The following is a 243,793-nucleotide window of genomic DNA, read 5'->3' on the forward strand; positions in this document are numbered from 1 at the left end:
GAACCAGTTTTACCTTTAATAGAAAGCTTCTTCAGGAAAAGCAATGGTCACCTTGTCTTATAAACCACTCTCTGGCCCCTGTAGTCTATTTAATCACACTTAAAATAGACTCTGCCAATTTAGTCAAATTGTTTCCTGCTACAGAGAAAATTTGGGACTATTCCCTTGTATCTATGAACAGTTTTGGTTGTTGTTTTGTTTTTAACCTTATCTAGCTTTTTTGTTCCAAATAACTCAATCCTTTTCATTTTTTCATACCATCATGCTCTCAATTAGCTTCCTAAAGTGATGAAAATAAATATAAGAATATAAAAGAATAAATCATTTTAAAAATCAAGTATACTTACTTTAGCCTTCCTCTTGGGATATTTTTATAGATCATTCTAAATTACCTTAATTACATTGCTACTAGAAAATACATCTACATTTATACCATTTCTTTAACATGTTTTGAGAAGTGTTTTAAGGCTAGAATAATGCCAGTATTTATAAGCAGTCTTTATTTTAAAAGAATATATTCTTTGATTTATAGTAGTGCCGTGATATATATGCATATATATGCATATATTTTACCATGCTTGTTAGTTATATGTTTTAAATCTGTCATTCCTGGTATCTTTGTCTGCTTGATCCATCAATTAATATATTAAATTACATATTACAATGGTAAGCTTATTTTTACTAATAATCTTCTTAATTTTTGTTTTGAAGAATTACTCTTACCTGTGTTAGAATATAGATGAGTTCTATCTTTTAATAAATTGCCTTTTCTGTGCTGTACAATACTGGAGTGTATTTTTGCCTGAAAATCTGTTTCACTTATCAAAATATATATACTACCTTTATACATACATACATACACACACATATATTTTAGTGGTACTAGGGTTTACAACTCAGAGCCTTGTGCTTTCTGGGCAGGTACATTACAATCACCACACATCACACTTTCCATTGGTTGAACTGGGGTTTCACCAACATTTTACACTGGCTGTCTGCCCAACTCCAGCCCTATTTTTTGCTTGTTATTTTGGATATGAAGTTTATGGGCTTTTCTGCCCAAGCTGGATATGAACTAGAGTCTTCTGGATCTCCTCCTGAATAGCTAGGATTAATGGGCATGAGCCACTAGTGCCTATCTTAATTTATTGATTTTTATTTCTATAAGCAGTGGTTTTCAAAGACTTGGTTCTTGTGACTATTTCACATTGTTCAAAAGAGATTTTGTTTCTGTAGATTATATCTACCTATATTTATCATATTCAACATTAAAAATTAGAATTTGAAAATTTGTATTAGTTTATTTTAAAATATCAATGAAGCTGGGTGCTGGTGTCTTATGCTTGTAATATTAGCTACTCAGATGAAAATCCCAGTTCAAAGCCTAACAGCAAGAAAGTCCTTGAGACTCTTAGTTCTGATTAACCACCAAAAAGCTGCAAATGGAATTGGAATAAAGTGCTAGCCTTAAGTTCAAGCCCCAGGACTTTTGCACACACACACACACACACACACACACACACACACAAATGATTATCCTAATCATTCAGAAGTAATCACTCTATTTCCATATATTTGCTCCCTTCCTATGATTATAAAACACAGTTTATTAAACCAACTTTATCTCATCATATGTTGTAAATATTTTTATAATGTTAGGAAGAGGTAACTATTGTTTGACAGTAGGCAAAAGACACAGATTCACCAAAGGAAACATTCCTATTATTCTAACAATAGTATATTGTAAGCTTTATTTTTTAGTTTGTAGTTTTGACAATACTTTTCAAAGTCATCTTTTCAAATACAACTTAAAATGAATCTGTGTCCAAAATATGAAGAAATTTGAGATTAAGAAGTTAATCTAGCATCTAGACCTACTTTATATTGCTTAGGTAAAGCTTATTTAAAGTTGGAGTGATGAATAAGTTCCCTGTCAGCACTACAGTGATACTTACAGTGCTACTTACTTCTGATTTCTACGTGAGGTTTCTGCTAAATTTTTTATTGTTAACATTTATTAAACTTTGAGCAATGGGCAGTGTTTTCTAGACAATAATATAATTAAAATTAGACATCTTTTGTGATAACTCTTAGCTATGCAATAACTGTATTAATGGCACTAGATATGCATTTGTTTGTTTACTCAGTCAAGGTCTTGCTATATTGTCAAGCTTTGAATTTGGGATTTAAGCAATTTTCTGTTATTCTCCAAAGTAACTGGTACTACAGGTACATGCCACTGTACCTCACTGATACTCAACTCTTAAAAATTAGGATGAAAAGGAGTAAAGAGAGAAAAGCTCTCATGACAGTGACTACTTTTGGCTATTTTTGTTCATACCTTGAAATTAGGCTTAGAGTTAAAGATTTTCACAGGAAGATTAGATTATCTCATAATTTTGACATCTTCAGACTAGTCAATACTGAGAATAAAAAATGTATATTCTACAAAATTAAGAAATTTGAGAGGAGGGAGAGGGTTGGAGTGGTGGGGAAGAATGATAAAGATGCATTATATTCATAAACTAATTTGTTGAATGATAATTTCTTGGCACGGCTACTTAAAAATAATAAAATAAATGTTTTAAATGCTAGTGTTCATAAAGACTTGACAGAAGGCACATTTACCAAATTCCTTTTCCCTAGGCTTTGAATTAATTTATGATGTATATCACTAAAGTCTGTATAAGCTTGCTTTGATTTTAGCGCACTAACAAGATAGATGATAGCAGAAATAACTAAAGTATGATTTTAATTGGTTTACAAAATCTTCAACATATGAATTTACTCCACACAAAGTGTGAATAGAATTTCTATTTCAAACTTTCTAAGAAGCTATATATATCTCAATAGAAGGGCAGAGGGAGGGATGGGAGAATTTGATTCCACCTGACAAAGCCACATTGTACTTAGCAATAGTGGTTCTATACCATTACACCCTTGAAAGCACCCACGGTTCCCGTAGTGTAATAGAATACTGTTGTATGCCGCAGAAGACAAAAGAGGTAAGCTAATGTGTTTTCTTTTCTTTTAAGGTTTGTTAGAAGAGGTTTAAAGTGTATAAATTGTCATTCTTTGTGACTATTCTTTAGATTTCAGTTGTTCTTCTTAACACTTCCACAGGTACTTAAAACAGATGCTGAGGAACTTGTCTCCAGAAGCTATTGGGACACACTGAGACGTAACACAAGCCAAGCACTCTTTTCAGACCTCGCAGAGGTATAATTAAACCTCAACAAAGGTTCTTGTATCATTTGCCATTTTGCTAATCCAGTCCTTGTTTTCAGAGTCACCAGATAAAACCAAAACTATATTGTTTTCTATATTCTTCAGTAAAGTCATAATTATTGTAAACTAAAAATTGCTATATGGTATATATAAATATATACATATGATTTATATAGTATATTTGAATATGTGAGCTCTGCTGATGGGGCTACAAGGCTATGTGCAATAACCTGAGTTAAATGAGTTTACTTACTGTGTAAGACACAGCTGCTAATCTAATTAAAAGGAAATAACATTAAATTTTAATTAAGGAGCACTTCCTAGAAATTTAGGAATAATAATATAGCCTTAGAGTTTCACTCAATATTTTAACCCTTCAATTTATAATGGTACATGAAATGCTAAAACATTTTCATCTAGTAAAAGATAATTGAATCTTAGGCTAGATTAAACACTAAATTTTCCTATATTAATAGTGAGTGGTTTGCCAAGAACCAGGGGTATGGAAGAAGAGTATTTCACCTTGACGTCATTTAGATTGCCAGTGTCTGGTAAAATGAAAGCAGGATGGCACTATTGTCTTGATTGAGAGCTAATGTACCTCCTTGTTGTATTCAGTAGACTGCCTCTGTCATCCCATTCCTGTTATGTCACTGTCAATATTCATTAGAAAATTACATTTATTTAGAAAAGTTTACCTTATCTAAAATTGCACATGGAAAAAGAGAGGTAAACTACAATGAGTTTTTGACTTCTTTCCTTCTGATTTTCCTTTTCTTTTTATTTTTTGAGATGAGGACTTACTCTGTTGTGCCGAGCTCAAGTGGTCTTCACACCTTAGCCTACCAAGTAGCTGGGACTATAGATGTGTGTTCCTGTGCTTAGCTTGGTTGTAACTTTACCTAGTTATACAAAATTTACTCACTTGGCATCCCTAGTCTAGGCAAATACTTAAAAACTGTTAGTTTTGTTGCTCATGCTCAATTTTAGTGTCCAGACCAAATAGGTAATGCATTTTGCCTATTTTTATTCTCTCTGTGATGAATAAATACGGTATAATCATGACCAGCTATATTACCTTTTAAAATCAACTGTTAGCTTTGAATAAGGAAAGAAGTGACAAATGTTCCATTCAAATATCTTAGAAATGCTTATTTTGTAATCAGTTATGTAGGTACACAGTAGTCTGTACATAAAAATAATAGTAATTAGAAACAGTATTCCTGCTAATGTCTACAGCCAGATGTGGCCTAACTTCAAATTAACACATGGGTCACATGGTATATCCTTGTGCTGATAGAAAGTGAAGAAAACAAAAGAAAAAGAAAAAAAACTTTTATTTTATTTCCATATAAAGTAATTGTTTGGGGATTATACTATTACAACTCTTCTGCATTAGAGAATAATAATGATAATGAACTATAAGTTAGAACTGTAATCCTTTATAAGTTCCTATGGATACTATTATAACAAACTTTAGTATAGATACTATATATAGTATATTCTACTATTAGTATTTATAGTATAGTATATTATAGCATTAGTATTTCAGGATTAAATTGGCTTAGAAAACTTTGAAATGTATTTGTATTTCTTTGTTGTATATCTAATATTTAATTATTAAGGTAAAGTAGGTCTCTTTCATTATTATAGGTAACTTGTTTATCAGCCTCTCATTTTCTTATCCCAGAGAAGTTTCTAACTATAAATATTTTCAATTTAGTAAAATATTTTTGCACTTAGTTTAAAATGGTATAATACAAATTTGCAAATATCAGAGCTATTACCATTCACTAACCAAAAGTATATGATAAATTCAGAATATAAGTTCAGTTGAGTATAGTTGATCAGTACCAGAATTATAAATAGTACTTTGAACAATACAAATGCATTTTTTTACATTTGCTTTAAATTCTACTTATCCTTAATAGTTTTTGATAGGTTATTGAAAAGCTTTCATTGTATCATGAATTTAAAGATTTTCTTCATCACTTGTGTACAGCTTAAAATTATTTAAAAATTGGGGCTGGGAAGGTGGCTCAGTGGTAGAGCGCATGCCTTGCATGCCAGAGGCCCTTGGTTCGATTCCTCAGCACCACATAAGCAAAAAGAAAAAAGCCAGAAGTGGCGCTGTGGCTCAAGTGGCAGAGCGCTAGCCTTGAGCTGAAGAGCTGAGGGACAGTGCCCAGGCCCAGAGTTCAGGCCCCATGACTGGACCCCCAAAAAAAAAAATTATTTAAAAATTATAATCAGTGAAAATATGTTGAAAAGCTCCTATAAAATTTTTTCCATATAATGAAGAATTTGTATGCAACTTTACTTCATTTTTTAAAATGAAACCATTTAAAGTAGATATTGTTTGATTGATTCATTAATTTATTTATTTTTGTTTTTTTGTGGGTCTTGGGGCTTGAACTCTGAACCTGGGCGCTGTCCCTCAGCTCTTCAGCTCAAGGCTAGCACTCTACCTTACCACTTGAGCTACAGCACCACTTCCGGTTTTCTGGTGGCTTATTGGAGATAAGCATTTCATGGACTTTCCTGTATGGGCTGGCTTTGAACCTCATCCTCAGATCTCAGCCTCTTGAGTAGCTAGGATTATAAGCATGAGCCATCGGCACCTGGCTACTTGTTTATTTTTGATGCTGTGGATTGAACCCCAGGTCTGATGCATGTTAAACACCAGGCTACTGTCCCACCACTAAGCTCCTTGCCTCCAGCCTAAAGTAATTCTTAATCAAAACAAAATTAGATAATAGACTTTTCTGTAAATGGTCCATGTGTTCTTTTGTGGCTTTTCTTGCTTTGTTATGAAAACACCTGAATTTATTTTATTTTAACAATGAGCATAGAATCAGAGGGATAAAGTCTCTATTTTTGTCTCAAACTTCTTATGATGTAAGTTACATAACACGGTTATGGTACCTAGGACATTGGTATTGCTTTCAGTGACTCTAAGCAGTACTGAGTTTCACTGAGTGGGAGGGGATTCCCCATTTCCATTTTTAAATTTTTTTTCTCCAGTGTCAAACTGTTACTTCTGCTTCTGTGGCTCTGGATTATCTGGGTAGGTGCAACCTGAATCTAATAAGATTTAACACTGAGACTTGTAAGTAAAGATCTGCTCTGCTCAGTGAGCATAAGAAGATCTGGCCTACTGAGGTCATTATTAAAAACCTGTATGCAACAAAGGCATCTCAGTTATAGTACACTGTGTCTTGAGACATGATGACATCACAACACTGAAGAAAGATATTCCTAAATTATATCATTGGAGTTATCTAACATGTGGTGATCTGGGAACTTCTCATTTTAAGACTCTTTTTGAAAGTTATACAGCGTTTATTTTCAATAATAAGCCATGTTTGTCATGTCCAGTCCTTTAACTAATTTGGCAAAAATAAATAGTAATAAATAGTATTTCTTGAATATGGTATGCAGAGTGCTAAAAATTTACATGTTGTCATTATAACTACATTTTAGGATGCATTCTATCATTCCCAAGTTATGCTCAGAGATCTTAGCTTCTCCAAGTTACATAAATACTATTAGTCTTCACTGCCAGGCACCTGAATCCTAAGCTCATCCTTGAGTTTACTCATACTACTGCTTTTTTGTGAAGAAAGCAGATTTTTTCAAAAACATCTTCCTCAGCAATTTCCCACTATGTCACATTGTCCCCTTTTCTCCTGCCCAGCTCTCTAGCTTCCAGAGAGACAAACTCTGTTTTTTCATGCAGATAGACTAGGGCCTCTTTCTTTTTAAAAAATACATTTTTATTGTTATTGTAAAGGTGATGCACAGAGGGGTTACTGTTACAGAAGTCAGATAAATGAGTATATTTCTTTGTGAATAGTGTCAACTCTTCCCTTGTTTTCTCCCCGTTTATCCTCCCAACCCCCCTCACCCCCCAAGTTGTACAGTTCATTTTCAACAGAGTGCCTAGTGAGTCTCACTGCTACATTTGTTCACCCTTTGTCCCACTATTTCTGTGTCCCCCTTACCCTCCCCCAAACAGATAAACCTAAATACAAGACAAAAGGTAAGAAATCAAAAACAGCAATAGAGGAGAAAAGAGAAAATAAAACACAAAATAACAAAAAAAACCTCATTTCCATTTCTTGGAATTCACTTTGATAAACATCATTTTATATGATCATATGCACATAGCTATTGAGCCTTTGTGATCCTCAAAAAAATGGAACGCTTCACAAATTTGCTTGTCGTCCTTATACAAGGGCCATGCTGATCTTGTCTGTATCATTCCAGTTTTAGTATATGTGCAGCCAAAGCCAGCACAAGCCTCTGTTCTTACACTTAGTTTAAGACATGATTCTGAGGTATTTCCTCCCCTTTTTAATTTAAGCTGTTCCAAGGATAGTAAACTGGTCATACTATATTAAATCATATCTGGCTCCTTTTCCCTAAATGGTGTTTGTAACTTTTGACTGCCAGTAGTAACATTTGTATGCTCTATTTGAAATCACATCTTAACTATCCACCCAATTGTTATCCATACAATGATTTCCATTTTACAGCTTATAAAGCCAAAAGTCAAGAAAGTCAGTGAACCCTGGACTATTTAACAGCTTATTCTCTTCTTATTAGAGAGGCGTGGCTCATCAACTTAAAGCTACTGGTGAAATACTACCTTTCAGCATTAGTTCAAATTGTGTTGTCTCATCTCACGTATGGAGCAATGAGCTACTACCACCCTTATTCCTCAGTAGTCATGAGCTGTTTTCAAGATAGATTTAAAAATAGTGCATGACACTTGGCCACCTGGCTATATTTTCTTTTAGCAATTAGCTCAAAGTACTATCAGATCTTCACAGACACTGGGCGTGTCATAGGGAATTTCTTATATATTCCAGCTGCTGAGAATACTATGGACTTCTCAGCAAATGAATATAGAATGAGTAGTAGAGGTCTTCTGAACCAATTCTAAGGAGGTTATGTGCTGGAGATGGACTAAGAAAATATAAATTTGCTTACTTCAATATCTATAGAACATTTAGAGGATTACTAAAAAATTTCAACAGTTTTAGATAATTTGAAATGTGGATTCCCTCCATGCTAGAATTTTTAAGAGAGATACAAGTAATTAAGGCAGTAGAGTATCCTTTAGGAAACATTTAATGGACTAATGGGACAAGTTAGAGGCAAAATCAGAAGGGGTAATCTCCACTATATTATACTAATCAATAGAAGAGAAGAAGAATATTTGGTCCAGCACTACCATCCCTTTTTGCTTTGATTATTCCAAGATAGAGTTCCAATTTTTAGTTGAGGCCAACCTGGACATGATCTTTGTATATATGTTTCCTAATGTAGCTCCTATGACTGATACATCCCACCCTGCCCAGCCTTTCTGTTGAGTTGGAGCTTTATAAACTTTTTGCTTGAGCTGGTTTTAACCATGATCATAATCTCAACCTTCTTGAGTAGCTAGGACTACAGAGGTTACAGGCTTCATGCCTGTAGTAGTTCATCTACTACACTCAATTCTGAAATTAATTTCCCACCCAAGTCAAAGAATTATATAGCACTTTTCTTTGAAAAATTATAATGAACTCCAAGTTAAGTTTCTGCTGTAGTTTCTCTTTCAAAATACACTGTAATCTACCCAGAATATCATAATTATATAACAATTGAAAAGTGTCCTGGTTAGAGGAAGCTGTTTCATGGAGATATTCTTACATCAGCTTCATATACTCAATATAAGAAATTGCCTCTTGTATTTTTCAGATTGACTAAAAAAATCAAACAAAATTACTTAAAAGAATATTTAAATCTTTTCTAAAGGATTTAAACTATCATATAAAATGTAGATATCCTGTGGACATAATTTGAGGTCAAAAACTTCTCAAACTATAATAATGTCTGGCATTTTTTGAAGATAAAGATCAATTTTGTTCCAATTTCTGTTATCAAAATTCAAGCTTCATTTTAACTATAATTACATCGATTATTATACCATGAAATTTTCATTCTAATGTTAATACCTTTTCATTCTTGATATTACTATGTTGATAAAAATCTGTTAAATTGTCTATTTTTCTATTGCAACTGACTTTTAAATTGTTTCTTTCTAAGCGTGCTGATGACATCACAAGTTTAGTTGCAGATACTACACTTCTTGTACATTTTTTTGGAAAGAAAGGAAAAGCTGAGCTCAACTTTGAAGATTTTTATAGGTAAGTTTAAAAAATTTTAACTGGAAATTGTTGGAATTGCTGAAGTTGAAAGGGGGTTTGCAAGTCATCTAGTATAGAGGCACCACCTCGTTACTTTTATCTTAATTGGAGATGTTGTGTAACAAATATCCATTTCCTATAGCATTTGTGAACCAGTGGTTAAACTTATAATTATGACAAGTTACTGAATGACAAAAATCTTCATATATTCTCATTGTGACACCCTGTATATTAAGAAGAAACTATGTTACCAGTGCCGTAGTCTCAAGTAATATTGATAAGCAATGTGTCATCTCTACATTGGAAGGTACTTTATAACTTCCACTTAACAGATGGGGGAACTCAAGCCCTCTGTTATTGGTAAAAGTTCTTATAGCTTGTGCTTGCTTTCCCATTTACAGAGAGGAAGCTAATGAAACTGTGTATCATCATATAATTAATTTTTTCCTCATATCATTCTCTAGAAGAATAAATATTTGATCATTTATCTTGCTTATTCTTATACTTTGATCACAGGTTCATGGATAATCTCCAAACAGAAGTTCTAGAAATAGAATTCCTTTCCTATTCTAATGGGATGAATACTATCAGTGAAGAAGATTTTGCTCATATTCTTTTACGTTATACAAATGTGGAAAATACATCAGTGTTTTTGGAAAATGTGCGTTATAGTATACCTGAAGAAAAGGTATCTAATTCCTCTTATTTATTTTGTTATTATATACATTATCTTTGCTATTTTGGATAAGTCTACAAAATGTCTGGCCCTTTTATTAGTTCTCTTGCTTCTCTGTAAATTAAAAATACTTTTTTCCTTTGTTTCCTAAGTGCTGTTTAAATTTTAAAAACAATTTTTAATTCTGGCTAAATGTTCATATATTCTTGCAGAAAATCCTTACAGCTAAGAATACGATTTTTCAAGAGTATCCTGCTAAGTTATATGCTTTGTCTAGAACACAAACATCACTTCATATAAAAGTTTGTATTGGCATTATTTCTGTCACCCTCTGTTCATTTCTATAACACCCTAGTGAAAGGTCATTTAAAGAGCTCTATTGTTGAGTGAGTGATCTTATCAGCAGTTGAAGTGAGGCTTTTCATGGAGTTTGGATGGAATGAATGGCTAAGAACCTGGGACAACTGGTTATCTATTTGTTTGGTGGCAAATGTGTTGTCAGCACTTCTGAGCAGTTGCATTATCTAGTGGTATTTGAATGCATCATTGCAACCAAATAGAACTGCTGTCACAAGAACCCCTTCAAGCATGGGATGTTTTGGATACACTGCCTTCTATTTGTTTATAGAAGGATCAAGTTAGTCTACCCAAGGAAAACTTGCAAATAGTTTAACTTTGTGTAGAATGGATACACTGTGACAATGTTAACAGTTCTCAAGACCCCCCCCTAAGGAATGAGAAGAAAAGGAATTGAAGCATTTGGCTATTAGCTTACATTATCTTTTAATCTGAGGGCTTTTATCTGTTTTCCTAGTTAAACTGGGCTTTTCCAACCTATAGATAAGTCTCTTAAAAAAATAAAATAAGATATTGGAAACTGCACTACTCTAGCTATTAGGGCCTATGGTGGTTTTCTTTATTTTTTTTTTCTATTAGATGAAAACATCAAAATGTAACTCAGAATGTTAAGTTCTAGGAGCAATGATGATATGCAAACTCTATCTAGTGTTTTTACAATTGAATTGTTTGCTTGTTTTTGAGAGGTGTATGTAACACAGGCTGGTCTCAAACTTACAATCCTACCTTAGCTATCCAAGAATTTAGGATTGTAAGCATGCACCACTATACCCAGCTGTAGTTGATTATTATGTCTTGTTTGTATCTCATTTGAATATAAAAAAATTGTCAAATTCAGCTTATGAAAATGATTAATTGATAGAAGTTTTAAGCACTAAAAGTCATTGGAATAGAAATGGAAAATTTTGCACCAACATAGTGACTCAATTTTTTTTTCTGAATTACGTCATCAATTCTTTAAACAAACTTACAAATTTTAACATCTTTCTTTTCCCAAAAAGGAAGCCAGAGCTTCTAAATACTTAGTCTTGTCCAAGGATTAAACCCAGGACTTTCTAAGCTAACAATTACTTCATCACACATTATTTATTTCCCTTTCTTCTACCTCTCATCCTTTTCTTTCCAACAGAAAAAGAAAACTTCTACTATTTCAGTGACAATTAACATTTTAAAAATACTTTGATTTTCATTCATTTTTTCAAGCAGGTATTAAGTGTTTAGTATTTATGATGCCTTATTCTAGCTGCTAACAACAAAGTAGAAAGATAAATACATCCTTCTGTAATAGAAACAAGATTTTAATAGAGGCAAATTAAGTAAGGACAGAATATAAATAAATAGTATGCTTTCAGACAATGTAAAATACTTAGAAGGAGACCATGAATCATGATGGCTGGTAAAGCAGATGGACTGTTAGGGAGAGCGCTTCTGAAAAGGAGCTTTTGAGAGAGCCTCTGGGGAGTGAACTCTGCAAAGGTATGGATGAATCAGGCAGAGGTGACAGCATGTACCAATGGCCTGTGAGGGAAACAAAACCTTAGTTTATTTGAGAAGTAGCCAGAAAGAATTTTTCTGAACTAGGAGAGACTATGATAATTAGGATGCTGCTGCTGCTGCTGCTGATGATGATGATGATAGAGACTGACTAACAGACATTTTAGACCAAAGAGAAGAAAATTAGATTTAATTTTAATAGTGACTCTTAAGAGTATTGTTTTTGATTACTTTTGTACCATAAGGTTAAAGAAGTTGCAGCATAGACCATCTGGACAGCACAAACGAATATATTGGCCTTTTATAAAGAAAGCTGGCTAACCTTCTCTTAGACTTCATGAATGACATCTGTTGATTCAAGCATTGACCATCTACTATGACACTCATTTGATATGCTTCATGCACCTTATATAATGTGATTGATGTTTCAATTTATGTCTCAAAAGATCATTTTGGCTACTATGTAACAAAACAGACTTTAGTATGCCCAACTTTGAAGGAAAGACAAGATTCCATTTGAAGAATTTAGATAAAAGATAAGCATTGCCTGACTAGGACAAAAATAGGGAAAAGAAGTCATATATTGGATCATTTAAAACATAGGGCTGATGAAACTTATTTGTAGCTTGTATTGCATTTTGAGAGAGAAAGATGAATCAAGGAGAATTAGGTGTTTGGCCTGAACCACAAGTTGAAATGATGTTTAATATTCCTACAGGCTATTCAAGTGAGGGTTTTACACAAGAAGTTGGGTATATAATCTAGCATTTAAGGATAAAATTAAACCTACTGAATATTAGTCCCTGGTATTTGGACTTTCAGAGTATGTCTCCAGTTAAACCTCTCCCACTGAATTTAGCTTTTTATAATGTACTGCCTACTCAACATGAGGATCTGATGGATATCTTAATGGTTGTAAAACTTGTTTCATATCTCATCACCCATTTCAGTTCATAGAAGCTTCATTCTTCCTACTCTACTTCTTAAACATTTTCACTACACCAAAAATAAACCCTACAAATATTAAGCCATTTGTCCCCATTTCCATTACCTTTTATCCTGCAAACATTGTAGTGTGTATCTCTGTGAACTTACCTATTCAAGATATTCCATGTAGTCTTTACATTTCCAATCAATGGAATCATGTAAGATGGAACCTTTCATTGTTTTTATATACTACAAGTTATTTATCATCCATGAACATTTGTTCTGGACTAGGGTTGCTAAGGATATATGTGTACTTGAGTACTACTTACCAATTTTTCATGTATATACCTAGAAGTAGAATTCAAAGTAGCATATTTTATTTTAGGCTTTTTTGTTGTTATAATATGTATTCTACTCTATTTTTCCATACGGCTATATGTTACTGTCTAGTTTTCTTTTCATCCTGAAGTACTTTCTTAGCATTTTATTTTATTTTTGATAGGGAAGGTCTGCTAGTAATAAAAATCTTCAGCTTTTGTTTATCTAAAATTCTCTTAATTTCTTCTTTTTTGAAGGTGTTTGCCCACAGTCCAAATTCTTGGCTGACCTTCTCTCTCTCTCTCTCTCTCTCTTCTCTCTTCTCTCTTTTATCACTTGAAATATATTATCCCTTTTCCTCTGGTCTCCATGATTTGGCTAGAAATCAGAGGTTGGGCTTACTGAAGCGTCATCTTCTTGTACCTGCTTACATGATTATTTCTCTCTTTTCTAGAAGTGTGACTGTGTTTTGGAACAAGTCTCTTAAGTTTATCCTACTCAGAGTTTATTCCACATTTTAAATATGTAGACTCATATCATCCATCAAATTTAAGAAGTTTTCACCCATTATTTCTTCAGCTATTTCTTTGGCTCATCTCCTTTTCTGTCTACCTTCTTTCTGTCCCATAAAACATATGTTATCACACTTGATGATGTCCCAGGGCCTCTGTCTTTATGAATTGATCTAATAGTGTTATTTCATACAGGTAGACTCATACATATATGGTTCGTTGTGTCTGACTTCCTTTACTTAGCATAACTTCTTATGGTAGTATCTGTACTGTGGTCCGTTTTATTGCCAAGTAATACTCTAGCGTGTAGATATGCTAGATTTTGCTATCTGTTTCTCAGTTGTTGAGTATCTGAGTTGCTTCTAATTTTGGCACCCAGAAATACATGTAAATATGTAATATTTCCAAGAGAATTTGCATGTATTTTGGGATAAATGACTAGGTCACATTACCAACCCTGTGTTTAAAATTTTGAAGAACTGCCAAACTGTTTTCCAAGGTAACTTCACCAATTCTACAACCCCACTGGCAATACGTGGGGCTTATCATTTCCCCCTATCTTTGTTAACATTTATTATTGTCTGCCTTTTCTACATAGTCATTCTAGTGATTGTGAAGTGATACCTCACTCATTTTGATTTGCATTTCCACAGTGACTGATTATTTCAGCAGTTTTTGTGTATGATAGCCTTGTATAAACCTACCTCAAAGAAACTTCTATTCAAGTCTTTGGCCTATTTTTAAATTAATTTGTTTGTCTTTTTGTTACTGATTTTTGAGAGTCCTTTAGACCTTCTTTATGTATTATTCCTTTTTATTGCAACATTTTCTTTTTTTAAATTTTATTGTATTTTGTGTATAGGAGGGTTACTGTTACATAAGTCAGGTAATTGAGTACATTTCTTTTTGACAGTTACCCCCTCCCTCATTTTCTCACGTTTTTCTCATTTCCCCCTCCTACCCCCACCAAGTTGTGTAGTTCATTTCCAGTGTAGTATCCAGCGAGTGTCACTGCTGAATTGCCTCACGCTTTGTCCCACCATTTCTGTGCTTCCACGTCCCTCCCCAAGCCAGATAAACTTATATACAAGGCAAGGGACACAAAAATCAAAAGCAGTGACAAAAGGGAATATACCAAATGGAAGGGGGGGGGGGGGGGGAACAAACAGTACAGTTTAAAAAAGAAAACAAAAACCTCCTGTTTCCATTTCTTGGAGTTCATTTTAATAAACATCATTTTATATTGACCGCTATGGTCCTCTCCTAATAATATCCTCCTTGGTTCTCATTGTGTGAGTATTTAGAGTGTTGTTTAATTAATCATGTCCAAGTGCAATTATTTGTCTATCCATTGGGTTTCTGTGTAGATTTATAGGCACATTCTAATTATTACAAATGAAAGAAACCATATAGCCTGTTTCTTTGGTTCTGGCTTACTTTGCTTAATATAATTTTTCCAAGCCTTCCCTTTCCTTATAAATGAGGCAATGTCATTCTTTCTGATGGAAATATAGAATTTCATTATATATATTATATATTACATGTATATTACATATTATATATATAATGTTTTCTTGATCCATTTGATTATTGTTTATATGTTAGGCCCTTATACGACATAGATTTGCAAGCCTTGTCTCCCAATCTGCTATTTTTAATGTCTACAAGTTTATAGTTTTGATCTAATTTATCAATTTTTTTTGTTTGTTGTGCTTTTGGTTTCATGTGTTAAGAAGCCATTGCCAATTCATTGACCATAGGATTTTATCTCTGGCTTTTTCTAAGGGTTTTATACTTTTAGTTTTAAATTTTAGGTCTTTGATTAATTTTGAGTTAATTTATGGACAGTGTGTAAAGGTTTGCTCCCCTTTTTTTGAATATGTATATTTAGTTGCCCAGACCATTTGTTAAAGAGCCTTTTCTTTCCTCAATAAATGGTGATGGTACTCTTGTTAAAAAGCAATTGACCAAATATAGGTTTATTTCTGTGCTTTCAGTGTTATATATTTTAGATGCTTTGTTTTACATTTTCCAGTCATTATTGCTTTATCTTTGTTAGCAAATAGGCTACTTCTTTCCTCTTACCTTTATGGAATGTGTACCATTCAAATCCCAGTAGTTCATTATAGTGGTAATTCTAGGAGACAGCGGAGGGAGGTAGGAAAAAGAAATGGCCATGTTCATCTCTTCTCCCCTCTACTGTGTCTCATGTTCTGGATGATTGCTTGATTATCTCCTTCAAAATAAAGATACCACTTATTGTTTCATATGTTTAAGCACAAGATGTTTAACTTATACAAAGGTATTATTGATGCTAGTATCTCATGAATGTAATCAGGAGGCTGAACTAAATGATTATGCTTCCAAGCAAGCCCAGGCACAAAAAGCTTTTGAGACTATCTCCAAAATAATTAGCAAAAACTTGGCTGAAGATGAGGCTGAAGTGATAGAGCAACAGCAGTGAGGAAGAAAGCCAAGCAAATGCAAAAGACCCTGAGTTCAAATCCCAATACTGGCAAAAACAAGACAAAATAAAAAAGGATTGTTTTATGTTTTTGAATTTGATCTGTATTACCATTATATTAAAAATTAAGCCTAAGGTATCGGCCCTCTGTTCTTCTCAGTGTACCTATTCAATTGTGTTAATTGTGTTGAAAATACACATACTAAATGTAGTTTCTCAAGTTCAGATTTGTATTCTCAAAGATAGCACACTTACATTTCAAATAACTTTCTTCTCTAATTCAAGCTGAATCGGTGGTAGCATTTGTACTCTGCATGTGACATTCCAGAGGCGGCTGCTCGGGCTCTGGTGTTGGGCTTGGTGCTGGATCTGCGCAGTCAGTACTTCTTCCTGATGTCTTGGCAGCAAGTTCAAATAAACTATTTATGCTTAGTAAACATTTTGAGTTTGCTCTGTCAGTGCGAAGATGTGATCTAGTGCTGAATCATATTTAAGGAGTACCTATGAAAGACAAACTTGTTTATAGATTTCATTTCTTTATCATTATATTTACACTGTTAAAAATATTGGGCCTTAACATTTTTATTGACTTGACAGTAGGGAAAAAAATCACTTATTATGTTGACAGTAACACTATTCATTGGAAATAAATCTGAGTGAATCATATATTCCTTTTGGAGACAAAGTTTCTAAAATGTGTCCTAAAATAGTTACAAGATATACTGCAAATGTTTAATCACTTTTCTTCTATTTTTTAGTTTATAATACTTACTTTAATAAATTTGGATGCACTAATTACATTTCTATTTATTTTCCAAAATTAGGGCATCACATTTGATGAATTCAGGTCATTTTTCCAGTTTTTGAATAACTTAGAAGACTTTGCGATAGCCCTCAACATGTATAACTTTGCAAGTCGCTCTATAGGACAAGGTAAGTAATTGTTCTTCAAGAGTTAAAAGCAGAGCCAGGCATGTTGCGACCTATCTATAATCCCAGCTACTCGGGAGTCAGAGATTGAGAGGATTGTGGTTCAAGGCCAGCCAAGGCAAAAACTTTTCAAGACTATGGTCTCAACCAAGAAACACGGGTTGGTTGGTGGTTTGCATCTGTAATCCCAGCTATTAGGAGGCCTAGAGAGGAGGATCATAGGCTTAGACTAGCCTTGGGCAAAATATGAGACTCTAGTCACAGAATAACTAAAACAAAAAAGGGCTAGGATGTGGCTCAAGTGATAATACACTTGCCTAGTCACAACAAAGAAAAGTTAAGAGCAAAAAAAAAATAATAATACTCCATATTTTTTTAGAGATTTTTTTCCAACAGGTTAATTAAATATGCTGTGATTTCCTGCTTTCAGTGTGAAATAGGTTCTGACACTTTAAGAAGAATTTAAAGAAAATATTCTAAATATTTCACTGAACATATTTTACTCTCTTTCATAATAAAGAAAAGCTAGGCATGTTGGTTTACAGTGTTTTAAAAGTTCAAGGAAGAAGGAGCCTCGTGGACTCAGTAACATGGACGCGTGGCCAGCTAGCTGTGCCTCAGAAATTCTACAGGACGCTGTTTATCCTACTGATTACCCCTGCTAGCTCAAACACCTGAAATTTCTCATCGGAGCCCCCTCTTCACCATGAACTTAGGATAACTGACATAAACAACTGAAGGGAGGAAGGGTTGATTGTGGTTTCTAACTTCAGAGGTTTCAGTTCATGATGGTGGAGAAGGCGTGGTAGAACAGATCTGATCATTGAGGCCTGAAAGCAGAGAGAAGCAGGCCTCCTCTTTCATCTCCCTGTATTCCATGAAGATCCCTGCTGTTCAGGGAAGGTCTTTCCTCTTAGTTCTGTTGGGAAACACTATTACAGTCACACCCAAAGATGTGCTTTCCTAATCTCTGAGCTTCTTAATCCAATTAAAGTGACAACCAAAGTTAAACATCAAACTGACTTTTCAGAATGATGTATAAGATCAAATTGGTTTAACTTACATAGAAATACAGCTTAGATAGAAATACATACAATGCTACTACCTCAAAACTAGCTCACTCTTACCCTGTAGACTGAATAACAAGCTAGAATTATTCTAGGATTCTATGGTTAACAGTCATCTTCTATATCCTTGTGGCCTTATCCTTGACATAGCAAGACTTTCTGTTTTTTTTTTTTTTATTATTGTAAAGATACTATACGGAGGGTTACAGTTACATGGGTGAGGTAATAAGTACACTTCCTCTTGAACATTGTTACCCCCTCCATTGTTTTCCCCCTACCATCCCCTCCCTCCCTCCCTTCCCCGAGGTTCTTTTTTTTTTTTTGATTGTGATTAAGTGATTACATAATTTCAAAGTCACAAGTTCATTCTAACTTTCCTGGAGCAAATTGTCTATCACAGTCTGTAATATATAACAGTGTTCACATGTTATATACCATATTTGTGATCAGCAGCATGGGGATATTTAGTAGTGGTTCAACCAGATGAGCGGGAGTTCTTTGTTTCTTAAGTCCTGTTGGTTTTGTCACCTAACATTTTGGATTTAGCATCCACTTATCAGGGAGACCATGTACCGTTTGTCTCTTTGCTCTTGGCTTACCTCGCTCAACACGATTCCTTCTAGCTCCATCCATTTCCCTGCAAATGCCATTATTTTGTCATTTCTAATGGCTGCATAATATTCCATTGTGTATAGATACCACAATTTTTGGATCCATTCATCTGTGGTGGGGCATCTAGGTTGTTTCCATATCCTAGCTATTGCGAACAGTGCTGCAATAAACATGGAGGTGCACGTGTCCTTGTATATTGGTTCCTGTTGTTCAGGGTAGATGCCTAGAAGTGGTATGACTGGGTCGTAAGGGAGGTCAATCTTTAGCTTTCTAAGGACCCTCCAGACTGCTTTCCAAAGTGGTTGTATAAGTGTACATTCCCACCAGCAGTGTAATAGGGTTCCTCTTTCTCCACATCCCCTCCAGCATTTGTCGTTGGCTGATTTGTGGATGTGGGACATTCTGACTGGGGTAAGGTGGTATAAGTTAATATCTTGGCTCAACATATTTCAGGCAGGAAGGAATAGCCATAGCCATTAATCAAGATATATTGTACTCATAAGCTGCTTTGTTAAATGGCAGCTCCTTTGTATAATTATTTAAAGATAATTTTTTTAAGATAGTAATTAGAAAAACCACAGGAAGAACAACAGTTTGTGTCAGTAAGGATCTAAATTCAAATCCCAGCCAAACACATACATACACACACACACACACACACACACACACACACACACACACACACACACACACACACACACACAATAGATAATCTATTTTATAGCTGCATTTATTTATCTACTGAGTAAGAGAAACCTGAAATGGTTCACATTTTATTTTTTCTCTAGATGGGTGTTCAAACACATCTTCCCAATCCATTTTAGTGTTTTCGAACCAAAACTTTTGGAAGCCATACCTTCATTAATAAGCCCCTTAACTAGTATTATAAACCTTTATAAATAAGATAAGCCGGGCACCGAGTTTCTCACTCCTGTCACCCTAGCCTCTCAGGATGCTGAGATCTGAGGGCTGTGGTTGGAAGCCAGCCTGGGCAGAAAAGTCCCCATGAGACTCTTACCTCAAAAATTGGGAGTGGCGCTGTAACTCAAGTGGTAGAACTCTAGCCTTGAGCATGAAGAGGCTCAGGCTCTGTATTGAAGCCCTACAACTGACAAAAAACAAAACAAAACAAAAACAAAATAATCAATATCGGTTTACTTAGTTTAGAGTAGACCATTGCTCTTTTTGAAATCAGAAAATGTAAGAAATAAAGTGTCACTATTCCAAGTATTGCTCCCACTAGCATCTTCTTTGAGTTTTTTCTGTGTAGAACTGTAATAGTAGCCACCTATATCCTAGCCTGTCACACTGTCTGTTTTCCTTCCTGATGTTTCTCAGATAACTCTCAGCTGAAGCCTTCTAAAGCACAAGTTAACCTTTTCTTTGACACATCTACTATGGAGGCGTCAGTTTCCCAGTTGCCCATTAGAGTTACACGTTCTTCACCTCATAGTCTGTAGAGCTTCTCCTGATCCCTCGTGTCCTCTGTGCTCTACTCAAACCAGACTAAGCACTGTTCTTTCATTGCCCATCTCTTCCCTCTCCTACTCCCTACTGCACAAGGAAGATCACTCATCTCTACAGGTCCTGGTTCTTGGTTGGTAATTTTTCTGTGGCTACATGTAGTGGTTATTTGGACTTGTCTGCCATGTGAACTGTTTGTTGAAACTTATTTATCTTAACCTCTAAAAAATCTGTTACTGATAGTGGATGCCCTTTAAACATTCATTGATTGTGAATGTAGTATTAACCTGAAATACAACTGCTTATTGCTTTCCTTATTAAGACTACAAAATGTCTTTTTATTAAAAACATGATGATTAATGAAGTCGTGTTATATAATTTTATAATCCATATTAGCAAACAACTTCTTTTGCAACCATTCTAGCAATTAACATATACTAAAATGATGTTAATGGTCTACTTTTTTCTTTTTATGCAACATTTGTCTAGATGAATTTAAACGTGCCGTCTACGTAGCTACTGGACTCAAACTTTCACCACATTTAGTGAATACTGTCTTCAAGATTTTTGATGTTGACAAAGATGATCAATTAAGTTATAAAGAATTTATTGGAATTATGAAAGACAGACTCCATAGAGGATTCCGGGTAAACCTACAAATTTCCTGTCTTTTGATATTCTTTTTGAAATCTAAGGGGAAAACATCTAAAAAGCAGTTTGTGTAAATTTTAAGAATATCATCATCAAATGCTTTGGGGAAAAAACCATGGGTCTCATATTCTTTGAAGGCAAATTGAAATGATAGAATATAGTACTTGTTCAAAACTATAAATTCAGTTTGACTTTTAGTAATTTATTTTCATATTCAGTTAGCTTGATTAATGTCTTTGTCCCAGTTTTGGTAAAAAAGTGTTGCCAAGTATTTTTGAAAAATCTTGTCTGCACATTGGGTGTTCAGACTTGATGAGACACATTTCTGTTAGTCCATCCGAGGCTCTTAACTAGCTTATTCACTAGTGTTCGTATGGAAAATATTTTTTTTCTTGTTAACATGCTAAAAATGCCAACTAGAAATTTAGTGATTGTTTTTTAAAAGCATGCTTTAAAGTTTGAAATATAGTGTGATATATCTAATACAATTCTGGATGTGCCATGAATAGAAAAAGAAAAGAGGAAATCTTATAAAATTAACAGCTAGTAAGTAATTCAGTCTAATCTACACTGCACATGTATCCTTAGGAATGATGCAAGACAAAAATCTATATAGAAAAGAACATTAAGATAAACAATATGTTTAAGATTATGAGGACTTTAATCCAAGCTGCCTTAATAAGATACTATGTACTTGACTGCCACCTTCTAGTTAGTTGTTAACATTTCATGTGGTACCACAAACATCTGAAAAGAAACAATGAAAATCATGTCTTTTCCTCAATAATTTTATCATTGCATGATCTAATTGCATATAAACTATACTCTAAACCTTTGACACTATATTTCTCGCTTAGATGTTATATTTTTAAAAAATGTACATGCTTATTGTATATCTTTGATCATATAGCTATCTATGCACACCAAACTGTTTTATTTTTCAGCTGGCAGATATTAACTGTATATCTTTATGTTGTGGATAATTATATAAGCTAACTAGTGTCCATTTCTCACTTTTATAGTGAGAACCTTTTAAATCTGTTTTATGAACAGTTTTGAAATATATGTGACTATTAACCATGGCCACTTTTCTATGGAATTGATTTTTCCTTACTGGCACTTCTGTAGCTTTTGGTTAGCTTCTTCCAGTCTGATAACCAATCTTCTACTCATAAGTTTGACTGCTTTAGATTTCCATGTATATGTGATATCATGTTGTTTCATTTTCTTTCTCTACATTTGAACATTTTTATCCTTTGTTTTGCAGGGTTATAAAACAGTCCAAAAGTATACTACTTTCAAATCATGCCTGAAAAAAGAACTTCACAGCAGATAAGTATGTTAACTTCTTTCTGCCCACTTGTCCAATAACAGTGTCCAATTTTTCTGTCATAACATTTTTCTGTGATAACATTTCGAAAATAGATGAAAGGGCTAGGGGTGTAGTTTAGTGGTAGAGCCTTGCATTGAATCTCCAGGATGCACATGTGCCTGTGCGTGCACATGCACACACACACACACACACACACACACACACGCACGCACGCACACACACATACATGTACATACACACAAAATAGCCAAAAGATAATTCAATTCTGATCTGTGGTTTAATTTTAACTTATTAGAATGTCTTGATTCAAAAATTTCTATGTTAAACTTTGAGTTTGATCCTGAGGAGAGTCAGTATAATGAATCCTATAATATAATCAATTGTACTTTTATAATCTAGCATCATTAACACCTAAGGAGTTTTTGCTACTAATTGGAGGATCATTATTCTGAATTTCTTCCAAGTTTTTGAACTATTACTTAAGGTGCTTGACACTGTAAATCTTCTGGTACTTCATTTACTTCCTATTTGACCACAGAGAAAATCAAGGGTTGGCAAGTATTCTTCAAGATTAGATGCTAGTAAGTGACAGGTCATTGTTTCTGGTGGCAAAACTGTCTTATTTAATGTTTGCTACACTGTCACCATAAATTACGATAATTAAAGAAGATTCAGAGGATCTATTCCAATTGTACTCACCCAAAGAATTATCTCAAACTTACTAATATTTTTTTTTTTTAAGTCAACTGTAGCTATCTGATTTTGGTCAGTTGTGTGTTCTGATTAGTTAGGTTTCCACATGTAGGTTTCATTGTTTAAAATCAATCAAGAGCAATGAGCAGTTACATTTCACATAGGTAGTTTTTGCTATTTACTCACGCTGGAAGCATCTTACATCTTTTACACATCAATGCATATTTTTCAATATAAGCAAAAATGTTGCTCAGTCAAGTTTGGGAACTATAATAAAATTGGCTAAATAATTTCCTTCTCTACAGGATTTATCATATTTTAATATTTGAGTATTTGTTTTGCCTTCCTAAAAGAAACTATAGTGATGATTTTTTGCAAAGTAGTTGGGAGATCTAGTGATTTATGGAACCACTTCAGAAAATGGCTAGTCTCAAATGTTTAGAGATAAAGAGGCTTATAAGATAACTACTGTGATTGAACTAACAAGAGAAGTTAGGTCTTCCTAATCTCTGTTTTAAAGAATTTTATACTTCTCTGTGAAATCTTAAATGGTAATACATTTAGAAAGTAGGACCATTCCCTTTATACATCCATCTTAGTAGAGTGGTCCCAAAGAACTATAACAGTATCACACTTTCGAGTTTGTGTATCGGTGCCTACAATAACAGCTAGAGATTGCAGTCTCTTTCTAGGGCTTTCTAAGACTTCACATGAGAGAAGTTTCTAAAGAAACACTGAACTTTTCAAGGAAATATTTTGTACTATTTGCTTATATTTAGGATGCTTTTATTTGGTGCCTATTGTTTCACATTTTCATAAGAATTTTGACTAATGTCATATGTCTGAGTTGTATCCTAAGTATTGCTTGTGTATTGTGTTTTTTATTAGACACTCCTAAAACAAAGTTTAAAGGATTTCTATCGATATGAAAAATGCAAGAAGCAAAAATTTCTGAGAGTGGAAGCAGGTCTGAAGCCAGAATATGTAGAAAATGAAGAAAAGAGTGAAAAGTTTTGAAATTTATATATATTTTTTGAACTGGATTCTTAACAAAGATAAAGCGCATCTTCTCACCGCAATGTTAAATACGATCAAGTTGAGCCTTTACCCTGTTTCCTGAACTTTCTGCACTTTTTCATTCCCTCAAGTATACAGGTACTTCCAATGACTCATATGAGAATGTATTTTAATTTTTTTATTTATTTATTAGAGATTTATTTTATTTCAAATATTAAGTATGACCCATAGACTATAGACTACCTAACATAAGCAACACGTTTTCTTTTGCTTTGGACTATGAGCTTATTTTCAGAAAATAAATACTGCCTTCAGATTTGTCTTTGGACCCTTGAAATTTTTAATAATTGCCTGTCATTTATTAGTTGAAATGATTTTGAAAACAAATAGAATTAAGCTATTAAATAATATGATGGTTTACATTGTACTTTTAACTTTTAAGAGTACTGAAGTAACATTGTTTGACTGGTGTAGATTCGTTTTGTTTTTGTTTTGTTTTATTTTTTGGTTTTTGTCTTGTTTTTGTTTATTTACCAAAGTCAACAGGATTTCTGGTCCTTTTTAATGTAGAAAGAAATGTGAAATGTAGGCTAAGTAAAGACATATCTTGACAGTTAGAAGGAGGGACAGTTGTAACAAGACTCATTGTTACTATTTTAAATACAGTATTGTTCCTGAATGTAGTGGTATGTATTAATAGCACTAAATAGTACCTTGAAGCTCTGTAATTTATTGCAAATTGTTAATATATATTCATAGCATCAAAGTGTGTTATAAAGACTAAAATGATTCAGAAGACCGATGTATATTTCAGCAGAAGATAATATTTTGTTTCTTGCAGAAGGACCATGTACAAAAGTGACACAAATACCTAGTAATAATGGATAACTTAAATATAATGCATCATTTCAAAATGATATATCTTACAAGTGAAAATAAAACTTTGTATTGAAAAACCCACAGTCACATTGAGAAATAATGTGCAAGTACTTCATAAATTAATATAAATTTAAACTATTTAAGAACAATACAATGAATTTAAGTTAGTATATTTATATATTGCATGTGGACTATAAGTTCATATATCTTCCTTTTTAAGACATATTTAATGTAAGTTATATACACTCCACTTGATCTTGCTTTTGCATATGAAAATAGGAAGCCCTTTGTTTTTATAAGTTATTAAATGTAAAGTTGGCTTTCATCAGTTTGTTTATAAAAGTAATGTTATTTCCAAAATGTCATTACCAATGATTTGTGTTTGTTATACTTTTTCTTTTTAGTCATTCTTTTTTCAGATATTATTTATTATGTGAATATGAAAGCATAGATTCGTAAGTTTAAGAATACCACATAGTATAATTTAACTTCACCTGTTTTGAATGTTGAGTCAATTGATTGTCTAAATGCAGATGCCTGTTTACTTATGTATCATATCTCAGGTCTTTGTTGTTTATACTGAATGTTGTCAATGTTTGGTTTGCCAAGTAATTGAAAAAAATACATTTCAGTCTGGCTGCAAATTATATTCTCACACACACATTAATCTCACAGATTAAAAATTGAATTAGTCATTCTAAAATCCTTTAGAATGCTGTCATTCTCTCAATCCATTCTCTGTCATTATTACTTATATAATCATTCTTTATTGTATATTGAAATGAATAAGTGAATGTGTTTATAAGGCTGAAAGATAATATAAAATGAGAATGAATATCATATTCTAATTAATTAAAATATAAAAAGAATAGTAAAATATACTGATCCTCTTCGTAATATCACTCTTCAACTTTTTCATATAAAGTCAGTGGTAAAAAAAATCTTAATGTTGTTTACATTAATTTAAATATGTATAAATGTTGTAGTACCTCTATGCTATTATTTTCAGTTTGCCTTCTACAAACTATAATTTGCAAAAGATAAGCTATCCATAAAATTTTAGTATTATATTTTTACAAAAATCCTGTGTAATAAGCATATATGGTACTAATAAATTCATTTAACCTAAATCACAATTAATTATTATTATAAGTTATAACTATAAAACTATATGTCTTCAAGTCTTATATTACCTTAAAAATAAATAGACTTGCCCTTGAATCAAGAAACATTGTACTTTGTTTCTATTCTCCTTTTTTCTTTATTTTTTTTCTGTATGGTGTACGGAGCCAGCGTACTGGGCAAGTGGTCTACCAATGGGGCCACACTTTCAGCTCTTTTGTTTGTTTTGGTTTTTTATTTTGATTTTCAGTGAGGGTCTCATTAGCTTTTGCCTGGAATGGCCTTCAACCTACAGGTTTATTGTTTCTACCAGTAGCTGTGATTATAGGCATGTTACCACGGCTCCCATCTGTACTTTGCTGGTCAATATATCTGTGGACTAATGGCTTTCTGAAAATACCACCTTTAAACTTCGGAAATATTCATGAATTAACATTGATCTTATACACTCTTCTATGGCAGTTGCATACCAGAGAAATTTACCCCACAAACACCTTTGCAGGTAAAAAAATTAGTGTCTTATAGCCTCTTGATGAACCTTAGAGGAATCCCAGTAATATAGATCTGTGGTTAACACTAGAAAGCTTTGCAGAAAGTTTACATGTGACTTAATGGATTATCAATTTTACTTCCCAACCCTTACTATTTAAATGGTTTATAATAATAATAATGACTTTTGGTAGCACTGAGGTTTAAGTCTCAGGAGCTAAAAACTTGCTCAGCCTGCCTGATCAGTTGATGCCCTACTACTTGAACCATGCCTCTAGCCTTGCTTTTTGCTAGCTATTTTGTATAAGAGTCTCACAGACTTTTCTGCCCTAACTGGATTCAAACTTCAATCCTCCAGATTTCAGCCTCCTAAGTAGCATGAAGCCACCAGCACCTAACTAGCCACTAGCACCTGACTAGCATTTCAACTTTCTTAGTAACTCATGAAATAGTGGTTTATCCTACAATGTCATCCCCTATACTATGTGAAATATAATATTTATAATAAAATATAAATAAATATAAATAAATTTTTGTAGTGCATCTTAGAAAATAGGAGTAGACCTATATTGTAACTATATGCACGTAAATATACAGTGCTCCGTTAAAAGTAAAAACATTGTGAGATGGTTTGTTCTGGGAAGGATAAATTTTGCCAAACATTGTGAGAGAGAAGAGGGACAGGTAAGAAATAGAATAGAAAAAAATAATGTCATGGAGAAGTGATCAAATACTTTTTTCCCTCTGGGATTGAGTAGACAGGAAAATAAATGCAAATATAAATCAAAATGGCAACATTTCCTTTCATATTCTATCATACAAACATAGTTTTATAGTATATAGTGTTGGTAGTACACGGGGAAATTTAGTCCTCTCAACATTGGTAAGGCTACAAGTTACAATGTAATTAAAGGGCAATACAAAAATACGTCAAATCTTTAACCAAGGATTTTAATTATGGGATTATACTATCCCAATACATCTATAATTCTTCATGTTGATAAAGAGTATTACTTCATGAAATATTATGCTAAAATGAAAAGGTGGGAGTTTTATTTATGGGTTGACATGATGTGATCTGCAATATATTTTTATGAGAGCAGAATATGCTATACAAAATGTGTGTCCTGCTACTGTTTATGTTCATAGCATACCTTCACTGCATAGAACAATTCTTTGATTTTGATAAAGTTCTACGGACCTATTTTTTACAAGTCAACAATCTAAAACCTTACTTTAAAATCACTATGTCTTTTCTTTTTTCCATCTCTCCCTCAACTTTGCTCCATATAAACAATGGCTTGCTTCCTGCTGACTGATTCAAAGTTTGGCTCCTATTTTTGTTCAGAAAAGAGATCTTGAATCTCCTTGTGCCAGTGCAGTCTGCTCTCTGTGAGTAGAATATCTCTTGTTCACCCTCTGAAGTGTGGGAGAGGAAAGGAGAAAGCTGCAGGGATGTACCTGAAATGTGAGTGTGAGCTAATGAACAGAATGTCAGTGCACGCGGTGTGCAGTGCAACTGTCAGCTGTTCCAGAGCTCCTCTGGACAGCTTTTGGGAAGTCTTCAGTGTTGATTTTCTTCGTTCAGGAAATCATTCTGTTACCAGTATTTTTAAGTTTGATTTGGTTTTGTTAAATTATCTGTTTGTAAGACATAAAAAGTTTGTCCCTGTACTCATTTATATTCTTGCCCTCAAAAACGAAAGCTTTACCTAAAAAAAAAAAGTCCTTTTTCTATCTTGTTAGTACTGTTTCAATGAGTAGGAAAATAAACATTTGTTCAAAACAACATGCAGAATGTAGCATGTGTAGGGAAGTACCCAAAGGAATTCAATGGGGTTGCCTTGAAGGAAGGGACCCTAGTTATAGTTAATGAACTGTTACTGAACTTTTTGAGAGTTTTTAGCTTGAGTTTACTTTTTTCAAGAAAAGCACATTTTTTTTTGAACTTGGGATTTCAGTTTAATAAAAGGGGGAATAAACATAAAGGTCGTAAGTTGGATGGATTTGTCACCAAATCTAGAGTTACTTCATATAGAAAGAGACAATTCTAAGGAAATAAAAGTGAAGTAAAATGACATATGTAATTTTATGAGACTACCACAAAGGTTAAACTTAGTAGCTCTGGAAAAGGAATGGAGTAAACATAGGTGGAAATAGTTACTGGACTGAAGGAGCTGAGGATGGCCGCCATTTTCTATGCAGAACATAGGCGGGGTCACATTTACCACGAGACAGCCGAACTTGGTTCTCAATCTAATTTAGTATGGCAGTTCCTATCTGCATACTTCAAACAAGTAGCTCAAAGCAAGCAAGTAGATGAATCAACTAGCTTAAAAGTAAGCAGATTAGTCTGGTACTAGGTTTTAAGCTGAGGTAAAATGAGAGTTTAGGACAGAATGAAGGACAATAAATTTCCATTCTATGCCATATATTGCCTTAGCAAGCTGTAGTTATTATAAGAGTTAAAAGTTCAAGCTGAAAACTCTACAGAAAGGCACCTTGAAAATCTATACTTTTTTTTTATGTCATTGCTCTTTGGTGCTAAGAGGTTCTCAAGAAAGTGAGTATCTCATGTACCATTTGTGCTATAATATTTAATTACAGTGAGTGTACAGAAGATTAGCTGTCTCAAAGATTCTTTTGAAATCAGATTGCACATCAAAACTGCATTGTGCCTGCTAAGTAAGCAAATTTAAGAAAGAAGAGAAGGTGATGTCAAGATGTATTGCAAAATGAACAAATAAAGGAATAGGATTTGCTAGGTGTTCAGCCTATTAAAGCATAGCAAATGTCAACACTCATTTTGTCAACTAAATATACTTTTTTCCCCAAATTAACAAAGATTCAGCCCATGCAAAGTATACTTTAGTGTTTAGACTAAGAACTAAATGAAGCAACAAGAAAATAATGAATTAATTATACTAACAATTTCTTATATTGATTGATACAGTACTTGCTAAATAAGTATTTTGTTTAGATAAAGATAATTATCCAGGTAGTTATTTAGATAAAGGTACTTGTTGCCCTTTTTTTTTGTTACTTGATTGTAAAATTAACATTTGTGCTTTTGCTCCCAGATATTTGAGGTTTTAGAAGCTGATTTTTTTTATCGTGAAAAAACTGTACAGAGGGTTTACATTAGAAGCTGATTTTTATTTCTGCTCTATAATAACTAGGTCCCCAAATGTAACAGACATTGAAGCATTTCTCCTCGCTAGAGAATTTTCCCTTCAAAAAATAAAATGGATAAGTAATTTAAAAAAAAAAAAAAACAACTCAGAAACAACAAAACAAAAGCTGATCTTCAAGTGGCCAAGGATGGCGGCGACTTGGAACTTGAGGCCAGCTATAGCCATCTATAGAGTAGGTCCTGGGGCAAAGCAATACAGTTTACAAGTAGTTGGAGTTAACAATGGTAGGTAGCCTGCAGGCTGTGTTTTAAAACTAAGGATAGGGGAGAAGTTGTGCTTTAAAACCAGTAACAAGATTCATCCTCTCAGTTTTTTTGTACCAGTCCTGGGGCTTGAACCCAGGGCCTGGGCTCTGTCCCTGATCTTTTTTTTTTTTTTTTCTCTCAAGACTAGAGTGACTTGAGTCATGCTTCACTTCCATTTTGGGGTTTTTGGTTTGGTGCTTAGGAAATGAGAGTCTGATGGATTTTGCTGCCTGGACTTCAAACCATGATCCTCAGATCTCAGCCTTCTGAATAGCTAGGATTATAGGTTTGGGCCACCGATGCCTGGCTATTGAGTTAAAACCTTTAAAGAGGTCTTAAAGGGTTCTGAAGTTCATGCGCACATGCACACACATGAACAGCAGAAACGAAATCATCTGTGACTTATAGATGATAGTCAAGTATAACCTTCCCCCACCTTTTCTTTTTTGGAGTATGAGGGATCAAACCAAGGGCCTCATACATCCTAGACCACCCCTCTACCACTGAGCTATGTTCCTTGTCCCAAGCATGGCATTTCAATAACTAGAAAAAACAGAGAAGGCCAGCCATTATGAATCAGAACCAATATCTGCGATGATTTGGGCCCTGAGAATGTAGATGTTGTAACTAAATATAAACCATGAACTTGCACAAATGGATACATAACTACAGAGACTAAACAAGCTTATTAGAATTTCTGAACGTAATTTTAATTGCTAAAATTAAAATCTCACTGGAGAGTTTTGGCTTCAGATATGACTGAGTAATTGGTATTACACCTTGTACCCTTCTACCACAAACAACCAGAGCATTGTACAACACACAATTTAGGATTTTGATCTCTGTTTGTTTAAAAGAAAGGAAAACCATGTGGCTCTAACATTCTGGCTTTCTGCCTTGGATCATATTCTAAACTGTGTTACAAGGAAATAGAGCAAACAGCAAGTTTTGTGGGATGGCAGAACTGAAATCAGATTTAAGGGTAACTCAGGTGGCTACAATATATGTTAAGGTTCCAGAGAAGGGAGCTTACAGGAAATCACCAGGAGTCTATGAATAATTCTTCCAATTCAAAACTGCTTATAAGCAGAGCAAGACTCCCTGAGGCATGATACAAAGTATCACAATCATATAAACAGAGAAGTTTAAAATAAAAGATTATTGGGATAATGATGAACTGACTCCTGAGTATTGAAGAAAAGACTAACAGGTAAAAATTACCAGTAGGACTTAGAGCTCTGAGCTAGAGCTTTCCCATACTTTGCATCTGAGATTTACATTTCTCTGGGAAAGCTACCGCTTTGATGCATTGGATAGTTGGATAATCACCGCGTGGGACTTGATGGAGGCCCATGGCATGGCAGGAAGACCATCACAGAGGCCATCAAAATCCTCAGTCTCAGAACTCAGAGCCACCACCAGCTGCTGTCAGCTACTAGAACCGGGGTGTGGAGATGCAGCCCTGTGCAGGAGCCCAACTCAGTTTTAGGGTGGCTTTGGGATTATCAAGCTGAAACACAGCACAAAGTCACCTGTGAAGGTCACTTCTAGCAACTTGCGTATAACTTTTTGTTGAAAAAAGAAAGAGGGAAAATGTCAGCATATGTACATACACAAGCACACACCTCTGAGGGGCAGAGAACATGCACAACAGCTACATTATTATCACTTACTTTCTTCTCGTTTATCTTCACATTCAGCCAGAGCTGCAGCTGAAGATCCTTTATCTGGTAGAGTGATTCAGATCTTCATAATTGAAATATGTCGGTCTTCAACTATCCTGCCAGGTTTGGATTGTTGTAGTTTAACACTACCTTTTCCTATCCCCGGACAACCTCCTGGATTCCATCATTCTTGTTTTTGGCGCAGTTAGGAGGGACCAGTCATTCCATACAGAAAAGCAACCTGTCTTTCTTCATGTTGTGTAGCGCAAGGATTCCAAAATAACTTAAGTAGGAATACCTTTTTTTTCCAATTCAAGGGAATCATTGTTCTGCCACTTAGTGGAACCATGCTTCTTTTATCTCCAAACTGGCAAAGCTCAAAAATTGCCATATGGAGACGCAAATATTCTGCAAGCAGTTTATTAGATACCGCTGTGACTGTGACTAAATTGCTGCCCCCTGCCAATCGTAGATTGAAATTTAATTGCCAATATGATCATATTGAGATATGGGGTCTTTAGGAAATGATTGAGTCATGAGCATAGAGCCTTCATGGGTGAGACTGCATTTCTTATAAAAGAGACACCAAGGAATACTCCATCTGCCATGCGAGGACTTAGCAAGAAGTCACCACTTTACAAGCAGAGAGAGGTCTTCATCAGACATTGAGCCTGTTAGCACTGTGATCTGGTATTTTCCAGCCCCTAAAATTGTGAAAAATAAGTTTTTGATGCTTCTAAATTACCCAGTCATAGATAAATGAATGCACCACATATAATCATTTGTAAACCTAAAGAGAACAAAAAAGCTGACCTTAAAGTGTTTAGACCCTTGGAGCAATGCAATCATTTGCTTTTGTCTTCCTGCTGTGAGCTGGGGGTCCCCTGTTGGGACTTGATTTCCCCAGAAAATCAGTTTCACCCAGTGGCAGCTTGGTGAATCAACCCAGCAGGTGGCAAGGGGCAGCAATCAGACCCCTGCGGGGGATGTGCATCCTGAGACACGGGATGAACATTGCAAAGGTCCACACTCACCCAGCAAGCATCTCTTTGTCCTAAGGGGCCATTCCCTCAGCTGCTTTTCCTTCTTCCAGCTTCCAGAGTCACACTTGTGGATGCCTGTCTTGGAGTACCCCTCAGTACCCTACCCATAAGAATTATTCATATTCAGACATTCCATCTAGGAGCTAAAGGTTCACATATTTGCCTTAGAGAAATGTTACTGTGCAACAAATATAAAAATGAACAGTAAAAGCCACACTGGTGACTTTATTTTAAAAGGACATATAAAAGAGGAGTGTTTAGGGGAACAGTGGGAGGGGAAAGATGGGAATGTAAGGGTCATGCAGGGATGAACGTGGTCAAAATATATTATGTACATGCATAGAAATGTCATAGTGAAACCCACTAAAATTTGTAAAAAAGGAGGAGAGAGGAATTGAGGGGTGGGCTTGATCGAAGTGCAATATATGCATCTATGGGAATGAATGCCACCAAGAAAAGCCCTTGAACACTAATAAAATAAAAATATAAACTTAAAAACTATTTAAATAGCAACTATAAAGCATGCTCTTTTAAACAGCTATGCAAATTTCATTTTTCCCCCAAATTTATTTTTTGGGGGTCCAGTAGTGGGGCCAGGCTAGTGCTCTACCACTGGAGCCAAAGCGCCATTTCTGGCTTTTATTCTTTTTGCTTATGTGGTGCTGAAGAATCAAACCCAGGGCCTCAGGCATGCAAGGCAAGCACTCTACTACTGAGCCACCTTCCCAGCTCCATTGCCCCCAAATTTATATATGCTATTCTTTTCTGAGACAGGGAAATTCAGGCTAGGGTGCAAGTTTCTGGGTTTGGAGAAGTGTGGGATGTAAGAGGGAGAGAAAGGAATGAATATGCAGTGCTACTTGGAAGTAGATATTGGTTTGCTCAAAATTTTAATAAAAGAACCCTATAGAATGTAAATTTATAACAAATGACTAATAGCAAGATGTTATAACTTCTGTAAACTTTTGTATGTGGTAGAAACTATTTTGGTTGAAAGAGAACTTTAAATATGTTTTAGTTGTTACAGTGGCACTGTGAGCCTGGGCACACAACAGTACCAGGTCAGCTAGCGTAGGCACAAGGAAGAAGCAAGTGGAGAATGATGGCTAGAGAATAAAAGAAAAGCACAAACTAATAAATGATGTCAACCTTGACCATATGCAATCCTGGGAAGAATAATGGCCACTTTCATTTTCCTAAGTATACACATGACCATCTTCAATACTAGAGGAATGAGGAACAATTGTTTAAAAATCACTGAAGTGATCCTAACTCCCAGTAATGTATTATTATACCATGTGTTACCAGATAGTCATATTCATTCATGACCATTAAGTCATTAATTAGCACTTTTCAAAAGCAAATTGTCTGAGGGTTTTTTTTTTTAAATTCCATTTCCTGGTACCAATTTCTCATTAAGATGATTCATGAAATATTTCAATTAGATTCCTATGGTAATTTCAAATACCAATTACCTTGCTAGCTTTCAGCTAAATGAATGAGTCAGTATATCATTCAGACAGGTGTAGACTTGCATAATTATAAAGTTAAATGATCCTCAGAGAGAACTGAAAAAGTGGGCAAGGTCTCAAAGCAGCATCTGAAAAGGAATGGCAAATTGAAAGTGTGCATGAACAGGTGAACTATAATTAGCCTCTCCATCCAACATAGCAGGATGCTTAAGTGTGGGCTCTGGAGTTCAATTCTTGCTTCTATCATTAACCAGGCTGGTAGCTAAGCAAAGTTCCTATGCTTGACAGCCTCAGCATTTTCCTGTGTAGGAGGAGATCTAACAACTGCCAGATCTAGATGGACTGAGAACCAAATGGGAAATTGCCTATTAAGCACCAAGCTTTGACTATAGTAAACACCCAATGCACAATAGTTACTACTATTCCTAAAATACTAAGCATTCATTTAGAATCAACTTACTGATAAACAATAATTAGTTCTATTTCTCAGCTTATATATGAGGCTTATGGAAAATACACCATTTCCCTAAAGTTACATCCTGTTAAGTATAAAAATAGTATTCAGAATCAGATTTGTCAAACTGCTAAGCCAAGCTCTTAACTTTCGTTAAGAGTTGTTAAGTTTGTTAGTTGTTTAGAGATTTTTTTAATTTTGTTAATAAGTTGCTTACTGCATGCAAATTCATACTGCAATGCAAGAATGCTTCCAAATGAGCATCTAGTGGCTCATGCCTGTAATCCTAGCAACTCAAGAAACTGACAGCTGAGGATCCCAGTTCGAAGCCAGCCAGGGCACACAAATCTGAGAGACTCTTCTCTCCAACAAACCTACAAAAGGCCAGAAAGTTAAGGGAAACTTAAATGCTGAATTACTAGCTTCCAGCAAAGACACTGAGCAAGAACATGAGGCCCCGAATTCAAGCTTGAGACTGGCAAACAAAAGCAAACAATAACAACAACAACAACAGAACCCCCACAAACAATCAGTTCCTGGAAGAGGAGCTGCTGAGACCCTATGGTTTGTTGGGACATTTAGAATTTCAAGTAAATGTTGGAGAGCTGGAGTCGATAACGTAGCAGGCACTGGGGAAAGAAAGAATATCAGGACAGAATACTAGATTGACAGCAAGTCAACATGTTAGGCTATCTGGGGGACATCCATTTCATCATCCTAGTGAGCTGACTTCTGAAGAGTCTCTTGTCTACAAAGATATGAGGACAGTACTGCAAAGGAAGGTTATCAACAGTAAATTAGCAGTGCCCACCTTTCCCTTGTTCCTCTCTTGCTAACTTCTTCTTTTTTTTATTAACCCTCTGTTCCTTTTTCCTTTCATTCTCTTCCTCTTTGTTCTCCTATATCATGCGCTGGCTCTTTCCATGTGATGCTTTGCTGTGGTGATCATTTACTGTGATTAATTTTAAAGTTGGAGTACTTGACTTAAGTACCTCAGAGTTGAACCTCATTAGACAAATGCTACACATACAGTGAAATTGAAAATGCGAAAAAACTATTGGTGAGAATGCTAATATGAATGCTATTTCAACTGTGAAAAAGGTCACAGAAAGATCCAATGGGAAAACAAAAAATAAAATAAGGATTATTCTAATTCTTGAAATCGTGAGAGGTTTTTGTCTTTTTGTTTCCAAATTTTCAGTTATTTAGAGATTATGTATTATTCTGCTACATATAATTCTGTTATGGTTTTTAAAAATTTAAAGTAGATAATAAAAGATGATTGTGGCTTTCTAAATAAAGATTCAGTAGGCACTTGTGTATTTTTTTTCTATTAGCACAAACTAGACTGCATTCAGATTAGATAGGCTAGGGGGTTATATCTGTAACAAAAGAACCTTTGGCATACTTCAAGGTGGTAATTGAGAAGAATTTAGTTAATACCTGGGAAGTAAGGGCACCATCTTGTCACTTCCAACTGAGGTCAAAGGGACAAAGGAAAGTAGCGGCTGTATGTTATAACAACCCCTGTGTCGTCATTTTGACTACGAATCCTCTGCCTGCCTTCTACAGAGTGAACCAGCCAGGGTCCAGAATGCAAAGAGTCCTTTGAAAGGGATTGGAAAAGATGGGCATCCCTAACCTAAAGAAAATCAAGAAGAGCAAATGGAAATATTCAGTGCAGGATTATTTACAATAGCTAGAGAATGTTCTGCTTTCCTAGGAAGATTCCAAAACCACTGCATATAATTTGCACCTTTATACTATAAGCAACATTTGAGCAATATATATTGGCATTAAAATGTTCATGTAAGTGGGGACTCATAACTCACATGTGTAGCTAATCTGGTAGAGTACTAGCTTTGAGCACAAAAGCTCAGAAAGAGTACCCAGGCCCCGAGCTCAAGCCCCAAGACTGATTTATGTACACAGACACAAACACACACACACACACGTATGCTACAATGCCCTTAAGTAATGCTTCCACTTTCTAAGCTAGATTTTTTGCCATATCATATTTCATATCCTAGATATATTTGATATGTTAAATAACATCTTTGTAACATGAAGGAGTTGGACACAGAAATGCTACAGCTCTGTAATCCAGAACTCAACAAATCAACACGAAATAAAAGAGTGAGCTATTAAACACCCAAGGGAATATCTGAAACATAAAATTCCAAACGAAAACTTAGGGTATTTGTGTATAGTGATACATGCCTGTAATCCCAGCCACTCAGAAGGTATAGGTAGGAGGACAGGGGCCAAAGCCTTCACAGAGAAACAGCTCAAGACATTATCAGCAGAACAGACTAAGAGCAAATTTTGTGCAAGGGCTTGAGTAATAAAAGTACTGGCCTTGAAAGTACAAGGTCCTGAGTTCAATCTTCAATCTATAAACAAAAGAAGAGAACATAAATTATGACCTAAGTGACATCTGAATGGGCTGGGCTGGGTGGACTCTTGTGAAGTAGAAAGGATTAACCATCCCCACCTCTCAATTTCATGTCTATTATGCACGTGACTTCGAAGTTGTATTCTCATGAAAGCTATGATTAGAGATAGATGTGGCAGCCAGAGAGTTTAGTGTTTCCATGGTTGACAGTAAGCCCTGGGGATCATCATGGCCCATTTCCCTCCTAGGCCCTTCCCCCTGGATTTCTTTTCTGTAGACTCCAATACCTACAAAACAGTCTGTTGTTTCTGCCCAGCCTTTATCCAATTGTTCCTAGGGCCTTTCCTGGCTTCTACCTCTTCTTCTCCATCTTGTTTAACATTGGTGTCAGTTCACGACTTCACTTGTCCTTCAACTGGACAAGAGTCTTCATATTCTTTTCTTCTGTCCTTCTACTGTGCTTTTTGGAATTCTCTTTTTTACTTGAATTTGTCATCTCATCCCCTACTTACAGTTGTTTGAAAGCTCTAATGACTGTTGGATATAATTCAAATTCCTTTCAGTAGGCACACAAGACCTTTTGTGTCTTGTTTTAATCAGCAGATATCTCCTTCGTTTTGTGAATGTTCTCTTTTCTAAGCTCCCTTGTGATGATCCTGCTTAGTCTTAAATTATTTCTTATCTTCTTTTTGGTTTGCTTTGTACACAGGGCACTGGCCTCCACAAACTATTTTTTTAATAGACTCCCTTGCCAGCTGGATTCCAGGTAAATTCTCCCCCAACTTCTCTCCCCCCCTCACCACCCTGTTCCATTTCTCTTTCTTGATCCTTCCCTTTCTCCTTTGTCCTCCATATTCCCCTTCTTTCCTACCTTCCTCCCTCTTCTCTCAAGCTATTCTATTCATCAGTTGCTACCCACTGCCATGGTCCCAGCATCCACAAAGTTCCTCAGTAGTTTGAGCTCATTCTGCTGCTTTTTCCTCTCTATCCACACTCAGGTGGCAGTCACTTCATACAGCTCTCCATCATCATCTGTCTGCCTCATCTCGCCCTGGCTGCTCTTCCAACTGTTCCAAAAATCTTTGAATGTAATTTTCATTATTAACTTCTTCCCAGGAAAATGTCTGAGTCTTGCTCTTCTGATCAGACCTTAACTGACATGCCACCTTTTGCTCCAGGACAGAAGGAATCTTCTATGCAAGGAAACCATCCCTTCATTTCTCCATGATGCCAACTTTGACTTAACTTTTAGGCTTAATATGAACTCCACATTTCCTCTGAAGCCTTCCTGACTGCTCCAGCCACATCCAGTCCCTTCCCGTTGCTGCCAAGAACTGGCTGGATCACTAGTGTGTGCTTTATCATTGAAATGTTTGAACATTGGTTTTATTGATAATCCATAAACTCCTTGAAGCTATAGACCACATTTTTCTGTCTTTGATTTAAAAGTCGAGCATTTTCTAGTACCTGGGAACACAGAAACCAATCAGCACATATTACACTTATTTTAAAAAGCCTTAATTATCTTTAAAGGAACCTTAATAATTTCATGATTTCATAAAATTTGTAAATGGATACTTCAGGTGTTGCCTCGTAATGATAGTTATGACTGACCTTTTTATCACAAATTAATAACTGACCCAATCCAGATCTATAATTCTAGTGTTAGAGATGGTATAATTCATTGCCTTGCTTACTGTATGCTCTACTACTGCAAATCTGAGTCAACATGCCTTTTTGTTGTTGTTGTTAAATGTCATTATTAAATACTCATTTTTAAAATTCTGCTGGCTCTCTTTGAAAGCCAAAGACAAAAGCTTTGGTTAGATATTTTTCCTCTACAATTATAAATTGGAATGCCAGCTTGAGTTGTATTTATGTCTTTGACAACAGAAAATACTAAATATTAACACTAAACAGTATAAAATTATTTGATTGATTGATTGATTCATGCATCCATTCTTTCTTGGAAATAATAATTATTATTTTTGTTGTTTTTTTCGATCATGGGACTTGAACTCTGGGCCTGGGAGCTGTCCCTCAGCTCTTCAGCTCAAAGCTAACACTCTACCACTTGAGCCACAGCACTACTTCTGGTTTTCTAGTGATTTATTGAAGATAAGAGTCTCACGGACTTTCTTGCCCAGGCTGGCTTTGAACCACAATCCTCAGATCTCAGCCTCCTGAGTAGCTAGGATTACAGGCATTCGGCTTGGAAATAATTATTAAAATTAAACATCTTTCTAATCATTTTCACTTCTTTCTTTTCCCCCTCCCTTCTTCCCTCATCCTTTCCCCCCTCCATCTCTCCCTCCTACCTCTCTTTTTTTTTTTTTCAGGAAAAATTGTTGAACCAGAGCTAGTGTGAATTTGTACAGACCATTGGGCAGGACACATGAATTCCACTTCCTCACACAATCTGCCAACAAGAAAACTAGACATGACTAATCTAGCCTAGAACTTGACAGAGCTAGGGCTAGCTAGGGCTAGCCTCAGTGATTACCTGCTCAACCAACAAGACAGAAAGAGTCCCAGTGGCCCCTGAATAAAAATACACCATTCTGATCTTCAAGGCTCGAGTTTCCTAGGAATAGGGCTATATGTCTAAGCACTGTTGGTTCAAAATCCAAATCTGATATTCAGCTTTCTATGTTAGTATGTGAGTATACTACTATGTTCTGTTAGGTTTCTTCCTGCAAATGCTTTGCAGGTAATTTGTATAGAAAACTTGGATTTTATTTATTTTTTTATTTATTTTTTATTTTTTTTATTGTGAACATACTGTACAGAGGGGTTACAATTACATGGGCAAGATAATGAGTACATTTCCTATCAAGCATTGTAGCCTCCTCCTTTGTTTCCCCTTCCCATCCCTTCCCAGCCTCCCCCCCCCCACACCAAAGTTGTAAAGTTTGTTTTCGACATGACAACTTGTACTTCTCATTGCTGCAACAGGTCCACCTGTATCCTTATTTAAACGACTTGCAAAACTTGGATTTTAAAATCTACAGTAGTATCTCTGTGCTATTCCAATGGACTCCTTGCTCTTTAGGCTCCAAAGAGGGGTTTGCTCCACATACAATATCATAAGCCTAAAAATGTTTTCAACTTTCTGTGACCTTTCATTTTTGTTTATTTACAACAGGGGCAGTGTAGTTATATGGGGATTTTTATTGTTGTTGTTGTTTTATATGTTCACAAAGTGTGTTTTGCAAATATCAAATTAGATGAAACACCAAGGCAGATCTGTTCAACATGAAACTTTCTGCAATGACAGAGGCATCCAGATTTTCATGGCCAGTACAATAACACTGACCACTGTGGCTACTGAGTATTTGAAACATGCTTCTTCAAACTAAGGAACTATACCTTTTTTTAAACTAATTTTAATTTGGGTAGCCATATATGGACAGGGCCAGAGTGCAGGTCCCGAGTGTGTGTGTGTGTGTGTGTGTGTGTGTGTGTGTGTGTGTGTGTGTGTGTATGAGTGTCACCCAATTCCTCTATTCCTACTTCTGATGGGGCCTCAATCTCCATGAGCTGATACAGGAATTATCTAATAATTAAGACTGTGACAGTTGTAAACAGCATCATCTCTACCTGACTTGCACAGAAAATGTTTTGTTATATGGGCACCCAAAGGATCAAAAAGAAGCCTGAAGCATCAGAGGTGAGCTGGAACCGAGGAAGCTGGTAGATTGTCAGGGTGTTGTCACCAAAAACAGTCTGCCAAGGCTGCCACGGCTGGCCTGAGCACCATAAAGCACTTGCTGCCACACCATGGCATTCTGCTGTTGGTCATTCAACTCTCAGCTCTGCAGTGGCCACTTCTAACAATCTCCATTTGAATTTTTGCCATTGCATCATAACACACATATCCATACAATAACAGCCAGTCCATGGGGAAGGAGAGATTTGCCCACCTTGGGTTCATGAACTCTACCTCTTTCCTAGTATTTAAACAAAATAAAGGTTCAGTTCATTTTCAAAGAGACGAACCTTGGTGTAAATTGTAGAGAAGAAGTAGAAACAGAAGCAGGGTGATTGACACTACAGAAAGATTTCTATGCCTTTTAAATTTCCCATATAAGTTGATAGTTTTATTAATCATTAGTCATTGAATTATATAAAAGTATATTAAAATTATATAAAATTATATGATTATATCATTTAAATTAATTACAATTATATGTAATTGATCATTAAGTTGTAATTTATAATTGCCTTGGTTAATGTTTGATGTTTAAACTGTGGGAAAAAAAAAAGCGGTCAGGAGAGAAGCACTACCTGGTGTGTGCCTGCCATCTAGTGGCCAAATCCAATACTAGCATAGAAATCCTCCAGGGTCCGATGATGAGGTTGGCCACAATTTTACAATGTTCATAGTGCTGTGTTCTAACCCACTATACGAGGAAGTATTCTTTGACCTTGGAGGTGACCTTTCATTCTGTACAATTGGAAACAAAACACTGTTTTTCCTTTAACAACTAAGCATTATTTCTTTCCCCTGATCTCCAAAGCTAAATCCCTTAAGAGATTTTTCTTTTACTCAGTTCTAGAAACGTGCTTTGAGCATGCTGTTCTCTCACAGAATAGTTCAGCCATGTACAAATGGTTTCTAAAGCGAGTCCTCGTTTACCCCTCTGTCCATAGGACTGATAAAATCTGTTTAAAGAAAATAAACTGGTCACTGGTAGCTTATGCCTGTAGAGAATAGCGTTTCAAAGCCAGCTCTGGCAGGAAAGTCCATGAGACTCTTATCTCCAATAAACTACTCCGAAAAAATCAGAAGTGATGCTATGGCTCAAGTGGTAGAGTGCTGGCCTTGAACAGAAGCAGCTCAGGAACAGAGCCTAGGCCCAGAATTCAAGCCCTAGAACAGGCAAGAAACAAACAAATAAAAATAAATAAATAAATCAAGCAAGCAAGCTAGGTGATCATGGATTTTTACAATTATTTCAAATAAGGATGGGGTGGGGGAAGAAGGATGGTGTGGGTAAGTAAGAATAGACTATTTCCTTCTTGTTAAGACTTAGAAAGCAGTGTTGGCAAGGCTCCTTACCTTATAGGTGACATCCACACAACCAATTTCTCATGTGTGTGTATGTGAGTAATAAAACTGACCTACATCCAAGACGTCTTTCCCACAGCAACACTTTTTTTTTTCTCTCTAAGAACATTCTCAAAAGGAAATGATCTAATAAAGTCAATGCAGGTAGTGGGTTAAGACAGCTTCCAACCAAGCCCTGGGCTTCATGAACATGCTATTTTCTTTATTAGTACTATCCCAAAGAGTTAATGAACATTTCATCTGAATGTGGAAGTGGGAGCAGGATATGAAGCATTGTCCAGGAAAGTAAGATAGATACAAGGTTTGGGGATTGAAGAACTGGTAGACTGGGTTGGAAGATGAAGGATTTTTTTCATGGAAGTAACATCATCTGATTATAAGAGTTCTGCTCATCAGAATAGATGGAGCATTTTAGCAGAGGCCTGGAAAAGATAGTTATGGTTTCCCAAGTGAGGGGGCCTCCCTTCCTTTCTTGGATATTCCCATCCATCTTGCCTGCCTTCCCCTTTTCTCTTCTAGTGATGTCCTTGGCCTCCTTTACTTTGGCAGACTTTCTTTTCTTTAAGCGGCCATGACCATTTTATTGTACATATACACAATCCTTGTAATTTCTTGTAATTTTTTGAATGTGTAAATTAAAGCTGGTGAGCTGAAACTTGTATTATCTCTCTCAAAAAAAAATAAGTCTCATATCTAAAATATACCTGGAACTCAAAAAATTAAACCACCCAACAACAAATCCTCAAAGAAACAACTGCCCAATAAGTAAGTGGGCGAAAGACTTAAAGAGAAGCTTCTCTGAAGAAGAAAGAAGGATGGCCAATAGACACATGAAGAAATGTTCAACATCCCTAGCCATAAAAGAAATGCAAATCAAAACAACATTGAGATTATCACCTCACTCCAGTTAGAACAGCAAAAATCAAGAACTCTAACAACAACAGATGCTGGAGGGGATGTGGACAGAAAGGAACCTTACTTCATTGTTGGGAATGTAAACTTGTTCAACCACTTTGGAAAGCAGTATGGAGGTTTCTCAAAAGACTTCACATAGAACTCCCCTATGACCCAGCAATCCCACTTTTGGGCATTTACCCTAATGTTTACAAAAAAGACCACGCTAAAGCTACCAGCACAACTATGTTTATTGCAGCATTATTTACCATAGCTAAGATATGGAACCAACCCAGATGCCCCTCAGTAGATGACTGGATCAAGAAAATGTGGTATATATACACAATGGAATTCTATGCCTCCATCAGAAAGAATGACATTTCCCCATTTGTTAGGAAATGGAAAGGCTTGGAAAAAATTATATTAAGTGAAGTAAGCCAGGCCCAAAGAAACATAGGTCCCATGGTTTCCCTTATTTGCAATATCTAGTATAGGTATGAGTCAAGCGGAAAAAGAGAATGTGATGTTAGGAAAACAAACCCTCAAATATGTATTTTAATGTTTTTGTTTCTTTCATGCATGTGTTTCTAACGCATTTATAAGATTATTTCTTTGTTGCTTTGTATGTCCCTCCCCCACAGTGTAACCCCCGCTTTCACTATATTTGATGTCAGTATAACATGTGGAGGAGACGGGGACAAACAAGTCGTTTAAGGATTCAGGTGGACCTGTTGCAACAATGAGAAGTACAAAATGTCATGTCAAAACCAGCTTTACAATGTTGGTGGGGGGGGGGGAGGGGGTATGATTGGGTGGGGGGGAGGGGAGAGGCTGGGAAGGGAGGTGAAGGGTAAACAAAGGAGGAGGCTGCAATGCTTGGTAAGAAATGTATGCATTATCCTGCCCATGTAATTGTAACCCCTCTGTACAGTATGTTCTCAAATAAAATAAAATTAAAAAAAAAATAAGTCTCTAGTAAAATTTCTTAATTCTCCATGATCTTCACATTGTTTTACTGTTAATGTATTGTATTCTGTTAACTTTCCTCTTGCAGGAGAAAAAAACAACAAAACTCTGTTTCCTAAAACAAAAACGTCCCTCCCTCTCTCATCAAAGCCTAGTAGCCTAGTGTTGCATTAGAGACTATTCTTAGAATGCTAGACCATCTGTGTTTTTTTAAAGTGAATAGCCTTAAATAAATCAATCATGCAAAGAAGTTAAAAGTATTCCACAAATACCATAAATATAAATTAAATAATATTTTAGATGAGTGATAAGAATGTGAGGAGCATACTTAATCGATTGGAGCTGGAGACTGAACCCAGGGTTTCCTACATTCAGCAGCAACTACACCAGGGCGCCTTGCCTGAACCCTCCAGCTCTAGCTTCTCCCGATTAGAGATGTACAGTTGATTTCTATGGTAAAAGTTAAATTTTTAAAGGAAGTTCCAATTTTATACCAACCCACTCTCCAGCGTATCTGAAATGAATATTCAATGCTGAGGATAAAATAAAATGATTCACAGGGACAGAACGCCTCTCATTTCGTTGATTAAAGAGACACAGAATCCTGACTGGCACTTCCCATGCATTAAAAAAGTGTGTGTGTGTGTATGTGTGTGTGTGTGTGAATGGAGAACTCACTTGTTTAATCAAGTCATTGAAAGATAACAAAGAGCTTAATTCCTCCCAGTGACTGTCAATCGGCACTTTACACAGATAGTAAATAATTTCAATATGGTTACTGTGTGGGGTAAATATACATATTCACCCATGTTCAGTAAAATGGTGCTCATTGTATGTCTCCATTACATATATAATTCGAATACCCGCCATCCATTTCCCCGTTTCCATATGGAATAGAGTGAGTTTGTAAACAGATGAACCAGAAAACAAAATACACCCCCACAGTGGAAAAAAAGTTTATTTTTTTTCCATTCACCTATCACAAAATCGGGACGTTGGCTGTTAGCACCACTGGGGGCCCTTGCGGGGTCTGAGCCTGCGCCTTACCATCAGCTACCTGGGATCCGAGAACCTTGCAGGGAGGACTCGCCGGACCCTGGAGAGGGGCGGTGGTGCGGCACGGGATGGCTAGGTCACTGAGAACTTCTGCCAGGAACTCCCGCAGTCTCTGGGCTCTCGGCCCTTAGGCTTGCTCCCCAGGCTGCGCCCCGCCCTTGGTGATGCATGTCTGCCCCCTACCTCCAATCTGTATGGAACGTGGTACCCTCGGTGCGTCTGCGGGCCTGCTACCCGCGGCCCCCCTCGCCAACTTTCGGGCACCCACAAAGTTTTGAAGCTCCCCCCCCCCAGAGACATTTCTAAGGGTCGCTGGCGCCCCACGCCGCCACCCCCAGCGAGCAGCCCCCGAGCCCCTGCTAGTCCCCCCCGAATCCGGGGGTGGGCGGCCCCGAGTCCCCCCGCCGCCCGCCCGAGGGCGCAGCGGGCCGGGTGCGGTGTGTGGGGGGAGGCCGGGGGTGGGGAGGACGGCGCGGGGGCGGAGCGCAGCCCGCCCCTCCTCCGCGTCCTCCACGGCCTCGTCCTCCTGCCGCCGCCGCCTCCGCGAGGCTGAGTCTCCGCGAGTCCGCGGCGCCGGCGCGTGGCTGCGGGATGGGCACGCCGAGTTAGCGCCGCCACGGCGGCCGCCGTGGCCGCAGCGCCGCCGCCGGCCGCCGCCCCCGGGCCCGTCCCGCGCGCAGCGCCGGGCGCCGTCAGCCCGGCCCGGAGCCAGGCCCGCGGGCGGCGGCAGCAGCGGCAGCGGCCCCCGAGCTGGGCAGGTGGCCGCGGCTGGAAGATGGCGCCCTCGGGCCCGGGCAGCGTGCGGCGGCGGTGCCGGCGGGTGCTGTACTGGATCCCGGTGGTGTTCATCTGCCTCCTGCTGGGCTGGTCCTACTACGCCTACGCCGTCCAGCTGTGCATCGGTGAGCGCGCGCGCGGGGCTCCGCGGGGCGGGAGGGCGGCCGCCGTCGGGTCCTCGGCCCCCCGCGCGCCCGCGCCGGCCCGGGACGCGGGGAGCCCCGCGCGCTTCCCCTCGCTCCGTCCCCGCCGTCTCCCCGCCCCGACCCGCGGCGCTCGGGCCACCGTGTCACCTCCACCCCAGGCCGGCGCCGCCGGGCACCGCGGCCGCCTGGGGCTCCCCTCGGCCACCCCAGCCACACCCCCTAGCCGGAGCCTCCGCGGCTGTCCACGGCTGCCCCCCCACTGTCCACCTCCACCCCGCCGGGAGGCCCTGGAGGCTGGGCTGGAGCAGCGGGAGCTGGGCCCGCGATCTCAGAGTTGCCTCGGACCCAGGCGGGGGAGGGGGGCAGGCTGGCTTCGGCCTGGGGCGGCCGAACTGATCCCTGTCTGGTTGTCAGGAATCCACTTCAAAAATGCGGTGACATTGGAGCTGCTTTTATGGGGTGGGTGGCGATCGCCGCTTCTTAATGGAGAAGATGTGAAGGGGGGCGCGGGGGATGAGCTCCCAGAAAGTCTTTGCAAAGATTTGTGCACCCTACTTTAGAAAAATACATAGAAAAAAAAAATAAGTGGTCCCCAGTGCAAGATGTAGGTAGATGGAGGGGAGGGGAGTTTCGAGGCTGCCCAGTGGTGGGGTTATTCAAGTATGCAAACCAGGGAAGGCAAGTGTGTGTTCTGTCTTCGGAGGTTTGGGAAAGCTGATCTGGGTTAAGGGAGGAGAGGGAGGGGGGTGGGGAAGAGAAAATGGGAAAACAGATTTCTGCCTGTTTTCTACGTGAGGTGTTTCACCTCACAAAGTGTCTGTGTTTACACTACCGAGGACTCCATGGATGGAATAGGAAAGAGTAAATAGTGCCCCATTATGGAACCTGTGTATCTTGGGCTATTTTCAAAGCTCCATGATTGAGATCTTGTCTTGTCTGGAGCCATCTTATCTTTATATCTATTTCCTGGTGAGAAATAGTGTCAGAAAATATACCCAAATAGTGACTGCCATAAGTTCAGAGAATTGAGATGGGCTTCCCATTCGTATCATTTTTGAATAGTGTTAAATTTGCTGTTGTTTTGTTTACTAAATTTAGAAATCTTTAGACAAAAAGTGGGTTTTTTTTTTGTTCTGTTGAGAGTAGTTTGTCCCGACATCATCTTGATGTATCTAGATGTGTGATGTTCTGCTCATGTACAATGTATGAGAATCAATGTCTGAGAAGAAAGTACTGCAATTTTTGCATCTGCAGTATTCAAACGGCTTACTTCATTGATAGATACTCTATATGTTGTGTAACTATTAGGAACCCTTGTGTTTTATTCCTTCAGCTCTTCGAAATAGTGAACAGTATCAATTGGTATAACTGGTACAAAGGAGGAAAGTCCTAGAAGGTCTTCATTATCAAAATAGGCAGCTTACTGCTTTTTATTATCACATTAAGCTAAGAAGCTTAGTCTGGCACAGTGTCTAATGCTCATCAGATGGAAGCACTGGGAAGCAGAGAGCTTCTCTTGCCCAATAGGTATGAGGTGACATCGCATTGTAGTGAACATGGAGGTGATGGGTAAGGAACTAAATAGCAAAGTGTTGTTGCATGAAAACTGGATTTTAAAGAGTTTTTGGTAAGTTTAAGAAAATGTGTTCATGGAATTTGTACCATTGTTTTGGAGGCAGTATGAAGGCCTCAGGGCCTCAGCTTCCTTGGCGGATGCTGTACCACTTGAACCATACCTCCATCTCTGTATTTTGCCAGTTATTTTGGAGATGGAGTCTAATGAACTGTTCTACCTGACTTGACTCAAAACAATATCCTTCAGATCTCAGCCTCTGGAGTAGCTAGGATTACAGTTAGAAGCTACTGGTGCTTGGCTTTGTATCCCTATTTTTATAAGCTCCACTAATGGGAAGATTCACTCTTTTTCCTATTTGATGCAAGTCCCAGGGGCTTGAACTCAGAGCCTGAGCACTGGTTCCTGAGCTTTTGTGCTCAATTCTAACACTCTACTGTTTGAGTCATAGCTCCATTTTCCAGCTTTTTGATGGTTAATTGGAGGTAAGAGTCTCACAGACTTTCCTGCCTGGGCTGGCTTTGAACTGTGATCCTCAGATCTCAGTCGCCTGGGTAGCTAGGATTACAGGCGTGAGCCGCTGGTACCCAGCTAAGATTGCTTCTTTTTGTACTGCGTAAGTGACATGCTGTAGCCTACAGTTTATACCTGGTGATACTAAGTGATGTCTCCTACCACTCCTCCACACAGGAAAAGCAGTCATCAAATAAGTGATTCTGAGGCAGTAATCCCTAGGTTTTCAGAAAGTAGCTTTTGTATTTTTATTGCCATAGAAACAAACGGGAAGTGATCATTTTGAAGGGTGTTAGGTCTTAGAAGGAACAGTGGAAGACAAATGTGACTATGGAGACTTTGACAGTTTCGACTTGGTATGTCCTAAAAAACTTACACCGCCTTGGCTGGGTGGTGCGTTGATATTTCGTAGTGTTCCTATGTAGGCACTGGAAAAGATGGCGACCAAGGTGACTGATAAACACACCAGCTCCTGCTGCTTTCCACAAACAAAGTGAAGGGGAATGAATGCCAGCCCCCACCCCCACTCCCAGCATTAGTCGCCCTTCATTCTGCCCTGCCCTTCGTGGATCTGTTTTGCTCCTCTTGAAATTTGCTATTTACAATCCGATTTTACAAGTTTCTTGTGTAAAACATGACCCAGGCTTGGCACCAGAGGGTTAAGGGTCAGGGGGCTGGGAAGTGATGTAGGTAATAACATGAAGCAGAGTGATTGGCCCTACCTCTCCTTCCACATCTGCTGTCAGCCAGTGACGACCCTGAATCCAAATTACTCCCTGCCCTTTGCTGAATGAACTGCAATTTAGGAGTAGTTCTTATCCTGGTATCCTTGGAAACTGGAGATAATGATTCTCGTTACAGTTAGTTTCTATATTTAACAACGTGTATGTGTGTGGCTCTCTAGGCACTTTTTTCTGTGGGCATAATTTTTGCTTAGTGTTTGTATTTTTATTAAAAAAAAAGCTCACTCCCTCTTGGAATATATATATATATATGTACATATCTATATATATCTCTCTATATAAAACAGATGGATGTACAGATATTGTACGAGAGTGTTTCAGGTAGGGCCTCATTCCACCAAAGAAAATCAAATCGCAGTGCTATACTAGCAATCCCTGGGAATGTGTTTATCTAATTCTTTGATTAATAAGGCTCTTTTATTCATATTATCCCTACTCTTTTCTTCCTTCTCCTTTTTAACCTTCTCCACCTCTAACTTATTGCCTAACCTATCTTTGATCCTTCTAACTATTAGCTAGCTTGTTTTCCATAGGTCAGATAGATTTCAAGGAATACATATATATATATATATACACACCCAAATATGTATATGTGTGTATGCATATGTATACATGTGTATGTGTGTGTGTGTGTCTTGAGGATTAAGGGTATCTGCAACCTCAGACATGCTTGGTTTGGTTTGATGGATGTTGGATCTGGTGTGTGTTTTACAGATCCATTTCCTGTGCTTGTAGAAGGCGCAACCACAGCTTTCTCTTTCAAGTGCTAGCACTTCCACTGGTTTTCAGTTGTGGTCCTCCTTGTTTAACTATTATAGACTCTATTTTTCCAAAAATGTATTGCTTTCCTGCTTTCACCTGAGGCACGTGCAATGAGCTATTATTATGGCATGAGCTCATATTTCTAAGTTTGCTTATTATTTCACCTAAGTCATTTTAAACACTCATGATGATGGAAAAGTTTAGAGGTCATCTAGGTCAACCTTCCTGCATTGTCAACAAAGCCATGAAATGTTCAAGTGGAGAAAAGTTGTGTTCTTTCTCCAAGTTACTTAGTCGGAGTGTCAGGTCTGACTTTCACTGCTGTGGTATAATTATCAAGATGTCTCCCTTTCTCACCAAAATCCCTAGCCCAGTGTAGCAAGTTGTTTTGTTTAACCTTGGCATTGTTATTTCATAAGCACAGACCTCTGAAAATAAGCCTTTACACAATGAGTTCAGAGTTGTAGAAAGTTTTATAGTTTGGGCCATATTTCTGACTTTGTAAGCAATCAAGTCTCTGTTACAGCTTCTCAGCTCTGCCTTTGGAAAAAGTAGCCATCAAGATATTTTAATAAATGAGCATGACTGTGTTCCAATAAATGTTATTAACAAAAAAGTTGGCAGGGCAGATTTGACCCTTAGCAACCATTTATTGACCTATAAGGTATGTTAGAAGTTAGACTATTACAAATACTGACGTTTTACTCACAGTTTTGTTTCCATAATAAATATTCCTCAGCAGTGATTACAACCTTTTACATTCCACAGTGGTTACTGAAGATGTTTAAGAATTAGAAAAAGCTGGGCTGGGAAGGTGGCTCAGTGGTAGAGTGCTTGCCTTGCATGCCTGAGGCCCTGGGTTCGATTCCTCAGCACCACATAAGAAAAAAGCCGGAAGTGGCACTGTGGCTCAAGTGGTAGAGCGCTAGCCTTGAGCTGAAGAGCCGAGGGACAGTTCCCAAACCCAGAGTTCAGGCCCCATGACCGGACTCCCCCCCCCCCAAAAAAAAGCTGAATGTGGTAGTGCATGACTATAATCTCAGCACTCTGGAGGCAGAAGAATCTAGAATTTGAGACCAACCTGTGTCAAATAGTAAGTTTGAAGCCAGCCTGGACAGAACCCATAATAAAATTTTCTCAAAAAACAAGACCAAAAAATAGAAGACTTAATCTGCATACTTAGGAAACGATTGAGACATAAAGTCATGTTTTCTATTGCTTAAACAAATAAGCAAGTAAAACAAATATCTCTGAGGGTAAAATACATGTGAAATATTTGGGTTCTGTTAAGCAATGATCTGGTAAGCTCAGGCTATGCAGGCTCAAAAATTGAGATCCAAGAGGACTGTAAAAGTTGTCTTCCATCATGGCATGAATTTGAATTACACAGAAAAGTAAAAAAATTCCCATTAATGGTTAACATTTTATAAACCATGTAGGATATTAAAATTCTTTTTAAAAAACAGATAGGAAACTTTGGGAATAGAAATCGTATCTGTCAGTATTACAACAGTTTGAAATTGGATAGTAAAAGACACATGCATAGAAAAACAGATGTGTATAAAACATTTGGAGCTTGTGTTCTTTAAGAATTGATTTCTTACTAACAGTAATAATGCAAAATATATCAATTCTGTGACTTTTCTTGATATTGTTTAATATTTTGGAGATTAAAATCGCAACAGTTCTTCAACTCATAGACTTTAAGTTATAAATGAATGGTATGTTCCAAATACTTGTTCTTTGCTACCATTTGCCTTTAATGTAAATGCTCTGGGAGGGGAGAGACTAAAAGAGGGGAAAAACAGGTAATTTTTTGGTTCCACTTATTATGTCAGAGAATTATTTTTCTTTTGATGTGCTGCAAAATGTATGACAAATATTTGCTATTAATACTTAGTAGACATAACACAAATAAAACTAATGGAATCATCTCATGTCAAGATGGTGGACAGATGTTAAATGAACTAATCTCTGTGATTTTATTTTATTTTTTGTCTTTTCTTTTTTGGTACTGGGGACCAAACTCAGGACATTGCATTTGCTAGGCAAGTGCTTTGCCACTGAGCTACATCCCAGCCCAATCTCTGTGGTTTTTACTTAGCCTTATGGTAACCTATTTGTGGCATGAGAACATTCATTTGTATGATGGAAATAATAAAACTATAATAGGTTCTAGTAGTCAGAGCTCAATTTAAACTAAGATTTCTTGCAGCAAAGTTTGCTTTCAAATGCTTCTTGAGATTCTCAAGCATGCTGTTAAATACTTTTGTAAGTCTTTCCAGCCATTGGATAGAAGCTAAACTGTCTGTAGGGAAGGTGTTTCTCCAAGGTGGGAAAGGAGTCAGCTTCTGGGGTTTGCTGAGATTCATCCAAAAAGATTCACTGAATACTTGTATGCCAGGTGTGTTGCTCCACAGAAATGCTTTAGAGGAAATATATAATCAAGGCCTTTTCATAATAACCAAGAAAAAAAAGCCCTGCGGGCAAGAATACACTAATACCTCTGCCAGCTTGGCACAGGAGAAGGATGCTACCTCTCAGAGTTCTACGGGTATGGCCTGCCTGTAGGAAACAGAAATGGAAGATGACACACTGCTCTCCTAGAAAGCTGTGAATTGGGCAAATAGGAAAGGGTCATCAATAGAGAAGGTGAAAACACTTCCAGGGAACACTTCAGCACTAATGAATTCAAATGACAATTCTTACCACTTGTGACCCGCGGTGTTTGCCTGTGCGATGGGTGTTTGTGTAGCCCTCACTCCTTAACTGACGGCTTGGGCTGCTGTTCTCCGTGAGTTCACTGGTGAAACTGGTCAAGGAACTCCATGAATGCAACTCACTGAATCCATGGGAAGACTGGAGAGTCTAGCTTACAAACCAGACTGAAAACACGAGAAAGTGAGTGAAGCCAAACTCATATTATACCGGAGGAATGAGCTTTTAGAGGTGCCACCATCTTGATGGGAGCTGTCACAAAACACTGGAACCTACTGCTGCTTGTGGCTCTGTAAAGACAGCCCCCCTCTGGACACATAGGTATATATGAGATGCTTCTGGTTTGCTCCATTTGTTTTTTAGTTTTCCTTTGATGGAAATACGGTAATTTTCCTTCTCAGAAAAATTAAATATGGACTTCTCAGAGGTGTGGTAGTAGAGTACTTGCCTAGCATGGAGGAGGCCCTGGGAGTAGGCCCTAGAACACATACACCCTAAAAAAAGAACTATGACTTTACATCTCGTAATTTTTACTGCTCATTACACATATTATGACAGTTATATCACATGTGATAGTCTTCTTTTCTCTAGGAAGTGGTGAGTTCATGGATCCCCTGAGATTCCAGCCCCGTTTGTGATGACTGTACACATAACTATCTTGTCTACTTGAAAACAACAGAGCATTGCACAGAATCTTAATGCTATCTGTTGGGAAAGCAATTTTCCAATGATCGTTAGTAAGGCAGTTTTAATATTATGTGAAACTCTATTATTACCTATTACCATTTAGAAACACTACCGAGAATTAATATTAAGAACCTCACATGATTGAATAAGGTTTTTAATGGTATTTTAAAAAATGTGTTAAATGGGTTAAATGTTTTAAATGTTAAGTGTGAAAATATGTTAAAATGCTTTTTTTCTTCCTGAAGGAAATTTTGTTACAACATATTGTCACACTAATCAGATGTCATCAGGAAGTATCAGGGGAGTGACTTATGAGGTCTGGGTAGAGAACAATGGGAAACAGTTAATGATCTGATTTCTTAAGAACTCTGAGATAGGAATAGCAAAACCAGCTATGATTGTTTAAGACTTTTCCTGTCTAAAATGTAACCACACTTTTATAATATGTGGCCTTTTTCCTTATTTGACTTTTCATCCGCTTATGACTTGTACATTGTAAATAGTCACTCTAGAAGTATTACAACAGCCACTGTTACCCAGGAGACACACAAGAAAATGATATGCCATGCTGATCCACTCAGCACTTTTCTGCACTCTAACATAAATACTTCATGATAGTTTACAGTAGATATTTTGTTGATTATATTTTGTAATGCAAGTGAAGTGCCTTTATAGTTGGCTGAATCCTATTCTCGGCCAGTGTTTCTCTATGGTGTCCTGAAATTTCTCTCCATGTGAACTGTACAATTAAATATTCCTACCCAATTGAATTAATGTGACCTCTTTGGATCTGTTCACAAGCCTTGCCACCCTAGAGGGGCATAGGAGCCAGTCAGATACTCAGTGGACAGTAGACATTGCCCATTTTCCCTAAGTCTTTTAAACCTAAATGGCAGAGGGCTGGGGATGTAGCTCAGGAGAAAGTGTTTACATAGTATTCATACATTCTAGATTAGATGCATCTTTAGCTGTGTAAAGCAAACACCCAAACAAACAGCAATGAAACTCCCAAATATCCAAAGAGTAAAGATTTCCAGTTTATTGTCTAATCTTATAATGATCCTCATAAAAAAGATTAATGTTGTTCCAAAATCTTTGTAATGTGTTTATAAGGCAATGAAATTTAGAAAACCAAGAATGTCTTGTCGTGATTATTTTTTTGTTTATTATTTTAAATTTATTGTTGTGTGTGTTTGTTACATTAGGTGAAACACAGGTTTTTATTTTATTTGAAAGATGTTTAGAATGAGGTGACAAAATGTAGGGATTTTCAGGAACTGGAAGTAGGGCACTGGGGTTGTGGCTTAATGGTATACCATGTGCTTAGCATCTAAGGGGCCTTGAGTTCAGTTCCCAACAGAAAAACCCAAACCCTAGAATAGATTGTGTGGCTCTCCAGAAGAAAAAGCGGTAGATGTGAAGATGTGAGGGTGGTATCATAGTCTAATTCACATTGAGAATGAGTGGGAAAGGCGGCCTGCTCTAGAACAGCTGAGTCTGCAGTGAGAGACACAGAGGAGAGGGAATGGTTGCTACATGTCTCTCAAACTGAAAGTCAAAAGCCTGTTCTGAATTACAGAGGCTCAGGTGTGATCAAGTTCATTACTAAGTGGGAAACTTCATGTGACCTGTATTAGGAAGAAAGGCAGTCAGGGATTTATGTACTTAACTATGTCATGATTATCCAGGACATCTCCAGGGAGGTCAGTTAGTGTGAAAAGATGAAGGATAGGAACGAGTTTGAGGTAAACAAGGTTTTAATTATAACATATCTTTCATGCAGCACAACTTACTCCAGGACTAATACATACTGAACACTAACCTGTAGAACTGAAAGCTTTATGTTAATAGAGGAGGAAAGATGGTCGTGATTTACTATTCATTCTCATAAATTGCCTCTTAGTAAATAATTACAAAATCCAAGTATTGGATGCATGGCAACCATCCTTAGGTTTTGGACACCGTGTTCCTTCATTAAAAAAAAAAAATCTATTGTCTGCTCTTGAAGCTCATATTCTAGTGTGAGAAGAACAGAATGAAAACTAAGTAGATCATGTAATTTGTTAGAGGATTATGAACATTAGGACAAATATTTAAAAAAAAATCAGGGCCAGAAGGATTGGGAGGTAGGTATGATTGTGTATGCCTTTAGACCAACACCAGGAAGGCTGAACCAGAGAGATCATGAGGTTAAGGCCAGCCCGTGTCATAAAACAATAGCCATAAATGATTGTGAATGCCAGGGGAAACTTTCAATTTGATTGTCTTAGGAATAGGAGAAGGATTAAAGCAAAGACATGAAGGAGTTGATGGATTTAACCATGCTGGTATTGGGGAGAAATAAATCCCAAGCCCAGGAAGGTTTGTGTAAAAGCTTGGAGGCAGGAGTCTGCCAACCTGCCTGAGGAGTTAGTAAGGAGCTAAGATGGAGGGGAGTCAGCCAAAGGAAGAGAAGCAGATGATAAGATCAGATGCTGATTGTGCAAACCTCTGCAGCCTACTGCCTTTACTTGGACTGAAATGTGAATCGATTAGAGAAGCAACATGCTCTGAGCTTTGGAAGATCATTCTGCGCTGGCAATGGTGTATCAGCTAAGGTGGGGGCTAGACATAGTGAGAGGCAATTAGATTCTTGATATATTTTTAAAGTAGTGCCAACAGAATTTCCTGATAGACAAGTATAGGTTGTGGTAGAAAAGAACCAAACCTGACTTTAGTGCCTGGAAGGATGGTATCAATGAGATATGGGTATTGGTAGGATGGAGCTGTTGGGGTGAGAGTGTTGCTCTGGTTTATTAATGGACTGGGTATGTTCATGTCACATTGGAGATGCTAAGAGAAGTTTAGGATGGAGAAACACACTTTGAAATCTTCAGCACATAAATGGACTTAAAGACTTGATACTGGACAGAATGGTTCTCCCGAGAGAGACTGTAAATTAAACAGGGAAGTAGAACACATGGAGACGAGAACAGTGAGCATTTGAGTTGAGGAAGAACAAAGACTTCCAGTAGTATAGAGGAAAAAGAAGAAAATGTGATTTCTTAGAGTCTAGGAAGAATATTAAGGAGAAAGGGCCTTTGTTGAGTACACTCATGTGTCAAGTAAGATGAGGATGGAGAATTGAATAGTGTGGTATTCCACACCTGTTTTGAATTTATCACTGAATCTGATGATGTTGCATTTACTGTAAAAGATTTTATGTAAAAGAACCAAATATGTTCACATATGAATTGCTGGAATACCTGATTAATTCAATTCGATCTAGATTGAAAATGTTAAACTCTATTAAATGAACTTAACTTCCTTGTTATCTGGAGATGCAGTACAGAAAGCATCATGGACAATGCCATGTGTAGTTTTCACATACCATGTAGCCCTGGAGCCTGACAGTGAGGCTAACGCAGACTAGCACTGAGAACATCAGCTTGCTTTCTTTTAGTGTCTGTTTTTTGCGGGGGTGAGGGGGGTGGGGAGTTATTGTTGGACTTTGAAATGTAATCAGTGGTAATAAGAATTTAGATGCTATATGAATATTGAGGAACTTATTTAAACATTTGAAAGAGGGAGTTTATAATAATGAGGATCATTCTGTTTATAATAATAAATAATGATTTTGAATGAATAAAATATTTGGCCCAATACACTTATAGAATAATCACTAAAAATAATGAAATGCATTTGCTGGAAGCAGATAAACCTAAGTCAGCCTTGGCTGGACATACTGTAATCCATTTTAGTAGTTTTTAAGTTAATTAATACCTCTTTTTAAAGTGCTGGAATTGTCAGGCAGGTTATATTAAGAAAAGACTAAAAATATATTTCCTTGTCCCCGCTTTTTAGAGTTTTCCCAGGGAACTTTTATCCTGATCGAAGACCATTGATCTGAGAGACACGTGTGTGAAGTTAGTGTGAAGGTCTGCCATCCAGGATTTGCCTTCATAGTCTCACTTATTTCCTATTGGCTGGAGGAGATCAGGGCAGAGGGGGATTTGTCCTTTTGCCATGCATTCTTTTGAATCTTAGACACTGAGAAAATGGGCAGTCATGAATGAGCTACTTTCCAAGTAGAAATGCTTAGCTAGACATCTACATTCCAACAAAGCTTCGCTTTTCTCTATTGACCACAGCTGAGATTACTTTCTTGAAAATATTCAACAAGAACTCCATTGCTCAGAAATGGACAGAGAGAAAACTTTAGCTAAAGTTGACTATTAGAGCCCCATGTATCTAGAAATGAAGTTTGTTACATAATACGATAACTTGGGGTTAATTTGTTGAGGATTGCCATTTAGGTTTTCCCAAGTTAGGTGATTTTAGATGGAAACATGATTTCAGCGATGCCTATGGATACCCCCATAGACATAACCAAATTGAAAGGTTTCTTGAGGTGTCTATGAGATGTATCAGCGTCACTTCAACAGTTTTGTACTGCCTTAATCTTTCATGCTTCATCTGGGAAGTTGATGGACTGGGCATTGTAAATAGTTCAATTTGACTGCAGCCTTCACCTCTAGTTGTGGTAGCCTTCATCTCTAGGCAGTGGATCTCATGCCATTAGGTGTGTTCAGAGCAGGAAAGCTGAGGGCTGCTGGCTTACTGTATGTACACAGTCAAAAAAGCAAACAGCACTTTTTGAATAAGCAAAGAGTTGAGAGCCTGAAATAAAAGATAAAAATTTAATTGCTTCTAAAGAACATGTTAGCAAGTGCAAATGGTACTCAAACCGGCACCTAGAGTCTATGGTATTAATTATGAATGAGTTCCTGATCCACAGCTCAGCAACTGAACATGATTCATGAATGGATGGCAAAGCTTTTGTAGTACTTGACAGTCTACAATAAATGAAATGGGTTTAAGACCAGGAAGCAAAGATCTACACTTAAAATTAGGGCAGAGTGCCCAGTAGGAGGCATGAAATACAGCTCTCGCCTTGAGCAGAGGAAGATACTTAGTCCAAATATTGATGCCTCTCTTCTTTAATTCCTTACACATTTTTTTGTGTGGCAATACTGGAGTTTGAACTCATAGCTTTGAACTTACGACCAGGCAGGTACTCTTCCACTTGTACCATGTGCCCAGGGCTTCTTATAACTTTTCCTCTTACGTTAATGAACACATCGAAGATATGATCTGGTGATATGGCAGTGGTCGTGCAAATCTTTCATCTGTGGACTGCCCTTATGATTATATAGCACTTGCTTTTGGTGCAATTGAATGTTTATACTGCTACAGTGGTTACTGTCAGGTTGATTGTGCCAGTCCTGAAGGTAAATGAATGGAGGGTAAAGGTATGATTCACAACCAGCAGAAAGAGGGAGGCATTGTGTAATGCAAGGTGTGGTCCAACAAAGATTGTGTATGGCAGAACTTTGTGAATATGTAACAGGGATATTATAAAGGAAAATCAGGTACCAAATCCAATACCAAAGAGTTAAGCTAGTGAATAGCTTGATACTATAGCAATTATGGCTGATGCTAGTGTTATTTTAAATATTTGAATTCATCTAATCAAGTATACCATTGTAAATTCTATTCTAGCCTCTTGAACACAAGGGTTGGAATTACAGCTTTCCGTGGTTCCCCCCCCCCACTTCTCTGGTGAAGTTGTTAAGTGCTATATAAGTGTTAAATAATTTTCATGAACCTGGAAATATTGGTTGAATTTTTAATGTGTTCTTTGTGCTGCGCTCTGATTATCCAGTACTTAACATGCAGCTGTTAACCTTGGGCGATAGTTTTATGAGATGTGTTTTTGCTTTGTTTTTTTTCCTGGAAAAGCAGAGCCGAAGCATTAGTTTTTCTATTTAGTCAAACAGTAAATGTTTGGTAGTGAAAAAAAAGAGCTGTAGTCTCAATATTGTCCTCTATGATAATTCTGAGTATAACATTAATGAGAAACTCACCTAGTACATTAAAAAATCCATGACAAGCCAGGCGCTGGTGGCTCATGCCTGTAATCCTAACTACTCAGGAAGCTGAGATCTGAGGATCGTGATTCAAAGCCAGCTTGGGCAGGAAAAGTCCGTGAGACTTTTATCTCCAATAAACCACCAGAAAACCAGAAGTGGCACTGTGGCTCAAGTGGTAGAGCGCTTGCCTTGAGCTGAAGAGCTCAGGGAGAGCGCCCAGGCCCAGAGTTCAAGCCCTACAACCGGAAAAAAAAAATCCACGGCAAGTGAGGCACAATAGTGTACATCTGTAATCCCAGCACTTGGGAGGCAGACATAGGAGGATAATGAATTGGAAGCTGACCTGGACGACAATGTAGTGAGTTATGGGCCAGTCTGGGCTACATGACAAGACTCTGTTTTTTTAAAAAATACAATACAGAATTATGTATATCATAATATGTAATCATGTGTATACTTAAACGTGATGAAATAAGCAAAATAGGAACTGGACTTCGTGCTTGCTACCAATATGTACACACATAGACATGCATCCACTCATAGGAAGGATCATGAAAAGCACTGCAAACCATGAGGCCCCTCAAAGTCTAAAATTTTGTGTCTGAGTAATGAATGGCATGTTTCTGGATCCCTACTTGACCTTTCCTTTGGCACCAGACAACCATTATGTGGGGAGCAGGTAGAACTTGCCTAGAACTTAGCATCCAATGAAGACGTAAGGGACTCCAAGAAGCCAGCCAGTACCTCTCTGCTCCTCCTCCGGAGGGAGGTCTGAAATTAGAAAGGGAGGAGTCAGAATGAGACTGACTGAGGGGTTGTAGGGATCTGGTGCCAAGCTGTAGCCTTGTGGAGACTGGGAGAATCAGCACACTTCTATCTGTACACTGGAAGGAACATTTTACCTGCACTGAAATCTGCACAACTCACCAGAATTTCTTCTAGTTAACGTGAGACACAGAGATGACAGAGTTCCATGGAGTACGCTTAGAAATAAGGACTCTAAGACCAAGGCAGCCATCCTGAGATCGGATTTCCTTATTAATCTCCCCTGATTACCACAGTCAGCAATGGCCTTTACCCTTTGCCAGTGAGTACCAGTACCAGTGAGTTTTTCAGAGCCATAGGCATGAAGTAAAGTTTTTATTTCCCTTGTATAATTAATAACTTGAAAGATATCCACAATTCCTAGTGATGTAAATGTGGACATCCAGTGAACATGGCCCCCAACTTTAGGCTTTTCCTCCTCTGCTCCTGTAGTGCTGAACTTCTAAGGTATTTCGAACAAACTAAGTGTAGTGACATACACATACAATCCCAGCCACTGAGGAGCTAGAGTAGGTGGATTATGAGTTCAAGGCCAGTTTGGGTAAATTAGAACCTGTCACAAATTAGAACCTGTAGCTCCATGGCAGAATGCTTGCCCAGCACATGCAAGACCCTGGTTTCCATCCCCCAGTAAGACACCAGTGAAAACGTTTAGAGCCCTGATTTGACCGCCAAAAGGCTAAAGAAGTGATGTTATTAAGCCTACCAGCTGCAACAGCAGAATGAACATGGAGGACATTATACTACATGAGATGAAAAGCAGTCACAGAAGGACAAATTCAGCATTACTTCATGTAGACTGAGAAGGGAGGCCAAGGGATATTTCACCCCCAGTGGCAGAGATTAACATAGAATCTCTGTGGGAACAGAATCCCTGTGGCTATGGCTAGAGATTAACAAGAGAAATCAGGGATCAGCAAGAGAAGGGAAAACAATAGCACCCAGGACAGAGAAGCCCGTGGGGTTGCCCAGGGTACATGGCTGGAATATGTCCAAATACCACCGATCCCGCAAGGCCACATGGAATGCTTGCAAGAGCTTTGGAGACCTTATGGGTCAGTATTTCCATCCCAGCTTGAATGACCTTAGAAGGCGTTTTACTTCTGAAGGAGATTCGTAGCTTAAAAACGAGCATGCTGTCCACCTTACAGATTGACTAATTTGAAGACCTAAATCCCTGGTCTGTACTAAGCACTGGATAAATGCCTTCCTAACACAAAGTCATGAGAGGAGAGCGTAGCGCGCTGTGATGTTGAGAGTAGTCTGTGACGCCGGGTGACTGGCTGTTGTGATAGGAGGAGGAATTTGCAGAGCTACAGAAGGAAGATGATATGAAGACGCAGGGAGCAGGTGGCCACTGCCAGGCTCTGAGAAAGACCTTGCCAAAGACCTTGCTCTCTGCCTCCAGCCTCCAGAACTGTGAAAACAAATCTACGTGGTGCCGTGGTATATGGCTGTGACAGCCCTAGCTCTATTTACCACTTTCTTATTTTTGTCATCGACATTACTATGTGCTATTCTTCAGGGCCATTTTCCATATTTGATCATTGCTAGCACTTCGTTTAGATCGGTGTAGTTCGTTAGGCACACATTCTGAAGTGGAGGCTGGAAAAATGGATTAAGCAGCAGGAAGTCCTACTTCTTTCCAAGTTTCCATCGTACCCCTTTTCCCCGACTGCTGTAAGATTCTGATACATGTCAGACCTTTTCGGAATCTGGGCAAGGCATGGTGGGGTGCGGATGAGGGTGGAATTAAGAGAAAAGGAACTATGGGTGAGGGGTAGAGTAAGAAAGTGTAGCTTAAGGGCAGGTGTAGTGGCACACGCCTGCAATCCCTGCCACTTGGGAGATGAAGACAGAAGAATTGCAGTTTGAGGTGAACCCAGTCAAAAAGTCTGTGAGGCTTTATTTCATAGAACAATAGCATGGTGCTACTCTTCTGTCTTTAGTCTTAAGTAATTGTAGTAGGCAGAGGTAGAAGGACTTTTGGTTCAAGGCTGGCCCCAAACAAAAGTGAGTCCTATCAAAAAACTAAACAACCCCCCACCAAACTAAAGATTTTTGGCTGTGGACATAGCTCAAGTGGTAGAGCCTTTTGTCTAGCAAGCACAAGGAACAAAGTCCCAAATCCTGTGATTACCAAAATATAGAAAAAATAGAGGTCAAAGGCTATGTATATATGACCAGATAAGATGATGTTAAACGAACCCCAAGATAGGGACAGGGTGGTTTTTTCTTTCTTGCTGTTGTTCCTCATGTATTTATAATGTACCATGTGATTTTATTTTTGTTTCTTTGTATGTTGGTCCCCTGCGGTATAACCCCTGTTTTCACTGTATTTGACATTGGTGCTCTGCATCTTGTATATACACTTCTCTAGCTTGGGGAAGGGAAGGGAAAAAAACAAAGTGCTTAAATAAGGATACAGGTTGATCCATTGTAACAATGAGATGCACAAGACACTATGTTGAAAAATGAACTTTACCATTTGGGGTGGGGGGGGAAGGAAGGGGGCGCAAGTGTAGTTGTGGAGGTGGGAGGGAAGGGATGGTAGGGGAAAAACAAAGGAGGAGGCAACAATGCTTGATAGGAAATGTACTTCTTATCTTGCTCATGTAACTGTAGCCCCTCTGTTCAGGTTTTTTTTTTTACAATAAACATATTAAAAAATAAGGAAAAAAGAAAGTCTTCTTAGAAGTTAATTCCTAGAACTTTCCAGTTGACTCTCCTGAAACTTTTTATTTATTTATTAGCATTACTGCAACCTTAAGCATCACTGTATTCTGCTTCCCTAGAGTGTTTATAAACAACGTTAGCAGTGAGCTTCAGAGAACTCTCACTCTTCACATTCTACGGTGTGCTGATCTATTTATCCACCACAGTCAGCAAACAGGTTCCCTTCTGGGTGCTCTTGCTTTCTTTGGCTCATTTCTCCCACCCAGCATCCCCGAGAGAACACAGATCAAGCTGACAGAGGAAAAGAAGTCACTGGCGAAAATAAGATCCTGACGGGGAGGTAGAGCCAGGATGCATGTCTCAGAGAGGGACATGGCAAAGAACAGGCACATAGAAATAGTTGTAGACAGTGCTGAATGGCCATTGTGAGACGCTGACATTGAAACTGCTGCTGAAGGGTGATAAAGAGCACCCTTTGGCCGAACTTGGGTTCATTCAGGTTTTTCAGACAGGGGACAGGCACTGAGGTTTGTTGTGCTCTAGAAACAGAAACTCCTTGTGGCTGCAGCTTGGTGGGCGTGGTGACTCAGGGCAATCATTGATGGAGGAAAGGTCTGCAGGAGCCTGATCATGGGCAACCCTGAGGCCGAAAAGAAGAGATTGAAGGTGCACAGCACACAGTCTTGCTGTTGCTTCTTTGAGGGCCATGGTAGGTCTGTGTCAGAATGAATCTGGGAATTTTTTATGGTTGTTTTCCATGGAATACTTACTGGAGAGAAGCAGTAAATGTCCCTTCAGAGGAAAGAATTTAAACTTGAAGACAAAAAAGAAAAAATGGAAAATTCACATTGAGAAGAGAAAGGAAAAGACCACAGCAATATACATTTGCAGGGAAAATATCAAATTGTTCTAGAAAGGATTATGTAACTGTTCTTTGCTACTTTAAGGTGGGGAGTCCATGTTTTGTCTGCTATGAAGGCATATTTGAATGTCTAAAAATTTGGATTTGTGTGTGTGTGACTAAAAGTTGAACTAGATTTAAAATACCAGCAGTTCACTTGACTTTTGCTTTCCCAAAGGTAGAATTTTAAAGAGAAAATTACTTTATGCACAATCACCAAAGCCAAAATTTGAAAATTCATTTGATCCAAAATCTAGGACTTGGATCATCTTTGAAATGACCCTCAGCTTTTAGCCAACAATGGATTTGATCAGTCTGGACTGAACAGGATTATATTTTCTGAGCTCTTTAGGAAAAAGGCTTCATGGCATCCTTGGGGGAATCATAGGGTAATAAATAAAATGGACGCAGATAGGATTAGTTGTGGTCAGGTTCTTAGAAGGTAGCAAAGGGTCATTCTTTTCCCTCTAGCAGTCATGACAGGTATACTGTATTCAGTTTGTTAGATACCATTCTAATTTATTAACTTACAAAGTATGGTGTTTGGCCTTTCATACCTGGTATGAAAGACCAGTGCATAACTTCTTGGTGAAATATTTTCAAAATAAAACTAAATTATGACTCAAGGTGTGATGGTTTCTTTCTTTGATATGTCAGTTTGGTAGGCTAAGGTGTTTGTGTGGCCAAACACTTGTCTGGTTGTTAATGTGCAGTGTTTTATTTGTTGTTGTTGTTTTGTGTTTTAGATATGGTTAACATTTACATCAATAGACTTAAAACAGATTATTTTCCCTCATGTGGATGGGACTCACCCAATCACTTGAAGGCCTTCAGTTTGAAATCTCCTAATAAAATTATTCTGTCCCTTTACTGCCTTTGAATTTGAACCCATCAACTCTTCCTTTACCCTCCAGCTGGTAGAATATTCTGCTAGTCCAATTCAGATTTTCTAGCCTCTATGGTTACATGAGTCAGTTCTTTAAAATAAATATCTCTCCATGCATGCATACATGTCCCCCCCTCCACATGTATGTATGGTCCTATTGGTTCTGGTTCTCTGGAGAGCTCTGGCTAATAATCGGGCCTGAAAACTTTCTATAGAGGGCCATGTGCTAAGTCTCTTAGCCTTTCAGGCCATACCATCTCTGTCTCACTAGCCAACTCTGCCATCATAAACAGAACAAGCCATATAAATAAATAGATGTGTAAACAAAATTTTATTCACACAAACAAGGTACTGGATATATTTTGACTGAGGATGATAGCTTACTGAGTCTTGGATTAAGTTATTTCTTAATAGCTCAGGCAAAAGATAAAGGATATTTGCCTGGTTGGGTTACACCAAGTAGAAGTTTATCATCCCCTTCTGTATAATAATAATAATAATCGTAATTATTATTATTATTTTGATTGGCAGTCTTTTCAAGTTTGGTTTTGACATGTTTATTTTTATACAAGGATTTCTTTTTTTTCTTTTTTCTTTTCTTTTTCCTTTTTTTTTTTGGCCAGTCCTGGGGCTTGAACTCAGGTCCTAGACAGTACCCCTGAGCTTCTTTGTGCTCAAGGCTAGCACTCTACCACCTGAGTCACAACACCATTTCTGGCTTTTTCTGTTTATGTGGTACTGAGGAATCAAACCCAGGGATTCATGCATGCTAGGCAGGCACTCTGCCACTAAGCCACATTCCCAGCCCTTTACAAGGATTTCTTAACAAAATAATCAGTTCTAGAACAAAAACTATCCTAGAATGACAATTGGCAATTCAACCTTTTCTCAGTCTCATCTGTTTCTTAAAGGGGAGAGGGAGGAGGGGAGGTAGAAAGAGCAGTTAGAAAATAGAACAAACTCTAGCCTTTCGGTGTCTATGATGATTTCGGGTTGCAAGATACATTTCCTGAAAACCCTAATTTTGCTCCTGGCACACGAGAGCATCCCAATGACTGTGGTAACTGTTTACGATCTCCATGTCCTTTCTTCCTGCACAGCATCTGTGCCAAGAAAGCACTGCAGTTCCTTACCACAGTTATTCCGAGAAGAAAACATTTAAGTTTCTGGAAGTCTATTGGAAGGTTAGCAAAATATTATTATTGAAGGCTATGAATCAAGAAGAAATTAATATTATCCAAGATAAAATTAAATGAATGTTGAAAATAACAATTTGACCCACAGAGTTCTATTGTGTATCTGGATGGTCGCCAGATGTGTGAGCAGTAACATTCTAGTGTAATAATCAACAGCAATGCTGTCATTCCCAATGAGTAAATCACATCCAGATCATCACATTCTTTGGGGGCAGACTATAAGATTTAGGCTTTTGGGAAAAGGAATAAAAGCGTAATTGTTTCTGTTCGTTAAGTTAAACAATGTCACATGTGAAATAGGTCTCACTGTTAGGAGGCGTTTACATAAGGGCTGTTACATCATTTCACTGCTCTGTTGAGTTCTACCTTGTTCATTTGCACTAAACACATTTCTGGGATGACACATTGGTTTTTAAAAGGCAATCTACTTACAAAGTGTAGCTAGCTATTTTTCACTTGTATCGTCTTACATTAAAAAATTTCCTTTAGTTCTTTCCAAAAAGCCCATGCAAACCAGGCACTGATGGCTCCTGCCTGTACTCCTAGCTGCAGAACAGGCTGAGTTATGAGAACTGCAGTTCAAAGCCAGCCCGGGCAGGAAAGTCCGTGAGACTTTTGTTCCAATTAACCACCAGAAAACCAGAAGTGGCACTGTGGCTCAGTCATAAAGGACTAACGTTGAACAAAATGAGCTCAGCGACAGTGCCCAGGCCCTGAGTTCAAGCTCTACAACCAACAGGAAAAATAAAAAGCCTATGGGAAAAAAAGCATCCATAAAATTTAAGTCTACATTTATATTTGTATTTATAAATATGCCTTTTATTTATATATTTACATTTGGAAAATTTAAATATATGTTTATATTTATGGGACCTACCTGTACCAGGCACTGAATTAAGTACCTTCTGTGTGTCACCTCTTAATTTTCCCATGGCCTGGATGATTGCTCTTATTATTTGGGCTCTTCTTAGGATGGCAGAGGTGTGGGAATGACAACCGGGGCAAACTAGCAAATGGCGGAGATGGAACTGGACTTTTCGGGCTGTCAGCAGCTTTTGCTCTTTCATTTTTTGTGAAGCTTAGCAATACCCTCTTTGTCTTTTTGCAAAATGGAATTTGGGGAATTCTAAAACATTAAATATTACAGAAGAACCAAACTAAACAAAATGAATGTGTGATGTAAAGTCAGTTTATATGCTCCTCATTGTGACTTGGAGCAAATAAAACTTTCTTCTATTATAATAGAAATAGTTCTGTTCATTTATTTCCACAAGTGGGTTTAAAAAAATGTCATGAAGTTGAGTAAAAATCATGAGCATAATAGACTGCTGTAAACTGAAATTCTGTTTATGAAATATTATAAAATTGCATAATAACTGGTTCAAACCTCAGAATTCACATTAAAACCCAGTAGTTATTTTTGGAAGATGGGTCATAAATATGTTCAGTATTGCTATTTAATTCTCATGTTGAAGTCAGGTGCTGATGGCTCACACCTGTAATCCTAGCTACTCAGGAGGTTCACATCTGAGAATTATAGTTGAAAGCCAGCCTGGGCAGGAAAGTCTATGAGACTCTTATCTCCAGTATACTACCAAAAGGCCCAGAAGTGGAGCTGGGGTTCAAGTGGTAGATAACTAGCCTTAAGCAAAAGAAGTTGAGAAACAGCATCTAGATCTTGAGTTTGAGCTTCAGGACCAGCACCAATAAATAAGTAAGTAAGTAAGTAAATAAATAAATAAATAAACTCAATTCTTTATGTTGATATAAAGACTCAAAACCGAATCCATAATTTTCCACTTACTTTTTTAGCACACAGAAGTATTAGAAAAGTATTTGAGGCTAAAACTGCAGCCTTTTCCTAACATTCTGAACAAAAATATTTATACTTGGACACTTAAGCTTGAAAACCGAAAATTTGACAACTCTGATATTAGACTGGAATTTACAAGGTTCCTTAGTAGCTTACTAACTAAAAATGATTGGGAGAATATTCTTTTTCTTAGTATCATAAAGCAAAATCTAGTTGGTTCTTATATCTCTTAATAGATCAATTTAAAAGTCTTGATATTATTTATCAATGGTTAAGTCAAAACATTTTTGCTAATATTTATTAAATCATTTGAAAATAGTTACATCTTTACTTGAAATATATATAAAATGTCTGAGATTAATAGGGATTTATATAAAAGGGTTAGCAGTAGCCAAAAGATAAGTAAGCCAATAAGTGTGTCACAATTCACTCAAAGGAAACAAAAAATATCAAATTATAATTTTTAAATAATACTAACTTTCCCTGGTAATAAAGGGAATAAACCTCTAAATAATGTTTTGTTTATTTGTTTTGTTGTTGGGGATCAGAGCCATGTCTCTTACATGTTAGCCATGTAAACTTATCTCAAACCCTTTGGTTTTGCAAGATTGTTGAGCTAGGTTCTTGGTGTATGGCTCACACTGGCCTTGAACTCTGGACCTTCTGCATGTACCTCCCAAGTGCTGGCATCTTATATGTGCACCAGTACATCTAGTTTTAAAACAATTATTTAAATTTTGACCTAAGATATTAACCTAATTGAAAAAGATATATGTTTTTAAGAAATTAGATAAGATTATCATCTTGATGAGTGTAATTGAAAATGGTGTTTTGGCTTTCACATCTCATTATATAAATGTTACCATCTCTATACAGCTTGTTTAAGAAAAAAATACAGAGGCTCACCCCTGAAATCATAGCTACTCAGGAGGCTGAGATCTGAGGAGCAAAGTTTGAAATCAGCCTGGGCAAGAAAGTCTGTGAGACTCATGAACCTCCAATTAACCACCAAACAGCCATTAGTGGAGCGATAGTTCAACCGGTAGACCATCAGCCTTGAGTGAAAAAAAGCTAATGAAAAAAGCTAAGGCCAAGGCCTTAACTTCAAGCCCCAGTAAAGGAACAAAAACAAGCAAATAGATAAATAACATTGTAGATTTTGAAGTACACTTATGGAAAAAGAAGCTATGAATGGCAAAAGTAACTTTTGAAAAGATGTCTTTAAATGTATATCCGGCAAATAGCATAGTGCTCCAAAACACAAAAGAGTATCAGCTCTTACAAATTGTATTTTCCTTCCTAATTGTCATTTTGTTTAACTGTTTTCAGTTTTGACAGCTGGAGTTATGGATTCAAAAATATATTTAAAGTATCCACTTACCTGGGATGGCCATTAATGATCAATTATGTATAAATGCACAAATGCAGTCAAATTGCTTTTCTTTTTCTTTAGGTTAGCTTCACTGAAGGATAGTCTTTTGTAGCCAATGAAGAGCTGAATGTGTGATGGGAAAGAAGGCATTACCTAGAAAGAAATGTCCAGGCATGGTGGTAGAGATAGAGATAGAGAAAGGAACTGGTTTTCAGTCTTTTCTGTGCTCTTAGATTAACTACTGCAGAAATCCTGTGAGAGGTAAACTCTAGTTGGGTGAGGTTGACTCAAGCTTGTGATCCTAGCTCCTTGGGATTTTGGGGTTTGGGGATAGTCCAAGCGGAAGAGGGCAGGGAACGAGATAAAATTTCTTGAGACTGCATCTCAACCAGTGTCTGGGCATGGTTGGTACATACCTGTTATCACCAGCGATGTGGAAGCTCAGTAGGGGGATCACAGCACAGCATACACCAGGCATAAAGTGAGACCCTGCACTGGAAGGAAAACTGGGAGGGAGAGGAAAACCTGGGAGAAAAGGAGGGAGGGGGTAACACTGCCCCCAAAGAAATGTACTTGTTACCTGATTTCTATAATTGTAACCTCTCAGTACATCACCTTTACAATAAAATGTGGTTAAAAAAGAAAGGAAAAGATAAAACAACAACAACAAAGACTGGATGTGTTCTAGAGCATCTGCCTAGCAAGGGCAAGATCCCTAGTACAGTCCTCAGTACTGATAACGTGATTTCTTTGTTGCTTTGTATGACCCCTTTTTCACTGTATTTATGTTGGTATAATTTGGGGAGGGGAAGGGAAAAAACAACTTGTTTAAATAGGGATACAGGGGGACCCATTGCAACAATGAGATGTACAAGACGTTATGTCGAAAACGAACTTTACCACTGTGGGGGGATGTTGGGAAGTATAGTCGTGGAAATGGGAGGGCAAGGATGGTAGGGGAAAAACAAAGGAGGAGGCAACCATGCTTGATAAGAAATGGACTCATTACCTTGCTCATGTAACTGTAACCCCTCTGTACGGTATTTTCACAATAAAAAACTTATTTAAAAAAAAAGAAAGTAAGAAAAGAAGAAAGGAAACTGACTAGCTTCTGATCTACAAGAAAACTTGTAAGACAGGCCATGGGTAAGTTAAGGAGTATTGAGAACCTAGATAACCTTCAATGAACATTTTTGATCTCCAGAATGGAACAGGCAGGCACCAGGATGATGGTCAGTGGCCATGATCCAGATGATGATGGCTCATTGGGTAAATTTGCTTGTAAATCTGAGGCTACTCAGAGTTCACTTCCTCATAGAATCTCTAAGTGGTTGGTAGAAGATATGGAAATGACATTATTTGGGCTAACACTTTTTAGGGGACACGTAGTGTTATACATGTGAAGATCTAGTATTTACATTTTATTTATTGCTACAGATTTGAATCCTAGATATCCTGGATAAAGGCCACAAAAAGACAAATTACCACATTGTTATATGAATGAAATTTCTTATCCTTAGACCAATCTAGTAATGGTGTGGGCTGCTTTCCAAAGCTGTAGACTTCAGCTCAGTCTAGAAATGATTACATTGATATTCAAGTGTGCTGAGAAGGCTCTGGTAATCCTAAAAATCTCTCACATCACCCTATGATTCCAGAGCTTCTCAAGACTAACATTTTATTCTAGGACTAAGGGAGCATTCTATACTTCCTTCAAATGTTGAGTAAAAAAACAAAACAATAATCAATACATAAAGGAAGCTAAGTTTCCCTTTCAGCACAACTGAAAAAGGCTAAAAAAAATTCCTTATTATAAACACAGGAAGGAAAAAATAGATAGCAAGACAAATAGGCAATACGAAATGTAAGAGAATGACCTAGATTGCTAAATGCAATTTCTTGTCTCAGCTTGTTTCAAATCTTGTAGCCCTGGTCCTAAGCCAACTATAGTTGTGTTTTCTCCACTACTAGAAATAAAAAGGCAGGGGAACCAGAATCAACTCCAAATGGATCAAAGACCTCGGAGTCAAAGCAGACACTCTGAAAACATTACAGGATGGAATAGGAGAAACCCTAGGTCTCCTTGGAGCAGGCCGAAATTTTCTTAATAGAGACCCGGAAACACAACAAATCAAAGAAAGGTTGGACAAATGGGATAGCATGAAGTTGCAGAGCTTCTGCATGGCAAAGGACATAGCTAGCAAGATCAATAGAAAGCCCATGGATTGGGAGAAGATCTTCACTAGCCATACAACGGACAAGGGTCTCATATCTAAAATATACTTGGAACTCAAAAAATTAAATCCCCCAACAACAAATACTCAAAGAAACAACTGCCCAATAAATAAGTGGGCTAAAGACTTAAAGAGAAACTTCTCTGAAGAAGAAAGAAGGATGGCCAATAGACACATGAAGAAATGCTCCACCTCCCTAGCCATAAGAGAAATGCAAATCAAAACAACACTGAGATACCACCTCACTCCAGTTAGAATGGCAAAAATCAAGAACTTTAATAACAACAGATGCTGGAGGGGATGTGGATAGAAGGGAACCTTACTTCATTGTTGGTGGGAGTGTAAACTTGTTCAACCACTTTGGAAAGCAGTATGGAGGTTCCTCAAAAGACTTCACATAGAGCTCCCCTATGACCCAGCAATCCCACTTTTGGGCATTTACCCAAATGTTTACAAACAAGACCACACTAAAACTACCAGCACAACTATGTTTATTGCAGCATTATTTATCATAGCTAAGATAGGGAACCAACCCAGATGCCCCTCAGTAGATGACTGGATCAAGAAAATGTGGTATATGTACACAATGGAATTCTATGCCTCCATCAGAAAGAATGACATTGCCCCATTTGTTAGGAAATGGAATGGCTTGGAAAAAATTATATTAAGTGAAGTAAGCCAGGCCCAAAGAAACATAGGTCCCATGGTTTCCCTTATTTGCAATATCTAGTATATGTATGAGTCAAGCAGAAAAGGTCAGATAATGTGATGTTAGGAAAGTGAACCCTTAGATATGTATTTAAATGTTTTTTTCTTTCATGCATTTGTTTCTAATGCATTTATAAGATTATTTAAAATCTTTGTTGCTTTGTATGTCCCACCCCCACAGTATAACCCCTGCTTTCACTGTATTTGATGTCGGTACAATTTGTGGAGGAGAAGGGGAAAAACAAGTCGTTTAAGGATAACTGTGGACCCGTTACAACAATGAGAAGTACAAGTTGTCATGTCAAAAACGAACTTTACAACTTAGGTGGGGAGGGGGGAGGATTGGGTGGGGGGGAGCTGGGGGAGGCTGGGAAGAGATGTGAAGGGTAAACAAAGGAGGAGGCTGCAATGCTTGATAAGAAATGTACTCATTATCTTGCCCATGTAATTGTAACCCCTCTGTACAGTATTTTCACAATAAAAAATAAAAATTTAAAAAAGGCAGGGGAATATTTAAGGTAAACAGAGTTAAGTTTATTTGAAAGTGACAGGAAAATCATGAAAGAAAGTAGAGAGGGCCTCCAGTCATCTGCAGAGACTCAGAGACCCCACAAGAAATCCCACAGAGTCCCCTTGGAAGGTGTTTTATAATGGTGGGTGTCTCCTCCCATATCTCCTCCCCTTGACTTTGTGCTGATTGCTTGTTAGCTGGTGCACACACAGCCCTAGCTCTTTCCATTGGTTGATTCAGGCATCGGGGCATTATAGGAAGAAAAAGCATGTGGGCAGGGACTCACAACCTTCTAGGAAGAAGCGTTTGACAGGAGCCAGAGCCATTATGGAAACAAGAGGCACTGTGGTGGGACACATGCTATAGCTGTGTTGTCTGTCGCTTTTTATTTCTGTCTCACAGTTCCCCATTCTCTCTCATTTTGAAATAATCCCCATAGCTCCTGAAACACAACACTGTTCCAGATTCTGCCTGGAACTCTCATTGTATAGCAGGGGTCAATTTCAGCCATTGAGCATAAGGCTTTTACTCTTAGAAATCTGGAGACCAACGGACAGTGTACACAGCATTTTGTTCTTTATGGAGCGCTCACCAAGTGGTTGCCTATAAAGAGCAGTAAATATCTTTGAAAGGGTAATGGTCACTCCTTTTTATCTGGACCTTATAGTCAAGAAAACAAAAACAAAAAACAAACACTAAGCCAGTGGCTAGTGGACTGAGATCTGGAAGGTGCATGTTTGAAGAGCACTGCTTCGCTGGGTGGGAGCCAAGGCCTTGGCTAGGGCTTGCAGCTAGGCTTTCTGGTCCACTGGCCCTCCACACAGAGCCTGCCCCTCCTCTCACTAAAGTCGATCAAATATTTAAAGAATGTTAGTTGGAAGAGAAGCCAAGTTGCTAACCTATTTAATGTCTCTGTGAGCCTATGTTTATCATAGTGTCCTATAACCTCTTCCTTTTTCTTTCTGTTTCTATAGTGTCTATGGAAAACATTGGTGAACAAGGTAAATTGTTTATTGTTGTGGTATAATAGTTTAAAATAGTTTGAAGAAACCAACGATCCATTTAGAATTGGTTGGAATTAAGAAACGACTCTTTTGGAAAGTAAGAGAGTTAATAACATCTCATTTCTTTGAGCCCCTAAAACTGAGTGCTGTCACTTGCAACAAGAATTCAGCTCACCAAGTGGCTGTATTTATTAAGAGATTCTTGTAGCTGTGAAATAACAGGAATTTCGTCCATCTCTATCCCAACTTGGGATACTACCCAACCAATGAATTATCTACATAATTTATGAGACCTGCCATTGGTCTCTAATAGTCTCATGATGATTTAGGTGCTTTAGTAAATAATTCAAATTTTTAATGATTCTATAAATATAAATAACATTCTCTAGAAAAGTTAAAAATTTCTATTAAGGTTTTTAAAAATCAAACTACTGTCTGCTAAAACTGCCTGTTTCACTTAGCTATGCCCTGCAGAGCTGAATTGAATATTAAAGTATTCAGAATGAATGAATACTGTATGAAAAATTAATAATTTAGATTTGTTAGTAAGTCAAGGCTTTAAAACACCACATGAAGTGCGCTTCTCTATATTTTCTTAAGAGAAGTACGCAGAATGCTTCCCTCCACAGTTGTCCAGGGTGATAAATAAAGCAATTGAACTCCCAGTGGAGGAAATCTCTCCTTGTCCAGATGGTCACTGTTTAAATATGTTGACATTACATTTGGTGTCACCCCAGCATCTATGGGAGCCAAGCAAATAAGCAGACAGCTTTTCACATAGGAGCTGCTTTTGCTGCTTTCATCAGTAAGGCCAAGATATTAGAGCCTGAAAGTTTTAACATTTGTTTAATGCTGCATTTTCTCTTCAAAATTGAAGGCATAGGTTGGGGATGTGGCTTAGTGCTAGAGTGCTTGCCTAGCAAGCATGAAGCCCTGGGTTTGATTTCTTAGTACTACATAAACAGAAAAAGCCAGGAGTGGTGCTGTGGCTCAAGTGGTAGAGTGCTAGCCTTGAGCAAAATAAGTTCAGGGGCAGTGCCCAGGCCCTGAGTTCAAGCCCCAGGACTGGAAAAAATAAAAATATTGCAGGCATAATTTTTTATTTTGATAATTCAGGAAATGTCCCTGTTAGCTGTTCTACCAAAAGATGGGCATGTTTCTAGCAATGGGCAGGTTCTGTTATGGGTGAAGATCTACTTATGTGTTTAGAAATTAAATAAAAAAATAAAATTCTCAGCTTTATGTTTATTATGTTCAAAGAGTTGTGCTTCTTCTATGATGTAAGTGAGCTGTTGTAATTAATTATAGTAGGCAATCTGGATCAGTTTTAGAGCAAGCAGCTCTTTTGTGAATGCCACAACTTTTGAGTATGTATTTGCATATTATAATGATATTTTTTTTCTCATTTTAGTTGTGTGTCTAATGGCTTATCATCTACTTTTTGCAATGTTTATCTGGTCATACTGGAAAACTATCTTTACATTACCGATGAATCCTTCAAAAGAAGTAAGTTAAAAATTAACAAAGCTATCGTAATGGTAGAAATCAATAATAATGATGTGTGAAGAAATACACTTTGTTCTTTTTAAAGTTATGCAAGCTTATTGAGTACAGTGAATTCTTTTTGGATAAATATTGTTTGTTAGTAAATTCTTGAATTTTTACTTGATAGTATGTTTTACCAGATGGTTATTGCATTTCTAAAATAAATATAAATATATGTTGTATATATAAATATATAAATGTATATCCAATGTATTTTCCAATATATTAAATCTGTTAAATATTCCAGTAGGAATATATAACAATACCTACAGGGAACAGCAGGTATTGGTGGTGGGGGGGGGGGTGGAGAGAGGGGGAGGGGAGGGGCAACAAGCACTCTCTGATACCAAAAATTTTAAGTGGAAAGATATGATCAAATTAAGTCTCCTTTGAATACATCATTCGGAGTCTTTCATCTGGTTAAGTGTTTTTGGAGCAAGGGGAGTGTATCTTAAACATTGTTGTACCATTGGTACTTAGCCTATTCTTCAAACATTGTAATTCTTAAAACATTACCAAAGTGACCCTAACTTCATGCATGTGCCACCAAATGTTTCCAAACAGGCTACTCGTTATGTATGTACTTGGGGGTGTTTGGTTTTTGTTTTTCAAAACAGTTTATAGCAATTTACTTTTGATTTTAAAGTCATCTACGTACATGATGCCTGGCCTAAAACTTTTTTTTGTTTGTTTTTTTAGCAAGAGAGAATATCTGGTGTCTCCTTGATAACAGTAGTTTGATTGCTTTTCCGGCCCAGCCTCCGGAGATCAGGCTACAAGGCTTTCACACTCTCCTTAACAGCCACACACATTCATTTACGTATCCCAACTATCAAAGTAGTGTGGAAACACATATAAACATCATTTGTTTATAGCTGAAGATTTCAGGGAGCAAACTTGAAAAGAGCAATTGCTCAAAAGCATACCTTAAGCTCTAAATATAGTCTTCAGTTTTGTGTTCATTTGGGGGAAAAAAGCTGGAGTATTCTGAAGTTAAGAAGAAGTAAGTGCAGGGGGAGGATGGGAAGGGATGGGAAGGGGAAACAAAGGAGGAGGCTACAATGCTTGTTAAGAAATGTACTCATTATCTTGCCCATGTAATTGTAACCCCTCTGTACAGTATTTTCACAATAAAAAATAAATAAATAAAGAAGAAGTAAGTGAATGATGTGAAATTATAAGAAAAGGAATGTTAACTTAGGGAAGAATTTTGTCAATTACCTTAGAAACTCATAAGCAACCTACCATATCTAGTGGTTTCATGTGAGTAAATGTGATACATTTACTTTGAATTATTCATAGTATATTGGTTTTGGACAACAGTTACTTTTATTTCCATTTACCTTAAGTAAAGGGTATGAAATTTTATGACAAGATTTATTCAATGATTATGCAAGTATGAATATTATAGTTAATTTAAAGTTACATTTGAAAGCTGGAGATTTATTAACAGAGCTGTCAATCATATAAATACAGATTTTAAAATTTATTCTCTAAGAGTAACGATTTAGGCTAAGATATGTCCTAATTTTCATTAAATTGTTTTTCTTTGTTTAATTGACGTACTTAGGTACATTTTTGGGTCAGTATTGGGGTTTGAACTCTTACGTTTGTAGGAGGGTACATACTCTACCACCCTTCCAGATATGTCAATTTAAAAAATATTTTAAAGAATTCTAAAATATTCATACATGCAAAAGTACATGAAATGTACAACTTCAAGAATAATAAAATGAAAACAGCTAAATAATTACTTTGCCAGTATGTAAAATATTTCTATCTCTCTGTGTACTTCATAGTGTATTTCCTTGTATTCTTCAAGAAGTAATAAGTATTCTGCACCTTATGTTAATTGTTCCCCTTTTCTTTTTCTTTTTCTTTTTTTTTTTTTTGGTTGGTCATGGGGCTTGAACTCTGGGTCTGGGGCACTGTCCCTCAGCTCTTCAGTTCAAGGCGAGAGCTCTACAACTTGAGCCACAGCACCACTTCCGGCTTTTTCTGCTTATGTGGTACTGAGGAATTGAACCCCAGGCCTCATGCATGTGAGGCAAGCACTCTACCACTGAGCCACCTTCCCAGCCCTTAATAAAATGAATAATTTGTTTTTGTTGAGCTCTAGAAGTTTATGTTATTGTTAACTTAAAACTTAGATGAGAAAATATAGCTGAATGATGTTTCTACTGTTATTCCTAATACATGCAAATAAAAAATTCACCTATCGAGCTATATATATTAAGTAGGCCATTTTATTCTTTTGTATAATTAATATTTGGATGGAGCTTTACAGTCATAAGTACTTATTTCATAAAAATTTTTATACATTCTATTCCTTTTAAGTTTTACAAACACTGGAGAAATATATATGGTTATTATTATTATCTTCTTTTTCTGGATGCATAACATAGTGATCTGTGAGGTTTAATCAACTTGTCCAGATTTGAAACTCTGGATATACCATACACCACTATTAATAATTTATAAGTGAGTTGGAGTATATTAGAGAAGACCAATATGTTATCACTCCTCTGACAATACTGATTAAAATTAAAATTTATTCCACAGTTCCATCTCTCCTATGCAGAGAAAGAACTATTGGAGAGAGAGCCAAGGGGAGAAGCTCATCAGGAAGTTCTTAGGCGAGCTGCCAGAGACCTTCCCATCTATACCAGGACCATGTCTGGAGGTAAAAGCATCTACAGTGAGGCTTCAGTACAGTAGCCAAGTTGATGTGCTGTTGTGACTCTTAGGAAGCATATTCATAACTTAGTCTGTCACTCATTTGTGATTTGTTGGATTGCTTTAGATCTTTCTTCTGCAATATGTAAAACAGAACAGAAGCACCAATAACCCTGGCACAGAGATCTCTCCTAAATCAGAACTGACTTTAGATCTATTCCTCCTACGTAACTGTGACTCAGCCACAATGAAAGAATGGCTGAACTCGTGATGTATAGTGCAATTCAGTCTTAAAGCTTTTGCTTTAAAGTCTTAAAGACTTTGCTGTTGAGATTCAAGGGAGCGATACCTATAATCATGGAAAGCTTATATATATATTTTTATCATAAACTTCAAGCAGTAGTTATGTAAAGTAAGTTAGATATTTATTCATCTTTGAAATTTAAACTATTTTTTAAACAAATACAACTGAAATAGTGAATCTCTTACTTGGAAGTGGGGTATGGTGATAATATACTTATAATCCTTGCCTTTAGGAAGTAGTTATGGGGGATCCACAGTTCAAGGCCAGCCTGGACTACAGAGGGTGTTCCAGGTCAGACTTAGTGAAATTCCATCTCAAAAAACAACAAACAGAAAAGGAATCGATTACTTGGAAGCTTAGCATGGTGCTGCATACCTGTAATCTCCCCTTCTAGCTAGAACTAGGAGGACCCACAGTTTAACGCTGGCTTAACTTTGGATTGTACTTTTAAGGTAATTTAAAACCTAAATAATTGTCATAAAAATCACACCCTCCCACACACACCTATTTTCTGTGTTTTAAAGCTGTGCTGCCCATTGTGGTACCTATCCATTAGCCCATCTGGCTACTGATCATTGATAATATAGGTAGTCCACATTTGAGATGTGCCTTAAATGTAAGATACATGACCAATTTCAGAGATGTAACATGAGAAAATGAATGTAAAATCCCTAATGTTCTAATATTATTTTTATTATTTCTCCCTTATTTTAGAATCATAATGTAATCTTAAGTCTCTCACATAAATTTTTAGCTCGTTTACTTTCACTGTTTGTCAGTGATCAAATGTATCCTGTGTGCTGCTTGTGTGATAACAGTATCTCTATTAGTCAACCCATTTGGGGCTACATATGCTACATACTGTAGAAGAAAAGGCAAGGGCTTCAGCTGCAAGACTAACATTCTCGGAAGAACTCCCTCCTTTATTCACGTCTACTTGTGTATGTTGCCCCATGGAGATAGGAGATCTTTCCCAATGTAAGCTTCTGAGAGAATCTATTGGAAATTTCTGAAATCTATTTCTGCAGTTGTATCCTCACCTCATTGTACACAGGTTATAATTTAGCCAAAGAGGACTACCTACTTCAACAGAAATGGACCTATCTGTACCCTGTAAACCTTACTGTAACTGGTAATGGAAAACATCTTGGGAAATTCTTCTCCAGAGAGTCCTTAGTTTTGAGTAAAACTCTCCAGAAAACTCAAATTGTAGGCAAGTCTTCCTGAGTTTTATTTGTGTGTGTGTGTGTGTGTGTGCATTTAGACAGAATTGAGTGTGGAAAGTCTTTTTATCCAAATTTAAAAGCAGTAAGCTTTTTTAGAACTTAATTCTGAAGAAATGATTTAAAAATCACTATTTGCATATTCCATTCTGCATAAAATTGAAGACTAAGGGGAGCTTTTGTTCCTAGCAATCCGCTATTGTGACAGATGCCAACTTATAAAACCAGATCGCTGCCACCACTGTTCCGTCTGTGATAAGTAAGGAAACCTTTTATTTCTAAAATCTTTACATGCTGGTGATCATTACATATAGTATTTATGTTCTTTTTTCCAGATTATCATCTCTGTTTCCTAAGTAAGAATTATAGGAGTCATAACTAGAACTGTAACTTGCATTAATACCATTGTGGCTTATGGCCACAATCAATAGTCCCTATCTACTAGATTCATGGTGAAATGGAGCACATGATTTTGAGCAGTTCTGATATCGATAGTTCAACTAAAAACAAAACCAAAGACGTCTGTAGTTTCCTCCTTTATAAAGCAATTGATTTCCCAAAGTCAGATATTATAATACTTAATATGCAATATGAGCAACATAACTTGGCTTAAGGACTGATATTAACAGGAAAACTGTATTCAGATTTTGTATTAAATCTATTGATATTTTATGCCTTCTTTAGCATGAGGAAATTGTATATTAATATAGTAATAGAAAATGAGTTGAAAGATCGATGCTGGTAGCTCATGCCTATCTCCCTAGTTACTCAGAAGGCTGAGATCTAAGGATAAGGTTCTGAGCCAGCATCAGCAGACAAATGTGGAAGGTTGCTTTTTCCAAATAACAAACAAAAAGCTGAAGTGGAGGTATAGTTCAAGTTAACGTACCAGCAATGAGTGAAAAAAGCTGAGAATGTAAAACCCCAAGTCCAAGTCCCTAGCAGCTCAAATAGAAAATGAAAAAGAGTTGGCTTGAATCTTAAATCATGAATAGTTTAAATTTAAAGTTCATAACTAGAGCCAGCTGTAGTGTTTGTTTATTTATTTATTTAATATTATTTATTTTGCTGGTCCTACAGCTTGAACTCAGGGCCTACACACTGTCCCTGAGCTTCTTTTTGCTCAAGGCTATCAGCTATTACTTGAGCTACAGCTCCACTTCTGGCTTTTTTGGTAGTTTACTGGCGATAAGAGTCTCTTTCCTGCTCTGGCTGGCTTTGAACCACAGTCCTCAGATCTCAGCCTTTTTAGTAGCTAGGATTACAGGCATGAGCCACAGGCTCTCAACTTACAGTGTTTATTTTAGATGAGAACTTTTGCTATTTCTGAATATTGAGCTGAATAATGTTGCAGTGTTTTACTTGCCACAAATGTTTAAATAAGAATTTCTTCTTTTGTTGTGATAGCCTAATGGGATTAAAAATTTGTGTGGTGTTATATTTGGTGTTTTACCCTGATTTTTAGATGTATCTTGAAGATGGATCATCACTGCCCATGGTGAGTATGCCTTTGTACTTGTTTCTTTTACAAATCATAATAAGTTGAATTATTTCATTATTTACAATGTTTTCACAAATGAAATAGCGGTTTGGTTGAACTAGAAGACACTTCCTGATTTAGTTTCTAACATTTAATGAGTCGGATAGACCCTTTATTTAGGAGAATTTCCACGAAATAATGTTAGTACTACTATGTTAACCATATAAAGGTTAATGGTATGTTTTCAACAAAGGTTCTTCTCTGGTCCGCACATACAGAGATTCATGCAGGAATTTTACACAAAGATTTACAAATTGATTATATATTAAAACACCCCGGGAGATGTTTGTAATAGAGGAATAGATTACCTAAAGCTTTAACAAAATAGCAAATACACAGCTAGGGTTAAGTAAGAGTTTCTCACATGTAGGGTTGCATGCAAGTACACACAAATGCACTAACCAAAGTGTGGTATGTGCTGGGGGTGGGGGGACAGTTTCAACGGTGAAATTCCTTAGAAAATCTATCTTACACTCTGAAAGTGGCCCTTGAAAGGGGTGAGGAGAGGTGAAAGGGAGGAGGGCAGACAGGTGAAGAGAGGAAATGGGGAAGGACACAGTCATAATATCCAACCAAGAAATGAGGGGAGTGGCTGGGGAGAATGATGAAAATGGGTGACCTGGATCAAGGTGCAGTGTACTTATAAACTGATTCTGTTGAATGGTAGCTCCCGCGTACAACGACTTAAGATAAAAGTATAATTTAAAAAACAAGTAAGAGTTTCTACTTAGAATTCATTAATGTTTTCCAGTACATCTAAGTCATAAAATTAGATGGTTTAGTAAAGCAAAACTGGCTTTATACAGATAATAATACATTTGTGGTTCTAATCTTCAGAAGTCAGAGCAGCGAACATGTTTCTCTACTATCCACCTTCTTCCCTGCCCAAGGGATCCAGTGATACTTGTGTCACTGGTACTGTGTCAGACTAAACATGCCTGGAAAAGGGAGGTGCTCTATCTTTTTTCAGTACAAGTGACTACACTGTACACTGAATCTCCCCCCCCCCCCCGCACCCCATGTACTGATACTGTGACTTGAACTGAGGGCCTCATGCTCTTACTCAGCATCTTTGCTCATGGCTGACTCTCTATCTCTTGAGCCACATCACAGCTTCCTGAGTAACCAGGCTTATAGGAATGAGCTACCCGTGCCTATCTCTCTTTCTCTTTTAATAAATCCTGAATGTGTTCCCATATTAATACATGGAAAGTTATTCAGTGGTGGAGTGCTTGCCTAGCATGCACAAGGGCCTTTTTTGTAGCTATTATGCTAATGTAACTTATTAAAGGACTTTTAGAATAATACTAGATGGTTGGAGAGCCTTTTATATGAGTTTTACATGTGGTTTTGAACTTTAGCATGTCAGCCTTGAGCATTTGCAACATTAGACAGTGCATGTCCAGTTTTCAATGATTTTAGCATAACTGCATTGGTCAGTTGAGATTGCCCATCAGGATTCAAGGGACAGTCTCATTTTGGTTATTTTAACTAAAAAGAGTTTCTGTAGTGTTTCCTTTACTAAATTTTTCTCAGAGTCATTTTTCCTTTCAGTATAAAATTTATTAATTGCACTTATAGTTAGGCATGCTTGCTGAAGGGTTGTGAGCACAAATCAAAATAAATAATTTGGCCGAGCACTTGTGGCTTATACCTGTACTCAGGAAGCTGATATCTGAGGATTATGCTTCAAGCTAGCCTGGGCGGAAAAGTCTGTGAGGCTCTTATTTCCAATTAGCCACCAGAAAACAAGAAATGAAGTTGTAGCTCAAACTAGTAGGGTGCTAGCCTTAAGCAAAAGAGCTAAGAGACAGTGCTCAAGCCCTGAGTTCAAGCCTCATGACTGACAAAAAAGAAATAATTTTAGCTTCAACTGATTGAGTTGAGGATTGTCTTCCAAAGACTTTACATATAATCTATTATTTTTATACTAATGACAAAGAAGACATCATATGTTCTGTTTTGACATAGAGGAAAGCAGGCTCAGGAGAGTTGGAGAATATCTTAAAGTCACACAGCCAGCTTTGGGGATTGAAAGGCTATATTCTTTTTTTATGTTTTTATGGTAAAAATACTGTACAGAGGGGTTACAGTTACATGAGTAAGGTAATGAGTACATTTCTTATTGAGCACTGCTACCTCCTCCTTTGTTTTTCCCCTACCATCCCTTCCCTCCCCACCTCCCCAACTTCCCCCCACACAAATTGTAAAGATTGTTTTCAACACAGTGTCTTGTACATCTCATTGTTACAATGGTTCAACCTGTATCCTTATTTCAGCAGGGCACTGACATCAAATACAGTGAAAACAGGGGTTATACTGTGGGGGAAGAACATACAAGAGAAACAAAAAAATCACATAGTACATTTTAACTATGTTAAAGCAATAGCAAGAAAGAAAACCTGTGTCCCTATCTTGTGGTTCATTTCACTTTACATCATCTTATATGGTCATATGTACATCGCTTTTGACCTTTTCTGCTTGTCCTAGACTTAATACTAGTTAATTGCAAATAAGGGAAATCATGGGACCTATGTTTCTTTGGGTGTGGCTTACTTCACTTAATATAATTTTTTCCAAGTCTGAAAGGCTGTATTCTTTTCAATATATACATTCAGATCTAGGAAGCAATCTCGCCAAAATAGAGCCTATGGCTGTGCTTTATAGTGTTCTAAATCACTCACGCATGAAGGACATGTACCCAACGTGTATTTTGTTTCTCCATAAAAAAATCATCCCTTTTCTAGGTGGAGGAAGCTCCATCTTGTCCAGTTGATTCTAGAAAACAGCAGGCAGTTAAAACGTCTTAACTAGAAACTGTTATGAAAATAGTGAGATATTACTCAAGATAACCAGTATTACTCCATTTCCTCTAGTAATGTCTCAAACACTTGGTTTTTACCAACTTTTTCCTGTTACCTGGCTGAGGTGGCAACTTATACCCATGCTCTCTGATTAGAAGTTAAAGTAAGATAAATTATTATAAAAATCTCTGACTAAAATTATTCTCTTTCTGCAAATCTGTTCTTCATCACTTAATACAGAAGCGGCTGCTGTATTCCTGTAGGATGAACAGCATTTTGTCTTCTACTTTTAATTCTCTCTGTTAAGTCAGTTGTTGCTCACACCCATATCTCCCAGTCTGACAGTACCACATCCTTTTTCTACCCACACTTTCCTCTTGAAATCAGCATGCACAAGCAAAGGCAACACCCTGCATCTTTTTGAGACAGATTACAATTAGATGAGGCTTGTACATCACTGTTAATATTTTTACTTCTTGCCATTTTTTTTCTTTCCTGTGTCATAAAAAGTATTCTCAGCATTTGGTTTGCATTTCTGAGGGAACCTGGAGAATGGCACAAATAACTTTCCATGTTATTTTTTTAACCTCTTTATGAGTTCTTTTCTGTGTACAAGACTGTTAGGTTGACAACTTACTGAATTGAACTAATGAGCTCCTTTATATTTTTTGAAATAGAAAATGATTATTTTTCATTTAAACATAGCTTTATTTTGAAAAATATTAGGAAGAAAATGTTTCCTTTCCTTGGGGGCAGTCATAGAGATTATTTTACCAATATTAGAGTGGGAAGAAAACATTGAAGAAAGGGAACCCATATTCTAGGACGTAGGGTTATTAAACCAGTTCTTCATGAGTTAATAGATGACATATTACTCCTCTTGTCATATGCACACAAGTCTACCTACTAGAGCCTTTGTCCTCTGAAAAGTAAAAGAAAATCCTTTGAGAGAATAACAAAAATGAATTGTATTTTTATTTATTGACATAGCAGTTGGAATTCTACCCTTTACTGCCCACCATATAATTTTAGAGTACAAGCTGAGGACTTATACATTTCTAGATTTGGAATCTAGAATTAGATTTTGGAAACAATCTCAAATTACTCACTTTACAGGTAAGGAAAATGAAATTCTAATAGATTATGTTCTTTCTCAGGACCATACAGTCACCTAGTGTCAATTATGTATTTTGACTCTTATCTGTGTGGATCCTAGTCTGTTTCTTTTCTTTTCTTTTTCTTTTTTTGGAAAACATTTTATAATTTATATATAAAATCGAAGTACAAAATCTTGTTTCTTTAACTTCCTAATTAGTGTGCTTTGACAGTCTAGTTAGCTCACTGACAGCACGCAAAAAGTATCTGAAGGACTTCATCCAATTAAGGAAACTTAAAAGATTTTAACTTATTTAATTACAATTGAACATAGAACACAAACCATCAAGGAAGGATTTAGTAAATTCTTTGAATCTGGCTTGAGATTATTAGGTCTCTACAAGCCCTGTACTTTTAGGTATGAGGTTATTTGTATATGAAACATAGTTATACTAATCATGCTTGTTTAATGTAATATTAGATATCAAATACAGAAATTTCTTTTTACTGAAATAAATTTTTAGTATTTGCCTATGTAATAAAACTTTATGATTTGAAGTGCTAATAGTTTAAAAAATGCTGTCTTAAATCAGAGCATTTTTAATACTGAGGTTGACAATGTAAAACTCACTGAGACTGTTTCTGTTTTGTTGGCAGGGTGAACAATTGTGTTGGATTTTCAAATTATAAATTCTTCCTTCTTTTCTTGGCTTATTCTCTTCTGTACTGCCTTTTTATTGCTGCCACTGATTTACAGTATTTTATCAGATTTTGGACAGTAAGTCATTACTTTAGTAACATTTCTTTAGTTTACAAAAGTGTATAACGTTGATTTTCAGGTACTGGCTTTCTCAAACAGAATTAAGTTATATACAGTCAGTCCTCATTATTTGCAGGTTTTATGTTTGTTAATTCTCCTTCACAAAATTTATTTGTAACCTCCAAGTCAATGCTTACAGAGCTTTTGCAATCATTTGATGCATATAGAGGGGCAACATATCTGAGTGCTTTATCTGTATAGTCCTGGTGGTGGGAGAATGAGGCAATCTCTTTCTGTCTTCTTGTTCCAGCCCTCACACTATAAGCTTGTGTGTGTCTCAGTCTCTTTGGTGCCATTGTTTTTGCTTTTTTGTGTGTGATTTTTGTGTTTAAAATAAACTTCAGACATATTGCTCAAGTACTGTCTAGGACTTCTAAACAAGACTGATGTGTCTTATGAAGAATACATATGTATTAGATAAGCTCCCTTCAGATGTGAGTTACAGTACTACTGCAGTTAGGTTCCATAGTAATGAATCAACACCCTATGAATAAGGTACCTTGAAGCCCAAACCACATCAGACAAGGTTGTCACTGTTCATGACAACTTCATGGAACATTACTTTTGTGGATAATGAGAACTGACTATGTAAGTGGAATTTGTTTAGTGTTTGAAAATAGAAGTGTTTTCCCTTCGTGTGTAAGATTGTTAAGCTCTTATGTCAGCAATGTCCTAGATTTTTATTAGGTATTCTTTGATTAGGTTTTAGGGTAACTCATTTGTTTTCTGCTTTACTTTTTTTTTTTGTAAATAAAGGCAACACAAATTTAGAAATAAACTATTTTATGACAATTAAAAAGAAAGTATTTTAAATATCCAAAGATAGTTCTTATGAACACTAGTAAGAAGCATTGTCAGCATTGCTTTTTATTTTCATTGACTTATTCCTTATGATTGGAAGAATGTCTGAAGTGCTAGATCATTCACTTGAGGTTTGAACCTCATTTAACAATTACATAGCTCAGCACTAGGAAGACACATCATGGCATCCTCAGAGCTTCAGTAAATGTGTTTAGCTCCCAGCTCTCCTTCCACAGCTAGTCCAACCTTCTCATCACTAAACAGTGAGGGGCAGGCTGGTTTTTTTGATTTGTTTTCTGAGACAGCCTGTTCTAGCCCATGGATTTTGTGAGGTTTATTTTAGACATATTACTTGCTAATGTTGATTTTTTTCTGTAATGCAGCTAGTTTAAGTAGCTTGAAACATTATTGTGGATGTGTTGTATGTATTCTTTTTGTTGATGCTGTTGTTTGCTGTAACACAAAACACTAAAGTTCATTTTCTGACCCCCATAATAAAACCATTTAAACATTTGTGAATCCTATATGTTAATTTAAAAAACCTGGTAGTAAATTTAAAACTATACTTTATAGTATCATTTATATCACTTCCTATTATTATTTGTGCTACCATACTTTTCCATGATTTGATTATGCAAAAATAATAAAATATTCAAAATTTTACGATTTTCCACATATATTCTTATCCCAATAAATATTTAATGTAATAGAAATATGTTCATTTTTCTCCTAAGGTTTTACCATGATACCATGTATCTTTCTCCGTATCTACATTTGAGAAATATTTTAAGCAAAAAATCCTTTTACTGACTTATATATAAAAATAGGAGAATATTTCTTTGACAAAACATTTTATTTTCTTCCTTTCTTTATAGAATGGCCTACCTGATACCCAAGCCAAGTTCCATATTATGTTTTTATTCTTTGCTGCAGCTATGTTTTCTGTCAGCTTGTCTTCTCTGTTTGGTTATCATTGTTGGCTAGTCAGCAAAAATAAATCTACATTAGGTGAGTATCCAATTAATGTAGTTGATAGAATTTTTAAAGTATATGTAGAGAATAATTGAAAGTTGACATATGGTCAGATGTAACTTGTGCTGAAGTGGTAAAAAAAAATATTCTTTCTTTCCTTCTTTCCTTTTGTTCTTTTCTTTTTCAGAACTCTAGTATATTCAACTTGGAATTCAGGGCTTTGAATATTTCAAGCAGGTACTCTAGAAGCAGGTATTTTTGAGGCAGGCCTCTAACCCTTTTTTGCTTTTTTATTTTTCCCTCCCTCCCTCCCTCCCTCCTTCCCTCCTTCCTTCCTCTTTCTTTGTTTCTTTCTTCCTTTCTTTCCTTCTTTCTTCTTCCTTCCTTCCTTTCCTTTCCTTTCTTCCTTCCCTCACTTTTCTTTCTTCCTTCCTTCTTTCCTTCCTCACTGTCTCTCCTTTCTCTTTCCCTTCCTTGCTTCCTTCTTCCTTGCTTGCTTGCTTCCTTCCTTGCTCATTCCCTCCCTCTCTCCCTTCTTTTGTTTCTTCCTTTTTTCTGTCTCCCTTCCTTCCTTCCTTTCTTCCTTCCCTCCTTCTTCCTTCCTTCCTTTCTTCCTCACTGTCCCTCCTTTCTCTTTCCCTTGCTTGCTTGCTTTTTTCCTTCCTTGATCTCATTCCCTCCCTCTCTCCCTTCTTTTGTTTCTTCCTTTTTTCTCTCCCTCCCTCCCTCCCTCCCTCCCTCCCTCCTTCCTTCCCTCCCTTCCTCCCTCCCTTCCTCCCTTCCTTTCTTCCTTCCTTCCTTCCTTCCGTCTTCCCCCTCCTCTTTCTTCCCTCCTTCTTATCTTTTTTTTTCTTATTTTCTTCTTCCTCCTCCTTTCCCTCTAAGGTAGGAAGAATTGATTTTAGTCCATGGTTACAGAGGTTTCTGCCCATAGTCCCTTGGCTCCTGCTAAGTACAAGCCCATGCACTGTGAGACCGAACATGCAGACAGGAGCATGTGGTGGGAGAAGTGGTTTGCCTCGTGGTGGACAGGAGGCACCAAGACAGAGGAAAGTTCTAGAGACGTGATAAATGACTCAAAGGTCCCCAACGGATGTGTTTCTCTAGATCTAGTTTATTCAGCTGTGAGTGACTAAACCACTGATGAAGGTAGAGCTGCCACTGACTAATCACCCCTGAGGCCCCACCACAGCGTCTGGTCTTAGTTATTTTCAGAGGGACTGGGCTGTCTTGGACCACAATTCTCCTATTTAAACTTCCCACTTGGTGGGAGGATGGCAACACACCACCATATCCAGAATTTTGTTGTTTGAAAATAGGGTCTTTTTTAACCTTTTCTTCAGGCTTACCTTGATTTTAGATCCTTCTGCGCTCTGCCTCTCCAGTAGCTAGGATGATAGGCATGAGATGCCATGCCCAATGGCAATGCAGATACTTATAAATCCTGGTGGCTGCTAAGGACATTACAAGCTGTTCAATGGCATTATTAACTGATTTATATTCTTTTTTTTTTCTTTTCATGTTTGGGGCCTCAAACTCATGAGGCTTATGCCTTACCCATAAGGAATACAGGCAAGAGCCACCATCCTGTCTGACTTCATGTTTATTTTTAACATTTGGGTGAAATTTTATTATATAAAATGCTATCAGAAAAAAATGTTAGTATAATCAAATATCTTATGAGCAAGCAACCTTATTTCCAGTTTTATTTTGGCAATTACATTATACTTTCATGCAAAGCCAATGAATTTTGTCTTTAAAAGGTTTAACTACTAGAAACTTTGAGATTGAACTTGTCCAAAATATAATTTAAAAAGTTTTATAGAAAACTCAACATCATAGAGTGACATGCTAAGGATCTCACAAATCACCATATTTTGCACACTGGCTAGTAAGAAGTTCATTTTGAAAATGATAGATAGAAATCATTATACTTTCATGTTCGTTCCTATTCTTAGATAAAATCTTAGACTTCATATGACAATACTATTCAAGAAGAAAATATAGCACTGTAAAAGGAACATGAATGGTCTTGTACTAGTCTCACTGCTGCTCATTTTTCTTTTCTGTGTGGCCTTGAACAAGTTCTAGAGCCTCTCTGGGTCTCAGTTTTCATTCTCAGAATGGGCATAACCAGATACAATGGATAATTCTGATTTGGATCCTTATTTGGACAGATTATCTCCAGAGTACACCTGTAGGATAGCTGGAAGTATTTTGTGCTAATGTGAGATTAAATTTCATTGATATTGAAAATGGAGCTTATTGACTCAGGTTATAGAATATATGTATAATATTCTTTCATTTTGATTTTTAAAACATAAATTCAAATATATTTATTCTTCCATCTATCTATCTATCTATTTATCAAAAGATGGAGAGGACAGAAAGCTTTAATATTTCCTCAGTTGTATTCTCTAGTTTTCTCTACTGTACATGTCCCATAACTCACACCTTACAATATTTAAGAGTAGACTCCCTGTGTGTCAGGGTTCTTGATGAGGCCCTGAGCACTCTCAAGAGGCTAGCTACTGGCTTGAAGTGTCTCACTCCACTCAGTTATTCCTAAAGTGTAGGAATCATGGATCTTTATTCATGTGGCTGATTTCCCACTTTTCCAGAGGCATTCAGAAGTCCAGTTTTCCGACATGGAACAGATAAGAATGGATTCAGCTTGGGTTTCAGTAAAAACATGCGACAAGTTTTTGGCGATGAGAAGAAATACTGGTTTCTACCTGTTTTTTCAAGGTACTTAGCTGTTGTGTTTTTTCAGGTTTATCTAAAATATTGGAAGCCAACAAAAGGCAATTGAAGAAAAAGCCTCATGTTCCACAGGTCTTGAATTCAACATCCATATTTTTTTCTTCTTCCTCTTCTTCCTCTCCTTCCGCCTCTTTCTCCTTCTCCTTTTCTTTCTTTGCTGGTTCTGGAGCTTGAACTCAGGGCCTGGATGATATCCTTGAGCCTCTTTGGATTCAAGGCTAGCACTACCACTCAAGCAACAGCTCCACTTCGGGCTTTTTCTGAGTAGTTTACTGGAGATAAGAGTCTCATGGATTTTTCTGCCTGTGCTGGTTTTGAATCATGATCTTCAGATCTCAGCCTCCTGAACAGTTAGGATTACAGGAATGAGCCATTGGCACCTGGCTCAGATTTCTATTTTGAAAGTATTGTTTAGTTTTGTTTTTAATCTACTATTCTATGGATGTGGAAATCACTTGTTTCTGTAAGTACAACCACAATACTAAAGCCTGTGTGTGACGCATGTTTTACTGGTAGTATGCTTTGCACTCTTACTTTAGCATTTTATCAGGTTTCAGCATTGTCTTTTTTATGATTCCTCTATTGTATTTTAATTATAGCCTAGGTGATGGCTGTTCATTTCCAACCTGCCTTGTTAACCAGGATCCTGAACAACCACCCACTCCTGCAGGACTGAGTTCAGCAGCTAAAAAGTAATCCTACATTTTTGTTTTTCTGTTTTCAAATAATGTGTTTTGTTCTCTTCGTGTTTGGGCAGTATGTTCATTTGGGGGGGAAAAAAATCAAGGACCTAAAATAATTTATTCCAGTGGTTTGAAACTTGGAGTTAAAGGAGGGAAGGGAGAATAACTCTAGAGGGATGCATGTGGGTTTGGATTATATCTATAAAGTTATACACATGGTCTAGAGGGGAGTGGAACACAGCTATAATAACAGCTTGGGAGGCCAAGGCAGGAGGATCACTAGTCAGAGCCAGCCTGGACAACATAGGAAGACCTTATCTCAAAAACAGCAACAGCAAAACCACAACAAAACAAACAACAAAAAAAGGAAAAGCAAAAGTAGTAGCAACAATGAATGTGTTAATTTGCTATATATTGAAATGTCCTGTGATTTTTTTTTTGATGCAGCAATTACAAAAAAATAAATGTAAGTCAAAGTTAGTTCTCTACTGCTCCAGGAAGGTGACTTGGAAGAGAACTTCCATATGTTTTCTCTAGGGTAACTTTTATAAAGCTCTGAAAAAAATGTCTCCGGGCCAGGTCTTTGGAGATAAAAGAGACTTGGAGATACTCTTTGATCATCCCTTTAGCATAGTCATGATGTCCTTTATGCTTTTTAAAGATCTCTAAACATTACCAGAGCCTTTCACCCACAAATTGATAAGGAAGGGAGCCTTGGAAATTCATTGTGTGGAGACTTTTACTTTAGCTTTCAAGTTGTTTTTATTCTAGTCAGAATTTGAAGACAGTAACAGAAAGAACAGAAATATAATCCTGACTTTGGTACTTACTAGCAAGAGTCGTTTAAAATGTTGTTGTATATGAATTTTCAGTGGCTCAAAACACTAATGATTTTACTGTGTAAGACTGCGTATCTAAATGTGTGTAACATATTTTAAGCTAGTAACGACAAAAGCATAACCAGATCATTCCTTATTGGACTAAAGAGATTTTCTTGGGTACAGCATCACACTCCTCTTCTCTAACTAACATATTCCACTGATCAGTAGGACATCTCCTATGGATCCTGGAGTGAGCCCAGAAGTTCTTTTGAAGATGGTGTTTAGGCCAAAGGCCATTTTGATGTATTTTAGAGGGACATTTGCATCAGAGCCCTTTCCTTGGTTATGCTGTATCAGTTTTGGCTTTTTAAATCACAAGAGTTAAGTATTAATGGATTTAAAAACTACTTCAGTGCTAAAAAATCAATTATATAAGGATAGGTTTTCAAATTTTGTAGTATTCTTTTGGCAGGAGTAGGGTTTGAACTCATGGCTTCCTGCTTGCAAGGCAGGTACTGTACCACTAGAAATATACTCCTAGTCCTTTTTACTTTGGCTTGTTTCAAGGTAGTGTCTCAGGCTTTTTCCAAGTTGGACTTATGATTACTGCACCCAGCCATTAATAAGCTTTTATAAAACTTAATAGTATTTGCAATATTTTTATTCTTGTACTTTTGTTTTGGCCAGTCCACTCCCCAAATTGAACATTAGACTTATCATGTTTCATTATAATAATGACTTATAATATCCTGATAATATCAGACATTGTAACATTTCTGGAAATGATGCTCAAGTTTGTTGTTTCAGGGAGAGAGAATCCTTTGTGCAAACCATCAAGACCACTTTGAATTCATGGGGGCAATTGTTTTCAAACTTGTCCTCCTGCCATCTCCTTCATATTTTTTCCCATTTATTTATTTATTCATTTATTTACTTATTTATATTGTGAAAATACCATACAAAGGGGTTATAATTACATGGGCAAGGTAATGAGTACATTTCTTATCAAGCATTGTTGCCTCCTCTTTTGTTTCCCCTTCCTATCCCTTCCCATCTCACCACCCTTCCCCCCCCCCAAGTTGTAAAGTTTGTTTTTCGACATAACATCTTGTATATCTCATTGTTGCAATGGGTCTACCTTCCCCTCTACAAATTATATCAACATCAAATACAGTGAAAATGGGTTATACCATGGGGGAGGGACATACAAAGCAACAAAGAAATATCTTATAAATATGTTAGAAACAGTAGCAAGAAGAAAAAAACACTTGAGTCCTTATCTTGGGGTTCATTTTGCCTAACATCAACTTATCTGAACGTTTCTGCTTGTCTCAGACATATACTGTTATTGCAAATAAGGGAAACCATGGGACCTATGTTTCTTTGGGCCTGGCTTGCTTCACTTCATATAATTTTTTCCAAGTCTTTCCATCTCCTAACAAATGGGACAGTGTCATTCTTTCTGGTGGATCTTCTTCATATGTTTCCATATCCATATCACTTACAAAATTAATATTTTTGTTTAATATAGTTGTTTTGAAACTTATTTCAAACCAGATTTTCTATCACTGTCACAAATGAACTACTGTAGTTTGCCATAAATAGAACTTTAAAAAAGAAACTCGATGATAAAATACTATTTAGTTCTAACTAGATTCCCTTACCTACCTACTACTTAGGATTGCCTCCCTATTTCAGTATCAGGCTAAGGGCCATTTTCTATGTCAAAAGTAAAACTTGAGTTAGCCACTATCCTCCTGATCTAATCAAGAGAATGGAAGGACACAGGCAGAGCTGATCTCAGGAAAGCAGGTGTCTGTGAAGCCACAGTTAGCCTGGTCCTTCCTGTAGTGATCTGCATTCCACAGCTCGAATTCCACACTTGAGAAATTCTCAGCAGTACGGTCAAGAGTAAACTTAAGATGATTATTATTTTTCAGTCCTGAAAACCATCAATTTCCTGCAAAGCCATTAAGAGAGTCCCAGAGCCATCTCCTTACTGATTCTCAGTCTTGGACAGAAAGCAGCACAAACCCAGAAAAAGGCAAAGCTGGTAAGGGTGAGATTTTGCACTTATCTTTTGATGTTTTATTTTTAATACATGTAAGTGGTGGAAAGTCCATTGTGTTAACTACAGAATCTGACTACAGAATCTACAGGATCTATCACCAATTTAGAATTACTTTCAAATTTTTCCATTAATAGCTTTAGCAGTAGAAAATTGCTCTGTGAAAGATGGTTCTACATTGCTTTTGATTCAATATAAAGAGCCAAATTTTTATCATTGCATATTACAAAGGTGTTAGAAATAAATTCAAAAAAGAAATAAATTCAAAATGCAAAATATATAAAAAAAGAAAGACGTGTGGTCATTTCAAATAGAAGATTGAAAAATATTTGCTGAGTTCAATGATGTGATTGTCCTTTATCCTAAAATCTCTACCTTATTTCAAAATTTCCAAGTGATCCCATTGTTACCCTAACTTTGGCTGTCTCTGATTTATTCTCATCTCACTTTCATTTATTTCTCGATAGTGTTGTTGTTTTTAATTATTTTCTTCACTCATGGTATAATTTGTTAGCAAAGATTGTTTTTGAAGTTAGATCTGCTTACAAATCTCAAAATAATCTGATTATAATGCTGATGTGCATGTGTGCAGCCTTGTGTGTGTATGTGTGTGCAAATGCTATACAGGTGATGGCTGGCATAATACAGGATATGTGTGTATGTTTTTCCACAAACATCAATAGTATATACAAAGAACCTTTACAAATGTTCTGGGGATTTTTCATAGATGGATAAAGTAGTCTGCGTATTTGTCAAAACAATGAAGGATATTAACTTGTTTTTTCTTTGAGGTATGAGTAACCCTGCATTAACCATGGAGAATGAGACTTAATTCTTAAGGTAAAATAAGTTCATATTTTTAAAAAGATAAGCTTTCTCTTTATTGTTATCTTGTATATTTTTAACTTTTTAAGACTATAGTTTCTATCAATATTTACTTTTTAGTAACTTTTTAGAAGACATGTTGTTTGATCTGTGGAATTGTATTAATCTCACTGGAGCCCCTGGGTACAAATCTGGCTTCAGTATTAGTATTTATATTAATTCGATATACTATAAGTTTTTATAATAGTGCATTAAATGGCAGAATGTTGAACTTCAGCCGGGCGCCAGTGGCTCATGCCTGTAATCCTAGCTACTCAGGAGGCTGAGATCTGAGGATCGCGGTTCAAAGCCAGCCTGGGCAGGAAAGTCCATGAGACTTTTATCTCCAATAAACCACCAGAAAATTCGAAGTGGCGCTATGGCTCAAGTGGTAGAGCGCTGGCCTTGAGCTGAAGAATGCAGGGACAGTGCCCAAGCCCAGAGTTCAAGCCCCACGACCAACCCCCCCCCCCAAAAAATGTTGAACTTCAAAATTACATTGTCATTTCATAGGATCATAAATACATAAATTTATCCTTTTTTTTTCTATCTTTGGGAGGATATATGGTCATCTTGTGACCATCCATTAACAGAGTACTACTGGCTCCAAGCATACAATGATTCTATCTTGTTTGCACAAACCACCATCATCTCCATTCACGGCCACAGTGGAACCTCATGGCATATGCCATACTTAAGTAATAGTTCTTTCTTCCCTCCTTCCCTTCCTCCCTCCTTCCCACCCTCTCCCTTTCTTCTTGGTACTGTTACTGAAGCTTGAACATAGAGTCTTATACTCTCATATGCCTTTCTTGCTATTTTCTTCTTTCTTTTTCCTTTTTTTTTTTTCTTTCAGCATTTGAACTTGGGGCCTCATGCTCGCTAGGTTAGCACTCAACAACGGACACATCCAGACTGTTTCTTGCCTTAGTTATTCTTTTAGATAGGATCTCACTTTTGAGCAGGGTTAGTCTTAGACTATAATCCTTCCACCTATTCCTCCCTGTAAGCTAAGACTACAGATATGGAATGCCATTCCTGGCTTGTTTTATTGAAGTACGTGAATACTAATTTTTTGCATAGACATGCCACAAACCACAATTTGTGGGTCTCTGCCTCCTAAGTAGCTGAGATTACCATTCTGGCTCCAAATTTAAATTGTAATTTTTAAAACCCTATAGTTCTTAATCCTTAAATTCATTGTAGCATAAAGCTACAATAAGAAGTTCTTTTGGAATAAATCCACAAAAAATCTAAAAATCTAAAAAGATCTAAACAACTCTGTAGATTTATTGTAATAGAATATAAAGACTGATACTTAAAGTATTAATACAGCTCTGTAGTTACAAAATTGCAATACAGAATCCAGAATTCTAAGAGAAGCAAGAGATTAGTATCAAAAACAAAATCAACAGTGTCAAAGTACTTGAAAATATTTTTACTGTTTTGGTTTTAATGAATAGCCATGTAATTAATGTGAAATATGGTAACATGCCAGGTGACTGGTATTTGGCTGGTGGGAGGCCAAGGATCATCTCTGAGACATGATAGTAACTGAAACTGTGGTAGGAGAAAAAAAAATGTAATCTTCTGAATTCTGTTTAATAACAAAGACACAATACTAGACTTCTACAAATAATCTTAAGGCTTTGACTAGGAGTGTACAAATACCATAAGGAAATATCAGAAATAAAAAAATCTCATAGAACATAGTTACTTAACATAAAATTCCATAGATTTTTTTCAATATTTTGAATCCTTAGTTATGATACTATTTGAGGTCAGTGTTATTACAATTTTTCTATATATTAAGTATTTTACATGATAATACTTGTATCTTGTGGATCATCTAGATGAGCTAGGCCAGTGTTACATTTGTTAATTATCTCCAACACCTTGCATAATGTCATATAGCTTCTTAATAAATTTTTGCTAAGTAATTAAACATTGAAATAAAAAAACTCATAAAAACTTGACTTAATGAGTATATAATATAATTATTAATGAGTATATAATAATAGCATTATCAACCTAATGGTAGCATGAACCAACTGCACAGATGGAAAAAATTAAGTGATTTTTTGACATAGTTTTATTGTTTTTCATTTGGTAGTAAAATATAGGGTTTTGTTTGTCTGTTGTTGCTTTTTGTGCCAGTTCAGCAGGCACAACTCAGGGCCTGGGCACTGTCCCTGAGCTTCTTTGCTTAAAGTTAGTGATCTACCACTTAAGCCACAACTCCAATTCTGATTTTTTGGTGGTGGTTAATCAAGGATAAGAATCCCATGGGCTTCCTGCCCAGGCTGGCTTCTGTGATCCTCACATCTCAGCCTGCTGTGTTGGTAGGATCCAGGCAGGAGCCACCACTGCCCAATTATAAAATGTAGTTTTTAATTAGAAGTTTTCAATGGTAGACAAGACTTTTTAGATAGAATGGCATACACACAAAAAATAAAAAGAACTCAAAGCACTGGAGCAATAGCTCAGGTGGTGGCATGGCTGCCTAGTAAGCACAAAGCCCTGCAGGTTCAAACCTCAGTACTCTCAAAAAGAAAATGATATTTTTCATTATACTTCAGATTTGCAGTTCATTTAATACACACACACACATAGACTGGATGTCGTCTGTGATTGATGGCCTACTTACCAAACAGTACCTTCATATTCTTTTTGAACTACACCAATAAATCATCTGCAGCTATATTGGTGAGGAGCTTGCTAGGGATTGAACCTAGTCTCCTGCATGCTAGACAGGTCATGTACCATTGAGCTATACCCCCAGTCTGATCTGTGCCCTTCTAATAAAATATTTCTTAGTTCAGTACAGTTTCCATATTGTTACAGTGTACCCAAATCTATGTTAAAAACTTCATATTTAGCTTACCCAACATTCACTGTCATACAATACAAATACAATAAAAGTATTTATGCATATGTGTATTTTCTTAAATTTCTCAGCCAGATCTTGCCATTCCCAACTCCAGTTAGCTACAGAGAAATGCACCAACGTGACAGCCTGCCACTTAAGATTGTAGTATTAAACCAGCAACATTCCTAAGCTTTATAGAAGGACTCTTGGACCCTACTCTAGACTTACTGGAGTCTACATTGAAACAAACCAATCAATAAAGTCTTCATGTTTTTCTGAACATTGAGAACCATTAGTATGGAAGATTTTACTCAAGAACATACCTACTGAGCCTTGTACCATAGAAAACAATTTGAACACAGGATGTATGTTATTGTGACAATTAGTGAGTACATTGCTTATGTTGCTTTTTTAAAAATGGTTAACACAATAGTTTCATGTTTTCTGTTTTGTTTAAAGGTACTAATGATACAGAAGGATGAAAGAGGCTTCTCACAGGAAGGCACCATCTGCCACTTGTGATTGTATTATACTTTGGGGCAGATTTTTTTGTTCATTTATTTTTGTTTCTTCCATACTGGGAAATCTAACCCAGAGCTTTGTGCTTGCAAGCACTGTACAACTGGGCTACATAAAGCATAACATGTTTTGATCCAATATATATACATTGTTACACAATTCCTATTATGTATTAAAAGTAATTGTGGTTTAGTTATCAAAGGGGAAACATCATCTATTAAAAACTGGGGATAAATTCATAGGTCAGTTTTTACGAGCTTAATCCCATAAAAATCCCATTAGCTATTTGGGTTTTCTGATTCAGAAAGTGTGGGCTAATGGACAAAAATTGATACATTCAAGTTACATTATAATTTTAAGCTTAATTTGTGAAATTTATTCACTACCTTTAAAGAGAAGGTAAAAATCAGACTTAACATTGATTTTTCCCTCTATGTGAATCTAAGCCTCAGACTGAGAGAGTTCTAGCAAAGTGAATATGGCCATCCATTTTTGCCAGATGTTAATTAAAATTTGAATCACTTCTCCTTTCTGGAAAGTAAGCATTGAAACTTGAGCTTACTATTCAAAGCAATTACCTAGAAAACTTTTCTCAGAACTAAGAATGTTCTGACAAAAGAATTCTATTATATCAGAAATATATTTTCATCTCTTCTAATCTTAAATTGGTGGGGCAAGAAATCTATTATAACAATTATGAAGACTGAATTACAATATTCTTTTGTTTGGCTTTTATAAAATCTCTTCTTCAGGTTATTTCTTTTATTGGATAGATGTATTTAATCGTTGTTGAGAATTCCTTAGAGATCAATAGATTATTTCTCCAGTGATGTCTATATTATTTCTATATCTTCCTAAAATATAACAATCTGTATTTTTCTTTAAATTCATATCAGGATTAAATTATACAAATCATTAAACAAAACCATACACTTTTGGAAATTTAGTTCAATATGAACTAAATGGTGTGCTGTCTGGAAATTAGTTTAAGATAAGCTAACATGATGTGTCTGTTGATGCCAAAATGTTTGGCTTCAATAAACATATTCAGAAGCTCCTGTGCCTTGTATGCACTATTTAAAAAAAAATCTCACGTAAAAAAACAACACTTGAATGGCTCTTAAGTTTTGTAAATGCTAACAACTAGAATAATAAGGTATATAATTTCTTTGGTAGTGATTTTGAGAATGTACCTATTAAAAACAGCTAAGTAATTGGTGTAAATATGTTCAACACACCATAAGCTAGATCAGGAAGTAAAAGATCCATGCAATTGCTAATCTGTGCTTTTAAAAAATATATAGTTTTATATTAAATATGTTTATTCCAGCTGAGTCCATTTTACAGTTCATTTCAGTGCAATTGTTTAAACTCTAGAATGGCCATTATTTGCACTTTTTTTCTTATTCAAGTGTTTGATCTGACAATCTGCTTTAAAAAATCTTAAAGATATAGTTTTACTTTTATCTTGAAAGTTTTTGGTCATTTGTCATTACCTGAAGTGCCAGACTAGACCCTCTAACTCTTGCTATTAGTCCTAAGGGGCAGTAGCCACATATGCTATATTAAGAATTATGTGCAGCCAAGTGTTTGGGGAAGCACAGCAGTACTGCAGCTGTTTTCTTTGACATTCTGTTAAATATTTCTTGTCCAAAGGAAGCTAGGGGGGAAGGGAGGGATTTTTATCATTTACCCTGCTAGAATACTGTTAACTCTTCCTCCAAGTCTTTGGGGTATACGTTAGATTTGGATAAGTTTTAAAAAAAATAAACTTTTTTTCCATTAACTTCTAATGGTTCCCTTTCTGTTTTTATGTAGTGAATTGCCCTTTAAAGGGTCTTTTGTCCAGGTTTGTTCTTAATTGTAGGCGATGTTTGAATTTGGAGGTAACTGAAGAGCTCATGAAGTATTACATATTCAGTATAACTTTGCCTGAGTGAACAAAGCACCACATAAATATATCTACATTTCATACATTTTTCAAAATTTACCCTACAAACGTTTTAAGTATCTTTATTTAAAAGATGGAATGGCTTAAATCAAGCCTGAAAACACTCCTTATCTTGATTCTCCTTTAAAATGTTGTTGTATTTCTCCTGACTTGACATTTTTCATTTTAAAATACTAAACAGATGTTTCATTTGCATGTGCTAAGGTTTGCTAGGGGAGATAATTTCTTCAGTGATAAAGAATATTGGAGTATGATGATGAAGCATTCAAGAAGTTCATACTCATGAATTTGCTCCTCACCTTTACTCTTATCATTAGCTATCTGAAATTTTGCCTGCACTGACAACTAAGATATGCTTTTCCTAATAACCTATCGAAGTTTGTAGTCATACCATGCCTCTCTATGGGAGGAACTAAGAATTAAGATTATGTATTACTTGTTGTTAGCGGTTCTGACAATTAAAAATAGACTGTAAAGATGGGATTCAGATATTGTTTGCCCATGAATTTAGCTTTCATATAACTGTTATATTTTGTTTTTCCTTTGTAAGATAAGTATTGCTTAGGGTCAATTTTGAATTAAAAAAACTTTAAAGAGTATAAAACACTGTAATCAATATACATGTATTATTAATACGGCACACATTTCACAAAAAACTACCTTCACTTAGGTAATCAAACAAAAGGTTTATGAAACTCAGCAAGAATCATGGTTTTTTGAAAAAATAAAAACTTGTTGCACTGATTTTGAAGTTATAAACTTGCATATATTTACCAAATACTGAGAAAATTATGAAATGTTTTTTCTAAACCCATAAACATATAAACAGACCACAACTTACAGTGTAAGTCATGATGGTTTTCTCAGTACCTTATTACTCATCTACCCAGATGCTTATTCTAACTAAGACTTTGTCCACAGTGATATATTTTAACAATGGCTTTTTCACAAATAACATGTCTCTCAGTAAGATCTTCCTATGGAAATTGGTTCTTAACTAAGTAGAAAAATGTCTAGCTTAATTCCAAACTTTTAGCAGCCTGGTATCCTTTCCCTCCCCATAGTCAACCCATTTAGCAGGCATTTCCTCCACAAGGAAGAGGGAGACATTTACTTGAGGTGTTTAACACATTTACAAAAATTTATTTTGTCCTTCCCTTGATTCACTCTATTTTATTGAAATTTTAGCAATTCGATCCCATGTACCATTATTAGTAAGGATGCTATTATAAGTATCCTTACAATTAAACAAACTGAAGGATATAATTGTTACAGAACACAGCAAAATGTGCAAACTGCACACTTACCAGAATTTTCTCTTCAATGACAGACCTAGTCTTTTATAGTGTGACCTGGCTAATAGTGGACCTCACCGTAAGAAGTGAATTCAGGTCATCTCAAAGGAATGCCTGTAGGCATGAATATAGAAATCTTTCTGGAAGTTTTCAGTTTCACAGGAAGCTCTGAGACAAGTATGTTTTTTCCTTTCTTAAAGTCCCCTGAAAATGTCAGAATAAGTGATTAATAGCTCACAACCTCTATCCTCTTATGCAAGCAAATATGATAATCTGGACAGCATTAATACAGACAAATCACTTGCAGTCCTTTCTCACCAAACAGTGAAAGCAGAAACAAAACTGGCAACAAGTGTCCAGGGAGCTCTGATATTCTTACCCACAGCCAGCAATCAGTAATCATGTATAAGTGGAAGGAAATGTTTAAGACTATCTTCTAGTTGGCTTATTTCAACTAGTATCAATTAGATTTCATTAGTGAAGTCGAAGTGATTTTGAGCTCTGGATTGTGCTACATGGTTTGGTTTTTTTTGTCAATGTGTATGGGTCTCTTAAAATATACCTATAACATCTTGTCCTAATCATACATTTACTGTGTGAAAGTGAATATTTAGAAAAAAAAGCCTCTAACACTGATTTTGGAATCATATGTAAATGTGTTGAAATGCTTTAAAAATACACTTTAGGTAAAAGGCAGAGTCATTTTCTTAAAAAAGCCAAGTACTTTGCATTAGGACACAGGAAAAACACCTGGGGGCATCTCAGGATTATCCTTAAGGAAAAAGAAAATAATCCTGCCTCAATATACCTAAAAGCACACCATTCCTATAGGCCACAGTCTCACTCTTACTGGATTTAACTGGTGCAGATGAATGGCTCAGAAACAAATACATCCAAAACTGAGAACTTATTATGTCCCTGAATGTCATAAAATGTCACTTTTAGGACAGAAACCAAAACTGATACAAGTTATGAAAATCAACTGTGGCTATTATAAAGACAAACTATAATTCTAATTTCTTAGGATGAAAATGAAAATAAACTTGGCTTTTTCATGTAGTTTAAAAGCCACAGTAAGTTACCCCAAATATATCTATTACTTTATAAGTCTTAGAATAAATGCATTTATAGAAAGGAGAAATGTAACTTTTTTTTTTTTGGGGGGGGGGGTCCGGTCGTGGGGCCTGAACTCTGGGCCTGGGCGCTGTCCCTCAGCTCTTCAGCTCAAGGCTAGTGCTCTACCACTGGAGCCACAGTGCCACTTCCGGCTTTTTTTTTCTTTTGCTTATGTGGTGCTGAGGAATCAAACCCAGGGCCTCAAGCATGCAAGGCAAGCGCTCTACCACGGAGCCACCTTCCCAGCCCCTTTCTCTTTCTTCTGTTGTGGTATGGGCTATTAAGATTAAATTCAAGGCCTTGAAGGCAAATGGTAGGCCAGGCAAATGCTCTACCACTCTATACTCCTATCCCTTGGTGTCTATGTAGCTCAGGTTGAGCATGAACTTGAGATTTTACTGCTTCCACTGCCCAGTGTGCTGGCAATGTGGTTTGTAATCTATCTTAGTCCTCATAAACAAAAATAAACCATCATCGTTGAAATGCAGAAAGTACAGAAATTCTTAACCCCCAACCATTCATGAAGTTACTGAGTTGTTTTGTTGATCAAATACAAGTATTTCATATTCTTCTAATATTTCTAAAAGAAAAATCACCAGCCAACATATAAGAAAACATTTCTGAAGCCTTTATTTACAAAAGCTTTAAAAACAAATACCCTCTGTTTTTTCAAATAATGTTCTGTTTAAAAAGGACCACCCAGTACAGCATTGTAATATCATGAATATAATAAAGAATGTACAAGGGAAACAAACTAATCTTGCTAACATCTGGAGATTTGCTAATATTACTAATATTACTGATTGAAGTGTAGATAACACATTATGACTTGTAGTCCATCACTTCAAGGTAGACTTAATGATTATCATAAAGTCTTCCTACACATGCTCTGGCCTGGTCACATATTCTGCCTGGCTAAATATTTCACAGTCTTTTGTCAATATATATAAAATAGATTGTAAAGATATACACAAAAAAATAAACAAGCATTACACTCCTCAGGTAACTATTAGCTATATAAGTGTATGTATATATATATATTGTATTTTGTTGTTTTGCACCAAATCTCTCCATTATTTTTGTAGCTATGAAAGCACAAATTTTGACTCTTAATTTGATAAATTTGATATAAAATATACCTAAAAACTTGTTATCTTTGGACTTCAATGAAATTGATTTGTATAATCAACAAATCAAGAACATTATAAGTATGGCTATAAAATAAAAAAAGATAATGAAGGTAAGCAGTTATAGAATAAAGAAACCGAATAAAGGAAATGTAGTATCATAAAATAACTGTAGCTTCAACATCTTGAATGCCAGTTTCCTGGTAGATACTAAATGTCCAATCACAAGGGCCTTTTCCTGAAGGGTGTAAAGCTGGTTTGAAAGTTCTTCAGTCACAAAGCAGCCTACACATGCCAATTAGAAATGACAGACATGAGATGTGCTTGGAAGATTAAACACTACATACATAGACAGTAGTCACTAAGCTCCTCAGTAGTTCCTTGTCTTTTGGTTGTTGTTAATCTTGCTGAATCAACCGTTTGCACAAGTGCTATATTCTGTAGGTCAAAAACAAGCAAATACTGTATAAAATTGGCAGATGGTCATTTTCCTAGCTAAGAGCAAGAAAAACCACAATTTCTGATAAAACAGAGGATTGGAATCACTCTCTAAAGTGCAAAATTGATGGTCCATATTTTCAAATACTTAAAAACTCCTGCAGAATGGAAGGGAAAGACATGAAACAGGGAAATAAATTACAGGCGATACTAATTAATTTAGGAATGGGGGAAGGGGACAAGCTCAAGTAGGCAGTTTATCAAATTATTTAGTATGATGATTTCCCCACTCTGTCACACATACTTTCTAACACATATATTAAATTAAGGCCAAATTTAACCTGAATGTACTTCTATTCATTAAGTTCTGAGATAGAATCAGTCATACTTAGTACTGAAAGGCAGAAAATAAAATGTGCTATGAAAGGGGGAGAAAAGATATTGTATATCGTTAAGGAATTCAACCAGAGATAAAACCTATATACAAGCATGTGTGTAGCTCAAATAAAATAAAAATAAAAGAATTATTTCATGTCATGACTGCTTGTTGGCTTCCTCTTCATATGCATTCCCTGTGCCATTCTGTACATAGGATGAACCAGAACCAAGGCCATACAAATGACCACAGTATTTGGCATCATCAATGTGATCTTCAAAGAACATCTAGAAAGAAATTTTGAAGGGAAAAAAAATTTTAACCGACAAGTAAATTTCACAATGAAAAGTACTGACTGTTCTTAGCTATAGTGACAACTCTTTTCTGTTAATTCTTCGAAACCACACACTGATATTTAACAAATAAAGACTGATGTCTTCAACAAGTAAAAAGCTTAAACGAAATCAAATGAAAAAAGTATAAATGCTTATCTTTCTCATTAATATTTATATCACTTTTATGAGGATTTGTGAGTATGGGAAAAAGTGCATACAGTTCAGATCATTAAATTATTAATACTCAGCAGAATGAAAGAATAGCCAAAAATGGGAAACAACGAAGGCTTTTAGGTTGCCTTTCTATCTGCCAGGCTAAGGGGTGACAAGAAATAAATGCTAAACATGTCATGGATAATAACATCTGAACAGTCACACTACATTATTGTCCTTGAAGAAAGAAAAACAAAAGTATTAAATGAGTGCCAGAAATCCACCATTATTAGTTACTGAAGCATTTTAAAAATGCAAAGGTGAAAAATCCAAGAGTGTCTTAGTTTTATAATTTTACACTGGGAAGGAGTATAAAAGATTTAAAATCACTTGAGTCAAAATAGATTATGCCTTCTATTATTTATATTTCTACAAAAATGTTAAGTTCCTGGTTGCTTCCAAGTAATTCAAGAAAACATACTCAGAAGAATTCAACGTTTCAAAAATCACTTAATTTTTAAAAAAACAAAACTATTCTATATCAAGTGTTTTGCAATAAGTAAAGCTCTTGCTAAATGCAAAAGTTCTATTTTGTTTTTTCACAACCAGTTTTCTTTTATGAAGTATACTTGTACATTTTTAATTACATAGTCTAAAAGTCAACTTACTAAATTTCATTCTTCCATACATAATTTTATATTTGAGGTACAAGACTTCTATCTTTTGTAACTTTAGAAAGGACTTCGCAATATGGGTTCTGATTCAATTACCACTCTATCTTTATTTATTGGAATCAACTACTACATTTTCTGCTTTAGAATCCAAAATAACTTCTAAGGCTCAATCCAGTCCACAGCACAGATTGCTTTTTAAATTCTTCAAAGCATTAACACTAGCATGAACAAATAAAATTTCTTTATTAGACTAAAATCTAAGGAAAGGACAAGTTAGGGGAATTTAACATATTAATTTCCTGACTTGGCAGAAAACACTGCTGAATCTTAAGAGCAAACTCTGGAGTGCTACTGGTAACATGTTTCATTTAGATAAAAGTTATCGGAAGTGGCACTGTAGGTCAAGTGGTAGAGCGCTTGTCTTGAGCAAAGAGCTGAGGGATAGTGCTCAGGCCCAGAGTTCAAGGCCCACAACCGACAAAAAAAAAAAAAAAAAGTTATTAGCCTCTGGTCTGTTTCCTCACATGAAAAATAACATGGTTGGGTTTACATGATGTCTACAAAAGTTTAAATTTTTACTTTTGGGTGGTACTGGTTTGCACTCACTACTGCCAGGCAAGCCTTCTGCTACTTAAGTCACACCCTCCGTCCTTTAAATTTATTTATTTACTCCAGCAAGGATGTATTTTTTCCTTTCTGAATTATTTTTCAAGATTATTTACTCTTGAATACTTTTTATTCAAGTATCATAGATGTGACTTACATAGGACTTCTAATTATATATTTGACTTAACATGTTTTTATTGCCCCAAACTTTTGCCATCAGATTTTTTTTTTTAATGTTTTCTACACAACCAAGAAAAAGATACTGATATCTCCATACTTCTCTCATTTTGAAAAAGGCCATTCCTGTAAGTAATGAATCAGATCCTGCCTGATGTTGTGGTCCTATCCTTTCCAGCTCCAACTGTTCAGCAACTTCCTGTAATCCACCCTAGAAGAAACAGAAATTGATTGTCAAAGGGAGAAGTACTTTAGTACCTGAAGAATTCATATATCAAAAACTTGGACACTGGCCAAAATATGAAGAAACTATAACATGTAAAGACAAACTGAAAAGGGTGGGGAGAAGAGAATATTACTAATGTGTGAGAAGCCTATAATTAATTTATTGGAAAATGAGATCCTAATTGGAAAAGTTGGTCTTCATCATATTTTTAAGGCATGTGTAAGGTGCATAACCCTAGTAAAAATACAAGGTAAGATCATGTTATAAGGTGTACTCAAAGTCTATTAATCCACTAATCATTACAAAACTTTCTTTTGTATTTTCTTAGATTTCCACCAATTCATTTCTGAAATATTTTGTTTACACAATTTTGAAAAACAGTAAGTAATCAAACATTAAGAATCTACGAGAGGGTGAATTTGATTGAAATACATCATAAACATGTAGAAATGCAACAATGAAATCCCCCTCTGTCTAATATAAGAAGAAAGAAATGGTAAAAGAGAAAAAAACATAAGGAGAGAGGGAGCAAGAAAATGGGGAGAGGCACACTCCAACAACAAAATAAGATAGTAAAATTCCTTTTTAAATTCCAAAACCTCTTCTAGCAAACCTTCCCTTCATGACATAACAGCTTTCCATAATGCTTTGCACAGCAGTTTCTCCTGTACTAAAAGCAGCATAAAGATTAGGTATCATTAGCATCTGTTTAGGAGAACAAGAAAGAACATAATGGAATGGTGTGATTGACTATAGCTCACAAAACCTATAGCTTTGCTATTCTAAACTTGAATATAGTAGCCCACACAGAACATAATCTTAAGCTTTCATATTGTTAGACATCTCAAATTTTGACACAATTCCTGACAACTGTTATTGTTCAGACCCACTAATTTTATAAAATGTTTGCAAAGCCAGACTGAAACATGGAAGACCTTAGTCACAGTATTGAAAGGCAGTCATGAGGAAGAAAGGTAACCCAAGTCCCTAGGGTATTAAGGACAGTCTACTACAAGGTCATATGCTGGAAGTCTTCAAAATATACAGAATCCTATTACTTTCAGCTCAAACTATCACATGTTGGTCATATCAAGTATTCAAGGAAAACAAACTTTGTACTTCTCATAAGTTTTAGTGATTTTTAGTTTACTTCTTAAAAAAAGTTTCCTTATTCAATACCAGGCTCTGGTGGGCTCATGCCTGTAATCCTTAGCTACTCAGGAGGCTGAGATCTGAGGATCGAGGTTCAAAACCAGAGTGGGCAGGAAATGTCCGCGAGACTCTTATCTCCAATTAACCACAATAAAACCAGGTGGCCCTGTGGCTCAAGTGGTAGAGCGCTCACCTTGAGCTGAAGACCTGAGGGACTGTGCCCAGGCCCCAGAGTTCAAGCCCTATGACCGACCAGAGAAAAAAAGAGTTTCCTTATTCAGTACCCCTATTGTTTCTTTTTGCTTTCTGTCTTTCTACCATTTCCTGTAAGTAAATTTCACTAGTTTTCTAAATCTTGTTAAGGAGAATACTTGACTAACTTCAGTGTGAACAGAAGGAAGAACAACATAACTATAAAACAATCACACTGCCTCAGAGGAACAAACTATAAAACAATCACATTGCCTCAATGTGTTAATCAGTCAAGCAATAAATGAAATAAAGCCACTGTATTCCCAGCAGTCTATGGTAACATAGTCCTCAACGCTCCTTTAGTTTAACTTTTTTCTTTATCTAAGAAACTTCTGAAAGAATTAGTGTTCCAAAGTAAAAAGATGAAATTCCATGTCAGAATGTAAGCTACTGTCTAGGTGTGACCTACATTCTCTAAAGCATTTCCTCCTAACGAAGTTCACATATTTTGTGAAGATTTTAGTTATGCAATTTCGCCCTAGAAACATTGTTTCATTAGAAACGACAGAAAAAAAAAATCTCTAATCAAGAAAAACAAACAAACAAACAACTTCTTTCCCTTACACCTGAATGTATTATATCTGCCCACTGCTCACTTATTTGTAGGAAAGTAAGAACTGTGTGTATGAGCGCCCCACTAGTCCTCACATTTCTGTTTTGGATCATGATCTGTAAGCTGGAAAACAGTAACAAAAATTTGGTCTGTAGAATGACTTTTGTTAAAAACTTTTTTCCAAGATAATAAATTATAGAAAAAAAAAGAATCAAAAGGTCAAATATGATTGCATTTAGTATAATATTGCATTTACATATATGGCTTCAAGTCTCTGCGCCTACAACTCTGTCGGTCATTTCATTCAGTGTTTGACTATAGATGTTATTACTTAAAAGCCTTACTTTGAGATTTTTGCAGCTCTTCATGAGGTATTTCACATCATAAATGACAGGAAAAAACAATCGAAGGATCTCAAAGAAGTCAAGTTCTTCTTCAGGCAAGTTAGAGTTGGTCAGGATTTTGATTAAATAGCCAAAGTCATAACCGCTAAAAAAGATATAGAATACAGAAGACACATCAATACCATAGAATGAAAAACCAAGTTTCTTCCCACATAACTTTCATGTTATAGAAAAAGAAGGAATTAACAACAGAAAGGGCACATAACAGATAAAAAAGTATTTTAAGAATTCTAAAAGGAACACGCTTTCTGCTCACAGATAATGCCAAAATTTTATCACCAGATCGATCAGAGACCTAAATACACAGACCAACCCAAGTCTATATCACTAAAATACTATTTTACTGGTGATTAAACAGAGAATTCCAAGGAGAGCAAAAAACCTAAACAATGGATCAAAAAACTTCTGTCCATGGAAACAGAGGCATAAACATAACTGGAAAACTAGATGAAAAATATGAAAAGCTAGCAAGAAAATTCCCTTCAGAGGGTAAAAATAATGAAGTTCTTGTCATCTTTTAAAGAGGTAATATTTCCACAGACCAGAGTTTTTACTAACAAAAATATTTTCCTTTTCCTTGAATGACTTAACTATATTCTCTGCCCTTTCAATTGTTTCTATGGTGTTATTTGAAGCAACATTATTAATAAAAAGGTTACACTTCAAAGAAATGAACATGGATAATAAGACACAAACTCTCTCAAATCAAGATTTCTTGTCATTTATTGTCTATCAACCTCCAATCCTATACCAATTATTCCTTTTCTTTAGCTAGCTTTCTGTTAAGGGGCTTTGGTGGCAAGCCTGCCATGAAGACCCCAGTTTCCAGAGATTTCTTAGGTAATATACTGTTAGCTTATAATACACTTCAAACTAGAAAGATTGTTTTCTCTATTGATTCAAAGGGCAGTGATATACTTAAAATCTTTTGATCCCTTACATATAGTTGGAATTTAAATATCTAGATACAAATACTGAAATATGTAGATATATATTTAATATTTATAGTTTAGGACTAATTTTTTAAATTTGTAAACTTTAATAAAGAAAATGAAACCTATGGAAAATATTCAGTAGTATTTAGTGGAATAAATCTTGTCATGGTAAAAATTTAAATATAACATGGCCCAATCTAAACTCCAAGAACATATGAACCCTCTCTGGTTTTATTCATCTTAATACCCCCAAGGCCTAGCACATAGTATTTTCTTATAATATTTTTTGATGAAAAGAATTCCTATCCCTTAGATAGTAAAAGAATATGTCTTCTTGCTTTGTATCTTCATGAGTAGGAACATAAAAGAACTGGAAAAAAATGTTCCTTAATAGATTTAATTCTTGACTCCTACATACAAGTGGAGATCAGAGAGAGAAGATAAGTGAGAATTTGTACATTCAGTACCTTCATATCAAAACTTAACTGCTTAGTATTATATCAGACTTTATAACAGGAAGAGTCCCTTTCTATTATTCCACAAGGCATGGGTGAAAATCTAAAGGGTGCAGGAGATTTATATTGTTTTAAAAAAATATTTCCAAGGTCTCTTTTAGTTCCAAACCATCCATTTAGCTTGCTTACATAGGAAAATGTTTTCTCATGCCTGGAAGTCTTGTTAAACAACCCTGAGTTAATCTCCTTTCTAAAATTTCTCCTAAAGCATGCACCTAGAATTTACTGTGTATAAAATACTAGATGCTTTGAATATGTTATTATTGACTACTAAAATAATTCTGCAAGTTATTTCTTCTATAGAAAGTCTTTATCACCCTAGGTAAAGCAAATGAAATCCACCCACAGCATTTATTCTTTTGTTTTTCTTCACAGCACTTTCCACTATCAAACAAAGCATAATATACACATTATTTTTTATTTTTTCCTGGTTGTGGGGCCTGACCTCTGGGCCTAGGCACTGTCCCTCAGCTCTTCAGCTCAAGGCTAGTGCTCTACCATTTGAGCTACAGCAAGACTTCCAGCTTTTTCTGCTTATGTAGAACTGAGGAATCCAACCCAGGGCCTCATGCATGCAAGGCAAGCAAGGCAAGCAAGGCAAGGCAAGCACTCTACCACTGGGCCACCTTCCCAGCCCACATTAGTTTATTTTTAAAAAGCTATTTACTCTCTAGAATGTGAACTCCATGAAGGTAAGTCTTTTAGTCTGTTTTGTTCATGGCTTGATTCTTAGAATCATATCTTTTTACCTATGAAATGATAACCATTTGACCCCTTCACAGAGGACCACTCCTGAAGTCATAAGAAGTTCTGCAAAGTATTGGGTCTCAATTCCTTCCTCTTCATGTTTTTTAAACTGGATACCTGATGTTGTTAGTAGCTCTATAGAATCCTGAGCATACATGTCCTCCCTGGCAGGAGAAACAGAAAGATAACATTCAAAAGTGCCATTACTTCAAACAGTTTTTTTCTCCCATTTACTATCTACAACTACAATGCCAGGAATAAGACAAGGACTGGCTTGGGTCCAACTGTTGCAATGTTTTACATCTATGCAAAGAAAACATTCAATGGTGAGACTAATGGGAAGATTTCAACCTTTACTATCAACTCAATTCCAGTAACCATCTATATATTACATAAATTCAACTGGGCTTGAAAAAGAGGTATTCTACTCACCAGAACTACTACTGCAAAGTGATACACGTTCTTTTCAAGGGCTTTCAGTTTCTGCAGCCATTCTAATGCTGGCAGATGGAGCTGCAGCCATAGCTACGAGGGACTATGCCCATCTCTCAAGCTCTCAGCAGAAGCAGGAAGAAGGCATCAAAGGGAAACATCTTGTGTGACTGAGTTAAATTGCATTCAATCTCAAAGAAAAAGATGCCCCCTCTCACAAATGTCAGGCCTTTCAAATGGCTCCAACAAGCAATGAACTGTTTAATTTTCTCTTCCAACTCCCTTAATCCTAGAAGATTTTCTACCAAAGCCAAGTCACAAAAATCTTAAATCTTAATATAAATCAGCCCTTCAGAAAGCCATCTCTAATTTTCCAAGCATAAATACGTAGGTATTCAAAGAATGAATTTTAAAAAGTTACAAAACCATAGTTATATCTGTAAAATAGCAAAGTTAACCACTGAAAGGCTTAACAGAGGAAACAAGAACTTTAAGTCAAAATTTCCTCTGAAAAATCCTCTAGAAAATAAATCCAATACAAGTTTCTGGTTTTGTTTGTCCAGTTAAACAACATATATTGACTCTGCTATATTAAACATATTACCTTAAACAACAGTAATTTCTTTCACTTATCAGGTCCCAATGCTCACGGAATATGTTTCAACAACTAACTGAAGGTCAAAGGAATTTTCTCCAGGTTCACATTACTCAGTCATATGTTCAATTTCTTCTGATTTTATGCCATCACATTATACATCAATGAAGTATAATAGGAAGTGTGGTACTTAAATCAGTATTTCCCAAACTTGCCCAATGATTATCATCCAGAAAACTTACCAAAAATATGGATTTCCAGGTCCCATTGAAGTCCCAGACCTATTGAATCACAATTCCCAGGTGAGGCCTGGATGAGCACCTCAAACATTTTTACAATCAAGTTTGGTAAACAAAAGATATGTGTACCATTATTTCTTTCTCTTTTTTTCTGGAGAGTAACATACCTTAATTCAGCTAAATCTGTGTGCTCTCATCTAAATTTTGTGGAACTGAGTATTTTATAATTCCATACCGATCTCATGTTTTGTAATAGCCAGCTCATGAAAAAGACAAAGTTGGAAAACCCATGTAGGCAGGTTAAATCTCCAAATAGGATGAAGAAAACTTCCTGTGGTAATGGAAACCTCATTATTGTTACGAGTCAATTCTCCAGTAGACTATCCTTCTCTGATGATATCCATTTCAAGTTTTAAGCCTTTTCATTATTCTTTCCTCAGCCTCAAAAATCCTATTATATTTCAGTGGTACCACTGAAATAGTTAAGACTTAGTCAATAACATAACTAAAGATAAAACTACTAAAATTTAATACAGTAAGATAGCTATCTGTAGTAACTGAGCATTAATGAAAAGCATGTACAAATCTCTAGTTTCCCAAAGAGCAAAGATAAATGGCTATCTTTCTCACCTAATAAACTGAGATAGAAACTAATAATAAACACTAGTCAGTAAATGTATTGAAATAACCTTTCTACCAATATAAATTTAGCCTACTAGAAAAATTCAGATTTCTAAACCTATAGCTTCTACCCAATTTCAAACTATTCCCAGCTCAACTTATACCTAAAGAGTTTATTAAATGTCTTCTCAATTAAGTTTACTCTCCCAGTTTCCTTTATATTAGCTTTCTTAAAAATGTAAATGCCAATATACTCAAAATATCTACTAAAAATTAGTTAAAATACATAAAACTTGAAATAGCCCATGTATACAGATTAGCTAAACTTATTTAATTCATTCATTCATGCAAAAATGCTCCAAATATGAACAGGCTATGAAAGACAAAAATAAAATGATTTGTAATAAAAAAATACTTTCAATACTAGCTTACAGAGTAATCAACTAAAAATAAAACATTCTCACAAGTCAAATTAGCAAGCTTTTCCAAATATGCTAATACCTGCTACATAGATAAGTGAACTAGGGCTTATTTTCATCAACGAACATAATTTTACAGAAAACAAAAATCCTCATTTTCCTATTTCTCAATAAGTACATGTATCAAGGACTTTGAAAACACCTACATTCTTTGAATGAAGCCTAAAAATATTTACATCTTTGGATAGAGATCTCTATTTCCAATAAAATCCCCTATGTGGTGGCTAAAGACATGGATACTTGTTGACTTACAATGAGGTCATGTACCAATTAACCTACAATGAGTTAAACATAATGTAGGAAAAAATGCATGTAATCCACGCAACCTAAAGAACATTATGGCTTAGTAGCACAGTACACTATTAGCCATAATTTTAAGGCTGTAAGATGCTATTTGCTGTTACCCCAAACTCCAGTATCTACTGCTAGGCAGGGAAAAGATCAAAATTCAAAGTCTGGTTTCTCCTGAATGCATTCTACTTTTGCATCATTGTAAAGTAAAAATTATTACATCTTAAATCAAAGACCATCTATATAAGAGTCACTAAACTGTACTAGCAGTCATCTCTTTACTGTACAAGCATGTTATTTTTTATAACCAGAAAGAACAAGTCAAAAACTATCACTGAACGTGCTTCATATGTCAAAACCTCAAGTTATTATGGTGTTATGTTCTCTTCATATCAAAAAATCCACAGGCTTCAATGTTGATGAATCTACACTGGCCAGCTGAAGTGTTTACCTCACAAATCTTAATATCCAAGTAGCTCAGGAAGAAAAAAGAATAGTGTAACAATTACGACAAATTTTAGCTTACATATCTATCATAGTAGTAGCCAAGCACAGAACTGTGCTTCTAGATTCAATCTTTACATACTATTATTAGTAAGTCAACAAGCACAATGGAAAGGAACAAAACTTTCCATAGCTTTAAAATAAATGTAAAAAAGTTGTTGCCAAGCTCACAGTAAGTATCGTAACAACAGTAATTCAAATTATCAAGGAAAGTGAAAAGTAAAAGAACATTCTACGTAGAAAACTTATTTGTACAAAAATCCATTGGTGGGCATTACAAATGACAGCTTGCTTCAAGAGATCTGAAGATAGCTTATCATCAAAACTAGTTAAGTAATATTATTTTGATCTCAGATGCTTTTGGCTGTATATATTCTGAGGTATCACTGTATAGTCATCTGAAATGTATTTTAAACACAAAAGCTTTCATCGTTTAAGTCTTTACAACTATATATCACAAACGAGAACTGGCAGTTACTTCTGTGATAGTTATAGTAAAATGTGAAAAAAAAAACCATGTATTTTAAATAGGAGCAATACTAACATGAACCAATGCAAAATCTGAATACACATGTTCACTAACATAGCAGAAGGGAGTGATGGAAAACACTAAGTTATAATAGGCATGGCCAATTTTCCTCAACAATACACCCCTCGTGCTAGCACACTGGTTGACACATTGTTCTAGGCATTCAAGTAAGTCAATTTTCATCTTTCTTCAGCATGTCCTAGATGTTGTTCATGATGTTATTTCTCCACATTAGGCACTACTGGTTTTAATCTTCAGCTGGATAAACTTTACTGTTTTTCACTATACTGTTCTCTTTACTCTTTACTCATGTCCTAACATAAGTGAAAATTGTAATGCAACTTGGCAGTAAAATGCCACTTAAAGAGTTTACAAAGAGGCACTGTTATCAAACTAAAGAAGCTGGGAAAAAATGAAACTCAATTTTATCAAAATTGAGACTCTGATGGGTCATTAATATACTGAGATCACAATCATATCTTATAAAACACAATACAAAAACAACAAAAAAAGACAATGTTCTAATGATCAATTTGGAAGAAAAAGAAACCTGAACAATGAAATGGTAACTAATGGAAGAGGCGATAAAAGATCCAAGGTAATTTTCACTGAGTTTCAGGCTTGGAGCATTTATAAAGGTTATCCACAATAGCGGAGATGAGTACTTTTTAGTCATTAAAAGGTCTGGAGAGTATGAATCTATTAATATGAGTCACACTGAACAGATGCAATTTTAAGTTCTAAATATTGTGCCACTGCCACTGTTACCCTCCAAACTTACCTGCCCTACTCCTCTCATTATTTCTTAGGTGTTCAACAGTACAAATCTTACACTGGTGTTGCTAATAATTGCCCTGTTAACTTCTGTTACTATTAGATCACCTTTTGTTATATTTGATCATCTTATACAAACACAGGCTCTCAAAACAGAAGAATACATCAATACTGCAACATAGTTACAATACACTACACACTCTTCAACTGAAGTTTGTAAATAATCTGCCCTTGCCCCACACTAAACATACTTAACTTCCCCAACTGTAACACAGAAATAGAAAAGTGGAAACCAAGTTTAGACCCAGGGCTAGAATTAAGAATTCAGATTTTGACAGGTAAGAGATACCAGGTTCAAAGATGCTATTACTTTTTGGTACTAATTGCATAAAAATCTCTTTACAAAAAGATAAATATCATAACAAAGAAGTCCATATTAGGCTGGGGAACAGTTGAGTGATGGCATGTCTGCCTTATCCAAGGCCCTGATTTTAATGCCCAGCTGCCTGCCCTTCTAAAAGCATATATTTCAAACATAAAAGGCCTTGAACAAAATGTTCAAAATATAAAATTAACATTCTATTATTATTTCTATCAAGAAGCATTTTCAATATCCAAGATTTTGGTGCTGAGAATGCAGTTGAATGGTAGACTATTGTATGAAACCTTCGGTTCTAAAACAATAAAATCAGTTTTCAAACTTTCAGAAAAAGGTGTGAGTCATATTTCAAAAACATCTCTAAAAGTAAGGGAAGCATTTAAATTTAAAAAGTCCTTATAATGTCATTTTTATCACATTAAAACACCCTAGTCTTTGGAAATTTTAGAATTAACAAATTTCTAGGACGATAGCAAATTCACTTAGAATTTCACAGTATTGTAAGAACACCTCATTCACTGACTTATTACATGTGGTTTTGGCCAAGCACCAATCATTCATTCATAAATAAAAATTTCAAAAAAAAAATGTTTAAATGCATCATATAATTCAGCTGACTCAAGAGATTCTTGTCAGTGTTGTATTATCATCAGTCATGTTTAAAGTGTGATTTTTTTATTATCTCTCTGTCCTTAATTTTGTAAAATTATGCCTCTCCAAAAGCAAATGGAACCCAAAAGAGCAAAATAAAAATTATGATGATCCTCCCAAGCCAAAAAGGTCATGTAATGTGGCTAATTTAACTGATAAAGTAAAAACTTTAGATTTGCTGAAAGGTGGCATATCTTTAGTGGAAGCTGGATGGCCTTATGGGGAAAATTCAATCAAGTATCCATAGCACATATAATACAGAACTCTATGCAGCCTGAACATTTGAGAACTTTGTTGATACCATATACCCATAAATACCCAGAGGCAACTGTATTTTATGAAGACCAGTTTCTAAAATTTAAAAAAAAAAAAAGGTTTGGGTTACGTATTTCCCACTTACGTCAAATTAAATTTAAAATTAAATTGCCAAGTTGAAGTTCCTGGAGGGTATTCTCCTTGCTCATTCATAAATGTCAGTCCTAGCTGAATTATCTTTAACAAGTCTACATTACACCGCAATAGTTGGTACTGATAGTCAGCATTGCTCCTGAATTCTCCAATGGGTCTCGCAACAACACCTGGAAACTCAGTGTCCTGCAAAAGAGTATTAAGATTCATTATTAATCAAGTAATCACAACCACAATCTATAAATTCTTAGTTTGTTTCAAGTCAAAGGAATATCCTACACGTTCATTCAGTTAAGAGTACTTTTCAACTAGGAAGAACATTGTAGAGCCATAATACTATATAAGCTTAACGATCTTTTCTTAAAATCTCCTTCCTGTAGGATGCCATTACTATGAGAAATAAATGGTTAGTATGAATTTCTATAAGAAAAATATCCTCCCCTAAAAGAAAGAAACTAATTCCAGCTCTAATTATGGACAAGTTCCTTTATTAAATGGAATGTTGCCTACATATACTATTTATTTATTTTTAAATCAGTTTTGAGGCTTGAACTCAGTGTTTTCAGTTTTTCTCAACCTGTTTGCTCACCAATGGTGCTCTACCACTTGAGCCATACTTCCAGCTAGCTTTTTGCTAGTTAACTGGGAGATGAAGTCTTCTTGACATTACTGCTTGGGCTGGCTTCAAACTTATCTTCCAGGTCTCAGCATCTTGGGTAGCTAGGATTATAAGTGTGAGCCACTGGTGCCCAGCCAAATAGTTATATTTTAACCAATCATCCTGTCCTTCCCAAAGAAGCATATTTATTTTCATTTGCACTAAAATCTATCAGTTTAATACTATAATTCAAACAACAGTTAAGAAAAAAAAACTAAGTTTCAAATAAGAAACAGAAAAATTAAAACTTTCTTAAATGCATTCCAGCTCCACATAACAACCAAGTACTGGATACTGTATATTATTATACTAGGGTTGAGATAACAACCAATTACTAGACACTGTATCTTATTATACTAGGGTTGAGATGGAAAAGGATGTGTAAGACACTAACCCCTTGATTTATGGAGTTAATAATCCAGTGGATCTAGAAAACAGTAAGAGTAGCTGCAAGAGACACACAAAATACAATAGTAAAGCAGAAAAATTGTTAATTGCATAAATAGTCCACGCCATTTCAAATAGCATGTACAAAAGCAGATTTGCTTAGCAATATAGTGTGTTCATGGAGCTCTTGTAAACTTCTTTCTTTTCTTCTGTGGTATTGAGGTTATTCAGGACCTCATACTTACTACAATACTGGAGTCTTGCTAGAGCCCATTTTTGCTTTAGATTGTAGGTAGGTCTCATGCTTTTAACCAATACATTGCCTTGGACTACAATCCTCCCATCTCAGCCTTCCTCACAGCTGGGATGGCAAGCCATGCTGCTTATCTGTCAAGATGGGGTCTTGCTAGTTTTGACTGGATTAGCTTTGAACCTTAATGCTCCCAATCTTTGCTTCCTGAGTAGCTGGGATTATAGCTATGAATTAACATGTCTAAATTTTCTGCGATAATAAAAAAATTGCAGACCAACATGTGTCACAGAAAAATTATTTGTTTGAAAAGACATCCAGAAACTCCCCTGGCTGGCACAATTAGCTATCTTGAGCTTCTAAAAAGAACTGAATTCATTCTTATAGGTAGGTCCTAAAGTATTGTTGAAATCAAGCAATTTCAAAGAACTTCAACATCAAACTGCATTCTGTAATCATCTCTGAACAGATAAAAAGTTTTTTAAACCATAAAAATGACCAAATTTCTCACTCAGCTGATACTGAAGGTATTTAATCATACAATGTCCTCAGCTTTCTGACAGCATCTTATCCACAGCAAAGTCCTGTCTTATAGAACTCTCAATAAAACTACTTGACAAAAGCCCAAATCCTAAAGTATTTTCTAATAATTTTCAAATACTATAATACTCTTTTAATGCTCTTCAAATGCTTCATAGTTCCCAACGTATTTTCCTTTACTGAAATGCATAATAAATCCAACTCGCCAAATTACAGATATGTTTAGGAGAGTCCTGGCTAAGTGAATACAAATTTTTTTTTCATGGTTAATACCCCAAAAAGTTAACTGAAAGGGTTGAATTCAAGACTTCTAAAATTCCACTCCACCCTTATAAGTAGCTTTTTAAAGATTTGGTCAAGTGCATACCATAGCAACATAATTATATTTTCGGATAACTTGACGGATTTTCTTCATCTCTTCATCCAGGTTACAAGCCCAAACTTCACAAATTCTTTGGCTATGATCTACAGTTGCTGCTGGCATAGTGAGAGATAAAGGAGTCTATATGCCAAGCATCAAAATATTATACTTGATTGAAGACTTACTTCATAAATATTTTATCCTTTATTAATGGACCTGTCAAAATAAAAACCATCTATATCATAAATCACACATAGAATTGTACTGGTAAAAACTCAAGAGTAACTTATTCAAAATGCATAATAAAAATATCAACTTTTAGGAAGTTCCTTTTCCAAAATCAAATAACTAATCTGTAGGGGAAAAATTAGAACAAGTTCCTTTAATGTAACTTCAGTGTTACTTAAAAGTGTACTTTATGCATAAACACAAGTCATTTTTTAAATAGTCTAAATAAGGACTGCTCCGAGTTCAAGTTACTTTCTGCACAAAAACTTCATGAAAACCCACTCTTTTTCAGATAAAAATGAAATTAACAATATCAGCTGTTACTATGACAAATATAGTGCTTGTGTTTATTCTTCATTAACAAAACACTCAAAAACGTACAAAATCTATACTAGCATTTATTCAAACTAGACTGAAGGGAAGAAAACTTAAAAAAATTAAAATAAATTAATACTCCAATAAAATGTACACAGTGAGTCACACCTGTAATTCCAATTACTTGGAAGGCAGAGATCAGAAGTAAAGAGGTTCGAGGCCAGCCAGGCAAAAAGTTAGACTCCATCTCAATGAATGAGCCAGAGAGGTTGGTCCTAGATACAGGATGAAGTAGGTAGGAAGATGGAGGTCTGAGGCCCATCCAAGGCAAAAACATGAGAACCTACCTGAAAAATAACTAATGCAAAAAGGTCTGAGGACATGTCTCAAGTGACTATCTAGCAAGCCATGAGGCCAATTCCAAACCCTTGTGCCTCTTATAACAAGAGACGCAGAGAAAAGTAACAGCCTGCCACAGAAATCTTTTGAATGTCCACAAATGCAGTAGGAAGAAAGGCACTAAGATGTTTGCATTAAAAAGTTTTGTTTCCGGCCAGGTACTGGTGGCTCAAGCCTGTAATCCTAGCTACTCAGGAGGCTGCGATCAAAGTACAGGAGACTCTTCAATTAACCACCAGAAAACGGGAAGTGGCCCTGTGGCTCAAAGTGGTAGCGCGCTAGCCTTGAGCAAAAGAGCACAGGGACAACATCCCAGGCCCATAGTTCAAGCCCCACAAGCGACCCCTCCACCCTCGCAAAAAAAAAAAGTTTCCAACTTCCTAAAAATTAGGGTACTTCCACTGTTGATCAAAGACATACATCGCGTTTCTGGTCCATTGATACGAGGCTCATGGTATATAGTGATAACAGAAATCAAGAAACTGATTCTCAGGGAAATTTCAAAGCTTTCATTTGAAATGAATTAAAAATCCTTCAACTTCATAAAATTGTCATTAAAGTGGGGACGCCCGATTACTCTTAAGATCAGGAATGAAAGGCGGTGCTAGGCACTCTTTTACAACCCTCCACACTTCGAAAAGACACTGCCGCTCAACACCTCTTTCCTCCTCCGCCTCGCTTTCTAGTGCATTCCAGAGCCGCCTAAAGAGGCACCAGAGGCCTTTTCCTTACTTCGGTGGCATCTTCGCGGGCTTCCAAGGAAACAAGAAGTACTCATAGCATAGATAAGTCTATCCGCTGGCCGAGGGCCGGGGCGAAGGGACTGACGGGCGTTTGCCGGCGCCAGATTGACCGCCAGGCACTGCCGGCTAGAGACACCGGAGACACCGAGCCGCGGGTCGCAGGCCACCGGCCCTCCACTCTCAATTTCCGTCCCACCGCGAAGGCCCAGGTACAAAGCCGTGGCGTCATCATCCCGCGCCGCGGGCTTGACAAGCCCTCGGCCCGTTACCCGCCCCCCTCGCCCGCGTCCGGGCCCTTTCCTCCGCCGGGGGCACCCCCGCAACCGCCGCCGCGCACACCCTCCGGCCCCTCCTTCCCGCCCCCACCCACGTTCCCCTCCCAGCCCTCGCCGCCCGCCCTCCCCGCCACCCCCCCCCCCCGGGCAGGTCAGCGGCACACGCCAAGATCTACTTGTGTCTCTGAGCTCGCGCTCCTCCTCTTCCTTCTCGCCATAGAGAAAGCACCTGGCGGCGGCGGCGGCGGGTGCCCCATAGACTCCTCTCTCCCTTCCAGGGGAAAAGGGGGGAGCCGGAGCTACGCCGCCCCGTTCTACGCCGCCGCTCCTGTGCACGTCCGGGCCCAGGCGCCGGATGATGACGCAGCGCGCAGAGGGGGCGGAGCCAGGCGTAGGACGAGGCCAGGCGCGCAGGTGACGGACGCTGGGGTGGTGGAGCGCAGCCGGCTTACAGTCAGACTGGCTAGCCGGTCTGGGGCGCCTGGGCCGCGAAGGGGAGGATCCGGGTTGCTTGTGTCCCGCCCGACAAGTTGCCCCTCTCCAACTCTCTCCAGTTCTACCATGGCCCCCCAAGCCCGGGGACCCGGAACCCGGCTTGCTTGGTAAAAGACGCCGCTGGCTCGCCCCGCCGCCCCCGGGCTCGGACCTTGGGTAGTTCAGGCCGCTCCTCTGTGGCTGGAGACCCGCCGGGCCGCCGCTGGGAGAAGCAGGCCCAAAGCTGGTAGGGCCTCGGGCCCGGGGACCCGAGGAGGATGAGCTGGCTCTTTCCCCTGACCAAGAGCGCCTCCTCCTCCGCAGCAGGGTCCCCCGCTGGTGGCCTCACCAGCCTCCAACAGCAGAAGCAGCGCTTGATCGAGTCCCTCCGGAACTCCCACTCCAGGTGACTGGTTGCTGCCGCTTCCTACGGGAGGGAAAAGTAGGGCGGGTGGGCGGGCTGCTTCTAACTACCCTCTTAGCTCCTCGGGCAGGCTCCCTCTCCAGCTGCCCTGTGTTTGGTGTTGATGGACTTCCCTCCGGGGAGGGTGTTGCTTTCCCCTTTCTACCTCCTCCTCGCTGTTTTCCTTTCCTGATCCTCCCCTACCTCCTGCCCCCCCCCCCCCCCCCCCGCCACTGACTGGCTTCACCTCTGCTTTACCCCGATTTGCTCATCCCTTCTGATACATCGCTTCCGACTGTTAATCTTTCTCAGTCTGTCCAGTATTCCTTTTCATCCCTGGCTTCCTCTCTACTTTTTTCCCCGTGCCCACCTTGAATTGCAACTTTGACAGAATTGTTAAAATGTTACACTTGGCTAAAGAGACTTGGCGAACAGCAATTCCCCAAGTCTCACAAAGTGAAATACAAAAGTGTTGCAACATCAAAGGAAAGTTTGCATCCAGAAATTCTACTCAAAGTGATAGTCCTTTTGAGCCTGTCATTAACTTCTTCTTCCCTGTTCCAATCATCTCAATTCCCACTTCCTTAATCTTGGCTCCACCTTTAGGAATTGTTATTGTATGATCTGATTTTTCTATAAAATTTTTCATTATAGTATAGTTGTACTTGAACCGTTTTTAAATTCAAGTTATTTTCGACTGATTTTTACTATTAACGGCTTGCTGCAATCTTTTAAATTGTAAATATTTGTGGCTTCAAAAGTTTTAAGAAAATAAGAACTGCTTTTTTATGTTCTGTGAGTTTTTACAGTTATATTTGACAATTTCCCAGCCTTTTATGTAAAGATGTTAAAGTATTCCTTTTTAAAGTAATCTTTTTGTGCTTCTAATAAATTTATCAGGAGATAACGAAATCGAGTAATTGGTATTGAGCAGATGTTTTATCTATTATACATGACTTTTTCTAGAGTTATCTACAATAGTTTAAAGTTAAATACATTGTTAAGAAAGTCCACTCTACAGTCAATTTCACTAGAATGAGGCTTGTTACTGACTGAATTTAAGGTGGATTTTGGCTGTTAATCTCAACTTTGCTTTTAGAGGACTTTTCAAAAATGAAAAAAATGTGATCCTGTATACTCTGGAGTTGGTGATAGGATCAAAGGCCAAAGCTAGCCTAAGCAGTTAGTGAAACCTTATCTGGAAAACTGAAAGCGAATGCACTTGGGGGCGTGACTGAATCCTTAGTGTGTTGGAGGCCCTGAATTCATGCCCTAGTATTTTTTTTTTTTTAAAAAGTGAAAAATTGTATGTTTTAACAGAAAAAAGGGGGCAGGGTATTATTGATCGCGTCCATTTTGGACAGTTAAGTTTATACAGTTTTGAGGGTTTTGTTTTTGTTTTCTTTCTTATTTTTCTCTACAAATACTTCAGAAGTGTAGTGGGGTAAAATTGTAATTGATATTTTTCCTCAAGGAGGTCACTATTGATTCTCCCATAAGGAAAGATAGGATACAAGAGGAGAGAGCAACAAATTTACTTAGTGAAAGTTTAATATGACATTGTGGGTTTCAGAAACTAAAACCTAAAGATTCAGGAAAAACTTTACTTTTATGCTTAAGTTCAATAAGGAATGGACAGGGTATGATAGAACAAATGGTAGTCAACTGAGGTGGTGGAACATATGAAGATCTGTTTAGATTCTTGGCTTTTCTGTAGCATTCCTTCTCAAGTATATGTGGGATAGGATTCTCTGGAATGAGTGTCTTCTAAGTAAACAGGAAGAGAGTGGCTTTTATAGGTTTTATGGTTTGCTTTGGGGGATAGGAGTTCTATCTTCTTGGACCAACCTCAAAGAGGAGAAATTCTGCTGATGACTGCTTTGAAGGAAGAAAGGTGTTTAGCCAAAACCTAATCACATGCTTAGGTCTGGTATGAAAATGGAAACACTTAAATTTGTAGCCTGGACTCAAGTCCTGTATTGCCTGGGCAATAATTATGTTGGTACTCAATTTATCCCTAACACTTCTAACTTTATATGTAGAAGCATTACTTGTACTATTTCTTTAACTTCATGAAGGAGTTCATTTGATGAGATTCTGTTGGTTTCCTATCTAGATCCATTTACTCTGACTTCTTTTTTTAAACTTTTATTGTAAAGATGCTGTACCGAGGACACTCTGACTTCTCTAGAGAGCATCTGTTTTGATCCCATTATTCTTTCTCCCCAAAAACTCCACAGAGCCACAAACTTAGTGGAGATTGGGCTCTTTCAGTCCCAGGAGATTAATAATTGTTTACGTCAGTGATGATCTCAACACCACCTCCTATTGTCAAAGTAGGACTCTACTTAATTTTGCTATCTGGGAAGTGGAGGAGGAAGTCTGAAGCTGCTTAAAACATTTCTCCATAGTAAAAAGAATTGTCTGGGTGGAAAAACAGCTGGGAATAAGAAATAATTGTCATATTTTAGATATTATTGTTACCTGGGACCCTACTGTTTAAATTTTTTTTAATTTTTAATTTGTCAGTTGTAGGGCCTGAATTCAGGGTCTGGGTGCCCGTTCCAGAGCTGTTTTGCTCAAGGCTAGTGCTCTGCTCTACCACTTGGAGCCCTGAGCCACTTCCCGGTTTCTGGTGATTAATTGGAGATAAGGGTCACTTGGACTTTCTTGTCCCTGAAGGCTTTGAATTGCAATCCTCAAATCTCAGCCCCCTCAGTAGATAGGATTAAAGGCATTAAGCCACCTGGCTTGCTTAGATCTTAAGCTGACTGCTGCAAATGGTAGGGAAGGATAATGTTTTTCTGCTTAACCAACTCTGGAAATTCCCTTCCTCAAACTAGTGTAGTTTAAGTAAATAAGTCTTCAGGATTGAAAGCCACCTTATTCTAGTTGGTAATTATTTGTATTAGAGACTGTCCCAAGTGATTGTGCTTACCAATCCTGGTATGGTATGTAGTATTTCTCTGGATTGTAACTACACTCAGAAAATATTAAAAACAGATGGTCTTAGTAGTGGCTTTTTTTCTAACTAGGTCTCTCTTTTCTCACAATATGTAAATTATTTTCCTTTCTAATTTCCTTTTTCCTAAAGCAACATTTTGAAGCAGTGCTATGAGTAGTAACCATTATTTATAATTAACTGTAAATTCAAAGTTAAAAAAATAATAATCTTGGGGATGGGAAGGTAGCTCAGTGGTAGAGCGCTTGCCTTGCATGCATGAGGCCCTGGGTTTGATTCCTCAGCACCACATAAGCAAAAAGAAAAAAGCCGGAAGTGGTGCTGTGGCTCAAGTGGTGGAGCGCTAGCCTTGAGCTGAGAGTCAGTGCCCAGGCCCAGAGTTCAGGCCCCACCACTGGACCAAAATAATAATAATAATATAATAATAATAATAATAATCTTGTTTCTTTTTACCTGGATCTCGCAGATAAAGTACTTCTGTATTCATTTCAATAATTGCATGATAATTTTGGTGTTACTTCTATATTCAAGAGTACTGTATCTAATTTTGGGGTTACAATTTTGTATGTTTTTGGTTTGTTTTCCACTCGCTACACTAATACAGTCATAATGAAAGCTGCTTTGAGCAAGGAGTCAAGTGATGCAGATGTGTCATAAAATGGTGGCGCGTCCTTAGATGGTCATGTAACCTTTATATGCCTTGAGATCACTGAACTGAGAAGATTGACTTCCTAATCTCTTATTGCCATGCTCTATGGTGAAAGTTGATTCCTCATGCTCATCAATATAATAGCACCCTAAATCCAGAAAACAATGAACTAAAGCATCAATAAATGCATAGGGGAATAGAATCTATATAATAAAACTCCTGGATTCCAGTTCTGGTTCTGACACGTACTAGCTAAGCTTTGGCAAGATAATTCCTCTGATTTTCCAGTTTCCACCTGGAAATTTAGGGGAGTTCCTGCATGTAAGATTTTGTTGTTGTTGTTTAGGGGGTGGGGGTGGAAGGGAGGGCAGAGGATAAGTCTTGGGCTTGCTTTGCACTTGCTTTCCCACTGAAGTACTTTCCTAGCTTGAATGTAGGATTTTGATGTTTACATAAATGCTTGGGTGCATTACCTAGCTGCTGTGTAGGTATTTGAGATTAAACTTTATGGAACATAGCAGGCACTGGTGGCTCACATCTGTAATCCTAGCTACTCAAGAGGCTGAAATCTAAGGATTGATGTTTGAAGCCAGCTGGTACAAGAAGTTCCATGAGACTCTGATCTCCAATTAACCACCAAAGCAGCTGGAAGTACAGCTGTGACTCAAGTGGTAGAGTGTTCACCTTGAGCAAAAGAATCTTAGGGACATTACCCAGGCCCTAAGTTCAAGCCCCAGGACAAAAAAAAAAAGTAATAAAATCACCGTAACTTGTTGCCATAAAATTTTAGGCTCCCTGTGTGGTACTGTTGGGAAATTGTGAAGGCTCTGGGAGTGGAGCCTCGTGAGAGGCTTTAGGTTGTTAAAGGTGTGTCCTTGAAGGGGACTTGGAGCTTTCACCCCTTCTGTTGTTTACATTCGTGCCATAAGGTAAATATGCTGCTACATTGATGTGCTCCCTGTGGCCAGGGCCCAAAAGCAATGGAGCCAACCAAATGGTGTAAAAACCTCAAAAACAGACACCCCAAATAAACCTTTCCTCTTTATGTGTGTAACAGTGTTGGAAAGCTAACACAGAAAACTGGCACTGAGAATTGTATTCATTTTTGTAGTACTACCTGAGACAATGTGGACAAAGCTTTGAAGTTGTTTTTAGGAAGAATTTAGAAATCTCTGGGTGAGAGAGAGCCTAGAATGATGAGTGGAGCTTCACAGGTGGTTCTGTTAGGAACTCATAAGACCAGAATGCTGAGAGAAATGTGAGATTTCAGGTGGAACTGGGAACTCTGAATGAATTTGATCAGAAAACACCCACATAACTCCACAGCAAGAATTTGACTACATTAGGTTTATGCTCTGGGACTATGTGGAAAGCCAAACTTAAAGGCTGGGAACTAGTCTATCTGACAGCACAAATTTCAATGCAGCACAGCATTCAAGCAATGATATACCTATTACTGGCTGCTTTGCCAATCAGAGAATCCCAACCCCAAACACATAACCAGCACAAAGTTGGTTAAAGGAGCAACTGAAGAGGGTATAGTTACTTAAAAAGAGTAGTCATTAAAGAGAAGCCAGATCGTTTCAGTCCATGATTGGTTGCTGAAAAGCAAGGTTTTGATGATTTGGGGACTTGTGTGGCAAAACTGTTAATTGCATGACCAAGATATGAAAAATGGGGAGACTGGGTCCCACATGCACCTTAAGGGACACATTCTCAATGACCTAAAACCCCTACCTCTTAAAATTTTTACCACCTTTCAGTAGTGCCATTCTGAGGGCCAAATGTTATTCATGAGATCTTTGGGAGGCGTACTAGATCCAAATTTTTGTAGGTGTCTATTATTTTGTAACTGAAGCCTTTTTAGTAGTGTTGCTTCTGTGTAGAATGTCTGCTTTATTTCTGTGGATGTCTACTTTATTTCCTACATGTTCACTCTTGGTTGATTTTTTTTTTTAGTAGTACTTCCTTCTGTGTATCTATGGCTCTTTCCACCTTTGTACATTCTATCATTATCCTATGTGTCCTGTGGAACACTGCTCAGATAATATTACTAAATAAGTACTGTATAACACACACCTTTGGAGAACAAAGTTAAGCAGTTTAGAATTTCTCAGGCAGTTTAGAATTTTTTGAAGTCTTTAATATGTTAAAATGCATCCTCATTTTCCTAGAGACCGTACAAAAAGGAACAGTTCTCTAACCTACCTGCTACACATGTTACTCATTAATTACCCTGAGAATTGATCTTATCCTGCCCTCTTCCAGCAGTCGTGGTTCCATCCATTTGAGTCAAGAAATTGGAGAACCTTCAAACTGTTTCCAACTTGGTGCTGATTATGTGTTTGAGGTTGGGCTTCTCTTTGTTTAGTTTGTTTTTACTCTTCCTTAAGAGTAAATCTTTTATCTTCCAAGGCATCTTCAGAATTTCTTGTCTTATAGAAGTTTTGCTTTTCAGCACTAATAGGGATTTTCTTTTGAAAAATAATGTTGGTCTTAGAGATGCAGATGAGAACAGCAAATTGTCTATTCTGTACCTACTTTCTTGAAGCTTCTGAACCCTGTATTTGGGAGGGTTATCTATAAGCTATTGAATTACCTGGATGTTAACAAACTTCAGGATTTTGTTGACGAATTCATCTTTAAGATGTCATGTGGTGGGAATGTAAACTAGCACAACCACTGTGGAAGGTAGTTTGGAAACTTCAAAAAACAAAACATAGCGGGTGCTGGTGGCTCACACCTCTAATCTTAGCTACTCTGGAGACTGAGATCTGAGGATTGTGGTTCAAAGCCATCCCAGGCAGGAAAGTCTGAGAAACTCTTTATCTCCAGTAAACCACTAGAAAACTGAAAGTGGCACCGAGCTCAAGCAGTAGAGCGCTCGCCTTGAGCTGAAGAGCTGAGGGACAGCGCTCAAGCCCAGGGTTCAAGCCCCATAACCGACAAAAAACAAGCAACTAAACATAGAACTACGCTCATGATCCAGTGATACCATTCTTAGTCATCTACTCAGTGCATTACAAGTCAAGATAGGGCAAAGGTGTTTGTATATCATTGCTTCACTATTTATAGAAACAGCCCAGGATGCCCTACAGTGGATAAATGGATCAAGAAAATGTGGTACATATGTACAGTGGAATTCTACTCCTCCATTAGAGAGAATAATATGTCATTTGCAGGGAAATGTACATATCTGAAACAAATCATGTTAATTGAAGTAAGCCAGGCTCAGAGAGAAAAGCCATACATATTTTCTCTCTTATGTGGAAGCTAGGTATAAATATAACTATGTGTGATAACATATACCAGATTCAGTGCATTTACATACAAATGAAAGGAGCATACACTTTGGGGAGGAAAGCCAAGGAATAATCCCTCTGAGCAAGTTTAGTACAGTTTATCAAAACAAATACTAGGAAGTGGAAACTTGCTTGGGGATTGGGTAAAGGGGGAGGTTCACAGGAATGGAGGGAAGAATGGTAAGCAAATGAAGTCATTATATTCAATGTGCATTATATTTTTTAAAATGAACTATATAGCCAGAGGGTAGAGACAGGAGGAGAAAATGGGGGAGAAGGAAGGTGTAAGATCTGCTGAAAGGAGAGCAGAACTAGGTTCAGGCCAAAGCAAGCTTTATTCAGGAATAAACTGCCAGGCTGACTATAAAGGCAAGTTCAACAGCAGCATTGGTTTGTGAGTAAGATTCTGTAGACGTGTTGTAAGGGGGTCTGGTTAAGCAAGGAGGAAGTTAGCCCAGGGCCAGTAATTTCTCACCTGGCCTGGTTACAGAAAGGTCCCCAGGTGTGGTTTAACAGATAGCTTTTGTCTCCCAGAGGTGGTTTCAAGAGAAGGGGCCTTGGATGGTTGGGAAGGAGGGATAACATTGACCAAGAAGCATTGTATTCAAAATCTGACTTATGGAATTGTAACCCCTTTGTGCAACTACTTAATCGTCATTATAATATAATAAAATGTCAGTCGGCTTTCACATTAAGCTGAGTACTCCTTTAGAGCAAAGATCACCATAGACTCACTAGAAATATATGCACCCTGTATGTCTTATTTCCTGCTAGATATATGGTAACTATTCAGTTGAATTTTTGTCTTGAGAAATTCCATTTTACACAAAATAAAAACCAGCAGTAATTGTTTATTCCCTAAAGAAATCTTAAATCATGTTTTATGGACTGCCAAAAAATATAAGAATACTGGTTAGTTAATGTAACCTGATTAATGAAGTTATCCATTTATTTATTGACTGATTTGATTGATCTGATCTGTTTGCAGGTACTGGGGCTTGAACTTAAGGCCTAGTGCTCTGCTTAGCTTTTTCACTCAAAGCTGATCCTCTGGGGAGTGAGGAAACAAAAGACACTATATGAAAGGAAATGTACTCTTTGCCTGACTCATGTAATTAGAACTATTCTGTACATCCCTTTTTAGTAACAATAAAGTAAATTTATTTATTTACTTATGTTTTGGTTGTGGGGCTTGAACTCTGGGCCTGAGCGCTGTCATTCAGCTCTTCAGCTCAAGGGGAGCACTCAACCACTTCAGCTACAGCGCCACTTCCAGTTTTCTAGTTTGTTTTGTTTTTTTAAAAAGAGTTGGTCCTCCACCCATGAGCCACACAGAATTTTACTGGCCTGTTTGAGATAAGAGTATCTTTGATTTGCCTGCCCGTGCTGGCTTCAAACTAGGATACTAAGATCTCAAGATTCTGGAGTAGCTGGGATTGCAGGCATGGACCACTCACAGTGTCTTGTAGTTTAGTTTAATTTGTCCCTGAAAAAAATCAGAGGCACTGAGTTAAAATTATCACCACAGGATAGATGAGGGGTTTCCTCAACTTCCCTGTTCCATGCAAAATCTCAGGTCCTTGAGATGGCGTTTATGGAGAAAAAAAAAAATCAGCAGGACAGCAGTGGTGCAAGCCAGTAATCTTAGCTACTCTGGAGGTTGAGATCTGAAGATAATGGTTCCAAGCCACCCCAGGTAGGGAAAGTCCCTGAGACTCTTGTCTCCAATTTACCACCAAAAAGCTGAAGTGGAGCAGTGGATCAAGTGGTAAGCACTAGCCTTGAGTACAGAAGCTCAGGGACAGCACCCAAGCTTTGATTTGAGGTTCCGAGACTGGGGGAGAAGGGGTTGGAGAAGGAGATGAAGGAGCAGTGGATCAAGTGGTAAGCGCTAGCCTTGAGTACAGAAGCTCAGGGACAGCACCCAGGCTTTGATTTGAGGTTCCGAGACTGGGGGAGAAGGGGGAGAGCACTGTGGGGAGAGAAAGGAGAAAAGGCGAGAGAGAAAATCACAGTGTGAAAAGTTTAGCAAGGACTTAGTAAAGGATTTAGTTAAAATTGGGAGAAATAGAAATATTTCCTGCTCCCCATGCAGGAAAAGGGAATTAAAAAGATTCAAAATGGTAGTTCTTATATGTGGATTAGACCTTGTTTATGGATGATTAAAATGGTGAGGCCCACCCAAAACATAACTTTCAGGCTTTCTTTTTGTATGTCCTGTCATTCTGTCTACCTATTTATATACATTTTTACCATTTTAAAGTATTACCATTAACATAAAGATATAGTTAATTTATCACACATAGCATGATTTTATTATGGCAAAATTTGGAAAAAATCAACACAGAGAACACATTAAATAATAGTATCATACTAAAATACTTTCAGTCATTGAAATGATCAATCCGAATATCAATATTTAAATTAAGAGTGATAAATTATTAAGGAATAGAGCCAATTATACGATTGTATTGTGTTACAAGCATGATGTGAATGTAGAAAAATAGAAAACTATAAAAGTGGTTGTTTTATGGACATGAAGTCTTTAAATATTTATATAATCTTTGCCCTTTTTTAGTAACTTAATTTAATTTTTGGATACTTAAGCATTAGCAAGGATTTCTTTTAGTTTTTGTGGTTTTTTTTTTTTTAATTGAATTTTATTGTGAAGGTGATGTACAGAGAGGTTACAGTTACATACGTAAGTTAATGAGTACTCTTTTCAAGCATTGTTACCCTTCCCTCATTTTTCTCCCACTTTCTGCCCCCTTTACCCCCTCCCAAGTTTTTGGGTTTTTTTGTTTTTTTTTTTGGGGTCCGGTCGTGGGGCCTGAACTCTGGGCCTGGGCACTGTCCCTCAGCTCTTTAGCTCAAGGCTAGCGCTTTACCGCTTGAGCCACAGCGCCACTTCGGGCTTTTTTTCTTTTTGCTTATGTGGTGCTGGGGAATCGAACCCAGGGCCTCAGGCATGCAAGGCAAGGGCTCTACCACTGAGCCACCTTCCCAGCCCCAACACACCACATTTTCTTGATCCATTCATCTACTGAGGGGCATCTGGGTTGGCTATATACAATGTTCATTGCAGCATTCTTTTCGTTTTAACTGTGTTAAAGTAGGGAGAAGTAGAAAGCTAAATCATTACCTGCTCCTCATAAAAGAAATGGGAGGTAAGTACTCAAAAGGACAATTCTTAAGTCCTCTAAGACTTAAATTCCAAATCCTTAGACAATGGCTTCAGGTGGTTGAGGTTTGCCCAGAATCCAGGCATCTTAAGGACTTCCTTCTGCCAAATATTCCTTTCACTCTTTTTCTATCTACCCATTGAATATGCTTTTAAATAAGAGTCACATTTGTAATGAATATTTAGAAAGTGATTCTTGTTTTAATTAAGTTCAAGGGGGGGGGGTGATGGGAAGGTGGCTCAGTGGTAGAGTGCTTGTCTTTGCATACATGAGGCACCACATAAGCAGAAAGTTAGAAGTGGTGCCATGGCTCAAGTGGTAGAGCACTAGCCTTGAACAGAAGAGCTGAGGGATAGTGCCCAGGCCCAGAATTCAGGTCCCATGACTGACAAAAAAAGTTAAAGCAAATTCCTGCCTGCCAATTTGCCTAACACCACTAGTAAAAATGTATTACTAGGGTGCTGTTTTACTGGTTTTGAAATTTGCTAATGGAATTCACTTTTCACTAAATGTCACCTTTTGTTATCTTCAATATCTCCATTATAAAGAAAATGTGTAAAAATTGTAATAAGTGTTTAAAACATAATAGCAGGAAAATGAACTGGATATAGATAGTTCTTAATTGAAATTTTTAAATAAAAAGTTATTTTGATCAAATCTATTCTGATAGTTTTTATGAAAATTCTTTTAAAAGTCCAAACAGCGTTTGAAAAACTGATGAGTTTAAATGTCAATACCACAAATCTAGACAGGGCCCATGTTCTAAAAAAATTTTTTTTAATAGTTAAGCTATTGAGTGATACTTGCCTGGTACTATGCCTTAACAGTTTTAGGTAGACGTTTTTAACAACCCTCTATCCCATCTGAGAGAGAAGGCTTAGATTTAATAATTCGTTCATAATTCCACAGCAAGTAACTGGTAGATGCAGAATTCAAACCCAGATACCTGACTTGAAAGGTTTAAGAGGCTTTTTACTCTGCTGCCAGTAACAAAAACCCCTCAAATGGTCTCTTAATCAAGATAAAAACTTGTTTGGGTTTCACATGAAGGAAATTACCATTCTGGCTATTTCGTCAAGCACTCAAGTGACTTTCATCCTGCTTAGCCTACTTAGTGCATGTCATATCCCCATGGTCACCCATAGTCCAGAATGGCTTTTAGAACTCCAGCCATCAGGTCTAAGCAGGAAGCCAAAAGAAGGCAAAGAAGGCAAAATGAGCTCAGACCAGTTTTCTGTTCTGTAAAGTACTTCTCTGCAAATCCACCCACAAACTTCCCTATAAACTTTATTGGCTATTAAGACTTCAGTCTTTTGAAAGAAGTAGTTACAAAAAAAAAAAAAGACTAGAACCAGAATAAAATCAGGTTTCTCTTAGGAAGAAGGGGGAATACTTGATTTTTGAATGTAGTCAGCAGCTTCTATCATAGGACTGTTAAGACTTAGATAGTAGCTGTCTCTGTAACTGGATAGTAGCAGAGTATCATGGACACAGATGCCTTGTTGACAGATATTAATAAGAGAACTAACAATTCCTCTACTGATAATAAATTAGATAAACAGATATAATCTGGTACTAATTTAAGTTTTTCTTGCCTGTTTTCCTTACCATCTTAGCCTTACCCCATGGATATTTCAAAGTATTATTGTCTGCTGATTTGATAATTCTGTCATGATTTTTCTCTGGATGCAAGTTATGGGGTCTATGCAGATTCTGTACAAAAATTTAGAAGTAGTTATAGTCTAAACATTTACTTAACATTAATTTTTTTAAATTGAAGGAAAAAACATTAATTTTTAATAGTGGTGGTTTCATCCTTTTTGGTAATTTTTTTCTACATTTTCTTGTACAGTATAGCTGAAATACAGAAAGATGTGGAATACAGATTGCCCTTCACTGTAAACAACTTGACAATTAACATTAATATGTGAGTAGAATTGTATCTTATTTTTTGTCTTAAAGATTCGAGATGTTTTGCATTCTGTCTTACTTAATGTTAGATGTAAACAGCTTAACATTTATTTTGAGTAACTATAATTTACAAATTAGTTTAATTTAGTGAAAATGAAAAACTTAACATCACTGAAGTTGGCTCAGTAGTAGAGTGCTTGCCTTACATGTATGAGGCCCTGGGTTCGATTCCTCAGCACCACATAAGCAGAAAAAGCCAGAAGTGGCACTGTGGCTCAAGTGGTAGGGTATTAGTCTTGAGCTGAAGAGCTGAGAGGCAGCGTCCAGGCCCAGAGTTCAGCCCCCATGACCGACCAAAAAATTAATTAATTAATTAATTGCCTTATTCTTCTTTTATAACCTCATTGTCTAGCATAGTGCCTGACCATAGGAGTCCTTATTAAATACTAGTTTCACGAATGAATTTAAGCACAAAGCAATGTTATAAGCTTTATGAAGCTCCATTAGCAGACCTGTAAATGAGAATAAATTACAGAAAATGTTTAGGATACAAACCCAAAGTGGCTAGCTCAGAGGCCAAACTAGTTTGAAAATCTTTAGCTGTGTCACTGAACTATTTTCATTTCTCCCTTAATGCCCTGAAAGAGCTAAGTGGAAGACCCAGTTTTCTTCTTCATAGTGATGGCAACAGTAGTTTTCTGAGCCAGCAGAGGAGCAGGGAGATATTCTGAGTTCTGCAGGATTGGAAACAAGAGTTGATGTCCTATTTTTTAAGATTATATGTCAAGGTTCTAAAAGAGTTCAAGAATTTACTATTTGGAGTCAGAACCAAGTCATAATGATTACTACAATATTTCAATCCTATTTTCTTCCATTTTGAAGTAGAATATATATTAAAATCATCCTTGCCAGCTTTGCAAAAATAATTTCCTAATTTCTTATTGTAAAATTTGTAAGGAAACTATTGGGACATAACCTATAATACAATAAAATCATCAAACTGGATTTGTATGATTCACTTGATAGAAACATGATCTAAATTTTAGCTTAGAGTTTGTTCAGCTTGGCAAATTGAATATAAAAGCATGTAGTTGACGTAGTACATAGACGATTCTATAATTTACAGAATCTGTATTCCACATAAATTACACTATGTTGAATTGCTGTATAATCTCATTGCTAACATGAAATCTTTTGTATATTTTCAGGCAGTTTAACCATTGCAGATCAGTATTACTAAAGAATCCATATGAAGTGTGAAAATTTGTTTACTTTTAGCTAGCTTTGTTTTAGATTGTGTCTGTATAACATAACAAACTGGTTTTATTTTATATCTGTGTATCTTTGCCAGACTACTTCCTCCACAGTTTCCTCAGGAAAAACCAGTGATCAGTGTTTATCCACCAATCCGACATCATTTAATGGATAAACAAGGGATATATGTTACTTCTCCATTAGTAAGCAATGTATGTATGACTTATTTCAGAGTAATATGACAAATCTATTCTTTACTAAATACTTTTATGTTTTTAAATTCTTTCAGAATCAATAACTATCCAGAATATTTTTTATTGTTTTTAGTAGCTAAGACTATTATTACTTAAGACTAAATTGAAGTCCTTGGATATGTTATAGCTGATTAATGTAAAGGACTGTACATTAATATACTCTCTGTATTTGCCTTTAAACCTTCTTGTTACTATAAACAGTAAAGTGTTTTATCTCCATTATTGATTGAATGGACATTTCACTGATTTGCTAATTATCAAATACCTATAGTATTGATTCTATAAGCAAATGATGTATGTTGTGGATTGCTGTTACCTTGAGTTGACACAATACTATTTGCTTTTCTGTTTATTCTTGACCTGCAACAGTGGGTTAAGAATGAGAATGACATTATTCCAATGAGACTTTTATAATCACTTTTTGAAAGTGATTTTAATCATTATGTATTACTGTTACTTTCAGTTTACAATGCACTCAGATCTTGGAAAAATTATCCAGAGTCTGTTGGATGAGTTTTGGAAGAATCCTCCTGTTTTAGCTCCCGCTTCAACAGCATTTCCATAGTAAGTTTTTTTTTCATAGTATCTTAATAACTAACAACATGTGCATGTGTTTTCATTTATCAAGTAAGTCAATATACTTAGAATTAATGTTCAAAGAAAATCCAATTTCCACATTCTCACCTCCTCAGAAATATATCCACATTTTCAGGAGCAATAATGTTTTCCAACTTCAGCTATTTCTAATAATTACTTTCATCTTTCTAAATGATATATACATGGTACTATCTCTTGAGTCTTTCATATAGATATTATCTACTGACCTCATACTAGATCTGGTTTTAACTTTCTTGTATAAAACTTCTTCTTCGTCCTCTTTGTCCTCTAGTGTAATTATCTTGATTTTTGCCATAAGTCTATGATTAAAGTTATTATTTCAATATAATTTTATTGTTATTAAGGTTTTGTACAGAGGGGTTACCATTTCACAATTCAGGTGATTGGACAATGTTACCCCTTTCTTCCATTGTATAGTTAGTGTTATCATTATTGCACTCTCTAATTGTTATCTGTCACGGAGCAAAGACTTAACATTTTTACTTTTTGATTTCAAATGTTCCATTGCCATTATTTTCTTAGCTGTTTTTAATTTTCCATATCTTCCTAAACTTTAAGAACTTAAACTTCCACAAAAATAAAAATATTTCATCACCCATTTTGTTTTTAACATTACCAGTCAGGTAATCACTGGGTTTGATCATTCTTTGTTGTGTTTTTTGGTTTTTGTTGTTGTTGTTGTTGTTGGTTTTGCCTCTTGCAGACAGTGCTTTACTTTTGGTTCTCTATTCTGAGCATCTAGAGTCCTCCTCTTGTTGTTTTCTTTACATTTTCCTTTACTTTCTTATCTCTATTTCAAGTTTATCTCTACAACTATCTCCTAGTTTCTTGGCTTACTGTTTTTGGTAGTTTTCTGAGTAAAAGTAATTTCTAACTATTTAGGATGCATAACTTATTACCATTGAACTTCTAGTTAAAATAATGATAACATTTTTCTGAGTCTGTAATTGGACTAGGGACCAATTTTTATTTTACTTTTTTTTTAATTAGTTGGTATGGCTTGAAGAAGTCTAGGGATTCAATCTAAAAGTCTCTCTGCCCCATATTTTTTCCTTTGCAACTTCATTTTTCTCCCCCAAGTTGTTTAGAGATGTATATGTATTTGTTGAGGTATTTTATGTATGTGTAAGGAGTATTTGTAGTATTTTATTCTTCTTAACACACAGGCAGTAACATACTGTTCCATTGCTTTGTTATCACTAAGTAGTGTGGTTTGGAGCATTTCTATGTTAGTAGATATAATACCTCTTTTTTTTGTCGGTCATGGGGCTTGAACTCTGGGCTTTGGCGCTATCTCTCAGCTCTTCAGCTCTACTGCTTGAGCCACAGTGCCACTTCTGGTTTTAGTGGTTTATTGGAGATACAAGTCTCACGGACTTTCCTTCCCCGCCTGGCTTTGAACTGTGATCCTCAGATCTCAGTCTCCTGAGTAGCTAAGATTACAGGTGTGAGCCACCAGCACCCGGCTAATTCCTCATTATTTTTTATGGCCACAAAAGTTTTCATTTTATAGGAATACTATAATGTATTAGCAAGATTTCCTTCTGACAGTTACATTTGTTTATTCTGATATTTCTTATATGTCTCACCTCTCTTCAGAGCTCCCTGTACTATATTAAATTTTAAAATGTTTAACTTTAAAATTTTTAAATTTAAAAAATGCTAACATTGACTGCACATGTGTTATATTGACAAATACTGCAAAATTTCACTCCATAACAGTTGTACTAGTCTCTACTCCTATGCAATCCTTTCCAGTAGAGGATTGTGTTGAAAAGGGATCTTTTCCCATTGATAGGCAAAAAGTGATTAATATACTTTTAGTGTGTTTATCAAATAGTGAAATTGGACATCTTTTACTTTTTTTTGTTGTTGGTCATGGGGCCTGAACTCTGGGGCTAGGCGTTGTTCCTCAGCTCTTCAGCTCAAGGCTAGCACTCTACCACTTAAGCCACAGAGCCACTTCTGGCTTTTTCTTCTTATGTGGTGCTGAGGAATCAAACCCAGGGCCTCATGCATATAAGGCAAGCACTCTACCACTGAGCCACCTTCCTAGGCCTCTTTTACTATTCTTAAAAGATGTTTTTATTCTGTAACATCTATCTATGTATTCTTCTATTTCTACTTTGCTATTGCATTGTTAGCCCACCATCAGTTTATAGGAAATCTTCATAGACTAGAGAAATTAGTTAGGTGCTGATGGCTCATACCTATAATCCTAGCTACTCAGGAGGCTGAGATCTAGAGGATCTAGTTTGAGGCCTGCTCAGGCAGAAAAGTTTAATTTTCCTTTAAAGCATTCTAGAAAATTGTCATTCAGTTAGATTTTGTCAAACACAATCAAAGTTACTACTTATCAGCATCCATCTGCATATGTTTTCTGGATTACATGTTTTTCATTCTATGAAGAAACTAAAACTGAATACAGGAACTCAGAAACTCAGCTTACTTGCTTGCTCTGACCTTTTGAATTGTATGCTTCTTAGCAAATTTTTCCTTTCTCATAGAAATTATAGTTCTCTTTCTAGGAGTTTATATCTTATCCATTTACATAACATTTTGTCATATAATTATGATAGGTATCACCTGCAAAACTAGATTTTTATTGAAGAAATTTTTAAAGAAAAATTCATGTTTTTTCCCCTGACATCTGAGTTAATGTTTCTTTTCTTTTCTCTTTAGCTTGTATAGTAACCCAGGTGGGCTGCCTCCTTATGCTTCTCAGGGTTTTCCGTTTCTTCCTGCATATCCTCCTCAAGAAGCTAACAGGAACATCACTTCTTTGTCTGTTGCTGACACTGTTTCTTCTTCAACAACAAGTTATACAACAGCCAAGCCTGCTGCTCCTACATTTGCTGTCCTTTCAAGTCTGCCATTGCCTGTTCCCACAATGGAAACTTCAACACCGGTTGGTATCCTTGTGATCTGCTTAATATGTATTTAATCAGCATACATTAATGATAAAGTCAGCTACTAACTAGGCAAAAAAAAATTTAAAAATTGTTATATTTTTTAACTCAGGTAAACATTTGAAGACATAACCGTGAAATAATCAAATAATTAGAAATGATGGACTTGTAAAATAGATGATACAGAGTTATGGTGGAGGCATATGTGGGAATGGTGGAATGGCCGTGGCTCTCAGGGACCAAGGTAGAACTAGTACCAACTGTTTTTTAACCATTTTATCTCTAGCGTCTTCAACCATGTTTCATGCATATAACAAATGCTTAATAACAATGAGGTAGATAAGTAAATGATTGAATTCATGCTTGAGGGATTTGATGGTTGTAAATTTGCCAGGATAACAGAAGGAAGTATAAGACATTGTGTGAGGGGCTGTAACATTGACAAAAGCATTGTGGATGTGCCAGATAGCATTTTGTGGACCACCTATGTCAGGCCTTTCTGTCAGATAGGCTGTCAGGTAGGCTGTCAGGCTGTAGCAGAGCCGCAAGAAATAATCATATAGGAGGCAAAGTGTAGATTGAAGAATGTTTTCTGTAGTATTCCAAGGGCTTCAAACATCCTATTTGTTTAAAAATTGTATGTTCTAAAGAAAGTAGTTGAAGAAAGGCAAGAGGGTGACCTGATGGGTTTGCTTTTCAAGGTATTACACAGAAGAGAATGGTGAGTCTGTGCATAAAATACAAAGGGATTCTATAACCTTCAGTTTTTACTTAATGACTATCACTTGTAGTAATGTTAATATTCTATTGTAAAATGTTATTATCCAGTACTACCAATTTCAGAGTTTGTAATCATTTAAGAATATATAACCAAATGGACTTTGTTTTTCCAAAATTGATTTTTTTTTTTTTTTGTCTGTTGTGGGGCTTGAACTCTGGACCTGGGCGCTGTCACTCAGCTCTTCATCTCAAGGCTAGCGCTCTACCACTTGAGCTACAGCATCAGAGTTTCACAGACTTTCCTGCCCGGGCTGGCTTTGAACCGTGAACCTCAGATCTCAGCCTCCTGAGTAGGATTATAGGTGTGAGCCACTAGCATCTGGCTCAAAACATTTTATCAGGGCTGGGAAGGTAGCTCAGTGGTAGAGCGCTTGCCTTGCATTCATGAGGCCCTGGGTTCAATTCCTCAGCACCACATAAGCAAAAAGAAAAAAGCTGGAAGTGGCGCTATGGCTCAAGTGGTAGAGCGCTAGCCTTGAGCTGAAGAGCTGAGGGACAGCGCCCAGACCCAGAGTTCAGGCCTCACGACCAGACCCCCCAAAAAACCAAACATTTTGTCATTCTATTAATAGGTTAGTATATAAATAAACTACAATTAGTATTAACAAAATTTTAAGAAAAATTTTCAAAGTCTTCAAAACAATTGCATATGTATCTGCCCTAGTGCCTCATCTGTCTATCTTAGATGTATAACTGTTCACACTGCCGAGTTTATGAAGTTTTTCTATATTTAGTATATTTCCTTAGAGAAAAATATATTCTGTAGCAGTGGAATCTACAGTCACAAGTATACTGAAGAGATTTATTTTACAGCCACATACTTGCTTATGAAGGAGAGCTATCATGGGATCTTTTGAAGCCCTCAAAACAAACCCAAGTTATATGCAAAAGTTATGCTGAAAAAAAAATAGGTTGAAAGAAGGGGTGGGGGGTAAAGTGAAGTGCAAGGATGAAGATATCTTAGTAAAAATAATTATGGGCCATGCATGGTGGTTCAGATGTGTAATCCCTTTGCTACATGGGAGATGGAGATTGTGGGGTCATGGTTTGAAACCAGCTCAGGCATAAAAACCTTGTGAGACTCCATGAAACTGATGGCTGGGCACAGTGGTGTATACCTATCATCCTGAGCTATGTAAAAGTACAAAGGATGGGCACCATGTCCTGTGTTTGTTATCCTAGGGACAGAGAGGAGCCTAAATAGGAGGTTTGCAGCCCAGACCAGCCTGGATATAAAGCGAGATTCTATCGTAAAAATAACTGATGTAAAGAAAGGGCTGGCAGAGTGGCCCAAGTAGTAAGAGTGACTGCTGATGAACAAGCATGAAAATTACTTTTATAAGTAAATAGGAACAGTAAGATGGCTGAAATTTAATACCCTTTAAAATCTTCTTCAGATAAGCCAAAACGGTTTTGGGTACAAGATGCCAGATGTCCCTGATGCGTTTCCAGAACTCTCAGAATTAAGGTAAAAACAAATGGGGAGAGTACAATTTGGATCATTGTGTATTTTAAACTATAAAGTAGATGCTCATTTTATAGCTATGTTAAATAAAAAGATTTTTTAAAATCTTCACTATTCCTGTATTGTGCTTGTCTGTGAGAACATTTTATAAAGTAGTTTTAGACTTATAGAATGTATTCATTGAGTAGCCCATTTCTAGGCATTTTTCTAGATACTAAGAATGACATAATTGTTTTTTAAAAAATGGCAAGATGCAGAAGCTCTGATGAGTGAGAAAGTGGCTTCTCTGTCATTTCTGAAAAAGTAAATGCTGGGCCTCCTTGTGAGCATGTCTTTTCCCAGACTTAGGGCCATCAGTTTCTCTGACGGGCTCATGTTCTTTTTAAAAATAATACGATTATTGCAGAGATATTTTTGTGTGTGTGTATGTGCCTGCAGTGGGGCTTGAACTCTGCCTGAGCACTGCTCCTTTTTGCTCAACGATGGTGCTTTACTACTTGAACCACAGCAGCTCCATTTCTAGCTTTCTGGTGGTTAATTGGAAGTCATAGACCCTTAGACTCTCCTGCTATGGGCTGGCTTTGACCTTTGATCCTTAGATCTCAGCCTCCTAAGCAGCTAGGATTATAGGCATGAGCCACCAGGGCCTAGCAATTATTACTAAGACTCCTGTGTATAGATTAAGCTTTTGTTTTCATCTCCTGTTTCTGTTTTCAATAGTTCTGTCCTGAAGAAACATTGTTGCTAACCAAATACTGTTTCTCTTCAAGTAATACTTAACTGGATGATTATATCGCTTAGAAAAAAATACTTATTTCCATAGGAATTCATTTATTTTAGTCTAATTTTTCCCCTTAAAAAAATTAAATATGTTTTCATATGACTTCAGGGCCAAAACTAAAAAGACCAGAAAGATTCAGCTAACAACCATATCCCCTCCACCCAGTTCCCTTCCCCACAAGCACTCATTTTGGTTTTGTCTTTAACCATCCATTATTTTTGTTCATCCTTTATGAACATGTGTATACATACAGATACATTTGTAACTACGTCTCTTACTTTGACAGCTAAAGAATCACAGCATTGTCTGCTGCTCATGCACCTTAGTCCTTGTCAAATTTGATACACTATAGTAGCAGAGACTGCTTACCCTGTAGTGTCTAGGAAGATATTATTAGTCCTATTTTCGCCAATATATCCTTGAAGTTAGCCAATTACAAGGTCTGAAGCTAACTCAGTAGACCAGCCTCCCATGAACGTTCTTTACAAGCCAAAATACCACAGTAACTATCCTCTCTTCTATCTCCCTTACCCTTCCAAGTACACATATGACAAGGGAGGGGTCTTCTAATGTTAACCTGTCAGTGGATTTTTAATGTTTTAAATTTACCATAGTACTAATATGTTCTGCTTTGTATCTTAAATAAATAGCTTAAATCTTATAAGTTAGTTCCTATCAGGGAAACCAAAGAAAGCAGTTCCACAGAATTAAGAACAAGGAAAAATATCTAACGATATCACTGCTTTATTATTTTTAAGGAGTCTCAGTTGAATAAGGGAGAATCCTAGTTTCATACTTTTGCTATATGGTTTTTTGTTCATTTTTATTGTTAATTTCATGTCTGTGTAATTATGAACATTACCTACAGTTGTATCTTCAAAGAAAAAGATCTATGAGAAAGTCTATTGAGTCAGAATTCATTTTTTCAAGCTCACTTGAGAATATTAACCATCTACTTTATAATTTTTTTGCGGGGGGGGGGCTGGGTCCAGTCGTGGGGCCTGAACTCTGGGCCTGGGCGCTGTCCCTCAGCTCTTCAGCTCAAGGCTAGCGCTCTACCACTTGAGCCACAGCGCCACTTCCGGCTTTTTTTTTGCTTATGTGGTGCTGAGGAATCAAACCCAGGGCCTCAGGCATGCAAGGCAAGCGCTCTACCACTGAGCCACCTTCCCAGCCTCTACTTTTAATATGGTTGATGTTTTATTGCTCTTAACATTCTTATGTGTACATGTAGAAGTTACTTAGAATCCTGTCAACCAAATGAAATTTTAAATTATGAATATAGAGAAAAAGATGACTAATTAACAACCTGTGTTTTTCTTTTATGTTCTAGTGTGTCACAACTGACAGATATGAATGAACAAGAAGAAGTATTACTAGAACAGTTTCTCAGTTTACCTCAACTAAAACAAATTATTAATGACAAGGATGACTTAGTAAAAAGTATTGAGGAATTAGCAAGTATGTCTTCCTTACTTCAGCTCACATTTCATGAGAGAAATTTGATCTTTACCTGGAAATAAACCAGATATTTGTCTCACAGGAAAAAATCTCCTCTTGGAGCCCAGTTTGGAAGCCAAAAGGCAAACTGTTTTAGATAAGGTAAGTTAATGGTCATTTTCAAGAACTATCTACAGTTTTAAAGTGGACTTAAACACCATTCTTGTTTTTCTCTCTCAGTATGAGTTACTTACACAAATGAAATCTACATTTGAAAAGAAGATGCAGAGACAACATGAACTGAGTGAGGTAAGGTTATCTACTGCTTTTCCTTCCCTGCACAAACTTTTCATCCTACTGTGCACGGGCTATGGTTCTTTTCATTTGTATCAGAAGAAGTTTGCTAGTTGCCTTACTTTATAAGGCCTGATACCATTACATGTAGGTTAGTGGCTCTCAGTTATACAATACTATACATTCTTTGTGTTTATGCAAGAATGTATCTGCTCCAAAATATGAAAAGCCTCCATGAGACAAATTTGTAAGCTTAGGTGTACACACAACTTAAGATAGCAAATTAAGAAGTCAATATATAAAAAGTATCATAAAATTCAGCCCATAATTCTGAAGAAGTAATTTATAAAAGAATAAAAGATTAAAGTTGCAACTCAATGGTAGAGCACTTGGCTAGCATGCTGGTTAATTTTCAGCAACATCAAGTTAAATTAAATTTTTAAAAATGTTCATAGCACAAGTTAACAAGGCCACCACCCCATAAAGTAAAATCAAAGTAATAAAATAACAATAAAATAAACAGTAGAGATCTTAGATAATACATAAATCCATAATGAATTTCAGGTACAATGATCATCTTTTAGAACAAAAGATGTAATAGTTAATATTAATGGTTAATGTGTATCTTGTGTGTGTGTGTGTATATATATATATATTTATATATCTTACACATACTGACCTTTTTGTTAAGCCAGACGCTAGGTGTGAGATAGAGATAGTGCTACTTTTTTCTCTATTTTCCATTTTACAGATGAGGAAACTCACACAGGAAGGTTAACAAACTTCTTTGACTCCTGAGTCAAACTTTAGCAGTCCTCTCTCAAAAGATGTGGGAATAACTGACCCACACTAGAGCTTAGTAGATGTTTAAGAAGCTTTTCACAATAGTATTATTTCTTTTGATTCTAGTTTTTTATTTGAATATTAGAAACCAACAATGTACATCACATTGACTAACCATTTCCAGGATCTCCATAATGCTAGGGATTAGAGAATAATGTCCCATTATCTCTGTTATATATAATGTTGATTATTATTACAAGCCAAGAAGAAAAAAAAGAAAACTACAAAGGAACAGAAGCAGTGGTTCACTAATTTACCAAAAAATAATTTAAAAATCCTAGAGAAATGAGAAAATTTTTCCCATAGTCAAGCAATTACTACTGCAAAAGTAAGTAGGGAAAAACCTTCACAATAGCAGTAAAATTATAAAATACTGAAAAGTGAACCATATGACATGAATTAAGAAACTTTACTGTATGATCGATTTTTAGACAGATAACCAGTTTTAATGAAGTTGAAAGTGGTACATTACTATGCATTCCTGTGGGTGTAATATCTCAGTGACTTACCATCCCACATGCTATAGGACAGATATTTAAAAATTGGTTTAGTTCTTACATTCATTTTTATATGAAGTAAGGTAAGGGTCCAGTTTTACTTCTTTGCATGTGGATATCCAGTCCTTCTAGCATCATTCTTTCCCTGTTCAACACGTTTGCCCGAGGTGCTTATTTCTTCCAGAATCTGTCAGAGAATAATTGTATAGCTTTTCATTTTATTGTATACAAACAGTGAATTGGTTTCTCTTGTGTTTGTTGTCTGACCCTTTAGGAGATTTTCTCAGAGTCTATATAAGGCATACAGTGAATTGCCCTCTCAATAATTTGAACCCATTTCCCCACCCCCTTGGAGTAGTTTTTCTGAGTATTATAATCTAACATCATGCCTGGTTATTGGGTTGTTGATTTTTTTTTTTCAGAGTTGTAGTGCAAGTGCCCTACAGGCAAGATTGAAAGTCGCTGCACATGAAGCTGAGGAAGAATCTGATAACATTGCTGAAGATTTCTTGGAGGGAAAAACTGAAATAGATGATTTTCTCAGTAGCTTCATGGAAAAAAGAACAGTATGTAATATTCAGTTGAGGATGAGTGACAGCATAATGTCAAATTACATATATTTATGAGTAAAAAGCTTTAGCATATTACTGAACTTGAATTTTGAGTGCTGTAAGAGGAATCTGAAGAGCTTCTATTGGGAAGGATAGCAACCTAACATCCTCTCACTTTAAACCTGCTTGTTATGAGTACACAAGCAAGTAAATCAAGTAAGAGTTCTGTTTCAGAAATAATAGAATATGTTTCATTCTGTATAGTTAAGCTGTAGTCTTCATAGTTGTAATATTCCTGAATAGCAACCTGTTTTATTAATTATGGAGATTTGAAAAATATTATTGAGGGCTAGGGATTTGGCTTAAGTGGTAGGGGACTTATCTAGCAAGTGTGAATCCCTGAGTTCAAACCCCAGTACCATCTAACATATTATTAAGAACATTCTGCACAAATTCTGCTGTTTCTATTGCACTAAATTGAAAAACAAAAAGTCTAACATCTGTACTAGAGCCATGAATACCATAATTGCTCTGTAACATCACATTTTAAAAATAATCTGTAGTTAGTAATCTTTATAAAAACCAAAGTGATACACACATGCATAAATACACATATGGGACAGATTTTATTATCTCTTTTTCATGAGAAAATTGAAGTTCACAGATGTTCATGATTTGTGTCTTGTTATACTAGTAGTATGGCTTCGGTTTCTGGTCCGTTATTCTATTCTACATTGCTATGTAACTAACTATACCTTGATTGAAGGTATTACTCTTCCATGGTTAAAGGAGTAGAATTTATTTTCATATTTTTAAAATACAGCTATTTGAGATTGAATAGTTAGAGAATAAAGGATCAGAATTTTGTATTTTGGAAGTTTGCAAACAAAATTTAATGTTTTTCTGGATTATTAAATTCAAAACTTGAAGCCTTTGTCAGTAGGTTAAATAAAAGATTCTTGCTTAAAATTCTATAATAATGTAGAAGTACTAGACATATTTTTAGAGAAATGACTGATAATTTAAATAATTTATTTCTAGATTTGCCACTGTAGAAGAGCCAAGGAAGAGAAACTTCAACAAGTGATAGCAATGCACAGCCAATTTCATGCTCCATTATAGGTAAATTGTTTGAGTCACAAGAGTGTTATATAAGTATTCTTTGCCAGAATTGGTGTTGTTTTTTGTTTTTTGTTTTTATTTTTGGTCAGTCTTGAGGCTTGAACTCTGGTCCTGAGTGCTATCCCTCAGCTCTTCAGCTCAGGGTGAGCACTCTACTACTTGAGCCACAGCATCACTTCCACTTTTTCTGGTGGTTAATTGGAGATAAGAGCCTTACAGATTTTCCTGTCCAGGCTGGCTTTGAACCATGATCCTCAGATCTCAGTCTCCTGAGTAGCTAAGATGACAGGCCACTGGCACCCGGCTCCAGAATTGTTCTTTTTTTTGGGGGGGGGGGGGGGTCCGGTTGTGGGGCCTGAACTCTGGGCCTGGGTGCTGTCCCTTAGCTCTTCAGGTCAAGGCTAGTGCTCTACCACTTGAGCCATAGCGCCACTTCCGGCTTTTTTCTTTTTGCTTGTGTGGTGCTGAGGAATGGAACCCAGGGCCTCATGCATGCAAGGCAAGCGCTCTACCAATGAGCCACCTTCCCAGCCCCTCCAGAACTGTTCTTAACAGTATCTATTCAAACTATTTTAAGCATAACTACATTATATAATTATATATTATATAATTATACATATATTATATAATTACATAACTGTTATGTAATATGTTACATATTATATAATCATATAATTAACTATTATATTATTATAGCAGTTGTGCTATATAGAATGCAATGTTTTGTATTATATGTTAAATATACAATTAAGCATAGAACCACTAGGAATCTTTATTTTTTTTGTCAGTCGTGGAGCTTGAACTCTGGGCATTGGCGCTGTCCTTGCAGCTCATTGCAAACACTCTACTACTTGAGCCATGATGCCACTTGTAGTTTTCTGGTGGTTTATTGGAGATGATAGTCTCAAGGACTTTCCTGCCTGGCTGGCTTCGAACCGCGCTCCTCAGAATCCAGCCTACTGAGTAGGATTACAGGCGTGAGCTACTGGCACCTGACTCGAAATCTTTTTGTATATTTTCTCTAGATGCAATGTTTCTTTAACAAGTGATAGATCCTTAGGTTTCTGTCTCTCAGCTGGTATGCACAGTATGCCACATTTGGTTGACAGAATACTCAATCATCTTGTCTTTTTTTCCCTGTAAAATGACCCTTCAGTCCATCTCATTTTCCCTCCACACCAGTCCTACCCTGAAAATTTTCTGGCTGCTCTCTCTGATGATAGGATTTTCCTTTCTACGAGGTACTGCCAGAATGATCTTCATAAAGTACTACTTGTGTTATAAAATTCTTGGCTTCAGAAACCAAGAATCTTCAGTAATGATGGCAGTGATGTCTCGTTAACATTTTTATAATCTGAGGCATATTTCTAATCACCTATTTTATTCATTTTATTTTTTCATTGTGATGATGGAGATCAACAGATTATCTATTTTAATTTTCCACTTTAGTGTTCTGTTGTTTCTTTTTTGGGGGGATGGGGGGGAGGGGTCCGGTCGTGGGGCCTGAACTCTAGGCCTGGGCACTGTCCCTCAGCTCTTCAGCTCAAGGCTAGCGCTCTACCACTTGAGCCATAGTGCCACTTTCGGCTTTTTTCCTTTTGCTTATATGGTGCTGAGGAATCGAACCCAGGGCCCTCATGTATGCAAGGCAAGCGCTCTACCACTGAGCCACCTTCCCAGCCCTTCTGTTGTTTCTTCTACCACCATATCTATTATGCTTTTTACCTACTCAGACCCTATTTTTCCTCTTCCTTTCCTTTAGTAATGGTTTTGGTTACAAGAACAAACCTTACCCAACATGTAAAAAACTCTTTGAGTGAATAATGCAGGATATATCACTGTGTCAAAATAAAAGAAGTACAGCTCAGTTGCCCAAAAGTGGAACACGAGAAACCAATGCATAGCTAAAACATCTCTCACTTTGAGACTGGTGCTTTTTTATTCTGAATTGGCTATTCTTTTTTTTTTTTTTTTCTTTTTCAGGCTGTGCTCAATTCTAAGGCCTTCTACATAGTATGCATGCACTGTATCATTGAGCTATATCCCCAGTTGTTTTTTTTTTTTCTATGTGAATCACGTTGCAACTATTTCTGCTCAGAGTCCAATAACAATCAGACAGTTCAAGCACAGAGTTAAGATTGACCAGCTATCCTGGTGTTCTAATAAAAATTATTGGGAAAGAGGTGGATGAGATTCCATCTTTGCTGAATCACCTTGGCCTGGAGATAGGTGTCGCTTGATCCTCTGCCCAGTCAACTGGACTGAAAAAGAGGGAGTGAGCTTGAAGAAGGAACATGGGAAATTCCCTGAAGAGGGTATCGGACTCCAGGAAAGGAAGTGATAGGCATGTCTTACTGAAACTTGAGCCCATATTAGCATTACTTGAACTGTAAACTGTTTTATATATTATTTTCCAAACTTAAGCCTATAGTCTCCATAACTGAAAAGTAGAAACAAGTAATTGTTTATTCATAGGAATACTATCCATTCCTTAATATCTATGGACCCTCATGTTATAGTAAGTTTTAACTGGAAGATAATGGAAAGAAATGAAAATATATTGTCTGAATTTTTTTCTTTCCAGATTTTCCTGAAAACATGGACTGCCAAGAGAGAAATGGGACATAAAACTAAGTACATTATTTTAGATTTAAGATTTGTAAGTTGGCATTTCATTGCAATGGCTGAATTCAGATGTACTCTACATTGTTTAAAGAACTGAGATTGATTTTATATAGATTAGAATGATTATGATCTTTGCTTTGAAAATTTTTCTGCAGTATTTGCACTAAAAATGCCTATTTATCATTGATAAATCCTGTCCTATTTAAATTTCACTGCTATTCTTATAATTAAATACCTTATGCATGTAATTTTAGTTTTAATATTTTATAAAAACTACTTAAACTTGTAGTTTTAATTTGAAACTGCCTCATTTCTTTATCAAGAATGATATCTTATTTAGATTTTTTTCCTCTCAGTAGTTTTTTTTTTTTTAAGTACTTTGAGCTACAGAAAGACACCCACATCCTCCCTTTTTCCTTCTTTTTGGATAAAACTTTCAAAGGCAATTTGTTTTTAAATATTCATAATATCAGAAAATATCAAACGTGCCAATGTGCCATCTCAAAGTACCTTTTAATATACCTATAATAAATAAAAAAAAAAATAAACCAGCTTCTCTTTATGTTTTATATTGTTTTTAAAACTAGAGATGCATTTAAGAAGCAATACAAGTAAATATTTTACTTAGTTAAAAAACCTGTCTTTGACTTATACCAGTCTAACACCAACTGTTGATGCTATTTTAAGGAGTATGTATCTGATGGGTTATGGTTAGATAAGGATATGCTTTCTAAATTCCTATGTCAAAAACAATTTTTTTGTTAATAAACACTAACTCTAGACAAAATATGTCCATGACTTCTTCTAATGTCTGTTACCTATGTAGTAATGTTACATAGCATATAGCAACAAGTAAATATATATGTTAGCTATATAGCTATTAGTAAGTATTTGTTAGACAATACTTATTTCTAAATGAATTTAATTTTCAGTTCGTGGTCAGCATTTGTTTTTATGCCATGTCAGAATAAATACATGTATGGTGGGTATGTCTAACCTAAAAGTTCATAAAGGAGAAGTCTTGAACAAGTCTATATGTAAATCTCATCCCATTTTGATTGTCCTTCCAGTCCTAGCATACAGTGGCAGACCTCCTCATCTTCATGCTTCTGTTCTGTTTGTGTTATGGCAATCATTTTGAAAAAAATCAAAATTACTTTCTTAGGATTGAAAAAGACTTACTAGTAGTTGTTTGTGGGAAGCAAGTATTCACATGGACTAAAAAAATACAGTATTGGATATAGAAAATAACTTTAAAAAATGTTTGTGCTGATACTGGGGTTTGAATTTGGCCTGTGTACTCCCTAAGCTTTTTCACTCAAGCCTGGCACTCTACCACTTGAGCCACACTTGCACTTCTGGACTTTTTGCTGGTTAACTGGAGGAGTCTGGTCACAATTACCTGCATGTAACAAATTAAAAATTAGTTCAGATATAGATTACTTATGTCATTTACGATTTCATTTCAGTTATTGGAGCTCCAGTAGAAATTAAGTGGTGGCTATTGTAATTCATAGGTATACTTTGTAACAATTATCTATAGACATGCATTCCAAAATAAACACTCTGATTTTACTTAATATATAATAGAAGATTGGATGGAAATTGGAAGCACAGAGGAAAGCTTAGGTTATTAAGATATCCAGGGTAGAAATTTGCCATGGAAAAAGATTTAAAATAGAAGAAAGTTCCAAATCAAGCCATTTCTAGGAATAAACATCAAAAAATTAATATTGGAATACAGGTTGATTGAAAAGTAGGTTTGATCGCAATTTGTACTAAAAAGTTAGCTTGATATATAGAAATTAATCATATACTCTGAAAGAATAAATTTATTTCAGGGTTTCCCCTCTTTTCCTATCCTTTATGATTTAAAAATTTAGTTTTAATTGAATTTACTCAATCATGATCAAAATTCTTATCTATTTTACATGCAGTTTACCTTATCACTAAATGATAAGTACTTGAGCTGTAAATATTACTAGTTACCAATGTGCCTTGAGTCAGCCTGTTAGTTTATTTCCTATTCTCTAGATATCAGAACACTTCCCAAGTGAATTTTCATTTAAATGAAAACGTAGTGTTGTAAACATTAGTCTTGTTGGATTGACAGTACTCTTCCAAAGTTCTATGAAAGCACTATAAGGAGCAATAAATGTTATCTTTTACACACATTTCAATGTTAAATTCTAGAAAGTAGGTGGAATGAACAAAAGCATTTATGTGGCTTGGTATCACATTAAAAATTAAAATTGTATGGGCTGGGAAGGTGGCTAAGTGGTAGAGCACTTGCCTTGCATGCATGAGGCCCTGGGTTCGATTCCTCAGCACCACATAAGCAAAAAAAAAAAAAAAATTAAAATTGTACACATTAAATATACTATTTAGTTTTCTAAATAATGTATAGTCCTATGTGGTATGTGTATTTATATTATATATACATATATATGTACATACATATACATATGTGTATGTGTATGTATATATGCATATATATGTTGTTGTTTTAAGTAAATACTGAATGTTAAACTCTGGGCCTCTGGGTCTTGGGCTTGGTAGGCAGGCACGTTAACACTTTGAGCCACACTTCCAGCTCTTTGACTTTAGCTAATTTGGGGATAGGGTCCTGTACTTCCTTTCCAGGCCTACCTGGACCGTGATCCTATTTCTGCTTCCTACATAGGATGACAAGCATGCAGCCAGTGAGCACCTGGCCCATTTTTAAAGTATTAATGTTTTTTAATAGGCTCACACTGCCCACTGGGAGAAAAAGTACAACACCGTTTCTAAGAGTGAATAGCTACAAGCTGTGGCATGACATGAGTGAAGTTACAAAATGTAAAAGCCGTTGCTACGATTTCCTAATTATTTATTAGCCATGTATTCCCTCTTACATACAATATACTACACAGAAAATAATAAAAACATTCCTTGTACTTAATTGGGGAACTTTTCAACAGAAAATGCTCAAATTTTATAGTTTAAAAGAAGTACACTTGCTTTGTTTTTTATAATAGCGCTTCTATATTACAGATTTTTCATATAATAAAATTCTTAAATAGGATGAACAACACAATTACAATTATACTATAGTTTCATTCATACATATTACTACACTCGAAATCTTTCATACTAAATAATTCAGCATTATGACTTTCTTGCCCTTTCTTTTTATCTTGGTCCTGTTTCAGCAAAATTTAATACATTCTTCTATAGTTTTTCACATATTTAAAATACTGATATAAATTATACAAATTAAATTCCTTTATATTCTACAATTCTCTGTAAAACCATAAAGCATGAATACAGTTTCTCTCTACAAACATAGCAACATTTCTCCACATTTTGCACATGAAAACTTTAGGTCACTTAATCAAGTTCTGTTTTTTAAAAGTTTAAGACAGCAAATGATTGTTAAAATGTGCATTTTAACAAAGCAAAAACACTCAGAACTGACATTCAGCAGTCAGCAGTCATAAATTGGTATTAATGTTAACCAAAACATTAACCAATTACATAATTTCTAAAATGACAGATGCCATAACTTACATTGCTAAATACTCAGGACAACCAGATTCTCTAGTTCCTAACTGGGATTTTCCCTTGGCGATGTTTACCCCACTGACTGAACAATGTTGTACTTTGGGATCAGGCTGGTAGTTGGCTCATATGGTCTTTGTGATGTAGCCTCTGTAACAGCAGTAAAAGGTTAAGAACATTAATATGATCCAAATTGCCACATGGAAGACCCAGAAAATGCATGTTGCTTCTATACTTTATTAGATATTAAACCCATTTCACAGAAAAAATGAGTTGTAAATTTTATTTTTTAAGCAATGAGGAAAAACATGCCAGGGAAAGGCAACAAAACAGTAACAATTGAAAATAATATTATCTAAGGAAAAGTGAAAAGTGATTATTGTACCTGAAAGATAAGCTTTAAGACATTCAAAGCTTGTTAGGAATATAGTAACCAAAAAGTATATTTTCTCAACAGTATACCTAATCTTTAGAAATACTGGTAAAAAGGTCAATAGGAAAAGTAAATTCAAATATTTTAGGAAACACAAATTGCATGTGGACATGAAACAGGAGGAAAGATTCTAACCCATAGCGTTGGAGGGAAAGGGGACGGGTTTTCTGAGTAGATGCATCCCATGGCAAGGAAGCTTTCTATTGATAACTTTAAGTGATGACAGATGTAATGGGTGTGTAGTGATTACAATTTTTGCAGTCTAGAAAGAGCTTCAAAACAGTGAGCAATTTTCCTTATATTTGATGAAAAGAAATGGGTACTTTTGTTGCCCAACATCTAAAGAAATTATGAGTTGGATTTTTTTCCTCCATTTTCATAGCTGCATTTTGTAATTCCTGATGACACAAATCATTTCTTGAGTTATTTTTAATTTCAACATCACTGTTCCCTTATTTTGGGTAGTGTTTCTATATGTCCTTTACTTTGGAACTCCCAAAAGAAACTTCAGGCAGTGAGAAAGACAGCTTCATCAGAGTCCCGGTCCTTACCGCTATCTTCACTTGGTGCACGCTCACCACCACTTGGAGACCGACAGCTCAAATCCTCCACCCCGGATTCCTGATCACTGTTCACTGACAGATCGGGATCTGAGCTTTTCAAATTGTCTTGAGTTAGAATGAGAGCTGAATCTTCATCCCCCTGTGAAGGGCTCCTGGATGGAAATGATTTCATGTTGCCACTGTAGTCCTGAGGTGTGTTGGCCAAGCTGTTATCTGAGGTAGAAAACCCTGAGTATTTGCTGGGCTCACTTTGCTTATTACTCTTTACTTTAGTGCCATTCAACTGGACTTTTTGAATCTTTTCCAGTCTCTAAAAAAGAAGTAATAATTTTAGGCAAATATTGATATTTAAGATTTATGGTTATCTATGTATAATGTTAAGGACACAGGAAGAAGCAGATGTAGGTTCAAACCTGGACTTTATGGATTAGTCAACCTCAACTGTTACCACATATAAATAGAATAGAATATTACACAATTTTTAAAAGTGGAGGAATGGATGTTTACTACATGTAAAAGTTAATTTTACTTTGTCACTTTTTCATGCATTCTAGTACTCCCCAATAATAGTAACCCTGACCACTAGCCAATTAGTACAACAAACTATGGCATGTATCACAAACAGGGCCAAATGTCTGAAATGACCTACATTTGGGCTTTGGTTATCTGGTGTTCACCTGGCTGAGACTGTTGAGGCTATCCATTGGCTAAAAAGAAATAGATGTTCCATATTTTATATGCCAGGTCTCAAGAAGCTTTCATAGAGCACTGTTTAAGAACTGAGCTTGGATAATAGATTAACAATTTCAAGAGGGTCTTACTTCTTCTAGGGCCTCTAGTTCTTCCTCCAGCTGTTGTGATTCCTCCTTTACTGCCATGAGGTAGTCTGTGACAGACTGTCGGGGCTGCATCCCCTTTTCAAAGCGGTTATACATTCCACTCCAAAACCTGGGGAGGAAGGTAGATATATATAGTTACCTTCTCAAGAATAGTCAAATGAATATTAGAGGCTTGAAAAACCCATTTCTTAAGATAGTAATGTCAAGTAGATACATTCTTTTGGGGAAGTCTATAACTACTTTTAGGGAAGGATAAATTCTTGAAGACTATCTGTATAGATAATATTGAATTAGAAGGCGTATGAAGCTGGCACTGCTGGCTCATGCCTCTAATCCTAACCACTCAGGAGGCTGAGATCTGGGGATTATGGTTTAAGCCATCCCAGGCAAGAAAGTTTGTGAGACACTTATCTCTAACCACCAAAAAGCCAGAAGTACAGCTGTGGCCCAAGTAGTAAAAAGGGTAAGGAGAGAGAGAGAGAGAGTGTGTGTGTTTTCAGCTCCGTATGTGTGTGTGTGTGTGTGTTGCTTCAGCTCCATAGAGCAGCCTTTTAACCTTAAGTATTTGCCTTTTACTTTATCACAACACCAAAAACTGACCTTTGTGAACAAAATAATTCTTCCCCTCTTTTCCTATATAGTAAGTAAAGCATACTGAATGCAAATAAGAAAAAATGGCACTGGGCGCCAGTGGCTCACACCTGTAATCCTAGCTATTCAGGAGGCTGAGATACAAGGATCACGGTTCAGAGCCAGCCGGGGCAGGAAAGTCCATGAGATTCTTATCTCCAATAAACCACCAGAAAACCGGAAGTGGTGCTGTGGCTCAAGTAGTAGAGTGCTTGCCTCGACCTGAAGAGCTGAGGGACAGCGCTCAAGCCCAGAATTCAAGCCCCATGACTGACCAAAAAAAAAAAAGAAAAAAATGCATCATAGGGATATTCTCAGGCCTTCTTACTCTTAGTTATTTAGGAAGGCAAGGTTCTTCAGTAGCAGGCACTTAATGTTACCCAGTGCCTAGAACTGTGCCTGATCCTCAATAAAATGTGCTGTTATAAATAAGTTGGCTGCAACTGTAGTGTGTCTCAATTCCTCTGAAACCTTTTTCATGAGCTATGAAAACTTTTTTTGTATTATAGACTAATCTATTATAGAGGTCTAGGGAAATAACAGTACCAAAATAATTAAGAACAATACCATCCTGAGAAATAAATTCTACAAAGGAAAAATTGACACCAGGAGCTGGTAGAGAATAGGGAGGAATGTCATTTGTTTTTCTCTGTGTTGTCTTGATGACCTCTGACTCATTTTTCCTATCATACAGGATTAACCATATAAGAATAATATATAGCACACATCTAGAATACACCTAGTAGGACCTGGAGTGGCCACTTTTGTCTCCCCATTCCACTGTGTACAGTCTTAATTTTTTGCCCAAGAGAAACTGATTACATACTTGTACATAAAGTTGCATGGAGCTGTAGGGAGATGAAAACTTTCCTGAGTCTGACCATGATCAGTTCGAAATAGAGGATTCAGATAGTCAGCTCGGTTCTTCCAGAGGTGAGACCATAAGGAATATGTTCTTTCTTGAATTCTGTTATGAAGAAAATAATCCTGCAAATTATCAATCTGAATAGATGTCTAATGTTAGAGCTGGAAAGAAACTAATCGTAGTTGACTGAACATAGAACATCCTACTCTGTAGGTTGGAAATTGAGTTTTTGTTGGGTTTTTGGTACAGTAGAAAAATGCTGTAGTAATCTCAACTTCAGCTCCTCACTAACTGTATTCAGGTTGACAAGATGTTTACTTCTTTTGAATATTTATTTTTTAAAAAAACACATAAAAACAACAAACCTCTACAGTTTCTTAGGCTCTTCCCTACCAAATAGTTACTAAACTCTTATTCCCAGATACTCTTCTAAGTGCTTCATTTGCTTCCTCTCATTGTGATCCTCACTGAATTTTTACACAGTATATCCATTTTCAGGAAAAGAAACTAAGTAAGGGATGGAGACATTAATGATTCTCCCATAGCCCCATAGCTACTAAGTAGAAAATTCAACTAGAATTCAACGTAAGTAGATGTAGTAGAATTAGCTGGTTATTTCAACAAATCATGAACTGTATAGAAAATACAGTGAGACTAAGGAATGCACTTTGTTTCTTTTAAGTCATTCCCCATTTATCAGGAGTCATACTTCATTCTTATACGGATGGTACTAAACTAGTGAAGCCTATTTTATTTGAACTGATAGTTTTCAAACTATATCTGATGCTGTGCAATCCACAAGATCATTCTGTGAAAAAAAAAACCTCAAAAAAATTCTCATTTGTATTTATTTCCTAAATCACCCAACTTACTTGGAATTTCAGTCTACATTGTCTCTACTTTTACCCTTGAATAATAAACTAACAATGACTTGAGTTGCAGGGCACGCATGGCAGTACACACCTTTAAGCCCAGCCCTTGAGGCAAGAGGACTGTGAATTTGAAGACAGCCTGGGCTCCAAAGCAAGAACCTCAAACCAAGTAACAGCAAAAAATCCTGGTGGCCTGAACTTCAAATTTGCTTTTCCACTTAGAGTTACAATTCTGTCACACACAAAAATAACCACCAGTGTCTGTTTTTTCCTTTTTAATGCAAAAACTACTTCCTTTAAATATAGTATATTTCCAATAAATGACAGTGTTCTGAGTCTCAACCTGGCAGAAATTGTGGGGGGGGGGGGGGGGGGCGGGAAATGAACCTATACATATCTCTGACATGTTGATGTCATTTAAGCCACTTATGAAAATATTTTCAGGAACAAGAAAACAGCTTCAATAAGCCAGTGTAAATATGTGACTAAAGGAAAGATCCTTCCAAATCATGAAAAGTTACCTGAAATTCTCAATGGTCAGAAACTAGATGAAAATTAAACACTAAAACACTTACTTGAGTTCTTGTCTCTCTTTCTGGCTATTACATAGGAAGTTTCCAAATTGGCAAGAATAAACGTGATGCTGAATGTGAATTAAAAACCTCTCATTGAACTCAAAGGCACAGGGAAATTGTTCCGTTAATTGCCACACACACTCAATGAATTGGTCAATTACTGGAGAGATTTCTTTTGGGTCACCATCTAGATTTCCGTATCTACAAAACAAAGTATTCGGGATTTTTATAGTCAAATATTTTTTAAAAATTAGAAAACTATAAATGCAAAAGTAATAAAAATCAACCCTAATTCCTAGGTAACTCTTAGAAACTCAGACGAATAAATGTAAAAAAATAATCTTAAATTCCAGTTTTAACACAAACTTAGTAATGAAGAGTTGGGCACAAAAGAGTATTAATGCTAAGGATAAAATTCAAAGGACTTTACATGAATAAGGAAAGTTTTAAGTTCAGTTATGCTGCTCTTCAACCATTTACATGTTTGTGTTTACTATGCTGTCTTCTATCTTAGAAATGTGAAATGTCTAGTACATAGTAGAACTCTCAAATTGGGAATAATAATGTAATCTTAATTGGGGGCTTCTCTCCCTCCCCCCCCTTCCCCTTCCTCCTCCCCTCCTCCTGCCTCTCTTTTTCTGTGCTGTTCCTGGGCCTTGAACTCAGGGCCTAGGCACTGTCCTGAGCTTTTTGCTCAAGGCTAGCACTCTACCATTTGAGCCACAGCTCCACATTTGACTTTTTGGTGCATAATTTGAGGTAGGAGTCTCAAACTTTCCTGCCTGGGCTGGCTTTGAATCATGTTCCTTAGATCTCAGCCTCCTGAGTGGTTAGGATTACAGGCATGAGTCACTGATACTGGGCTTTTACTTTTCTCATTTTTGAAATGGAATTATTAGCCTGGCATGGTGGCATAGGCTTCCAGGACTAACAGTAGTCTGAGGAAGGAGTGTCACACTCAAAGCAACAGAGTTTTAGATTTTTACCTGTGATTAAACTTATGGCCAAAGGAGATCCAGTCCTTTTCAATCAGGACCTACACAAGAAAGAATGTAAATGTCACAGAAGGAAGCAAATGGATGAGAATGTGAAACCTAAAGCCTCCAGAGAACAGAAGTCTGTATCCTTAGATAAGCTGCAAACCATTAAAAAATTATCCAGTGAAGTACAGGGAAAGGCAAAGTTGAAGGTTATGAATGGGAAAATAAATGAGAATAGATTATGAAACTATAATATCCCTACCCACTGTGTGTTTCTCAATAACAAGGCACTGTTCATCTTGCTTCATATATTTAATGTGGGACAGGTGTTCTTATCCTTGCCATTTTAGAGAAAGGGAGACTGAAGCAGAAGATTGAATATTTTGCTAGAGATCGTGATACCTCAAAGCAGTGAATGCCACTTGCTAACCTAGGGGGATGTTGTAAACCCTATACCATAACCACCATATGATGCTGCCTCTGTATAAAGCAAAACCCCAACTTTTCAGTGAGAAATGGGGATGTTTTCTTTTAACCTTTAACTACATATTGTTTTCTAAAGTCATGGGATTTAGGAATATATTAAATATATTCCTATATTATAAAATAACATTCCTAGGATATAAATATATTTAATAATATATATTAGAAAAATATGGTTTTAGCCCTGCTTTAGATTTAGGATTACCAATAAATTTAAAATCTGCATTTTAAAATATGTAAATATATGCAACAGGCCCATTAATACCACCAAAGCTCTAAAATAGCCCTTTGGCTTTCCCTAGAAGTAGGTCCTGACTCTAAAGGCTGTGTGTGTGTGTGTGTGTGTGTGTGTGTGTGTGTTGTGTGTGTGTGTGTGTACATGTGTGTGTGTACATGTGTGTGTGTACACGTGTATGTGTGTACATACACATGCGCACACTGCAAATTCCAAGGTTAGATGTAAACAATGAGGATGGACATGTGGGATGTGGAAGGACAGAATGGTGCAACTAAGAACCTTCACTTTCCAAAGGACAGACTGAAGCAGGAGGGTGACCTTCAAGTCTCAGGAACTTGTCAGAGGCAACTGGCAGTTCTTGGACACCTATTTTCCACCTGCACCCCTCCCCCAAATAATACGGAAACTTATGGACAGCAAGTCTGCTTTTCTCTTGTCCAGGTGTCAGCTGATATTACTTGCTAATCCCACAGTAATAATATTTCAGTAGGGCTCCTCGGCCCTCATTTTTCCCTAGCAGGATTCACCATTCACTGAAGGGCTTTCTACCAAACCATGGAAGCTCCTTCAGTCACACAGTGATGAAACTGCTTCATGGTAACCACAGCTTTGCCACTTCAGGCAGCCATGGCCTTGGGAAGTCCAGGTCACATTGTGGTGCACACCTAAAGGAAGAGGATGGACTCAGGATTTCAGCAAGACCATCAGAAAGAAAGGAACAGAAACAAACAGTTGAAGTTTTTCTCCCCAGATCTATTTGCATGTAAAATATACAAAATTTTATTTCCAAATTACCATTTTTTGAGATTGAGACATGGCTCAAATGGTAGAACACTTGTTTAGCAAGCAGAAAACTCTTACTCTAGCACTGTCAAATCACATACTTGTTTTTGAAAAGTGTTTTCTGTTATATATTCACATATTACCTACGTTTGAAATACTTCTGAGCAAGTTATATATATATATTAATACCACATATATTTATGTGGTATTATATATTTATATATACCACATATATTTATGTGGTATAATGATATAATGTATATAATGTATATCATTATTTAGTAAGGCACTAGTGGCTCACACCTACAGTCCTAGCTATTTGGGAAGCTGAGTTCAGGAGGACTGCAGTACAATATCAGCCTAGGCAGAGAAGTTCATGAGACCCCTTTTCAACCATTACCTGGGGCATGTGCCTGCCCTTCCAGCTATGTAAGAAGCTAAGATTGGGAAGATCAAGGTTCCAGGACAGCCTGGGCAGAAAAGGCTTCATCTCAATGGAAGAAGCTGGGCATCATGGCAAACGCATGTCATCCCAGCTATGTTGAGAAGCCTAAAGTAGATGGATGGTAGTCTAAGCACATGCAAACATAACTAGTGCAAAAAAGGGCTGGGGGCCTAGCTCAGCAGTAATAGACCACCAGAAAACCGGAAGTGGCGTTGTAGCTCAAGTGGTAGAGCGCTAGCCTTGAGCTGAAGAGCACAGGGACAGTGCTCAGGCCCAGAGTTCAAGCCCCACGACTGACAAAAGAAAAAAAGAGATGAATGCAAAACCGTGCTTTCAAACCCCTGTATCTCAAAACAAGCACTATTTTCTAAACAACTAAATATATTTTATGTTCACCCCCAAACTTGCATGGAGTAGCACTGTGAATGGGGTTCAATATCCTATATATTTTCCTCTTTTTTACCTTTTCTCCAGTTGATCTTGTTGATTTACTAAGAGAAGAATAATGTTGATTAGGAAGAAAAAAAAAATGCAGCAGAAAGTTTCTAAATGCCAGTCAGAGCCTCACCTCTCTCCCTGGTAAAGCCCCCAGCCAGCCACACTCACCATGAAGCCCTTCAGTGTTCGGTAGTGAGGGTCTAGAAGCAGGCTGGCCACAGAGCACACCTGAGCAGTCCTGTCCCAGCCATCAGAACAGTGAACCAGCACACTGGCCCCTTCCTCTGAAACTGCCTAAAACACACCCAATGGCAAAGATACAAAGAATGAATATAAGAAGGAAAAACCGTCAGGAGCAGGGGTGGTTACAGACTTAAACAAAACAGCCTTCATTTTTTAAAACCTTATTTGGAAGAACTTTAAGAATTTACAAAACAACACATGAGAAAATACAATGAGCCCCCATCTACTTCCAAGAAACTTTCCCTCCTCCCTGCCTCCTCCCGCCTATTTAGAAGTAATTCCCAGCATCATAATCTTTCACTTATAAATATTATAGAATATGTCTCTTAAAAAACAAATCTCTTTAAAAACCATCTATAATATCATTGTAAGTTAAAATCAACAATAATTCCTTTATCTTTTTTTTTTTGTTGGTTGGTCGTGGGGCTTGAACTCGGCTTGGGCGCTGTCCCTCAGCTCTTCAGCTCAATGTGAGAGCTCTACCGCTTGAGCCACAGCACCACTTAACATTGTTTTAAATTTAGCATTTACACCTTCATTAAAGCAGAGCCAATGGGTGGCTTTGTGCTAGTTGAAGCTTTTCTTTTCCTCCTGTTATATCCAGTAGAAGATTTACCAAATGAAAGTTTGTTTCCTATGCAAATGTATCATGGCACATGGCCTCCCTCCTGCTACCCTTTTCCTTCCCCTCCAGTTTTGACATTAAGTCTTACTGAATTTCAGTCTTACTGAATTTCTGGGGTTGCTACTGGCCCTTACCATTTCCAAAGAGAACCTCAACACTTTTTTATTATAAAACTATGATATTACAGATACAGGGATAAGGAAGGGTCAAGTAGTAATAGATCTAGAAAAAACAGAAGGAAGAGAAAACAAATGTAAAATCCCTACAAGAAAATTTACTAAGAAGGAATTTCTAGTATAAAACTACATATGACTCTGAGGTTACCACTTTGGGCAGAAAACATACATTAGAAAACATACTGGAAATTTCATACTAGCATTTATCACCACCTAAAATTCTATTTTTATTTGTATATTCCTTTTTAAAACATTGTTGTGGCCCAGAGAAAAGCTGTATAGCCAACTCCCTACTCAGAGGGGCCCTGCTGAGTATAGGTGGGCTCTGGGGAAAGGATCTTTGGCAGTCAGATTGTCTTGCTGGTGTTAGATTCTTCTGAGATCACATACCTTTGCAATGAAGATGCCCGCATCCATGATGGCTTTAATGTGCCTCAACCAGCCAGAGTTCTCTAGGCCCCACAGAAAATCGCTCATGGAGGGAGACTTTAGCTCACACACTGAAACATAAATTGTGTCGTAAAAGTGAAATTACAGCAATCTCTCATTTTATATCATGATATGGTATTTCACTGGCAGTTTGTTAATAATGCTTTTTTGTTGTAGAAACTGCCTGAAATACTTAGGTCAAAATAAATATCTAACTTAACTTGATCCTACTGAGAGTCTTACCTCCAAAGTTTAAATTCCTAACATTAATGGGAATGTTTCATTCTTACTATAGTGATATCTAGCACAGAACATCCATTTACCTTTCTGGCAATGATACCACAGGTAAACACCTGAAGAGCCCTTGAATTTCTCTAGTGCAATGTAAGAAAGCTCAAAGTTTGGCGCTTTTTTTTTTTTTTTTCGGTGTGTGTGTGGTGCCAGTCCTAAAACTTGAACTCAGGGCCTAGACACTGTCTCTAAGCTTATATGCTCAAGACTCTACCACTTGAGCCACAGCTCCACTTCCTGCTTTATTTGGTAGTTAATTACAGATCATGTCTCACAGACATTTCCTTTCCAGGCTGGCTTCAAACCATGTTCCTCAGATCTCTGCCTCCTGAGAAGCTAGGATTACAGGTATGAGCCACTTGTGCTTGGCTAGTCTGGCTTGTTTAACTGAAGGAATCTTGTAGCCTTTTTTTCCTTGTCTGGCTCCAAACCACAATCATGGAATCTCAGCCTTCTCAGTAGATAATATTACAGGCGTGAGCCAGTGGTGCCCAGCTTCATGAGTAGCTTTTTATACTGACTGCCTGTTAAAATGACAGGGTTTGGATATTATATTAAATAAACCATGTTATTAAAATTAACCCACTCATTTCCTTTTACTTTTGAAATGTAGCCAACAGAAAATGTAACATTAAAATAGGCATGTATGAAAATGAACACTGAAACCTGTTATAGTTATTTTAGAAGGGGGTTGGAGGGTGGTAGAGGGTGATAAGGGTGTGATCTTGATCAGGACATATTGTAGGCCTAAATGAGAATGTCACCATGAAGTCTTACCGTTGAAGAACTAATGTATGCTAATAAAAACAACAGAAAAAATAACTTACAAATGAAAAAAAATAAAATTACAAAACCACACTTCTCACTTGGAGTTACTCAAGGAAATTTAGTTAGAAGTCTCTAAACGCATTGCACGTGGACCTCTAAAACAAAGGGGGAAACTCTGCCTTCCCTCGCACATGGCATCTCCTGGGATAATGCGCTTTGCTAAGACTCAAGCTGTGGTAAAGGGTGTGCTTTTCTTTTGTACAGTAGGAAAATGGAAATTAGGAAAGGGAGGGGAGAGAAAAGAGCTGGGACCCATGTTTTTAGGAAGGACATACAGAAATTGATGATCCAGAAGGCAATTCTCAGCAGTGTGGCCATAGCACACCTCAGCAAGTTTTCTGATGAGCTCAGGGGAGCTCAGATATAGTATGCTGACTGATAGCTGATCTGGATGTAAAGGCCAAATGTCAGCCAATAGCGACAAAGGAGCAAGCCCTGCCCGCCCTGCCCCAGCACAGTTCTGTCCTCTGGTAACAGCTACCCAGCAATACCAGACAAGCCCTCCAGGTGGCAGGCTTGCTTCTGCCCATGGATGCTGCCCAGAGACAGCCCAGCGGGAAGCCTGACAGATTGCAGTGCACTTCCTGCATCCCTATCACTCGCTCGCTCTCTTACCATGATCCGAAGTCCACAACTTAATCCTAAAATATACACACTCCACTTTGTGAAGTGGAGGATTCAACTGGTTCCTTTAAACCTTCCACAGGCGCTCTCCTCTCCCCCCTCTCCCCCCCCCCCCCCTCGCACTAAACAGGCCAAACTTTCAGGCTGGTTAGCATCCTTGTAGACTTTTATTGTTTTTGTTTTTTAAGTCTAAGGTTCCTGGGAATAGCTTGGCATCCAAACTCTGAAGCTCAGCCCAAGAACGAGATCCTTTTCACAATCTCTTCCCAAGAAGGCACACAAATGGTCAGCTGAAAAGTTGCAGCTGAGCACCTGGAATCCTAGCTACTCAGGAGGCTGAGGTTTGAGGATCAAAGCTCAAAGCCAGACCGGGCAGGAAAGTCAGTGAGACTCTTAGCTCCAATACATTGCTCAGAAAAAGCAGAAGTGCTGTGGCTCAAGTGGTAGAGCACTAACCTTGAGCACAGAGAAGCCCAGAGACAGAGCCCAGTCCCCCAGTTCAAGTCCCAGGACTGGCAAAAAAAATAAAATTGTGCCAAGAGAAAGCTATGGATGGTTCTGGACCAGGCTCTAAAATGTGCTGGAGAGGGAATGCCCCAAAGCTCCCTTACTTCACAAGATGGGCTGCCTGGCTCTTAGCACATCAACTCCTTTCTTCCCACATGAAGAACAGCTGCTTGTATAACCTTTCTGTGTGCAGGAACACTACAACTGCCCAGTGTGCTTGGTAAACTAACCTCACTGGGTTTTCAGGCAAGGTGACAACTGGGAGGGTGGCTAATGGTCAGTGGCTATGTTCAAGGCAAACGGCTCCACAGATGATTAACGCATCTGGCAGACGGGGTTACACTGGAGACTGAAACAATTAGTGTCCAGGCTTTTAAATATAAAACTGTTAGGTTTGTTTGGATAAACTCAGGATAAGGCAGGAATACTGATTTGCTCATTCTTGTTGCCAAACCCAAACCAATATTTACAAACCATTTTTGCTGAGCAAAGTTCATTTCTGATGACCTCACAGGCATATGCCGCAACCTACAGAGAACTGCACTTACTAGCCAGGCGGTGAGTGCTGGGTCTAATGACATTTGTTTTATATAACAGTGTAGCTATAGTCCCTACACATATAGAAACCATCCTCAAAAACAAAAATTTTTTAAGAAGCTACGTAATTTTGGAGCATGAGAAACGTGAAAGTGACTTATTAAGAGGCTCATCTAGTCCTCCTTTGGCTTTTTCCTACACCAGTCTCATTTTTTTCCCTGTGCTGCTAACATGAGGTCAGACAGGGCACAAAGCAAAGGGTTCATTTGAACTCCGTAAGAGTTCAAATGCACCCTAAGCCCTAAAGATGAAGTATACATGACCTGCCTGAGTTTCATGTTTGAGTTATTTTTTCCAAATGACACAAGAAGCCAAGATCAATGAGATAATTCCTAAAGAACTAGCAAAATTATAAACACTATAAAACTCATTGTACATCCTAGCAAATGAAGCCATTCAGAGGAGACTGCAGAATGGAAATGTTTAGTGAAGTCTGATAGTAGTCTCCCTCTTTCTCTTAAAATCTACCTGATGACACAAATTAATCACTGTGTCCTGCAGGGAACTATATCCCCCTATTTAGATCAGTGATGCTCTCCTTACTACCCTACTTATATGTGAGGTTCTCCACACCAAAAGACTAGAAGACCTTAGCTGTGCACAGTTGCTTATGCCTTTAATCTCAGGTATAGAAGAAATTGTGAGTTCAGTCGAGCCAAGGCAAAAAGTTAGTGAGATTCTTATCCGAAAACTAAGTAGGACTGAGCACTGGTGGTTCATGTCTCTAATCCTAGCTGCTCAGAGACTCAGAGGATCTTGGTTTGAAGCCAGCCCTAGCTGGTGGTTAATTGGTGGTTAATCTCCAATTAACCACCAAAAAACTGGAAGTTGCACTGTGACTCAAAGTGGCAGAGTGGTAGCCTTTAATGAAAAAGCTCAGGGATAGCACCCAGGCCCTGAGTTAAAGCCCCAACAGCGCGCGCACACACACACACACACACACACACACACCTAAAGCTATGGCTAGAACTCAAGTGGTAGAGTATTTGCCTAGCATACATGAGGTTCTGAGTTCAAATCCCAGTACCACACACACACACACACACACAGATTTGTCAAAACATTCCTAACACTAGTCACAATGATATTTTGTGAATTCTCTATATAATTAATATCATGAAAGTCATTTGTATTTACCTATGTTTTCTATTGAAAGAATATAATACAAAATGGTGAGATATAATGAAGCCTCAATCGTTACACCTGTGTTGTAGTGCTTGCGTTTACGCAGCAGCCAATATTCGTACATCAGTATGTTCATGTCTGTATAACTAGCTTCTGATAAATGAATATGTATATAAGCAAATGTCAACATCCACACATTCTTGAACACTAAAAATTATCCTAAAGAAAATCAAAGAGCAAGTTTCCATGAAGAATTCCCAATTAGCTTTGTATCTAAAGACAAATTCACAATATGCAGTGGTAACATGTGCTCTCTAGGCTTAACTGGTATCGAAAACAAGATGAATTGTACTCAGAAATTGTTACACTGAATTGAAATTCCCTTGTAAAACCACTTAAAGGTAATAATTTAAAAAAAAAAAATTGAATGATTCCAGAAATACCACATTGTTTTTAGTTTTAAAAAAGGGTGAATGTGAAATTTTTCACTTGCATTTATGGAGTTACTAGAGCAAGTATAAGGGGCTGGAGATGGAGCCCCATGGTAGGGTACTTGATTAAAGCTCCGAGTTCCATCCTCTCCAGCACCATCAGAAAGTAAACTTCAACACATGGCAAGTCTAAACATACCTTACATGATTATTGTTTCAAGTTACTGCTTCTCTTTAAATTATATATATATATATATATATATATACACACACATACATACATACAGTATACTCTCTGGAATTTTCTTCATATATAAGTATGGATGTCACTATGAACATTAAATACATTCACTGAAGTGGAAACAAGAAGCCTATTGGACAGCAGTTGCTTGGTTTTTAGTTAAATGAATAAGTCAATGAAAACAGCTGTACACAACTACACATTAAAACAGCAAGCAGTATTCATCTAAGATTCCTGTGGAATAAAGACACAAAACTGGAAGTGGAGAGAAAGATGGCATGCTGATTGAAAAAGAAGTCTTGCCACACCGTTCCAAGCAGGGCCACACAAAGAAGAATCTTCATGCAGCACGACCTCATCAAGTTGAGATATGGACATAGCTCATGTACCCAACTCTACCTTCCTCCCACTGATTCTCTCCCAACAACAAGGATGGGTAAAAGGTGATAGCTTCACTTCTGATTATAACAATGTCCTCAGTCTTGAAAAATGCATATCCAGAGCTCTTCAATCAACCAGCTTAGTAGCAAAGAAAATTACAGGGTGTTCTTTAATTAGTTAAGGGGAAAAGCACTATCTATATAGTCTAAAAGAAAACTACTATAACACTTAATTCATTATGATATTGCTATATAATTGAAAGGCATCCCTTTATTTCCTTAGTTGTTATATTTGCCCCAAAAATAGTTTGGTTTCAGATAGGCACTGGTGGCTCATGCCTATAATCTAGCTTCTCGGGAGGTTGAAATGTGTGGATCACAGTTCGAAGCCATCCCAGACAGAATCTGTGAGACTCTCATCTCCAACTAACCACAAAAAGCCAGAAGTAGAGCTATGATTCAAGTGATACAGCACCACAAGCCTTGTACACAAAGAAAAGCTCAAGGACAGCACCCAGGGCCAGAGTTCAAGGTCCAGGGCTGACAGGAAAAAAAAAGTTTGGTTTAATACTTACAAATCTAAGTGTAAATTAAATGAGCTATATGAAAGGATCTTTATAGGATATGAACCTACGCCACAGATAAGAGCTGTTTGAAAGCAGAATGCAAATAACTTTACTTCTAGTATTCAGAACCTATTTGGATAATGTCTGTAACAGGTGGGTTAGCAGAACTGGAGAAATTAGTAGGAGTAATGAGCAAAACATGCTGTTCCGGCCTACCAGGTGTCCAGCCAGCAGCACAGACCTTCTAATCTCAATGCCAAGGACAGCGGTGCGAAGACACCGATTGCATCATCTCATTAGCTGAGCCTCCACAAGTGGTTTATAATTTACTCAGAAAAAACAGACAGTCAAACATTGGTCAAGTCTCCTGAAAGGCATCCAGAAAGCTGTCCTTGCTTGCAGCTGGAAAAGTTATGCCGAGGTACCACGATCCCTTGTCAAACAGAGAGCTGCCCTCCAAAACATGTTCAGCTTTCTTGTCCCTTAGAAAACGTGGTGAATCAGATCATATTGATAAAGGTTGAGAGGTTAAGTAAATGCCAGTTTAACAACTAAAGTCAAATGTATAAGTTAGAAACATTCCCAGGAGCAACTTTCTGCATAAAAGAAAATTCATGTTCTCAGAAGTCATCTTATGAAATTGCAAAATGAAGTTTATCAATGTAAAGGTTTTCTAATGTTTATAACCGTAAATACTTCTCATACTAAAGCTAGACTACCTTTTCAATAACAGTACCAAGCTAGCTCAATTTTTCCACATGCAAGAAGCACAGTTCATAAGAAAGACAGACAGGTCATGAAAATCTCTAGAAGCTCAGGAAGCTCTAATAGTCATGCCCATAGTATTGTCACTGTGAATAAGAGACAGAAAACTATTCATCCAAGTACAATGGAGATAACTGGGGATGTGATTTATTTTTTTTTTTTCAGATGCAGGAATAGATTTCTTCTAACATTTAAATCCTCCTTTTTTCCCCAGTGCTAGCGATCGAATTCAGTGTCTTTTGTATGTGAGTAGAGTGCTTTACTAATAAGCTATAACCCCAGGCCTTGACGGTTCGGTTTTAAAGTGCTTGCAGCCAGGATATCAAATATCATAGCTATAAAGGCTCACATAAATTATTAATCTAATTCTCTCATTTTACATCAGGTAAGAGAGTAGCAAAGAAATTAACTGATGTGTTCAAATTTTCATAACTGAGATAAACCAAGAAGTCCAGTAGAGAATGAAATTTAGGCTTTTCTGTGACACTCGAGTTTTTCCAGCCTCATTATTAGATTCTCAACATACCCTGTTCCTCTGACTGAACAGAGAACGGAGTAAGTACTGCAAGCAAATGTGTATCCCAAGAAAAAGAAGTCAGCTCTTTCGCTGTCCCTCTTCAAGCCAGACTCCACATTTCCCACCAGGACAGCCCACTCCACTAGCACTCACTCATCTCTCCGTATTTTTCCCAAAAGTTATACACAGCATATACAGGCACAGCACAAACCTATGGGATTCTGTATCCTCCTCTTTCTCTTCTCGGTTGCTATTGGAGACAGAAATTGTAGACTGTAGCAATAGATTCCTCAAGAGGACCCTAAGCTTAAGATGCAAACTATCTGCTTGTGGTGATTCAAACAACTCTTCTATTTCATGTGCCATCTTTAAAATTTCCTATCTGAATGAGCAACTGCCTATGAGAATATGTCTTACAGTGTCCGCTGCTCTGTGTGGTAGAGCTGGGGCTGAAGCATGCAGTAGTTGCAGTAGTTACTATTGTTTTGAAACAAGGATCAAGACCTTCAATACCCTCCTTTATAAAGGTCACTCCCCAACTTGCAGCTACAGTTTATGAACCTGACACAAGAACATGGTGTTATTGCTTTCAATGTAGAACTGAGCTACACTATGGGTTACACTAACATTATGATCCCTGTGCACTTTTATCTTAGATGGTAAGCACCACTGGACAGTATGTAACTGTGAGCAACCAAATGGCAAAACTACATGATGATGATAATGAAAGAAGAGAAAGGCTCTTAAATGTTTAAAGAATCACTGTGACATATTTTCACCAACTTTTCACATCTATGTAATGCCAGAAAAAAATGAAACAAAACATTCTGAAATCAGAAGGTTATCTGCTTTTGTGTTGGCATCACAATTTAACTGTGTTTTTTTTTTAATGTTCTGCATTAAGGAAATGGTTTACCTTCCAGCATTTTCTGCAGACTGCTCCTCATGACATGAATGTTCTCTATCCCGATAAACTGAAACTTGATATTGGAATAATTGTCTTCATTCTCATAGCCTTTCCCTGCAGCACGGTTTGCCATTGCATTAAGCTACAGTGGTCAGCAAAACAAAACAGTCACCAATTAAACTCAGGACATGAAGCAATCACAACATTTCATGGATATTCATAAATACATACAAAATGATATGTAGAAACAGAATGTGATTTAAATCATTGGGGCACTATATTGAGTTGTGTATTTTCGTGCACTTATGCTGAGCTTAGATTCAACAGCATGAAATTGTTAGCGAGGGTTAACGTTTTTTGAGCTAAGAAGCATTCCATAGAACAGACTCTACGGGAGATACCTGTGTTCTTGTGGAATTCAATGTGGAATTCTTTGACAGAGCCAACTTGTTCCACCTTAATACCACACATGACAACCTACAGGATGGCAGGAGAGCATCAATATAATCAATTTGGATATCTAGTAGTATGATATTACCAACAAACATGTTGCCAAACACGTTCATTTGTATCATTCTAATTTGCCTGTAAGGATCCCTCAGATACACAATTAAACCTTGAGCACAAATCACTGAATACAATCAAGAAAAAGAAGGCATATATTCAATCCCTAGGGACATTATCCTCTAGACATGTTATTTAAATCTAGACACTAAATAAGGCTTTTTAGAAAAATCACTTTCATTACCATAATTTTGCATGAGATACTGCAAGTTTCTTGGTGAAAATTGAGTTCAATGATAATGGAGTATGGAGAAATTTATTAAGCTTGAATTCTGTCCTAACTCTGTATAGCAAAAGTCTCTGTAAAGAAACAGCTGAGACATACAAAGATGTATGCCTGGCAACACTCCACTCATGCTTGACTTAGCATGTTAACACACCTATGAACAGTTTCACTGCGTATGCTTACCCCCAAGCCACAAAAAGGAAGCCACAAAGGATCCTAGCCAAAGAACCTATGCCAGGATCTCACTATCAGAAAAAAAATGGCCAATAGTTTTCATGATCACCTTTAAGTAGGTGTACAAAGTGATTTCTATTCAACAGGTCAACTGATATGAGTACAATGCATCTTGACGGGCGCCAGCCCTTCCATCACTTCCCTTCTCGTCTGTTGCAACCCCACCCATCACTTATATACATTAAAGTACTATGATTGAAAAATAACCCACGTTAAGGGCAAAACGTTAAGCAGTACTTTTCAAAATGCTAAGTGAAAAAAAGCTAAATGAAGACAAAAACATGTACATCTTTAAGTCAAACTTACCTAATGGTAAGAATCTAACAAAATTAAAATGATCAGCACATAAACATAGATGTGCAAGTATCTAACATTTACTGTGATATTTTTATAATAAAGTATTGAAAACTCATGACTATCTCAATAAGGCAAGGCTGGATGAATTAAGGCAAATTCAAGCCCTGGATCAGGCACCAAGAAGAACATTGATCACATGTCTACGTGTGTGTGTGTGTGTGTGTGTGAGGGGGGGGATTGTGTTTCTGTGCTTAATGAACATGATAAAATATAGGTTTATTCAAAAAAGAATGTTATATGTATGCCATAGCATTTTTAAAAAATGGATGTTTATTAAGCACAGTAAGACTGTAGACAACTATATCAATTTGGAAACAGTAATTGAAGTAACAGAAATAAAATGTATCAGAAGTGACAAATAAAACAGCAGAAGTAAAACCCGTGCCACACAGGGCCTTGCTCCATAGTTTAGCCCAAGTGACTTCGGCTGGGCAACAGCAGCCCTCAGGACATTCTTCCTCATCTAAGAAGGAAGGTCGCCTCCAAGAACAAAAGCTGTAACCTGAATCAAGAGAAAAAAAACTATCCTAGAAATAACTTATGTTCTTTCTTTTATGAATTTAACTATTTTGGAGGGAAACTTTGTTTCAAAAATTACAGATAGCCAGGCACTGTGGCTCACTCCTGTAATCCTAGCTATTCAGGAGGCTGAGATTTGAGGATTATAGTTTGAAGCCAGCTCGGGCAAGAAAAGTCTGAGACTCTTAGCTTCAATGAAGTACTCGGAAGGGCGCTGTGGCTCAAGGGGTAGAATGCTCGAGCAAAAGGAGCTCAAGGACGGTACGCAGGCCCAGAGTTCAAGTTCTAGCATCAGGAAAAAATTACCAGTAGACATTATTCCTTTGGAATTATGTCTTATAAAAGATCACTGCTTTTCATAATTGTTTTTCCAAGCTGTTGGTTAATCCTTTCCAACAAAGGTCATAAAATAAAACAAATTAACACTATATATTCAAGTTGTTTGTTTGTCTTTGTTGGTCCTGGGGCTTGAACTCATGACCTGGGCACTGTCTTCAAGCTTTTTTCCCTCAAGGCTAGCGTTCTATCACTTTGAGCCAAAGCCACAGTGTCACTTCCAGTTTTCTGGTGGTTAATTGGAGATTAGAATCTCATAGACTCTCCTGCCTGGGATTGGCTTTGAATCATGATCCTCAGAGCTCAGCCTCCTGAGTAGGTAGGATTATAGGCATGTACCACCAGTGCTCAGCTATTCAAGTATTTTTAAGAAGCTCACATTTATTTAGCTTGAATAATTTAAGTGTACTCATCACATATCTTCACACCCCTCAAAAATGGCTAACAAATTAAAGAACAAAATATTACTATTTTAATTATTATTATGTTAATATATAATAAAGATTTTTGTCCACATTTTAAAATAGTTGATTACCTACCATCAGAGAACTAACGGATAAACAGTATTCCTTGAGAGGCAATGTGTACTTCACATAATGAGCAGAAGGTGGCAATATTTCATCTGTCATCCAAAGTGCAAGTTTTCAGGAGTGCCACCTATTTTACAGTCTCTCATGATTATGTGGCAAAAGCTGAACTTTCAAAGCAGGAAGCACAGTTCTATAATTAACATTCAAAGAGTTGTTTTCCTAGACTTATTATACATAAATAAAGATATACTATCCTTTCCACAAACAAATCACTACTAGCAAGTCTAATCTGGTCCCTTAGACAGAGAATTCCATTTTACAACCAAAGAAAAAGTTATTCATTTCAGCCTAAAAAATCCTTAAGTAGAGGTAAGTACATTCCAGTTTCCATTTATATTTTTTAAGTAGGAGCTCCAAAAATATCCTATTGTCTAATACAAGATCACTTTGATAAAAAAAAAAAAAAAAGATCACTTTGCTATTTAATATCAGCCTCTTTGGCTAGACAGAAACTCATGAAAGAAACAAAAAGAACTGTCATTTCTCAGTGAACAGGGACTATGTACCAGGCACTAGATGGAATAAAAAGATGCATGAGGAGCTGTTTCTATTGTCCTAAGTTCATAGTAGAATATGGAAGGGAGGCATATGGTGTCAATTAATAGCAGACAATTCCTACCAGGACTGGATGTGATATGAAAGAACAGTAGCAGTGGCAATAGCTGGAATCTACAGCAACTCTGACCTAAGAGACTGGGGTGATGGTTCATGATAAAAATGAATACCTGGGCTAGACTTTAAGCATCAGGGAGAATGAAGAACGAACTGGAGGGCCTGCTAGATAAAGCAGTAAGAAGAGATGGAAGGACAAGATGAAGAGACAGGTCAGTATCAGTGAGTCAAGTAAAGCAGGTTCATACGGCAGAGCAGTAAGAGCTGTAAGAAAGCAACTGGAAAGCAGTAAACATCTTCTACAGACAGCTAAGAAATTTAGACTTGATCTGTGGTAGTTGAGAGCTACTAGACAGAGAATATTCAATTGGAAAATTTGAGCCTGCTCTGGAGTCGATAATATTGAAAATCCATCAAAACGATAGAGACAGGTAGATATTTAAAAAGTTATGGCCATAGTCCAACACCTCATTTTTGGCCAAGCCCCTACTTGCCCAGAAAAGGCTCTCAAGGGAGATTTATTGACAGCTGGCCAGTTGGATAAATAACAGAAGTGAGCGTTGAGCAGGCTAAAGCTGCAAAGAAATAGATTAATTCCCCTAACCTTGAGTCAATTAAATCTGACAATTCAACCTGCTCCCTGTCATAGATTTGGAGTTCAAGATTTCACCTGTTACTTGGTATTGGCATAAGAACAGACCTCAGGACCAATGGAATAGAATTGAAAACCCAGAAATGAACCTACAGACCTATAGCCATCTAATCTTCGATAAGGGAGCTAAAACAATAGAATGGAAGACAGACAGCCTCTTCAGTAAATGGTGCTGGCAGAACTGGTTAACTACATGTAGAAAACTAAAGCTAGATCCTTATATATCACCCTGCACCAGAATCAACTCCAAATGGATCAAAGACCTTGAACTCAAAGCAGACACTCTGAAAACATTACAGGATGGAATAGGAGAAACCCTGGGTCTCCTTGGCACAGGCCGAAATTTTCTGAATAAAGACCCGGAAACACAACAAATCAAAGAAAGGCTGGACAAATGGGATTGTATAAGGTTGCAGAGCTTCTTCAGGGCAAATGACATAGCTAGCAAGATCAATAGAAAGCCCACGGACTGGGAGAAGATCTTTACTAGCCATACAACGGACAAGGGTCTCATATCTAAAATATACTTGGAACTCAAAAAATTAAACCACCCAACAACAAATCCTCAAAGAAACAACTGCCCAATAAGTAAGTGGGCGAAAGACTTAAAGAGAAGCTTCTCTGAAGAAGAAAGAAGGATGGCCAATAGACACATGAAGAAATGTTCAACATCCCTAGCCATAAAAGAAATGCAAATCAAAACAACATTGAGATATCACCTCACTCCAGTTAGAACAGCAAAAATCAAGAACTCTAACAACAACAGATGCTGGAGGGGATGTGGACAGAAAGGAACCTTACTTCATTGTTGGTGGGAATGTAAACTTGTTCAACCACTTTGGAAAGCAGTATGGAGGTTCCTCAAAAGACTCCACATAGAGCTCCCCAATGACCCAGCAATCCCACTTTTGGGCATTTACCCAAATGATCACAAACAAGGCCACACTAAAGCTACCAGCACAACTATGTTTATTGCAGCATTATTTACCATAGCTAAGACATGGAACCAACCCAGATGCCCCTCAGTAGATGAATGGATCAAGAAGATGTGGTATATATACACAATGGAATTCTATGCCTCCATCAGAAAGAATGACATTTCCCCATTTGTTAGGAAATGGAAAGGCTTGGAAAAAATTATATTAAGTGAAGTAAGCCAGGCCCAAAGAAACATAGGTCCCATGGTTTCCCTTATTTGCAATATCTAGTATAGGTATGAGTCAAGCGGAAAAAGTCAAATAATGTGATGTTAGGAAAACGAAACCTCAAATATGTATTTTAATGTTTTTGTTTCTTTCATGCATGTGTTTCTAACGCATTTATAATATTATCTCTTTGTTGCTTTGTATGTCCCTCCCCCACAGTGTAACCCCCGCTTTCACTATATTTGATGTCAGTATAACATGTGGAGGAGATGGGGACAAACAAGTCGTTTAAGGATTCAGGTGGACCTGTTGCAAAAATGAGAAGTACAAAATGTCATGTCAAAACCAGCTTTACAATGTCGGGGGGGGGGGGGGGAGGGGGGGGTATGATTGGGTGGGAGGGAGGGGGGAGGCTGGGAAGGGAGGTGAAGGGTAAACAAAGGAGGAGGCTGCAATGCTTGGTAAGAAATGTATGCATTATCCTGCCCATGTAATTGTAACCCCTCTGTACAGTATGTTCTCAAATAAAATAAAATTAAATTAAAAAAAAAAAATTAGTAGCAGAAAACAGGAAAATAAAAATTCCAAATAAATCCAAAATAGAATAAAAAAAAAAAAAAAAAAAAAAAGATTTCACCTGTTAGGTCAAGGTTAGTGGGTAAGATGAATAAAAGGAAGGAAGAGGATGTGTGGATGTAATCCTAATATTCAATGCATATACTATGAAACTAGGAAAATTGAGGAATGGGATGAGGTTGGGAGAGATAGGGGAAAGTGATTTTTAAAAAGGGGTGATATTCATCAAGGTACATTATACTAGTAAACTGACATGTTGACTGGTAACCCCTTTGTACAACTACTTAAAATAATACACATATAATTTTTAAAATATTTCACTGGTTAAATTTTATACTTGAACTGTGAGAGCATGACTTGATAAAAAGAAAACTAGAAGGCAGAAGTTGACCTTTGTGCAGAAGGAGGTCTTGGCCACCCATACCCTAATACAGGTTGTCAAACAGTCTTTTTCTCTCCCCATTTACTCGTTAAACAAAGAGCCTTAATTTGTGAAAATATAAGATGACTCACACCGGTAATCCTAGCTACTCAGGAGGCTGAAATCTGAGGATCATGGTTCAAAGCCAGCCTGGGCAGGGAAGTCAGTGAGACTCGTCTCCAATAAACCACTAGAAAACCAGAAGTGGCACTGTGGCTCAAGCAGTAGCGCGCTCGCCTTGAGCTGAAGAGCGCAGAGACAGCGCTCAAGCCTAGAGTTCAAGCCCCACAACTGACCAAAAAAAAAAAAAAAAGATGACTTCATCCCTAGCAAAGACTGTCTATAAGTGAGCTGATCAAAATCTTCCTTTCCTATCCTTTGCCATTGGGCAGATTTAGTAGCTTTAGGATCCAGTTCAGATGGGAAATCTCCATTCCGTTTAATTTAAAATTTCAACCTATATATGATGCAAAATGATCTCTTGCCCATTACAGTGTTTAAGACCGTGAGTGCTTTGTTCAGAGACTTCTTCCATTCTCTCTTTCTCCAAGGCTCATCTGTGTATAGAGTGAGGAGGGACAGAAGAGAAAGAAGGGAAGGTAAATAGTTCTTTGCAAAACTAGACAAAGCACAACCTTGAAGCTCTAATGTGACTCTCTGTATTAGTGTTCATAGTTATATAGTGTTAATAGTAATGAGTACCTTTGCCTTTGGGACATAAGTGTCCAATCGCTGAATCTCCTAAAGCCTCTATATAAGGGTTCTTGTAGGTAGCAAGAACACATTTCACTGACATGGAACAGCCACCTTGGCATGAGCCTATTCCAATCTTCTGGGCTTCCCTGGCATTATAGTATACACTATATATACTACAGTCACAGTACACTTCCAGTATACATGGTGCATTCAGTACATTACCATTGTACAAGCCCTCTTAGAAAAGGTCTAGCAAATTGTTTTCTAACGTATTTATAATGTACTATGTGATTTGTTTTGTTTCTTTTGTATGTTCTTCCCCCAAGGTAGCACTCCTGTTTTCACTGTATTTGATTCTGGTACCCTGCATCTTGTATATACATTTTTTCTAATTTGAGGAGGGGAAGGGAAATAACAAAATGCTGAAATAAGGATGCAGGTTGACCCACTGTAACAATGAGATGTACAAGACACTATGTTGATAACAAACTTTACAATGTTGGTGGGAGTGGGGGTGGGGGTGGGGGCAGGGAGGGAAGGGATGGTAGGAGAAAAACAAAGGAGGAGGTAATAATGCTCCATAGGAAATGTACTCATTACCTTACTCATGAACTGTAATCCCTCTGTACAGTATTTTTATAATAAAAAACATATTTTGGAAAAAGGGTCTAGCCAGATGGTTTAGGTCCAGTCTGACCCAGAGAAATTTCTCCCAAACTTGAGCAGGCATGCAGATTTCTCTACTGCCGCTATACAGGCTGCTACCATCTATCAGCTTTCGTCTGCACATTACCACAATGGCAGGCACCAATTAACTTCTTACACTGAACTCGAATATTGGATCCTAGCCTCTGTTCTTGCAGTCGCCCATAATCTTCACACCTGTATTTCTTAGAGATACCTTTCCAGGATTCAGTGAGTAGATACTACCTCATCATCAGTTCCAGAGAAAGAAGAAAACACCTCCTGTGACATCCTATTACATAATGAAAAAAAAAAAATCACTGCCCTGATGAAATCAGAGACCACAGCTATGAAGCAAATCTTTGGCAAGGGAGCAAGAACAAAAGGCTGAACATCAACACAGACAGGTGCCTGTTTTAACCTTGTTCCTTCTTTTCATGGTTCAACACTTCTTCACAGCTCCTCTGGCCCTGGCTTGATTCTAGATGAACTCACGGTTGGTCCTTGAGATTTTGCACCTCTAACTTCACTGGGACTGTGCTCAAGTCAGCCATGGTAACCCTCATGAGCCTTCAAGTGTGGGTAAGGTTTCACTGGAGATTGTCTTTGCAAACAGAAAAACCACCATGGTCAAACACAAAGAACATTGGCTCTGGAGTCAGATAGACCTATCTCTGAATCTGGTATCTGCCCTGAACTGTGTGGTCTTGGGTGTATTATTTAATCTCTTTAATCTTAAGAAAGGAAGAAAGCCTAATCTGCAGGATTCTTGTAAGATTTAAAAGAGAAAGCACCTGGCATTTTTGAAAGCTCAGCAAGTTTCCAGAACATGTGATAAATTCATGAACAAGGTTGAGACAAAAATGAGCTACTCCTCAACCTACAATTCAACAAAAGTTACACTACTTTTTTTTAAATGTGTTTTCTTAAAGCACCAAACGCTAGCAGTAATATGTGACCTCATATTTTTGAACACATATTCAATACTGTACATGTGTGAGAACCACACCATTTTTTGTCTGCTATTACTGCAGTGTCAGGAAAATTTACTAAGCTTTCATCAAACAAATGTTTGAGCCTTGCTTGAATGACAAGGTCTCCCTCCCAAACCTTCTCTTTTAATTAAACCTGTGAACAAACCTGGAAAGTGACCATGTGCTATGGTCTACATTTCTGCAGCAAACATCAGCTCAGTGTCCTGGCTACCGAAGAAGTCTAAAACACTCTGGGACATAAATCAATAGATACAATAGATACAATAGAATGAAAGCTGGAGGCAAACAGTTTAAAAATCATGTGAAGTGCATGTGCATGGATAAGCATTAGAGTCGCCAATTTTCTTTAATGCACCAGCGTCAAACTACTTATTGCTGAAAGTAAACACACGGAGTGCTAAATATACACTGCAGATCAAATCCTTTGATTAATTTGTTTTAAATCTGGAAAATGCCTGGCCCTACAGCTGTTACATTCTAGGGAAGGCTTATATAACATAGTACAAACTTGCATTACTAGCTCTTAAATTAGCACCAGACTGTGTGCCTGCATTTAAAGCTGGAAAAGCAGGATAGGAAAAAAAAAAAAAAAACAAAAAACAACTTTCTAGTCTCTACTTGATAAAGGCTCTGTCTTTTCTTTTCATCTCTCGTCTCTAGGGTATCTAAGAAGCAGGCATTCAGTCCATCATCTGCAACTACTAGGAAATTCAAAGCAGCTCAATTTTAATTATACAAAAGATACAGGAGGACGAGCAAAGGCAGTTCTAAGGAAGAGGTTAAAATGCAAGCCAAAAGCAAAGGTCAAGTTGAAAGAGAACAGGGACAGTAGATTTCTTGCAAGTGAATACAGTCAAGTAGAGAAGCTGCTTCTGTTTCTGATTTGAAGCTTGTATCTGTGTATTGTGCTTTGAAATTTTATTTAAAAGAAAGGGACCCTTGCTATATAATCTGTTAGAATGCAAATGTGACCTACCATCATATGTCACTGTCGTTCTTCATGGCTGCTTCACTGAGTGACATCTAAGAGTGAACTCAATCCTAACTACTCAGGCCACTTTCCCCACAACACGCTGTGGTCAGAACAGACAGGACTATTCTGAGGTCAATTCCGTGTTAATAGGACACTGATACTACACTGCAAAAACAGCAGATTAAGTGATCTAGTGTACTAATCACAGAACTTGGTGAAATGAGGCTCAGAGTAACAGTACATTATCAGGTTCTAAGGAGCTACGCAAAGATAGCACCCAGTCTCATTATTTCTCATTCCACCTACCAAAGTAGACCATGTCTATAAATAACTGTGGTATATAATCTAAGTAAGTCCAATATTTGATCCTATTATTTCACTTTCTAATTTTTCTTATTTATTCATGTTATTGGAAAATAACATGAATACATTGACAGACATTACAAAATAACATGAATAATTGTTACACTGACATAATTCACATATTGTCCACCTCACTCGTTTAAAAGGTACAATTCAATGATGCAGAATTTGGAATATTCATGTAATTTTACAACTTTCACCATAACGTTTTCTTATTTTTTTCTTAATATATATTTTTATTGTAAAGATACTGTACAGAGGGGTTACAGTTACATGAGCAAGGTAATGAGTCCATTTCCTATGGAGCATTGTTACACCCTCCTTTATTTTTCCCTTACCATCCCTTGCCTCCCCACCTCCTCAACTCCTCCCCCCCCAAAGTTGTAAAGTTCATTTTCAACATTTAGAACATCTGCATTATTCTAAAGAGAAATCTCCTATTCATTAACAGCCACCAGCCCGAGGCAACAGTGTCTTTCCTTACTAATTTGCCTATTCCTGACATTTCAGATAAAAGGAATCTTGCAATGAGAGTCTTCTGTGACTGCCTTCTTTCACTTAGCATAACATTTTTTTTTTTTTTTTTGTCAGTCATGGGGCTTGAACTCTGGGCCTGGGCGCTGTCCCTCAGCTCTTCAGCTCAAGGCTAGCGCTCTACTACTTGAGCCCCAGTGCCACTTCCGGCTTTTTCTGCTTATGTGGTGCTGAGGAATCGAACCCAGGGCCTCATGCATACAAAGGAAGCACTCTACCACTGAGCCACCTTCCCAGCCCTAGCATAACATTTTCAATCGTCAGCCATATTATACTTTTATCAGTACCTCGTTTCTTTTTATACTTGAATAATGTTCCACTGAATGGATAGACCACAATACTCCATTCTAAGTTGAACACTCAGTTATTCTGTTTTGTTATTATTAATAATGAAGTTATTCATACACGTTTTTACATGGCATCATTCATATACCCAGTTATATTTTCATGACTGGCTAGAGATTACAATGCCAGATGTGTTGAAGAAGGACACTTCATTCTGTCTTCTCCCTCTCTTTGGCTCTCCCTTCCTTCATCCCTCTTCAGTTTTTTTTTTTTCAGGGTTTTTTGGGGTTTGGATTTTTTTTTTGTTTTTTACGTTTGCTTTGTTTTTGTTTTTATATTGGTTCTAGGGCTTGAACTCAGGGCCAGAATGCTCTCTTTTAGGTTTTTCATAGCTGGTGCTTTACCACTTGATTCCAAGTTTTCACTAGCACTCCACTCCGAGAGCTCCATTTGCTTATTGCTTTCAAAAAAAATTGAGTCTAAGGAACAAAATTGGCAATTGTATTGCACCCAACACTGAGTCTGCTTAAACAAAACTAAGGCTGAATCTGAGGTACATTGCTTACCTCTTGGTGACTAGTATTATTTCCAACTAGATGCTTTCATAAATTAGAAAATTAATACATAGGTAATTATGATATGTTGCCAAAAAATAGACAAGTAGAAAGTTCTAAACCTCCTCTAATCCTTTTCTCTTCTCCATGGTACTTTAATGGCTTAGGGCTTATCCTTCCAGACCTTTTTTCTATATATGCCTGTAGTTTTTTTCCAAAAAAAAAAGCCATAAACATAGTATGCATCTTAGTTTGTAGCTTGCTTCATTTTTAACTTAACATGATGTTTTGTAGATCTTTTCAATAAGTATAGGATCACTACAAGTAAAATTGGAAAAAGTATAGCTGCATATGTCACAACAATTGAAGAGTTCAAGCTCCATAGTCAATCTCATGCTGTCAGAGCAGAAAGACATGTTTTAAAAACAAATCAGATGATAACTGCATATATTAGGGGAGTTGTCTCTGATATTAACCTGCACTTATTCATCATGTGTCCAGTGTCAACCAGGAGCAGAGGAAACAGAACGGGACTCAACACAGTCAGGCATTCAGGAACTCAGGCAGGAAGCCCACGTGTTGACGGATGAAGCAATCAGAACAAGTGATGGGGACCTAAAGGATCTGACTTAACTTCAGCTTTCTCACATGCCTCCGAATGGTGACACTTACTTTAGGCCTCGTGTCCACCACATAAATGAAGTCATTTCCCGGATTGGCCTTCCTGATGGCCTGAAGCATCTGCTCGTCTTCTAAGCACCGGGCACTGAAGCCAGAGAGGGGCTGGCTACTGCGGCAGATGGAGGCCTGTGGGGAAAGGGCACAACAACATGGCACCATTAGGCAACTGCACCCAGCAGAGACCCTCGGGGTCTCAGAGCACTTTAGTTCACCCGATACCGGATTGTGAAAATATGATAAAACTGTGGAAATCAAGGTTTGTTTACTTTCAAATCAGGTCAAAGAAACCACTACATGGGCAAGCAGTACCAAAACTCTCTGTACAATACTAGGAATGTGTGAAGATGTTTAGATAAGATCCACCTCTTGAAACTGTAACCATTTCAATAACCTACTTTCCTTTTCCCTGATATTCTTTCATTTTCCTGATAGAACTATAACTACAAAATAAATGACTACTCAAACTTACAGGTTGTTATTAACAACAAGATAATTAAAAATATTTTAATCATCATTTAAAAACTAGTCTATTTAAAAACATCAATCCTAATTCTACATGTTAAAATTTCACAAGGTCCAGGTTACTAGCTTTGGTGCCTAAAAACATCAGACATATACCTGCACTAGGCATGTTGAGAAACAAGGAATTTCTTCAGACTCAATTGCATTCAATCTCGGGATTTCCCTATCCTCTAATTCTAACACAGGGGAGTCATCCTTTTGCACTCGCAAGCCCTACTTCTCCAGATTCAACCAATGGTGGATTCAACCGTCTGTGGCCAAATATTTATAGAGTAAAACCTGGATCCTTTCATCATTATTTCTTAAATAATACAGAAGTAATGTAGAGACCATTGAAAGTACTCAGGAAGATGTATGCAGGTTGAAGATGGAAATGCTATGCCATTTATATGTAAGTGACTTAAGTATCCTCAGGATTCAGTACATGATGGGAATCCTAGAGCCAATCTTCCACAGACCCCAAGGGGTGACTATAGACGGCCTCATTAGCTGATACAGCTTTCCCTGAATGATAAGTACCCAACTGCAGATAATCTTGAAACTATAAAATGAATGTACTCATGGTATTTTTTGTGCACTTGGCTGTTTATAAAATAATATAAATCTATGAATGGAATATATGAATGACTCAATGAAATTTATACTGAGACTGCTTAGTCTTGTATATCGTGGGGTAGTGTTTCTTAAAAAGTAAATATGAATCTGAATGAAACACATGACTAACTCAGAATCTACAACTGAGATGGCTTATTATACTGTAAGATGCAGATAGCAATGGTCAGCCTCGGGGCAGGCTAAGGAACAAAACAGTGCAAATAGTCATCTCTCATCATCGCCCACTCCCTCTGAGATCAACCCTAACTCTCCTGTCCTAAAAGCCCAGCCCATGACAACACAGCAAAAGGTTGGGTTTCTCCAGGAAAACACAAGCTTCAGTGCCCTTCACTAGAGAAAAAGGGCTTACTTCTCATTAGCTCAAAAGTAAGAATCATAGAACAGTGACCACACCACTTCTAGTATTATTCTGTCCTCACATAGGCAATGGTTGATATGGTTCCAGGATACTGGACTTGCTTCGGAATCAGGAGGGCAGTGTATGGGAAAGGGGAGGCAAAGTAAAGGGGATGCTGTCTAGGTCTTGAACAGTGAGGAGGGGAAAAAGGGACCAGAGTCAGAACATGGCAGAGGGCGCAGAGCCAGGGCAAGATCCATTAGTAAGATGACATGTCACCAGGGATTGGTGAGAGGTTGGTGTGTCCAGTGGACAGCAGGAAACTGCCACAGCCAGCCTGCATTGGAGTCCCACTCTTTGGATCCTTAAGGAATCAGGATCTGTCACCCTGCTGTGAGAGAATTCTGACTGGAAAGAAAATAGTTCTGAGTTGGTTTTTTTAGGGAACTTTATCTGGGTTAGCAAAATATTAGTTAAAAACAACTACCACCAGGCGATCTCCTAGATTCCATCAGAAGAGAGGAGGGTGGGAGCTTTAAAGGCAAAGAATTTGAAAATTCTTTTCACCTAAACTCTTTAAACCAGTGAGATTCTGATTATGAAATGAATTAGTGACTACAACTGTTACTAACTGCCTTCTAGAGGAAAGCAGATAAATAGTGTGTGTGTGTGTGTGTGTGTGTGTGTGTGTGTGTGTGTGTCTATGTGATATTGGTGATTCATTTCAGTGCCTACTTGAGCCATATATCTAGTTCTTTTCATTTGTTTTGCAGCTCTTTTGTCTAGGCTACCCTTGGACCATGATCCTCCTAGCTCTACCTCCCGAATACTGAGGACTACAGGTGTTTTCCACCATGCCCAGGCCAGCAACTACCTTTAAATGAAGAGTTAGGAAGAACAGATTTACACACACACACACACACAAAAACCCAGCAAAATGGATATACCAGACTAAATTTTGGTATTTTGCAATTTTCTTAATACCTGTGATGTGTTCTGACGGAATTCTTTGTCAACTCAGTGATCATTTATATAACTCAGCTTTGAAGAGACTGTAAGGTAGTTTCTGAGTACTTTTGTGAACCCTATACATATCTGTAAAAGTTTGGTTATTGAGAGAGTATAGTCTTCATCTAGTAACATTTCTGTTTTGTTTGTTGTTGGTTTTTTTTTTTTTTTGGTACTGAGGTTTAAACTTAAAGCCTTGAGCTTGCTAGGCTTGTTTTCTTGACTAACATTCTACCACTCTACCACCCTTGCTTTTAGCTAGTTATTTTGAAATGGCATCTAGCAGACTTTTCTTCCCAGGCTGGCCTAGAACTGCCATGCTCCAGACCTGAGACTCTTAAGTAGCTAGGATTACAGAAGTAAACCATCAGTACCTAAAAGTGTTCCTAACATTCTAACCCATTTCCAGAGGAGTCTCTGATTCACAATTCTATTGATAATTAAAATATTCTTGTTGGACATCAGTGACTCACTCCTGTAAACCTACCTACTCAGGTGGCTGAGATTTGAGAACTGTGTTCAAATCCAGCTCCTAGTAAGAAAGTCCATGAGACACTTATCTCCAATTTAACCACCAAAAACACCAGAAGTGAAGCTGTGGCTCAAGTAGTAGAGCACTAGCTTTGAGCAAAAAAGTTCAGGGTCTGAGACCAGGCCCTGAGTTTAAGCCCCAAGACTGGCACATTCACAAAATAATATCCAGCACATCTTGAGTGCTATGTGGCAGACACTACTTTACAGCTTATTTAATCTCTTTAACTAACTTTTGGAGTAAGATTCATTACTTATAGATGAACTGACAAGACATGGGGAGATTAAGGAATCTGTCAGGACCACACAGTTACTAACTGGGGAGACTGAGACTAACTGAGAATCCAGACAATGTAGTTCTTGATCCTGAATTCTTAACTAAAATAATATAGCATCCCAGGCGGAAATAAGTCAGCTAGCCAGATACAGCACTAAAAGCATTCAAGATCATCTGGCTTGAATTGCTGGTAGTTTAACTCTCATTCAATATAATCTTGGGTAATTTACATGTTTTCTCTGAATCTTTTTATTTAATGTACAAAATAGGTAATATTAAAATCACAGGGTGTCACAAGTTATATAACACTGTAACACTCCTAGAACTGTGTCTAACACATAGGAAGTTTCAATAGTGATGACCATGAACAGGTTTGTATTCTTCTTAGGAAAAACTGCCTCCTGGGAAATCTTCAAGAGGTTTGTGCTGTGAATTGTGGCGACTACATTGTGGCAATCTAAAGTAAAATAGCTTCTTTTAAAATTGTATCACAGGGCTGGGAAGGTGGCTTAGTGGTAGAGAGCTTGCCCTTGCATGCCTGAAGCCCTGGGTTCAATTCCTCAGCACCACATAAGCAAAACGAAAAAAGCCGGAAGTGGCGCTGTGGCTCAAGTGGTAGAGCAGTAGCCTTGAGCTGAAGAGCTGAGGGACAGCACCTAGGCCCAGAGTTCAGACGCCACAACCGGAAAAAAACAAAAACAAAAAACAAAAAGTGTATCACAATAATTAAGAACAAAGGGTAAAACATCTCTAAGGGCTCTCTATTACAAACATACCCAGAATTCTGTACTCAAGGGATATCTACACATCTCTGTGGTCTGTAGTTGTTAGATTCCAACTGGCTCCAATCAATTCATGTCTGGTGTAGGCCTCAAATTAATATTATGATTTCTCTGATATCTCTTAAAACTGAGGCCACAATATATGTTACTCTCCACAATCTTCTTCTAGTGAGGTTTCCTCATTAAACAATGTCCCTTATCTAACACACAGGGCATCTCCTGCTCTCCTGAGTATGGGGTTTCAGTTCCTGCCTGTCCGGGCCTCTGGCTTGGTCACCCTGTTTCTCCACTGCAACCCTATAAGACTCTTTGTGGCATATGACGTCCTCCTCCCCTGAGCAGTGAGTGTATGTGAGTAATAAACAGGGTCAGGTGTCTGTGCTGGCAGCCATCTAACCCACCAACAGATGAACAGGACATGATTCTAACCCCATGCACAGTGACAGATGATCCAAATGAACTTATGTACCCTCAGCAGAGGCATTTATATAGCAAATAATGCTCAGTAAGACCTCAGAAATCATAAAATGATATGATATCAAAATATACTGTGTTCTTTGGTTGATACATTGGAGCTACAAGTTTAATTTTAAGATGTGATCTATGTTCTTATTCATGAGCCTAATTTCTACTGGGCTAGAAAAAAAATACACTTTCCCCTAAAATATCTAAAATCACCAAAAGAAAGAAAAAAAGTCAGCACATTTATGGAATTTGTACCTGTTTGCTTTTATGGAAGATAGCTTGTTCTAAGGATGGGTTCTGATGAGCAATGAACACATGGAAAACTACTTTGGTATTCCATGTAAGTACAGAAAACCACTCTCAGTGATAATGCTTCCCTTTATGAGAAGTCCTTGTCAAATTAGACGCATTTGTAAGAATCAAACTAGGTATTAAAATATAACATTATAACAAGACACAAATTTGATCCTTATTCCACTACAAAATAGATTTTAGAATGGGTGAGTGCTCATGCATATTATGTATTTCCCTGGGTAACTAGACCAGGTAGCAATTCGTAGGAAGACATCTCTCTTTTGCACCTTTAAAGACCTAAAATCGTTTATGCAGAAAATAATTTATTGTATACTATAATTGGTTGCTGTGCAGTTCAGCCTAGTGAAGAACAGGTATGGCTTGTGATACCAGCTACTCAGATCCCATCTATAATCTCAGCTACTTGGGTGGATCACAATTACAAGACAGCAAAGACAAAAAGTCAAGTGAGAACTCCTTCCAAAAAATTGTTTTTGGACTTTATTAAAAAAAATAGCAAAAGCAAAAAGGGCTGAGACTGTGATTCAAGCAGTATAGCACCTGCCCAGCAAGTGCAAGGCCAAGCTCAAACCCCAGTATTGCAAATAAACAAAGCATATGAGGGAGAGAGAGAAAGAGGAAAGAGAAGGGAGAGGGGAGAGAGAAGAAAAGGAAGACTAAGAAGAAGAGGAAGGGGGAGGAGCAAGGGGGGAAGAGAAAAGAGAAAGAGGAAAAAGAATGTTTTATGGGCTTCAGAGCCTTTCTGAAACAGGCATACAAAAGGTCCTCCGGGAATAGGCAGAGTGCCCTCCTGAAAGGGTGGAAGATGACAGTATTACAAGGTTGATTAACCAGTTATTGTCTGAGCCTACACCATTACTTTATTGTCAAATAATTATGGAAGCCAACTTCTACAAGAGGCAAAGTTGTCATAGCATACCTAGGGACATCCAAAAACCTTTAAGAGAATTCAAATACCTGTAATCCCAGCATTATGGAGGCTGAGGCAGGAGGATCTCAAGTTTGATGTCAGACTTAAGTTTAGGCCAATTTAAGCTATATGAGATTCTGTCCGGAAAGAATAATGATTATTCAAGCATACACGCACCAGGTCACAAGGCAACTAAAAATGCCCATGTATGATAAAAACAAGTAAAGAAAAGCATAAAACAAAGGCATGTCTGGAGACTTACATGGTTATCTTTATAGTAGTAAGAAAGGGCGGGAAATCGCCGTCTACTCCGGAATTTGGAACTTCCCACAATGATGTGTGCTGTGGCTGATTTGGGAACATACACTTCAGTGGGATAGGAGTCACAAACCTATTACCAGAAAATGAAAAGATATTTTTAGGCTCTCAAGGCGTGTTCTACAAACTTGTCACCAGAAATTCCTGCTCACATATGTAGTAGCTGCATATTAAGTTTTCTTCACCAAGTTACAGAGGTTATCTATTTTGAGGAATCCAGAAATGGCTTCAGAGAAATGAAGGATTGCTGATTCTATGAAATGGTTCTGAGGGAAAGAAAGATACCCATACCCATGAGCATCATGCCCTGTGCACTGTCCCCTCTCTTCACAGTTCCTCATGCCAGGCCAGGCGGGTACATCTGAGCCTTCCTTTCATCAGAATTGCACATTTTGCATCCTGACATTCAAAGATAGCCTGACGGTGGGGATGTTCCTAAATAACAGGTGTTCCTAAAATGTAAGGCCAGAAGTGAAGTCATCAGGTTCCTCTGTGTCCCTGGCATACTCTGTGTGCATTCCTCTGCCCTCACTAGATACTCCTGCCCCTGTCTTCTCAAATATCACCCCTGCTTCCAGATCTCTCTTGCAGAAGGTTTTTCTTTTCCTTCAATCCTGTCTTGCAGAGTGCCATATGCAGGTAGAGCTGATGGACAGAAGACATTCAGGTAAAGCATTTCCTCTATTGCTATACACACCTAGGAACTCTCTTGATGTGCCTAAACAAGTGCCTGACTTCCAGGAAATAAATCATTGCTCACTGAAGCACAGGACACTGCCACTAGTATACCGCAGAAAAACGGACTGACTGATGTGGAGGCAAAATACATTGCGAGCAACATCAACAAGTAAAGGTGTTACCACTGTTGTCATTTCTTTTGGCTATGATGGGTTACAAAGTGTTTTGTCATGGATATTGTCTGATTTATTCCTTCTATCAATCTCAGACTCCGAAGCTCTTATCAATTGCTTTGTCACAACACCCTCCCTTGCCTGCCTTCGCATTCTAGTCACTGGACTGTAGGAAACATAGAACAGGAGATAAAGTACCATAAAGGAGTTGTTCACAGGCCCAATATGTGCTAGCCTTGGTGAGAGAGCTGAGGGACAGCACCAGGCCCTGAGTTCAGGTCCCGCAACAGGAAAAATAATAATAAAATTACAGTCCTATGCTGTAAACTACAAAATAGAAAGAAATTGAAGGCAACATGAATAAGTGAGAGGAAACTTTGGGTTAATGGATTCGAAAATTCAATGCTGTTAAGATGCCCATTCTACTCAAAGCAACCTACAGACTCACAGAAATTCCTATTAAAATCTCAAAGGCAATTTTTGCAAAAATAGAAAAACTTCATCCTACAATTCATACATATTCTCAAGGCCTTTACATAGTCAAAACAAATTTTATAAAGATTCATACTTCATGATTTCAAAATGTATCTCAAAGACACATATACATTACTGTAATCAAAGAGTGTGGTATTAGGATAAAGACAGAGACATAGACCAATGGAATAGAGAACCTAGAAATTAACCATCCTGGATATGGTCAAATGATCCTCAATAAGCATGCCAAGACTATTCTCAGAAAGGATTATCTCTTCCTTCATCACCTAGTAACAAATGGTGCTAGAAAAACTGGATATCTATATGCATGCAAAAAATAAAAATGAAGGTTGACCCTTATATATCATATAACAAAATTACTTAAAATGGATTAAATAACTAAATATAAGATCCCAAATGATGCACATTCTGTAAAGATATGTAAGGGAAAATGCTTTACAACAGCTGATTTGGCATTGTTTTTTTTCATGATATCAAAAGCATAAGTGATAAAAGAAAAACAAGACCATCAAACTTAAACTTTCATGTGTCAAAGGACACAATCAAAAGAATGTAAAGACATCCTATAAAATGAGAGAAAATCTTTGCAAATCATGTATTTTCTATGGGGTTATTATTCAGAATATATAAAGAATTCTTACAACAAGATAACAAAATCACATTAAAAATGGGAAAAGAATTTAAACTGACAAGTCTTCAAACAGATAAATAGCCAACATGCAGAGGAAAAGATGTGCAATAGCACTAGTCATTATTGAAATTAAAATAAAAATTACAAAAGAGATTATCTTACAGTAAGTACTGACAAAAATGCAGAGGAAGTACAAGTCCTGGGCACTGTTGGTGGGGGCTGTAAAACAGTGTAACGATTACAGAAAACATCTCCTCAAACATTTAAAAATAGAATTCTTGGGCTGTGAAAGTAGCTCCAGTGGTAGAGTGCTTGCCCTGTATGCATGAGGCCCTGGGTTCAATTCCTCAGCACCACATAAGAGAAAAAGCCAGAAGTGGTGCTGTGTGGCAAGTGGTAGAACACTAGTCTTGAGCTGAAGAGCTGAGGGACAGTGCCTAGGCCCAGAGTTCAGGCCCCATGACCAACAACAACAAAAAAATAAAATTTTACTCTAGTATCCTGCCTCTGGGTAAATAGCCAAAATTGAAATCAGAGTCTCAAAGAAGTATTTCTATAATTGTGTTCATAAAAGCCAAGAGAAAAAAACAACCAGATTGTCCATTAACCAAGGAGTAAACAAAGAGTGATGTGAGTAGGAAATAAGGAAGTTTTGTTTTGTTTTGTTTTGTTTTGTTGGTGGTGGTGGTGGTTGTAGAGCTTGAACTCAGGGCCTGGACCCTGCCGCTGAACTCTTTTGCTCAAGTAGGCTAGAGCTCTGCACTTTGAGCCACAGCTCTATTTCTAGTTTTCTGGTGGTTAATTGGTGATAAGAGTCTCATAGACTTCCTTGCCCAGGCTGGCTTTGAACTGAGATTCTCAGATCTCAGCTTCCTGAGAAGTTAGGGTTATAGGTGTGAGCCACCTATAACCCTGGCTCAAAGGGAGTTGTGTATTCTGTTTCTTTCCTTCCTTCCTTCCTTCCTTCCCTCTTTCTGCTCTTTCTTTTTCTTTCTTTCTATCTTCCCCCCCCTTTCTCACTTTTCTTTCTTTCTTTCTTTTCTTTTCTTTTTTTTGTCAGCTTGAACTCTGGGCCTGGGCACTGTCCCTCAGCTCTTCAGCTCAAAGCAGGCTCTCTACCACTTGAGCCACAGTGCCACTTCTGGTTTTCTGGTGGTTTATTGGCAGTAAGAGTCTCATGGACTTTTCTGCCCAGGTTGACTTTAAACCGCAATCCTCAGATCTCAGCCTCCTAAGTAGCTAGGATTATAGGCATGAGCCACCTGCGCCCAGCATGTTGTTTTCTTTTTAATGAATACAGCTACACAATAAAAAAAACTGTGTAAAAAATTGAGCAAAAAAAATTGATGATGGTATTATTAAACTATACACTTAGAATGAAGATGACAAATTTTATATTCACTGGGATAAAAAAAATGATCTTAGTATTTACTGTTCTGGTTTTTTCCACAATCCCAGAAGAATGAGTCTTTGTTGAGGTAGCTATAAACTGCCAGAAAATGTATTTATCATTGTAGAGTATTATTCATACAAGAGATATTGGTAAGACCAAGAGATCTTGGTAAGACCTCTATTTATTGAAGAACACTAAGTCATACACTGTGGAGTAAGAGTTTGTCTTCAGGAACTAAGATATATCTACATCAAAATTTTCTTCTTAAACATTTTGGACCTAAAATTTATATTAAAAATTTATGATGAATGAGGAATAAAACTATGTGAACCTCATAATTTATTGATAAATAATTCATAAATTATTTGTAAATAAAATGATATCCACATTATATTAGTAATATATTAATACAAAATACATAATATTAATACAAAAGATATAATAAAAATGTTACATATAACACATGCATTGTGTGACATAAAGAACTGAAGTAAATAAGCTTTTATAAAATGATTAGTGTGGGTTAAGATTTACTCCATGAGAGCTCAATTAAAAAACTTAGCAAAAGATATAAACTGTTTTTTTTTAATAAAGATTATTTCAAGGTTAGGTATAAAATAAGAGAGTGTTATACTACTATAAGCAAGTATCATAAAGAAGGTTGTAATGATAACAGAGATGACAATAATAATAATAATAATAATAATAAGCCTAACCAAGACTACCAAAGAGAAAATAGTAGGGCTGGTTTTGAGATTAAACTTTTCATACACTATATCTGATGTAATTGCTAGCACAGGAAATTATTTCTTCTCCAATACATGATGTCATTTGCCCCACCTAACTCAAAGGATTTACAAAAAGCACAAAATAACTTATAAAGCAAAGGAGGGGAAAGTACACATTTTCTTAACCATGAAATTAAAAACACAAGAAATGGATTAGGATCAAACTCTTTCAATGAACTACTAGTTAGGAAATTTTCTGAAAGAACACAGTCTCTATTCTATTTCTAAACTGTTAAGGAATAAGTATATATCATATTTCCCCCTATTTCAACAACATTTACAAAATTAGAAAATCCCTAGGTTTTTACCCTTTTTCCCCCGAACAGCTTGTTAAACAGCTTTGTTTTGCTATGTGTCACTTTTGAAAAGAAATACTGAGTAACACACATTCTTGCAGTCTACAACTTAGGGACATCGGTGATTGTACATGAGTCATGTTTGTAGTGCCAACTGTAGAGGAAAATGTTGTAAAAATGAAAAGAACCTATACTTCCAAAAACATATTATTCTACTACACGTAGCTCAGCTTCATTTTCTTCCTTGCCCAAGTATGTGTCATATTTTTCCTTAAAAGACTAACACTTTTCCTTACTAAACCCTGATTTCTTTGCCTTTTGTTTCAAGGCTAAAAATTCAATGCAAAGGTTGGCTTTAGTCTGATTATATTAGTTAGGTACTTTTTCATTTTATTATTCATTCTTTAATAGTTATAGTGTCTATTGGCCCAAAACTATACTTTAGCTATAGAATGATATATTTAGTATAGAATTTAAAATTATATTGTTTTATATATATATATATATATATATATATGTCATATAGTTCTACAAAGGAATTGCCATTCAACTAGCCAGATACTTTACAAGGATTAAATAAGGCTATTTAATTTACCCCAAGTAGTTTGTAAATTTATGATATACTGAAGAATGGTATGGAAAGGCTTGACTTACAGGGTATTAAGATGTATGACAAAACTATAATAGCAAATTAATAAAAGTGAAATTACAGAGTTTATACAGTGTTGAATTTCAACAAAGATTAGCAAACAATAATTTCCTTTTTCACAATACGCTTTAAAAAAGCATTGACAATGCCGGGTGCTGGTGGCTCACACCTGTTATCATAGCTACACAGAAGGCTGAGATGTGAGGATCAAGGTTCAAAGCCAGCCAAGGCAAGGAAACTCCGTGACTCTTATCTCCAATAAATCACCAGAAAACCGGAAGTGGCACTGTAGCTCAAATGGTAGGGCACTTGCCTTGAGCCCAAGAGCCAAGGAACAGCGCCCAGACCCAGAGTTCAAGCCCCACAACAGACAAAGATAAAATAAAAGTGTTGACAATTCAGACATTTCAACAGCTGTACAAGATGATAGACTACACAAAGAAGTTCTACTAATGTACAATAGGGAAAAGACAAATAAAATTTAGAAAAAAGACCAAGAATGGAAATAGGCAATTCAAAGAAGAGCCACTATGAATGGTAAACAAAAACATTACCTAGGACAGAAAACTGTAATCAAAATACACAACTGAAACCAAAGAAAGAACATTTTTTTAATGAAAGAATAGTAGTCTGGGCATGCCTAAGAATGCACAAGGCCCTGAGTTCCATTCCCAGAACCACAAAAAAAAAAAAGAAAAAGAAAAAAGAAAAAAGATGAAGATGAAAGAAGGAAGGGGAAGAGGATAAGAAGAAAGGAGGAGAGAGAAGGGGAAGAGGAAGAAAAGGAGTAGAAGAAAGAATAAGAACATCATCACCATCCATTCTTTTAGTTCATACAGTACACAAAGACCAAAAATAAAAATGGCCATTTTTGAGTTTTTACTCCCATTTCCTTCATGGGGAACAGAAATGTTTTTCCCTTTTTTCATTTCTCTTTTTTTTTGCCAGTCCTAGGGCTTGAACTCAGGACCTAGGCACTGTCCCTGAGCTTCTTTTGCTCAAGGCTAGCACTCTACCACTTCTGTCTTTTTCTGTCTATGTGGTACTGAGCACTCAAACCCAGGGCTTCATGCATACTAGGCAAGCACTCTACCAGTACACCACATTCCCAGCCCCACTTTTTTTCATCTCTTTACTTTATCTTTCTATACACTAAAATACGTCCTTGCTAAAACCTTAAACAACAATAAAAGGCGGGGGAGGAAGAGTGTTAAGGCAATGGGATGGTGGATATGCCTGTTTCTTTCCTTCTCTCTTACAAACTCTCTACAAGGTTCTTATACTACTTTTATTACTTAAAATATTTGAGAATCAGTAGGGAAACCACCTCTGATATTCAACTACCACTAGGGAAAACATGGAGTTTGTTTGCCACTCCTGTTCGCTCCTTTGCATTGCATAGTGCTTTCTGCAAGTGCAGACACATATCTCCACATCTCTCTAGGGAACTTCTTGCTGACCCTGTGTACCAATCAAGAGTCTAGTGAGCACATCAAGGACCTGGTGCCAAACTGCCATCAGTCTCTCTGACTTCCCTTCTAATCACTCCTGTGCTATAAAAAGACATGATGGGAGACTCAGGTCCCAGCCAACTGCCTGTCCACAAGATCTGCACTGAATCTCAACCCTTTTAGGAGTATTCATGGGGGATGAGGAGGGGGTTCCTCTTGCTCAGACTTTCTGACTGTAGGTACAGGTAAGAAACAAGCCAGCAATAACCGTAGGAGACCAAGAAACTCACACTATCTCCAAAGGGCTACAAAATCTCAAGGACATTAAAGCCATGCAAAGCTATCTGAAATCAGGATTTCACATGGATTAAGTATTTGGATTTGACTAAATGTTTCCACTCACTCTGTAGTCTCTGTTCACATCACTGAGCTGCCAATAATTATTGGGGAGGCCCATTCGCTTGTATTCTTCACTAAGATCGATTAGCATCCAACCTTGTTCTCTTTCTTCTTTATCCAGCTTGGGGTTGAATGAAAAGCAGTACAACTCCTCATATTTCACTGCAAGAAAAGAAGAAAGCCAAATCAAGCTAAGTCAAAGCCAGAACCAAATATCCCCCAAAACATTCTGTCCCAGCTGGAGTTAACCTCCCACCCCTGGCACAGTCCCAGGAGCGCCCTGCCTCTGTGGACAAGGTCACCCAGCCTTGATGAGAAAGAAGGCCTTCAGTATTTGGACTTTACTATGCAACAACTTCTTCCTTTTAACAAGTAGAGCCTTTCCCAGTTCCTTTTTTAAAAATTACCTTAAGATGAATATGGAATGAATATAGAGTGTACATATTCAGTAGACATCAGGAATTCTTTTTTATGTGTACATATCAAGTTCCGGTTTAGAGTGAAGTGGCTTTTCAAAAGTGAATAGAGCCCCAGGTTACTTCCACATTTTCACTAAAACAGTTCCAAAAGCTAGCGATTATGTGGTATGTTTGCATTAAAAACATTTGAACTTTAACAACTTCATATACATTATAATTGTGCTGATCATAAGACTTGTTTAGTATTCATAAGAAACATTAATTCATAATGCACAGCAGCCTCCACATAGATTACAAGTTGAAGAATGCATGGGGAAAAATCTTTCAGTTTTTTCAGTGTTTCTGTCTTTATGCATCATCTATGCTTGGTGAGGCCAACAGCCTCAACACTTCCCTTTTCCCAATAAAATATAAAATTTGGTTTTTGTTAATGCTTTGATATTGTCATAAAAGGGGAGTGTCTAAACCAACAATACAATGTGTCCAAACCCAACAATATAATGCAAGCTATGTATACCATTTAAAATATCCTTGTAGTTACATGGAAAAATAAAATGGAAGAGGGAAAATTAGAAACTCTTTTCATTTAATCCAATATGTCCAAACTATTATCATTTCAACATGTACATAGTATGAAATGCATTAATATTCTTCACATCTTGGTTTTTCATTTGTATTGCTTGTTTTTGATTGTGTATTTTACACTGATACCTCTTCAGATGTGGTCACATTTTAAGTGCTAAAGAGCCTCCTGTGGCCATAGCTACCAAGGTACTGTATCATCATAACTGTATGCCACACCCAATACCACGGCAGCTCCTTCCTTCCTCCTTTACTTTCCTCATTCCATCCCTCTAATGTTCCTCTTCCTTTCCCACCTCTATCTCCTCATAGTTTTCCTAGGTTCTCTCATTTACTCAACTGGTGATTGCACCCAGCAACAAAAATTTAGTGTTTCTTGAGATATGTTTGGAGGCCCCCTGAAGGATCTCAGCTTAAGATCAAAACTCAGTTTCAAACTTGTTTGATTGCTCTAGATCAAAACTCAGTTTCAAACTTGTTTGATTGCTCTAGATCAAAACTCAGTTTCAAACTTGTTTGATTGCTCTAGAGTCGAGTCATCCACATAAAAGAAGAAAGATAAGGGAAATGTTTTAAAGAAAGATAAAATCATTTTAAGTACCAATTTTTTTTTTCATTTGACATAACTGAATTGTAATCTATATTAGTCTCTCTTGCTATTACCTTTCTGAACTTTAAAACTGAGAACATTACTTGATCAAATAGCAAAATGCTACATACAGGTGCAAGGACATATAAATAACAAAGCTAACACTTTCAGCAAGATGATAATTTGCTGTCATCTTAGCTAATTGAAGGACAACACACACACACACACACACACACACACACACACAAATATGAGATCATGTTCTGGGAACAGCTAGTTCAACACTGACACATCCTTTCCATCTCTGAGTACCATTTTCATGACTCAGGCTTCTGCTACCATAATGTTAACCGCAAATGCAATTTGTTTAAGATGCCAGAAGAATCTCTTGAGAAAGCTTCTGTTCCCTCAGTGAAAGAAGAGCTTACAAATATGGAATAATAATGGAAGTTAACTTTTCTTTATTAAATATTTACAAATAGGTTTAAAGGTGGAAGAAGAAAAACATTCCATGACTATTGGCAGTTCTCCATGTAGGAGCTGATGCTTGCTTCTAATGGGAAGTGACAGTGAAACTGTACATAAACTACAACAAGAAAAATTCAAAGAAGACATGAAGATCACTCAGGCTGAGAGATATTAGAACAGGTTGACATGAAATTATCCCATTTGTTTTTCTTTCACATTTTTTTTAGGATAAGGGTGACTAGCTGATCCTCAAATCCAATTTAAGTACAATTCTTCATCGGGGCAGGAAGGTTTCCACTCTTGTTAACCAAATCTCAGTTGTGTTAACCCAAGGTCAGCCTAAAAGAAGCCAGAACACTGTGTACTGTGAGAAATTCAAGTATCCTTAGCACAGATGTAAATCTCACTGAATATTTCTCAATTCATAATTTTCTGTTTTTCTCACTTCCAATTTCCATTACATACATAGCAGAAGTTACAGCAGTCAGCAGAGAAGATAGAAAGAAAATCTAGGGCTAAAGAAATCCTTGTGGGTTTTTTCATTGTTGTTTGTAGAATCTTAAAGAAATTTACTTACTTACTGGAAATTTAAAATTTATATAATTTATAATTGTGAATATTCATTAGACACAAGATGCTAACATTTTAAAATGTAGGATGATTAAATCAATTAATATTTGTATCACCTCAAATAATTAACACTTTTGTGATTACAACATTGAAATTTACTCTTAGAAATATTAAAATGTACAGTCCTCAATTATTAGCTTTCTTTACCAGGCTATACAGTAGATTTAAAAATAAGAATTAATCAGGCTTTTACTTACTATATGAGGCTTTGTATCCTTTTGGTGATCAGCTCCCTATTCTCCCACACACACTCTGATAATACCATACTTTCCTCTAGTTCTATGAATTCAATTGGTTTGTATGCCAAATATGAATGGGAACATGTAGTATTCGTCTTTCTCTGTCTGGTTTATTTTACTTAGCATAATAGTCTCGATTCTATACATATTGTTACAAATAAAGAACTTATGCCTTTTGAAAGGTGGAGTAATATTCCATTATGTGGTATATATATACATAATTGTACGTATGTATATATACATATATGTGTATGTATATATATATATATATACATACACATAGCACATTTTATTTCTCCATTCATCAGCTGATGGACACACAGGTTGATAACTGGACTATAGTGAACAGTACAATCTCACTCCTAATTCCTATAAAATAGGATTCAACATACTGATTTCAAATCTTGTGGTAATTATTTTAAAACAATAGTTCCATTTTTATTTTTTGAGGAACTACTGTTTCCATAATGCCTATATTAATTTATACTCCTACCTACAATATACAAGGTTCTCTTTTCTCAACTTACTTCTAGAGTGAAAAATAATTCATTTTCCATTATCAGCCAATCTAGCATGTATGAGGAGATATCTTAATGTGCTCTATGCAACTCCCTAATGAATAGTGATATGAAGCATTTTTCATGTCTCTGTTAGCCATTCATATGTCTCTTTTTGAGAAAGATCTAGCTAGGACCTTTGCTCAGTTCTTAACTGGACCACATGTTTTCTCCTTATAGAATTGCATTCTTTATTATGCATGTCTCATAGTTAATCCCTCATATAATATATGTCTTCCAAATGTTTTCTCCCAATACATATGTTGTCTTTCAGTCTGTTAACTTTTTCTTTTGCTGTGGAGAAGCGTTTCATTTTAGAGAAATCTTTCATCTTTACAGAATCTGAGTTTAGAAAAAAAAATATGTCTGCTTTAGAAAGGTCATATCCTTCAGCAGACAGACATGCTAAATACTCCACTGGCTTCTCACATCATAGAGTCTGAGCTGTCACATCCAATAAAACATTTTTTTGTGCTGATGATCATCAGGTTTAATAGGACATACACTGTCGGGCTCTTACAAAAGAGGGCATGGGACCGCTTCCTATATAAAGCAAATATCCAACATGCCTGTGAATTCTGGGAGTAAACAGAAAATGTATCGATAATTTTCTAAAAGTCAAAACCATTTCAGAAAAAGTTACATGGAAATCATCTTAGTATTTACTTCATCATATGTATCCTATTTAAGTTATATAATTAGCTTAACAAAGGCCTACTTGACTGTTTTTCTATCAATTAACAAAATGACAACTTTCTTACTGTAAAGATGCTATACAGAGGAGTTATGGTTACATGAGTAAGGAAATGGGTATATTATTTGTCGATCATTGTTACCCCCTCCCTTCCTTGTTGTTGCCCCACTATCCCTTCCCTCCCCCCCCCACTCCTCCCTATCCTACCCCATTCCTCACCCACCCACCACCCAAAGTTATAAAGTTTGTTTCCAATATACTGTCCTGTGGGTATCCTTGTTGCAATGGGTCATCCTGTGTCCTTGATTCAGGATACCAAAATCAAGTACAGTGACAACAGGGGATATGTCATAGGGGAAAGAACATACAAAGGAAACAACAACAAAAATAAAATAAAATCACATGGTACATTTAAAAGAATAACAACAAAGACAGACCTCTTGTATCCATATCTTGGGGTTCAATTCACTTAGAATCATCTTACATGGTCATCTGTACATGGCTTTTGAGCTTTTGAGCTCATCTGATAAGATTATCCTGTATGTATACTAATTATTGCAAATAAGGGAAACCATGGGACCTAAATTTCTTTGGGACTGGGTTATATCACTTAATATAATTTTTTCCAAGTCTTTCCATTTCCTAACAAATAGGACGGTGTTGTACTTGTTGTTGATGTTGTTCTTGTTGTTGTTCGGTGTTGTTGATGGACGCATAGAATTCCACTATATATCTATATCTAGATATCTGTGTATCTAGATATAGATATATAGATATATATACCACATTTTCTTGATCCACTCATCTACTGAGGGGCATCGAATGGTTCCATATCTTAGCTATGGTGAATAGTGCTGCAAAAAACATAGTTGTGCTGGTAGTTTTAGTATGGCCTTGTTTGTGATCATTTGGGTAAATGCCCAGAAGTGGGATTGCTGGGTCATAGGGGAAAATACCTCATGATATACTAATTCATGATACATATGAAATTGAAAATACAAAATTATTTTCAAACAAGCCTAATCCATAGCTCAGTCAAAAGCATGGGTTCAAGTACAACATAGAAATGCATGCTTTGATACACATAGAAATTCATGTTTTTAGAACACTATTCATGGCTGTCTCCTTAATTTAAGGAAGTATGTGCATCACCATAATGCAATTCAATCTCTGTAGTTCTCACCAACACCATCACTCTCAAATAATCTTACTTGCTGCTTCCCAGAGAAAATGATCAAATATAAACACTCAATTTGGAACCATCAAGCCTGAAATGGACCTGTATCAGTACCCAATTTTTGTTCCTTTCCTTCTCCTGCCAAAGGAAAGAGAAATGTGGGTAAAACAAAACTTTAAGGAAGGAAGGAAAATAACCTATCTTGTTTCCCAGGTATTTGATTTTAAAATCAAAAATGGTATAAAATTGAAAGAAAAACAAACATGAATTAGCATCAGCAGAATGTGAAGTATGGGTGAGAAGAAGGCAAATTACCAACCACCAACAGAAAAACAAAAAAATGTGCAGTAATGACTGAAAGCCAATTTTCTGTTCTGTTGAGTTCAGGCAACTTAAAAATGAATGTAGATGAAAGGCCATTTAGAAAGGGTGGGGAGATAACTCAGCTAGTATTGGAATTTGTATCTATCACATCTCCTAATTATGGTGTCTCACCTTTATTATTTTAAACAAAGTTTGGATTAAATATTAGGACTATTGAAGTTAACGCCTTGGGAAAAGGATCATTAGACTCAATTAACTATCTTCAATAAAAGAGGAATTACTACCACTGTAAAAACTGCTAAAAATCGATGACTTAGAACAAAACGTCAAAGATAAAGCAAATGAGACTACCTCATTGTGAGATTTTAAAAAATAAGAAGAAACAGGCACCTTGGTAGTATAATATATGCTTTAACAAAAACCAAGGCCCACTACTGTAAATTTAAAAAGTTACAGAAAAATGGGAACTGAGAGGAACTTAAAAAAAAACTGTAATTTAGCAAAAATGGGAAAATAAAATAAACAAAGAAATTATTTAGATGTTGAAGAGCCCACAAATCTAGCTGATACCAAAATAAACAGCAGGAGGCAAATTAGAGGGAGGAGTACAGAGAGGCCATGGGAAAAGTAGAAGCTCTCTCAGAGATACGGGTCTTTTAATCAGAAAAATTTATATACTTATTAAAGTACATTTATCTATTGGGTTAACTTACTTTCTCATTTAGGCAAACTGTGTTTTAACACGTTATTTCTTTATTGAGAATTAAAGAAGATGCTGAATTTGGTCACATTACTTTGTACTGGGATCTTTTGTAGTCCATGACCAAATGCTTATCATCTTTATTCATTCATACAAATGGCAAACCAATAAAAATATCTCCAAGTTTTTATGTATTTTATTTACTCTATCCCAGAAAACCTACACACACACACACACACACACACACACACATACACACACACACACACACCAGTCTAGAGGAGGAAGGCATGTTCTGCAAACTATCCACAGACAGTTTTCAAGAACCACCTCCTTCACCCAACTGAAAACTACCTTCATAGCTCACAGCCTCTATCTTTCCCCACCCAGAGCCTAGACTCAGAGCCTTGCTTGTTACCTGTCCCAACTTTATCATTGTCCTTAACGTTAAACTTGGGCCTGCTTGGCTTCCATTTCATCTTCCCACATTAAGTAATGGATTACATAAACTGGCATTTATAAGGCCAGTATGTCAAAATGCTAGCTATTCTTTTTAATCCTCTCAGATGATGGTTCTGAGTCAACTATTACGGTTTCCTTTTGCCAAAAGAAAAGACAAGGTCTCTGGCTACATCTACCTAACTCCTAAAACATTACCTTTTAAGAAAAACCATACATTTTTAAAATTAGAAAAACATAGTGGTTTCAGATCCTCACATGAGAGCCCTAGCACTTGCTGCCTCTGGGCCTCAATCACCCCTGTGATCTGTTCTCCCAGCTGCTCAGCCCTTTCCCAGTTCTTGGGGCTATTCCTAAATCCCATTAATCCAGTCAGAGCACATTTATTACCAGCACATCCATTAATCAGTGACACAGAAATTGCTGGCATACAACTGTCCTCTCATTCTCTGCTGCATGCAACCTAATGTACATCTTCCCAGAACTCTGTTCCAATTATAGTACACCCTTCAAAAAGTTCAACTGCTTTACTGGCTTACTTTGCAGTTCTTTTCAACACACTTAAGAGAGGAGGAAAAAACAGTCTCAACTAACTGCCTTTAAAAAGGAACACGGTAAAGTCAAAATGATCAGAATCTATGGCACCCAGAGGTCATTTCCATAGACTCATTTTGACTCTTAGCTACCTCCAAATGATTAGGACATATCACAAGGAACTCAAGTCCAATGAAACGTTGTGAAAAGTTCACAAATAAACTCCCAGTCCTGAATCAAAACAGATATGACAGAGTCATTATAAATACACATCTTATTTCCCTTGTTGATGACTTCTGTGCAACACCCCCACACACACACAAAAATAAAAACAAACTTAGAAGTGTATTTCTTTTAAGCAAAAGAATACCACATCTTCCATAAGTCACACAGAGACAGAAAACGTAGAAGTGTATATCTCTCTGAAGACCCTCACATGAGGGCTAGAATAAGGCAGTAAGTAAGAGAGCTAATTTTTTTCAAATCCAAGCTTTCTTCTAATTACCTGTAAGAAGGCCATGTTTAAGAGAATTAACATATACATACTTTAAATTGTCACTGGTGCTGACAAAAGTCTAGTTAGTTGCACCCTTGTTGGAAAACACATATAACTATCAAAAATTAATGAAGACTAAACCTTTAAAGGGTCAAGAATACACTAGAAATGTTAGAAAACAAGGTACTCCACACCGAACAGTTAGTTCTGCCTTAGGTGTCTTTGAAGGTAGCTCAATTATCAGAGGATCCACAGGGCATAATTTTATGATTTCACTTCAGAGGGAAACATATTAGACCTCTACCAAGGATATATGAATACTAAGACTAATAAAACAGCCCCAGATGGTAAGTAACTCAGGGAGGACGGACTCCCAAAATAAGGAAGTATATATTGCGTGATCATTCAAACTTAGCCTGATTTGAGGATGAGATGACATAGCATCCCCAAAACACTGTCATTCCTAAGCACTGCACAAACTCTTGAATACAATTTGCAACTTTCAGGGAGTGGTCCATGATTAATGTGAGTTCTATTGCCTACCTGGCCGTGCAAGGCGGATCAAAGAGATGTACACATCATGGCAATCTCTTTCCTGTGGTATGACGAGTTGTATGATCTGAAAGTTCTTACAGCGAATAAGCAGAGGACAGCCGGTAGCAGTTGTTGCTTGCTTCTCAATGGTGGAAATCTGACTATGAAGAATCTTAGAACCAAAAGTTTAATTTGGATCACCAAGCATGAATAACACATAACAAGAACTAACGGGGTTTGAGTCACACAAACAGGTAAGATTCCCCAATTTTTTACTAGCTCAACCACTGAACTCAAGTAACAAAAACTGAGAAGTTCCAAGTAAGAATCAGTTGTCTAAATCTATAATTAGTTTTCGATACCTAGCTTTCTGACATCCAGAATAATTATTCTGATGCAAATCATTCAGCATGTAAATTTGAACAACTTCAAGTAAGGGACTATTTTAGTGGTCAAATGCCAAATGCATGTATTAGCTAAATTTAAATAAGGTCATGGGAAGTTAGTAAAATAAACTTTTGCAATCAAGAAAAGCTGGAGATGGCTCCGTGGGGAGGTACCACCTTGCTCCTTAATTCCACATGGAATGCTGAAAGTCAACAGCAACTTGAGATACTTGTTTTCTAAGCTGGTGGTGACCAGGCAGCCCGAAAAAGAATTATTTTCTTAGTTTTTTTATTAATACAATATTCAACTGACAAATTATAATTATATATACTTACAGGGTACAACATGATGCTTTGAGATATATATATATAAAATACGGAACATTTAAATCAAGGTAATAGATCCATCATCTTGTTTATCACTTTTCATAGTGAAACATCCATAATTTACTTTCATGGTTATTTTGAAATATATTAGTATTGACTATAATGCACTGCTATGCCAAATATATCAAGCCCTATTCCTCCTGTCTATCTGAAGTGTTTTTGATCAGCAATACTCCATTCTCTTCCTTCTCACTCCCACCTACAACACTCAATATCTACCATAATATTCTTCTATCCATGTAATAACCAGACCCAACCCTGCTTAGCTGCCAAGATCAGATGATCATCATTCTACTCCATAAGGAAGATATTTGAAAACAAACCATAATGAAGTCCATCTCTGGTGTTTCAGAGAGATTTATGGCTGGTCCTCAATGGCAGCATTGCATTAAGTTCATTTCCACAATAGTGCTTGCCAACCTCTAACATGTAACACAATTCATATAGGAAGGAGAAAAGCTACAGTTAAAGTTTTTAGATCTGGTCATAATTTCATGCTGTAGAAAGTAGGAAATGCTTAATGGTTTCATTAAGGAGCAGAAACACCTGATTGCTCTCTATATTTCTTTTCTTTTAAAATTCCTAGAAAACTAGAGACACATAGGAAAATGACCGAATGGCTAAATTATAGGATAGGGTAAATACCATATAGCAAATCAATTACTATGGAAATGCCTTCTCCCATACACTTATGTTATTTAATGTCTTCTTGATAGCTATGACTTGAATCTTCAGGCTATGTCTATCTTTGATGATATCCAAATAATTAGTGTTCAGAATGAACAAATAAAGTATTTATGACTCAGTATATTCTTAGAAAAAGGCAAAGCACATTCCAGAAACCATCCCCTGAACACTAGAACACCAACAGTTCAGTCACCTCATTTCTGAGTAGAAATGGAAAAATTAAGAGGGTCAAACTACTCAATAATGGGAAACATGTAAAGCCAAAAATAAGGAAAGCATACCCATGTTTCTTTTCTTGTGTCAGGTGCATTTTCCACGAATATAACATGGGTGGCTGTCAAATACAAAGTACCCAGTGTTGCCTTTTTAGAAGATACTCGATCTACCAAGCGTACATTTTCAACCTAGAAAAATCAGATTGATGGAAAAAGTTTTAGGAAAGCAAGAGAGTTAGTCATAAAATAGTATTTCATGCCTAGTGTAAAATATAATTTGAGAACTACTCAAATAAACACCAAAATAGGGCTGTTGGTATGGTTCAAATGGTAGTGTACCTGCCTAACAAGCACAAGGCTAAACCCCAGCACTGCAAAAAAAAAAAAAAGAACATTATTTATATCAAAAAATAAAAATTCACCAGTTACTAAAACATGATTTTAAATGGACCACAGATTTTTAATAGATATTATGTATTTCTTTGAGTTTTAAGGGGTCAAGTGGTTTTTTTTTATTTCATTGCAATTATATACAATTTCCAACTTAAAGCAAATAGTAAATTAAAATTCTGAGTTTACCCAATGACTATATATCCTAAAATATATCCTAAAAAAGGAAACAATATTTTCTATGTTTCTAAACCTTTTGTGGTTGTCTAATTTTGTATAAAGTATTATTTGAAATAAATATAATATGGGCTAAATACTAAAATGTGAATATTAAGCAATATAGTATGAAATAAATGTTCATATGGGAGGAAAAAATATCAGAAGACAAACATATTCAAATAACCCTACTACTCTGAGATCTTTACGTTCATTTATATAATAAAATTTTTGTAGTGAATGGAATTCTCACTGAACTAAAACCCAGGCTGTTGAAAGAGCTATCTAGAAACACCTTTGATCATGCATTTATCTGTTTTATGAATAGGCACACTGAGATCATACCAACAAAAAATGCAATGGGAATAGCACAATCTCTGTAGATCATGTGTAGAGCTGAACACAGTGACTTCTATAATAAAACAGAGCTAATTCTATCCACTGAATTAATTATAGCTATGAATTTTTTAATAATGATTTTTATTTCTTATGCAGTTATAGATTTATCAATTCAGTTAAAACCTACTTTCCTTATAAACTATCTTCTTTTTGCAGGTTTTCAAATTCTTATACTCTTTTCAACCCTTTGCAGGATTTGTCAAAATAATCATGATGGCTAGAACTCATTTTCTCTCCTCTCATTCCTAATATTGTGAATTATGTTTTTAAACATTTTGTGACTATATAGGTAAAGGTTTTTCTTCAGAATAAAAAGTTCTGAATTTATCAATTCTATATTTCTTTCTTAATATTTTAATATCTACCTTTGCATGATATCATAACTTGCTTTCCTTGAGTATATCATGTGGTTTGTGTTTTTCCCCCTAAACTCTAAGATTTAATAGCACATTAATTTTCATTATTTTTGGTTAATAATACAGTTTATTAAGTTGAGTCATTTTCCTCTAAGTAAATTTTTGGCTACAATCTACAAATTTTGTTTGTGGTATTGGTATTCCTATTTTTCCTACTTTCTAAAAAGCCTCTAATTCCAGCTTTTACTTCTTTGAGCCAAGAATTTTTAAGGAGTGTACTTTTCAATTCCCACATCATTTTATTTAAAATTTTGTTACTAAAAATTCTATTTTGAACTATCTATAAGACGGATATTATAAGAGTAGTAGAAGGGGAAAATTAAAGCAAATGTCATTGTAAACCATTCATTTGAGGGGAAAAAATGTAATTTGCATGCTAAAATATGTCTAAGCAAAGCACAAATCCAGGGGTACTATACCAGATAACAATATATAATAATGGAGTACAAATAACTTTTCTGCTCCTAGGGGAACAAAACTTTATTGAATAGTATACTGACCATAGATAATATTGATCATAAATAATGTTTTCTGAGATGAAAGGTTGAGAACAGATTATTTTCCCTACAAAAGTGAAAGAGGGTAATTTAAGTATACCACTTAAATTATTTTTAGAAAACCCTAGGGGAATAGAATAAGGTACATAAATGTTGGCAGAATGGAATATTTAATAGGATTTTTCCATGTCCTTTTGTTAACTTTGGATGATAGTGTAGGAAAATTAAATTTCAAAATATGGCAATAGTTCTTACAGGTCCCAGAGCTGTCAAAAGCAATTTTGAAGTTTGGAAGAGTGAGGAAAGAACATGAGGGAAACACTCTGTGATTTCCCAGTGATGTGCAACAACAAAAAGAAATACAAAAATTTAAATTTTGTCATCTCAGAAATATTCAGGGGCCATTTGATGGTATAAACTGTAATGTTGACTAATTCCCAGATTTATCACACATGGTTTTGACCAAACATGTTTTATGTACATATACATATGTATAAATAAATAAAATTTCAAAAAAATTAATTCCTGTATGTATACTCTCTGCAGCTCAATAGATGCAAAGAACCCTTCAGTAGTTTCAAGTGCGTTTTTGTTTAAATCTTTGTGCTATTTACCCTTAATTTTGGAAAAATATGCATCCCCAAAAGCAAATAGTGCCAAAAACAGAGTGAAAATGAAAGAAGTTAACTGGAATGATAAAGTGGAAGTTTGAGGATTTTGTTTTTGTTTTTGTTTTTGTTTTTGGGTCCGGTCGTGGGGCTTGAACTCTGGGCCTGGGCGCTGTCCCTCGGCTCTTCAGCTCAAGGCTAGCACTCTACCACTCAAGCCACAGTGCCACTTCCAGCTTTTTTCTTTTTGCTTATGTGGTGCTGAGGAATCGAACCCAGGGCCTCCGGCTTGCAAGGCAAGCACTCTACCACTGAGCCACATTCCCAGCCCTTGTTTTTGTTTTTAAAAGATGCAGGTCTTTAGCACAAATTGGATGGGTAGTACTTCAGAGAGTGAACTAGTATCTGAAATATAACAGTGAACTCTATGCATTCGGGAAACCTTCAGTCTTTCCTCAATTGCAATCTTCTTGGAATTGCCTGAAAATACCAGTTTTCTATACTAAGATAGCCAGATTACCTAAAATGAAATAAATCTCAGGCTTCTAATACCATACTGATGACCTGCTGGCGCAACAAACTATGCTTCATTGTTCAGCTAACTTGATGCTAATTCATATAAAAAGCTACACCGCAATAAAGCCTCTATCACACTTGCAGAGATAAGATTCAGGAAACTATTCATTTCTTGGAGCAAAGTTCTTACAATTCATCTACATACATTACTGAAGGTACTACATGAGTTCATGCAGTGGAAATGACATTTATTCTATGCACCCCATTCTGAATTCTTGGTTGTACATTTTTCATATCCTGAGAGTTCTGAGAATGACAGCTCTGAAAATAAATTCTATCCATCATAATTACTATGATTACATATCCTCGTGTCATTTAATTAGAGCCGTTCTTCCTTTGTGGGATATAAAAATCCTGGTGCCTCTGACACCAGTGATTTCTTACATTTGTAGAGTGAAGTGTAGTCTTTGGCATGAAAAAAGAAAAGACAACCTAGGAAGACCCTGGAGAGTAGGGAAGAAAAGTATGAAGAACTAATGTTCACAGATCTCAGGAAGAGGAAGAATTTGAAAAACAATCTCAGGAATGGCCAGATATTATGACCAGAGATTTAGTCTGCAGTGAAAAAGCAGAGTAACTCTTTTAAGACAGAGGAGATATTTATGTCAAATACTGTCACCAGACAGAGGGCGAAGAGAACTGCAAATTGCCTACTGTAGCAAGTCACATAAAGACTCTACTAGTGACTTAGCCAGTGAGCCTCCAAACAGAGATCAGAAGCTGTAACACAACAGCCGTAGGCAGGCACTGAGAAAGGAAAGATTCCAGTCTAAGCAGAATGGAGGCTGTAACTTGGCAAAAGCTTGAGAGCTTGACCACTCATTTTACCGAAACATGGTAAAAAAAAAAAAATTTCAGAAGCAACCAGAGGATCAAAAGCTTTCATAGAAAGAAGCAATTTAAGGAAAGGAAATCTACATTTAGTGATAAATATTGTGAGAAAAAACTCCGGTAAGAAGGATGCTTGAGGAATATGCTCTAAACGATTAGAAAGGAGATTTGGGTGATTTGACAAGGATTTGTTTATGCTCCCTATGCAAAACTCAGCAGATTATACCAGAGGTAACTATGAAAATCCCCATGGAGTTGGCAGATATTCTCTGGAGAGCTTTGAACTTTTGAAGAGAAGACAATGGGAGCACCAACATATCACAGGCCAGACCCTCCCCCCATCCCCCCCCCCCCCCCCCGCTGTCACTTGCTTTAGAAAAAAATGACCAAAATAACAACCAAGAGTAAAAAGAATAACCAATATTTTTAAGGTATATGTTTAACACTTATGCCATGTATTGTGTTATCACTTTGCATATCTGAGTCAGTACATTACCACAATAAACTCATGGGTTCTTACATAATCAAAGTTTTCTTTAGAGACTTGATCAAAATGACCTCAGGTTTTGTCAGTCCCAACTAGGTATTCCCCCTCCAAAACCCAATCTCCTTGCTCATCATGGCTATAGGTACTAGTGAATACTTTTGAGGTCATAGTATTGCTATTGAAGTTTAGTATGTTTACAGTAAGTTAACCTATTACTTTGGAAATTTTATTCATGAAATTCAAATTCTGGGTATAGAATCTTTAAGGCAAAATTATATGATAAAACTGTATTGACAAGCCGCTCTCAAGATATTATTATTGAGATAAACTCAAGGATAGACGCTTGAGAATAGGATACAGGAGTCCAAATGTTGGTACAAGCAGACTTTCAGGATTCTCAACACTAATAAAAGAGAGAACACTAAATATCTCATTCTATTCAACAAGCTGTCTGTGTATAGCACAGTGTTAGGTTCTCAGAAGAAAACAAAAGAATGAATAGATTAAGAGTCATTGTACCCTCAAGAACCTTACAGTTTCAATGGAAAGACTGCCCCGGTTTAACATCTCTTCCCTCCTCCACTGGGCTTACATTGAAGGAGGAAAGGGTTTCAACAGTTTTCTAGGCCATGGCTGAAAAGCTTCAGACAAAACATAGGTCTCCATCACAGCACTGCCAGGTTTTGAAATAGGACACCCTGGCTGCAGAACACAGCCCTTCTTCATCCTTCCTTGGCTGCCTACGAGTCAAAAGGACTTTTTAAATAACTGAGAGACAGGAGCCTCTCTTAAGCTATTCTCATCAAGCCACCTTCTAATTTCAATCTCAATAGAACATAAGCCTTTGCTTTCTACTCTGCAGGTCAAATAACAAACTGATGAACATTTAGGGTTCTAGAATCATCTGAGAAGTATTCAGAGCAGGGTGGATTTACCATTTATTGAAAAAAGAAGAGAAACCAATGACACTGGCCACAAGCTGTTCGTGGGCCAAAGACCAAGTCTCTCTGGTGCCATATAAATTAGGCTAAAGGTTACTTCCAATCATTTTGGGGAAGAGATTCAGCGATTGTTGGACAGGGACAAATCCAAATGTCTGCAGCAGCCAAAACCTAAGACAAGTTTATGTTCTAATCTAAGAAAAGCAGCTAGATAAATAGTTTGTCATGCTAAATTCAGTATCATGACATTTTCTGACTCTGCTAACATGAAAAGAAAAGTATTTGTAAGTAAAAAGGCCTAGATTCTGGTTCTAGTTCTAGTCTTGAAACTTAACCATTAGGCATACATAGGCATTTGAGTCTCTGAATTTTGATTTGTAAAAGGCACCTAGACCCTCTAAAGGGGCTAATGTTTTCCTCCACATTAGCAGACTGTAGCTAATTCCATGGTACTTTGAGATTACCTAGAGAGACACAATAACAACAAGTGTGATAATATATACAATAGCAATTCATTATGAAAAGCTCCAGAAATCTTTAGAAATATGATTAGCCAACAGAACTCTTGAGATTTACTAAAGAAAGGAAACCCCATCCTCAATAACAAAATGAGTTTGTTTTAGAGGCTACATTGATATCTGAAGTTCTAGACCAAAAAAGAATAATAAATACCCCAAGCCCAAGTATACTAACCCACCAACCTGGCAGAGAAGCTACTGGGACGCAACCCTTTTCAGCATCTCTGCTCCCCCTTCTTGGTCTTCTTTTGCTTTTCGCTTCTTAGGTATCCTATAGCATTTGTAAGATTTATTGAGCTATCTTTCCATCCCATAATTATGTATCATTTGGTTGTACATTTGAATTAATGACATGACTTATAGCCTTCTGCTTGACTTCCTTAAAAGAAATGACATCAGACTCAATGTCCTTTTTGTACCATATTCAATCTTATGCCATAAAATTTTTAAGAGAAAATATTTCCTAAAACCTTTCTGAAAATATATATGTATATCAGAATGCCAACTTGATTTCTGATAACAAAAATTTTTACATATCTATTTAGCCATGTATCCACCTACTTTTTCTTATTGTTTTGTGTAACTTTTAATGCTATTATTCAGGCTGCATGGTCCACCAACCAGTCTAGCTTGGTAGGGTCTATTCATCCAATGCCCATTGGCCAGAAGGCACATGAGTGACAAGGACAACTGCAACATAAGCCAGTGTTGAAATCATTACAGAAATGAGGGCCTAAAAGTATAGGCAGAGTTTGTATTTAGTATCAGCTGAGCCATACAATGTGAAAGTATAAAACACAGAAAAAGTGCGTTAATGCTATAGCTTATAATACAAATCAGTACTTCAGTTTTAACTCTTTTACATAGTAATTAGCACTATGGCTACTACTTCAGCTCCAAGCAGAGCCTACTCCCCTCTGCTGACTGTTTGTACCAAATTAGAGCAATCTAGGGTAAATTCCTTACAGAAAAGCTGATGTGACAGGCAGCAACAGAACTATGGTGGATTCCATTTAACTTCACCCTGCAGCAAAAAGGGCCAGAGGAGGGCGAGTAACAACACAGGAATACTTTACTGTCTAGTGAACAAATGCTGTTTATATTACCCTGTACCAGGTGTTGTCCATATGCTACTTCCACTCAGTTCAGAGACAGACAGGGTGACCCCACTTCATGGATGATAAAGAGAAGCCCATGAATAGCAAATCAATTGCTAGGCCTCATAGCTAGCAAGTGACTGAGCCCAACTACAAGTCAGCAGTGTTCCTGTTCCTAGACTTCTTCCATTCTTTCCCTCTTCATTACAGGCCTGGTAATGTAAATTAAGAAAAAGTATCATGGCTCAAAATTTTATCCTCCGTTTTCCCTTCAATTTCAATTATGTGCATTCACATTTGCAAGTAAATGTTGACAAAGTAAAAAGTTCTAGAGAATGCTAGTATTAAAAGATGTGTAATATTTTATTGATAAAATCTATCCCTTAACAAGAAAAATAAAGTTCTAGAGAATGCTAAAAAGTTTTTTTACTCATTTTGTGTTAGGCAGCTTGGCTGGCCACTTCACACACACACACATACACACACACAGCACACTCACACACATGCACACACCTCTCACATTTGTCTTGCCTGAAGGAGTAAACCTGGTGGTTTCATGATCAGCTATATAGTTTCAATTACAAAGTGTGAAGACCTCTATAGGGCACCCTTCCAGGAATCTTCTAACTAGTCTTACATTAATTATACAAGTGACCTAATCAGAAATTCCAAAATTATGTCACTGTCTATAAACAATGGTCCATTAGTAACACTTTCCATCTGTAACAGTCACTAAGATGGCTAAATCTCCAGAACAATAAATATCCCTCTTGAGGAACAGCCTATGTGTGAGAGAGACAAGTGCACATATCATTAGTTCGTAACTAGTAACTATTACTAAGTAAATTCAGAGTTTTACCTTGTTTAAATTTTTTATTGGCATGCATTAGTTTTGTACAGGGGGGCTTTCATTGATGACATTTGCATACCCAAAGTCACCCCTATATCACTCTCCTTCTCTCTCTTCCCCACTTAAAAATGTTTTCAGCAAGTTTCATTGTTCTATTTTCATATATGCAAACAAAGTACTTCTACATCCTCACTCATCCTTTCTGTGATCTCTCCCTGCTCCAGCTGGCAACTGTGCCCCAACAGAGTATTTTACTTTCCTGCCATTTTCTTTTAGTGTGCATTAATTGTATCAAGGGGTTTCATTGTGCCATTTCAAATACGTATATATTATATTTTAATCTAAATAAGTCTATTGCTTTTTCTATCCCCATCTCTTCATCTACCTATTGGTCAACAGCTTTCACTGAGTTTACTGCCACTGAAATACTGAGATTTCTTATATCACTTTCATACATAGTTGCAATATATTTTGCTATGATTCAATTTCTTATATCTGTTACTTACTTTATGTTTGTGATTTCAACTCCATGTTAAAGTAATAGCAACTACGGAGTTTGCCAGGAAGATGGACTATTCAATTGTAGTTGGAAAAGTAATTTGATATGCAATATGAAAAACTAGAGCAAAAACAAACTCTCTAGACCATTCAAAACTGCTAAAATCTCATATTATTACAGAAAAAAAGTTTTTAATGTTTCCAATTTTAAAAGGAAGCACATTTTATCCCTTCTTACATAAAGTTGCTTAAACAAATAAAGATGGATAGCCCTGAGGCTCCTGGAGTTTTCTAATCCAGACTCTTGATGGATAAATCAGGAAAATCCATCATTTACCCAAAAGGCTGGTTTAATCTGTTTAAAATTGTAAAACCAATAAAAGTCATTTCCCAGGACCATTTTATTCCCAGGACCATTGATCTGAGAGGAACTAAAGGGAAGGATAAAAATCACAGAACACAGTCCAAGAAAATACATGACATACATCCAAAAGAAACAGGGATTCTGTCCTTCATGCGATCCACAAAGACTTTCAGTATAACATAGAAAACTATGTTAGCAGGATACTAAAGATGTATGAAAAGAGCCATTATTTTCAAGATACTAAGAATAATTAACTCTTTAAAAAATAAATCCTGTTATAAAATGAATTTATTTCAAAAACATGGTTAATGGAATCACCTATAACACAAAACAACTTGTGGAAAAAATTCTTATAAAAATTAGACAGTTGATATTCATCAGTGTAAGTCCTTCCAATTTAATTAGCTTATTAATTAGTCGTGTTAATTTGTTAAGTGCATAACTCTGTGCCAGGGACTTGGACTATTTATCAAAAAATCCTAACTAGTAATCATACTCACAGATTAGTAGACTCCATCTCTCTTAAGACCCAGCTAGGAAAAATAAACAGAAATTTCAATCTCATATGGTTTAAGCCAAAAGGAATTTATTGCTCATATATCTATCAAGGATAGTGGTAGGACTGGTTCAGACTAGTCAAGAGCTCTGAATACCCACCTCCTCATCCTCCACCTTCTGTCCACATCCTATCTACTGGGCCTTCTCTCTCTGGTCTGAATGGCCCTGGCAACCACTAGTTATCACTTACCTCATCTGTGACCAAGAGTTAAAACATCAGCCCAAGCAAAGTATCATGCATTTTACAGGGTCACACACTAATCCTGAAACTACTCTGTGTGATTATATAATGATGTGATTTGGGTAGACAGACTGGCAGTATATAACAATATCCCAAAAATATAGACTGAGCAAACCTCTTCAGATGGAATAAGGAAGAATAGAAGATGAGCAACCAAGGACTAGCACATGCTTAGGACATGCTAAGTCTAGCACATACTCTGTTCCCCAAATTATTACTCATAGTATCCTGTGACACATCTTGATCCTGTCTCTCTCTATTCAAAATCACAACGGCTACTCCCTATTGCCGATCAATGGCCTTCCACAACCTGGTCCCGTCAGACGAGCAGAGAAGGTCCCTCCTTTCATACCCAAGACAATCATCAGTATCATATGGTAAACATCCCTGAGTATTCTCCAAAAACATAGTGATATCAAAATCTATGCTTTAATCCTTCACTCTCTTTCTTCCTCTATCAACAGCTATTTGGCCATATCTTCAACCTTACCTTTTCAAGTACCCACTTCGCTCTGGCTGGAGCCAGACTTAGACAGGTTAACTAAAGTAGGAGAGTTTAAATTTTCCAAAGATCCACAATCCAAAGGGTTTTAGGTAAGACCCACAGTAGATATATATATTTTTTTAAACCAAGAGAGAAAGGACAACTCAGTATATTGAGTCTATTATTATGCTGGCTATATAAAGTGACAATAAAATTAAAGTATTGGAACTTTACACACATAAGAGAGTTATAATATACTAACTTCCCAATGTAAATAATCTCCATCTTTCCTCATTTTCTAGAATTACAATATTGGATACTTATATTTCAAAAGTCTTTTTGAGCCACTTATGAATTCTAATTCATTTTTGTTATTAAGACAGCAAAAAATACAGATTTTTGAGAAATTAGATTTTGAAAGAAAAAGATAAAACTTTACACATAAAAATTCTTCTTCCTCAATGAGGTGAAGATAAAGAAAATATCTTGATAATTTTGGATAGACAAATGAACAGGCTGTTGTCCTAGCCGCCTATACTGGTTAAGATTTTACTGACATTTAGCTAAACTATTTTAAATGTTCTGCGGAAGGATAACAAAGCTAAAATAGTGACACAGAACTCCAACTGGTTAAGAAATGAAGAGTGCTGGGAATTTTGGGAAAAGGCAAAGAAGAGAAGGAAGCTCATTTTGGCTCAGGGAAAACTACAGACATGCCAGAGCTGACTCATAAATAAGATGCCCTAGAGAGAGTTTTGCACTAGAGAGTTTTGCACAAGGCCCATGTAATTTATTTTGGTAGAGTGACCTGGATGTGTAGGTTTAAAAGAACATGCGCTGCTGGACAAAAGAAGAATCCTAGGATTTATTTCAACACCATCTTAAAATAGCCTCAACCAAAAATACCATTTTCAGCAAGCACAAATAAGAGAAAAAGAGGAAGAAAGATATTAAAAGGAAAAGTAAATTATGAACAGATGTTAGACCCAACGTAGCTCAAAGAATAAGTGTATGGCGTGACCTATTAAAGATAGCTGGGTTAAAATCAATAAACTCAGTTAAAAAGTACTCTTGGGAGAAAAAGACCTTGTGTTGAAGCAATATAGAAAGTTCAAAGCTTATTTTGTGATGATGATGATTTTCCTCTAAAATATTTTGAAAACTTTAATTGTTTGACAAAAGCACTAGTAAAGAACTCAAACTGTCTACTTGCACAACTCTATGAGAACCACAGGAAAACATTTTTCCAAAGCCATGCTGTGCCAAATGGAACTTACTGCTAATCCAAAGAGAAAAGATAGACCTGGCAGAGAGAGAAGCAAGTCTTATGTCCCCTCCCATCAATTCCTGGCAAGCCAGAAGGCAAAGGGTTACATTTGTCCGTACAGGGCAAGGCCAAGTTCCAACCTGTCTGTACATTCCCATGCCTTATTCCTGGACTCTGAAGTTCTAAGGGATAGATTACATAATTGTTCACTTTCTCTTTCTCCTCTTACAGCACAGCTCTCTCCCAAGTCCATCAGTCTCTTTCTGGGGAATGAGTGCAAAGCAAATGCCTTTCAGTCATAAGATGTGAGGTCTCTTCTGAGGCCCCAAGGAAAAGTATACTATTGTCCTGTTACAATAGACTAAGGTTACCAAGATCCCATACCCAACACAGTATGCTTCACTCAAGCCTAATGCTGAAGGTTCATCTCCTTATTAACACCTTACCTCAACTACTCCTCATTGTTATCACTGTCTAACTGCTGTGACACCTCTGGTCATTTACCCTTACCTTACAGTGCTTTATTACAACTATTCTTACTGTACTACTCTAAGCACATATATTCTGTTTATTTTATATCTCACCTTTCCTGCAACCTCATAAACAAGGCCTGGCACTCAACTTACTTTTCTAGAACATGTTGTAAGTAAAGAAACAAAGGAGAAAAGAAAAGAAAGATGAATTTTGTCTGCAAAAAAACAGGTCATATAACTTAAATTGAGACTGTATATAAGAAGAGTAAGAAACGGGCTATTAGAAAATACTGAAGCTTGGACACAAAATCACAGTGAGCCATTTCTGTTATTCATAAATTCAACGAAGATTTAGCGGGCCCCTCTGTCCTACACTAAGCAGGGTCCTGGATGCTGGGGATAAATGAGTAAACAAGAGAGAAGTTGCTGCTCATAAGACCTTGCATTCTGTCTGGGGATAAGTAGGCAGGAAATAACTAAAATACATAAATAGGCAAGAAAAAAAGTGTGTGTGTGTGTGTGTGTGTGTGTGTGTGTGTGTGTGTTTATGCATGTACACACCTTTCCAAAGGCAGTACCAAAGATTCAAAGGAGGAAATTAAAGCAATAAGCAGTTGGGTGAGTAGGGAAGCAGGCTGTGCAGAGTAGTCTTCTCTAACTACAAACAATTTTATATTTCAGTAGAGAACCAAAGTAAGTGAGAAAGCCAGCCACAAGGACGTCTGGGAAAAGAGTATTTCAGGTAGAGGAAACAAATTGCAAAAACCCTGAGCAGGAGCAACTTGGATGTATTCAGGCTCTACAAGCAGGTGAGGATGTCTGATCAGAGTTCATGAGCCACAAGAGGTGTAGAGTAGGTCATGTGGTGACACATGCAGAGGGAGTGTGAATCTTGGAGGGCCTTCAGGGACAATGAGACAAATTTGGCCTTGACTTCCAGTGGGAATAGGAGGTGAACTGAAGGGTTTAGGAAATAAACCTACCAGAAATGGAAGATTGTCACAGGTCTGGATAAACAGTGATTATATAGACATATGTTTAAAAAATCTGCAATTTTATTTTTGTTTAACTCTGTAGAATAACGTAAGAAATCTTTCATAGCAATTTGAGAATAATGTAGGCCTCCACCAACCTTGAATCTTGAGATGTAAAATATTCTCTAGCAAAGTGAAAGCATCAAGGACTATCTGATCAATGTGAATAAATGCATGAACAATCTGACTATCTGCTTATCTCAGGTCAGCATCACTTTCTTAAACCACCACCACTCAAACTGGCTTAACTGCACCTTGAAAATTCTATATAACTTGTGCTTTTCTACATGTCCAAAGGAATAAAACTTTCTTTCACAGCTTGTCAGTAAATTTATTTCTCTGGGAATCTGTGATAAGCAGTGTTTTAATACGTGAAAAAGAGGAGAAAAGTAAATATACAATTTTTATAAAACTGTCAAAGCCTGCCACAAAACTTTAAGTGTAAGTTATTTTTAAACCAGTTTAAATAGCTGTGGGAGGAAGGGTTGGGCTTATGTCCTGGGAAGTACTTTTACTCCCAAAGGCTTCAGCTAGCTGTCCTCCAGAGTAAAGGTCACTAGAAAAAATAGTTTCGACTGGTCCTGGACTAAGAAATATGGTACAAATGAGCTGCTTGAACTTGTGAGTCCACTATTAGCATAAAAAACTGAACCTTCACACGACAGATCCTGAATCATGGGTTTCTAGTCAAGAGGTTTAATGTCATACATACTTCACGGCTTGTCCTACTCAGAATGGAAAAATAAAATACAGTTAAAAATCAAAATAAACTTTAAATAAAGATGAAAATATATATGCTCATTTGTTCTGTGAAAAGTGGCGTTCTGGGTATAGTTTTGCCTGCAGTAAGAGGATAGAAGTGAGAGGCAATCCTCAACAGTCAGTCATGTAAATTCACTGGAGAAATGGTAAAATTTACTAATCAAAAAATAGTGGCTGGCAGCATACATATACATAAAGGGTTAGTTTCTTATCTTCATCATACCTCATCAACACTGCGGTGTTTCACATGGTATAAAACCTTCACTGCATCCTTAAAAGCATCCTTAAAACATTAAAAATGCTTTTCTGGTGGCACAAATTTACCAAGGTACTTTCCACCTCTTAAAAGACAAGATAGGTCTTCCGGCTTCTTCTCTACATATCTACTCTAAAATGACCCTCCCACAGGAATCTAAATCCTGTCTCCCCGGCTTTGCTTAATAGGCTACTGCAGAGACTTTCTGAGCAAAATTGGATTCCCTTCTGAAAAACTATGTCTTGCAGAGATGAATGTTTTTATTGAAGAAAAGTATGCTCTGAAGCATGGGTGTGAACCAGAGTTGGGTTACACAAAGCCACCCTTTGTTGCTTGCCTCCTGAAGGGGGCCAAAATAATTAAACCCACTGGGCAGTGGGGAAATGAGTAAGTAGGTCAAATGAAATGTTTGGTCTAGCAAAATTCTTCTTATTCTTGAAGTCCATAGAGGTTCCTGTAGTATACAAACCTGTGGTCATCTCCTTTGTACAAGGACAAGAAATATACCTCAAGCCAGGTGCCGGTGGCCATCCCTATAATCCTAGCTACTCAGGAGGCTGAGATCTGAGGATTATGGTTCAAAGCCAGCCCGAGCAGGAAACTCCGTGAAACTCTTATCTGCAATAAACCATCAGAAAACCAGAAGTGGCGCTGTAGCTCAAGTGGTAGAGCGCTAGCCTTTCACTGAAGAGCTGAGGGACAGCACTCAGACCCAGAGTTCAAGCCCCATGACCGACAAAAAAAAAAAAAAAGAAAAAAAAGAAATATACCTCAGTTCTACCTGCCACATTACTTAATACTTAACTGTATCCTATACATTTACATCTTACAAGTTATAGGTTAGGGAACCAAGGTGTAAAGACATGTCCTATCACTTATTCAAGAAAAAGACTGTGTGACACTGGCTAAGGATAGATAGAGATCAAAGAAATAAGAACTAAGAGTCAGAAAGAAACCCAGGCAATTATGGTAAACTGATTTTCACCATGTATGCCAAGACAACTTGATGGGTTAAAAAAAAAAGTCTTTTCAATAAACTAGAACAACTGCAATCCTGCAAGCAATAATTAAATTTGGATCTTGACCCTATACCATAAACAAAAATTAATTCCAAGTGGATCAGAAACCTAAACTGCAAATTCTTGTGACCTTAGACTTTTTTATGTGATACATAAAGAAGTACAGTAACAAAAGTTAAAAACCAGAAAAACTATAGTCCAAGAAAATTAAAAAATTTTGTGCTTCACAGATCAACAATAAGAAAGTAAAAAGATGCCAGGCACAGTAGTGCATACCTGTTATCCTAGATTCTTGGGAGGCAGAGACAGGATGATCATGGCTCAAGGCTAGTAAGGACAAAGCGTTAGTGAGATACTATCTCAAAAACAAACTTGGATCAGGTTCCTGCCTGTGTCTTTGACACAATGAATAATTCCATCTAGGAGTCTATCCTATGTGGGTAATGATGAATGCTCACAATAATTAATAAATGAGAAGTGTTGTAACACAGTAGCCTTAAGATGGAGAAATGGTTAAGTGGTAATAATGCCAAAAAAACTGAAGAAGAACACATGCTTTTCAAAGAACGTATTTTTGAAGACTACAGGACAGAAAGCTCAAAGAAAAACCACAAAACTAAACTGGTTAACTCTAAACTTGAAAGCATACAAAATGTTTGGTGTAAAGGAAAAAATTGCCAAAAGAAAATTTCCTCAGTTATTAACAGCACTCAGTTATTATATAAGCACTCCATATTACTTTTATAACCTAACAATAATTCACAGATGAAGTCAAAGGAAGAAAAAACCCTTGGTGACAGTGGTATAATGGTGGAGAATAATCAGAGAGAGCAAATCTTCTCAGAGAACTTGAAAAGCAATCACTATTTTCAAATGAAAGATAGTAAGTTGATGAGTTTGATATTAATTCTAGACAAGACAAAAATAATTTCTTTAGTGAAACTTTATACAAACCCCCAAAAGGAATCCATTTATCAGCAAGAACATCATGGGTTTTCTCACTCCTCATTTCACATGACTGTTTCTCCTTTCTCAATGAACTATTTGGGGAGGTGGTACAAGACAGACTTAATCAAATGCCAGAAGACATCAAACTAAGAGAACTAATAAATCTGCCATGATCCTGAGGGAAGGGCAAGAAGTTTAAATCACTAAGACTTCACATCCTTCCATTCTTTGATGATATAAAGAATAAAGTAATGGAAAGCAAGTACATTATACAAGGCACGTAACTAAACTAAGAGGAGAGGTGATATCAGTAGCCAAAAACTATTACGAGATTAAGACACAGTTCTAAATCCAAGGAAAAAATTCAACACAGATAAGTGTAAAGTTTTATAAAACCTAACCATTAATGAATACTGGGCTTTTTTGCTTCTTTTTTTTTTTTTTTTGGCAATACTAGGATTTGAACTCAGGGCCTCGGTATGCAGACAATTTAGCTTTTGAGTTAGTTTTTCAAGTAGAGGCTCGTGTTTTGGCTTGATGTAGTCAGGACCTCAATCTTCCTATGCACCCTCCTGCACAGCTGGAATGACAAGCATGTATCACCAAGTTCAGGGTACTGGTTGAACTCATGGTTGTGCTCATGCTGGCCTTGAACCATGACTCTCCTGATCACTGTCTCCTGGGTAGAATATTGGATTTGTTTTGAGGTGAAGAAAGTATTCTATAACTGGATAATAATAATGTTTGTATAACATTTTAAAGGTACTAAGAACACTAAATTTTTCACTTTTAACATGAATTTTATTACTTGAAATTTAACTAATAAAATTGTAATATGCATATAGTATACATTATATGAAATATATTGACTTACATTTTATTTTTATAAACTTTTTTTTTGTCAGTCATGAGGTTTGAACTCTGGGCCTGAGCACTGTCCCTGAGCTCTTCAGCTCAAGGCTGGCGCTCTACCACTTGAACACAGTGCCACTTCCAGTTTTCTGGTAGTTAACTGGAGATAAGCACCTCATGGACTTTCCTGCCCAGGCTGGCTTCAAACTGTGATCCTCAGATCTCAGCCTCCTGAGTAGCTAGGATTACAGGCATGATCCACGTGTGCCCAGGTGAATCCTATTTTAACTGTCTACAATCCTAACTACTTAGGAAGCTGAGATCTGTCAGGATCACAGTTCAAAGCCATCATGACCAGGAAAGATTGTCAGCCTCTTACTTTGAACTAATCAGCAAAAAGCAAGAAGTGGTTCAAGTGGCAGAGCACTAGCTTTGAGCAAAAAAGGAACAGTGCCCAAGCCCTAAGTTCAAACCTCGAGTACTTACATTCACAAACACACACACATACATGCACAGGCACCCAAAAGATTTGACAACCATAGATATCTAATACTTGTTAAGTCCTGTTAGAGGATCCATAATACTGCTAAGTAGGTAAAATATACTTTGAATTACAAAAAAAAAAATTCTAGAAAATGAAGTACTAAATTAAGAACTGATCATCCCTTCAATTATTATTGGCGGCATGCTTCCTTGGTGCCAATCTGTATTAGAAGCTATAAGTTAGCCCTCAAAGGGCTCCCAGTTAAGGAAGGAGCTTGCATCAAACAAATAACTGGTCAAATAAATAAAACAATTGTTAGTGAAGAACATAAAAGAAAAACATAAGGTTCCATGATAAACTACAACAAATAGGTCTGATTTAGACAGGAAGGAAACAGCCTCTTTAATGAAATTATATTTAATCTGAAACTATGAACATGAACAACTTTGTAGGTGAGGACGGAGGATTAGTTTTTCCCCAGGTAGAACAGCAATGCAAAAGTCCTGAGACAGGGAAGACACTGTTGCATTTAAGAAAACTATCAAGACTCCATCAGATGGTTAGTTAAGTAAACATGGTCATAAAAAGATGATATTGAGGCCTGGGAAGGTGGCTCAGTGGCAGAGCGCTTGCCTTGCATGAATGAGGTCCTGAGTTCGATTCCTCAGCACCACATAAGCAAAAAAAGAAAAGCCGGAAGTGGCGCTGTGGCTCAAGTGGCAGAGCACTAGCCTTGAGCTGAGGGACAGTGCCCAGGCCTAGAGTTCAGGCCCCATAACCGGACCCTCCAAAAAAAAAAAAAAAAAGATGCTATTGAGGGAGGATGGGATCAGTCCACACATGGCCCCATACTCCTCCTTGGAAATTCTCACTTCATATCTAGGGTTGCTAGAAAAGCCCAGAATTTCAGCAGAGAAATAACCTTGTGTCATAGAAGTACCACCCAGGCCTTTCTGTGGAAAGGGATTTAAGAACTAAAGAGTAAATGAGGAGACCAGTTAAGAGGCTCAGAGAATGTCGGTGCAGACTAGAGGAATAAGATCGAGAAGACATTTTCAAGGTCTATATTATAGATGACCACTTATTCTATTTACTAACTCAAATTCTCACATTTTCTTGGTTCCAGAAAAAGAAAAGCTTACATAGTGAGGATCCCAGATACATTAGCATCAGTCCAGTACCAAACTAAATCCTACAAACACTTCAACTACTTCTAGGAGCTCTGAAGTCTTTTCATTTAAGTAAGTAGTACTTGAACTCAAATCATTTGAAGCCTCCAGCAAAACAATTTCTTACTGTCATGAGGTCAGAGTGGTAGAAGAGGCCTGGTGGTGAAGGAGCAGAGGAAAACCTCACTGTGCTGAATTCAGGTAATACTTTGTGTCATGTCCTCACTTCCTCCCAATAGCCTGTCATTGGAAAACTATCCTGGGAGAGAAATACTCTTCTGACTGCTGGGTATCTGCTCTATTAAAAGCTTCAGTTAAACACAAAGACATACACAAGGAAAGAAATGTGTACACAGCATTCCAAATTATTCGTGACCATGTGTTTCCTTAAACTGCACTCCAGAGACTGGCACAGAACAGAGGCTGTGATGGCTACTGTACAATTTTCAAAGAGTCAATGAATGACTTGCCTTGTTGTAAAGAGAGAGCAACTGTGTATTACATACACATACATTTCTTTGCCTCTTAAAATAAAATTCTGCTGTTTCCATGGTAAATACCACTTGAAACTCAGTGTGTCAGATAAACAAACTGCATACCCTCCTACTAACCCAAGACATGAGACCATGAGATCAAAAGAGAATGTTCTATTCTGTTCCCCCAGAGTATATAGGAGCAAATAAAAGGATGAATTATGACCACTAGCAACTGCGTGTTTTACAACACATACTTGGAAAGTAGTCTTACTCTCTTTTTATTGATAGTGAAAATTAATTGCTGACTTAAAATGCAAAACAAAAACAGGATGTTGACTATCCCCAAGGAATCATTAACTTTAAGCACTGTTCATACCATCAGCTTCTTTGAGGTTGTGACCATTTATTATAGATTTATACAATGACATGGCAGAGGTCTCCTAGTCCTCTGGTCTCCAAGTTACCACTCAGCTCTGCCTTTGCTCTTCATGGTAGAGCTGATCTTCTTTCCACTCTGCCTTCTCTACCTGCTGTACTTTGTACATATCTCTATCATATAATGACTTATTTATGGCTGGCATCCTTCTAGGCTGTGAATTCCTATATGCTTGGTGCTCCCAGCATTTCACACTGAGCCTGACATATGATTGTCAAATGATTGTGGGACAAAATGAATAAACAAACGAATCTCATTCATCCAATCTGCATCCTCCTAAACGTTAACAACCCTGCAATTTAATGACATGTCAGACAATTCTCCACACACACCAATTTCTTTCCATTTCAAGAACAGAAAGGGATTTCTTAGGTGCAATACTGATTTGAAGGTATCCATGAAAAACAATTTTAAGAATAAGTAATACTGCTTGCTACTAAGGCTTGTTCTAGGATGAACTGGAATATGGACTAGAAAAGCCTTTTACTACTCCAAAATTCATGTTCTATAAGAAAAATGACTGGGGCTGGGAAGGTGGCTCAGTGGTAGAGTACTTGCCTTGTATGCATAAGGCTCTGGGTTCGATTCCTCAGCACCACATAAGCAAAAAGAGAAAAGCCAGAAGTGGAGCTGTGGCTCAAGTGGTAGAGCGGTAGCCTTGAGCTGAAGAGCTGAGGGACAGCGCCCAGGCCCAGAGTTTAGGCCCCACGACCAGACCCCCCCCCCCAAAAAAAAAAGAAAGGAAAGAAAAAAAAATGACATTCATGATGTGTCTCCTATCAGTCTTGCTGCTGATATGCACATTTGATGACATTTTTACAAATGGTCCTCCTCATTATGAAAAAAGAAAAGATGCCTTTGGCAAGGGCGGAGAAACTCCATGAGTTATATTTGTCATCCTGGAATAAATTATTTAGTACCACTTAAACCCTAAAAGCTTTAAGCCACCCTTCTTGTGGTTTATGGCACTGTCTTCTAAGTTTACAACTTCCTGACTGTGAAGCAACTATTTAATTCCATGGTCCAAAGTCAATTAAATTTAAATTTACTTTTGGAACTGACTGTCTCCAGAAAACTAAAAAAATGAATTCTTCCACTGACATAGGTTAACTTTAAAGGAGCATTAACAAGGTGGTATTATTCCAGAATATAGGCAAACATTATTTTGCTGGATATAAAGCAAAGCAATTGCCTTATCACGGAATCAGTAGCATCCCTGGGATCACCAGATCTCTATCCAGATACAACTCTGACAAACTCTGTCAGGGCCTAGATTTTGAATACCATATCACCATGGAAACTTAAGGGGTTGTGAAGGTAGTAACAAAGAGATAGCCAATAGGATTTTTAAATGTATTCTTTCGTTACCCTAGAGGTTTTTTTTTTAAATCTGTTAGGAATGATAATGATTGTTTTCATTTTAAATTATATTACAACTATGTGTAGGAATGTTTTGTTACAGTAGCAGATGCTTCCTGCGTTATTTAACTGGGTGATCGGGGGTCCAGTTACTTTTGTTGAGTGGCAAGAGCTGGTGTGGTTTAAAACGGACCGGTCTGATTAACTGGATGCACTGAATTTAAAAACAACAATAATGTGTTGAGTTTAATAATAAAATATTTGGAATTGATACATTTGCACAAATATATACATATAAATACACACATATAGACGGGTATATGTGTGCGTGTGCGTGTGTGTGTATTCATATACAGTGTGAGAGAGAGAGAGGTATATGAAGGGAAGAATCTACATGCTGCATGCCCTCCCCAGGGAATTAAACAAACAGGAAGAGGCAAAACACAAAACAAAAACAAAAACCCACCATCATGCCATCTACAGCGACCACTGGGCCTCTGCTGTGTTAGAAAGGTGCTTCACCACTCCTGGCCTGGAGATGGGCAAGGGCCAGGAGGAGGTGCTGGGTGAACCTGAGGCCCTACAGACAAGAAGCTCCCCAGAGCACTCAATCCATGTGCCCTCCGCTGGCTTTCCTGGCACCTGTCATTCAAAGGCCGATTTCCCTTCTAACTGACCAGACCTTGAAAAGAGAAATACAAATTTTAAAGCCCAGGACTAGGCCAGATGAGGACGTTTAACAGCTTGTTACTCAGCAGTCGGGGTCCCCAGTCCAACGCACACGCGCACACACACACACACACACACACACACACACGCACGCACACTGTGCACCCCCAAGGACAAGAGGTTAGCGCCCCAGCAGCTAACGCTAGGCCTGCGCGACCGGAGCGGGAAGGCCGGCCTCCTAGCGACGCGGAGATGCTCAGGCGCCGCCCGCTCCTCCCTCGCCCGCCCGCGGTCCAGCAGCGCCAGCTCCCCGCCGGGAAGGCGGCCTCCGGTGCGCTCAGCATCCCTCCTCCTCCTCTCCCGCCACCAACCTTGGGCGTGCGGATGTGCTCCATGGCGGGCCCTCGTCTGCAGGGTGCCGGGCGGGCGCCGCCTCACGCACCTGCGCGCCTGTGCGGCGTGCTGGGAGGGGTGCGGGGAGGGGGCTTCGCACCCCGAGGGTGGGCGTGGCTCCGGCTTGGCTCCGCCTCCAGGTGCGCCGCCCTGCGTGAGAAGGACCCCCGGCGCCTGCGCGGTCCTAGAGCGCTCGGCTCAGCGCTCTGGGCCTTCTCGCACTTGTGCTGACCCACCTGGCCTGGGGTGAGGTGCTTGGAGACAGAACCGCTAGCTTCTTAGGAGCGGTTCCTGAAAGCCGGGCCCAGAAGGCTGGGAAGGCTGGCACAAGAAGATCCTCTTAACTCAAGAGCTTAGAAAGAGCCTGGGCAACTTAGGAGAGGCTGTTTTAAAAAGAAGAAGTATAAAAGAGGGTGCAGCCGGCATAAAACTATGGGACTACTGTTGCCCAAGACACAGTGAGGGCCTTGTGTGGGGTGTGGCCTCTTGGAGAAGAGAAGAAGAGAGGAGGAATGAATGCACACTGCTCCACACCCTCTCTGGCCTCCTTCCAGACCATCCCAGGATAGGTGGAATTTCAGGGTGAGGCATGAAAAAGATGCCACATGCAACCCATGTAGATGGTCTAGTGGGCTCCGGCTAGATTGGGCCTCCAAGTGGGTGTGCTACTAACTCGGGCATCTCACATCAGCCTGCCACTTCACTGTTGGAACTCTTGTAGTAGACATTTTTCCCTTGGCACTGTGTTGGGTACACATTTGCTGTCTTTACCTACCTTGAACTAAAGTGGAATCTGCAGCTGCAAAGCAGTCATTTTGAGCTATCCTTTAATTGGCTAGTATAAGTCAAAGAGAAGAAATTCCTTCGCTTTTATTCCTGAAGCTCTCAACTGTCGGCATAACTAAAATTTCATTGAACTGTATGTAGTTATTGGGAAAATATCTATTTAATAATTTTTCCTAGCTCCCACTTCCTTCAGTATTGTCAATCATACTGGCCCTTCCCCTTATTTATACAATGAGAATGATGCCTGCTTCGATGATGTCAAGAATAGTTTCCATTTCCAAATTCCACGTAATATAAGAATGAATGTTTGCACCTGTTTTGAGGAGGGAAAAATATCTTTTCTAAATAGGGTAATAGCCAGGAGTGATGGTACATGTCTGTAACCTCAGCACTATGGAAGCAGAGATTCTCCTCTTTAAAAAAAAAAAAGTTTATGCATTTTCACTTTCTTCACTTAATAATATACCAATACTGCATAAATTTTGGACATTTTTGTCTTTAATAGTTGTACAAATGAGTTGCCATTCAACAAAGTAGTTCCTTCTCTTCATCCTTCATTATTATCTCCTCCTCCTCCTCCTCCTCTTCTTCCTCCTCCTCCTCCTTCTACTCCTTCTCCTCTTCCTCCTCCTACTCCTTCTCCTCCTCCCCTTCCTCCTCCTCCTCCTCCTCCTCCTCCTCCTCCTCCTCCTCCTCCTCCTCCTCCTCCTCCTCCTCCTCCTCCTCCTCCTCCTCCTCCTCTTCTTCTTCTTCTTCTTCTTCTTCTTCTTCTTCTTTTCTTCTCTCATTCACAGTTGTCTAGCATTGTTCTTGCCTTTAAATTTTTTTATTGTATACGTGATGGGGTTACAGTTACAGAAGTCAGGTAAAGGTACTTTTCTTTTTGAACAGTGTCCCCTCTTCCCTCATTTTCTCCCAGTTTTTTTCCCTCCTGACCTAAAATCTGTAATACAGGATTATTAATATAGATTAAGAAAAACATTAATTTGTAGGTTCAGAGATGTAAGTGAATAATTTAAGTAGCCTAATACTGAAAAAAAAATCACTAATTTTAAAATATATTTTATGAGCTAGGCACCAGTGGCTCACATCTGTATTCCTAGCTACTCGAGAGGCTGAGGATTGGGGTTCAAAGCCAGTCATGGCAAAGTCCATTAAACTCTTACCTTCAATTAACCCCTTTAAGAAAGCCAGAAGTAGAGCTGTGGCTCAAATGGTAGAGTGCTAGCCTTGAGCAAAAGAAGCTTGCTCGGGAACAGTGCCTGCGTGCCTTAGTTCAAGCCCCAAGAAAAAACACCACCAAAATGGCACCAAAAAAATACATTCTATGTTAATAAGAACTATAAAATCAGCATTAGGTTAAAACAAATTAACGACTATAGCCATTAAGATAAATTGTTATAGAAGAATACCAATAGGGAAAGAAGTTTCTATAAAGATATATTTTTATTTACTCTAATAAAATTCTGAGAAGTCTTACTCAACTTGTCCTCCAGCTCCCATCATTACACAAGTTATATTATTAAATTATAAACTGATCCTCAATAGCCACATTTAATTCTCCATATATCCCCCCAAGCTTCCCCTACCCACCACGCAGCAGGGCTGAAGAGATTTCAGAAAGAATAAATAAACAGCAAATGAAAACAAAAGAGTGATACTGTGATTGTATTATTGAAATGGCTAACTGTATTCATCTAAGCATCAGGAAGAGTAAAATAAGCACTCAGAAATATTACAATTATTTAAGTATTGGTCATCACAGGGGTATCACGGTGGCTGCTGAGAGACTGAAGAGAAGCTCATATGAGAAAGATAGTAAAGTGTATACCAGTGATAAGGCTAACACCCAGCCAAGGAAAAGACACATGAGATGGTGACAACACAGATGGAAATGGCAAAGGAGGCCTCAAGAAAAAGGACCTGCTTCTTACCTTTCCTTATTAGGGAAAAGAAAACAAAATGGGTAAACTTGGGATCAGATGCTTAGTTTTTGTTTTGGGTTTTGTTTTTTTTTAATTGTGAGAACACCGTAGCGAGGGGTTACAATTACATGAGCAAGGTAATGAGTACATTTCTTATCAAGCATTGTTGCCTCCTCCTTTGTTTCCCCTTCCCATCCCTTCACATCTTCTCTTCCCCCATACCCCCCCCCTCTTGTGCCAAAGTTGTAAAGTTCGTTTTTCAACATAACAACTTGTACATCTCATTGTTGCAATGGGTCCACCTGTATCCCTATTTAAACAATTTGTTTTTTCCCTTCCCCTCCACAAAGTGTACCAACATCAAATACAGTGAAAGCAGGGGTTATACTGTGGGGGAGGGACATACAAAGCAACAAAGAAATAATCTTATAAATATGTTAGAAACAATCGCAAGAAAGAAAAGCCATTTGAGTCCTTAGGGTTCATTTCACCTAACATCAATTTATTTGACCATTTCTGCTTGGCTCAGACATATACTAGTTATTGCAAATAAGGGAAATCATGGGACCTATGTTTCTTTGGGCCTGGCTTACTTCACTTAATATAATTTTTCCAAGTCTTTGTATTTCCTAACAAATGGGGCAATGTCATTCTTTCTGATGGAGGCATAGAATTCCATTGTGTATATATACCGCATTTTCTTGATCCATTCATCTACTGAAGGGCATCTGGCTTGGTTCCATATATGGTAAATAACACTGCAATAAACATAGTTGTGCTGATAGCTTTAGTATGGTCTTGTTTGTGATCATTCGGGTAAATGCCCAAAAGTGGGATTGCTGGGTCATAGGGGAACTCTATGTGGAGTCTCCAAAGTGGTTGAACAAGTTTACACTCCCACCAACAATGAAGTAAGGTTCCCTTCTGTCCACATCCCCTCCAGCATCTGTTGTTATTAGAGTTCTTGATTCTAGCCATTCTAACTGGGGTGAGGTGGTATCTCAGTGTTGTTTTGATTTGCATTTATTTTATGGCTAGGGAGGTTGAGCATTTCTTCATGTGTCTATTGGCCATCCTTCTTTCCTCTTCAGAGAAGTTTCTCTTTAAGTCTTAGGCCCACTTATTTATTGGGCAGTTGTTTCTTTGAGGATTTGTTGTTGGGGGATTTAATTTTTTGAGTTCCCGGTATATTTTAGATATGAGACCCTTGTCCATTGTATGACTAGTGAAGATCATCTCCCAATCTGTGGGCTTTCTTTTGATCTTGCTAACTATGTCCTTTGCCATGCAGAAGCTCTGCAACTTCATGCAATCCCATTTGTCCAACCTTTCTTTGATTTGTTGTGTTTCTGGGTCTCTAAAAAAATTTCAGCCTGTGCCAAGGAGACCTAGGGTTTCTCCTATTCCATCCTGTAATGTTTTCAGAGTGACTGCTTTGACTCCAAGGTCTTTGATCCATTTGGAGTTGATTCTGGTGCAGGGTGATATATAAGGATCTAGCTTTAGTTTTCTACAAGCGTTTAACCAATTTTGCCAGCACCATTTACTGAAGAGGCTGTCTTTCTTCCATTCTATTTTTTTTTAGCTCCCTTATCAAAGATTAGATGGCTATAGGTCTGTGTGTTCATTTCTGGGTTTTCTAGTCTATTCCATTGGCCATGAGGTCCGTTCTTGTGCCAGTACCAAGCTGTTTTGATTACTAAGGCTTTGTTGTAGAGTTTGAAATTTGGTATTGATATTCCTCCAGCACTGTTCTTTCTGTTTTTGCTATTCGGGTCTTTTATTGTTCCATATGAATTTTTGGATTGCCTCTTCTATTTCCTTGAAGAATGAGGTTGGAATTTTGATAGGTATCACATTGAATTTGTAGGTAGCCTTGGGAAGTATGGCCGTTTTCACGATGTTGATCCTTCCAATCCAGGAGCATGGGAGGTTTTTCCACTTTCTAAGTTCTGTTTTGATTTCCTTTTTCAAGTTTTTAAAGTTTTCATCATAGAGGTCCTTCACTTCTTTGGTTAAGTTAATTCCTAGGTATTTTATTTTTTGTAGGACTATTATGAATGGAGTTGTTTTCCTGATTTCCGCCACATTTTTCTCATTGTTGGCATACAGAAAAGTCATTGCTTTTTGAGGATTTATCAACTGCTTAGTTTTTGAAGTTAGGTATCTGGTGTGCCTAGAATGAACCAGAGGCCATTTTTCCTTTTAAATGGATATCCCATCTCTTGAGTTTTTACACAGCAGGAATCTCTCCATCTGGCCCCAGACCAGGAAGTAAGGAAGGGAAAAATAAAACTTTAGTCTTCCAACTCCACATAAGTTGCAGATAAAACCACAACCAGATTCACACTAAGTCAGCCTAGGCTAATGGGCTAGGAAATGGATATATTTCTCTAGTATTTTTGAAGCCTGAATGGACAATAAGCATATTCCAACAAAACTCTTTCCATCATCAAAGAAACTGTCCTAATCACTGGCATATACATTAAACTATTTCCTTTACCAAGGCATGTCTTAATTGTCCTCATTTCTTCTTCAGTGTTACATGTGATTTTCTTTTTTGTCAAATATTAGCTATTACTGTGCAGTTGGAATTCAATTCCTCATTCTTCGTGAGTCCACAATAGAGTATATTTCTCAACACCCCTTGACTGTTGGGTGCGGCCATGTGACTAGTGAGAACAGGAACTATGAGAACTGACCAGAAGAGATATAGCCCCTGTGTGCTTTTCTCTTGTCTTGAAGATCTGGGAGGCACATGTAGATATTAAAGAGAAAATAGTGGCAGTAAATTTAGTATCAGTGAATGAAGTCACCGTGGCTCAAACTACTTAACATTAGATCAAAATGAGAGAAACACACTGTAGCCATGAGTCATTATCATGGAAGCCACAATGAGCTGTTTTGTGAGTAAAAAATCCTTTCTATTGTTGTTGATAAAGCTACTGAAATTTCAAAGACATTCCATTTTTCTACCTTAGCCTATACTTTACCTAGAGAGGAGGAATTTGAGAGTCAAAATATGACATTGTCTCTATCTTTTGTTTTTCTGATATTTTTAAAGGAATTAATTTCTCTAAAGAACTCTAGACTACTTCCTTATACATTGCCAGACATCTTCTAGAGAACAACTTACATCATATAAATATTCCAGTTGCAAATAATATTGTGAGAGGTATTTTTAACTAAAAAATAGATATTAACTGGGAACTTTCTCAAAAATCCTGTGATCTTTCATGGCCTAAAGAGATTTGGAAAGCTATCAAACAGTTGGAAGCCTTTTTTTTCTTTTTTTCCGGAATACTCACATGTCTCCAGAGGCAATTCAAACTTCTGATCAGTCAGTGAAGCCAAGAAGCTGCTCCTTGGGGGCCAGTACTGGTAATGCTTACAAGCTCAATAAAATCCTGGTAAGCACTATGAAACCATAGTGGTCCAGGATACGTGTAGAGGAAAGCACAAGTCTCAGATTGTTCTAGTCTTAACTAGAACTGTATTAGATCCAATAGGACCTGGTCAGAGGTGTATTTAGGGTTTCTTTTTTTGTTTTGTTTTAATAGCATCCTCACCTTCAGGATTTTTATGAACCCAATGATACAAACCATCAATGTCTTCTTGGACTTGCTCTGTGCCAAGGCTATAAAGAAAAACCACTCAGTCGATTGCAGACAGCTCTGCCCTTTTTCCAGAAACCAAAAAAGAAACTTTAGGGTAGCCAAAAAGAGCACTTACTCTGTGACAAGGCAGGGTTTTAAATAGTCTCCTTCATTTTGTTCTCCCTCCAGAAAGGCTGACAGCTCAAGCCCAATTCTCTGTCCTCAGACCACTTATTTTTCCTTGTTTCCTCAACACTCTTATCCCTGACAGAACTACTTTGATATACAAAGTTCCAAAATAGGTAGTTCCAGTCTGGAATGGTCTCCATTTCATGTTATATACTGGTAGAGCTATAAGACTATCTGCTGAAGTAAGTGTTAGTCCCTACATGTTCTTGTCATCAGCTATGTACTGTGAAGAGCATGGTCTCTGGAGTCACACAGGCCTAGACACAAACCACAACTGTGGCGCAGACCTTGACCAGGTTATTCAACCACTCTCCATTGCAGTCTTCTTATGCATAAAGTAAGGATAATGCTATGTTTTAAAATAGCTTAAATGGGTTAATATAGTGTAAATAGCTTAAGTTCAAATATTTTAAATACACATATTAAAATCTTAACCCCAAGAGAATGGTACATTGAGACAGGATCTTCATTAAGAAAGATCTAGGAAGTGATGCTGTAGCTCAAGTGGTAGAGCGCTAGCCTTGAGCTGAAGAGCTGAGGGACAGCGTTCAGGCCCAGAGTTCAAGCCCCACGACCAACAAAAAAAAAAGAAAGAAAGATCTTTGGGCTGGGTGCCAGTGGCTCACACTTGTAATCCTAGCTACTCAAGAGGCTGAAATCTGAGGGTCTCAGTTCAAAGCTAGCCAGAGCAGGAAAGTCCATGAGACTCTTATCTCCAATAAACCACCAGAAAACCAGAAGTGGCACTGTGGCTCAAGTGGTAGAACACTTGCCTTTAGCTGAAGAGCTCAACAACAGCACCCAGGCCCAGAGTTCAAGCCCCATGACCAACAGATAAAGAAAAAAGAAAATGAAAGATCTTTAGGATTCAATAATTGGGGTTCCTGAATAGTATTTCCATCCATAAGGAGACCCCACATTGAAAGGTAGTCATCTGTGAACCATGAAATCAATCTTTACCAGACACCAAATTAACAGTGCCTTGACCTTAAACTTCCTGGTCTCCAGAATGATGAGAAATCAATTTCTGTTGTTCATAAATCATTCCTCTTATAGCAGCCAACTACTGAAACCCAAATAATCAAAGATAGATAATAATGGAATGATTTCTTTCTCAAACTGAATAGTGAGTATATATGTAACTTATTTACAATATTGTCTCTTCTTATACATGCGTTCAGTAGCTCAAAATAGCAAAATTAGGAAGTAATTATACTTCCTTAGAGCGGATGTGTTGATTCAATGAGATCAAGCCAATAATCTACAAATACTAATGCTCATCTTATGTCAAGCACTAGAGCTAAATATGTGGATGCAGTGACATTTCCTGAGCAAAAGCTGCTTTAGTCTAATAATATCAGCACTTATTAACTTCTGTCATTGTTTGAATCTGAACTATCTCCCACAGGCTTAAATTAAATGCTTGATCTCCAGCTGGTGGTACTATTGTGGGAGGTGGTGGAAACTTTAGGGAGTAGGGCCTAATTGGAGCAAGAAGGTGACTAGGTGCACACTTTTGAAGTTTGGACCTGAACAATCTTCTCTCTGCTTGCAGTCGGCCTCCACACCGTCCCACCACCACAATGTTCTACCCAAGGGCATGGGGCCAAAGAACCATGGAACCATGGGCCAAACCCTCTGAAATCATGAGTGAAATAAGTCATTTCTCTGTGTAAGTTGTTTATGTCAGCCAGTTTGTCACAGTACTAGTTAATTTATCCACCTCAGACTAAATCCTCCCCTTGACTCATTATTTCTTGTGTTGATTTTAATTGTTGAAACACATAGGCTTGAGTTGTTTGGGGCTTATATTTCTGACTTGGGTCCAGTATCAGAATGGATATAGCAGCATTTCTTCATCATAGCCTTTTTCTTTGTTCCTGTCAATGCTCCAGTTCAGATTCCTAAAGCTCTTTCCTGGCTTGGCTATTAGCTTCTAATTGCAGATTAGTCTTTGTCTTTATAAAAACCCAACTCTAATCATGTTAGTCTGCAGTTTGAAACCTTCAAGTGGTTTGCAGTTGCGTTCTGAATTACGTCTTCATTCTGTCTCTTAAAGCCCAGCCACATGCTTTTTTCTATATTTTATAGAAAATATAGAAATCAGTCACTGGCATTAGATGTTCATTAAATATTTTTGAGTATGTCAATTAATCAACTAATCACTTTCTATATCCCGAGTTTGCTTATGTGCTGGCTAATACTATTCTCCTCTATCAAATTCTTTGCAATTCATTTCAAAATTCACTTCAACTTTCTCACCAGATGGAATTCCTCCCAAATAACACATGTTTAGTCATTCCAGTAAGCAAAGATCATCATGTCCAGTTTATTTTCATCTGAAAGTGTAATTTTCTGCCTCTTTGTCACAACTTCTCCACAGAGAGTACACCATGTCAAGGATATCAAACTGGTCTACCACATTAACAACTTATTATATCTGGTGAACAGAAAGTAGCTGATATCAAGGAATCCATCTGAGGGTGGTGGATACATTCCAGGAATATCTTGGTTTCTGACATCTCTGTAAGTTTTCTTGAGAATCTTCGATAGTCTGCCACATGTTGAAGTTGCCTTCCCAGCATGAGAGGCAAGTTGCTTCCCATGAGGTTCCTACCATGACTTGATGTGACCTATAGTATATTTGTGCTAATGTAATCTCTTTAAAATATAAATATAAAATATTAATTATGGAAAAATATAAAATATTAATTATGGAAAATATACATGACATAAAATTTACTATCTGAACTGTTTTTTTCTGATCCTGGGGCTTGAACTCAGGGCCTGGGCATTGTCCCTCAGCTTCTTCTGCTCAAGACCAGCACTCTACCATTTGAGCCACAGCACTACTTCCAGCCTTTTCTGAATAGTTGATTGGAGACAAGATTCTCATAGACTTTCCTGGCTGGGTTGGCTTTGAACCACAATTCCCAGAACTCAGCCTCCTAAGTAGCTAGGATTACAGTCATGAGCCACTGGTTCCCAGATATCTTAACCCTTTTGAAGGGTTCTGTTCAGTGTTATTTAATACAGTCACAATATTGTGCAATCAAATGAAGGGGGGTGGAGGTAACTCCCAGTGGGCAGAACTCTGGAAATTTTCTGGAAATTTCACATGCTTTGACAGATGGCCAGATGTACAGATCAGTGCCAATTTAGGGCGTGTGACCAGCACTTTCTGAAAATGTCAGGGACTTGGAAGGAACAAAATTGGAGGTCAGTGGTAAAAAAACTAATGAAAATATTTATACACTAATCTCTCAAAATGATCCTTCATTATGCAACTACTTGTGTCTCATGTAAATGCAAATTAGAAGGCATCTATTTAGTGACACAGTGGCATTTTTAATAAGTATGTGGACAGGATGATATATTATGGCACATATTACTCTTAAGTTTGCTTCTCTCCTGCCTCTTCTTCTTGTCTCAACATTTCCTCCTTTCTTATTCTGCTCTTTTTTCTCCCCTGATTCCTTCAAACACTTAATCTCATTCAATTTTGTTTGTCTAAAATACTAGTATGAACTGAATACTTGTGTCCCTGCAAAGTTTATATGTTGAAGGCATTTTCCCCAATATAACTGTATTCATTTTTTAAAAAATTCTTTTTAAATTTTTTTATAAAGGTGATGTCCAGAGGGGTTACAGTTATATAAGTCAGGTAATCTCCTCCTTCACAAGTTGTAAAGTTCATTTCCAATGTAATGTCTAGTGAGTATCACTATTGCATTAATTCGCCCTTTGTTCCACTGTTTCTGTGATTTCCCTTCCTTTCCCCAAATCAGATAAACTTATATACAAGACAAAGTGTACAGAAATCAAAAACAGTGACAACAGGGAATAAACCAAAGAGAGAGAGAGAGAAAGCGAAAAAAAGAAAGAGAAAGAGAGAGAGAGAGAGGAAGGAAGGAAGGAAGGAAGGAAGGAATAACAGCAATTATAACTGTATTTGTAGGCAGAGCATGCTAGGAAGTGATAAGAGTTGAGTAGGGTCAAACAGGTGGGGACCTAAGCCAACAGGGTTAGTGCCCTTAGATGATGGCCCACAGAGTTCATTCATTCTGTCTCTGTATCTTTGTGTCTCTGTCTCCTGCTCTCTCTGTGTGTCTCTCTTTCTGTTTCTGTCTCTGTCTCTTGCTCTCTGTCTCTCTCTCTCTCTCTCTATCTGACTAGTAAGAAGGAAGACATGGAAGCCAGAGGAATGAACAAGAGATTGAACCTTACCCTTCCAGCCTCCAGAACTGCACTGTCAGAAATAGATTTCTATTGTTTAAACCACTCAATCTGTGGTATTCTGTTATGGCAGCCCAAGATGACTAATACAATTACTTATTATTTTTTAACCTGATACTGTGGTTGTCGGGCATATGGAGCACATGATGACCTAGAAGTTGGAATGCTACCTCCTGCTTCTGATTCAAAAACCAAAGTCACACCCAGTTTGGAGGGTGTTGTAGTCCATTGACTTCAGCCTCCTGGAGTATAAACTTTTCGTTTTGTCTCTTCCAGTCAGGGTGTGACAGTGAGCCGACAACAGTTTCATTTATGGTAATCCTAAACCAAGTCTTATCTCCATCAGTTAGTCTTTGCCTTTGCCAACACTGTCACTTTCACGGTGGTTATTGTCACTACCTGTGCTGAGAACATGCTCTCTCCTCAATGTGGCAAAGATGTTACCACACCTCACAACTCAAGATCTGTCTACTATAGGTATTGTTATGAAATGAAAGTTAAGGCATTATTATTAGGCTTAATTATGGATTGAGCCTCAGTAGAATTTGTGAGCCCCCAAAGGGTCAGAGTTTATACACATGGCCACAAGGGACATGAGAGGAATGACTGCTAAGGTCCGTGAGCACATTGCATCCAGAGTCACCATCCTCCCTCTGACATCAAACTTTGATGCGAGCATTCACTTTTTATGTTCATTTCCATTTTCAACTCTGTGTGTTTCTGTCATTCTGAGGATGGGATTTGGGATATTGGTGGGGCAGGATGGTATCCAGTCTGCACTGCAGGCACCTTGACTCTTTAGACATTAGTAATTATCTGTTCAGTCTACAAGGTCTTGTAAATTTAAGGAGCTCTTCTGATTCAGTGGGGGTAAAACAGAAACAAAACAAAGAAAATGTGTTTTAGCTGACTCCTTGGGAGATACAATGACCTCATCTGCCAGTCACGAAGCACCGAAGTCACAGCTCCAAGAAGTCAGCATTTCCTCTCACATTTCCAATAGTGAAACAGTAGAAACGACAGAAGTTATTAAAGGGCAGAATGTCTACAATATAAAAGAATGCAAAGATCTTTATTAAAGGTTTTTTTCCCAAAAAAAAAACACTCGATGACTTGCACAAGTATGGCAGCTGGATCAGTGACTTAGGCCTGAAATCCTGGTTACTCAGGAGGCTGAAATCTGAGGATAGCAGGTGTCAAAGCTAGCCCAGGCCAGGAAGACTATGAGACTTTTATCTCCAATTAACCAACAAAAACCTGAAAGTAGAGGCATGGCTCAAGTGGTATAACACCAGCCTTGAGCACAAAAGCTCAGAGACAACACCTCAGCTCTGAGTTCAAGCTCCAGGACTGCTCTGCATGTGTGTGTGCACACATGTACACACACACACACACACACACACACACAAATATGACCAAAAATTTTAAGCCAAAAAAGACAACAAAAACCTAGATGCAAAAACTTTATATACAGTCCAATCTGAGTTTGTGTTTCAAATATCCAAGTGAATGAGTATATGCAAGTATACATGAATATGTAAAGATAATTCAAAAAAATATGTGTAAACATAGCAAATAGGCCATTGGGCTGGATGATTTTGAATGTAAACTTTGAATGATATCTAATGAATATTTTCATTGCTTTTTTAAATAGTTATAATGAATGCATGTCATTTCAAATAAAGTCATATTCAACCATCATGTCATGCATCATAAGTCAAAGCAAACATTTCTGTGAGGAGTAAAAGAGAATGTAAGCAAAACATAAAGCAAATACTGACTCAGTTGAGAGCTAAATTTTTGATTCAGTGATAATCTTCCTAAGAGGTCATCATTTTTCAAAGATAATACCAGGAATATTGTCCATAAGGAAACAATAAAAGCAAATATCTCAAATATATAACACTAGTTGGAAAAAGAAAAGACAAGGACGCTCTCAGCTGAATTATCACAAAATTTGGCAATACCATTTTACAACTAACAAGAAAAGAAAGGAAAAATTTCTACAAAGTTCAATCCAGTTTGAAGGAATGCTCTGTACTGCTTTAAAGCCAACATTGTATCAAAAGTGATTAATTTCATCTTCAATATCTTTCCATAAAAAGTCTGAAATATATCTATGACATTTGGGTAATAGAGTGAGAAAATTGATTTCACATTATTGATGGAGCCTTACATTAATCCTACTTGGTAAAAATTTGGTTACAGATTCTATAAATACTGGCAAAATGTATATGAATATGGATTTTTGTCACCAACACAATTTGACATGTTTTACAATAAACAGAGATAAATACTGTTCTTGGGTTATATCAGGACATCTTGGGGGAGATAATGAGTAATTTTGAATGCTGGCTCTGAAAGAAAATTTTTCCTTTTCTTCCTTGGCAGAGAGAACATAGCAGTGAAGGATATTTATTCATAATGGTGAAATACCATAGGGATTTAATCTGGATCTAACTTGCTAAGAGCTTTCTATGTTTTTATTTGAATTTGTCATTAACAATTGACTCTGTCTCGCCACTGCAAATATATATATTCTTGAAAGACTTGAACATGGTATAAAATAGGTTTATGACAGACTAAGTTTTATTTCCAACGTTTTGTTCTTTACCATTTTGCCATTTTGCAGAAATGCTTGATGCTATGGTTTGAATGTATCCACCATAGTCATGTGCCCATCACACTGTGAGAAGACACCTCCTGCAAACCTAATTGTAAAATTAAATAGGCTTGTGGTATCACTGAGATTGCTAACACTTCCCTCAAAATGCATTCTCCAGAGCAGGGTCCTGGCATCTCATGCCTGTAATTTTAGCTATTCAGGAGGCTGTGACCTGGAAGATCAAGGCTTGAAGCCAGCCTGGGCTAAAAAGTCTAGAAGACCCCATCTCTAATTAACCAGGACAGTTCTAGACTGGGGGCATGCCCCTAGTCGTAGCACACCACCTGCAAGCAAAAAAGCTGAATGAAAGTGTAAAACCCTGAATTCAAGCCTTGCACCAGTTCTCTATCAGTGATAGGGAACATCTGGCCAGAGGGTTGTATATAAGACCTGTGAAATCATTTGACCTGTGAAATCATTTGGTACATGTTGTACCAAAAGCCATATGGAGCATCAGTACATGGCCATCTGCCCATATTGATATCTTTGTATGACCCTCACAGGATGTTATAAATATGCAAATGGCCGTTGGCAGAAAAAGGATTCCCCTCCCTTGCTACGAGATGGGAGGCATGACCCAGAAAAAACATTTTATTGTTATCTTTTTGAACTTAAAAGAAAGAATTCTTACTTAGCATTGGAAACTCTAAAACCAATAACACTCATAGTAAGTGTTTGGAGTTGCTAGTTGTTTTTGCTTAGTTTTTTGTTTATTTTATCTGATCAAAAGATGTTATAATGTAATATTTTAATACATAATCATTAATATTAATATTATCACAACTAATATTAATGTTAGTTAAATACTTAATGCTAATATTCAATATTTCCTCCATTATAAAAATTGGATTGTTGTAGAATCATGAAGTAGTGGTTGCAAAGGAATCACACAACAGTGCCTGTAGTGTATAAGGTTCTGTATTTCATCTTTCTTCAGCACAAATATTACAACATAACAATTATCATTAAGTAGTGTATTTATTGACACTAAGTATGTACTTAGTAAAATCAAATTTGTTCACATTCAACAATCTGTGTGTCTATAATCTACAGTCACTTGCCAATTCTGCTTCACTCCTATGACAGCGAAGATTCTTTCACCAGGTCTAGTTTAGTCATGTGACAGTCTTTGGCTGGATGACCTCTGCAGTCTCCACGAGAGGAGGATTTCTGTATGATACTATTGCAGCATGACGGTCACTGGCTTGGAATTGAGAAATCTGACTCGCTTCCATTCTGCCACTTGATAATAGCATGAGTTGGGCAAGCCACCTGACCTCTTGGGCTCTGCTTCATTTATAAAATGGGTATAATGAAAGAGCTTTCCTTGGGTTGCTGTGGAATTGAACTTCAATAAAAGAAACCCTTCCTTTAAAAGAAGTGTATTTATCTATAATATGAGAATAACCCCCAAGTTTCAAGCTGTTCTTATTGATCTCTAGGATAAAATGCTAGTGGAACTCCCCAGTCACTGTGAGAAGCAACTACACCCTGCTCTGCAAAAATACCTTCAAATGTCTTCAGGCTAGAGATGTTTACCCAAGTTCTGATTCATGATAAGCATTTGACCCTCACTCTCGTTATGTCTACTAAAATTTAAGGGAAAAATGGAAATGTTAATGGATAAAGTAAACAACAATAATATTAATAATTACTTCTGAGATCTTTCTATAGGTCAATGTTTTTCATCCACCCATGAGGAGAGAAAGAAATTAAGGCAAAACTAAATGTTGAATCCAAGTCATTAATGACCAAGATGTTACAGGAGAGCCAGGTGTGGTAGTACATGCCTGTACATCCAGAAGGCAGAGGTAGGGATCATGGACTCTATCTGAAAAAACAAACTCAGAAAGCAAAAGTTCTGAGGGAACAAATCATGTGGAAGAGCATTTACCTAGCAAGCTTGAGACCGTGAGTTCAATCTTTACTTCTCCTACCCCACTAGAAAAGGAAATACGGAATCTGAATCTGAATCTGTGGTTGCCTTAACACAATTCATAGACTTACTTATCAAACTAGCTTATATGGACCTTTGAATTCTCTAATAAGGTAGAGTTCAAATAGTTTGTAGATAGATGAAGATAATAATTCCTGTAAGATTTCTCACTGCATATTCAAAAACTGTGGTGGGTAATTTTGTCAATTCAGTTGGATTAAGAAATACCTAGAAGATAAGTAAAATGCACCTCTTGTTCAATCTGTGATGGCATTTCCAGGGACAATGAGATCATGAGGACTCTGATGATGATGGAAGGTGGTGAAAAATAGGAGATAGAGCCTAATTGGAGGCAGTCTGTCACTGGTGTTTGGTGTCCGGAGGCTGTATCTTGTCTTGTCTTCTTCCTATAGTCCCCTTTTCCTCTACTCCCAGTCTTCTATGAGATAAACTGTCTTTTCTACTGTATATGCCCCAGCTATGATGTTCTACCTAAGTACATGAAGCCATGTAATCATGAACTGAGCCTCTCAAAAGGTAAGTCAAAGTTGTTAATACTAGGTATTTTGTTCACAGTGACTTACGCAATGAATGGCATGATGACTAAGTGATTTCACAACCTATAAAGTCATGGGAGTACAACCCAAAAGTCCTTAGGTCGTTCCAACCAATGAATATAACTTCTTATTATCTCCATTTGCTTATTCAGAAAATTCCTTTCCAAAAAAGTTTTGCTCCAATATTTCTGGGCATTCTTAGATACTGTCTCTATTATGTCCAGGAATATCCACTCTCCTTCAGCTCTACTCTAAACTCTGTCATTTGGAAACCCTTATTGGGGGAAATCGTTGCTGGAGCTTTCAATGAGGTTAATGTCTGTGCTGAGAAAGTCACTTTCCTTTACTTGTAAGTTAACCATCTAGAAGGGCCAGAGCCATGCTAGAGGGCTCCTACACAAGAAGGGAGGATACTTCTCAACTTGGCTAACATTTTTCTCCCTCAGCATCAAACTCACTGTTTAAGCTTAAAGTCCACAGAATTTCTCATAGTACTGCTTTAGTTTGGGACTTATGCATACTTCTATGGCCACTGAAGACTATCTGGGCAAGTAATCAGCAAATAAACAATGTGCCGTGCTATCCATTATTTTGTTCTGCTGAGCTCCCCTACTCTAAAGCTAAAACAAAAATCCGTACCACAGTGGCTAACATGTCAACTTAGCTACACAGTGTGATACCAACTTGTTGAGTCAAACATCAACATGGATACTGTTGTCTATTTTACATGTGATTAAAAGGTACATTATTCTGTGTGATTAAAAATTATATTAGTAGATTTCAGATAAAACAGACTACCCTCTAGTGGGGTGGGCCCCTTTCAGTCAGCTGGTGACCTTAAGAGAAAAGATTAAGGACTCCTAGGGTGGAGGAATTTTTGCCTCCAGATTGCCTTTGAATCCAAGAATGCAATGTTAACTCTTGCCAGAATTCCAGCAGGAGGCCAGTTTCTACGATCATATGAGCCAATTACTTAAAATAAACCTGTCTTTCTCTCACATATAATCTATCAGATCTATTTTCTGGAAAACCCTATTTCTATCTATCTCACCTACTTTCAGAAAACCTGCATGTACTCTATCATAGTAACACATCTAAACACATGCTCAGTAATTTCCCCTACTTACAAGGTAGAACAAACCAAGCACGGATAGACTACCATTTTGACCTCCTTCAGAACACTGCATTCTGTTAGATGGAATGAGTTGCAGGAGGTATTAGGTAGGCTAGGATATCCACCAGTATTGCTGTTGGCATGCCCCCTAGCCTCATCTTGTTTTATATGCTTTCCCTACTGGATCAGCACTAGAATATGGATTTCTTCCAGAATGTTCCTAACCATCACAATTTCTACTTCTACTGTGACTACTATCATTAGTTAACTTTTTTTTTTGCCATTTCCTATTTAACCCAGATGTCAGTTTGAATAGTTTTAATCTCTTGAGATAAACTTAGCTTGAATTCACGCATGAGAAGTCTGAATTTCTGCAGACTTTTTGGATGGGCAGGGGTGGGGAGGTTGGGAGGGGGTGGGAGAAATTTATATTCTCAAGGTCAGCATAGGTTCAAGGTTTCTCTTGTTTGTCTCTTCCTGTGTTAGCTTTTTCATCACTATGAATGAATACTTGAGAGGAACAAAAAAAAAACCTTAACGATGGATGGATTTATTTCAGCTCTC

General features: G+C 37.2%; 5 protein-coding genes and 1 non-coding gene across 14 annotated transcripts in view; 3 read left to right on the top strand and 3 right to left on the bottom strand.

Annotated features, from left to right (window-relative positions):
* Micu3 (mitochondrial calcium uptake family member 3) overlaps positions 1–25,182 on the top strand; it is a 79,543-nt gene extending 54,361 nt beyond the window's left edge. For 2 of the 3 annotated variants that reach the window (XM_042701900.1, XM_042701901.1), the window contains 7 exons: positions 3,124–3,219; positions 9,325–9,425; positions 9,942–10,113; positions 16,998–17,106; positions 20,736–20,893; positions 22,165–22,233; positions 23,812–25,182. In XM_042701900.1, the coding sequence (XP_042557834.1) occupies positions 3,124–3,219; positions 9,325–9,425; positions 9,942–10,113; positions 16,998–17,106; positions 20,736–20,893; positions 22,165–22,233 (705 nt within the window). In that variant the 3' untranslated portion in view covers positions 23,812–25,182. The remainder of the gene's footprint in view (positions 1–3,123; positions 3,220–9,324; positions 9,426–9,941; positions 10,114–16,997; positions 17,107–20,735; positions 20,894–22,164; positions 22,234–23,811) is intronic. The other variant, XM_042701902.1, reaches the window with a different exon arrangement.
* On the bottom strand, positions 7,421–7,527 carry LOC122127816. Its single transcript, XR_006151299.1, has one exon. It is a non-coding gene; the product is annotated as a U6 spliceosomal RNA (small nuclear RNA).
* A 20,233-nt stretch (positions 25,183–45,415) lies between the features above and the next one.
* Positions 45,416–99,497, top strand: Zdhhc2 (zinc finger DHHC-type palmitoyltransferase 2). The gene is made up of 13 exons (XM_042700997.1): positions 45,416–45,786; positions 72,812–72,838; positions 74,253–74,347; positions 76,949–77,069; positions 78,779–78,848; positions 80,055–80,087; positions 84,686–84,806; positions 86,525–86,657; positions 89,243–89,369; positions 89,984–90,076; positions 92,829–92,941; positions 93,748–93,823; positions 97,150–99,497. Exons 1-12 carry the CDS (start codon positions 45,660–45,662, stop codon positions 93,786–93,788), a joined length of 1,101 nt encoding a protein of 366 aa, XP_042556931.1. The 5' UTR covers positions 45,416–45,659; the 3' UTR covers positions 93,789–93,823; positions 97,150–99,497.
* A 2,680-nt stretch (positions 99,498–102,177) lies between these two features.
* On the bottom strand, positions 102,178–120,644 carry Cnot7 (CCR4-NOT transcription complex subunit 7). 6 transcript variants are annotated; one of them, XM_042702122.1, is made up of 8 exons: positions 120,475–120,644; positions 118,345–118,554; positions 116,135–116,328; positions 111,510–111,548; positions 110,243–110,404; positions 107,984–108,128; positions 105,557–105,667; positions 102,178–103,798 (listed from the first exon to the last, which is right to left on the bottom strand). In XM_042702122.1, exons 2-8 carry the CDS (start codon positions 118,459–118,461, stop codon positions 103,670–103,672), a joined length of 897 nt encoding a protein of 298 aa, XP_042558056.1. In that variant the 5' UTR covers positions 118,462–118,554; positions 120,475–120,644; the 3' UTR covers positions 102,178–103,669. The 6 variants fall into 6 exon arrangements, with proteins under 6 accessions (XP_042558056.1, XP_042558034.1, XP_042558041.1 ...); XM_042702100.1 differs by lacking the exon at positions 111,510–111,548; XM_042702107.1 differs by lacking the exons at positions 111,510–111,548; positions 120,475–120,644 and adding an exon at positions 120,013–120,249.
* Positions 120,645–120,689: 45 nt separating this feature from the next.
* On the top strand, positions 120,690–149,401 carry Vps37a (VPS37A subunit of ESCRT-I). The gene is made up of 12 exons (XM_042702099.1): positions 120,690–121,178; positions 133,123–133,197; positions 134,533–134,647; positions 135,153–135,253; positions 137,990–138,215; positions 140,394–140,464; positions 142,576–142,703; positions 142,786–142,844; positions 142,923–142,991; positions 144,739–144,882; positions 145,909–145,989; positions 148,574–149,401. The coding sequence occupies exons 1-11, from the start codon at positions 121,051–121,053 to the stop codon at positions 145,987–145,989; spliced, it is 1,197 nt and encodes a 398-aa protein (XP_042558033.1). The 5' UTR covers positions 120,690–121,050; the 3' UTR covers positions 148,574–149,401.
* A 2,065-nt stretch (positions 149,402–151,466) lies between these two features.
* Mtmr7 (myotubularin related protein 7) lies at positions 151,467–226,292 on the bottom strand. 2 transcript variants are annotated; one of them, XM_042702125.1, is made up of 15 exons: positions 226,204–226,292; positions 204,724–204,846; positions 202,992–203,154; positions 194,585–194,742; positions 187,572–187,700; positions 181,539–181,673; positions 169,560–169,692; positions 161,733–161,842; positions 160,467–160,592; positions 157,918–157,967; positions 156,932–157,132; positions 155,446–155,586; positions 153,972–154,098; positions 153,139–153,460; positions 151,467–152,304 (listed from the first exon to the last, which is right to left on the bottom strand). In XM_042702125.1, the coding sequence occupies exons 1-15, from the start codon at positions 226,225–226,227 to the stop codon at positions 152,228–152,230; spliced, it is 2,019 nt and encodes a 672-aa protein (XP_042558059.1). In that variant the 5' UTR covers positions 226,228–226,292; the 3' UTR covers positions 151,467–152,227. The 2 variants fall into 2 exon arrangements, with proteins under 2 accessions (XP_042558059.1, XP_042558061.1); XM_042702127.1 differs by having other exon boundaries at positions 151,467–153,460.
* Between the last annotated feature and the right edge of the window lie 17,501 nt (positions 226,293–243,793).

This window comes from Dipodomys spectabilis, unplaced genomic scaffold (assembly GCF_019054845.1).
Source record: "Dipodomys spectabilis isolate Male_0828 unplaced genomic scaffold, ASM1905484v1 ptg000009l, whole genome shotgun sequence".
In the NCBI taxonomy this organism is placed as follows: Eukaryota; Metazoa; Chordata; class Mammalia; order Rodentia; family Heteromyidae; genus Dipodomys; species Dipodomys spectabilis.

Bases quoted from the DNA above. Each gene is read 5' to 3' on its own strand.
- Zdhhc2 (XM_042700997.1), top strand. From the start codon at position 45,660: ATGGCGCCCTCGGGCCCGGGCAGCGTGCGGCGGCGGTGCCGGCGGGTG. The intron at 80,088-84,685 runs GTGAGTATGCCT...TTTTGTTGGCAG, and splicing joins ATGGATCATCACTGCCCATG to GGTGAACAATTGTGTTGGAT. The intron at 86,658-89,242 runs GTGAGTATCCAA...CCACTTTTCCAG, and splicing joins CAAAAATAAATCTACATTAG to AGGCATTCAGAAGTCCAGTT.
- Cnot7 (XM_042702122.1), bottom strand. From the start codon at position 118,461: ATGCCAGCAGCAACTGTAGATCATAGCCAAAGAATTTGTGAAGTTTGG. The intron at 108,129-110,242 runs GTAAAAAGATAT...TATCTTTTTTAG, and splicing joins AAATGGTTATCATTTCATAG to CGGTTATGACTTTGGCTATT. The intron at 105,668-107,983 runs GTAAGGCTTTTA...TGTTTCTTCTAG, and splicing joins AGAGCTGCAAAAATCTCAAA to GGTGGATTACAGGAAGTTGC.
- Vps37a (XM_042702099.1), top strand. From the start codon at position 121,051: ATGAGCTGGCTCTTTCCCCTGACCAAGAGCGCCTCCTCCTCCGCAGCA. The intron at 134,648-135,152 runs GTATGTATGACT...TGTTACTTTCAG, and splicing joins CTTCTCCATTAGTAAGCAAT to TTTACAATGCACTCAGATCT. The intron at 144,883-145,908 runs GTATGTAATATT...ATTTATTTCTAG, and splicing joins GCTTCATGGAAAAAAGAACA to ATTTGCCACTGTAGAAGAGC.
- Mtmr7 (XM_042702125.1), bottom strand. From the start codon at position 226,227: ATGGAGCACATCCGCACGCCCAAG. The intron at 194,743-202,991 runs GTAGGCAATAGA...CTTTTCTTGCAG, and splicing joins GATCCGCCTTGCACGGCCAG to TGAAATATGAGGAGTTGTAC. The intron at 153,461-153,971 runs GTAAGACCCTCT...CTTCTTTTTTAG, and splicing joins AACTAGAGGCCCTAGAAGAA to AGACTGGAAAAGATTCAAAA.